The sequence below is a fragment of the Phyllostomus hastatus genome, unplaced genomic scaffold, assembly GCF_019186645.2.
Source record: "Phyllostomus hastatus isolate PE091 unplaced genomic scaffold, TTU_PhHast_1.1 phas_contig_198, whole genome shotgun sequence".
In the NCBI taxonomy this organism is placed as follows: domain Eukaryota; kingdom Metazoa; phylum Chordata; class Mammalia; order Chiroptera; family Phyllostomidae; genus Phyllostomus; species Phyllostomus hastatus.
The window spans coordinates 5,646,620-5,896,630 of record NW_025333715.1 but is presented as its reverse complement, the minus strand read 5'-3'; the positions used below and the strand labels follow the sequence as shown (position 1 = coordinate 5,896,630).

General features: G+C 45.0%; 2 protein-coding genes, 2 long non-coding RNA genes, 2 other non-coding genes and 1 pseudogene across 10 annotated transcripts; 3 read left to right on the top strand and 4 right to left on the bottom strand.

The window, feature by feature from the left end:
• The first annotated feature begins 5,527 nt into the window (after nt 1-5,527).
• Nucleotides 5,528-70,315, top strand: GRAP2 (GRB2 related adaptor protein 2). Of its 5 annotated transcripts, none has more exons than XM_045834810.1 (9): nt 5,528-5,555; nt 6,244-6,391; nt 48,195-48,286; nt 55,094-55,185; nt 58,903-59,022; nt 61,993-62,161; nt 63,975-64,169; nt 65,338-65,460; nt 66,148-70,315. In XM_045834810.1, the coding sequence occupies exons 3-9, from the start codon at nt 48,209-48,211 to the stop codon at nt 66,325-66,327; spliced, it is 957 nt and encodes a 318-aa protein (XP_045690766.1). In that variant the 5' UTR covers nt 5,528-5,555; nt 6,244-6,391; nt 48,195-48,208; the 3' UTR covers nt 66,328-70,315. The 5 variants fall into 5 exon arrangements, with proteins under 5 accessions (XP_045690766.1, XP_045690768.1, XP_045690765.1 ...); XM_045834812.1 differs by lacking the exon at nt 5,528-5,555 and adding an exon at nt 23,623-23,718 and having other exon boundaries at nt 6,200-6,391; XM_045834809.1 differs by lacking the exon at nt 5,528-5,555 and having other exon boundaries at nt 6,200-6,391.
• On the bottom strand, nt 22,466-26,291 carry LOC123816076. The gene is made up of 2 exons (XR_006785223.1): nt 26,120-26,291; nt 22,466-22,814 (listed from the first exon to the last, which is right to left on the bottom strand). It is a non-coding gene; the product is annotated as an uncharacterized LOC123816076 (long non-coding RNA).
• A 13,247-nt stretch (nt 70,316-83,562) lies between the features above and the next one.
• FAM83F (family with sequence similarity 83 member F) lies at nt 83,563-111,962 on the top strand. Its single transcript, XM_045834808.1, has 5 exons — nt 83,563-84,117; nt 101,732-101,899; nt 102,404-102,525; nt 103,781-104,460; nt 110,292-111,962. Exons 1-5 carry the CDS (start codon nt 83,623-83,625, stop codon nt 110,339-110,341), a joined length of 1,515 nt encoding a protein of 504 aa, XP_045690764.1. The 5' UTR covers nt 83,563-83,622; the 3' UTR covers nt 110,342-111,962.
• An 11,420-nt stretch (nt 111,963-123,382) lies between these two features.
• LOC123816085 lies at nt 123,383-209,095 on the top strand. The gene is made up of 4 exons (XR_006785224.1): nt 123,383-123,578; nt 180,882-180,955; nt 187,952-188,042; nt 209,028-209,095. It is a non-coding gene; the product is annotated as an uncharacterized LOC123816085 (long non-coding RNA).
• On the bottom strand, nt 136,112-136,689 carry LOC123816084 (annotated as a pseudogene).
• LOC123816294 lies at nt 154,130-154,232 on the bottom strand. Its single transcript, XR_006785259.1, has one exon. It is a non-coding gene; the product is annotated as a U6 spliceosomal RNA (small nuclear RNA).
• Nucleotides 209,096-246,039: 36,944 nt separating the features above from the next.
• Nucleotides 246,040-246,165, bottom strand: LOC123816288. The gene has a single exon (XR_006785254.1). It is a non-coding gene; the product is annotated as a U6atac minor spliceosomal RNA (small nuclear RNA).
• Nucleotides 246,166-250,011: the final 3,846 nt, after the last annotated feature.

Genomic DNA, 250,011 nt, shown 5'->3' with positions numbered 1-250,011 from the left:
AGGTCCTGTTCTCCCATTTCCTAATTAAGGGTTACAACTTCTCCGGGCCTGTGCCCCATCTGCAGGAAAAGGACTAATCACACAGGGAAGACGGTTGAGAGGAAGCAATGAGGTGCGCGGGAAAGAATTCTGAACATGAACGGTGGAGGCTGAGCGAGAATGGACTTCCAGCAACTGCCCTCTGGTAGCTCACAATTTACTTGCAGGGGGAGGCTCGGAGAAGGTTTAAAGAAAGCAAGAGCGACATGTCGGTGTCACACAGCAGGGACTTTCCCTTACGAAGATAGTGCGGGACTCAACACCCTGTTCCAGCACTCGGACAGCCAGCCAGCCGGCACCGGCGTGGGACAGGGGGCGGGGCAGCAGGCCCCTTCCCGCCGACCTCCATTACCAGACCCTCCTGCTAAAGAGCAGCTACCTGCGGAGAAACTCCGGCTCCCGCGGCAGGTCCTTTCCCCACTCCAATTCAAGTCCCCTGCTTCCCAGGCCTAGCCAACTCCTCCAGGCCCCAGTGCCCACGCGCCCCCCACTTCCGCTTCCTCACTTCCGGCCTGCCACTTCCGGCTTCTCCCTGGCCTGGCGCGTGCCTCTCACGGGGCCTCCCACACCAGGGGAGGGAGGGGGGAAAAGACCCCTGCCTGGGGGTAGTGAGTGGAATGAAGGTAAATGTCCTCATTTCACAGTTTGTTCGTCTGTGGTGCTGCCTTAATTCCCCTTTCAAAGAGTCAGTTTTATAACCCGTGTCGGTGTCATTTTAACGGACCGGAAATGCCGTCCGCCCGGATTTCCACCTCAAAGGACCAAGAAGGGAGAAGCCATTCCTAGAGGTGAAGAGAGCAGTGACGGCCTCAGGGGCTGCTGACCCGTAGTCGGTGAAAGATTCAGCGGGTGTTCAGGGCACACCCGCCACGTGCAGGCCTCCCCGCCGCCACGCGGCGAGGACCCAGACGCACGCACCGTGAGTCCGGTGCGCGGCGAGTTTCCAGGCCGGCGGCAGTGGAGGCGACAGGCGGCCGCACGGACGACCGCGACAGGATGGGCCTGGCGCAGTAATTGAGGAGCAGGCATCCCCTCCGGCCAAGGACGGCTTAAGGGCAGGCTTCCCAGAAGAGTGTACATCTGATTGGAATCTTAAAGAGTGCCGGGGCGTTCGTTGACTACGCGGAGCAGAGCAGGCCCTTGGAGGCAAAGGACTCCGCATGGGTGAAATCTTGAAAGCTGAGAGGGCTCATTATCGCGGGGAAACTGCCAGCCCCGTCCTTCCAGGGCTGTGGCCGCGGCGCTCAGCCTCTCAGCCTCTCAGCCTCTCAGCCTCTCCGCGGAGCGGCGGAGGGAGAAGCGGCGGCAGAGGAACGTCAGGTCACAGAGGGCCTGGATCGCGCTGCCGGGTGGTGTGACCCGCTGAACATGTCATCACACCTGTTGGGAAGCATGCTGGTGCCTGAGTGGACGATGGCAGCCTTCTGCTGGGAACAGAGGGAAGAGACTTGGGGAACGGGAACATGTTTCATAGAGGAAAGTAACGTTTGTCTTTAACGCTTACTGCTTCCAAGTACGATGATGATTGTAACAGCCCACATTATTGATCCGGGCATAAAGGTAGGTAAGTATAGTATAAAAGGATAGGAGGTATGAGAGAAGTCCGTCTGCTTGAAATACTGCCTAGCGGGCCACGCGGAGTAGCCGCCAGAGGGAAGTGGAGAAGCGGGCCTGGACAGAGATTGTTCAGGGCCTTGAATAGCGTGTTAAGGTGTTATTCTGTAACGTGTGTTGGGGGGAGGGGGGACAAACAACAGGTACTTTATATATTGAATTATAGCTTGAGAAGACCTTTTTTTTTTCCTAAGGATATCTTGTGTAAATTTCCAAGGAGCTCTGAAAAGTAGGCAGACCCTTTAATGACCCTGTTTTACATAGGAGGCAGTGAGCTTGGAGAATATGCATTCACTCTACATCGCTGAGCAACCTGCTGTGTGCCCCGCATTATGCTGAGCTATTGGGACTACAAGGAAATTATAGTCTAACAGTCTCGGAGGAGACAGAAATAAATCAGCAATTATAATAAGTTGCCATGACAAAGGCAAATATAGAGTGATGTGGGAGTGGAAAGGGGATTTGTCTAAATCTACAAAGTTAGGGAAGTCTTCCTGGAGTAGGTGAACTTGGGCTGAGTTTGCAGGAACAAATAAATGGGTTGCATGAATTGCTTGGAATTATTCAACCATAAAGTTATTTACCTAGAACTTGAACACAAATCTTCTGCATTCAATGCTGTGCCCTTTCCCCTACCCTAAGGGTGGTCCTTGACATTGAAATCCATCGACATTCTCATTCGGAGGTCTACTTGTTGTGTTTTGAGAAGGTCAGAAATCCTATCTTTTTCTTTTTAAACTCATTCATTTCCTCCTTTTAGACTGAATCTCTGGATGAGTTTAACAGGGAATCAGTTAGGTTCTCCAAAGGTGTCATGTTACCTACTTAGAGGAATTAACTGTTAAACTGACATTTTGTAAGAGGTCCTTTTTCTCTGCTTTCCTCCATTTGGGGGCACCATAATTTAGTTGCAATACTGTGGCCTTCACTAAACACAGACTTCATTTTACAATAACAACTTGGTGTATTCCTCCCCCATCTCCGGAATTCAGAGTTTTATAAAAATAAACGGTTTCTTCTCTTGGTTTCTAGGGCCTCACACTCCTCCTCATCCCTTTGGCTGGTTTCTTCTCATTTCTCTGACCTCTCAACCTTGGAGGGGTCTGTTCTCTGCATTTCTTCTTCAGGTGGTTTTATCCAGTCTCATAGCTCACAACACCCTGTTCTTTCTCAGCAGTTCTTAACACTTTATTGTCAGCCCTAATCTCTCCTGACTTTCCCACTGGCACTTCTCATAGACATCTCATATTTAATACATCCAGAACCAAACTCTTGATCTTCCAAACCTGCTCCGTCTCGGTAAGTGACACATCCTTGCTTCTAGTTTCCTAGGCCGTGACCTTGGAGTCATCAACTCATCTCTTTGTCTCTCACACCACAGCTCATTTCATGCAGCTGGCTGCCAAGTCTTGGGAATACGTGTCAGGAGGTAATAAATGGGTTATCAATGCCACCTTCTAATACACAATAACATCTATGTTTCCAGACTTTATGGTCACCCTGTACATTCAGACTTAACTACTGCCCCCAACCTTCACTTCCCGTCTGCCCCAAGTTGCCATCATCTCTTACCAGGACCATCGCAGGAGCCTCTTATCTGGTCTCCCTGCTTCTGCTCTTGCTCCCTTACCATCTAACCTCAACATAGCAGCCAAAATGGTCCTTTGAGAACTTAAAATCCAAGTCAGATCATGTGATAACTAGCAAGGTCCTAAGTGTTCTGGACCCTGCTCTCTCTAACCTCCACACTGATTCCTCTCTACCTCATGCACCAGGCTTGCTCCCACCTTAAGGCTTTGCACCTCCTGGTCCCTATACCTGCAAAAGCTGTTGGCCCAGAGCGCTCTTAGCCTGGCTCCCTTGCTTTGTCCTGGACTTTGCTCAAACACCCTTTGATCTCCCATTGAAATCACAACCCCCCACCTCAGTCATACTTTCTATGACTCTGTTGTAGTGCAGCCATCTGACACACATGTTGTTTTTCCCTGTGCCAGAAGGTAGGATCCAGGAGGGCATGGGTTATGTTTTGTTCACTGATACATTCCTGGCATGTAGAAGAGCTGTTCACACATTATTTACTGAAGGAATGAAAAGGGAGTGTCTGGATCCACACTGTCGAATGAGAAGTACAATCACCTTAAAACCAGTTTAAACACAATTATGCACAAGAAGTTCTGATATTAACGATGATCCCCTTAGAAGGAATTGCTGAAAATTTTTAACATGTGTGCTTTTAAAAGAAAATTTCTCCATTGTAGATAAGTTGAGATTTCACGTATTCCTAAATCCCCCCAGTTTTGCTGATAATTTTCTGAGTGTCCCTGATGGTGCGGACTGAAATGCTGGTGTTCTCACATGACAGCCTTTGTTCTTAGGTTTTGCCTTTGCACTTGTTCAGTTAATGAAATAAACCACTGAGATGGCTTTGCTTCCCTCCCAATATGCTCTAGAAACACATCTGCTGATCATTACTTACTACCGCAATAACTGGTCTCGGAGATTCTTCTGTTCTGCACTCAGCCCCACACTTGTAAGGGGAGGGGTTATGTTCTGCTCCCTGGGTGCAGCACCCTGTGGAAAAGTACCGCGTTCCTCAGACTATAAGGTGCACCTTCTCACCGCATTTTTTGCTTCAATTTTTTTTTCCTATTTTCCTCCTCTAAAACTAGGTGTGTCTTATGGTGCAGACCCCAGACGCGCCTAGGTTTTAAAGGAGGAAAATAGGGGGAAAAATTTTGAAGCAAAAAATGTGGTTTTAAAAAAGGGGGGGGGGTGCATCTTATAGTCCGATAAATGCAGTAGCTTCCTCATTAGGGCGCAAGCTGAAGACGCCATTATACTTCCTGGAGCACTATTCAACTTTTCCTCCTTCTTCCCGCTCTCCAGCTGTGGAACTGGAGGGGGCTCAGTGTTTGACCACTTTAAAACTGCTGACTCCGCCAGAATAAGGACTCTGCTGGAAGATTGTAGGGTTTGAAAACTGGCAGTGGAACCCTGGGGTGTAACGATGACCCAGGTCCTTGAACCATGAAGACTAAAGAATGCTGACGCCAACCTTAAGATGTCATTGTTTTAAAATTGGCAACACAGCCCCAAGCAATGTGTCATCCCTGTACACTAAAAGGTGGTGGGTTTGATCCCCAGATGGGGTGCAAATGAGAGGCAACCAAGGGATGTTTCTCTCTCTTTCCCACCTCCCCTCTCACTCCCCCCCCCACCTTTTCTCTCTCTAAATTCAATAAACATTTTTCAAAAATTTTAAGTCAGCGACATGTTTTATCTTGAACTTTCCATTTTTATATTGTGGAAATAATGATGACCCTGTTCAGATACAACTCAAGTTGAAGAAAATTCAAGCTGGCATTATTAAAAAGAAAGTCCTTCTTGAAAGAGTTAGGGGAAGCAAATTGCTTCTCTTAACTCATTTAACAAATATTTACTGAGCACTACCTGCTATGACCAAGGCGCTCTATTGATTCTATACCCGAGTCTTCTTTACTGTTTCAATTTAAAAAAGGAGCAATTATAACCAAAGAAAAGTTTTTTTTTATTAAAAAGGCAAATCTTGAGCAAGGTTTAGGTATAATGGGGCAAAGAGATAGAAAATGATACCATTTCACAATATAGAATAAGTTTAAGTTTTAGAACCCCAAATAGAGTCTAACATGACGCACTCCTTCTTAGCCTTCAAGGGATTAATGCTAGGAACATCCTGTGAGCCAACATTTTCCTCTTTATCTTGGATCTGGTCTCCAAACTCTGAATGGTGCCATTTAGCAAGCAGCAACATGTCTAATTCTATGTGAAAGATGCAACGTTGCAATCCATTTTTGGCAAGAGCAAAGAGAGAGGAAGAGGCCTTCACAAGTTGCACTTGTTATGGGAGGCAGGAACTTGGGAGGGTAAGTTATAAATCTGAAGGTAAGAACTAATAGAGTTGAAGGTGATGGAAACTTAAAAATCCCAGAAATCCTGTAGTCCAACCAGCTCAAGAGAGAGTGAATCCCAGGCCTAGTTCATATCTGACTGTGGCAAAACTGAGGCTGGAACACATCCTAGCTCAGAGCCTTTCCTTTTTTTTTTTTTTTTTTTGTTAGGGTAATATGGGTTAATTGCACTAAGAAAGCATTCTCCCTGGGATTTTAATATTGTGAGTGATCCAGAGTGGTATTAAATAAGTTCTCCTAAGAATTCTTAATGTTCCTCTGGTTGCATGGCTATACCAAGGGAAAATGAGAGATTTCCTTAAGACCAGCAGCAGCCTGCCAATGCACTATCTCTAGGATTAGAAATTTTCTTATGTGAACATAATGGTTCAGGGGGGAAATTGTTAAAACTGAAACCAAGCATAAAGCAGCAAAAGTGTTTCAGTGAACTCCTCTTGCATTTTAGTTCAACTTTGGCAGCAAGAAAACAAAACCACATAATCTAAGGCTCACGCCCAACTCTCTGAAGCCCCATGTCTGCTAGTTCCTGTGTGGTTTGCCTACAGACTGCAGTTCTGACTGGGGGGCGGTTTGGAGGAGGGAGTAAGAAGTTAGGGAGGAGGAGGCACTACTAATGGATCTGTGATGTGAACCCTCTTTTTAGTGTGGTGGCTGGAAGGCAGCACAAGGTGGATCCGTACCCTGAAATGGCAGTAATTTGGATGTGAATTCATCTTTCTTCTTGCAAGAAAGGATTCTAATAACTCAGTGTCAAAGCCAAGTCATAGACTCAATCTCTTCTCTTCTAAAAGGTATGTCATTATGCAACATCAGTCCGCATACTCTAGCGGTCTTGAATAGTTTTATAGTTTGCAGAATGCTCTCTGTGAGTCGGATCCTAATCCCATGGGCTTTCCAATTTTGCTTATAAGATGTTGTCCCATCTCTTAATCTTTTACTGTAGCAATGTGTGGTGAGAAGATTTGACTTCTAACAAGCAAATGAACTAGGAAAGGACTTGTTTCTTACCCGACCCATTACACACACAAAAAACTCCACTGATGGCTTCTGAGAGTTACAAACGTGAAATTCCACTTCACCATAGCATTAAATTCACACTGGGGGATTGGGGTGAGGGGCTGAGCAACAATGAATGAACACTAGTACTCTGAGGTCAGAATTTCTCTCGTTGCTCGCATGTCTACTTCTGTTAGCATTTATGTCACCTTTACAAGTAACTCCAATTTGGATCCCTTTACAAGAAGAAAACTTTGTGCTGAAATAGATTTTGAGAGGGTGTTGCCTATCTTTGTCTCTTTATTAACAGTTGATGCTATATCGCTAAGACTGTATTTAGTTTAGGTGTCTTCTTAAGACAACTCCTCTATGCTCTTTGCCTCACCTGTTCCTGAAAATGAGAATTGAATATATCTACCCAGGGTTTTACTAACTTTAAAATATTGTATTTACATATCCAAAATTGGGCCTTGTTCATAAAGCATATACTACGTGATTTGCACAGTACTGAAAATATGCATCCTCAGATAAATTAAGAGGGAAATGGTTAGGATCCAGAAATCCAAGGGCAAAGGTTGCATGTTGCTGGTGTCATGTCATCTGAGAACGGGAAACCTTGGGCTGAAGACTCTTTTGTTCCATGCGACTGCCTCTGCAATAGATCATTTAACTCTTTAGTGCCCTCCCCCACTTTCTTTCTTATTTTTGGTTTCGAAAGAACATTTAGTGTAAGTATATTCTGCTTTAACAACCCAGTATTGTTTATAAAACTTCATATTTATAAAATAATTTTAAAGTGATTCTCTTTACAAAAAGACCCATTACTAAACAAAGAACACTACATAAATAATCACGTAAGTGCATTTAAATTTCAAGTTTAAAAAAATCCTAATTTGTACTCTTTTTGACAACTTTGTTTTTGTAAAGAGAGACAGCTCTATATCATCAAATTAAAATACCTTTTTAGATTGAATTTGGAATGTCTCCCATGTAATAAACTGTAATATTATTCTCCCTAAATTGTTATAGATTTTTATCTTTTTAAAATGACTTTACTGAAGCAGAAGGGGAAGAGGTGATCCCTTTGTTCAATATGAAGAAATATCTTTATTGCTAATATAATATCCTTTTCAATATCTTCCATATCTGAGGTCATGATGAAAATCCCTTTCATTTTTTTTTAATTTCAATTGTTCTACATCTATGTTATAGGGATATTGTAAGAATAAATGAGTCAACCTAGATAAGAAGTGCCTTAGGAAAAAGGTGCTATGAAAATGCAAAGTGTTATCATTGTTAATTATTTCTTTGAATCTTGGTCGTTTTCTTACCACCTCTTATACAAAAGATATCTGGTTCCCTTACTGCCTGAAGCCATCTCTTATAAAACCACTGCCTCCTGGAAGAGCTGAAAATGACCCTAGTTCGTGCTTATTTACTGATTCTCAGAGAATAACAACCACTGGTGTTGGTGACTTGTAGGGTTCGTGCCTAAACTTGAGCAGAACTTGCCTCTTTTCATGGATCTAGAAAAGTCTACAATTGTTCAAAAAATGTGTTATTAAGTATGATTCCTTCCGGATGTCTTAAACAATAGTTGTTGCTTCTGGTTTAGTCCTAGACACACAGTCTTCATTTTCATGCCCTTGTAAAACAAACTCAAAACTTGGTCAAGAATCTTTCTGACCTATTGAATCAAGGGCACGGTCAGTTGGTCCCCACCTTGTCCATCTCAAGTATTTTGCCAGCATACCTTGATCTGTAAAGAAATAACCCAGCCTCATGCCTCTATCTATCTGTCTATCTATCTATCTATCTCTTTCCTTTTTTTTTTTTGCCACTTTACAATCCTCAGGAAAGTATAGTATATAAATAAATATTTACAAACATTTATTGGACATTCACTACATGTCAGGCCCTGTGTTAGGTGCTGAGTTCTCTTCAACAATGTCAATACCAGTTTAATAAGCTTGAGCCAGTAGGAATTTAGTAAAATTTTTTAGTTTTCTTTTTAAATATGAATTCAGAGGCAAACATTTTATAGAATTTTTAAAAAGCTAATACTAAGTACATGAAAATAAAAGTCTTTATTATCTCCAAAGATAAGGAATGTATCTAATGAAGAAAGTGAAAACAATGTTCAAAAATAAAGTTGAAATATTAGTACAATGAATACCTCTATACTCCGTAGATTCAACAGTTGTGAACTTTTTGCCATATTTGTTCCATCTGTATGTACTTCTCTCTGAACAACTTGTAAGTTACAGACAAAATGATGTTTCACCCTAAATAATTCAGTGCTCATCTAAAAATATGGACATCTCCTCCATAATCTCGATGCCATCATTATACCTAAGAAAATGAACAGCAATTCTTTAACATCATGTCATAACTAGGCCATCTCTGACTTCTGCCATTTGCTCCTCAAATGTTGTCTATACCTTTAAAAAAAAAAACTTGATCTGATTTTTAAAAAGGAAAACACATTTCTGCATTTGGGTTTTATGTCTTTTTATTTGACATTGAACCTTTTTTAAAGGTTAAGCCAGTTGTTTTGTGGAAGGTTCCACGTTCTGGATTTGTTGTTGCCTCATGGTATCATTTGTTTCTTCCGTGACCTCTTGTATTTCCTATAAACTTTAATTTAGAACTAAAGCATTGATTCGAGTTCGATTGAGTATGCGTTACAAGGTTCCATACTGTGTCTCGGCAGGAGGCACATAATGCCGGATTCGCCCTCTATTTGTGACGCTCAGTCTGATCGTGGCTCCAGGCTGTGATCTCACTCCAGGGATCTCTCTTTTGTAGAGGTACTTTTTTCTCCTTTGCAATTAACAAGTAATCGGAGCAAGTGACACTTTGGGACAGTGATAATATACTATTTCCCAGCAAACTATCACCAGTGACTTTAGGTGACAACCCTTGCCTAAATCAACTATTCCGTTAGGGGTCATACACATTTTAGTACACTTTGAAGGAGGATTAGACATGCAAATTCATCATTATCAGCAGCAACAGCAGATATTTATTGAGTGTGTAAGTGCAGGTGATAACAACCATCATAATAATAACATTTAATGAATGTTGTGTAGCCAGACAGTCTAGGTTTGAAACCAATGCTTCAGTTACTATCTGGGCCATCTGGTACAAGTTACTTACTCTTTCTGTGTGTTAGTTTCCTAAGCTATAAGATGAGAATAACAATGACACCTATATCATCATATTGTTTTGAAGATTAAATAGTTGATACTTATAAACTTCCTATAACAGTGTCTGTTATTTTTCAAGCACTTTACAAGTATTAAGTCATTTGCTGCTCATAATGGCACAATGAATTAAGTGCTAATACTCTCCTTCTTTCATAAGTGAGGAAACTGAGGTACAGAGAGATTAGGTAGCCTGCACAAGGTCACTTACCGAATTTTTCAGACTGTAAGACACACTGGACCATAAGACACACCTAGGTTTTAGAAGAGGAAAATAGGAAAAAAATTTTTGAAGCAAAAAATGTGGTAAAATATTTAATAACATAAATAACATAGGCCACTGCCCCCCCCCCAAAGCAAGCCAGGTAAGCTACATTCAGACTATAAGATGCACCCCCCTTTTCCTCCCAAATTTGGTGGGGGATGTGCATCTTATAGTCAGAAAAAATATGGTAACTAGCTGGATTTAGCCCAGGTGGTCTGATTCTGGAGTATTCTCTCTGAAAACTGCCACAGGTAATGAGAAGTGACACAAATGAAACTGAATGGAAATCAGTAACAGAACCCTCTGCCACACCCCAGTCACCACCACCACACAAGTTTTAAGTTATTGAAAATCTGAGAATGTTGCTACCAAAATGTATTTGTTTTGTCTCTCTGAAGTACAGCACTCTGTTAAGCAAAGATGAGTTTACTTATTGCATTTATATAACTTAAACTTTAAACATGAAAGATAATACTAGGAACTGAAAAATGTAGAACAATGAAGGAAGAGGAAGGAAAAAAACTGAAAGGAATAATATGAGAGAGGACTTAGGAGACCTCAGAGCCTGAGGGCACAAGATGATACATTGATGTAGTCAAGGGGGAAAAAATCCCTCTCATTTTTCACCTTCCTGTGCTGTATGAGATTTTACCTCTAAAACACAAGGGTATAGCCACTCTCAGATTTATGAAAGACCCCATGGGACGATGGGTGAATCTCGCTGGAAGGTAACTTTCCTAGTTGGTGATCTCACACATCAGAGATTCTGTACATCAGCCTCTGGCTTCCGAAATGTAACTGCAACACAGAAGAGGCCTCGTAGGCTGGCTACTGGTCGCCACCCCAGCAGGGGCCGGACAGAAGGGTTGCGGCGCTGTCTCACTCGAGCCTTTATAAGATTTTATTTATTTATTTTTTAGAGAGAGGAGGGAGGGAGAAAGAGAGAGAGGTTGCTGGGGGCCATGGCCTGCAACCCAGGCATGTGCCCTGACTGGGAATCGAACCTGCGATGCTTTGGTTCACAGCCCGCGCTCAACCCACTGAGCTACGCCAGCCAGGGCTCACTTGAGCCTTTGATGGCCACTACAGAAGACTCGAGTGTCATTTTCTAAAAAGAACTAAAAATGAATGAGAAAAAAATCCAACGTTAATAATCTTTTCATGCATTTCTAACACAGCCATTGCTAAATGGGTTCTGCCTTTTTGTGTTGTTTTTCTTTTAAATCAAAAGCAGCTTAATTGGCCAATTGGTCATAAATATAAAAGTTTGTTTTTCTTCACACCTCTCAGCCTTCTCGAATCACAGGTTTAACCTGGCAGCCTACCAATGGTTTACGATTTGTGCTCTTTGTCTGGTGCTTTCTGAGGAAATACTGGAAACAACTGGCTGAGAACTCAGTAGGACTTCAGTAAATAATAAGTAGATACTTTTATGAAATGTGATTTAAAAAATTTTTTTAAATAACTAAGAAGTATTACTAGGGAAGTACACAAGTAGAAAAAATCTGGTTGATTTGTAATTTGAAATCATATTCATCATTTTATAAGTCACAGGTTTTTAGCACTTGATGAAACAAAATGCGAGGGTAGATTTGCTCCCCTCCTGTAAATAGAGTTATATTCTAAAAATATGGATTGTTGACTCAGTAAGGCTGTCAGGAAGATCTCAACCATATGCTAAATCTAGGAAAACTGTCATATTTTAATACATTATTTGAACTCTCTAAGTCGATCATAAATACATTGCTGTCCAGGACAGCACAGAGGTTCTTACTGGCGGTGGTGAGGTGCGGGGTGGAGGGGAGTGTCAGAGACACATGTACGGAGCGGAAGAAAGCTATAGAAATTCTCCCCGGGGGAACCAGCGTGCCCAGCTCTCATCACACGCTCCTTTACACAGAACTTCTAGTGGGCCAGTGATCCCCGGAGTCCATCCCCATATCCTCGACAGGAAAAATTTCCTTTATTTGGAGTTTTGTCTTATTTTTACCTTATAAAGCCTTATAAAGCTTTTAAAAAGAAGAGTTTTGACATGTTATCTCATTCGATCTGGCTGTGATCTTTGAGGAAGACAGACCACATATTTTAACCTCTCATGTTGCAAAGTAGGGAAAGCAAAGCTCATGCGGTTAAACGACTTGCTCGAGGTAATTTTGCTAATGCGGCCAAGACAGGACCAGAGCTGGTGAGTTGTAGCCCGGGGCGCCTTCTGTTACACCGGTCTGGGCACAGCATTCCGGGGATGCATTAAGGAACCTTTAATGGGGTTTCTGGAAATCTGCATTCTGGCTCTACTGGAAACTACCTGTGTGACTTTTAACAAGATGTTATAACCTCTCTGGGCCTCAGTTTCCTTCCTGGTCAAGTGAGAGTTAGGGCCACATGCTCTCTAAAGCCCTCTTGGTTCTGTTGCAGACTCCCTGGGGTTGAGAACAGAAATGACTTGTTCTGTGATAGATGGCAAGACCTTTCGACCCTGCCCTGTAGGTCATAAGAGCCAGCGTCCAATTCATGATGGGTCCCTTCGCAATGTCCAAATCCTGTTAGAAACTGTAAACTTCAATAGTGCTTTGATGGGCTGTTCGTGTGTTGTTCTCCTGGTCGCCTCATTTCTCTGCAGGGCTGTCTCACCGCGATTTGGGTCTAAGTCTGCTCTGCACCAGGCAGACATAACACAATCTATTATTTTCTCTCTTGGGTAGTTCAGAGTATAATATGGAAATAAATAATGCTGATGGACCTATTTTGGGCTTAGACCTTATCCTTCTAAAAACGTTATTCCTCTTAAAGCACCCAAACCTTCCACCTGATTTTTCATTATTAAGAGTTATTTTTGTATTTCTTTAATATCCCTGAAATTGCTTGGAAATCTGAGATTTATGTGACAGCCTGCAGCACCGAACGCAGAAGCCTTGAGACAAGAAGGATGTGATAAGCTTTGGGAAGTATTTGGAGAATCTTTGAGTCAGAATAATTAGGACACATTTGTATGTTAGCATTTGTTTCAGATTTATAAAGTGTCCAGAGCATATGCTGCCAAGTACACAAATCCATGATACAGTCCCAGTTTAATTCTGAGTCTCTCTGGGAAGCTAAAACAAGCAGAAAATTCTCGTGCTCCATATGTCAGTAAACTAGGGTTTTATAACACCAATTATCAAACAGTGGAACTGCAAAAGCAAGGGTCTGCTACACATTGGAGCAACCCCCCACCCCCCATGCTCTAGGCCTTTGGACCGACCCGAGCCAAATACCGTTAGCACGAGCAGGCTGGCTTCCTCAGTAACCAGGAAGGCGGCAATCTCTGTTTGTGATTATCGGCTGGTGATAGGAAATTGGGCCCCTGTTTCTCAGTCATTTTGCTCTTTGAGTTTTCTAGAAGAATTTCAGGCCGGTGAATGGAGTTATATCAACTTCTTACAGAGAAGGATGCAGTTCGCTCTGCACTTTGTCAGGTCATCGGACCATGGGAGGCAACACTGTCCGGGGCTGACAGTGACGGAGCGTGAGCTCAGGAGGGCTTGTGGGTGACTCGGTGTGCCCCACACGCTCCTCTGTCCTCGAGTGAGACCATGCTGTTCTTTAACCTGCTGCTACCCAGGAGACTTCGGGAGAGGCAGGCATTGTTACCCTGAGAGCATTTTTATATCTTTGATGTAATAGAAACACCTAATACTTCATTTATAAAATGCATAACATGGTGATTTCTTATTTAAACAAATCCATTTCGTGGAATTTCTGTTTTCTAGACCAATAGTGTTAAGAGACCGCCAACTCGTATCATAAACCAGATACTGTGCAATGTTGCACCTCGACACTTAGTACCCAGTAAATATCCAGATAATGAAGGAGAAATTGCGAAGTTAAAGAATCCCCCAGCTGGAGAGCAGTTCCCAAGACCTGGAACAGGCAAGATGGAGCTCTTAGAATGTAAACTCTGTTTTTCTCTAGCGTGGATACATACCTTTTATCTTAAAAATGCAAGCTTTAGGGCAAAGGAAGTTTTACTACACAGCCAACTCTGTCAGCTCACATTATTTTATAAAGTGAAGGTTCAATTAGGTGTTATTATCATCAAGAGAGCAAACTGCAAGGCTTTGTCATGTAGGCACTATAAAAAATTACCTGTCTGGTTACTTTAATTCACCTTTTGGCTCCTGTCAACAGATATCCCCTTAGTCCCCAGTTCACTGTACCCAGATGTACTGAGAACATTTAAGGTAATAAAAACGAAAACAAAATAGGGTCCTTTTCCCTAAGGAGCTAACAAGCTATTAGGGAAACTGGGACAAACAAAAGAAAATGCTACTGCAGTGCGAAATTCACGATGAGGACACAGTAAGTGGCTCGAGGCGGTGCTTTGTGGAGAGGGCTCTCTGAAGGAGGCGCACCTGCAGGCAGAGGGAGACGGCTCGTCGAAGAGGCATAGATGCATCCACAGATTTGCACATTTCGGGAAAATCATAGGAGGAACAGGGTCTTCTTCACTGAAGATCTTTGCAAATGACAGAGTGGAAGAAGGCTCCCATGATTTTTTTCCTTGGGGATCTCAAAGTTCAATTTCTGCTGCTGGAAACCATACCTCAAGCTCTTTTCCCAGAAACACTGCTCTGCTCTCACTTCCAGCTATGCCCTCCTCTAAGTCTTCTCTTCCAAACACAAATATCCTTCATTCTTTTGACTACTCTCCTATGATGTGGCTTTACAGACTCTCACCATTTTAAGTGTTCACCTCTGCCAGACTTCAGTTTAAGGCCCCTCCTAAACCACGGTGCCCAGATGGGACAGAGCTCTCCAGGAGCAGTCTGATAGATGCAGGACACCATGGAGTAACAGCCTCCCCTGATGTATACCTTATACTCCTATTAACATGGCCCAAGATTGCATAAGTCTTTTTGGCTTTGATGTCACACTGCTGACTCATAGTGAAATTGCGGTCAAATAAAACCTGTGAGTTCCCATGCACCACTGTGAAGCCAGATCTCCCTTACCTAGGCACAGAGGTTTAATTGTAGGGAAAAATTTATTCCTTTTACACGTAGTCATATTGGTTACAACCTATCAAAATATTTGAGAACTAGCATATTAGTTCTCCCAGCAGATGAGCGGGTGTTTATTTACTGGGAGGATATAGCTAGTCTCCTGCTGGGTCCCCGGCAGAGGCCTCTAAAGGGTCAGGACTCAGTTATCTCCTTCTTGTCAATGAATTGTCTGCAGCCCTGGACAAGTCTATTGTATGTCTTTAGATTAACTACTGAGCCTTACCCTTTGTAACTGTAAAATAGAAGCAAACAAATATGAATTTGCATATCCCAAGGACATGCAACAATGAGTCAGAGGTCTACAAAACTCAAAGTAAAAGTTACTCAGAGGCAGTACATATAAAAGAAAGAAATTTTTCTTTTAAGCCCTTGGCAGCTTTCAGAAGAGTTGATTATCCTTATCACTCACTATATGATACAGTAAATAGCATTCATTTTTGCAAGTGTTTTGAAGTTATAGTTGAGTTGTCCAATTTGGGGTTGTAGTAACATCATGTGATGTCAATATAATTTCAGCGCACAATTACTTGTAATTTGTGTAAACACCATAAGGTACAGTATATATGTTTTATTGCAAGGCCCTGTTTAAAGTGGGTCTCCTCTCTCCATCCTCTGCCCCAGCCCCACCCTCAACCCCAGCCTCTTTCGTTAGTAAAATGAAATAAAACAAGGACTACAAAGACCTTGAAGTTTAGGTTTCCGTCACTTTTGGAAACCTCTGAAAGTCCTGCCAAAATGCAGTAGCTCAGCAGTCCATAGGCTTTCATTCCTGGCCAAAGCAGAGAACTGACAGGTAACTTGTATAATATTTATAATTTCAAGCTAATAGAAATGTCACATTTCAAAACACATGCTGTGAGCAGTCTCATTCATTATAGAAAGGTGCATTCAATGTCTACAGCGCAAATTTTGATGTTGCTCATGACCTTGAAATCATTAATATTCAAACTCCACCCCAACCCCTCCCCAGTGACCTTGCCCAGGGCCTTGCTCTGCAACAGGAGAAGGTCTAGGGATGCGCAGTGCCGACACCACCTGTGCGTCCGCCCCTTCGAGTTGAGAGCATCAGACCCTGCCTCTCACCTACTGAACCAGAACCTCAACTCTAACAAGACTCCCCTGGTAACTCCCGTGCACAGTCCAAGCTGAGAACTGACCTAGGGTGAAGGGATTTCGCCCACTTTACCCATTGTCTACTTGTGTCATAATACAAAATTTACAAAATTCCATTTGGTGCTTATTAACAGTTTAGAGTTGTTAAAATTTTATCAGATTTAAATATTCTATATAATCCATCTATTTCTCAAAGTATATATAACTGGCTTCAAAATACTCTTGCCTTTCTGGGTTCCTGTAGAGCAGGGGTTTTCAACAAGGGGTGATTTCGATACCCCCTCCCCACCAGGGACGTTAGCCAATGCCTGGGGATATTTTCGGCTGTCCCGGTGTGAGACGGGGGAGAGAGTGCTGCTGGCATCTAGCGTGTAGAAGCCGGCCAGCAGTGCTGCTAGTGACCCTACAATGCACTGGGCAGTCCTTCCGTACGGCAAAGACTTAACCAGCCCCAATGTCCGTAGTAATGAGGTTGAGAGGCCCCGTTATAGAGGTATACGGATTGCAGAAAAAGAGTCACATGTGCAGCCATGCACAACAGAATATCATAGGAACATGGAGCCATGTGGCATGACAGGATATGGCCAGGCAGAGAACAAATAGACTGGCAGCTGCCTGAGGGGCGATGGTGGGGGCTTGGGAGGAAGGAGAGGCGTCTAGGACCGATAGTAAGCGGTGCTTTGTGCACAAAGACAGTCAACGTTAGGGACCAGGGCTGGGGCCAGAGACTGCATGTGAGGGGGGTGTGGGCTAGAGAGACACGCGGCTCCGGTGCTAGGCGTGATCTCAAAATCCTGTGAGACCTGGGAGTCAAGAAAGGATTCCAGGTGTTAGCATCGGGGTGCACGGTGGGTTTCAGGTAAATCCAGGAAGACGTGGACTTAGGAGCAAAGCAAAATCCCACTTGCGGGAACTGGGACACCTCGGAGCCAGGAAGCTGCAGGGGATGAGCACGCACAGAGTTAGCTGAGCTTCCAGCCAGAGTGAGCTTCCTAAATCCCTCCCAGCTGAGCAGTGCTTCGAATTGAGTTTGTTTGCAGTACAGTTCACTGGCAGGAAGGGGTCAAGTGCTTCCAGCTATGGAGGCAGGAGGGGAAAAGCACCGGTTTTTTGCACCAGTTCCTGGCACCAGCTACTGAAAAGTGAAAAACCATGGGATAACAAGTGGAATAGTATTTTAGGGGCCCTCCAGTTCATTTCCCTACTGCAGGGCACCTAAATCATTTTAGAAGGAGTATCTACTCTTCAAATGTAAAATTTCCCGAGAAAGATTGCTTAAGGACCTGTGTTGATGCCTAATCCAATCTAAACCAAAACTTCTTCCACATTCCTAACCCTAAATCCCCTGCTGAGAGGTAAGTCGACTTTCTTTAATCTTACCTTGCACACAGGGCTCATGCTAATGCTCCGTAAAGGTAAATAGCCCAAACTACCTCCACACCTGCCAGGCCCCGCCTTCCCTTCTCCGGGCTTGAGAACCTCAGTTCCATCAGCACGTCACCTTGAGTCTCTGCTCAACCTCATATCCCTTCGCTATTCTCCACGCCCTCTCCAAGGTTTGTCTGCTGGTGATAGTCATGACCAAAATGTATTTATTAAGTATATGTTGCGTGTAGACTGTCCTTTGACCACAGAGAGCAAAGGAGGGAAAATGTAAAAGGATATATGTGATCTGGTTGGTTTTTATTAGTCTCTCTTCTCTCTCCAAGCTGTCGGTCTTTGCCAAGTCCGTAGTCCAGCTGGAGCAATAGTCCTTAGGCTAAGTTCCACTGTAACATTTTGGTTGAAATGTTACAGTGAAGAAAACATCCTGCAGATGCTTTTGCTGTGGCCCTCAGCTAAGAACAGTAGAGTACACTATCATATAAAAATAGCTCCGATTGAACGTAGCTGTAAATAAAACGGAAATAAATGCATTTGCTCAGTTCCAGAGAAGACATTGCAGTGTCATGTGGACTTTTTTTTTTTTTTTCAAACAAGCTGCAAAACCAAGTTCTTTTCCACAGACAGGGATTTGTTCAACAGTTCACTCACTTTGCTGCAACTGGATTAATTCCATTTCACATCATGTCTCTAAGTGGAAAAGAACCGTAAACTGATCTGCAGCAGGCTGAGTGGATATGATGATGTGCCCAACGTCAGTAAGATTTATGCTGACTAGATTGCAGCCATCACGGTGGGCTGGTTGTTTTAGCTCCTGTAAAGTAGTTGCAAAAGTGCGCCACTTCAGTATGTGCACTGGAAAGGGCTTAGCAAAGGCACAATAGATCGGAGATGTTGCAGAATGAGAGGGAGCGCAGATGGGCAGAGTGAGATGAGCATCCCTCCCCTTCCTCGTGCTGCAACCACTCTTTCCGCTCCTCGGTGTTATTAAAATTTTATATATACATTTTCATTTTACCCCATACTCGTGTTCTAAAAGCCACCATTTTAGATTTTTGAATTGCTCTACACGGCTCTGCTAAAGACATACACCCAACCCCACTTGCGGTTGAACGGGCTTGCTGTGTGCTCAGCACTGTGCTAAGAGCCGCCCAGTAGTGGACCGCCACCCCCACCCCCCTCACTCCACCCTCCGCCCTCTGCGGCACACCGTCTCCCCTGCATCACTCGCCATTTCCACAGACACCCCTCATCAGCGTCCCAGGATTCTCAGTCTCTGCCCTGGGACCCTTCCTTTCATTTCCCTCGAATTGCTGCTTTGTCCTGGCTTGCACTTACACAAGAAGGCTGCTGGTAGCAATTTGTCTGATTTCTATAGCTGGTAGTTTCTATAACTAGTAGTTACTTTCCAAGGAAGTAGCTTGTGGAGATGCGCCTGGGGTGTCACGGGGCTGTTAAATGAATCAAATGTGATCATGTGTATTAAAAAAGCCATTAGTGAAGTGTAACGTGCTCTCCAAATGTAAATTATCTCTACATCTTATGGTTTTAGGATTGAAAAGCAGCTGGGTGACATAGTTATTAAAATGTAGTAAGACTCGATAGCACAGTTGAAAAAGAAAATCAGAAAATCTGGGGCATTGACCGCCCCATCCGCAAGCTGGAGGCCTCCGACATTTCTCACAGCCGAGTGCATGCACTGCCCTGAGCGCGTGCACTCTGGGCCACGGACCACGTCTGCTCACCGTCCTGGAACAAGGCCTTCATTCTGGCCCGAGCTCCCCCATGCCCCGCACAGTCACCTTCCAAAATCCCAGCCTACCTTCGAGGGCAAACCCCAAACCTACCCCTTCTCCCGAGCTCTTCCCCCAGACAGAATTAATCTTTTTCTCTCCAGCATTCATGGCAGCCTTATGGCAGAATTATTTATGTGGGTATTGATCTCCCTGAATTGACTGTGACCTGCTGAAGGGCGTCTTCCTGGCCCTCCCACCCTCCGTGAATAACAGCAGCTCAGAGTAGAGTGGCCAGAGGATAAAGGAGAAAACTCCATGGGCCAAAAATGCCCACGGAAAGGTTTTCTTCCCAGAGGCTGGTCTCAGATATGGAAATGTCTTTGGGTGAGCAGCGTCTGGGAAGAAACACCCCGCTGAAATGGAACAGGGTCAATTAAATAGACCCATAAAAACCCTATGGGTACATGGAAGCTTCTATTTCTTCTCTGTGCTTTTCTGTACATTTCTATTTAAAAATGATCTTAAAAAGACTGCATCCTATTTAAATGTTAGTGAGTTGAATAACTTTCTAATTTGATTTTCAAGCCTAAAAGTCCCTCTGTAGTTTAAATTACAGAAGTCATTCTTTGCTCCCCAGCTTACCTGTACTTATCTATACTGAACACGGTCCCCTTGAAACTGGTAGTTCTTAGGCTGTGTTTCACACAACGACAGGTTGCACTGCACCTTTATTGAAAGGAATTCTTTGTGCAGGGCGTGGGGCTTTTGGAGGATGAGAAGTGCCACTTTTTCTCATATTTTTAAAAATCCATGAACTGATTTAGTATTTTAATACTTTAGCAGAGCAGAAAGTATTTTTTAGGAATCATGTCTGAACAAACCAACCATATAACTATTGCCAAGTACATAATAAATGCTCAGTAAATATTTTTAGAATAAATCAAAGTGCTCTGCACTTCTGAACAAAATACAACTTCAGTCATTTAAAACAGAACCCAATGGGTATAGTTTCCCATGACTGCTCTTTTATGTTCATTAGAAATCATAGAAAAAAATGGGAATTTGGGGAAACAATTAGTCACTGTTATGGAAACTGTACTGATGCGAGCAGATTGTATCTTTGTTTACAGTGATTTGATACCCAATTATTTGAGGGTTTCGTTGTCATCTGTGTTGTCACTATAATGGAAGATTGGCCCACAGCCCTCATCCGACGCCAGACTCTCGAGCGTCGCCCAGTTCTCCCGGCAGCAGCCCGGGCCTTCCCCTCTCTCGCTCGGAGCCCTGAGTCCTGGCGCAGACCCCTAGCCTCACACTTGGCCAGCTTCCCCGATGACACCGCCGCCCTCCCTCCCCTCCCCCTGGCAGAGGCTTCTTGTCCTCAGATATTACACCCTGAAATTGGGAGCTCTCAGTGAGTTAAAAAGGGAAATATAGAATTACCTGGCTCTATCAGTGTTTTAAGTGTTCTTGTAGACTGAAATGAGAGCTCTTGTATAAAACCACTGAACTCTTTCTTAAGATATGCTAATTTTTCTCTCTCTCCGATTGAACTGTTGACCTTCTGGATATATGACTAGTTATTACCTCAAATATGTTTGGAACTATTCTTGCTCTACCCATTCTAAAATGTAATTAGCGCGAAGACACTATTGTGGGAGCACATCACCTGGGGCTGGGATCTCATTAGACAGCACAGATCGAGCAGAATTGAGCATACTCTGCACTTAACAAAGAACCTCCTAAAAAAAAAATCCATGGCACTGGAGGAAAAGTTAACACTTTCGTGAGCCCTCTCTTGCCCCTGTATTGATTTGTGTAAGAATCCAAACCGAGAGAGTGTCGAGGCTCTTCTGTCTGAAAAATGAAAGCAACTTTGTTTTCTTAGCGGTCTGCCTCTGCGATGGGGCTGCTGTCACAGGGTCAACCAAAACCAGAATAATTCCTTTTAGAGCTCAAGCTTTTCCCCTCAAGACATGCAAAGAATTTTAAGACAAAATATTTATCCTTTCAACAGCAGATGTTACAGAGAATGAATATTCTCTAGGAGACAGTTAACAAATGTGGGAAAACTGGGGCCCAGGGAGGTGCACCCGCTCCCCAGTTATTTACGCTGCTCCTTGAACACCGCCCAGCTCTTCCACCGCGGAAGGAGCTCTTTATTTTCTGGACCAAAGACCATTTCACGCTGCCTGCTCAGCTATTTCCGTGTGCGTGCCTAAGCCTGGGACCAATCCCAACGGTTATTAAGCCTTAAATGAATACTAATGAAGCTCCTCATCCTGGGATCCCAGAGCTTGCCATTCTGGTTCATTCCAGGATGCCCTGGCTGGACCCTAAGTGATCGAAACTTTTGGGAGAACACTTGCCTAATTCTGTCATTCACCTCATTTATAAATCTAGAATGTGTTTCAGTGTTCAGAGATGCATCATATAAACAATAATTTCTCATTATTATAACATTGTTCACTAATTGCACAAATATTTCTGACCTAAATTTATTCTTGTCATGGCCGTGTGCGCAAGCAGAGTCTAGTTTGTCTCTACAATATATCAGTACTGTATTAATTAGCTTTCCAGTGCTGCCCAAACAAGGGAACAAAAGGCTCTATCTAAATCATGAAACACAAAACAAAGCTAACACTTCGTTAGTTACATTTTAAGGGCAGTCTCAGCATTAGGTAGCGCAGCAGAACGTAGGCCTATTTTTAAGAGAAGATAATAGAAAACTCTACTCAGTTAACAAAACATTGGTTTATCACCTACCGTGCACAAACTCTGAGAGGCAAAAGAGGTGAAGACAAATAAAATTGACTAATTTTGCTTGATAGCCATAATTAAAGGCAATAAAAGGCAAGTTAATATGTGTTTTGATTTAGTATCAAAATAGCTTGACATATAGCAGACAGAACCATATGAAATTGACAGTGTCTGACAGTTTTTTACCAAAGGAAGTTGCAATTCATGATTTGACCTAATGTGAAGATACTCTTGTCATGCTATCCCAGTTCCTAAAACATTATACTGTTTGTTTCCTTTCTGTTTTTTAAATTAAACAATTCATTTCCAGTTGAAGCTGTCATTAGACAATCTATAGAAGGTAAAGACAGGTCAGAGATTTGACTCCTGTTTTTCATATTTATTTTTGTAGACTCAAAAATAACATATATTTTGTAGTTTTAAAGTTTTTGATTACATGAGATGCTGTATTTGATTTAGAGTCACAAACCTGCTGCCTGTTCTTCGTGTGATACTCCCTAACTTCGGGTGATACTCCCCAACTTCGGGTGATACTCCCCAACTTCATGTGATACTCCCCAACTCATGCCATTTCCTTCACGATCTTCACACAAAGCTGGCTTCTCTCTTCCCTTCTTTTCTGCAGAGATGTTTGGTTGTAGAGCACTCCATTTATTTGCAAATACTTTTCTATAGGTGATACTTTTCTACATCCAGTCTTGCCAGTCTGGTTACTGAGAAATCAGAACAGGTTACTATATGTGTATTCCACTAAACACATTCTTCTAGTTCCATCAACAGTTAACAAATATTTACCAGGCACCTATTTTGTGCCAGCAGTGGAGTCGGTCCTCTGCCAAACATGAAGTTGTATCAACAAAAATGTATGCATTAATATAAGTCCAAACTTAGTGCTAACTATACAGGCCAGGCACTGCTCCAAGCACCTGATGTGTATGAATCTATTTAACCCTACCCAAGGGGGTAGATTTCATTGTTTTACTTATCTTGAAGATGAGGAAACCTGAGGCCAGAGGGGTTAACTGAGCTTCTAGAGCCCAAATACTTAACTAAGACACCAAGAATTTGTCTGGTTATTGTGGGGGACCCAATGTTAGAAAACAAGTGCTTTTCCCAGACCATGAACCAATTAGTGTGATCAGTTAGCAGTGCCTCCTAATGCCCTAAAATAGTAAGTACCAACCCAAGCCAACTTGTGTATAATGTCACAAGACACATGAGCCTATCACACTGGGTTTACTCCCAGCTCAGGACGCTAAGACGCTGAGACCCCTGTGAGGCCCCTGACAGACACTGGGATGCAAACCAGCACACTGAGCAGCGCCTTCGTGGAGAGTCACATCTTACCCCAAATCTTATCACAACCCTGCAGAAGGCCGGCACTATCAAGAAAATGTTCACTCATTTTCCCGTTATGCCCAATGTGTGAACACCGATAACACATCTAAATTCGAAGAAAATCAACAGAAGTCATCTCAGTCAACCTGAAAATCTAGTGACTCATTCACAGCCTTTTCACAGAGCTCCTGCTGGGCCGCCCTGGTTCTCCCGGACCAGCCTCCGGGCCTCCTGCAGCCGGAGTGCAGCTCAGCGCTGATCATCTGCACTGCGGATCGGGTGAGCGCTGACTTCCTTTTGCACAGGCATTCGAGTTGCTCAGCAAGCTGTCCCTGTTTCTTGCTGACAGTGATCCCACTGCTTATGTCCCCAAGGCAGGCTGAGCAAGGTCGCCTTGGAAAAAACAACAGGGAAGAATATGCTGGGTTTTTAGCCTCAAGAGTAAATTCCATCTCTCTGAAGGTAGTAAACACAACATCTAAATTTGACTCAATTTATGTCGTCTTATTAATATGTGAATATATGTGGATGCTTAAACCATGTATGCAGACTGCTTAAAACAGAACAAAACAACATACTGCCTCATTCATTAGAAAGATGAGAGCGGGCAGGCCAGCTCACCAGAACAAAGACAAGGGGGTGCTCCTCTACACACATGCGCACACATGCTCTTTGGTGTGGTGACGTCTACAAGACAGTTAGTTGCCCTGGCAATGAAGGGTAATAAATGTTTTCAAGGATTTTTGTGTTAAATTTAAACTAGTCACATGAACTTACTGAGCTCCTGTGAGCTTAGTTTCAGGCCTCCATCCTCAGATAGAGGTCTGGCACCGATTTCTGCCACCCTGGCAAGGCAGTAAACAGGTGCGGTAAAGGCAAAGGCTCAGGGGCCAGGCAGCTCAGGCTGGAATTTGAGTTCTACTGTTTTCCAGCTGTGCCACTCAGCTAAGTTACTTAACCACTCTGTGCCTCCTTTTCCTCACTTGTAAAATGGAAGTAATCTAACTAAAATGAACCCACTTGGGTTTGTTATGGAGCTTCCATGAAATAAATGGTAAAGCGTTTGGAACAGTGCCTGGTTCGGAGTAAGCCCTCCACATATGTGAGTTACTTGTTGTAGTAACAAAATGGGCTCACATGTTCCAGTTAGGACACCATCGAGCTCTTTTTTGTTTTTAACTTTAATCTTTTAGCACCTCAGTCTCATTTCTTCTCTTATGTGCATGCAGAAGGAAGATGGTTAGTCATCCTTGGAGTACAATCTTTTATTAAAAACCCTCATTAAGTCTCTTCAAGTTTCTTTTCTGCAGTAAAGGATACAGATTACTTAATTATTCTGTTTTACATGCTTTAATCATTTATTTGACCTTCTCAACCATCTGCAGGTTTATAGTATGTGCAGAAATATTATCTAGGAAATTTGGTTCTGAAATTTGTTATCATCTGCATCCATTAGCTCAAATGTTTAAAATCTATTGTTTATAAGAGCAAAGTTAAGTTCTTTATAGTATTGGTTGATTACAATACATTGCCATAGTCACCTAATTTTCAAATGCATATTCAGCACAAGCCAAACCAGAAGAGACCACAGGTCATTCATCCATTCATCAAATATTTATTGAGGGTCTACTATGTGGTACATATCAGATTACAAATAAGACACTCCCTACTTGGAGGAACTTTCAGCTTAGGAGGGAAGACACAGACATAAGCACACCATTGCAAAATGCTGCCATTAGGTGCTGTACTTAAAGCTAGAAGGTGTCAGGATAACCCTGGGGGAGAAGGGAGGGAGAGTTCAGCTCTGCTTGGTGGGAACAGGAACAGGAAGGCTACATGGAGAAGGTGACTTTGGAACCATATGAGAGAATGGCAAGAATTGAGAGGAAAGGAGAAAGAGAGTATTCAGGAAGAAGAAGCAATTTGCTTGTCGTATGGCCAGGGTACCTTCCATGGTGAAGGTATGAGTGGGGCCCAGGGTCTAGGAAGGGTGCAGAGATACAAAGCTGCTCAGGTCAGCTGGGGCCAGGCTGGTAGTGACCAGACCAAGAAGCCTGAGCTCCACCTACAGGCACAGGGAGCCAGGGGAGGGCATGTTTTACAGGTCACTCTGGAAGCAGTGAAGAGGGGACACTGGAGCATTTGAGCCTAGAGTCGGGGAGAAGCGGGTTGCAGCAGTCATGGAGAGAAATTATAAAGCCTGCGCTGAGGGAAAGGTGATGGAAAGAAGGGAGCTGATTTAAAGTATATTTAAAATATGGGGTTTAAAGACCCAGGAGAAAGGGCTGCTAGAATTGGGTAAAGAAGAAGAAAGAGAGGGAGAGGTCCAGAAGGAATTCCAGGTTCCTGTGCAGACCACAGTGGGGGCCATGGCCGTATAGGCACCATTTAGGGCCACAGTGGAGCAGGCACAAGTCGGCACAAATCCTTCTCCTGAAATGTCCCTCAGAGACATATGTCCCATTGCAAGTTGGTGGGGAACATCAACATCACATGCAAGGAGCCGTATGTGGGTTATTCTTTCTAGAATACCCTTTAATATAGGGAACACATGAGCTAAGATAATGTTTGTGTAGGGCTCTTAATTTTTAATTGTCTGGAAATTAATTTTCCAAATACAGTGTTCGCATTATCTCAGTTACCTATGCATGCCATAGTATAGATCTACTTGTTTGCTTACTTGTGATCTGTCTCCCCAGCTGAAAGCAAGCTCTGTGAGGTCGAGGGCTGTGCTGCTTTTCTTCACCTCTTCATCCCCAGCACCTCAAAAGGTGTTTGACTCATGACAGGTATTCAGTACACATTTGTTGGTAAAAACGAATGGATTTCCACATGGGTAAAAAGAAACAATTCTGTCCTTGACTAATGTGGAAAGAAAAGAAAAGAGGAAAAAACTTGGGCTTAAAACAGTTTTACATGAACAGATCTAATTTGCAAAAATGAAACTGGAGTTTAAAAGCTATCTTTCTTCCTGAAGCTCTACTTCTGGGAAAATCACAGCTGCCAGCTTACGTGGCGGTTTTAACTGCCCGGTTACAAATTCTGCGCAGTTGTACATGTTGGCAAAGCTCAGCTTCCTTCAATGCTGTTGGATCAGTGAGGAAGTGCTGATTTTCCTTATTGATTTAATGCCAGTTCCTCTTTTGTGCAAAATCCCATGTGCTGCTCAATGGAACACGGACAATAAAAACTGAACATCGGGACCAGAATTCAGTCACTCATGTTCCTCTCCAGTCAGGTGACGTTAAACCATTTCTAATTTCAGTCTGGAGTGTTCAGTCGTTTTCCCCTTTAAATTTAGCAGAGTGATTATTCCTCCTGATGGGTTGCACATATGCTCCTTTTGATTTGTGAAATAGCTCATTCCTGGATGAACTTTAAGCTCCAAAGTAACGCATATGAAATACTGTTTATGAATCATGAGAGAAATGTTTCACAATCTCATTACTCTAAAATGGTTGCACCAAACCACTCTCTCCAAGTTTTTTTTTTTCAAGAGAGAGAAAAAAAAACCTTCAGGCTACAGCACTATGATTATAATAATAATCATACTTCCCATGGATTTTACTCAATAGTCTCAAAGAGGCTACAAGGTGGAAAACGTATTAGCATCAAATGTTTCCCATGAGCAGGACACTGTGCTAGGTGCGTAGATTACCAAAAGTGGTGAGGTGTGGTTCCTATCCTCCGGGGCACCCACATTAGCTGGAGAGGTAAGACACAATCCACAAAGGGCAATTAATAGTCACAAATGAATGACAGGGTCAGTAGGTATCACACAGGGTTCAGAGAAGAACAAGGTGACCAAAGAGCTGAGATGGACTTGAACTTGAGTTGGACCTGAGGTGGGGGTCTGGAGTAAGAAAAGGCACAGCGGTGGAAGCATTCATGGGTATCATTGCTAGGGGTCTCATGTGGCTGACGCAGAGGTTGTGGCAGGTAAGGAGGGAATAGCTTGGGTGTGGCCTTGAATGCCACTCTAAGGACTTTGGACTTGATTCTGTAAGTCAACTGGAACCACTGAGAGTTTTTGAGCAGAAAGGATGTGAGCTAAGCATGCTTTACAGAAACTAAATCAAGCAGAGATCTGTGCTATGAATTTAATTGGGGTTGGCAGTTTCAGAATTGAGATAATGGGACGCTGACCCAGGCTGGGGCCATAGGATATCTCCGCCATACATTACATTTCCGTGAACCCTTCTTAGGGACTCCTATAGAACTGTGCTCCGTGTGCCTAGCTGTCTCCACACTCTAAGACAGTGAAACCGTGATGTTATTGTGTGCTGCACAGAGCCCCACGGTTTGTACATGGAACGGGCCCAGGTGTGGTCTACATGCAGACCTCAGAATCTAGGCAACTGGCAGTACGAAAGCTGGGAGGGACCTCAGAGCCTGCAAAGTCTGGCTCCTCCGCTCGCCGGTTCAGAAGCCGGCTGTGCTCAGTTCACACAGCTCACCAATCGCAGAGCCAGGGTGTGTCCGCATCTCCTTACCGCACTCCAGCAACGCGTCCAAAGCAGGTCCAAATTCTGCTTTGGGGTGTGTGTGTGTGTGTGTGTGTGTGTGTGTGTGCGCGCGTGCGCAAATTCTGGCAGACTCCAGAAGAGATTTTTGGCCCCCTAACTGAGGTAGTTGAAATTCTTTTCCTTAACTCTCCCCAGACCCCCCGCCCCAATCCAGTCCCTCCCTGAGCCTGCACTGCATTCCTGCCCACTCCCTGCCTCTGTGCTGTCCTGCAGTACCTTCTGGCTTCTCGCTCACTGCTCACACCCTGTGGTTTCTTGTGGCCTGCCACTGACTGTGCCGTCCTCTTTGTCTGGAACACTTTAAGGCCCCAGCTTAGGGCACGTTACCTTCAGGAAATGCCCCCTGGCCTCAGCCCCTCCCCCAGGCAGGCGAAGGTCTCCCTCCATGGAGCTTCCACACTACACACACAGAGTTCTATCGCTGTGTCCCCATGATGTCTTATAATTGTCTGTTGATGGGCCTGCTTCCCTCCTGCCCTTCAGCCGTGAGCTCCTGGAGGGCAGGAACTGTGGGGCTGCATCACTGAACATCCCGTATCTAGCCCAGTGCGTGGCACATACTTGCATTTAAATGTCTGCTGAATGAATGAATGACATTTGCCTTCTTGTTGTATTCATTCATTTAATAAATATTTATTGAGCAATTACTTATAATCAGCACCTCAATAGTCACACTTAAATGTCAAAATATACCAATGCACTCAAGCTCCAAATTATGCATGCATCAATTATGCATGTAGGGTGTTAACACGCACACGCAGCAGGAACTGCGTACATAACCACACATACCGGAGCTAGCAAATGCAGTAAACTGCGTGCCAGATGTCCCTGTAATTTACAAAGACCCAAGAACCAAAAATGACAGTTAGCTCCATAAGCCCTCTAAAAGAAAAAAGAAAAAATGCAAAAGAACAAAAGAACCTCAAGCAGAAGGAAGTGGCTATGTTTTTTTTCTGTGCACTCGAGCCGGGGGTGGGGGAGATTTATCAAGCTTTCTATGCTGGGCAGGTTCATGTAAGTCTGAGTTCCTCAAGGGTTGGCTTTAGGAGCTGTTAGGAAAATTCATTGCCATGCAGGAGTCAGGGGACTGGTTTTTATTCCACTGGAAATTGTTAATGGGGACGGCATTAGCGGCCCCTTATTGCTCTGCCTGATAGAGAGACAGCAGGTTTACCCAAGCAATTCTGGAGCCCTGATCACTGCCAATTAGGGGAGCATTGTCTGGCTGACATAATCAAGTGAGTATAAATATATTTATTGTGATTAGAATGGGGGAGGGAAACAGCAGGAAGACTGAGGCAGAGACCGCCCACCCCCCCATCCCCCCACCCCCCTCCCCGCCCTCCGCCTGGCTTCAGCTGGCTCAGCGCGTCTGTCACTGGGGACTCAGTTAAAGCAGCCGCGGGCTTTCTAAGGTGGAAAATTCAGTGGAGAATTCAGGACTAGAACTGGTTTTTCCCAGAAGGGGCCCTGTCTGTCTTTATTTTTCCTCCTTGCTTCTTCCCTTCTTTTCATGTTCGTTTCTGCGAAAGCTGAATAGAGAAGAGAAACCAGATGCCACGTTGATCACATTCTAATTCTGCCCTGTCGTCCACGCCGCCCCCACTTAGCTTACCTGCAGCTCAGAGAGATCGCTGGGACAGCACTGTGACGGGACCTGCCGCCCTCTCTGCCTGCCTGGCTGTGCAAGGCTGTCTGGCACGGGGTTGCATCTCACTGTGGACGTGTGGGGCTTCCGTGGGAATATCTGTGATGTGTCTCGGAGCTGGGGTTGAAAGAGCCCAATAAAAATAGTCCCCTGCAGTGGACTAGATGTGGAAGGAATTTCTCACATTTTAACAGCTAAAAAGGAGGGCGGGCGTTTAAGTCCCATCTGGTGGCATTTTTGTCTGACTGGAGCCTGGGGTCTGTTTAAGCATCTGCACACATTTCAAAATGCAGGCAGCACCTATTCATCCCCAAACAAATGGCCAAAGGCATTGTTACAGAGGAATCTGTGACTGAATTTCAACTCGTGGCTGGTCCATCAGACACGTGACTTTTCTCTCACCCTTGACTGTGTGATAACAGCAATTCCAGAGCTGAGCTGATTTCAGCTTCTTTGCTCAGCCCCTCTCGTGCGTGCTGCTCTGTTCTGCCCCTGAGGGCCGAAGGTGCTTCCCAGCGGCTACCGCAGAGTGAGGAACCCCCAACCTTGGGTGCCTTGCTTCCCTGGGTCCTGTTCCCTTTGGTTCGTCTTCACAGCTGCCAGTGGCTCTCAGCCTGTCTTCTTGAATATTTCAAAAACGGTTTTATTACTGGTAGCAGAGATATAATTTGTGACCATATAAGGGAAGGTGCAGATACACAAAATAATAAGGGGCCCGTGTAAGAGAAACGTCATTTGTACAGATCACTCAGCCTGAAGCCATCTGACCACTCTTAATCAGCCTGATCCTGCTAAATAGTTCCTTCATCAGCTGCTCCAAAGTTGTAAGGCCAAGCTCTCCACCCAGCTACCAGAAAGAAGCATTTCTTTTGCCTTTCAGATTATTGTGGACAAAACGCTTCTTTTTTTCTGTCTTCCACGTCTTGCCAGATATATTGTTTTTTTGAGAACTAGAGCTCATTTATCTCCAAGGCAGAAAGAAAGTCATATTTACCCATTAACAAATTACCACATACAGTGAAAATACTGAGGAACTCTCTTACGTTGTTAATAAATGGTTTATTAGCCTTGGCTGAACCTTGACCACTGTTCCCTTCAAGTTGGGTTAATTTTCTCTCGTTGGTTTTTGTTGACTTATAGCAAATAGAATTTGGTTTTCTGTTTGATTCTGCTTTTTGAGGAGTGGGCCTGCCTCCTCTGGGTCTGTTTGTTTTGTGAGTAGGTCGGATTAAACCCCTAACATTTATCAAGTAGCCTATTGTGTTGGGTGTTCTGGGTTCCTGTGAAACACTCCCCACTTGGAAGTTGGATGAAGTCACTAATCTAAATGTTAACTCCCTCCGAATCCATTATTCCTTTTGCTGTGTAGATGGGGGCATGCAATAGCCATACCAAGAGACAGTGGGGTGTCATAAACCGAGCTTGAGTTCTGTCGTCTGCAAGACCTGCATTGTACAGCAGCACAACCTTGGGCGCCTTGCTTCTCTCTTTTGGTCTTGCACTCTTTGTTATGAATGCTGGTGGGAAGAACAGAACAGTCTGTTCTTCTCTGCTGTTCTCCTTAATGAGACCAAGCCAAACAGACAATGAAGAGCCTGGTCTAACTGCCTAACGATAGTACAAATTGCATATGGCTGTAAGAAGGTCTCTTTGGCCTGGGTGTTTCGGTGACATTTAGTGTTGTATTTGATGCATGCCACTTAGCTAAGGGGATCAAACCTCTCGAACACACACAAAGCTCTTGATCTGGTTGGACATTTCGTCTTAGATCATTTTGATTCTTTTTACTTAAAGAAGTACTGATTCTTTTTACTTAAGAAGTACTGATGGTACTTCTTACCAGGAAGTAGTAAAAGAAAAGATAGCAGTCCAGTTAATGGTACTATATGCCAGCTTGCTGGTTTTGAAACTATACTATGGTGATGTAAGATGCCACCATTAGGGACAGCAAGATAAAAGGGTGCGGGGGAACTCTCTGTACTGTTTTTGCAATTCCCTGTGCATTTATTATTATTTCAAAATAAGAAATTAATGAGAGAATAAATAGGAATGGGATTGCAATCGGAGAAATGAGTGCTAATCTTGGTTTTAGTCCCTTGCTGGACCGTTAGTGACATTTCGTTCACCTCTTCCTTGCCTTTTCACATATCGAATTTGTGAGTAGTCGGATGAGAGCCAGGGCTCATTTTCCTGTAGAAGAGAAGAAAGAAGTAGGATGAGCCCAGAGAACCCCTGCCAACATCTGATTAGAGGTCCTCCTTCCTGCCTCTCCCCACCCCCTTTACCTCCACAAACTTACCTCCTGCATGCACACTCACCTGTCCTTCCTTCCGTCCCACTCGAGGGGAAATGCCCCACCTGCTGCTACAAGTGAACTCCTTCACACGCACACAAGGCATCCACCCGTTCCCGCTGTCTCCAAAGGCTCAGTCCTTCTACACAGTCTCCCCTTGCGAGTTCCTCCTTACCTGGGGTTTTAACAACCACCCATGTGAGACTAGCTCCCAAATGTACACGTCTACTCAGACCTTTTTGCTGAGATGCACACCTACATACTCTCTGCCCCTGACTGGGAACCTCTGCCGAGGTGTTTCACATTTCAGATTCCTTCCAGTTCATCTCTTCTTCCTGTATTCCCTCATCTCTGAAAATGTCATTGCCATCTACCGTATTGCTCGAGGCAGAAGTATAAGAGCCATTCCAAGGCTCACGCTGCCCCGTGCGCAGCCTCTGGCCACATGCGCAGTTAAGTACTTCCGATACAGCTGGTCCCAGCTGAAATGTGCAGTAAATGTAAATATACACACCAGAATTAGTTCAGAAAAGAGAATACAAACTATTTCAATAATGTTTTATACCGATTTCATGTTGAAATAATATTTTGGATCTATTGGGTCAAGTAAAACAAATTATTAAAAATAATTTCCTTTTGCTTTTTAATGTACTACTAGAATGTTTAAAATTACATATGTGGCTTTCATGGTACTTCTGTTGTATAGTGCAGCTCTAGACTCATCTGCCTTCCAGCCACACCCAGTTGGCCAGAAGATCACAGTGATTCTCTTGAGTCAAGCAAGACAAGGGACAACATTAGTTAGGTGCACAGGCTGAATCTGAATCCTGGCTCCACATTTTTTGATGCATGTGAACCTTGGCTTGTGTTTACCCTCTCTGAGCTTCAGTTTTTTCATCTGCCAGGTACATATGAAAATAGTTCTTACTCCTTAGATTCTCTTGCGAGCATAAAATGAGATGATATGTGAAAAACACTTGCTATGGAGATAAAAGCATGTGCAAAGGCTCAATGTCAGGAGAAAGAGCGTGATCTCTCACTGTCACGTTTCAGGCCCCCATCAGTTCTAACGAAGGTCACTTACAGTAGTTTCTCAATCTCCAGTTCACCCTGCCCTCCAGTCCCTCACACTGCCACCAGATTAAACATTTGCATTATCAAAATTTTTAGTTATTCCCTATCACCTTTGAGATAAAGTCCAAAGTCTTTGGCACACTATAAAGTCCCTCCATGGCCTGCCCTCAGCCAAATCACCAGTCCCACCCCTGCTAGTCTACGATGGCCGCAGTGAACCTGACGGGCTCCCCTCCTACTCCTGGCACATGCCGTTCTCCCTGTCTGTGATGTGCATGCCCTCCACTTGTCTGCAAGGCTGAGTTTGTCACCTCATTTGGGAAACTCCCCTGGCCCCTCCTGCACCTGTGCCCATCCAGGCTGAAGAGGAGCCATTCCCTCAGACTCCTCGACCACTTGAGGTTCGGCTCCGTCGTCACACCGATCTCCCTGGTCCGGCCAACTGGTCTCTCCTTCCTGCAACACTGCGAGCCAGCTGAGGCCGAGGGCAGGCCTTGAGCTCCCTCTACATCTCTCTGCTGAGCACGGTGCCTGGCACAAAGAAGGGCCTAGTAGATGTTGAGCAAATGCGTAAAGTGTGCAGGAGATACTCCTGAGAGAGATAAGGATCATGGGAGCCCAGTGGAATCACGCAGCAGAAAACCCAAAGACAGCCTGCCCAGGGAGAAATCACTGCTTCTTGGCCATGCAGACGGAGTTGGGAAAGAGAGAAAAAATCTGGGCAAGGAGTCAGTCATGGGAGATTTGAAGTGAACGACTCTAAAAAAGAAAAAATCATGCAAAAAAACGGAACTGCATTTCGTACTGCTGGTGGTTTAGTAACTTCCTCCACCGGGGTTCCAGGAAGAGACAGGCTCTAGGAAGGCACAGGCCATGTACAGAGAGGACAAGGTATCAGCAACCGATTTGAGGATTATTTGTCATCAGGACAAATGCATGGTGATACAAGTAAATGTCAACCTGTGTCCACGTGACCAGACTAATAATTTACTGGGGCTACTGCCCAGGAATTTTTTACTGTGGTGCAAATGCCACGCATGGAAAAATTTGACAAGTTATAGCTATGAGAAAGCAGATAGTGAGTTTGAGAAAGATGACATGAAATGCCAGAGTAATCACAAGAGGAATATCTGAATACGTAAGAGGGCTTAGAGTGTTCCTGCTTCACCACGAGTTTAGATGACAAGAAAATTCACTTATAAAAACAGAAATGTCAATATATAAAACCCACTATCAAAACACATAGTATTCCAGAGTACATGCTAGTAAGAAGACACCTTTTGACCCACACAATATTAAAAGTAACAAATAAAACAAGAAAGGCGGAGAAAGGAAGTCGGACGTTTTGAAGCTCACAGGGTACGTGAATGAGAAAATACATGCTTCTGCGTGCAAACCACAACCTTCACCAGAACACCCGAAAACTTCGCCCCAAGGCCTCAGGTCTCGTGCCACGGGCTAGCCCACTTCCCCGTCTCGTGTGAGAGCACATGTGGGACAGGCGTTGTGTGGGATGGGGGGCAGCAGGCAGAGATCAGGATGGGACGTTGGAAAGACAAAATGATTCCCTGCCATAATTCTTAACACTGAAATTTCCATCAAGAAGGTCAAAACTTGAGATCTACTAGAAAACTATCTGTTGTGTATTTGAATTCCACTGATTTTTATCCAGCAGGCCTCCTTAGCGGGGTGGCACTTTGCCATGCATGCTTCCCGAGAGCCCTGGCGCGTCTCAGTCGCTGGGTACCGGCGCACAGTGGAGGAGAAGTTAACACCTACTGCGTGCCCACTATGTGCCAGGTACCACGCTAAGACATTTAGATGGATATTTCACATAGTATTCACAAGAATACTAGGAGGCAGGCACTCATTGTTATTCCTGTGTTAAAGGTGAGGAAACGGGGGCTCAGGAGGTTAAATAACTTGCTCAGGGTCACCCAGATAGTGGCAGTGGTAGAGCTGGGATTTGAACTCTGGCAGCCTGACTCCAAAAGCTCATGTGCTTACCCGCCTCATCTGACGTGGCCCCAGCACCACCAGGGGGAGAAACATTGAGTGCCCCAGAAGAATAAAAGAGCAAGGGTGCAGGGTGTGATGGGCAGGTCCTGAGTTAGGCCTTAAAGGAGCAGTTTTGAAATTAGACTAGGTGCCTTTGTTTCCGTTAGAAAAGCGTGCCCCTAACTTAGCCAGATACAGTCCCACACCGGGACTCACAGTGGAACAGAAGGCAGCAGGCGGACTTCCACCCCGCTGCAGTCTCAGCCAGGGGCCCTTGCACAGTGAACAACCTGCACCACTGTGCATAGCAGCCTGCGTTCGATGGCGGAAGAGAAACCAGCGCAGAGGCAAAGATGCAGATGGGGCACTTAGGGAATAATTAGGAAGCATTTACTAAAGCTTACTGAATGGGAGTACGTGGTTTTCTGAACCACGATGGGGGCAGATGGCTGAAGGCCCCAAAAGACAACAGGGGAGTCCCGTGTGGATCTGGGAGGTGGTGGGTCGGCTGGGAAGATGGCCCCACAGACGTGTATGATGGAAAGCTTCAACACACAGGGGTCTTGGCTCCATCAAGTAGGGGGGACAGGGTGGGAATGCGGTGTGGTAGGTAAGGTGACAGCAGGCTACTTAAGAGACATCAAAAGGAAACTCAATAGCCTGGAAAAGGGGACGAGAAGTGGGGAACAGAAGGCATGAGAGGGGGAAAGTGAGCGAGAAGACAAATGCCTTCCACTTTGCATCTTCCCCAGGATGGCCGCGAAGGGAGAGCGGCCCCTGTTCTGGTGCGTTTCCTCCCTGAGAGGGTTACTGGCTCGGCAGATAAGGAAGGGGCCACAGGCGCACACAGTGAGTGCAGCGAGGCATCTGGCTATGTCTGTCCTGATATCCCAGAGAACAAAGCGCAGGAAGGCAGGCTGAATGATAACTACTTGATCTGGTGTGTTTGGGGGCAATACGTAAAGTAGGTTGATTCAGAGATTAACGACAACCCGGAGGGAGACTTCAAGTCACAAACTGAGTTCCCAGACAACCAATTTGCTTATGATCGTGCAGCAGGTGAAGGGAAGAATCAGGACTCAAACCCAGCTCTGCCTGACTCCAAAGCCCTTGTTCTACTTATTATGGAATAAACACCAAAAAAGGCAGTTAAGTCTGCCTGTGAAAAAACAGAGTTGGAAGAGATGTCCGGAGGGGAGGAATGCAAATCCGTGCCAGAAAGAATTGTGGCTGACGGAAGAAACTGCCAGCGGGGAAGGACAAAAACAAGATGAATGTCAAAAAGATTAAATGTGAGCCTCTTGTTTAGGTTTTCAAACCCCCTGCAGAAGCAGAGAGGCCTGGCCTGACGCCTCTTCACAGTGGGGACACTGGGGGTTTTGTCAGAGCTGTTGAACTCCCTAACGGTCTCGAGTGTAACACATCATTAGAAATCTACTGTCCAGATGAGCGATTAAATAGTCCAGTCATACTCGGTCCGGCTCAGACCCCTGGCTTCAATAGCAGGTGACACGTTCTGAGAAGAACATTGAGAAACCGCGATGCTACCTGAAGACAAGGCCCAGGAGAGCAAGGAGTCTGAATCTTGTCGTATGGAAGGCTGTAGAGGACCCTGGGGACATTTAAGTCTATAAATAAGAAATCGGGACTTGTGAGCATCTTCTTCATATATCCAAAGCTTTTATTCCTTAGGGCAGAATTCAGACTGAAAATTAGAGTGAGCCGTTCACCAAGTTATTCGTCCCCACCCAAATCCACCCCTCCCTGTGCCCATTCTCTGACACCTCAAAGAACTAGGGAAAGCCTGGACCAACTTTCGGGGTCACTTCCAACTTTGGGAACCTAAGATTTAGGGTCCTACTTGCTGTAGGGCCCCAAACTCAATAGCCTGGAAAAGAGGCTAAATCAAGACTGGCAATTACAAAGAAAGAGAACTACTTTAAACAAGGCAAATACAGGTGTTCCTCAGTTTAAACAAACTCAAATGAAGACCTAAATTTCCAGTTGGTGGAAGTAATTTGCACTATCATTCTTCTAATTGGCAGCTTTTTAGTGCCTTTATGGGTGAGTTAATATTTTAAAATGTAATTATCACCAACCTTTCAGGACAGACATATCAGGGGAAGCAAGGGAAGCTGTTACATGGGTTAGTGTCCACTTCCGTGAATTCTACGCCCAGCAAACTGAAAAATGACTGCATTCCAATAGCAAATGGGTACTTGGGTATATAAATAAAAAGTGACAGGAAGATTAAAGTGGTTGTGGTCATTCAGTCATCTACTGTACCCTTCTGAGCTCTGCCCAAATGAGAATTAAGGCAACACAGATGGTGAAGAAAAGGAGAGAGGACACCGAGCGTATGTGCAGAGTTTGCAGAGGACCTTCCAGCCCTGGTGAGACAGAGCAAGACCACGAAGGCTTTCGGATTTATGATCAGTGAGCCATGCTTCCCGAAATCAATAGAAACAAACATGAAAATCAATGAAAACAAACGCGGAATGAACAGCAGGGGAGAAAAGGGAAAGAGAATGTAAATGCACCATAAAATCCCAGTGGCACGTGTGAGGGGAAGTCACCATGTGAATAGAAACTAGGAAGTGAAAAAATAAATGAAGCCTGAGAATCTGCAAAATGTCTGTCTGTCTGTCTGTCTGTCTGTCTCCTTCTCGCCCTCCACTCGCATCCTCCGCCACCCCTCCCTCCCTTCTTAAGGGCTCATTGGGTAATTTCTGATTCTGGGCGGGTGTGACTAATGCCTCACTCATGTTGGGGTTTTGACAGCAGGATTCACAGTGTCTCCGTAGACAGTTGTCATTACTTTAGGAAACAGTGAGGGTAAAACAGGGGGATGGCAAGTGTCCTGTCAGCTCCTCAGCAGACTGGGGCTGGAGGGAGCAGCTCCAGCAGGGTGGTTGGGCTCTTCCCATTTCATGTTTATTGTATTGGATCGATGTTTGCTTACGGTGTCACTTAAACACGCAAAGTGGAGGAGATTTAAAAAACAAAAGCATTTTAAATGTACTTTTTTTTTCTAATTAGATACAGTGAGTAATGTTTTGAGGAGGAAGAAAAAGAACTTGAAAAAATATTGTGGGGACAGTTGATGGGAAAGGTTAGAAAAGAGAGAGAGAGAGAGAGAGAGAGAGCGCCAGCACTGAACAGAAAGGAAAGGAAAAGAACAGTAGCTTGTCAGTTTATTAACTGAGACTGTTTCCAATCCTGCAGTTGCCTTAAAGCAGGTGATTGCCTGGCCCGAGGTCAGCCAAGTTTATTGCAGCCTTTGCCTCCTTGACTGAGGAGTAATGGGCTTGGATTTTGTGGGTATGTGAGAACCGTCACCATGGACTGCTTGGCTGGAGAACAGCGCTCAGGAAGGTTCGGGGGCCTTGAGCTAGTTAGTAGTTACCTCGAGCCAGCGTGGGACTCGCGCCCCCGTGCTGGGACTGCCAGAGGCCCCGTGTGGAAGCAGAGCACGCAGCCTTGGGAGCCAGCAGACAGGTTCTCCCCTCTCTCCCCTCCGCTTTTCGGCTATACAATGCAACATTAATTTTAAGTGTGATAGTAATAATAATAATAGTGGTAGACCCTATCAACACACGGAGCTTAGTCTTAGCCGGTTGTGCCTGGGTGTAGCTGAGGCTTCCTCGCGTGCTGTCCCAGCGTGGCCGCCCAGGGGCTTCCTGTGTAAAGGTGGCTGGCTGCGCGGTGACTGAGCTCTGGGCCGGCAGCGAGGTTTAGAAGCCACCCCACTGTTCTGTTTCCCCGCCGTCCATTTCTGCGCTTCCCTCTGGTCGGCGGCACCTTCTCTCTCTTCTCCCGGGACTGTCTCGATCCCAGGGGCGCTGTGCCTTCGACGGCTTCGCGGCCAGCGCACAGTGGTGAGCCGAGAGACGCCGGCACCAGCGCGAGGCGGGTAAGGACAAACGGGCTTGGAAAGCTGAAAGGAGTATATGCCTGGTGGATACACACTTTCTAGAAAGTTTTGGCATTTTTTTCTCTATGAGAAAGGACGGTAGATAGCAGAGATGCAAAAATGCTTTAGAGAAAGATGCTGAACTATTGAACACCAAAGAAGAACCGAGCATTCTCCGTCCTCTTCCTGACAGTGTTGTGGGGTGAGGGTTACGACTGGATTCTTGATGAGGACCCTGAGGCACAGAGGAGCTGAGTTTCCCCAGCGACCGAGTCAGACTTGAGATCTGAAACCGGTCCCTCGGACACCCTGGTCCCAGGAGCCTCCACGGTTGCTGGCAGCCTCACCTGGCGCAGAGTGGCAAGTTAGGAAGAAAGGGGAAGAATTTGCTTGAGCTTGATAGGACGTACACATTACATTTAAAGAAAAAGATACTTTTCTTACAAAAACATTGAGGACAAGTAAGAGTTTCTGTGACATCCTTTGAACTTAGAAACAGTTGTTTTTATAAGCCAGACTGGGGTTGATTGAAGAAGAGTGAGGCAATAAAAACTAGAACAAGGAATATAGTACCATAGGTCAACTGTGCTTTAACAAAAAAAAAATAATAATTTTTAAAAACTAAACCAGGAAAAGGAACAGCAAATGACCCTGCATCTGGACATCACTCAGTTTACAAGGCTGGGGAGGGGCCTGCACAGGGACAAGCTCCTGATTTGTTTTCTTTGCTCTTCTGTTTTCTCTGCTCACTACACTGCTGCCCACTCCCCACCCCACCTCCGGAAAAACAGAAACAGGAACCTTAAGCAGGAAAAGAGGAGCTGATTTAAAAAGAGGGAAGCATCCTTGAGACCAGTGAAATCTCCCTGATCCCCAGTGACAGACAGGGCCTGCAGAACCGCACTTTGGTTAAAGAAGGATGTGCAGGATTTAGAGGGACTCTCCAGTCGTAGAAGGTTTGCAAGTCTTTGAAATATATTTGTTTGGCTTCCAAACCTAGAAACCAAGTGTCTTCTAGCTGGAGGGATGGTTCCCGTTGGGAAAATAGGAAGAGATCTCAAGGCGGGGCCGAAGGGCAGGACTGACACTCGGAGGAGACTGACAGAGAGGGTCTGGTGGAGAGAGCTGGACTAGGGGCGGGGGTAGGGGGCGTGAAGCCAGCCTCGCCGAGGGGCCTCTGGTCTCAGCCTGATGTCCAGGGAGAGGACACCACACCGCTCCTGCCCAAGCTCCCTGTTTCACCTGCAAACCCACTGCCCGTTAGTGACCCGTCACCAGGGACAGCTCTGATGCTGCTTTCCCCAGAAGTGGAGTAGCCAGAGAGTGACTGCAGGTGGGGGGCCCACCTGCACAGAAAGATGGGGGACGCCCTGAAGGCTTCTTTCATAAGCCCCCTCCTTGCAGTCCCCACAGCTAGCATCGGGTCAGCGCAAGGAGTTGCTGTTCCCAGACGAGCTTCGGAGCCCATCTGGCTCCGTGTGTTCACCCCTGCCTGCCGGGCTAGGGCATTTATGGTTTCCCGGGGCTTTGGAGGAGGAAATAATGAGTCCCCTGGGGACCAGAGGGAAATAGCAGTGCCCCTTGTGCATAAAAGCATACAAAATGGAGGCTCTTAGAGGGTACTAAAATCTCAGCCAGCCAACCAGGAGTGGTTTGGTGGGGTACAGTTCACTTGTCTTGACTTACTCTGCTTGCAATAAAATCAGAAATGTTTATACCCCGTGGAGAGAGCACCTGTGGAAATAGACCAGGTCCTCCTGAGAAGGCCATTTATTCCTCTGGAATCCTGAGCCTAAAAGGAAATAGTCTTGCATCCAACTTGGGAGGTCCAAGGTCCGGAGAAGCATAGGAATTCTTGGTTGGAAATCTTTTAACGCGGTGGCCCCTGAAGGCCACTCCCAAGTCCATGGCTACCTGTAAGCGGGGTTGTAGCTGCCATGATTCAATGCCCACCTCACCCTCTGCACCTGGCCACAGAGCTCGGTTTCCAGAGAGCCCAGAAGAAGGATCTTACTAGAATAGCATGTGGGGGTCTCTGTTTCAGAGGATGAGTTAGAAGTAATTCAAGACCAAGCACAGTGTTTTGCTTTGTTTTGTTTTGTTTTTTTAAATGTGTAAGCCTTGTAGACAGTTCAGAGAGCAGGTTAACATTTCTAAAATGGCCAGCTGATTAAGAGGTCTGCTGCAGCGGGGATTCTGCTGGTTTAGAGCAGAGCCCCGATGTTGCATATGAGAACCCCAAATGATGAAAAACCAGCCCTTGATGTCTTGGCCATGCTCTGTCTTTTGCTTTCGTTCTTTTGCTTTCCTTTCCAGATTGGGCTGGTTTGCGTTTCCAGAAGACTGTTTAAGCAGCGGCAGACAGGTGAATTATAGGCAGTTCTTCATCCTGTGCTTACAAATTTTTTAGATTAATGATTTGTGTTGAAGCCCCTACTGCATGTTTTTCTCTTATCTGAACCCTACAAGTGTAACTGGAGCCTTTCTGCCTCCGTTTGTCACCTTTTACGGGGCGTTGGACAGGACAGGTCACTGAAATAAACTAAGGCAGAAAGGCTCCAGCCACAGCCATAAGCTTCAGACACGACACACACACACACTCACTCTCTCTCTCTCTCTCTCTCACTGTAGGGGTTTCAACACAAACCATGGACCTAAAATCAAAAGCATGAGTGAGGGGCCAATCACTGTGAGATTAACAGGGACCCCCCATTTTTGGGAAACTCCGAGGGAATTTAAGCATCAGGAAATTTGTAGGAGCAGATGGTTTTCAATCTTTTCCATCTAAGCAATTCTGCATTTTATGGGTTTTAGACTCTTTGAAATGTCAAAGTTTATGTGCCTTCAAAGGCACCAGAGACAATGAGGACAATCGAGAAACCTGTCTAGATAAAGGTTGTGGGGCTTCCAGATACAAAGAAAAGTTGCGAGATGGAATCGACGGTTTGGGGTGCACCATTGCCCTCTATTGGATTAAATAAATCAGCCGTTTAGCACTGGTGTGCACTTCATTATCTCCGGCTGAGTTTGCTGAGAAGTCAGGACACCTTTGAGTGGGAAATTAATTGATCCTTGTAAATGGGTCCTATCTGCTGCCCCTTCCCTGAGGAAATCAATGACGGTAGTGACTCTGATGGCAGGTCATTTATCACGTTTTTATTCACTCAGCAAACATGTCCCGAGTGCCCACTAAACACTGGTTAGGTATTGTAGGGAATCTAAGAACAAACAACAGCAGCTACTATTAGCAGTTATTGCATACCTACTGTGTGCCAAGTTCTTCATGCACACTAACACACTGCACACCCATGCAGTCAGTGAGGCCACCCCTGTCTTATGGATGAAGAAACGGGGCACTTGGGAGGCAAATGGCACATCTGAGGTTCAAAGCCAGGTCCATCTACTCCGAAGCCCACACTCTGTCCTCTGAGCGATAACCCTTCTCCTTAAGAAGTTAACAAACTACTAGGAGAGAGGGGACACAGACATAAATGTGTATGCCAGGGGGTGGCAAGCTACGGCCAGGAGGCCAAGTTCAAGCCATCACATAGTTTTGAGCATGAGCTAAGATGGTTTTTCCATTTGTAAGTGGTTGTGGAAAACCCAGAAAACCAATAATACTGCGTGGCATGTAAAAATTATGTTCAAATTTCAGCTTTCATCAATATAGTTTTATTGGACTCTAGCTTCTCCCATTCCTTTACTTTTCTCTGCGGCTGCCTTCCGGCTACAGCAGCACAGTGGGGTGTTTGTGGCAGAGACCATATGGCCACACAGCCAAAAATATTCACTCTCTGGCCCTTACAGAAAAGAGTCAATGACTCCTAGTCTATACTCCAAGTGAAACATTATATATCCATAGGAGAGGTTTTTCAAAGGATTTTGAGAGTTAAGAAGAGGGAAAACTAATATTTACTAAACCCAGGGTGCGAGGTGCTGTGAGGTTGTACAGGTGTGCTCTGTTTTAAGACTCAGTGCAGGAAAACCCAGACTCTAAAAGAGATAAATTAAAAGGTAGGGATTTGCATAACAATTTTTCCTTTCATTTTGTAAAAGGATTCACCACAGGGTTCTTTTATGCAATGAGCTTCCATATGCATGCTAATATGATTCCATTTACAAATACTCTATTCATAATAACTTTTCAAGAACGTATCTATTGTATACAGTGAGGCTCAGCCATAATCATTAATCACCTTCCTGGCAGGGTAAGGTTTCCTACTTCTGAAACGTCTCTGAGCTGACCCTGCAGCTGCAGAGGGCAGTGGATGCTTCACCTCCTCATCGTCTCCAGGAGGGGCTCCGCCTGACCAACAGAAAGCCTGTGGGTCCGAGTGTCTGCCTTAGGTGAAGTTCAGTGGTTGGCGTACCTTCACATTTTTAGCCAGATTCCTCTTCATAGCTACAGCCAAAATCCCAAAATGTTAACTCCTCGCTATTCTATCACTTCATTTCATGCACAGGATAAATTCATAAAAATTACATTTGTTGCTAATGTCCTGATAAATAGGCTACCAGCAGCAATACAGCTGGTCCTGGCACAACACAGATTTGAACTGTGCCAGCTTACTTATGTGTGGGTCTGTTGTTTGTTTGTGTGTTTGTTTGTTCCAATAAATACCTGTGCTCTTTTCAGTCTGAGGCTGGGAGTGCCCAGAGGTGGAGGGCCTACCGTGTACATCACTTTCAGTTAGGAGACTTGAGCAACCTCGGATTGTCTTATCTGTGGGAGTTCTGGAACCAACCCCCCAGGATACCAAGGGACGGCCAAGCTTTCGGGGAGTCAAGTTATATACAAGTTTTTGACTGAGTGTGGGGTCAGCACCCCTAACCCCCACGTTGTTCCAGAGTCAACTGTACTTAGAAGGAGCAATGCTTCTCTCTCTCTCTCTTCTTTTGCCCCCGAGGCACTATCTTAGCCGACTTACAACATGAACTGGGACAGTCATATAATCTTCAGATCAGAACTCTCCCCAGAAAAATAGGAAGCGGTGCCACTGATTCAGTTCAGGCTCCCTCTTACGATGGGTCCTGAGCCTGAATCTCCAAACAGCTTTCTGATGTTATGCAATTGCTCTTTTTAAGAGACGCATAAAACAGAACCCTTGGCTATTCATAGCCCACTTGGGAGGAGCTGACATCTTTCAAGAAGTTTCTTGCCTGGCACCGTTCTGACGGTAACTATGTGTCTCTGAACACATTCACTTAATCTGGCTTTCCATTAAGGATGCTTTTTTTTCCATAAACATGTAGTTGTATTTTAAATCAGTTTGGTACATGATACAGATTGGTTTTACAGTTTTTAATGAACTGAAATCGAAATTTCTAAATACAGAAGTGTCTGCCTCTGCAACAAACACCATAAGGAAAGATGAGGTATTTTGATAGAACTACATCTGCATGAACGAGTCAGAGGAAAAATCTGAAACGGTTTCTATATACCTTCTGGATTTTAAAAAAAAATTAGCAATGGCTCCAGATACTGAGTTGCTGAAGGAAGGAGGGAAAAGGCTGCGAGTTCTGGTGTCAGAGCTCTCCTTACACAATCTAACCAATGTCGTATCATATGACTTTGTCGTTAGAGCGGCATTCGAAAATACAGGCGATGAGACACTTCATCAACTGCATTTACACAAAAATTTCTGTGTGTGTTGACATTATGTGTGACAGGTATTCAGATCTAGGTAAATGACACCAATTAAGGATATTTTAAAGGACTGTCTCATGGCTTCTGTTTGCATCCTCTGTGGTGACTGTGTTTTAGAAGTAGGTAAGTGTTCCTGGTATATAGTCTGAATATTTTTCAGGTCCTTTTACCGGTAAAGGAAGCTTAAATGGAAATGCAAGGGCAGAGAAAATCGTGCCTCGGGCAGTCCTGTGGGGGGTTGGCTGCCTTGTGGTGGAGCACATCTGTGTCGCAGGGCTGCTGATGGGTATTACGCGCAGTTCATGAGGGGGAGTGAGAGCGTGGCAGAGGGCTGGTGAGAAGCAGAGGGAGCGGTAGGGGCAGGGGCCCTGCGCGTGGTTCTGAGGTGGGATTTCTTGACAAATGGCTTTGTCACTGGGTCGGGGTGGGTGCCGGGAGGCTGCGGGGGGTGGTTTCGCTGCCCTTGGATCCGGTCACTTCTCACTCACATCCTGTGGCAGGTAGCATTGTAGCCATTTCTGAAGCTGATCACTGGCAGAAAAACCACATCTAGTCCATCTGGGAGGTTCTCTGAATAGGAGGCCCTGTCTTCATCTACCCGCGAGGTCAGAAACACCGTTACTGCAAACAGCATCGAGAAGGTGCCGCTGCGTTCTCGAATTGTAGAGACGACTGCTCGCTCTCGCTCGCTCTCACTCTCTCTCTCCTCTTTTCTGTCTTGACATTGTTGCTACCATGTTTCATCTCCATCGTATATATTTTGTTCCCCAGATGCAGTATGCAGTGTTGGAAGGTATAGATGGCAAAACAATAGACAAATACTGAATAAACTATAGTTCAGTTTTCTTTTTCCATGGTGGCAATTTTAAACTTTTCAAAATTAAAACTAACGGCCCTGGCCAGGTGGCTCATTTGGTTAGAGTGTCATCCGGAACACCTGAAGGTTGCAGTTCCGATCCCCAGTCAGGGCACATACCTGGGTTGCAGGTTTGACCTGCACATGGGATACGTGCGGGAGGCAACAGACAGATGTTTCTCTCTCTCACATTGATGTCTGTCTGTCTCTCCCCCCTCCCTCTCTCTATCCTTGCCTCTCTCTCTAAAATCAATAAACATATCCTCAGGTGAAGATTAAAAAAAAACTAATGGCTGTAGAGGAATGGGATATAAATTTTTATGCAATTCTGTGATCAAAGGGGAGACTGACCCCTAGGGGTGGCACGTTTACCTTCCTCTGCTGTTCGGGAAGCAGGGAATGGGGAATTCCAGGGAAGAACTTGCAGAGCCCTGCGATTTGACCAAAAACAGAGCGCACCCCGCTCCACCCTGAACATCTTCCTCCTACCAAACGGCCTCTGAACAGATTTCATTTCGCAAATGGAAACGGGATGCAAACAAATATTTTCAAAGTGATTTCATAAAGAGTAGGCCTGTTTAATTGGGTTTTTGGAGCCAGGATTAATATCATAAGCTGGGGAGCTCTGTGATGTGCTTGTGTGTTTGGCTTCGCCGCGCCACCTGCCTCCCGGGGGGAAGGCAGAGGAGAGCACCTGCGCTCAGACGCAGCTCGGCTTCGGCCTCGGCCCTTTCGCCGAAGTGACTCACAGCCAGCCTGACCCAAGGCCTGATCTGAATTACATGGAATATAGGAAATAGCTTCCCAAGCTCAAGGTCATTATCTAGAGCATGCCTTTAATATTCTTTTCATCTCTAATTTATGTGACTTTCTAATATGTTTAGCATGGCCCTCCCCTTGTCTCCCTTCTGTTTATTAAGCTAAATTTGCATAGAAATGGGATGTTGGTTTTCAGGACCATTCACCTGACACTTGATCTCCTGAGGCGACCAGTGTCTACTGTTGACACCATAAGGATGACCCACAGATACCACATCTTAATGTGGTGCCAACTAGAGGCAAGGCCTTAATTAGGGGACGCTTTGCATGTTAAAGTAATGGGGTGAATCAAATCAGCCAAGACATTTAGCATTCACTAAGGAGGGCAGAGTCTGCCTTCCTGTTGAGTGGGTCATCCTGGGTCACAGAAATTTTCATTTGCCTTAGATGGACAGGTCTTGAAGAAAGTGTACAAAAAGTATACTTTTGGGGGGAGGGTAGGTTTGGCTGGTGAGTAAGCTCAGACAGTTAGTGATGACATTTTGCTTTGGCTGCTGAAATATTTTTTGCTTAATATCTTTGGGATGGGTAATATTCATCTCTACAAATTGCCTTTGGACGACCAAGCAAATGTGGAAAATCAAGGAAACGCGTCCGTTGCTATCACCGCTGTTGCAGTCGGCTTTAATCCCCGGATTTCTGCCGCTGCGCCCGGCCACCGGTGGCCACCGTCCTTATTTACCCAGATCCTGTCACTTGGGCAGAAATCTCCACTGAGGGGGGACAACTGTAGTTCCAGTTTACTGGTCACTGAAAGTCAATTAGGTTTGGGGGTTACTACTCTAAAGGACTTGGGACTTAGGCAAATTTTGCAAAACAGGAACACTGAACAACAGCCTTCCGGGCTGTGTCCCGACAGTAAGCCGCCTTAGCGGAGGGCCGAGGGGTTGGGGGTCGTGGAGAACAGGCACCAAATGTCACTGAGAAAAGTTTCTAGGAGACGAGAGAAATTAGAAGGAAACTTGGGCTGCTGTTAGCCAGGCTGTACCTCTGCTGAGGATAAATTAGCCCCATCAAATTATTTTAAAACAAAAATGCTACTTAGCTTGATCCTCTATGACGTTTTGCCTCTATTATTTCATTGAATTTCACTTCCTCATTAGTCGACTATTACAACCTCCGTTTTACAGATGAGGAAACTGGGACTCCAAGAGGTCTAATTACTTGCACAAAATTGTATAGCTCGCTATTCACCAACAAGATCAGGTCTCGGCTCTCTCTTACAGCCCCAGTATTTCCTAAAACCAAAACCTCTATCTCATTTGTAGGCTGACCTGTTTATCTTACACAAGTCTCATCCAGTAATAGGAGGGGTCAGTATTGTAACTCAATTTGGAAGTAATAAAATGAAAAGTTTTCAACTGTACTTGGCTTCTACCACATTAATAAGATAAATAAGGGAGCTGACCTGCTGAGCCTGCCAACTCGAAAACCAGAGTGCTTTCTACTCCCAAACCACGCAGAAGGCCCTGGAGTTCCCCACTGGCCAACGCTGTTCAATTCCCTGAAGTGATTCAGATGCAAAGGAGACAATAGCGTCTGTGTCACTAACACTGCGCGGTTAGACAGAGCTGCCGAGGGGCAGCCTTGGGACCGTGGTACAAAACAGCCTTTCCAGCCCCACCCCCCTGCCCCAGGCCTCAAGTTAGAGATGAAAGCAAGTCTTTTCCCCGTGACCCAGACACGGAGATGCCCCAGCAATGGTGACAGGCAAAGGGAGACGAAAGGAGAGTCAGCCTGCCTTTCATTGTCCGCTCCTGGCATCTGGGGATTCAGAGGAAGGTGCCAGAAAGCAGGTGCTCACGGCTCCAGCAGCCCTTCTCAAAAACAAAAGTTCTCGCTGTGCGCCTGGGCCTCTCTCTCTGGCCTGGAGACATTCGACCCCTCGCCTATCAACCGCTACGACTGCTACACAGCACCACCCACTCTGCCACCCTTCTCCTGGCAGAAAGGCACAATGACCACATTATTTTTCTTCCAGCTTCGCGTTACAACATGGAAGCCATCGCCAAGTTTGATTTCACCGCCTCGGGCGAAGATGAACTGAGTTTTCACACCGGAGATATCCTGAAGGTAGGTGACCTGGGCCGCAGGGCCTCCACGGGGAGTTTAGGTTGCTCTGCTCACCGAGTTAATCTAACAAGCCTTCCTTTGTTTCTTGAGAACTATACACAGTTCCTTTCAAAAAAGGAGTTTACCTCCATCAGAAGGGCTCCTTCCAGCACCGGTGTGCCAGCTGTCAGGCCAGGTGATGGAAGCCCAGTTGGCACGAGCTGCCATCCTTGCCCTGAGATGCTCACGGTCTCTTGAGGGAAACAAATGCGCCCGAAGGGCTGTTACAGGTGTTCTCGTCTGAGAGCTTGGGAAGCACAGGGGAGGAGGCGAGCGATCCCACCTTGAAAGATGGGTCTGTAGGCACGTGTGGCAACACCGGTTGTTCGGGGTGTAATGAAGGTGAGCTGGACTTTTAGCAAAAGCTTGGACATGAGCAAGCCCGTGCAGAATTTTGTGAGCCCTGTCAGATCCAGCATGGCCAGGACTTACAAGAGGAGGGTGTGGTGGAGCCAGCCCAGGAAAGGCAGCTGGAGGAAACTCAACAAAGGCCACGCACACCCAGCCTGCACCTGAGCCGTGGTGGCCTGGCCACTTGCTAAACTGACGAGGCCTTGGACCTCTCCCAGATTTCATGCCCCGCACTCACAGACTCTGCATCTTAGCCCTGGTTTTGTGCAAAAGAGCACGAGCCCTTCAAGAGGGCACGAGGAGTCTGTGATGCCAACACTCCCCACACCGTCCTCAGAGGCCCCTCGGACCTCCTTATCCCTGGCCCTCAGCAGCCCACATGGCCAGCCCAGCAGCACCGAGGCCACCACTGCCTCACCACTGAAAATTACGCTTGTTGTAGGAAGAACCTTGTCAGTATGTGAGAGGGTGACTCAGAGTCTGTGGAGCGTAAACCGGGTGATGACTTGGTTTGGAGCTTGAACACCCCTAGTATTTATCCTCCTAACTGTTCTCGCCTTGCAAGATCTAATAATGCGGCTGCAAAAAGTGTGCCTTCAATGTTGGAGCCTCTCAAAATCGAAATGTCCTTGGGCTCCTGACCCAGGAGAAGATCCCAATTTCTTTGGGACCTTACCAAGATCACAGAGGGAGCTGCCATTTGGTGACCAGTCTTTCCCTAATTTACGGGGTATTGTGAACATGTGACTCTACGGTGGGGGAGGAGCCAACTCCCACCCCTCATCTCCCATTGCAGACAGAATCTATCATCTTACTTAAGTTTTCCCTGTTCCCTAGAAAAGTTTTAAACAACAACAACAACTTTCCTCAACTCTGCTTCTCAATCCAGCTTCCAATTCCTTTCCTCTCTCTGCTGCCAGTACTGGGACGGATCCTCTCTGCTGGGCACCTCCACTGCCCCCCTTCCGGTTCATCCCACAGGAACCCTCTGGGATCTGACTTTTACCCCCAGTTCTCCCTTCAAATCCACTGATGATGTCCTTAGTGTGGAATGTAAGGACCGTACCAAAATGCCTGTAGAATGTGACACTGCCCACCTGCATTTGAGTGGCGCTCTGTCTAACATGCAGACACTGTCCTTTGCTCTGAAGATGTGTCTTCCCTGACATCTCTCGAGCAACCCCCTCTTTGCTGGAGAGGGGCCTGATGCAGTAAAAAGAAGCAGGGAACTTTGGAGCCAGGTAAATCTGAGTTTGAATCCCAGCTTACTAGCTGTGTGGCCTGAGGCCAGTCACTTGCCCCCTCTGAGCTTCAGCACCTTCTTCTATAAGTGGAGGATCTGCCTTTCTTGCAGGGTCGTAGAACGGATTAGAAGTAATGTCCCCATCCCAAAGCGAATGCTCAGTAAGTGGCTACCACATGTTATCAGTATTACTCACTCCTGCTCTCTGACTGTTCAGACTATTGCCACAGCCCCTTGACCGACCTCCTCGCCCCCTGTGTCTTCCTCCTTCAGCCGTGCTAAGTGCTACTCCCAGAGGGAGCTTTCTAGACGACAAATCAGGTCATGCCACTTCCTTCTTCAGAAGCCTTCAGTGGTTCCCCATAACCAGCTGGTTAAAATCTAAGCCATCTGACCCCAGCTTCATCACGCCCATGTGCATGAATGCACACACATGCACGCGCACACAATTTGTGTACTAATGCCCCCGGGTCACGCTGCACTGAGTCTACCATCCTTTCTCGGGCTCCCCCCTCCTCCATGGGCCCTTCTCCCACACACGCATATTTGACCACCTCTGCCTCAGAACCCTCACCAAGCCCGCCGCCCTACTGCCCTGGGGAAATGAATCCTTCCATCTTCAGCACTTCCACAGCGTTCCACACACACCTCATTGAACACACTCGCGAGCCCGCCTCACGTGACAAGTTATTTAGGGGCAGGCCGAGCCTCCATGCTCTTGAGCACCCTGTACACCCACCTCACATCGCTGCCCCTGCCCCATGGGATCCTGATTGTCATTTACATGTTGGCCACTGGACAGAGCTCTGTGAGGGCAGGGACCAGGCCTGCCTCGGTGGCTACAGCAGCAGAAAGGTGACCCTTGCTAATATGTAGCGAATGGATGAATGGTTGACTCCTCCACTGGTCTGTGAGCTCCCTGAGGGCAAAGCCGTGCCAGGGTCGACTTTGCATCTTCCCAGCATTGAACACAAAGCAGGGCCCCCAAACACGTGCCCTGGACACACTTCTTGAACTGTTAAATTGCATCTCTGCATGCTCATTTGGAATTCCATCAGAAGGCAAAACTCCTTCTTTTCAAAGTCTGTGCATCGCGATTGTTACAATAAAGGGAAAGCAGAGAGGGGCCTCTGGCCGGGCCTCACAGAATGTCTGCCTTGTGGTTGTTAGTGGCCCTGCCTGTGGGCCTCTCTCCATAGGGTGCAGCGTCAGTCCCCCCCCACCCCAGAATGGGGTAACGTGCCCCAAGAGCCTCACAAATGTCTTCAAAGCCATCTCTTGACTGACCCAGCAACTCCCTCCCAGGATGCTCTTTTGTGTTTAGCCCCCAGCACTGGAAGACTAAGCCGGCTTTTTCATTAGAGGGTACAGAAATGGCTCCCAGCTCACCACCCACCCACCCGCTCCAGACCGGAGTTCCCCAGGGCAGGGCCCCAGCTTAGGGGCCTCACCTCTGCACTCCCTGCCCCCGAGTACAAACAGCAGGTGCTCACTAGGTGCCGAGCACAGAATGGCGAGCGAGGCGGTGGACAGGGAACCCCTGCCCAGTGACTCGATCCTGCTGCTTCTGAGGGAGAGAAACAGTTGCCAGGTCAGAAGTGTGGTGTCTTGTGTCTGTGTCACACAGCTGCGGGCCTGCAGCTACACGCAGCGTCAGCTGGATACGTCAGTCATCTCAAAACACGTCTCTTGACCCAGTTGATTTCTGTCTGCTTCTGTAATGCATCTCACTCAACCCCATTTCTTCCTACTAAAACGGGGGCCTAAAAGCACTAAGAGTGAATCCTACATCATTAAGTTCTGTCCTTCACTTTTCTGCTGTGCCTCTAAGAGCCGTAATTCCATCCAATTTTAAAATTCTCTCAACCGCACATTTTGTCTTCTTCCCACACCTTACTCGGTCTCAGGCCATGGGACCCGAGAGTGTGTTCTGGGAGGCAGCGCTGTGAGAATTAAGATACATACGGTAAAGTGTCAAACCTCATGTGTTCAGGCTGAACTCCTTGCTCAGGTTGACGTGATGAGGACGAGAGATAGGGGAACCGAACAGATGGAGAGATGAGAACAGGAAGTCAGGGGCCCTGTGCCAACAACGGCGGGAGGAAACCGCCTCCCCCCAAATACTCTTCTTTGCCGAAAATGGATTTTTTAAAACCGTGTCTTCTAGACATCCAAAATAGCCTGTAAATTCACCTCCCTGGGAACACAGTCTCGGGCAGACCGAGTGCCAGGTGGCGGGGAGAAATGGCCAGCCTCGCGCGATAGATAATCTTTCCGTTGCTGAGGAGGTAGCTGGGTGTGAGCCACGATTACTAAAATTACAGCTGGTTTCAGGTCAGAGAACTGAGCACAAAGTGTGGTTCTCACTGTGAAGAGCCAGTTTCCAAGTGGCCTCTTTCACCCCATCCCCGTCCGCTCTCCCACTTGACACCTGCCACCCAGGCCAGACTCCGAATTCCCATGTGGTGGCAGGAAAGAGGGCCGCAGCCATAAACCCAGGAGACGGCATGGCCTGAAACACCCTCGGGCGCTGTGTGTGCGTACCAGGTGCTGGCGCCGAGTTTCCTAGTCCCTCTGACCTAGATTCTCTGCTCCCCCCCCACCCCCAGCACTCACAGACCCACAGGGCCTCAGCGCCAGCGACTGTCACACGTGATGTTGGAAACTACAGAGTTTTCTTTTCTCAGCAAGTCCAGAACCCAAATGTGGGATGCATTTTTATTTCTTCAGAACAAGTGGTTAAATTCAAACATGCATACTGAACACGTTAAAGAACGGATAAACCCTTCTGTGCCCTTCAGAGCTGGAGTCCTCCCTTGTTAGGAGACCACATTGCACAGAATTACGTTTTTGAAAAACAGCGCACACTTTCTAAAGGAATCCCGGGCACAGGGCTCACGTGATCCTCACATCAGCTCCGGGAGGCGTTCGCCCATCTTTCTGTCCCCATTTTGCAGATGGTCAATTGACTTGCCAAAGGTCACACGGCTAGTGACAGGGCCAAACTAGAACCCAGGTCTTCTCATTCCAAACTCACGGTGACGTCCCCTTCCTTTCCCCTCAGGAGGAGAAATAGGCCGTCACTGCTTCTCAATTACTTAGCTCTCTTTAATTCTCCTTTCGAGTCTGGGAGGGAGAACCCCAGGGGGCCCATGGCTTCAACTTCACCCACTTTCCGGTGATTCTAAAATCCCACCCTCACTCCCAAGTCCAGACACACATCCCCCACTGCTCACTGGGCTCCCCTTCTCAGACGGCCCCAGGGGCAACGTGGACTCACCCTCGCACGATCTGGGGGCCGCAAGATTTTCCCAAGACCCGCTCCTCCTCCTCCTCTGTTTTCTATTTTAGTAAAGGCTTTACCTCCCACTCAGTCTCCCAAGCCAGAACTCCAGAGCCATCCCAGAATCCCCATCCTCCCTTAGTTCCACGAATAGTCGTGAAATCCTGCCCGTTTTGCTTCCTGATTCGTCTAAAATATGTCCGCACCTCCTCTGAGCCCAGATCCCCTGCGTCTCTCGCCTGGATGCCTACGGTCAGTCGTCTTCCTGCAGTTTCTCCTCCTGCGGCACCCCCCACCCCGCCACTGACTTGACCCTTCCTTTCCATTTCCACTCTGATGCAGCACTCTTTCTCAACTCTGATTCCTACTGTCTCGTTTCTCTGCTGGAATGGCTCATCCTTCAATGGCTCCCCGTCAGTTTCAAGATAAAAATCCAAACCTTCAACGTGGCCCACAAGGCCGGCATTCCCAATTCCCCCTCTCTCGACCTCTCAACCATGATCCAAACTCCCCCCAGACTGAGGCTTTTCACTCCCAGAAGGCAGTGCACTCCCCCATAACCCAGAAGTAGTTTTTTTGACATCAGGCTTCTCCCGGGTAACTCCTGTCATTGCCTAGACGACCCAGGTGTCCTCTCTCCCAGGTGTCTTTCCTGTCCATCCTCTGCTTTCCCCTTCATCATGGCACTTCTGTCAGTTAGACATCTTCAGCTACAAGAAATGGACACTAAACGTGGCTTAAACGGTAGCGACGGTTTATTATTTTTCATCCAAAGTTTAGAAGTGGGGGGCATCTTGGGCGGCTGATTGCGTGGCTCAATGGCATCATCAGGGTTCTCCCCGTCTTTCTGCTCTGCCGTCCTCATTCTGAGTGATTGTTCAAGTCCATGCCACATATTTTACAAACACTCTCAGAGTGGGGTATGGGCGAGTATTTGTTTTCCAATGGTGAAATATTTGCTGAAATAACCAGAAGTCACATAAAGCCAAGCCTGGCCAGTCAGACAAGTAATCAAGGTAGGTGATAACATTTGGAATCAAGGTCAAGGTAGGACCATACAGTAATGAGACAGAACTGCTGCTTTTGTCTGTGACCTGGATTGCAAAGCAAGTCTGGAAAAGGCATTCCAGGTATCTTCAGTTACGTCTGAATTGTTTGTGATGCGTAAGGAGTGTGAACACAAAGAGTTACTGTTTTCGAAGCTGGCCCCACTTGGACATTTAAGTTTTAATCCGTTTGTTTTTATTTTATTTTTTAAAGATTTTATGTATTCATTTTTAGAGAGGAAGGGAGGGAGAAAGAGAGAGAGAGAGAAACATCAATGTGCAGTTGCTGGGGGCCGTGGCCTGCAACCCAGGCATGTGCCCTGACTGGGGATCGAACCTGCGATGCTTTGGTTCGAAGCCTGTGTTCAATCCACTGAGCTATGCCAGCCAGGGCTAATCTGCTTGTTTAAAAAAAAAAAAATAGAACTAATTAAATGTTTAAGAGGTTCCTGGTCACGTGGCAGAGAAGAAAAAATATGGAGTAGCCGCTCTTGCCTTCTCACCATCAGCCCAGAGGGTGAGCTTAGATGCTGAGGTCCAAGGCATATAAACTTCCAAAATAAAAAGAGAAAGGGGTTTAGGGAAGCCCCTGAGTGCTGAGTCTTGGAAGCTACACCATGGTGGTGCCACATGTGTAGGTGGCACTTGTGCACAGAAATAGCTTGGGGTCAAGAAAAGCTAAACTCCAAAGATGACCCTGCTGCTCCCCCACTAGAGCAAGCCGTGTGGTTTCTTTGGTTTATTTTCTCTAAACCCAAAAGGTCACTCTTTGCTCTGCAGACTCTTTCCTTTAGTTCTCTGTGTACTCCCTATGGTGTCTTTGTCCTTTATTCTCTTCTATGTAGATCTTAAGTAACCAGGAGGAGTGGTTCAAGGCAGAGCTTGGAAGCCAAGAAGGATACGTGCCTAAGAATTTTATTGACATCCAGTTTCCTGAGTAAGTATTTCCAGCCTGCTGAGAGGGGCCTACCCACACACACTCCCCTCACCCCTTCAGTAGTCACTAAAATGATCCAGGCACACCCAAGGCACTGTCAAAAATGTTGCCTCCGGAGAGAGAAACATGCAGCTGAAGGCCAGGGGTGGGAGAGATTTTCATTTCACTGCAGTCTCTCTTGAATTTTATGCCATGTGTTCATATGCCTATTTCAAGTTTATACACTGAAATCATCTGTAAGTGTAATCACAGGGTTTCCAAGAACTCCAGTGGGAGAGCTGTTGGCCTCCCCACTTCAAGAGCTGCTGCTTCAAAGCACTTGTCTCCCAACCTGGCTTCCGTGCTAACCGGGGACCCCAAACAGCTCCGGGCCCTGATCGGACGTGTGGACACTCTCTGCCGTCCTTAAACCGTGCTTACACCAAAGACAGAAGTCCGTGGGAGAAAAAGGGAAACTCCCTTCCTAAAGAGGAAATGAAAATTTGAGATTGAATCTCGTTGTCTCAAGAATTGACCACAAGGGTTAGATTGAAATCTAATCTTGTCTAAGAGTCAGGGACCAGCCCAAAGAGCAAAAGTTTGCTAGAAAACCGAAGCGGCGCTGGCGAGTGCGGGGGAAGCGCAGCAGGGCCTCTCGCTGTGAACCCGCGCTGACCGCTGAAACGCTGACCCCCACCGGGCCTTTGATGCTGCCCTGTGACCTTCTAGATGAGGAAATCGCACCTCCCCTGTGCCTCCAACCTGCATCCCCTCCCCCACCACACTCTCAGCCCGCGGCCTGGATTCCAGGTTCCCTGGGACAGTGGGAGTGACCGGAAAAGCCCCTCTGCCCCTCCCCCACCCTGACTCACCGCATCCACCCACCTCCTGCAGCGGGCCATGCCTCCAGCAAAAACTCTCCCCTCTCTTCCCCGCATCGGCTTGCTTCCCCTCTCTGCTCCGTCATTCCTGCCGGCAAACAGATGCTGCAATTTCTCCCATCCTACCAAAAACCAAAACCAAAAGCAAACAAAAAACTCTGGATCCCAAATCCTCCTCCAGCCACCACTGCCTTTCGCCAAAGGAATTGTTGACTGTTATCTCCGCTCTCCTCCCGCTCCCTCTGGAGTCCTCAGACTCCCGAGGACCTTTCTGTCAAGGTCACAGTGCACCACTGGGTCCCTGGTGCATTCTCAGCCATCATTTCAGCACAGTTTGATGTGGGGACCTTTCCTTTCCATCGAAACGCTTGGCTCGGGGACGCCCTTCCTCCTGGCTGCTCTTCCTCCATCCCGTGCGCCGCTTTCTCCTCGTCTTCCTAGTCTCCTTCAGAATGTCTTGCTCCCAGGGAGGTCCTCCCTGTCAAGTTATTTTAAGCCCCTCCCCCACTCCCCCTCCCCATCCCCCCTCCTGGTTTTCATTGTCCTCACTGCTCTTACCATCAGCTGACACACAATATGCTGTAACTCCCCTGTGGCCTACTGTGTGTCCCCGCGTGACAGTGTAAGCTCCAGGAGGGCAGGACTCTTTTCCTTGCCCGTTCCGCTCACCACTTACCCTAGTGCCCGGAAGAGGGCTCGGCACTTCTTACTTAACAAAAGCTGTTAAATGAATGAGTAAATATCTTTGGAATGATATGTAATATTGAAACCCTGGCCACTCATTTCATATGCAGTGTGTAAACAGCTTGGCAGGTCCTGGAAAAAAAGTCACTTATCAAATTGCAGTTGGGAGACAAATGCGTGTTTTCTAAACAATCCCGCCACCGCTTGCTGCCTCTCCTAACACCATTCCTTTTAAGGTGTGGCTGCTATGGGGTGTGTCCCATTCTCTGTCCCACCCCCATTAGATTTCCTAGCAAACCCCCACAGGGTTGTACGGCACAGACTCTGGCAGGCTCTCCAGGCAAGTGGTCACCAGGACCCTCGGCTTCCAGCCCCTCAGAGCCCAACCAGCCTTCCCCTGCAGTCCTTGGTCCGGAATAAGGGCACCCCTCCCGCCACCCTGTCTGCTCAGATTCCCAAATGCCAGAGAACACAGGAATTGCTCACAAAGGAATCCAAGCAGTTCCTGTTGGACATTCACCTTAAAGGGGCACCCACGCTCGCCTTCCAGTGGCCGCAGTTAGGGCGGCCACCTTGGAGCAAGGGGACCCAGTCCCACCTTTAGCCCTGAGAGACTGCAAACACTTGTTTTGCTTTCCTGTGGCTGAGAGAAGTTCCTGGCATCCTGCCCTGAGGCTGTAGCCCCTGTTTTCCATCCCAGGTACTTTGTAGTGGAGCCTTTGCAGTAGGTACCTTTGCTGCAAGCGTTTTGCTGCAGGCGTTTTCCCAGTGTGACTGGTTGGCTGAACCCAATTTTGTTGTTGTTTTTTTAATAGATAAATAACTGGTTGACAATTGACAGTTGGTTTTCCCCTCTGGTGTAATTTCATTTCTTTATTGATGAATCTACTGCCATAAAAAAGAAAATAACTGGTTGACAGTTTGATTTTGATTTTTTTGTTTGGTTGGTTGGTTTTATATTTCTCCATTGATGAATCGATCAATTGCCTTCCACAGACTTAATCCATTTAAGCTAGTCGTCAGTTTGGTTTCATTTTTTTCTATTGACAAGGCCTTGCAGTTCCATTATCGATAATCTATGTTATCTGTAAATCTTAGCCAGCCCTCCTGCAGGTCTGTCCAGCGAGAGTAAACATGGTGGGGGCATTAAAACAGCGCTTCTCCCAGACGGTAAAGACTGCTCCCACTGGGAAGCACAGTGACTCGGGGGGAGAGGCGGGGCCTCCCTAAGAGTGCAGAGCGGATCCCCCACGTCCCACAGGACGCAGGCCAGGGCTTGGGTACAACCCGCACGCTGAAATCAGTCTTCTGAGCATGATTGCCACGAAGCTACGCTCACTTTAAACATATTCAGATAAGGCCTTTTAAATTTTCCGTTCTTCTATTTCTAGTGATTTTAACTTTTTTTAACGGCAATTTGCCTTATGGCCAGTTAGCTGTGGGGTGAAAATTTTGATGGCAACACGCTTGCAGTGAAAATAGCCTGGTCTTTCTCAGATGCCACACGCCACAGGCCACCTGCAGCAGCGCTTCCGGAGGTTGCCACCCTCACCGCAGCTCTGAGAGAGCAGTTTCCCCTCAGTTTGTCCTCTTCCACAGAAAGATTCTTAACAGCCTGGATTTTTTGAGGAGGCCCAGCAGCCCGCTGTGTGGGCGTGGTTCCCAGGCTGACGCCGGCTTTGCTCATTTCCAAGTGTGTTTGCAGGCTCCCCGGGTGCCTTGCAGCCCCCGCTGTGCCCTGAGCAAGACGAGCGCAGGGCCCTGAGCCAGCGTCCAAGGCCCTTCCCAGCTCTGCCAGGTGGCCGCCCGCCCCCAGGGACTGAAGGGACCCTGCCCTCGGGTCCCATCGGATGTCCCTGCAGTTCTTTCCCAGCAACAGGCCCCATGCAGCTGCCGGCAGGAGGCTGCTTCCCGCAGCGCGTCGCTCCCACCCTGCCCCATTTGGTGCGGGTTGGCAGTTTCCCTGACGGGGCTTTCCAAGCTGCGGAGGCTTCTCCTGGGGCACAGAGGGAGCCTCGCACTGGCAGCGCCCGAACACTGCCTGGAGCACTTTCCTCTGCTCCCCGCTGGACAGAGACCCCAGCCCTCTCCCTTCAGGTCGTCTCACCCCGCCTCCCACCTCCTGTCGCTCTGGCATCTCACCAAGACCCTCTGGTTTTTTCTCACCCGATAGGTGGTTTCACGAAGGCCTCTCGCGGCACCAGGCAGAGAACTTGCTCATGGGCAAGGAGGTTGGCTTCTTCATCATTCGGGCCAGCCAGAGCTCCCCCGGGGACTTCTCCATTTCTGTCAGGTACTGGCCATTCCCGACACCGCCCCCCCAACCCAGACTGCTAAAGCCCTGAGGTGACGTCTCGAATGTGACCTACTGCTCAGGACACGGTTCATGTCCTTCCCATAACGCATGCATGTAACTCCTTAGCACATTGGTTTGTGGCCAAAATTGTGTGTATACTTATCTGTCCCTCCCCGCCCCGCAGCCCAGGTGCTTCTGGAAAGACAGGATTTTTATCTGCTTTACCTCTGCACCTTTAACAGTGCCTAGTACCCAGTAGGCGCTCGCTCGATGAGAGTTTGTGGAAAGCAGTCGGAGAGAATTGTCCGCATCCATCTACACTGTAGCCTTTCACTACTGATGGATGCCTGAAGCGGGGTCAGGGAAAAACAAAAGCCCCAGGTCACTGCTGGAGGGTACCCACGGAGCTGCTGCGACCGCGCAAGGAGAAGGGCAGACACCCACATCTGAGGGTGGCAGAGCCGAGCAGGGGCGGGGGGTAGGGTGCAGGGGGTAGGGTGCAGGGGGTGAGGGGGTGGAGCCCAAGAGCAAAACCTCCCTGATGTGCAGGAAGTGACTCAGTCCAGGGTCACACATGACACAGCCCCTCGCTCCGAAGCCCCAAGTCTGAACACACTGGGTGTGGTCAGCGTGTCGGGGGCTGCCAGTGACGTTTCAGGCCTGGTGACCACATGTGAAAATGCGAGAATGAAAGCCGAGAGCGGTGAAGGAGGGTGGCGGCCTGTGCAGTGAACCCTGCTGTCGAGGCAGTGGCCAGGAAATGCTGGTCTGGATTATTCAACACATTTTGGAAGGCATGTCGCCTGAGTGCTTGAAGTGCATAAATCCGACCTCGGGTGATAAACTGAAGTCACTTGATTATTTAGAAAGAATGGATATGTTAAGGAGTAGATAGGAGGGACTTACGAGTGATGGGCCAGCCATTTGTATGTGCAGCTGCCCCTAAAGTGCCCACAGGTAGCGTGGACTGGTCCACGGTGCCCTTGCAGTCTCACCGAGACTCTTAACTGTCCTTCCTTTTCCACAGCTCAGGCCAATATTGATGCATCACAAACTCTAAGCTTGTTAGGCCTTAATTAATGAAATTTTGTACTTAATAAATCTTATAAGTCAAACCTCTTTCTTGAGGGCCCTGATTATAGAATGGACCCAGTAAATTGTTGGACAGAAGGGCATCTCTCGGGGCCTTTGGTTTGCATGAAGCTGACTCTGGCTTCCTCAGCTACGAACCACAGTTTATATTTCCTTGATTAAAGTGGATTCTACAAAACGGTCAGCTCTGACTTCCGCCAGAGTCTTCCCCTGCTACTGAGGCAATGCAGCTTCTTGTACAGTGATTATTACCCTAGTCATTACCACATACTCCACAGAAATGTAGTATAATGTATTCCAGAGTGACATCATTTTAATTCATTTATACATCTGCTTTCTGTCACGAGCACAGACAATTAAGAGCTAACTGTGGTTTCATCCCTTAGCGTTTGATAAGGGTCTGAAACATTGGACTCCAGTGTCCAGAGCACTGGGTTGTAGCCTTTTCTCTGCCCCTCTCAGAGCACTCTCTGTCGGTGCCGGTGACCAAGTGCAACCCCGCATCCACCCTCTCAGCTCATGAGAGTGAAAGGGTTAATGCTTCTCACTCTGTGTTCTTCAGCCAGTGAGGGTGGGTGAATAATTACACCACAAGGATATTTCCTCCTCCTCACCCGAACGTGAGGGGTGATGACTGTGAGTCAAGCCATGTGGTGTTCGAGTGAAGAGAACATCTGTTAACGGCCAAAACCAAGGCGAAGGCCGCACGGCGATTGCAGCGTGCTGGGTGCTGCCCCCGAGCGGTGTGGCAGAGGTCACCGCGTGGGTCACCTGGCCTCGAGCGGAGCCCAGCTCATAAATGAGGCTGCCGATCAGAATTCCTGTCCCCTCTGCACACAGACCACTCCATCCACCCCTCAGAAACCTCCGCTAACCTTCAGGTACCTTTACTCTCCAACACTCTTTAAGTCCTTGGCTTTTTGGGTCAGGCAATTGGTACAATGAACGTCAGTTAATTTTTAGATATAAATGTATGTCCATTTCACAAGTAAACTTGATGCCCTAAAGAGAATGACTTGGAGGTATTAATAAAGGCCCAGGGCCCCCCTTCCCGATGAATAAAATCCCATCTCTGCAGCCCTGCTACCGATGTGCCCAGTCCCTTGTGAGTCCCGCTGGTGTCCAAAGACGCCCATCTAAAAGCAGTCAGCGCGTGCGCATGGTGTGGCAGGCTGGAGCCAGAGACCCAGGGCTCTTGCCTCAGCTCTGCCTTTCACCTGTGGTGACCTTGACCAAGGCCCTCCATCTGTTTCCTCAGCTGTAACAGGGAGACATCAAGATAAACAATCTCTGAAGTCCTTTCCAATTAAAACCCTACACTTCTATACAATACTTCTTTCCTCAAAAGTTCCAAATGCTCTGCCACCTTATTTATGCAAAACATAAATCAAGACCAAGAGATCTAGATAGAGAACAAAGTGTGACAAGTTTCTCAAGGCAGTGTCTTACTGTCCAGAACAAGTCTCTGGGCTTGAAGGAGCTGGTTCCAAGTGTTTCTGATAACAGAGAGATAACAAGGGCTTGGGAACCCCTCCCCCTGAGTCTTGGCAGAGCCCTTAGCCAGCACAGGACTCAAGGGTTGCCGCGTTTCAGATAAACATTGTTAAAAGGTCCTTGACCTCATAGTCTTTAAAGCTCTCAGAACATTTCTTATAAAAGATCGGCTCCAGTGTCAGAAGACAAATTACTTCTGCTCTAGCGCAGCCCGTGTCCTGAGCGGACCTGTCCCAGATCTGCCCCTGGAGCCCAGTAATTAGGGAGCCACCCACTCCTCCTGCCCTGCCCCGGGAACTGCCCTCGCTGGATGCCGGCAGCCCTGAGGGCGGGGACGCTGCCACCGAGTAACACACCGTTTGGATTTGCCTTGATCTCTAGGCACGAGGATGATGTTCAGCACTTCAAGGTCATGCGAGACAACAAGGGTAATTACTTCCTATGGACAGAGAAGTTTCCATCCCTGAATAAGCTGGTGGACTACTACAGGACGACTTCCATCTCCAAACAGAAGCAGATCTTCCTGCGGGACAGAACGCGAGAGGACCCGGTACGCTTCCGCCCCCAAGCCGCCCCGTCTAGAGACTAGAGACTAGAGACTAGAGACTGGACGAGGCAGCCGCGGCCTCCCACCAACCACCAGGCGGCGCATTGGATAGGCAGGTGCCCGAGGCTTCGGAAAGGTAGACTAGCTCCGCAGCCGCAGCCGGGGCTCAGCCTCAGTCGAAGCTGAGCACTGCCTGGCTGTGCGACTTGGGGAAGTCCTCCGATCCCCCGTGTCCCGTTCCATGACACTGGGGGGACAGGGACCTCTGCCTCGTGGGACGGCTGTGAGGGGGAAGGGATGTGTCCCCTTCTCGCACATCATCCTGGTCGCACTGCAAGCGCTCAGTGCACAGGAGCCCTGATTGTGGGTGCCATTCTTTTGTCACCGTCGTGACCACGTCACAGTCTGCGGCCTCGCTAGAGCTTTATGACAGGATTCGGGGTGGGGTGGAGGCGTTGCAGGAGAAGAAAACTTGCCCCGGAATTCTTGCTCTTGGAAGCATTGGGAAGGCAGAGTATCATTTTCCTAGAAAAGGCATGGGACAGACCTGGCTTTAAGTCCTGATTTTATCGCCAGCTCTCCTCATCACCTAGCCAAGGGAAGAGAACCTTTCCGAGGACCAGTTTTCCCATCTGTAGAATGGGGGGGATGTAGTATTTCCATCCCTGGGCTGCTGTGACAGTCGAATGGGAAAATACAGTTACAGCACTTGCCATGGAGTCTGGCCCACAGCGGGCTCAGAGGAGATACTAACTTGCCTTCCATAAGTCAGTCCACACACACACACACATACACACACACACACACACACACACACGCATCCACACAGGATGTGTAAAATGCCGTTCAAAGGAAATGACGCGGCCTAGGAGACAGGTCTCGGAAGGGCATTGACTGGAGCAGTTGCAGTCCCAGGGCCCGGCTATTTGAAAAGGCATTGAGACTTTCAAAGCAACACGTGCTTTGGGGAAATGAAGCAAGCCATCACCTTTCAAGGTATCAGCTGATTTTAAGCCTGAGAAGTCACAGTCAAAGGAGAAAAGGGCGTTCCCGTCAAGTACACACAGAAGTTCAGAAAGAAATACAAAGGTTAACCGAGTGTTGTAACCAGGAAGTGGACAGAGGTATTCATTACTAGGGTGTACATGCGGAGATAAGAAAAGGCAACTTAAAACTGCCTTAAACTGGATTAAATGAGTTCATCTCTCTAAAGTGCTTAGAGTAGTGCCTGGCATGTAGTAACTCAGCCCCGGGCTCTCCAAACTGATAAATAAAAATAACTCCCTCCGTCTCCTGAAGCGGCTGTAGCATGAAGACGGCCTTGCTCCTCCCAGCAGGCCCAGTGCAGGCCTGGTTTCCATGGTGCTGCAAGACTGTTGCGTTGTGGTCTCTCTCACCAGGCTCTAAACGACAGTTCAAAATCATGCAAAGGCCATAGCAGGGCGTATCTGGAGGGCAGGATGTCCGGCAGTGTGGCGACAGGCGATAAGGAGGGGTGGCATTGTGTCAGTAAAATAGGACATCTAAGCTTGATTACACAGAGAACAAGCAGCCCCCTGGGAATGGACCAAACGGACACCATGTGGAAAGTGTCAGTCTGTGACCCAGAGACCTGACGTCTCCAATTTGGGAGAATCGGAGAACGCGGAGGGTCTGAACTGTGGGTTCTCGTGGAGCTGCCCCCACCCATCAGCCGTTTCTCAGAGCTGTCATGAGCAGAGTCTGGGAACAGCTGCCTGAGCGGGGAGGGGGGTGGCGGGGGCTGGCCAGGAGATGTGGGAGGAGGACAGATCCAATCATCTTTGTTCTCTCCCAGGGTCGCAGGAGCAACAGCCTGGACCAGAGGGCCCAGGGAAGCCCACACCTCAGTGGGGCTGTGGGGGAAGAGATGCGGCCTTTGATGAACCGGAAGCTGTCGGATCACCCGCCGCCCCCTCCCTCGCAGTACCCCCTAGTCCCGCCGCTGCAGCAGCAGCAGCAGCGGTACGCGCTGCATCACCATTTTCATCAGGTACCTGGGAAGGATGGGGCAGGGCACCCTTCCCCTGGAGGCTGGGGACACTTTGTTCCCACCACCTCTTCCTGCGGGGAAGCACCCCACCATGCTGGGGTGCTGCTGTGGTCCCGGGGCTGCTGGCCCGGCCCCGCCTCCTCCGGTCCCACTGCGCTCGGAAAGAAGATCCCAGGCTCCCCAAATGGCAGAAGTAGGCTAGGGAGCGTGCCCGGGCAAAGCAGCCTCCGCGAGCCGGACGGCTGCCTGCCTGAACGCGCGTGCGCGCTCCATCTCCCTCCGAGGGCTCGGCCGACAATGGCCGGTTTTCCTATCAGCACAATTTCAAATCTACTCCTGCTGCTCAACCCACCTGGCTGCCAGAGATCGACAAGAAAAGCGGATTAACACCTGCCACCAGAGCCTTGCTTATTTATTTATTTAGTTCGTTAGTTATCCACACCCGCTCCCTGCCTTGTTCCAGATGGGACTTTAGGCGGCTTACCGAGATGGCCAATATGCCAGATAGCATCGCTCCTGAACTCCTTAGCAGGGCACCCCGAGTCCTTTGTGAGCTGCTCGCGTCTGGTGCCCCAGCCTCATGTCCCGCTGCCCCCCTCTGCGCCCACACAAACCCTGCTGCCCGCAATGCCACACTACCTCTAGTTGGCAGGAGGGTCCACTGCTGCTGCTTTCATGCCCTCGAGGCCTTTATGTGCTCTCCCCTCTGCCTGGAAGTCTCTCCTGGCCGGTCCTTTAAGCTGGAGTTCAACGATCACTTCCTCTGTGAAGTCTTCCCTGATTGCCCAGGCAGACTCAGCCACTCCTCTCTCTGCTGCTCACTTATCACTTCAATGTGCATGACGTCCCCTCTGACTGACGCTCCACGGAGACAAGGGACCTTCTCTTTCCGCTGCATATCCCCGCTGCTTAGACGACACTAGACACACGTTAGGTGCCTGCTGAGCAGTTCGTGAGTGAGTGAGACCTGCCATCGACTTTGCCTTCAGACTCTAGGGTCCCTTCGTCACACTTCCTCCTCTTGCCACCCCCTGGGGTTTACTGTCAGCATCAGCAAGTATTCTGGAACACTGGCCGTGTTTATGGCATCCGAGCCAGGCACTGGGGGAGACTGGGAGGGATGCTTCTGGCCACGTGGTGACGGGGCCTCTCTTGCGTCTGTCTCCAGGACCGCCGCGGAGGCAGCCTTGACATAAACGACGGGCACTGCGGCATAGGCCTGGGTGGCGAGATGAGCGTGGCCCTCATGCACCGCAGGCACACAGACCCGGTGCAGCTCCAGGTGGCTGGGGTACGTGAACTCCCCCCCTCTGGGTCACTGGAGGCTGCCGGCTGGGTAACTAGAGAAACGGTTGTTCCTCCAGGAGCGACGTCAAGGTCCGAGGGGCTCTACTAGCAGTGGCGGGAACCCAGAGAGTGAAGGGCAGCGGGGGTGGGGTGGGGGAGTGCCCTGGGGTGGGGTGGTCCCAGCCCGACACCACCAGCCATGTTCTCGTTGGGCCGACGGCCTTGCCCTGTCCTCCTCACGTTTCCCGGCTCTGCTTCTCGTGGAGAGGTCGCCGAGTGCCATCCTGCCCCGGCTGTGCCAGTACCAGGGGCTGTGAGTTTGGGCACCCTGCCATTCTGGTCGTCACTTGAAGACAGTAAAAGGGCCACCTGTCGATGAGGGGAGAGTAGTTCTCAAGGATTCTCCTGGGGCTGGGAGAGTTTCATCTCTGTCAGCCCAAGTCCTGAGTCTCAGGAGGGACCCTGAAGGGCTCCGCTAACTTCACGCCTGGCTGTGCAGCCGGTGTCTGCTCTCAGCGGCAGCGGGGTTCGAGGTGTCTCTGGAGGGCCACACAGCGGCCTCCAGGGCAGGCTGCTGGCGGAGGACTTTGTCTCCATGCCAGAGCTAGCAGAGTCTCTTCCATGTGCTGGTCCCAGAGCCGGCCCGGCCAGCCCCGGCTTAGCGGGACCCCTCTGTGTTTTGCCCCAACAGCGAGTGCGGTGGGCCCGGGCGCTGTACGACTTCGAGGCCCTCGAGGAGGACGAACTGGGGTTCCGCTCCGGAGAGGTGATCGAGGTCCTGGATAGCTCCAACCTGTACTGGTGGACCGGCCGCCTGCACAACCAACTGGGCCTCTTCCCCGCCAACTACGTGGCACCCATGATCCGATGAATCCCTTCTGGAGGGGCCGGAGGCTTTGTCCGAAGCTGCCTGCACAGGCGCGAGCAAGGAAGACAACTACGTCCACACACACGTGTGCCCATGTATACACACATTTTATGACAGTAATTTATTGACAGTTTAGTTGGTTAATTAGCTGATGTGAAAGTAACGCAGGTGGAGGCTTATATTCATACTTGTTTTTCTACTCCCCTCCGCGGGGTGCAGACGGTGGGGGGGACTGGGAGTGGGGGCAGGGAACCGAGATTCCTCCTGTTCTAGAGACGGCACCACTCCCCCACCCCCCCACGCCGGTCCTGGGAGTCGTCACTGGGCAGCTCATCAGAGGCCCCACCCCGGCGCTGGCTGCAGAGCAGCGGGGTGCGGCTGGACTTGGCAGGGCATGTCTAGCTCACCTGGGAGCCCTGCTCCTCTGGAGGGTGTGCAGGGCCGCTCTGCCCCCGTTCTGCAAGGGCGAGCACTGCCGGGTGGAGAACGAGGGTGCAGCCCCACAAGTCTGAGCCTGAGCGGCCAGGGTGTGAGGGCAGGGCCGGAGCACAGGCACCCCGAGGCCGGGCAAGGCCAGGACCTGCGTCTCTTTCGAAAGACTCGCTCTTTGGCCGGTCCCCTTCCTGTGGCCGACACCCAGAAGTGGGGACACTGCGAGAAGCCGAGCACTGGGAAATGGAGGGGTTTTTTTCACAAGTCTCCCGGTGGCCCACTTGGGTGTAACCTCCAGGTCCCCAGCTTCTGAGAAAGTGGCGTCCTAGATCCTGGAAAGTGCCCGGAGGAGCCTCGGCCGAGAGAGCCAGGCGTCAGAGTCAGTGTTGTGTGGTTGCAGAGGTGCCTCCTTGGGGCTCTACATGCTCTCCGTCCGGGTTCCCCGCGTCCGTCCGGAGCTGCTTTGCCCAGTGGCGCACAGAGAAGCCCGCTCCCCAGCAGCGCTCACTGGTGATTGGCTGATGGGTTGGTGGACCGTGACCCTGGGTGGGACCCGGCTTTCAGATGAGCTTCTTGTTTCCCTGACCACTGGACCTCTTCTGGCACCTTCCCCGCCCAAGAGCTGCACCTGGGGAGAACAGCCCCATGGCGATCTGTCTGCCCTCAGCACCTCAAAACGGAACTGTGTTTCCCAGTGCTCATCCTAGCCTGGCCAGGGACAAGGGGCACTGGAGAAGGAAGCTCAGCGTCATGGGGGAGCTCGGGCGCACGCATCTGCACCGAGGACACCTAGAAGGTGGGGGGAGGGGGAGAAAGAGAGAGAGAGAGTTCTGAGACGTGAAAGGAGAGGTTGGGGCCAGAGTGTCAGTGAGGGGGCCTGTGGGGTGAAGGGGGGTCTGTTCCTTCCGCCCCAGCCCTTCCTGCTCTAGGGAGGGACGGGGGCAGCCACCATCAAAGGTGAGGATGTAAGAAAAAGAGTTTGCAACTCAGAAGTAACTGTCAGTGTAACGTAGGCTGCGTCTCTCTGGCTCCGAGTTCTAAGATTCTCTGATCCCCGTGTCACCTTCGGAGAAAAACAGGAAGAGAAGGGACTCCGTGGTGAGACCGAGGAAGGGAGAGACAAGAGCCGGAGAGAGGAGGGGAAGCCGAGTGTGAGCGAGGGTCGTCTAGCAGCCAGAGGACATTTCAAAAGAGGAAGGAGCGGCGAGAGAGGCGCAGAGGGAGGAAGGGAGCCAGAGGCTAAGTGGGCAGGCGAGGGGGCGCCGGAGTCTCAGGCAGAGGCACCGGGAGGGGCGCAGAGGCAGGTGGGGAGGAGGACCTGGAGCAGAGAGACGGACACCAGCGGGTCGGGGGCAGCGTCGCCACGGGAATGAGGACCAGAGAACAAAGGCAAAGGAGGCTGAATCGGGCGTTTGGCGCTGGGTGTTGCGAACGTGGTACGGTAAATGAAAGCCAGCGTGAATGCTTGATTTACATGGTATTTAAACCATGTGCTGTAAACAGCCCACCAGCTCGATCCATTTGTCCGAGTGCGTGGGAGGATCGGCCCCAGTGAGGGCAGAGTGAAATGACTTGGTTCTGGCCTGGATTCCATGCCTTGAATCACTTCTCAAGGAAGCAGTAACAAAACAAGGGCCCTTGTTGTGGGGCTGTGCCTGGCGCCTGGTGGCACGCCCCCCAGGAGGGGCAGGGTCCGGGGTCTGCAGAGGCTGGCCACACAGTGTGGGCGGGGCTTTCGGGACCCCCGACTGGGCCCTCTGTCCCACCTGAGGCCACCGCGGGAACAGTTTTCACTGAGGGGGGAAAAGAGCCTGCTCATCGCGTGGCTCAGTGCAGAAGGAGGCAGATGTCACCCTGATCGCCCAGAGAACAAGGGCCCTTAGGGACCAAGCTAAGAGGACAGGGACCAAACCGTCCATGCTGGGGGAGGGGCAGCTGGCTCTGCGTGGCCTCTGGTGCTGTCCGCGGGGGCACCTGCACGGCGCTGCCCACCTGACAGCATCCCCGCACCAGGGGCTCACCCACCCAGCGTCGCTCGCCAGGCACACGGCCAGGAAACAGCACACTGCCTCTGAATTCGGCAGAAATGCCCCGTGTGACTTGGGAGCAGGGAACTTCCAGAGAAAACCCAGTTCCTGTTGGACCAGTTCGGTTTCCCTCCCTGCTTGCCGAGGCTCGCTGCTCGCTGCATTTCTAAGATCTGGCACTGCCCTGCCCGCCCGCTTCTCGGCGGCCCCGGGGCCGTCTGAGGCCAGGGCGCTTCTCAAAATAAGTGTGCCCGTGAGTGGTCTGCGGAGCGTGTTAGCACGCGCGTCCTGATTCGGGTCTGCGCTTCCACCCGTCTCCAAAGTTAGGTTCCTGCGTCCAGGACCATACTTTGGGCAGCAAGGGCAAAGAACTTGACAGCAAGCAAGCCGCAAAAATTAAATTGGATCCCTTTTCTGGGGCACCTCTCTTTGTTGCTAACGAATGGGTGGCTGTGGCTGTGGGGGAGACGGACGTGATTCAGAACCGTCATTATGATGTCACATCTGCCCAGGTGCCTTATTCTTTTAGCATCACCCTCTCCATCAGGAGTCAGGAAACTGTAGGGTGAGAGGCATTCAGGTGAAGTAGAAACCGGGATTTCCTACTAGTAATTATTTTAAACGTGAGCAGAGGTTGCGAAAGCTTTCTCAGGAAATCTGTAAACACAGAGTCGATTCCCGTCAGGCGTGGGCTTGCCAGGAGACGGGGTGGCTCGTGTGACGTCATCAGGCCTGCGCTGGCCCAGAGCAGGACAGACGGCGGGGGGTGGGGGAGGTGGAGACGGGTCGGCCGGGTGAGGACATCTGCTGTTCGTCTCGTCTAAAGCCAGCACCTCAGCCTCTCCACAGCCGGGCAAGGGCACGGGGGAAGCACAGTGTCAATTCTTCCGAGTCCTGATCCAGCTCCTCCACTTCTGGCCGTCACCGCGGCCATGCCAGTGCCAGCGCCGGCTGTCTCCCCGGCACCTGCATTAGCCTCCACTTTCCTCCCTGCGTGCCCGCCTGTCCCCACTCCTTTCTGCACACCGATGCCGGAGCGATCTTCGGCACACAGAAATCTGATCGCATCACTCCCCTGCCCGGCGCACTTGAGTTGAAATGCCAAGTCCCAGCGTGGCCCTGTGAGGTCTGGCCTGTGCCTCCCTCTCCAGCCCCCTCCTGTGCCCCTGCCCCACTGGCTGTCTCTCCGCCTCCGGATGGCCCAGGGCTTGTCCCCAAGTCCTTCGCACCTGCTGTCCCTTCCTCCTGGAATGCACACCCCCTGTCCTTCACCTGGCTAACTTCCATGCGTCTCCAGGGCTTGGTTTAAATGTCACTCTCTCAAATTGTTCTTTTCTGACCCCTGACCTGAAGTGACCCTTCCCATTAGACCGTCTCGTGGGGGTGGCGGTGCCGGGCTGATGTGGAGGACCACCAGACTGTACGCCCGCTGGGGGCAGGGCCCATCTGTTCCGTCCCCTGCCGTGTGCCCCGCGTCCAGCACTGTGCATGGCAGGCAGAGGCTCAATAAAGGAACGAACGAGTGAAACCCGCCTCATGTCACCTGTGCCATTCATTCCGTAACCCACATGCTCCCTTCATTATAGACCCGTAGGTGCAAACAAGCTGATACTGACACCGGTGCCCAAGCTATGGTAGGTTTTAGCCACCTGCCCTCAGAATCTCTAGTTTCTTCTGAGACTCCAAGAGTGAGTGGGAGGCTGGTGCTTCTCACGTATTGAAGTATCGGCCTGCTTATGTCTGTCTCCTACTCCGGCCACGTGCGGTTGCCTCGAACATTCCCAGCTGATGCCTTTCCTGTACTGTGGACCTGCTGTGCATCGCGTCTCTGTCTGCTGGGAAGCTGGCCGGCTCCTCCAGGAAACCGAAGCTGCCCCGCATCCGTGCGGCAAGGGGTTAGGGAAGGGGTGGGGTGGAGAGTGGCCTGCACCCAACTCTGGTAGCTCTTGTCCCTGGGTCCCAAAGAGGTCCCTCACAGTCTTTCACAATCATAGCTTGTTCCCTTGTCACCAGGGACATCAACAGGACAGATGTCACCTTCCCCTACATCTCCTTTGTCTGTCTCTCTCATTATTTCCCCTTTCCCCTTTGGCTGAAAAGGAATTTCCCTCTACCTGTTCATTTGTGCGATAGACATACCAGCTAGGGCCGAGGGGAAGTGCACCCATTTGTCCAATCTGGGCTCGGCTAGAACCAATTCATTAAGTCAACAGATGTTTACAAAGCACCTCCCAGGGGCCAGGCACAGTCAGCCCTGGGGCCTTCCCATCTCCTGACTCTGCCCTCTCTCTGCATCCGGCGGTCAGTGCCTCATTTCTAATGCCTCTCACAGCTCTCCCAGGGACAGTCTCAGAACTGGGCTCCCCGCCTCCTGGGTGGCCCCCCCTCGTCAGCCTGACTGCCGGAGAACCTTATTAACATGCAAAGCAGATGACATCAGGCTTCTGCTTGAAAGCCTTCAGGGACTCCGCAGAGCTTTCACACTAGAGTTTGAACTCCTAGGTTTCCGCACCGAGGACATTTTGTGATCTGACTGCTGTGTGTTTGTTCAGCCGCAGCTCCTACCCCTCCCCAGAGTGAGTCACGTTCTCAGACCTCTGTGTCTTCCCATTCTGTTCCTTCCGCCTTTCTCTCACTTTCTTGTCCAATAGGACTGTCTCAGACGTGTTTGCTCGGTCTGCTGGGGTAGCCTGTAGCCACGTGTGCCTATCAGGTGCTTGCAGTGCGGCTAGTGGGAGTTCACAGCATCATGTGGCAAGTGGCAGGCTACCTCAGTGGGCAGTGTTGATCCAGACAGCTGCTGCTCACTTTGAAATGCTTAGCTCAAGGCTCAAGCTCCACACTGGGAAGCCATCCCAATTTCATGGCTGATACAGCTGCCCCTCCTTCACATTCCTGTAGCATCCTTGTTCCGTGTCTGTCCTGAGACGCAGGACTCTGCACCAGAGTCGGGAATTCATTGACCTGCCTCCTTCACCGGACTGAATATTTTTTGAGGGCAAGGAAGAGAGTCCACCCAATAAATGGTACGTGCCTGAATACACGGGCGCGTGTGCTGGTAAAGGTTTAGCAAGGGGCTCTCTGGTGGACAGCCCTCATTTGTTGTGTGGCGATGCCAAGTGTGTGATGTGAATATTTCTACCACATGTCAAGAGAATGAGAACCCAAGCCACAGAATGGGAGACGATATTTGTGAAAGACGTATCTGACAAGAGACTGTTTTCCAAAACATGCAAAGAACTGTTCAGACTCAACAACAAGAAGGTGAGCAACCTGATGTTAAAATGGGCAAAAGGCTTGCACAGACAGCCTCTGAAGATGTGAGACTGCAAGGAGGCATATGGAAAGACGTTCGCCGTCACATGTCCCTGGGAAAGGCAGATTGTGACAACGGGTACCACTGCACATCTCGTGGGAAATCCAAGGTCCAGAACACCGACAGCGCCGAACGCTGCCGAGGACGCGGAGCAACAGGAATGCCCGTTCGCTGTGAGTGAAATGCAAAACGGTGCAGCCACTTGGGAAGACAGTTTGGCAGTTTCTCACAAAACCAAACATAGTCCTAACGTATGATCCAGCAATTGTGCTCCTTGGCATTTACTCAAAGGAGCTGAAAACTCATGTGCACACAAAACGTGCACGTGAGTGTGCAGAGCGGCTGTGCTGAGGATTGCCAACGCTCGGAAGCAACCAAGAAGTCCTGCAGTCAGTGAGTGGACACATAAACTCCGAGGTATCCAGACAATGGAAGATCCTTCAGCACTAAAAACAAAGGACCTATCAAGCCATGAAAAGACATGGAAGAACTTTAAATGCCAGTCACTGGGTGAGAGAAGCCAATCTAAAAAGGCTACATACACACTGTGTGATTCCAACTATATGACCTTCTGAGAAAACAACAACAACAACTAAAGAGACAGTAAAAAGATCAAAGGTTGCCAAGGGTGGGAGGGGACAACAGGTGACACACAGAGGATGTTCAGGGCGGTGAGACTGCTCTCTGTGATGACACAGTGGTGGCTGCGGGTCAGTATGCATTTGTCAAAACCCACAGCACGCACACCACCGAGAATGAACGCTGGCGTCAACAGCGGACTTGGGGTGAAAATAGTGTGTTGATGTGGGTTCATCAGTTTTCAACTAATGAACCACTCTGGTGGGAAGTGTTGAGAATGTGGGAGATTATGCATGTCAGAGGACAGGGAGTATAAGGAAAGCCTCTATCAGCTGCTCAGTTTTGCTGTGAACCTAAAACTGCTCTAAAACAAATTAAGTGTATAAAAAAAAAAACCCCACCTCCCACCATGGCTGATTGCAAGCTACTAACGTGACATTGCTGAACTCGGAGTGTGGAAGAGACGTACGTGCACAGTTGGCTCTTAGGAGCCGCTAAGAACCAGCTCCAGCATACAGAAGGAAGGGAGGGAGGAAGGAAGGGAGGGAGGGAAGGAAGGGGGGAGGGAGGGAAGGAAGGAGGGGAGGGAGGGAGGGAGGAGGGAAGGAAGGGGGGAGGGAAGGGAAGGAGGGAGGGAGGGAGGGAGGAGGGAAGGAAGGGGGGGAGGGAGGGAAGGAAGGGAGGGGAGGGAGGGAGGGAGGGAGGGAGGGAGGGAGGGAAGGAAGGGGGGGAGGGAGGGAAGGAAGGAGGGGAGGGAGGGAGGGAGGGAGGGAGGAGGGAAGGGAGGGAGGGAGGGAAGGAAGGGGGGAGGGAGGGAAGGAAGGAGGGAAGGGAGGGAGGGAGGGGAGGAGGGAAGGGAGGGAGGGGGGAGGAAAGGAAGGGGGAGGGAAGGAAGGAAGGGAGGGAAGGAAGGAGGGATAGAAGGAAGAAGGGAGGAAGGAAGGAAAACACCAGGAATATAAGAGAAACCTTCGGGCTCATTGAGAAGGAATCTATCCTCACCTGCAAGAAGCTGGCCACACAGCTGCAGATCCCATTTCAGTTCCAACCCAGGATATGAAGGACCAAGGAGTCGTATCTTTGGTTCATTCAGGAAGAGGGTTTCCTTTGTGTCCTTGACCTTTAATACCACGCCTCGACCAGGCACCTGCCGAGGGCCCCGCTCGGACGAGTGTAAAGTGAGTGAACTCGAGGCCACGAGGACAAGAGTATATCAGTCAGGAGGCTTCTGCCTGCGAGAAAACGGAACCCTGAGCGGGAGAACCCTACACGAGGGTTGATGCTCGTCCACACAGGAAGTTCGGAAAGAGGGCAGTTCCCGGCTTGCTGAGTTCCGTGGCTCAGCAACACCTTCCTCTGTGTCAGTGACGTCTCGGGGGCTGTGGCAGTTCCAGACGTCACGTGCAGACTGACAACGCCCAGTGAAGAAGAGAGGCATTCCTTCCCAGTCTCCAATACTGCGGAAAGACCTTCCCCGGGAGTCCGTCCACAGCCGCCCCCGCAGATCCCATTGGCGATGACTGGGCCACAGGCCGCCCCTAAGCCAACCATTTCCTAGAGAATAAGACCGCTCCGGTTGCCTTAGACCAATGGGCGGGCCCCTGCAGGAGACAGAACCTGGGAACCCAGGCGGGGTTCTGCCCACAAGAAAGAAGCGGTGAGGGTAGGGTGTTGGTGGGCAGTGGCTGCCAAGAGCCAGCCTACAGGGAATATTAGAAGGTTCACGTATTAAAGGACCAATCACTCCATAAACCTTTCTTGAGACAGTCAAGGAATGCGATGGCAGGTGAGGGTGCACAGCTCCGCGGCGTTGCCCCTCTGAGCTGAAACGCCCACTTGGACACGCAGAAACACACACACACACACACACACACACACACCCGTGAGCCCTCGTCTTTGGATCCCCATCATGCAGATGAAGCCAGCGCGTCAGTGGGGACCGAGCCCGTGCCGTGCACAGATGCCGGAACTGCACATAATGAGGCCCTGCGTCTGCCGTGGGGACAGAGGCCCCAGCCGGCCAGATACGTGTCTAGTCCCAGCAACTCACTGACCCCGGCCTGAGCCCCCCCAGTGCAGGTTCTTCCAGGTATGGCTCTACCCAGGGTCGTTTGTGGACACACTTTCTGATGTGGGCAATCCCATTTGGACAGGTCGGAACTCCCCAGGGTGGGCAGCGCCTGGTGCCTCCCTCCCCCGTTCTTGCCCGGTTATTGGGGGTTGCTAGGTAACTGCTGGGCAGCCTTTGCTTCCCACTGCTGAAGGAGGGTTGGTTACCATGGCAAGTCCAGATGAGATGGGGCGAGGGCGGGGGGGCGGGGGGCGTATGCAGGGGAAAGGGAGTGCTGGCCGGGGGTTCTGCAGCCTGCAGCCTGCAGCCGGGGGTTCTGCTGCCTTACTCTCTCTGGGCCACTGGACCTTAGGGGAGTCTCTGCCCCCCTCTGGGCCTCAGTTCCTTGCCAGTAAAGTGAAGGAGAGGCTGGGTCTCTTCCTACTCTGCACTGCTGATGTATGCAGCCAGCACAAACTAAATAAACAATGACGCTCAGGCTCCTCTTAGGTAAGAATGACTCAGGATAGGTGCAGAAAAGGGATGGGTTCTTCGTCTTTGAAATCCAACAGAGAAACTAGCAAGCCTATGTCTCCATTGGGACAGAGAAGTTGCGGAGATTCTCCCTTCGGTTGGCAGGAATTTAGATTCTGGAATCAATATTCATGAGTCCCTGGGGCTCCCTAGGTCCTTTTCCAGATCTAGACTCCCTAAGGAAGTCCCCTTAATGGTATGTCACCTTAGGGTCCCCGGCTTGCTAACGTGTGATGTCCTATCAGACAGGGTCTGCTGGTTCCCAGGTCACTGCGGCCAATCCGGCTCCTCTAGTGCGGGGCTCTGCAGGAGCCTCTGGGGTCCGCGGCTTTGTGTCATCTTTGCTCTGAGGCCTGGCCCCACCCCCTGCCGTGGCTCCTGCAGGGAGATCCCGGTCCAAGCCCAGACGCTGGGGGTGGGGCCTGTGCAGGACCCAGCTCCTCCCCTTGCCCTGCGTGTGCAGGCCGAGCACCTTCCCAGAACCCAGACTCCTCCTGCTGAAGTTTCCTAACCCTGGCTGCCGTCCTGCCCAGAGTCTGCGTGCCCGAATCTGCAGACTCCGTAGGCCGCCGCCCCCTCCCCGCCTGGGTGGCACCCCCCAGCACGCCAAGGACCTCAGCCGGAGCCCCTGGCGCTGCTGGCGGCACGGCACCACCACCCGATGCCCAATGTCACACGTGGCCCCTGTGACCCCTGAAGAGAGGCTGGACCTCCCCCATCCCCCAGTAGCTGCCCTGTCTTTCCCCTTCCTCCTCGGACTCTGCCTCCAAGGGCCGGTTCTAAGTCTCCGCCACTCCCGGTCCTTCCCGGCCGCCACACACGTGTGGCGGAGCGGTGTGCCCGAGCGGGACTCGGGATGCTGGAGTCATGTCAGGAAACACTCCCCGCCCCCACTCAACAACGGCCAGGTGCCCCCTGGTTGGGAGCAAGCAGAAGGGGGAATCGTGCCTTGTGCGTAAGGAGTGAGAACCACTGGGGCGTCTGCGTCACCTTTCAGCGGCTGGTCGTGCTGTGAGGCACTCCACGGCCTCCCAGCCTCGTCCCGGAGTCGTGCACCCTCGGGGTCCCTGTCCAGACTCTGCCGCGGACCGCGCGAGCCGGGACAGGTCACTCCACCTCTCTGAGCTGCTCGAGAGAAGCAGAGCCGTGGCCCTGAGTTGTCATGAGAGGCAAACAAAATGATAGGAGCCTCGTGGTCAGGGCCCGGCCATGGTGGGCAGTCCCCACGCCTCCCCGACGGCAGGCACAGCCTTGTCTACCCGAGCCCGCCCCCCGGCGCCCCCAGGGGCCCGTCCTGGCAAAGGCCTCCTCTCCTTTGGAACTCTCATCTCCAGCTGCACTCAGGGGAAGTCTGCCTGCACCCCACAAGCCGGTAACTTGCTGATGCAGTAAATCAGCCTTGGGAGGGGCCCCTCCCCGGGCCTCGCTCACCCTCTTCCAGGTGAGGGCGGTCTGTCGTGGTGGCCAGCAAGGAGCAGTGTTCAGGGTGTTGGCCAAATAAAGCAATGATTCTTCTTTTTTATTTTTTTTTCTCAGTTACAATTGACATAAAATAGTATACTAATTTCAGGTGTAGAACATAGTGATTAGACATGTACATACCTTACAAAGTGCCCCCCCCAATAAATCCAGCACCCACCTGGCACCATACGTAGTTATTACAGTATTATGGGCTGTATTCCTTATACTATGTTTTACATGCCCGTGGCTATTTTTATAACTGGCAATTGGTAGTTCTTAATCCCTTCACCTTTTCCACCCGTTCCCCTGACCCCACTCCTGTCTGGCAACCATCAGTTGCGGCATTATCTGCAATAGCCGAGATGTGGAAGCAACCTAGGCGTTCACTGGCAAATAAATGGATAAAGAAGACGGGGTACATATGTACAATGGAATGTTATTCAGCCATAAACAAGAATAAAATCTTGCTATTTGCCACATGAATGAACCTAGAGGGTATTATGCTAAGTGAAATAAGATAAAGACAAATGCCTTATCATTTCACTTACATGTGGAATCTAAAAATGAATGAACAAACATGTCCTGTCCAGTGTGGCTCAGTGGATGGAGTGCCAGCCTGCAGACCAAAAGGTCACGGGTTCACTTCCCAGGGTTGGGGTTGCAGGCCAGGTCTCCAGTAGGGGGTGTGCAAGAAACACATGGATGTTTCGCTCCCTTTCTTTCTCCCTCCCTCCCCCTCTCTAAAAATAAATTTAAAAAATAAAATCAAAGCAAACAAAACAGAAACAAACCCGTAGCTACAGCCCAGCTACAGAGAACAAAGCGGGGGCTCCTGCGGGGAGAAGTGGGGGCCAGGCAGAGGTGTGAGCCGCAGCTGGAGCCCCCCACTCCGCTCCGCTCCTCCCTCTTCCGGCCAGTCGGCCGCCTGCAGGCTGTCTGCACTCAGGCGTCAGCGCGCCGCCGGGTCAGGCGCTCGCTGCACTAGAAGCCTTTCCCCTGCCATCCTGGGCTTGGGTTCCAGCTGCCTCCCGGGTGGGAGTGGGGGGTGCAGACGGGACCTCTGGGCTCCTCTGTGCCCTGAGCCTTACCCTGCACTGTCCCTCATGGGTGACTGTGCTCGCACAGCACCCTCCATCCTGGGATGCCCCTTCCTTCCTCTTGACCTCTGTCCGCTCCCAGCCAGCCTGCCAGAGCAGGAAAATGTCAGCTCCTTCACGAAGTCTTCCTTGGCTCCACCCGTGGCCTAGAGCAATTGTCCCTCTGCTGAAGTCTCCTGACACGTGCTCCCCCGGCCTTGCCCTAGAGCGGGGGGGGGGGGGGTGCTCCGGGCCTGGGCCCCGTGACTATTAGGTTCTGGTCCCCAAAGACAGAAATGGGCAGGCACCGAGTCGATAAATAGGTCCAGCTCAGGTCCCTTGTTTGGAGTCAGAGCTGTTTTAAAAATGTGTCTAAAAGTGTTTCAGACACACCCCAGTTCCTGGCCCTGCCTGCAGGTGAGGGGCGGAGGAGGTGCTCGTCAGCTGCCCTCTGCCCCGAGGGGGTAAAGGTCGCTCAAGTCACCTGCAGGCACACCCGCTGCAGGAACCCCCGTTTCTGTGCTGCTGCCCTGAGGATCAGAGCACCGACATTTAAAGGGGTGCACAAAGGGGACTAGGAATGAGTGATGGGAGGGGCACAGAAAAACCAGGGAACCACGGTGTCCGGGAAGCAGGGGCGGGTGCAAAGAGGTGGGGGGGGGGGGAGGAGCCTCTGTGCTTTCAAAGCTGCAGATACAACAAAGCAGGGACCTTGCTGTCCCCGAGCCAGGAAGGTCTGGGAACACAGGCACTTGCCCAGCACATAACATAACAGGTGCTCAGCAAGTCCCTGCTGAAGGAAGACGTAAAAGCCTTGGGTACGTTGGTCCAGGAGAAGCTGGGTGTGTTCCTTTCTGCAGGCCAGAGGAGCAGGTCAGCAGCCACCATGCTGGATGTAACCGCCTCCTCTCCTTCTCGAATCCCTTTTGGGGGTAGGGGCAGCAAGCACAAATTTTACCCAGGTGCCAGAGAGCCCCTCCAAGTTTTATAACAGGCCCTCAGGACGCCAATTGCCACAGAGAGAAAAAGTCAGCCCCGGGGAACTTCTCTGAGCCTCTCGGATGAGGTGGGCTATTTTGGGACGCGCATTACACGGGAGGGCCTGGGACAGCAGGCGTGTGGGGGAACGAACACAGCCACAATTACTGTTAATGACCAGGTGTCGTGTCTTTGCTGCACACACAGCCAGCCGTGTGCAGCGGGCCAGAGGAAGGGGAATGAGAGCCAAGGACCCGAGCAGGAGGGAGAGGCGGCTGCCAAGGAAGGAGGAGGGAGCGGGAGGAGGCACAGCTTCTCAGCTTCTCAGGAAGGCGAGGTCACCTTGGCCAAGATGGCCTCCAAAATTGGAACAAGTTGGGGATGCAGCCGTGAGGAGCCCCACCTAACTCAGGGGAACTCCGGACCCAGGGCAGGAGGAGCCAGGAGAGGGCCAGAGGCTCTCCCCAGATGGCAGGGACTCATGGGCTGTCCCCAGCACCACAGGACCTGAGCCTATTAGGATCCCTTTCCTGGCTGATAAAGCTTTTTAATGCATCTCAGTAACTGCTCCGACCTGTGTGGTTCAGTCGGCAGGAGCTTGAGGGTCAGACTTCTGTGATGGGGCCACCTACCTAGGTGTCGAGTTTAATCCCGGGTCCAGGTTTGCATGATCCTGGGTCCAGTCAAGGATGACAGGCAACCAATCGATGTGTCTCTCTCACATCGATGTTTCTCCCTCTTTCTTCCTTCCTCGGATGAGGACTTTTTAAGGAAGAATCCCAGCAGAGATGCTCAGAGTGCTCAGCCGTGTGGCACAGCTGTGCGGCCGGGCGGAAGGCCCGGGGCTCAGGCTGCGGGGATGCGTCCCATTGCTCTCCCTGGTTGGCAGACAGCCCTGAGCAGACCACCCCGATCGCCCTCCCCGAAGCCTCAGTGTGCTTGTCTTCCACACCGGACAGGGCTCCCTTTCCCAGTCCACTCCACCAGGCTGGGCAGGCAGATGAGACGGCGGTGCACGGAACACCTCCGTCCGCGGCCCGGAGCCCCTCTCTCTCTGTGAGGGCCGTGGCGTCACTCCTCCACCGGCTGCACGGAGGGAGCCCCCAGGGCAGCTGGCTGTGGGCCCTGGGCCCTCTTTTTTTATTCTCGGTGGCAGGCGTGTTACCTAGTCCACATTCACGGCTCGGCGATGTTGACTGAATAAATAAGTCCTTGGCGTGTAAAGGGGAATATTACAAAAAGATCAGAGTTCGTTTTGATCAGTTAAAGCTAAGAAAGATCTTGTCCAGTGTGAACTGTTAATCAAGTATTCTACTTGAACGCTCCCCTTCTGTGCGACTCCAATTTGTGTCACTTAACATTTGTGCTCCTGGAGAGCAAACGCCACGTCTTCACCGTTTCACGTCAGTGTAAGCGCCACGTGGGCAAGGACTTGGCTGTCTGGGCGCTGCATCCCCCGGGCCTCGGACATGCCCTTGCGCTTAGAAAGGCTCAATAAGAATGTGGTAAGTGAATGAATGCTTCGTAACCCATAGCTCAGTGCTAAGCATCCAGCAAATATTTGTTGAAGGAACAAATAATTAAACAAGGGGAACACTGTCTTTTACCAATGTTCCTTCCCAGCATTCTCCACTCAGGCTGCAAAACAAGGTGGGCAGGTAGACAGGCTCCGGAGTCAGATGGTCTGAGTTCTAATCCTGGCTCTTCTAATTCGCTGGCTGGGCGACCTAGAGCGAGCTGCCACTGAACCTCTCTGCGCTCCAGTTTTCTTCTTCTTCTTCTTCTTCTTCCTGTACTCCTCAATCCCTCCACCCCCGCTCCCCACCCCGTGCTTCTTTTCTTTCCTGTAAAATGAGGGTGATAGTTTTTCTAATAAGATTACATGAATTCACTGGAAGGATACCTCAAGTATTTAGCACAGTCCCTGGCACAGAGTAGTTGCTGCTATTTTAAAAAATGACCTGCTGGTCTACTAATAACCTTCAGTGGCTCCCCTCTACCTACAGAATAAGATCCAAAGCCCAGGTCCCCACAGTGTGGCCCCAATGTCCCTTTTTTCCAGTCCCATCTTTTCACTCCTTAATACTAACTGCCCTTTACCAGCTGCTGGACACTCTAATAAGTGATGGGCATCCATCGGCCTGTTTCCATTCTCACACTGCTCTGTAAGGTAGGGCTGACCGTTGCCCATATTTTGCCGATGATGTGACTAAGGTTCAGAAAGGGAAAGTAACTTTCCCAGGGACACACAGCTTATCCCAGAAAAGCGGGACTGTATCCCAGCACTCTCTGATGTGGAAGTTCACAGTCCTGTTCACCAGCCTCTGGAACCCTCGCTATGCAAAGTGCCGTCTATCTGCCAGCACCACCTGGGGGTTTGCTAGGGATGCAGAATCTCGGGCCACGGGAGGTCGGAGTTGTTATTCCTCTTTACAGAGGTGAACGCCGAGGGTCAAGTGCAGCCGCCTGCCGCTGGACACTGGGGGTGCATCCTGAGAAACGCGGCCTCAGGAGACTGTCGTTGTGCAAACGTCACAGAACGCACTCCCATGCACCCGAAAGGCCAGCCCAGCACAAGCCGAGGCCTGGGCTACAAGCCTGTACAGCCCAGGACTGTACAAAACAGCAAGACATTAAATCGAACTCAAGAGAACATGATACGATCCAGAGACAGTAAGCCCGAGAGGTATGAGGCTACTGCCGGCAGGACACCCCATTCTGGTTTACAGCAAACTTGGTTCTTTTTTATACGTAGGAAAGGCACACTCTAAAATAGCAACAAAAAGTATAGTAAATGCATGAAGTAGTAGCATCGTCGTCCATTCTTCTTCTCCGGCACCTCGCACCGCGCACCACACACCACACACAACTGCCAGGGCGTTTATGAGACGGGCAGCGCGGCGGGTGGGTTTGCACCAGCACCAGCTCCAACACATGAGTGACGAGTTGCACTGCTCTTTTTAACATTTATTTTCCAATTGCAGTTGACATAGAATATTATATCAGGTTCAGGTGTGCAACCTCGTGATGAGACATGCAGGCACCTTACAAAGTGTTCACCCTGAAAAGTCTAGGACCCCCTGACGTCATCCCTAGTGATTACAACATCATATTCCCTGTGCTGCACTTTACATCCCAGAGTCACTCTCTTTCAAAGAAACCTGTACCGAGCACCTACTGTGTGCCAGGCACTTAGTAGGCCTTGAGGAAATGTTGGCTCCCCAGGGCACAGACTCTGGCATCTGGTAGGGCCTCAGGTCATTAGGAAACAAACTCAATGCTCTCCAGTCTAAAGGTGAAATTTGTCTGTACTTTTGAGTAGAGTGTTCCCAGCAGTGAGACCTTCCAAGTCCGGAGAGTGGGAAAAGGGACAGGTGAGGGACAGGCCCCTCGGTGCTCACCACCCCGATCTTGGGGCTGACACAGGATGGCAGAACCTACTGTTGTCAGGAAAGTTGCTTGTATTTGAAAATCTAACCCTCACTTTTTCAGGCCATGAAGGGAGCCTTGGCCCAGAAACAGCAGGAGATCCCTTCAAATTCCCTGGAGTTAAAACCAGGTCCCAGATTCTGTCATTTCACAAGAGAAACAGAAAGGACAAAGGTGGCTGTGATGGGGGCAGAGATCTCTGAGACACAGAACCTGAAGGGCAGTTTCTCTGCACGGGGAGCCCCGTGCAAACCACGGGTTTCTGGGCCTCAGCTTCCTCGTCTGTGCAACGAGGGGTGTGGACTCGCTTCTAAATCGCCTTCCAGCTCTCAGACGCCGAGATGTAAAATGCGAGAAACGTGAACTCTTCGTCGCTGTGATCTGAAGATATTTTGGATGTAGAGAATCAAACTCATAGCGGTGCTCGAACGAAATAATACGCTGAGGATTAAGAAGATTCTGTTTAATTCAATGGGAAACAGCAGAGCTGCGGCTTCTGCTGCTGCTGGTGGTGGTTCTGTGCCTGTCTGTGTGCGTCCGTGTGTGTGGCTTTCTTCCTTGAGCTCAGACGTCTATTTTGAATCACTAATACAGTAATCAGGCCTCTGGCAGCCTGTCTTGCCACACACATACACCCCCCCACCAGCTTCAAATTAAAATGGGGGGAAATTCCATTCGCGGCTGCTTACGCTTTTGCTGTATTTTGGTGGGGTTTTGTTTTGTTCAAGAAATTTTTATCGTGGTGAAGGTGTTGGATTGATAGCCTCTGGAGGGAGGCTTCTGATCTCAGAACTGGGACGCGTGGGCTGGGAGCTGGTGGTTTTATTAGCATTTTGCTTTTGCACACTAACTGCCCCTCCTCAGCCGTTAAAATCCGGTTTAGCAGCAGGGCCCCCAGGCTCTCCAACTGGGAGAGGTCAAGCCCGCAGCCCCAAAGACGCCCTGGCCAGAGCACATGCTCCGGGCATATCTGTGGGGGCGGGGCGGGGCGAGTAACCTGCACCTGCGAGGTGTCTGGCTCTGCCCGCCGCGGCCCCAGCAGGGTTAGCTACCCCACCTTTCCCGTAAGAAGGGTCCGGGCCGGAAGGTGGAAGCAGGCCAGAGGCTGCACGTGGGTCTGCCTACGGCCGCGCTCCACGTTCCTGCCCACACTGGAGCTCCCGGCTCGGGCTGGACCCCGCAAGCCTAGGCCCTGTTGTCCCCGGGGAACCCCCCGAGGTCATCCGTGCCGCTCGCGCCTGCAGAGGCGGAGGGCGAAGCGGCCCCTCCCCGCCCGCCCGACGGCCGCGCCCGCGCCCCGGCCCCCGCCGATTGGCCCACCTCGCGGCCAGGTGAGGCGCCCCGCCCCTCGGCGGCTCCAGGTTGCGGCGGCGGGACCGGGGCCGCTGCCGGGGCGGTGGCGGGCGGCCGGGCACCATGGCCGAGTCCCAGCTGATCTGCCTGGACGAGACCCACGTGAACGAGCGGGTGACCGAGGCGCAGGCCGCCTTCTACTACTGCGAGCGGCGGCGGGCCGCGCTGGAGGCGCTGCTGGGCGGCGGCGAGCAGGCCTACCGCGAGCGGGTCAAGAAGGAACGGCTGCGGGACTTCTTGTCCAGCCAGGAGCGCCAGGCCCTCCGCGCCTCCTGGAGCCCCTACGAGGACCCCGCCCCTGCCGCCGGCTCCACCAACCGGGGCAAAAGCAAGGCCAAGGCCAAGGCCCCGCCGCAGGCCCCAGCAGAGCCCGGCGAGTCCCTGGCCTACTGGCCCGACCTCTCCGACACCGAGGTGCCCCCGCTGGACCTGGGCTGGACCGACACGGGTGTTTACCGCGGTGTGAGTCGTGTCACCCTCTTCACCCACCCCCCTAAGGAGGAGAAGGCGCCCCACCTCAAGCAGGTGGTCAGGCAGATGATCCAACAGGCCCAGAAGGTAGGCCCTGTACCCCGCCGCCTCACGGGTGGGACCCCACGACCAGTCAGTCCCTTGGGATCAGGCCCCACCTCGGGGGAAGACCGCCCTGACCGCGCGCCGGAAAATGGTCCAGGAAACCTCGCTCAGGTCGTGGGGCTGTGGTGAGGCCTCTAGAGGAAGTGTGTGACCGGCTTTGGCAAATGACAAAGTTATGGACTGCCGTCAGTCGTCACTGCGGGGTCCAGAGGCACTGGCTTCCATCCGCCATGTCCCTGGAGAGTTTCTCTCCTTTAGGATGAGTGTGGGCTCACGGGGCCCTGTGGGAAATCGGGCCACTCAGAGGTCCTGATAATGCCTCCGTGCTGCCCAGGGGTTCACAAAACACAACCCTGGCCATTCGCTCCTACGGTCTGCGGAGCAGCCCCGGGAAGCCAGTGGCTGGCCCGTCCCAGCCCCACCCTAGCCATTCTGTTCTTGGCCTTGCTGCTGGGTCAAGGCTGCCCCGGCTGGCCCATTTACACTCCCCACTGGGCCCAGCACTGGAGCTCAAGCAGCCTGGAATCAATGAGGAATATGTTGTGAGCACCTCCTATGTGCCTGGCTCTGTGCTGGGCACTTGGACAAGACGGGTCGCTGGACTTCAGCTGAGGAAAAGCTCCCCCTTTACCTAGTCTGCTGTGCGTAGGGGCTGAAAGGAAGGAATGCTTGCAGGTTGGCTGATTAGAATATAGGTGGGGCAGAGATTTTAATCTTTGCTCTGTGGCCTTGGGTAGGGTTTCCAGGGAAAATATAAGACACCTCCTTAAATTTGAATTGTTAATATGCCCCCAAATACTTCATGGGGCATACTGATACTGTAAAGTTAATCATTACATATCTGAAATTCAAAGTTAATGGGCATCCTGCTTTTTATTTGATAAATCTGGCTCCCCTCACAAAGATTTGCTAAGAAGCACCAGTAGTAGCCTTTGGTGTCTGGTTCAGAATACACAGCAGGAGCGGCTGGGGTGCACTGTTCTAAGTCAGCTCAATGAAAGCGTCTGGAGTTCGGTTACCCCGAGACCGAATGGCCTGGCGAGGGGAGACTAACCTGAAAGACCGGTGGTGGAGCACCTCTTCCGGGAAGGGGCGCTGCTGCAGGTCCCTGGTAGACTGGCCACCGGGAGGAAGGGTTAACTTGCACTGTCCGTGTTTCCTCCCTCTCTTTCTAAGTAATTCCTCTTTGTCTGCCTGAGCTGCCTTTGTCTATTGCATTCTGCAAAAGACAAAGGCCAGTTGGAACAGAGGGAAATGGACGTGGGTGACTATTTTGCAGCAGGCTGCAGCTGAGGTCTGGGGTTGAGTCTTATAATACTGACGGGCCTCAGTTTATTAGCACTTCCGGGCCTGCATGTTCTCCTTTGCTTTTTGCGACAACTGGGGGAAATGGGAATTTTCCTTGCTTTTGAATTCAGAACAGTTACTTGCCACAGATCAGCATAGCTAGTAAGTGGTTGAGCCAGGATCCAAATGCCAAAGTCCTTGGTCTTGACCCACAGTGACACTGTTCGTGGCGAGATAATGGGTCCTCGGTTCCTGTCTCCTTGAAAGATTTCAGTCAAGAGACAAAGTGCAGTAAAGCAAGAGTTTATTGGCCTCGGCCAACGCACACTCAGGACAGTGAAACGAGGAAGGGCTTGGCGTGCAAGAAGCAACGGGAGAGCCCAGGCAGGGCTGCTGCGGCTCAGTGGGAAGTCAGAGAGAAGGGGGCCTTGGAGACAGGCTCGGGGGGTTAGCCCGGGGGAAACTGCCGCTGTCCGTTGCCTCCCTGGTTTGCAAGTTTCATGGGGACCCTTAGAATTGAGGAGGTGTGTGCCTGTGGGGGAATAAGAGGGGAAAGGGAAAGGCATGGGCATGCTCCCCAGAGGGAGAGCGAGTGCTGGGCCCTTTGTCCCGAGGGTTTGTCTCTCTGTGTTGCAGGCGGGAATCTTAGGGGAGGCCTAAAGGAGGATCTCAACAGAACATTAGTCCGTTTTCCGGGTGTGCTCTTGTTAGGGTCGTGGCTCCACCGATGGGTCAGCGCCAGGGCAGGGGGTCATTAGTCAGTGCAGCTGGTCCTGAGGCAGCCCTGGCATTGCCTGTCTGGTTCTGCTGCCTTTCTGGGCCTGGATCTGAAGTACAGCTGGGGCCTAGATGTTATCTTTAGGGAGCAAAAGTGAGGGTGTCTAAACTGCACGACCAGCGATATGAAGGGTCAAGGGGGTCCGAACCACATGGCCAGCGATATGCTGGGAGAGGAAAGGTTACCCTGGGGGGCAAGGTCCTTGTTTTCCCAGTTTTGCCCAGTGAGGCACCCAGGGCTTTCCACTCCGGTGACCTGTACCTGGCTCATCGTCCTCGCTGTGCTCATCTGTCTGACTGCCTACCCACCATGCCCTGGCCCGCTGTCTGAGGGCGGTGCGGCAGGGCTACACCAAGGAGCTTGAATGGAATTAGCCCGGGCACAAGCTGTTACAAGAAGGGAGAAGAGACAGCGCTTCTGCCCACTGGGGCTCATAGCCCCACGTGGGATGTCAACTGTCTCTTGTGTAATGGAGTGTTGTAAACTCTCAAAATATTTAACAACAGAAATGTTAACATTTGTGACCTGATCCAGTATTCCAATCCATGCATCTTTAACCCGTAGTTATTTCCGGAAGGCCTAATGTCTGGCAGGCGCTAGCCCTAGGAGGATATCATCTGTGGCTTTTGCCTTCCAAGAGTTAAATGCTGGGGCATGTGCTCCAAGGAAGAGCTTTTGAGGCCGGATGTGCTTAATCTGGGAGGGCTTCCTGAGGGAGGTGAATTGCTGTGGTAAACACAGAAGGGAACTGGAAGGGACAATTTTGTCATAAGACACACAGGAGCAGGAGCAGGAGAAGGAGGGAGAGATTTTTGCTTGAAAACAGCAAGCAGCTCTGATTGGCAGGAGGAGAGAGCTGCCCTGGTGGGAGCTGAGTATTGTGTGGGGCCTGGTGTGGGGGTCCTAAAACTGGTCTCAAAGCAGCTGAGCACAGCCCCTGTTGGTGCCCACTCAAGTCCCAGGCCCCCTGGGCCCCCGCTCTTCGTCACTGTGGCTCACACCTGTACAGCACCTTCTTCTCAAAGACCCTGTGAAGGAGGTAGGGCAGGTGAGGAAACTGAGGCACAGAGAAGGAAGGGGGCTCGCCCGAAGGTCACGTGGCTGGTTATAGAAAGACACTGATCCCTAGCTTCCACTCTAAAGGCTACGCCTCTGACCACTGCCCAACCCCACTCATACCCCAACTTGTCCAACTGGCAAGCAGCCCTCCATGGCCATTATTAGAGTCCTCCTCCTTCCTTTCACCCCAAAGCGTGGAGTTTTTTTGTTTCCAGTGAGCCTGGCCGCTGCAAGGCCAGATGGGGCAGACCGTGAGATAGTTCAAGTGCAGAGACAGGGTGACCTGGGGAGGAGAGGCAGAGGACAGACGTGTCCAGTTGTGTGCCAGAGTTTTGTATTTTATCTCATTTAACCCTCGGGATACTCCTGTAGGTTATTCCGGAGTGAGAACAAGGAACTAAGGCTCTGCGGCTGTGACTTACCTGCCACAGCTGCAGACGAGTGAGGCTTCCCGGCCTGGGCCCCCGGATTCAGAGAAAGGAGCCTAACTAGGGGACGCTTTGAAAATATGATTGGGGGTTGGAGAGGAGAGGCGGGGAGGGCAGTGACCAGTGAGGAAGCAGCCCAGCAGGTGTGGAGGTGGGGCCTACCAGGAATGGGAGGAGGTCTTTGAGGCTGTCATCTTATCTGCTCTCTGGACCTCTCTGCACACGTCAGAAGGCCCTCTGGGTCACACCGGGGAGCCATGTTTACTTGTGGGGTGGGTTTGTTTCTTTTTATGATTTGCCCCCCTAGGGTTATCCACTTATTTTAGTGTCACCGAATGTTGTATTTCGTCAGCATAAACTACAGGCAGAAAGGATGCTTTCAGGATGTCAGAAATGAGCTCCCGGTCTGTCCCATGTTGGCAGAAATGACCAGGGGAGGTTGCAGCTTCCTGGCCTGCTGACATCAGTGTAACTGCCAGGGGGCGGGCTTAACGCAGGACCACGTGTAGGCTGGAAAGCTCTTGGTTCATACTTAACACAGGCAGAGTGAGAGGCTCAAACAAGTCTAATCTGGATGGGCTTTTGACTCGGAAGGATAGCGCACTCATGGTCACCAGGCAAATATTTTGAGGTCTGCTGTGTGCTAAGTACTTCAGTAGAGAACAGACATATTAAACTCACCTCTGCTCTTAAGTAGCCTAAGAGTCTACTAAGCCATCATTATGATACGGTATGATGAGTGCTTAACTAGAGGGTGTGGCAGGAGGGCCACTCACCCAGCCCGGGAGCGGGGTTAGGGCAGGACCTTTGATGCTGTGGATCCGTCTGCAGGCCTGTCCAAACGCAGCAGGAAGAATGAGATTGCACCAAGCCCTCCACCCGTCCTCCGCGCTCCCCGGTGACCCGGTAACCAGCAGCATCCATTTGAGAGGCTGCTGGGCGGGTTGAGAGGGTTTATTGCCTGTGCTTCAGGGACACAGCCTCCCCAACCCCCAAGATTGACCTTGACCTCTGCATTCCTGGGCCCCCTGACCTCTGCATTCCTGGACCCCATTTCCTTTGAGCCTCAATCACCTCCAGGTAAGGAAGAGTGCTAGCTTCATTTCACAGACATCCTCTGAGGTCACAAAGGTGAGATGACTTACCTTCAGACCAACCGCAGGGAAACGACACTGCTTCCTCAGGCCCCTGGTCGGGATTACCAATGGCCCCACGAAGATTCCAAGCACAACCCAGGAGAGGGTGGCCTCTGGACTGCTGGACGAGGCAACTTGTATTCACCAGGAGCTGTTCCTCGTTTTGCTGCTGCAGCGGGAGGAGTAGGCCCGCATGTGGCTGGTGCGGACAGAGGGGCATGGGCGCCCAGGCCAGGCCAGGCCAGGCCCTACCCATCTCTGCCTGTTGACGGGTTTGCTCCCTTTTCTTCAGTGCCCACCTCAGAAGTCCCCTCTTCCTTGGCACTCGATCACATTTTCAATCCAAAAGTGATTTTTGTTTTTAAATTCTTCGACGTGGCTCCTTGTTTGTGCCAGCGGCGTGTCTGTCCGGCACCCAGCTGGCTGCAGGAGAGCCCACGTTGTCCTCGGGGACCGGGGACTTTGGAAGAGCCAAGACTCCCCCTTATTCCTCTCTGTCTCCTTTGCAGGGCCCACAGGAGGTCAGTGGTTTGTTTCAATGATTGGAAACTGTCTCTTATTGGCCACTGTCCCTCTCTGTCCCCCTGGAGAAGCAAGTGTCCCATGAAGTCCCCCGTTGAACTGCACACCCCCTGGGGTCCCCTTTAATCGCCACCTAACAGGCTGTCTGGGCAGCAGAGAGCAGCTCTAAGGTGGAAGGGGGTGCTGAGAGGGTCAGAGGGGTCTGGGGAGAGGCTCCCAGCAGGAGGCATGCTCGGCCAGGGGAGCCACCTTTTTGGAGGTCTGGGCGGCGGACCCGAGTGAGCTGAGCGGCCGGGCATCCATGCCCGGGGGGTGTGGTGAAGCCTTGAAGTCAGCGGTGGCTCCCAGCACCAGCAGACTCACCTCTGAGTACAAGGCAGAGCCTGTTCTGGGGCAAGCTTCCCAGGGGGGTGAGGGGAGCAAAGCAGAGAACAAACAGGCCCGGGGCGGATCCCGGCACTGTGCTGAGCGGGAGGTCCCCCACCCGCAGGCTGAGTCACTGCAGGGATCCCTGTCTGCCCCCACCCCTGCCCCTCCAATACCTCACCACCCCCCGCCAGGCGCCCTTAGCAGTCAGCTCTGCTGCCTTCCTGTTTTCCTTCCCCTTCTCTGAAATCCCTAGACTCTGCGGACTTGCTACTGATCCCAGAGTCTTAGCTCTGGAAAAAGAGGGTTTTTAACGATGAGTCTCTCTGGCTCAAATTTCCAATAATCTGTAAACTTATCCTGGCGTAGCTCGTTGGGTGGTCATCCTTCCGTTGGGCCCCTCCCAGGACTGGCTGGGCACGTGGAAGGCTCCACATAAATGTCCTTTTTAGCACTGAGTCAATAGGGGGTGGGGCTGGGGGTGGGGGGACCAGGGCTCCTTACCTTTAGGAGAGACTGTGAGTGTCCCTGACTGCCCCGCCCCGGAGGGTTCCCGGGCTGCCAGGGAATTTCCCACATTAGTAGCTCACTCAGCGCGTTTTTCTGAGGACCCACGGTGCGCCAGGTCTCAGAAACAAACAGATGAATAAAATGGTGGGCCCTGCTCTTCACGCTGATGGGGGAGATAGAAAGGAAATAAACGGCAGAACTGTTAGGTGGGTTAATCGCTATTGTTTTCACTGAGCGCTTAAATGCCAGGCCTGTGTCAGCCCTGAAGGATGTATTATTTATTTCATTAAATTTTCACAATAGTCCATTTTACGGATGAGGAAATCGAGGGTCAGAGAGGATAGGGACACTCTGCCAGTGAGTGGTGGGACCGGACGGGGACTGCGTTGCCTGCGATTCCCACCGAGCCCCAGGGAAGCTCAGGCCTCAGGAACTGGCAGCCGGAGCAGCCAGGGTAGACTGGGAGGGTCGGCGGAGGGCAGGGGTGTGCCCGGACGGAGGCCTGGGAACACTCGGATTCGCGCTGTTGCCCTCACTCCAGTGCCTTCCTGACCACCTTCCCAAACTGCACCTCCGCCTGTACCACCCCCCTCCCTGGTAGCATCACCTGCCGCTAGCCACAGAGTTATCCTTGCTCCTGCTCAGAAACGCCCAGGCGAACCGCCATCTCTAGTCGTCTTGCTCCAATGAATCAATCCATCAGGAAATACCTCAGCAGGTACTTTCTGAGCCCTGCCCTGCTCTGCCCGTGTACTGGACGGTGCCCGGAGCCCCAGGCCAGCAACCCAAACAGCAGCGGGTCCTAAGAATCGTTTGTGTATCTCCATTGGAAAATTTTTTTTTAGCAGCTGATTTATCTTCCTAATTATGTTTAGCTTTAAGCTAATGTTAAAATGAGCTTGCATTAGATAATTTTCACTAATTAACACCAGCTTAGTGCAGGGAAAGTCGTCCCAGAAGCACGCCACGGGGCAGGGAGAAGCTGGCCCGGGATCTCAAAAGGAATTGCCACGCTCACTCCCTGGTGAATCACAGACGGCTCTTCACGGCTAAACGAGTTGACCTTGCTCACATCGTCGGGACAGCCTTCTCTTTCTCTGCAGAGCCAGCCCGGGTCTCTGTGGGTCTCCGTCATCACCCTAGTTTGGGGTGTGAGTGGAAAGAGTGACGGCCTCACAGGGTCAGACCCACAGGGGATGAGCCCCGGGGAGCTCACGACAGGCAGGCACGGCCCACGGGGCTGGGAGCAGAGCCCTGCTCTGAGGCCAGGGGCCTGGGAGCGGCAGCCGCCTGGCTGGGCAGCACTGGGCTCCGGCGGCTGCCAGTGCAGCAAGGGAGCCTGGTGTTTAATGATGTCTAATTAGTGAGCCTGCAACAATGTGACATGGCTACAGACAGCTGGGAAGCCTCGGCTCACAACGTGCAGATGCTCTCCCTGCTGGTGGGGTGGGGGCAGCCTGGCCTTCACACAGAGGATAGGGCCCCGTTGGTCTCGGCTCTGGCCTCTTGCCCGGCCAGGGATCTGGTCCAAGCTGCCTCCACAGCTCCCCCAGGGGAGGCCCCCAGCGCAGAGGGATTCTGTTTCGAGCAGCTCCTGCCAGCCAGGCCCCGTGCGGGGAGGAAGGAATGACAGACAGGTCTCTGCCCTCCACACCCTCCCCCGCCCCCCTAAGTGCTAGGACGCAGCAGGTCTGAGCCCACAAGCACCCCAGGAAGGGCACCCGCTGCCCTGGGGCCTGGGGACAGAGCAGGGCCCTGGGACAGCCTCAGGGACAGGGTGCACCCTTCCTCACAGGAAGGGCGTGACCGTTCAGTCGGGAGGGCAGAGCCTTGTGGGTGAGTTTGGAGAATTTACAGTGTTTGTCCGGGGAGGGAGTGGGCTGGACGTACAAGGAGGGCCTTCGGCCAGGCCGAGGGCTTGATTCTGCAGGCAGGTGGGGGCCAGCGTGTTTGAGGTAGGATCCACCTGCCTTCCCGGAGGGAGCGTGATGAGGACTGTGAAACCGGCGCCCCATCAAGCCGCCCCTGCGCACCCACCATGTGCCGGCACCGTCGGCGGAGAGGGGCAGAGCCCAGCCACGGGGCACGCACCGCAGCGGAGGTCGCACGTCCAGCCACCACAGCGTTTGTTTGCATCCTCGCCAGAACCACCAGGCAGCCTCGCTTCTCGGGCGGAATCAGAGGGGTTTCACCCACGGTCTCGCCGCCGCCCGTGCGGGACCCCAGACTCCAGTGTCGGCCCTCCCCACTGCGGTAGGCTCTCAGACTGCGGGGGTTCGCTCCCTGCGGGTGCAGAAATCGGCGATGCCTCAGATGGGGCCCCTTGCAGTCTTGACCGAGGAAAGTCTCCACTGTGTACCTAGAGCCCCACCCCCACCCCCCAGAGGTGAATTGTCCCCATCACCCCCGCAACAGCTTCTGCCCAGGTTCCCGGAGCCCACCTCCCTGCGGACTCTGCTCTGTCTGGCAGCGGGCTTTCTTAGCGGCATCTGCCCGCTGCCTGGGATGCGGGCACAGACGCCCAGCATTTCTCCCCCAACAGCGCACCACTCGGATTCCTCTTCCCTTCGTCGGGCCACCCTTCCCTTCTGGGCGTGTGGTGTTCCCCAGGCTTGAGTCAGCAGCCGGGCTGGGCCTGCTGGGCACAGTGCTGAGCAAAAGGAAAACCCCGAGGCCTTGATGCCTGCCAGCTGGCTGCCGGCGCTCCCGGGTCCCCACACTGGCTCCTCCCTCCCCTTGCGCCCCCTCCTCTACAGCGATGGCCCTTTGCTCTGGGATCCCTGTCTGAGGAGAGGGGAGACCTTGGCATTTACCCAGGGCTCCCCACAGGCTGAGCACCGTGCCTCCCACACCATCTCGCTTAGAACTCAACAACCCTGTGAAGGTGTCACCCCCCCACTTGCATTTTAACATGAGGAAACCGAGACTTAGACTAAATGGATTTAGTCCAGAGCAGGGAGACTTGCTGCTTCCACAGGGTAGATCCTCCTCCCAGCACCAGTGGTTGCTCAGAGTCTGATCCCTCCACCACCCGCACTCAGAGCACCCGAGGGGCAGGCGCCGTGCCAATGCATTTTCACGGCCCGCAGCATCCGCATCTCTGAGGACGAGGCCCCGCGCCGCACCGCAGGCGAGGCTTCCTGCACTGGCCTGTCAGTGTTCCCGTGGCCCCTGGGCCCTCAGAGAACATTCCACCCTTGGAGGTGACTGATCCAGAGGCCGGTGGCCAGCCCGGCACCAGCCTCCATGGGACCGGGAAGGCCTGCTCTCTGGGCCCAGACGAGGTGACGCCCCTGGGCTGCCCGACAGGTGCCTGTTCTGGGAGGCAGCAGCCTGACCACATTGCCCAGCTGCTTTCCTCCCTGCCCCGGGGGACCTTGGGGTTTGCGGTGTGGGGAGTTAGCGCCCTTCCCCTGTAGCAAGTCAGCTTACTGGCCCCTCGTAACTGCACAGCTTCCCCCGGGGATGTCCTGGGCGTGATCTTGTCTGAACCGCCCAGCAGGCGTGGGGAGTAGGCAGGGGAGGCATGGGGGGGTCAAAGTCAGGCCCCAGGCTCACATGGGCCATCAGTGGGCAGGCAGGGATGTGCCTCGGTTGGCTCACTTCCTCCCCAGGAAGAAGTGACCGTGACCAGCACACCCCTGCAATGAGTAGGTTTGGCCTGTGACCTCTTGCTTCTCCCCACCATGCAGCTGAGTAAAAAGGGGGTGGGTCTTTGCCGGAACAGCAGCCACGCCCGCCCCAGTACCTAGAGCTCCCCGTCAGCCGGGCTGGGGAACCAGTGAGGGAGAGGGTGGTACAGTGCGGTTCCACTGATGCGTCTTGGCTTTGTGTGAGCAGAGGTGGCCTGGGGTCCCGGCTAGAGCACACCTGACCCCAGAGCCTGCTGTGACCCCATCCTCTGGGGGTGATAGCTCGGAGTGGGTTCAGAAGCCCGGCTTTAGTCTCACCTCTGTCAAGACCCAGATGGGGACCTTAACCTCCAGGCTAGGCTCTGGCTAAGTCCGCTCCTGGCTCTGAGATTCTGCACATCTGGAATGTCCTCCAGTGCAGGGGCCGAGTGCAGGGGTGCAGCCTGGGCCCTTCAGGAGGGCCCGGCCAAGGGGCTCTGTGGAGCCGCCATGCAGCCCACGCTCCACTCACTGGCTTGCGTTCCATCTCAGAGAGCACAGTGTCCTTCTGCAATCTGCACAGAGGCGCTCGCTCTGCGTGCCAGCGGCAGCCCTGCCTCCCGGCCTGCTGTCCTCAGTGTGGCCCGCTACCCCTGGGTGAAGGGCTGTCCTCACTCACGGGCTGGCTGCTCCTCCAGCATCTTATGTGGGTGCAGCAGAGGCAGAGAGGCCCGACCCCAGAGCTGCGGGCTCAGGCAGCAGTCCTGAAAGGCACCAACTCCATTTCCCTTCTCCACGCCCTTGAGAAAGGACTTCAACTCTGCCTTCCGGCAGCACAGTCTAACCCGGAATCTTGCTCACCACGCTTCTCTCTCTCCTCCCCAGTGCCTTGGCATTCGTGAAATAAAAGAGATAACTGCAAACCTATATCCATACCCGGCCAATAAAACAATAGGCATGAAACCACCTCCATTTAGACATTCATTCCACAAACATGGAGAACCGGCTTGGGGTTGAGGGGACCCCGCAGGGCAGAGATTCTGAGAGAAATTGGATGATCCCTGCCACCCAGGAGCCCACGCCCGGGAAGGGAGAGAGCCATCCCGCAGGTGTTACTCTGCAGGACGGAGCTCTGTTATTTGTGGGGAAGACGGTGTGGGCAGGATGCAGGAACCTTATTGGGGGGTAGAAGTTCAGGAAGTTCTTGGCTGAGGTGCACAGATGTTTGCCAGGGGTGTGGAAGGGGCAGGAACAGAAGCACTGGAAACTGCCTGGTGTGTGTAGAGGCTCCCGAAAGATGTCAGTGGGGGTGGGGGTGGGGGAGATGCTGCGATGTTTGTCCCCAGGAAACATTTAGGAATGTCTACACACATTTTTGGGGGATCGTCACCATTTGGGATGTTGCTGCCGGCATGCTGCTAACGCCGTGCAATGCACAGCCCCTCACCACAAAGATCACTGGCCCCGAAGGGTCGACATTGCCCAGAAATCCCGTGTTAGGGCCACCGCAGGCCATCTGCATGGCTGCAGACAAAGGCCGAGGAGGCCCTTCAAGTGCCAAGTTAAGGGTTTGGACCTCTCCTGAGGACCGTGGGACCCAGGGGTTCATCGGTCTCTTGTTTTGGTGGGGTCGTTGCTGTGGAAAATGGATTGGGGTGCAAAGGTGGAGCAGGAAGAGGTAGCTATTCCAGAAGTTCAGTAAGGAATGGGGGGCGGGGGGCTGAGGTTCCACAGCAGTCCGGCGGGAACAGAAAGGAGTCGACCGGAGGAGGTGCATGGGGTAGAGGGCCTGCTCGACTCGGTGGCCAATTGGATTTAGCTCGTGGGTGTGGGTGACCGAGAGGGCGCTGATTTTGCAGGTGCCTGTGGGCCTGGATCGTCTTTGGCCTGGACACACCAGGGGCTCCAGGCACTGGCTGTCGTGAGCCATGGTTTGCGTGGGGGAAGGTGGAGTCCTTTTCCTTATTGTTATTATCTGATGATAATTAAGGAGTGGAGAAAGAGAACCCGAAAAGCTGGCAGTTTAATTACAGGCGAATGACAGGTAGAGGGGGCTTCTGAGGGTCGCTAGCCCACCCTGCTCTCCCACTCCGCCACTGCGGCGGGATATCAAAGCAAACACCCCATGAGCAGTGACAGCATCAGAGCCTCTCTGCCGGCGCCTGCGACAGCTTCTAAAAACTCCTGCCACCTGGAGTTAACCTCTCTCCCCCGTGCCGCACATCAGTGGGTGACCCAGTAAAGGACGCTGCGAGCCTGCCTGGGGAAGCGGGGTGACCGTTTTCTCCGGATGAAATCCCTCTTCCCTGGTCCTGAGCCTGTGACGTCCTTCTTTTAAAACCCGATTTTCCACTGACACCGGGAGTGTTGAGGGTAGGTTGGGCTCGGAGGGTCACGTGGCACATTAAACACCAGGGCAGAGGGGGTGGGCAGCTGGTTTTCCCCGGCCTGATGCTGCGGGGCTGGATGTCAGGAGGGGCCCTGGGAGACCAAGGCAGAGGGTAATTATCACCTCCTCTCCACCAGGAGATTACAGGAGTCAGCGAGCAATTGATTTTTTTCCCCCGACTACAGATAGTTCACTGTTTAATTGGTAGTGACACAGATGGCTGGCTCGCACCAGGGTGCCGCAGACCAAGGCTCCTTAAAGCCGGGGGGTCCTGGGATTCTCTCCAGTTTGTGATCCTCTCACATCCCAGGCTGCTCAGGTGGGGGGCAGGGCAGCCGTCTCCCTGTCGGCTGTTTCAGTCACAGAATAAAATGCAGAAGCACAATGAGCCAGTCAGGCAATCCTTAGTCATATACTGAGAGTCAACTTGAAGCTGGACACCGTGGAGAGTTTGGAAATGAGCAAACGGTGGACTCTGGCCTTGGGAGATAACACATCAGGAACCCTCCAAGACGGTGGGGAAGCCGTGTTCTGATGGAAGGAAGCCTGAAGTGTCTTGTGAAAACACCTCTGTAATTAAGCCCAACCTGGCCGGCCATAGCTACCCCGAACGGTTCCAGACCAACTGCTTGTTTTCGCTTCCGTGTGTGTGTGTGTGTGTGTGTGTGTGTGTGTTTGTCTGGGACCTCCCACGCCGAGCTGATGGCGAACCTCAGTTCATGCTGCACTGCCATCCTCAACCCATGGAAGGGCCCTGCTGGTTTGACTTGCTCCTTCCCTCCCATCCCTTCCTCCGCCCGTAGGCAGCCATCCTTGGTGTGTTGAGCGCGTGTCCTTGGACATGTCTGTATCCTGGAAAAACATGCAGTGTTATTTTACTTACATGAATGGCATTAGGCTGGAGATCTCGATCCTCTAGCATTTTAAATCAAACCATCCATTTTTAAGGAAACTATTCAAGTTCTGGACGCAGAACTAGTTCCTGGCTCCCGTCTGCCACTTTGCCGTGTATGTCCCTCGCTGTGACCGTGTGCATTCTTCTGGAGATTCACATCTGAGCCATCGCCAGCTGCTCGTGTCCCAAAGAAAGCTGCAGCGAATGTCTTTGTTCCTGCCCCTTCATAGACCTGTGCAAAGATCCAAGAGGTCCCCTGCGTGCGGGGCCGAGAGTGGCATTGCTGACTGGAGTTACGCATATCCTTAAATTCACTGAGACCTCTCCCTTGCTCTAGGGAATAATAGCTGCACCGGTTTTCCCTCCCTCCAGCAGTACATGAGGGTCCCCTTTCATTTCTTTGCTTTCATGTGAATTTTTCTGATTGCTAATGAGGTCAGCTTCTCTTTATATACTTATTAGCCATTCAGGTATCTCCTCTGGGAATGGCTGATTCATATTCTTTGCCCATTTTTCTAATTAACGTCCTGTCTTTTTCTTGCCAATTTGCAGGGATCCCAGCCCTGGCTGAGTAGCTCAGTTGGTTAGAGTGTCATCCCAATACCTCAAAGTCATGGGTTCAATCCCCAGTGACGGCACATGCAAGAATCAACTAATGAATGCATAAATAAGTAGAACAACAAATCAATGTTTCCCTTTCTCCCTCTTCCCTTCCTCTCTCTAAAATTAATCTTTTAAAAAAATTTTTCAGGGATCCCTTGTATATTGTTAATTCCTTTCGGTTGTGGACATTGTAGATACCGTCTCCCTGTCATCCTTCAGTTACCTTTGTCTGTAATATTCTTTGAACAGAAAATGCCTAAGTTGTGGAATGCATCTTTTTAAATTTTATTTGTCTTAAGATTTGTGCTTTTGGAATCTTAAGAAATCCTTCTTACCTATGCCATGAAGATATTTGCCTACAGTTCACCAATTCCCTTATTAATTTTCTTTCACGTTTAGGTAGTTAGCCTACCTGAAATTCACTTTTATATATGGCATGAGGTAGCCTTTTTTGTAGGGATCCACTTTATTTTTCTCCATATAGTAAGCCAGTTTTCCCAATAGCATCTACTGAACAGGACCCTCTCTCCACTGAGTTGTGGTTCTCCCTCTATGTGACAAAGGTTTATGCATGCGCGTAGGTACCTGCATGTTTCTGGTCCCTCCATTCTGGTCCGTCAGTCTGTCTGCCAGCTCCTTCCCCCCTCGACACCACAGTTCTCACCACTGTGACAGTGTCTCACTGTCTGGTAGGACAAGTGTCCCTTTTTAGCTTGTCTTTTTCAAACTCAACTTATCCTTTCTTTTTCAAAATTAACTTTCCTTTTTTCCAAGTCTTTATCCTTCCTCACCTCTTAGAAGTGTTTGGGTTCCTCAGAAATATTTACTGAACTTTGATTGAAATTGCATTGGATTTGATAAATATGGGAGAACTGGACTTTTAAAATGTCGACTCGTATTCACCAGGCACATCATTTGTCTTGTCTTTTATTCACTTATTTGAAAAGGTGTTTTAATAGAGTTTAATACATTTCTCCATAAAGGTTCTAATTCCTAAATACTATGTGCTTAAGTAGCAGTTTTGAATGGATCTATTTTCTTTCTTTCTTTTTCAGTTGATTTTCTCTAGTAGTAGAATGCTGTTGGTTTTTGTAAGTTTTTCTTGTATCTGGCTATCTTACTGAAGTCTCCTATTAATTTTAATAGTTTTTTCCAGCATTATACTGGGTTTTCTATAAAAGTATCATCTCTAAATACTGGTAGTTTTGTCTCTTCTAATCCTTCTAGTTCTTATTTCTTTTCTTATCATATTGCATTGGTTAGGACTTCCAATATTTTGTTAAATAGTAGTGATGATAGTGCTTTTGACTTGCTTGATACTTAAAGGGATTGCATCTCAAGTTTCTCTGTTAAGGTCCCTTCTAGTCCTAGTTTTTTGAGAATTTTAATCATAAATAGAGATGTAGTGTTATCAAATACTTTTTAAAACTTATGAAGACAATGTATAATTTTTCTCTCCTTGACACCATAAATGTTATAAATTAAAATGATACATCTTCTGATATTAAACCATTCTTACATTCCTAGAATAAACTGTACTTGATTATGCTGTATTATGTTTAATTCACTTATAATGACTATCCATGTCATTTTTATTTTCAAATTCATCAATGTATAAATACTTTTTACCATTTTTACTATTTCTGAAAAGTAAGAATTTCTTAAAAAGTAAATATGTCTATAGCTATTTCTCTTTTTTCACTCAATATTTTATTTGCACATCCTCTGTTTTTGTCAGTCTTGCTAGAAGTTTGTCTCTCTTGTTTAGTGGTTTTAAAAAGTCAGTTTTTTTAAGGGCTTTTTGGTTTGTTTTTTGTTTTTGTTTTGTTTTGTTTTATGCTACAGCTGTCCCATCTCTGTGAGCCAGGACGATACAGTGAAATGAAGATTGTGGAGTCGGTCAGACCTGAGCTCCAGTCCCTGTTCTGCTATATGTTGTGTGACCTTGGCCACATTACTTTGCCCCTTCGTATTTACATCCTCATCTGTAAAATGGGAATGACAATCCTCGTTGTGAGGATCAAATTAGGAAGTTTTCCTACGGCCCCTGGAACAATGGGAGGCACATTAAAAGTGTTCAGTGCGTGGTAATGCCTGTCCTCGGGGCCTCCTTGCCGTTTTCTTTGCCTGAAATGCCCACCTCCGCAGTGCCCGCCGGCCCACGCGGCACCTGCGTGCGGGTTAGAAAGGGCGTCCCTTCCTCAGGCAGGCGCAGTTTCCACTCACCCCCTCGGCCCAGTGCCGCGTGCAGCGCGCAGCCTGCGCACCCTGGCGTGGCAGCCCTGCCCGCTGGCCTGCCCCCTCTCCGCTCACTCCTCATGGAGCCCCAGGCTGCCCGTTCCCCGGGGGTCAGCTCCCTCACTGCAGCCTCTCTTGTACTCCCCTTGCTGAGAGCAGTTGATCTATCGATCTCTCTCCCTCCGTCCGTCCTTCTCCTCGCCCCACCCCCCACCCCGAATTCACAGCACATGCCATTTGTGCATCTCTTAAAGGCATTTATTTCATTTTAACTTATGTCTTATTTATTTTGTGCAAGTGCCTATTGTTCCAACTGGACTAATCCCTTAACATTAGGGATTGTAGCTCGTCTTTAGATCCTCCTTCGGACGGGGCAGCTCAGTGAACGTTATTTGTATAAATGATTGAGTGTTAAATGTCGGAGCTAAGAAGAACCTTAAATAGCAGTGTGTAAATGGTGTTGGGGGTGGTTCTTTGGAGGCAGGAGTCGTGGTAAGGCGCATGTGTGAGGTTGGTGATGAAAATGATGGTGATGGCATGGCAGGTACCGCATACTGAGTCTACCACGTGCCGGGCACTGTGGTAAGTGCTTTCACAGTTTATCTGTCTAAGCCCTCATGACAGCCCTTTGAGAGAGGTGCTGCTACCAGCTCCATCTTGCTGCCAAGGAAGCAAGGGCTCTGACAAGTCAGCAGTGAGCTGGTCCCAGGCCTGGTCTGTCTGGCTTCAGAGTTCAGGCTTTCAGTTCCAAGGGCTAGCAGATGCCTCAGGCGCACAGCAGCCACCAGTTATGGAGGACTCACACCAGTCCGGGGCCCGCTGTGTTGGATGCTTCACAGACTTTATCTGTGATCTTAATGGTGAAAGTGCTGGACATTCCGCTTTGCAGATAAGGCGGCTCATCAAGATTAAGTGACTTGCCTAAGGTCACAAAAGTGGAAAGGTCACATCACCAGATCTCTCTGACTCCAAGGCCTGCCCTTTCTTCTGTGTCTCGTGCACAGTGCATAGTGCTCGGGGCCAACGAGAAAACCCTTGCACTGGAGCCGGGCCCTGCGGGTGGGGGGTTGTGTGGGAAAATGGAGGAAGCTAAGGTCAGAAAGGCTGATCTCACTTTCCAGCGTGGATAATTAAGGCTGACCTTTGGAAATCAAGGTTCCTAGGCAGTGACTTTGATTTGAGGATGGAGTGGGATGGTCTGGACACCTGGAGGCCAGGGGAGTTCAAGCTCACTGGAACGCTGCCCAGATGGGCCCTTGGGGAAGCAAAGGGCTTCTCCCTCAGCTCTGCCCTCAGGGAGGCTGCAAAGCGCGTGTGCAGAGGGCGAGCAAAGCGCGTGTGCAGAGAAGGTGGCGCGGGAGCAGATCTGCAGCCTGTGGGGACCAGTCTATTCATTCCGTGCCTCCCGGTGATCGCAGCTTCCTGGGCCTGCTTTTCTCCGTGGGGCGCCCGAGCAGCTGTCCGCAGCCTCTAGCTCTCTCCCGATACGGCTCCTGAACAGCTGCCGGAGAATCCTTCGGGTGGAGTGGTGGGGTTTGTCAGGGATGGCCCGCACCCTCGGGCGTTTCCCAGAGCAGAAGGCCCATCCCCTGGGCTCAGATGTGCTCCCCCCACCTGGGTGAGGATGTGCAGAAGAACCCAGGAGAGGTGCAGATGGGGCTTTCGGCTCTTGGCCACCAGCTACCCCGGGCCCAGCTGGTCCCCTCTGGGCCAAGGTGTGTGCCTGTCGAGTATGTAGTCACCACGTGCCTCACCAGTGCCCTTCCCCACCCAGGTCATCGCTGTGGTCATGGACCTCTTCACAGATGGCGATATCTTCCAAGACATTGTGGATGCTGCCTTTAAGCGCCGGGTCCCCGTGTACATCATCCTCGACGAGGCGGGCGTGAAGTGTTTCCTGGAGATGTGTCAGGGCCTGGAGCTTGCCGACTTCCGCATTCGGGTGAGTTGTACCTCTGTGGGGGTTTGCGGGGGGCGGGAGTTGAGACAGAGGCCGCCCCTGCCCCTTTCTCTGCCTCTTCTCCAGCTCAGGGCCTCAGGTGAACATCAAGGTCTCAACCGCTTCTGTCGGAACCCTTGTCTCCTGCACTGATAACCCTAAATTGCATACAGTGCTACTGAGGCTAAGGAGGCGGATCTGGCCCAGTCCTAGGGTGGTCAGCCTGCAGTGCAAGGTCAAAGCTAGGGCTGTGTTTCTCTTCTGGGGAGCTTTGGGAACAGGCAGGAGCCACCCTGAGCTTATCCACTCCCAAAGCAAGATTTGCTGACTTCCTCCTGTGCCCTTAATGGGGCCCCACCTGCAAGGAAAGCAGAGCTTAGTGCAGACAGGAGCCAGCAGGCAGGGTCCCGGGGACAAGAGGGCTCCTTCCCGGCCCCGGCAAAGACCTGGCTCAGAGCCTCGCAGGCCCCAACCTGGGTGACAGTACCTTTCTTCTCTTCTCAACAGAACATCCGTGTCCGTTCCGTGACAGGCGTTGGCTTCTGCATGCCCATGGGGAAGATCAAGGGGACCTTGTCATCCAAGTTCTTAATGGTGGACGGTGAGAAAGTAGCCACGGGGTCTTACAGGTGAGCAGGGCCAGGTCAGAGAAGGGCCTGCGAGGCTTTTACTCATTGTGGGAAATGTCCACATTCAGGGAAACGCTGGGATCTCTGTGGTCATGGGTTTAAGAGGGGTTGTCTGGCCCAATGGCAAAGAGGAGCCTCCTGCCCAGTCCCTTCCCTCAAACTTTGTGGCCACTGGATTATTCCAGAGAGAGGGTCAATTCTTGCTGAACATTAAGCACCTGCTTTTCATGGTCCACAGCAAATAGTTGGGTTTATTTTATTTTATTTTATTTTATGTTTGACTTGAGAAGGGAAGGGAGGGAGAAAGAGAGAGAGAAACATTGATTTGAGAAAGAAACATCGACAGGCTGCCTTCTGTACACGCTCTGACCAGAAACCTGCAACCTGAGCTCACGCCCTGACTGGGAATTGAACCGGCACCTTTTGGTTTGCAGGACGAAGCTCAGCCGACGGAGCCACACGGGTCAGGGCACAGGGTTGCACTTTGAGGCTAGCCGTTAGGCGGGACGAGCGGGAAGCAGAATGGACCCGATCTGAGAAAGAACTATGAGGGTGTAGCGTGGAAGGAATGCCTCCCAGATTCCGACTCAGAAGTAAATTTCCAGGAACACGAGAGGCTGTATCTGAGCGGGTGTCCTCCCTCCCCGTCAGTGAAAATCTAGGTGCAGAAAACAGACCTGGGCACCTGACACAGCTGTAAACGACTTATTAAGTCCTCTTACCTGCCTAAAACATGGGGTTTTGCAGACACTCTGTGCTCTAAAAATTCAGCCCAGAAGCAGTAAGGAATGGGATGCTATGAGTAATAGCAGCAGCTGCAGTGGCTACTTGTGAAGTGTGTGCATTGTGCCAGCTCCTGAGCCGAGTATCTTATTACACGTGTTAACCTCCCTCGAGCCTCGCCGCAGCTCTGTGCCTGTGCGCCTGGGAGCCCCCTGCACGAGGCACGCAGGGTGGAAACCGGGCTTGAACCCAGGCCTGGCCTCCCATGACCCTGCCCGGCACCCACCGCCTGCTCTCTGCAGTTGAGGCCAAGACCTGGAGAAGAGCGGGGGTTGGGTCAGTGGAGGGACAGCACCCCGACGAAAAGGCCCAGCGGTGCCTTCCGCCAGGTAGTGAGGCATCCCGCCTCAGTGGTAGGCCAGGCTGGCATGGGGACAGCGGGGCGTTGAGATGGGCTTGCCCGGGGGCTGCTGGCGCGGCGAGGTCGCTGGCCTGGCACCCGAGCCTTACTTTTCTGCCCCCGCATTCGCAGGTTCACCTGGAGTTCCTCCTACACGGACAGGAACCTTCTCCTCCTCCTGACGGGGCAGAACGTGGAGCCCTTCGACCAGGAGTTCCGGGAACTGTACGCCATCTCCGAGGAGGTGAACTTGTACCGGCTGCTGGGCCTGGCCGGAGGGGCAGGCAGGGCCGGCCTCACCTCCACTGTGGCCCGCAAACTGATCAACCCCAAGTACGCCCTGGTGTCCGGCAGCCGCCACCCGCCGGGGGAGATGATGCGCTGGGCCACCCAGCGGCAGCGGGAGGCCGGCGCCAACCCCGAGGGGCAGGAGGAGGGCAGCAGGGGCGAGTCGGCCCGGCGGCTGGAGACCTTCCTGAACGACTTGGTCACGCTGGAGCAGGTGCTGCCCCCCGTGGAGCCCGTCCCCGCGGGAGAGCTGCGTCCGAAGGATGGCAGGGCGGTCTCTCACCCGCACATGGACCTCAGACCCCGGGGGGAGCTCGCCCAAAACGGCAAGGGAGAAGCTGCCAACGGGGAGGCCACCCCAGCCAAGGCGGGCAAGGGCTTGAGCCGCAGGCTCTTCAGTCGCCGGGCCAAGAGGCCTGCGGCCCCCAACGGCATGTCCAGCTCCCTGTCCACCGAGACCTTCCCCGAAGCGGAGCTTGTGATGGGAAAGAGGCCCAGTGACAGCTGCAGTACCAGCGCCTCAGGTGAGCCCCCCCCCAGCTCGGGCCAGGGCGCCCCGCTCTGCCCTTCCCGAGGAGCTTTGCCTCGCAGCTGCAGACAGGCCGAGTGCTGGCGTGGAGAGATCCGAGGTCAGGGGTCAGACGGTCCTCGCTGCCCACGCTGCTCCTGCTTTCATCTACCTCGCGGCTTTGGGCCAGCCCCTGCAGGTCCGAGTTTCTGTCCCCTCTTCCCTGGAAGAGGAGAGTGACGCTCGCCTTGCCCAGCTGTTCTGAGGATACGAGGTGCCAGGGCCGTGCTGGGCATGAACGGGTCTGGCCTAGAAGCTTGGAAAGTCTCTCCTTTGTAAATGAAGCCACAGAGGCCCCGCCCAGCTGAGCAGCAGGGCTAAGGACTCACCCTGCCTCCGAGCCTAGGGCTCCATCTAGCAAAGCTTGTTCCTTGTCCTCAGGATCCGACCTGGTCAAACACACCCCACCCTCACCTGGGCCCCACCGACGCTCTGACCCGCTTTCCTTGTTCCTCTTGTAAATGGTGTGCCGTGGCTCCTCCCTGTGTTTATTTGATAAGTGTGTTTGCCTTGCTGCTTACCTCCGGGAGAGATTGTTCCTGATAGTGATATTTTTCTGGCTGTTTCTCAGGGATCCCCTAGAGGTCCTGGCCTTTCTCTCTCTCTCTCTCTCTCTCCAGAGCAGTTTCCAGGGTAGCTTTTCCAGAGGCTGGCGGCGACAGCCAGGACTACCGCTGGCACCTTTTCTCATGTCAGCATCATCTCCGAGTCTGGAAGGTTTCCATGTGGCGGGGGGGGGGGATCTCTCCCTCTGTGGCTGTGGGGCCTCGCTGCGGTGGGCCCGGGCTCCATGGCCAGCCGGGTAGTGACGGCAGGCCCTGAGGTCGTTCCCCGAGCAACCTGAGCCCTTCCAGGACTCCCACGTCACCCACAGCCCCAGCTTTGACCCGATAGGGAGCGGCCTGAGTGCAAGAATCTTAATTTCCTTCCCCTCCGCTCACTCCACAGCCCCGCTACAGAGCCTGACGTACTCTGTGCTTCTTACAGTTAGGGCAGGCTTGGGGGTCTCGGTGGATGTGGGCACAGCACCGCACCAGTGCTATGCCACTGTTGGGCCAAGAAGCGTTTATTGAGCTCCTTCACTAGGAGCTTTCTCTTTCACTTGGCCCTCACAACAGCCTCAGTGGTGGCAGATGGAGGCTTGGACAGGTGAATTTAGGGGTCCCCAGGCACAGTACGTCAGTACGTCAGTACATAGTACTGGGGTGAGGACTCACACCAGGCGAGGGCCTGTGTCCTATCAGGACAAGGGGTGACCAGCCCAGTCCCATCTCCCCTGGGTTCCCTGGCTCCCCCAGCACCAGATGCTGCGGCTGCTTTGCACCTCTTTTTGGAGGCAGGGTTGCCATGGTGAACACCTGGCAGGGAAGGGAGGGGGAGGGGCAAGCCCAACCACAAAAGGGGCCATTTCTCAAGTCCTGATGGAGGTGAAGTGGAAGCTTTTTCCTCCTTCAGCCCCTCACCCTGAGATGCTGTTTCCATAGAAACGAAAGGTCCATTGTCTTGTCCCTTCTCGCTGCCTTTCACGCGTCTCTCAGCGTCCGGCTCCCTGCTCGGATGACTTGGACGGTCCCTGCTCAGCCGCACCACTCGCGTGGTGCTCGGCAGCCAGCCAAGCAGACCTGGACTGTGCCCTGGACTCCCGAGGGCCTGCCACCGGGGAGAGTGCGACACTCAGAGAGAGAGCGAGAAAAGAGGGGGAGAGGACAGCAAACTCCAGAGTCACATAACGGCGTGCCCAACGAGATCCCACTGTCCCTCTTCATTCCTTAGAAGAAACACAGAGCGGCCTTGTCCGGCACAGCATCTGCCCACCCGAGCGAGCACCCACTGCCCGAGGGCCTGACGTTCCAGTCCCTAACGAGACCTTTCCTCTCCCTCCCTGCTGCTTTCTTCCCTCAAAGGCAGAGCAAGAAGCAGGAACTCCTCTCCTCCGGCTGGGCTGTCTTAGTGTCTCCTCTCAGTCCCCGGGGAGCTACATCACTAGGACTCTGTGTGCCAGAGGGCCAGGCCCCTGACAGCACGGGGACCGCCCCCACCAACACACACACACACACACACACACGCACACACACGCATGCACGCACGCACGCGCAAGGGCTGGCACTAGTAATCCTGGCGCACTTGCAGTTGTCAGCTGGGAGGAAATCACTTTGCTGCCACCTGAGGGCCCCCATGTAGAGACGGGCTCTTGCTCCCCACCTGCGGGACACACCCTTTCACCCCCCAACCCAGGGCCATTTCCTGGTCCAGAAGAGAGGGGGTGAGCCAGGGAGGGATCCCAAGGTCCCTTTGAACTCTGATTCTGACCCTGCCCTCCCCGTCTCTGCTGCCCTCTTGGCAAGGGGGAGAGCATGGGCTGGTGACAGGCCAGGTGAGAGAGAAACAGAAAAGCTGAGCGCGGACAGCCTGTAAAATTGCGTGGTAAGAAGTGCATAGCTGTGAAACCTGCAAACGCCGTAAACCCAAGTGTGGTCTTTGGGAGGACCTTCAGCAATCCCTTCCTTAGGTTTGGGATTGCGAGGGTGGGGGGCGGGCGGGGTGGAGTGGGTGGTGCTCCCTGATGGTATGAAGGCCCACAGCCCCCTCTACTGGTGGAAGCCGAGCACCTTTTCCTTCCGGTTTTTCCCTCCGCCGCCGAGAACTTGCTCCGGGCCCCGGGTGCACTCTGCACCTTTGCACCTTGGCGGAGAGTCCATCAGGGAGCGCCAGACCTGCCCTCCGGAGTAGAGCTCCCTTCCTCAGGGAACGGTGGTCCCCGAAGAGCCTTGTTAAAACGCAGGGAGGGCTCTGTAGCGCTGGGCCGGGCCCAGGGATCTGAGTTTTAAACAAGCACCCTGAGTGTTTCCCGTGTGGAGGGTCCCCAGAGCAGCAGATTACTGTGACTCGGGGCTGCCAGGCTGGGGAAGGAGGTTCCGGGTGACATCCTGAAGCCCCTCCCAGCTCCCCCAGGGCAATCACTGAGCAATGGCCAACACGCTTGGGCACGGTTGCGAGAGGCAGGAAAGGCGCAGACTGGCGCTGAGCACCTGTGCTGGGCGGACGCGGTGCGAAGTGCTTCTGCACCCACCGAACTCACACGCACCCTGCCTGGTGACGCCACTTCGCAGACAGGAGGCGAGCCCTGCGTCCACCACGGTCCCAGAGTGAGAAAAGGTCGGCCTGGCCTCCTGCCCCGCCCCGCCCCGCCCCCAGGGCCCTGCGTGAAGCATGGAGCCTGTGCCGGAGGGTTGGGGCTGGCAGCATTTCCCTGCGTCTTCAGAGACTGGAAGGGCCAGAAGCCTGACTAGTTAGTGATCCCCTCTCCCCTGGCATCCCCCCAGCAGAGGAAGAGGAGAGTGGTCCGCTCCGCTGACCCCTGGGCCACTACCTTCCCAGGTCCTCCAGGCCCACGTTTTTCTTCCCTGTGTTCTTCGAGGTAGCTCCAGTGGCAGCTCCCTTTCCCGAACTCTCTTGGGTTCCCCTTGGATTCAGGCGTGGACGGGACAACCTGGCTGGCAGTGTGGCCTGGCTTCTGGCGATGTGGCTGCTAGGCTCCTGGATTTGGGGACTCCGGGCTCACCTCTGTCATCCCTGGGGGCTGGAGGTCTCATATCTCTCTCCCATCTGGGACGGAAGGTTGGGGGTGTGCTTCTGAGGTTCAGAGTTCCACAAGGGACCTGTGGGCCCCCAGTTCCTGGCTAAGTTGACTCAAGCTTTCTTGTCAAAGCAGAATTTCAAAATTCACGGTCAGTCCTGAGGAGTGTGGGTCCTGACTCCAGCTGTAGTCCCGGGTTCTAAGTCTGAGCCAGGGTCCAGGGCGCACAGCACAGGTTGGGGAGCCGAGGGAGCCTCCTTCGAGGAACTCACCCCACCAGCTCTCGGAGAGAGGCAGGTGTCCTTATTGTCATTGGCAGGTGTCACAACCCCCCTGCCATTCTGGTTGCTCTTAGGCCTAGCCGGGGCTTGCGTCGCCATCTAGGTGAGTGAGGGCACATATGTCACCCTCTGTTGACACCGAGATTGCACTTGCTATTGTTCGTGTCGGTATAAACCTCCAGTAGCTTGCCACTGCCTGATCATTCATTTAACTCAACAAATGTATATCTACGCAAAGTCTGCTCTGCACCAGGCACTGTTCTAAGCTCCTGACGCAGCAGTGAACACAAGCAAGTCCCTGCCCTTATGGAGAGTGAACCCCACACTGCAGAGAGAGGGTGGGGAGGGCAATGACCCTTTGACAAAGGGTGATCAGAAAGGCCTCTGACAAAGGGGCATTTGAGCAGAGACTTGAATGGAGGGAGGGAGGGAGAGAGCCAGTTGGACTTCCAGGGGAAGAATATTCCAGAAAAGGCAAAGGTGCAGCCCTGAAACCTGAAGAAAGGTAGAGCTACTTGTCCTGGTCCAGTACCCATATCAGTGTCCCCACCTCCCTCCCTCCTTCCCTCCCCCAGGCCATGTGCCCCCTCCAGCCCTTCCTTCTCGCTGACTCCTACTTCCCACCGCAATTTCAGGCTCACTCCACCGTGACCTCCCTTTGAAGTGTGCCTTTCTCTCATAAGCCTCCTCCGGGCATCCATGCTACAGATAGTTTGCAAAAACTGTTGGCTGTTCCTGGATTCTTCCCTGGTCACTGGGGCAGGTCTGATTCTCCCCAGAGCCTGGCCGAACACGTGCGTGTGATGGGCTCCCCCTCCCCGTGCACCAAAGGAACGATGGAGCACAAAGACTTTTCCCTGAAATGGCTTGTCTGTCTGTGGTGTGAAGACGAGTTCCGGGTGTAAAGGGTCTCCCCAGGCTTTCATCCAGCCTCATCAAACAAGCACGAGGGTGGGCATTCCTGCCCTCCAGGCCGTGCAGGCTTGGGAGGTCGGCTGCTCCGCACCCCTGCCTGTCCCACTCCCGATCTAGAGCTAGTTTCGTTTACCTGCCTCCAAACGGCTGCTGCCTCCATGGAGGAGCTTGGTGTCTGCTCAGCAGGCCAAGCAAATAAAAGGAGCCCCTGAGGAGAGGAAGTGGGGACGACATGTCCATTGCAGCAGCGAGGGGACCCGGGCAGCCTCTGCACCGCCAGGGAAGATGGCTGAGCTTCTGGACCCTGGGAGCCCTTGGGGAGGGAGGGGGCACAGCCATCGGCTCCCCTCCCACCCCCTCTAGGCTCTAAACGCTGTCAGCACAGTCTCCAAGGAGCTCAGCTGGACTTGGAGAAAGTCCCGAGGAGTGGCTAAATGGAGCAGGGCAGCGGGGAGGGATCCTGCTCGGGCCTGTTCGGTGTCTCTCTTGCTCGTGGCCCAGGAGGAGAGGCAGCGCCACCTTAATGAAATTCACAGTTGAAGTGATGTGGGAACGTGGAGTGAGCGCCAGGGAGCCGGCCCGGCCCTTGCGGTGCAGAGAGGAGCTGGCAGGACGTAGCTCAGAGCTTCCACCTGGGGGAGACACAGCCAGCGTGCGCGCCAGGAGAATGTGGACAGCAGGCAGGCCCGGAGGTGTCAGCGTCGGCCTCAAGAGCAGGAATCAAGCCAAAGAAGTCTCCAACCTTTGCTGGGGATTATAAAAAAGTGGGACTGTATGGAAGGGGCCTGGGAAGAGGAGACCTGGGCTGCTCTGGCCTGCAGGAACGTAGCCCTCTCTCCCCTTCCTTTCCATGAGATGTGTTCCCTCCACCCTGCACGTGAAAACCGCCTCCCCGAGCCTGTGGTCCCCGCCATCGAGGTGTGGGCAGTGCGCATGCGCAGGACAGGGGCTGGAGGCAAGTCCACTGAGCACGTCGCTTACATCCTTCCCCGCCTGTGTCCCTTGTCTCTGCAGGTAAAACAAGTCCCAGTCCTGCCAAGAACAGCAACTGCGTGATTTCCTGAGCCTCGGGCCAGTGGTGGCAGGACCTGTGGATGCCCCGCTGTCCTGTCCTGTGGAGAACACAGGTGAAACTCTGCACCAGTTTGCACATCGGACCCCCACTGTCCTCCTGCCCAGCAGCCTCCATCCTGGCCTCAAGGACCCTGAATCCCAGATGTGAGGGGTTGCCGCGTCTCAAGGCAGCCATACGCCTCCGCAAGACTGTCGGCGGCTGGGCAGGGGCCGCTCCTCCTTGTTTACATGAAGTGGAAGCTTGACTAGTGTCCACTCTCTTTTATGCCTGACCCCCTTCTCTCACTGGTCCAGCCTCGCCCTGCAGGGCCCCAGATGGGGTGAGCCCGTATCCGAATGCCTTAGTGTGACAGGGTCTCCAGGGCAGCCCCGGCCCCCTGACTTCTCCTTCCCTGGGCTTCCTGGTGTTTCTGCCCACCCCCATCCCCCCCGCCCCCAGGTTTGGTGGAATAAAAGGGAAGAAGACAGGGCTTTGAGCCAGGGACCGAGTCTTGCTCTAGCCTCTGAACTGAATGTAGAAGATGCTAGGTCAGCCAGGTCACTGGCTCCTGGGGCCTTCGGTTGGTGCCAACAGACTCCTGCGCTAGACTCGGAATGGATTGGATCGAGGGGAAGCTCTCTCACTGGGAGACGGTGGGAGAACTTGACACTGTTGACTAGCCCTTGTCCTGAGGTCTCCTTCCTTCCCCTCCCTCTGCCCTATCTGGGCACTCTCTGCCCCGGGGGTCCAGGCCTCCTTGGCTGTTGCCCTGCTGCAAGCCATTACCGGTTTCTCTTTGTGCCTTTCCCTGGGGTCGTTCCCTCCGCTTAACGTGCCTGGATTTGCAGCCCAAGGCCGGGAGAGAGCTTGGCCAAGGAGTGGGTTTCCGTGGTGTGGGAGGCTGGGCCCGCTGGACAGCAGCACTTGCCCTCCCCACCCCCATCCCCCACCTGAGGTGGTCCATGATCCCCTTCACCAGACAGGACTCAGGTCCCTTCTCTAGTTACATTTTAGCCAAAGACCAGCCTTAGCCCCCTGCCAAAAGTCAGGCTGTGTTTAGGGCCCTCAGCCTCTCCAACGGGCCTAAGGCCACAGCGCCAGGCCAGAGATCTGCCTAAATCATACACTGCTCCCTCCCCACTGGGGTGACTGGGGTGTCCGAGGAGAGAGTTTGTGAATGCACACCAGAGAAGCCGCTGACTTGCAGGCTCTGCGAGCAGGGCCCCTGGGGGAGTGCTGGGGGTCGGAGCCACTGCCGTGAACCCGTGAAAGCACCAGGCTGCTTGGCCGCTCAGCCTCACTTTTGAACCAAACACTTGTCCTGTGTCCTTCCTTCTGCAAAATCCTGGGGCACCAGCAGCACCGGGGGGAGGGGCCTAGGTGTTGGCAGGAGGCTGGTGTGGGGGGGGTGTGGCTGCACTGAGGTGAACCAGAGGTCCTTTGAGGAGCAGGAAATGGACAGCACAGTGCGGTCGTTGGAGAAGAACCTGGTGGAGGTGGGGGTGGGGGGGAGGCGGATGATCCTGGTTCCCAGGGCTCCTCTGTTCATCCTGAGGTTAGACCCTGACCCACCTCCCTGAGCTTTTGTGAGGATTAAACACTTTCTGGGAAGTGCTTCCTTATGCACCAAGGCCTGGCAATGTGGCACATGCTTATTCTGGAAGGGAAGGGAGGGAGAGATGGAAAACTGGGGGATGTGGTGGCGCTGCACCTCAGCACAAGCAGTCACCTAGACAGTGCGGAACACAAGGCGGGTGAATTGCAATGGGGGAAGGAGATCACCATCAATGAGGAGAGGGGACCTCTCTGGGGACGTGGGAGGAGGCCAGGGAGGAGCCAGCTCCCGAGCGATTCTGGTGCGAGGGCTTCTGGTGCGTCTTCTGCGAGACAAGCAGCCTCTGTCCCTCTCCCCTCCGCCTGCCCCAGAGCAGGCCCAGGTCCCTCCCTGTCCTGACATGGAGGAGGGTCCAGATTGGAAGTTCCACGTCACTGCAGCCTTGAGCCAAGCCTCCTCCCTGGCCCAGTTTCTCCGTGTGCCAAGGTGGGGTCATCTCACTTCCTTCTTAGGAACAGAGGGTGGAGGTGAGCACAGTGGAAGGAGAAAGAGGGCTGGCCTGGGAGGCCCCTCCCGCCGCGGTCCTAGTCTCCTCCTCCCTTTACTGGGGTTTGGACAAGACGGCCTCGGGCTCCCTCCATCCCTGAGGTGCCTGTGAAGAGACGGTAGTCCAGAGATTGCCAGGGATCCTGAAGTCCTAACATGCAGCTCCTAGGGTTCCTTTGTCTGCCCAAGCACACGCCCACTCTGTTCCGCTTCTCGCCTCCTCAGTCCTTAGCGCGTCTGCCCTCTGTTCCAGCACTTGCACTCCCTTCTCGAAATATTCCCTCATCAAATCTCAAGGGTACATCTGGCCTTCCCAGTTGGATTGCAAGTTCAAGGGTGGATCATGCCCTTGGTTCCTCGGCAGCAGCTTGCACAGGGCTGGGAGTGGCAGAAGGGCTGGGGAGGAACAGGGATGAGAGCGCTCGGTGCGGGGCTGGCTTCGCTGCCCCCGTCCCACCACCGTGAGCAAGCTGCCCGCTTTCTGGGTCTGGCGTCTGCAGGCTGAGTGTGCACAGCTGGTGTGGCTGCTTGGGAAGGCTGACTTCCTCGGAGCAGAGGCGCCCGAGGGCTGAGTCCCTGGGGCTGCCGCCACCCTGGATCCTGCCCCACGGGGACAGGAAGCATGGGACTCCTGCATGGCGCTGGAGGCTTCCCCTTGAGATTTGGCAGAACTTCCCAGTCTCTTGCCAGGTGTCTGTCCTCAGGTGTGGTTGGTCCTAGCCCTGATCCTTCAAAGGTGCTTTCAGAACAGCCTCTGCTAACACCGTGGGCCTCTGTCTGTGCAGAACCTAGTAGAAAGTCTAGACAAAAAGGCAGCCTTGAGATGTGGAAAAAACAGGCCAGAGGGGGAATGGGCTTTTTTTCTCCCCCCTTTTACTATGCTGCTTTTTCCTTTTTAATTTTGAGCACCAACTATTGCCAGTTACTGTACTTAATGCTTTGGAAAAATGTCTGCAGACGTCAGATGTCCTCCGGGGTGAAGGGGAGAGGTCAGTCACTCCAGCGGAGAAGGAGGACTCTGCTTTGCAGCGTGCTTTCCCAGAGTGCTTTCACGTACATCCCCCTAAAACAGTGCTTTGGCCCCGAGGGCCGGCCGGCCGGCCTGTCCGAGGCTGTGCTTTCTGTGACTGACACAACAGCACCTTCCATCTCTGTCCCAGTTACCTTGTCAGCTCTGCACCGCCTGGTCCTCACCCCCACCCCCCAGAACAGGTGTGTTTACGAACACGCATCTTGCCTTACTCCACTCAGCGCTCTATCGCATTTCCTCCCAATCTGTCCCCTTCCTTCAGTCTCAGTTCAGTCCTGCGTGGAAAACATCCTTGGACATACCTGTGTGTGCCCAGCAGCGTTCCCCACCTCAGAAGGCAGCCAGAGCCGACGGCAGAGAGTCTTCCATGCTCCTCAGGTCGGGCCAGGTGGGAGCTGCTACCTGGAGCAGCAGGACCACACTCTGAGCGAACACCCACAAAGGCCCCTCAGCAGCTAATTAGCCCCACCGTGCACTGTGCTTACAGTTTGTCATCTGGCTGTGCACCAGTCAGCCTCCCTGCCTGGAGGACCCAGCGGCTGTCACCGTGATCATCTGCACTGCTGTCTCAGTGGCGGGAGCTTTGGTGCGGAGCAAGCGCCCGGGGCTCAGCGAGCTGAACCAGAACAAGGTTTGCAAGGACGCGCACCTTAAGGTTGAGAGGTGGCAGGTGCAGGCGGAGAGTGTTCTGAGGCTGAGAAGTCGCTGTATCAGCCAGAAGGCCTAGAAAAGTTAGGATGCCCTGAACTTCTCACCTCCCCTGCGAACCTTTGCCTTTTCAGCTATGAATCGAGGAAGGCCCTGCTTCCTGGTACCCACTCTGGCAGCATGTGCTGCCAATGGCACAGTACGTACCCGTTCTGTCCTTGGGGCTCCTGAGCCTGCAGGCCTGTATCTGCCTAACACCTAGTTGTTAAATGATTAAAAACTTGACAGTCACTTGATAGAGAGAATAGACCAGGCTGATCAATGTAGGGGGTGTCCGGGCCTCCAGAATCGATCAGGACCCTTTCCGTCTTGTTCTTGACTTCTGAGACTACCTGGAAGCCGAACAGGATTCTGCTCTCTGCTCTTTAATTTTGTAAGCACTGGGTTTATCAAAAGTCCTTCCTGACCCAACCCATTCCTCTGGGAAAGCTCCTTCTTTCATTGTGTGTCCTTGGGGGACCGTCTTCATCTCCCATCGCTCCAGGATGGGTGGGCCCAGGGCTCCAGGCTGCTCAGGGAAGACCCCATCTGCACACTTCCGTTCAAAACACTAACACAAAAGCATGGGAGGAAGGGATAGGCCTTGAAGTGAAGAAATTTGTCCAAGGTCACCAACAAGTTATGGGAAGGACTAGAATCTGATTGTCCAGACCCTCCTAGAGCACTGTCATGTGGCCTCTCCAAGTGACAGCCAGCTGGAGGCAAGTTTTCAATAGAAAGGTGGCTAGGAGTTAGGCATTGTCTGCAGCCTCCAAAAAGCTTCTCCAGGGACAGGTGTCACGTCATCAGAGACTGGCTAGGACCTGCCACAGAAGCCAGCAAGTGAGTGAAAAGCCTGGAGGGGGAAAAGGCAAGAACAGGCAGTGTGGCCACAGAGGCCATGGTCCTCTGGGTACCAGCAAGGGAGAGAGCCCATCCCGTGCTAAGAACCAAGAACTGTGTCTTGTGATTCTCACTTCCTGAATGCAGTGTGGACTCCCGGGTTCATCTCTTCCTGGAAGTGCAGGGATTAGACCAGGAAAGGCACTTCACCACAGTAGTTAGTGTCCATGTGTTCATTCAATGGAGGTTTACTGTGCAGGAGGCCTGGGGGTGCATGGTGAGCGAGGAAGGTCCTGGGGGAACTGGTGGATTTAGGGTGGGGTGGGGGCACGCTGCTTGCTGTGATCTTAGCTGAGGCAAGAGATGAGAGGACCGTCTTCAGAATGGGCAAGTCCTGGGAGTAAAGCACTTAGCACCATGGCTGACATGTGGGAGGAGCTGTGTCACCTGAGGTGCTTCAGGTGGTGTGTCATATTGGCGGCTGTTATCATTTCCCTCTTGGGACAGTCTCTCCTGGTTTCTCCTCCTTGCTCCCTCCCTGTATACTTCCCACCTTCACGTTGAGTAGTTGGCACCCAGGGCTCCATGGCTGTCCACCTGGAGAAAGTTTCCAGGACCAAGTTTTGAGAGGAGATAGAGAAAACCGGCCAGAGGTGCCACGTATGAGCCGCACTGCCTCTTGCGCACCGGTCCCCACCTTGGCTCCGTGGGTTTGTTGGTTCCAGGTGTGGAAGAGGGCCACAGTCCTACCTGGCTGTGCAAAAGTCCCACAGCTGTTCTTGATTTACAGTTTTGGGTAAAATTAACTATTTTAGTTTGTTTGGAGAATCTCTCATATATAAAATACAAATTAAACCAAAAACAAAGAAAGAGCATACATATCTAGAAAAGCCTGCCAACCTGCACCAAGCCACTGGGCTTCTCAAACCAGTTCCGCACGCTCCTTGCGGGACCCAGCGGGACTGGGAGGAGCTCCGGTGCCCGCTTCCAGCTGTGGTTTCCCAGAGGAGCTCACAGGGTTGAATCCACTGCTGTGAAATGCTGACACCTTGTGGCCAGCGGGCGGCACATTCCTTTCTCCCTCCAGGTAAGATGGCAGAGGCCGGGGGTTGATGAACGTTTCTTGTACAGGGCCAGATAGTAAATATTTCAGGCTTTGCAGACGGGCAGTGTCTGTCACAACGACTGCTGCTGTAACGGTACACAACCGCACTGTGTATATGAGTGGGCGTGGCCACATTCCAGTGACACTGTGGACACAAACATGAATTTCAATGTAATTCACATGTGCCAGAAAATATTCTTTTCCTATTTTTCAACCATTGAAAACATAAAAAATTATTCTTAGCTCACAGACCACGCAAATATATGGCTGGATTTGGCCCATGAACCCTGGGTTGCCGACCCCTGGCCCAGGCCACTGTTCCCCCATACTCCCAGTGCTAACTCCCCCAGCACACCTGGGATCCTTGCTTTCCCATCGTGCTGTCAAGGGGAATGCCCGACCATCCGCCCCCTACCTGATTGCTGCCTCTTCTTAGCAGAAATTATGGAGTTGTCCTTGGTTTTCGACCGTTTCATAAGTTTACATAAGTACCAACTGGGTGCCCAGCCCGGTGCTGAGGGCCACAAAGAGCCTGGAGTTTTAACCAATATTTGACATTTACTTTTATTCAGTCATTCATTTGTTCACTCAAACAAACACTGAGAATGTGCTGTGTCCCAGACACCATAATAAGACAGAACTGGTCCGTACCCTCAAGACATTCATAACCTGGTTGGGGTGATGAACCCAGGGAGGCAGTATTATGATGGGGGGCAACGGGAGTGTGAAAGCCCAGAAGAGGCACTAAACTCAACCTGGAGGTGGAGGTTGGGGAAGGCTTCCTGGTGGAGGAGGTGATGTCTGAGCTGACACCTGAGGAATGAATAGGGGAAGCGAGGATGAGGCAAGACTTTCCAGAAAAAAGGTCCAGAGCCTGAAAAGAATTCTTTCAAGAGAATGATAAGCATTAAAGACATAATGAAGATTCAGATCTAGTATCTGCTCTCAAGGCATCTCAGTCTGGTGGGTGAGATAGCCTATCACAAGCTATTGTAATGTTGTGGAGAAAGATTTAAAGAAAATTTTCTCAGTAGCCTTATAGGATTGGTTGTTAGCGAGCCTTGAGAAGGTAAGCTCTGGAGGCTCAACATAATCCCCACGGCCAGGCTGGGGGCGGGCCTGACTCCACACAGGGCCCTGAGAGGATCTGGGGGTGGGGGGGGATGTCAGCCTGGCTTCTCTGCTCCAGCGGCCCCCCAGAGGAGAGGGGCTTGAACTTCGGAAGCACAGGGAAGGAAGAAGGGGCATCCCGGGCGCAGAAACCGCAAGTGCAAACTCGCTGAGGGCAGCACAGACGTCGCCCAGCCGAGGGGCCACCAGGGCATCCTCCTGAGGGTCCTCCCGGAGGGAACCATCATTCTCTGTGTGGATGTCACAACAACGTCCACCAGACAGGTGGTATTTTTCTCAACTACAGCAATTAAAAACTGTGACCTTTGGCAGTTACTTAACCTCCCCCTGCCTTCGTTTCCTCGTCTACACCTACCTCATCAGGTTGTTGTGAAGACTGAATAAATGAATCCATATATGATTTTTAGAGCAGTGCCTGGCAGCAGGGCTGGCCGCATGGGCATGCAGCCTGCGTAGTGCCACGAGGCTCAGAAGGCAAGAAGGCCCACATTTGGTTTAATGCTCTGCTGTTGCTGTCCTGAAATTCTTAATCATTTTAGAAGAAGAAGCCCCATGGTTTCCTTTTGCATGGCCACGGATTATGTAGCTAGTCCCGCCTGGCATAGTATGTGCTTAAAAACTTTAAGTTTTATCATTATCTTAGAGTCTACAATAACGCATGTGTGTGTATATATATATACACACATATTAGAAATATATAAATATAAAAATAGATACATTTACACACATGTGTATGTATTTATACATAAATGTATATATACACTACACATTTACATATATATATAAATATATATAATATATATACGTTTTAGAAATGAGGAACCCGAAGCACAGACAGTTCATGTGACTTGCACAAGGTCGCACAGTAGGCGGGCTGCAGAAGGAAGGCTGGAGATGAAGAGATGAAAATCACAACCTTCGAGGGGAAGGCAGGACGATGACACAGCTCCCCAAGCCACCCCCACACCCCCAGAAGGGTGACATAGGGAAAGAAGAATGGACAGATTTCTTTGAAGAAGCTGAGGGAAAGAGGTGGTACGAGAAAGGGCATGCACAGTTGTAGAGCTGGGAGGGAATCGGGCTATTTTGGGAAGCCAAGAGAAGATTCTCAGGGTAAAACATAGTGTGAAGCCATGGAAACAAGGACTGAGAAAGTCTCGTGGATCTTGGCCACCAAGAGGTCATAGATGCACTTAGAGAAATGAATTTCAGCAGAGTTAGGGCTAGAAGCTGGTTTAAAGAATGAGGGAGGACCCATGGTGGAGACAGCCCCAGGTTTTATAGCTAAGAAAAGGAAATAGAAGGAAAATGGGAAGACGGAAGGGAGGGAGGGAGGGAGGAAGGAAGGAACGAAGGAATGAATGAATGAATTTTGACTGGGGGGGAGCAGGAGAGTCAGATCTCAATTAGGAAATGGAGGAAAGACCATAAGGGGAAGTAACTCAGTCAGGAAGCGCGCTCTTCTCTCCCTGAGTCCGCAGGGAAAGGAGCATGGGTTCGGCTCATAAAGGCTAGTTTATTGGGAGTCCGGTTGTCTCCCCAGAAATACTGCGGCTTTCTTAAGACAGCCATCTCAGGAGCAACACAGCAGCACAGAAAAGGGTTTACTCTAGAGTCAGACCAGACTACCTGTATTACCTGTGGTGGCCTGGAGCAAGTTAGCCAGCCCTGCAGTACCTCGGCTTCCCTACCTGGAAATAGGGAAAACCACATTTGTTGCGGCGATTACCTGCCAGGATGCATGTAAAGCCCCCACACAGTGTCTTGACACCCAGCAAGCGTTCACGAAAGCGGAGCTATTGTTAACAACCGCTTCCCCTGTCCTCTCGGGAAACTCCTGGGGGTTTAGCCTCGGCCAGCACACCGGGGCAGTTCAGCATCTGCTGCTTCACTCCGAGCTTTTCAGGAAGTGTGGTCATAAGAAATGAGAGGTGATTTAGAAGTGGCATGGAGTTTGTCACAAGGGTTTTGTTGCACAATAAATGCTACCAGACATGTAATAAACACTTATAAGCATGTCCTCTGTAATCAGCACCCTCTAGAAAGTTCCCCTCCCCCACGGCTCTTGGCCTTGGCTGTGGCCACACCCATTGCCCGAGTGAGCAGTATCAGCTGTCGCCTGTCCTCTCGCCTTTTTGGATAAGGTTCCTCTGCAGGGATCTTCCCATGTTTATAACGTTTGGAAGAATTGAAGAATGCTATGCAAACACTTCCAAATGTCTCATAGCAATGGGCCAGTGCAAAGGGTAGAGGGAGTTCTGTGCCACAGAAATCAGAACTGGAGCGGCTCCAGCTGGTTATGTCACCCCAAGCTTGTGGGTCATTCCAGAATCGTTTGCAGAACATTAGTGTTGCATTGGATTTTATCTAGTGTGTTCAGGGATCACAGAACACTCACTGAAGGCAAAAAAGGAAGGCCTGTTGCTTGGAATGGCTTAGAACACTTTTGGTAGCTGTCCAAGGCAGCTATCACTCATTAAATCTGTCTTTCCCTCCAGCAAAAAGCCAGCTGCATAGAGCAACACATATAGAGCCCTAAGAATAGTATAGTGTTCCAAGAACACACTGTACTTGGCCTGTATACAGGTGTGCGGGGCTTGACAAGTTTTTTTACTCTCTAGGCCAGGTGGGTTGGAACAAACAAAAAATATTTTCTCCAAGTAGCATGCAGAGAAGAAATAATAAAGAGCATAGGACAGTACCCTAGCATGTCATTCTTTGACCTGGGCTTTCTAGGCATGGGTTGACTCTACAGCCACCACGGCGTGCCGGTGAGCCCTGGGGCAGCAGGCATAGCAGCCCCCGCCATCCACTGACTCTGCAGTAGGCTGAGCAAGCCCCAAAGTCCTGTAACAGGTGGTAATTTGTCATTTGCTGCAACGGGAATTTGAAACCATCATCCTCTACAATAAATATTTGGTTGATTTATTGGCTTCCCTTCTATAAGTATAGAAAGTGAGGACAGGTTCCTTCCAAAGTTTCAGCTCTGAGTAATGAGAGCTTTCAGAGTGCAGACAAGACCCTAAACCACACCCCACTGTTGGAAGAAATCCCAGTGTGAGTCTATTCATAAAAGAGTCTGGGAAGATACTCTCCTTAACAGTGGTTGGCTCTAGTAGTGGGATTTTGGGGAGATTTTATTTTCTACTGTAAAACTTTCTGTATTGTCTGAAATCTTTACTCAATGTTACTTTTATGTTCAGGAAAAAAAAAAACCAACAATCTTATCTGAAAATTATTTTCCTGTTCTGAATAGGTGACCATGACAGGGTTTCCAACCTCCTGCTTTCCCCTGGAGAGGGAAGTACAACAAGGTGGAGTGGACAGACAGCTGAAGGCCCTCAAAGACAAAGGTCATAGGAAGAAACTTTGGTCACTCCTGGATATTCCTATCCTGCTTCCTGCCCTCCGGCAGCAAACGTGCCGAGTCACCACACACTGCCAGTCTCTGACCTAGCTGACCACAATTCACCCTTCAGTTCACCTTGTAGATGTCACTTCTTCTGGGAAGTCATCCCTGTCCATCCAAGATTGAGTTGTGTCCTTCCCATGTGCTTCAGGCCACCTGCACTGTGATTATTTGTTTACCTGTTGGTCCCCCCCACTAGACTGAGGCCCCTGAAGGCAGAAGTGTTTTATTAATCTGTGTAGCCTTTGTACCTTAGGAAAGTGCCAACAGGCTGAATAAACATTTCTGTGTGTTTACATGCCTTACGTGCCATTGAGTCGGCTCCAATTTCTGGAGACCCTATTAACTAGTGATGGATGTCCACCATGTCCTATGCTCAACAGTCCTGCTCAGCTTCTTTGGATTCATCCCTACGGCTTCTTTGATGGAGTCAGTCCACTTCATGTTTGGTTTTCCTCTGTTCCTTCTGCCTTCTGTTTTTCCCAGCACTATTGTCTTTTCGAAGAACCCTGCCTTCTCTGGCATGCCTGAAGTAGGACGGTTTCAGTTCTGTCATATTCCTCCAGCTAGGTTTCATTTACTGAGCAATCATTATTTGGAGAACTTTAACAATCAGAGCAATTCAAGAGAGACACAAATGAAAAAGAAACCATTTGTTTTCAAGAAATTTACAGCTGAGTTGGGGGAGACAGATGTGTCCAACAATTAGCTATAAAATCAAGTACTAGTTTAAGGGTTAAAATAGAGGTACAAACAACCGACTGTAAAGATAAGGAAGGTTTTGGAGCCTGAACACTTCTTGTTCACTGTTTTCTAGCTCAAAATCCCGTATTGGAATGTTAATATGAGGTGTGTGTGTGTGGTTATAAGGATTCAGGATTTTAGGACCTTTATTAGAATTTGACTCATGATTTTCTGCCATCAGTTGTCCTAGGAATACCTGCCGTTTAATCTTATTTGATGTTCGTGAAATGCGTTGTCTTTCTCTGCTGAACGGCTTGAAGTGTTGAGCATTATTACTGTGTTACAGTGGTTGTTTTATTATTAAAGCAGTGCCAATGAGGTTACACAACAGCTTGGATCAGGAAGTGAAACAAGGGCGTTGATCCCACTGAAGCTGCAAGGGATGAGGATTTGGGATGGTAAAATGTTAATTACTTGAGTCGGAGGAATGCAGGCTAGAGTCCAGCACGGTACTCCTGGAGATCATTTCAGCCCCGGAGGCTGAGGCTGGCTCTCTGGCATTGGGTCCTAAGCATCCTGCCCTCCTCTGGCTGGAATGTTGGATTCACTTCACTGTAAGCTGCCACAGAGAAAGAATCCAATGGCCAAGAGCCAGGAGCATACGTCTTGCACTGCATCAGGGTGACTCTGGAAGCTTTCCAAGAGCTGAAGAGCTATTCCCTTTGCATGCAATTAGTTATTTATTTGTAAAGCAATTTATTCTTTCTCTCTTTTCAGACTGTTCCTCCTTGCTTCCAGCTCTTGAGGACTCTCTCTAAAGATGGGGTGGGGATGAGGAGGTGGGCTTAGCACACAAGGATGGAAGAAATGTCCATGTATAAAGCTAAGAGAATGAACATACAGATAGATGGGATTCTTCTGGTCAGGAAGCACCAAGATTCTTTAGGGTGAGGAGGAATGGGCCCTGGAGAAGAGGATGTGGCAGAAGGGTGAAACCTCTTCATAGCTTTAGTTCCCAACAGTGTCACTTCTAGAAACTGATTGAGGAAATTGGGCTTTGAATGAAAATTCTTAAAGGTGTTGGATTGGCTGACAGGTACGATTCTGGCTTAAGAGAGAGGCACTGAAGTACAATGAAAAGAGAGAAGGCTCTGGAATCAGATCTAGGACCAAATGCCGGGCTCAACTGCTTTCTATCTGGGTGACCTTGGGCAAGTTTCCCAACCTCTCTGCACCTTTGTTTCCTATCTGTAAAATTTGGAGAACGTAAAACTCACAGGTTTAACCAGATAATCCCTGTAAAGGCCTCTGAACAGTATTTGGCACATAGTGGGCACGCAATAGCCGTCAACTGCAGGAGTCACCCACACTGTCTAGCTAACAATTAACTGTAGCACGGGAATCCACAGCTGACTAACGAGCCTATTTGCCCAATAAGGTGCCTGGAAAAAAACTCAGTGGAGTCAAACCAATGGCATTGGCTCTTGTTGTTGGACGGGCTTTCTTGCCGTTCCACCAATAGTTCGAGGATTTAACTAGGGAGTGACATCCAGACCGCCCAATGACGCATAACCAGCCCACACTCGGCACTTCGGAGGCGATAAATCAAGGAGCCGGCACGTATACATTCCGTTATTAGGAAGTACTGGATGGAGAAAGGAACTTAGGGGATATTGCGTGAAGGCTTGTTACTAATGAGCTAAAAAAAACAAAAAAGATCATGGTTGCGCAAACTGAGTTCGGCCGCCATCATGCTCTAGTTTCCCCTTCGTCTCTCCCGGTCCGCGACCAAGGAAGCGGCCTCTGGGATGCTAAGGGGGTGTGTCCCCGAATGATTGGCGCAGGCATCTCAGCCAATCCTAGCTCGTCAAACGGGAAGCGCTTGACCAATGAGGTGTGACGGCCGCGGCGAGGAATTGGAGGGGCGGAGCGTAACGTTGACGAGCACAAAAACTAGCCAGTGACAGCCTGAGGTATCCTCCCTACAGCCAATAGAGTGAGGCTGTGGGCAGGCCTCCGAGTGTTTGTGTTGTGGTTTTGGGGGAGGGAGGCGGAGGGGAAAGTTTGTTTATTTTGTTTTTAGTTTCTGGGGTCCCCGTGTTTCTGGGAGGTGAAGCGGGCGGGACTGACCCCCAGCTCTCCTCAGTGCCCCTTACTACGTCGCCTCCACAACCAGCGGAGAAGCGGGGACCGCGCACATCGCAGCGCATCGCCTCACAGCGGAACGCCGCGCACTCGGAACCGGCACGGCTCGGCGGTGAGTGAGGACCGACGGCCACTGCTGCTCTTCCCCTCCCCCGCACACCGCGAGTCAGAACTGGGTGGCCGGGTGGGCGAGAACGCTCGCGGGAGCGCGCGGCGCGGGCCGGCCTGTCAAGCTGAGGCGCAGACTGTGCTAGTCCTCGCGAGTGAGCGAGCGCGGCGGGGAGAGGGCCGGGAGGGGCGTGAGCGCGCGCGGGGCCCGGCGGGGGCAGGGGCGTTGAGCGCGTGCTCCGTGGGGGCGGGAGTCTGGTGGGTTTGACCTCGGGGCTGGGAGGAACGCGGGCGACGAGCGGTCCACGGAGAAGGGGAGCCCCGAATGGCAGGGCCGGGACGGACGGGCGGGCGCGCGCGGCTGTGGGCGTCACGCGCCGGCAGGTGTGAGCTGGGGAGGGCTTCCGGGTGGGCTGGTCGGGTCGGGTTCGCTTCCCTTCGCGGTGGCGGGGTGGGGGTGGGGGGCTCTGGGCAGGGAGGGTCCCCGTCGCTTCGGGGAGTCGAGGCCCTCGGAGGTTCGTGTCCGAGGGACGTGTCAGGCCTCGGAGCCTCCCGGTTCCTGTCTGTGTGCAGGACCTGCGTGACGGAGTGAATGTGTTCTGCTTAACCCGGGCCAGGAGTCCCACCCCTTCACCCCTCCACGCCTCATCCCCTCATCCCAGAACCCTGCGTATGTGGCCATTTTCGACGGGAAATTCAGACTTTCCACGAGAAAACAAGGGGAGTAACATTGGACCATTGGACGAAACAACCCGAGGAGTGTTGTTTGCCTTCCTTTGGTTGAGCCCCCTTTAGTTTCAAACCGGCGGGGTCATTAGGCAGCCCAGAGTGGGCTAAGGATACACTCTGGTGTCTGTAGACACCCAGTATCGGGAGCCGCTGCGAGGCGCGTTAAGAACCAGCCCATCCTCAGTTCTTTGGGCACAGGGTACCAGTCTGGGTCTTTTAAGAATCCTTGCTTTCTCATGTATGTTTTAGCTATTTTATTGCATTTCAGCATCTGTGTTAGAGATTGAGCGAGGGATTAGGCAGATTTCACGTGTGTGTTTGTATTACAATACAAGCAAAATTATACAACAAAATTTGCCAGAGATGTTTCTCCATAGTCAGTGAATAAAACGTCATTAGTTGGCGCTCCGCCCCTCCCCCCACAGCAGTTGATCTTATAGAAATAAGGTGTGTCTTAGCATTAACGGTAGAGACTATTTCATTGATGTAGGGAATTTCAGTAGGATGATAGCTTCCTATTGATTTGGAGAAGCATCCGTGATCTTAGCTTTGAAACTATACTTATTCTTTTGGTAGAGTTATACAAATGCCTCTTAAAAAGCAGAACTTTTAGCACATTGTCTTGCACTGACACAGTGTGTACTATTTCTGTAGGTAGGTAGTGGGAGGGCTGTGAATGTCATAGGTTCTTTCACCAGGGCAAGTATTGAGAACACAGATCAGGCTGGCTTGTCCCACTTGGGACACCTTTACATTTCCTTAGTTCTCCGTCGATTTTAAGGGCTTGTCCCACACATTATTTGAGCAGAATAGTTTGCGGTAGGACTGAAGGAGAAGAAATTCTCGAGAGCTACTTTTCTAAGGTAGCAGATAAATGTCATGCATGCCCTTGAAACAAAATAATATTTTTCCTCCTTCAAAAGGAAGCACTTAAAATTTTTTTAAAATCAGAAAATATCATTTTGTTCAAATAGCAGTGGCACATTTATCGCATGCTTCCCGTATTTTATTTTAACCCTCACCTCAACCCAAGCCTGTGGGGTAGGTATCATTACTGTTTTATGGACGAGAAAGAGAGCCTCCAAGAGCCACACAGCTAGGAAGTTCAGGGTCATAGATTTAGCCTCAAGTCTGTATGGTTTCAAAGCCGGCACTTGTTCCATTTTGCCCCCTAAATTATCCAGGGGAAAATATACGGGAAGGGCACTGAAAAGTAGAGAGAAATAGTAAAGGGAAATGCCGCTGATAATTAGGTTGCCCATACCTAATTTAAGAACTTAATGTTAAACTCATTCTTAGCCTTTAAAAAAATTAAGAAAATTTGTACCAAAGCACATCTGTGCATTGTTTTTATTTCCTCCCTGTTTAATTTTTATAAAGGTAAATAGAATGCATTTAATTTAGAGGTCAAGGCTTTCAGAGCCCTTTGTGCAGATCTCTGCTGCACTACCGTGTTGTTGTGATTAATCCCGTGTGTTCTCCAGAGACCAAGAACTTTTGCATCTAGCACAGTGCTTTGCACATAGCAGGGACACAGTAAATGTAAGTTGACTAGGGAGCAAAGTTAAAAATGTAATAACTTCAGGTTCATTTTAGCAGTTTTAGTTTTAATGGGACAAGAAAAATGTGAATAGTTCATGTAGAAGACGCATATTCTAGAAGAACACTTAAATGGAACAACTCATGGTCTTGGAAGTTTGGCTCTGCCAGTTTGCTCAATCTCCCAGTGCTGCTCATCTGTTTGAGCTGCTGTACCATCCTGTTCTTCCTTTCACCTCAAGTTCTGAAAGGGAGGCTACGATGACTGCTTCCTTTTACTACTCAGTCATTCTTGAACCTCTGCAGCCTGGCTCCTAGCCTTGCTACTCACCGAGGCTTTTCCCAAGGTTAAAAATTAGCTAATAGCTAAATTTCCTACAGCATCTTTTTCTGTTTCCCCTTAGCAGCCAGTCCTTTTGACTTTAAATTTTTAATTTTTAAATTTTAAAATAGTATATAGCAGCATTGACTTTTAGCGTAAATGTAGTTCTGTGAATGTTAACACACATACAGACTCATGTAAGCACTGCCACAATCAGGCCACCGGACAGTTACCTCACCCTGCCATCCCCTGCAAAATCCTTTCATGCTATATCCCTTCTGATACACTTTTCTCCTGACCTGTGTCCCAGAGATAACACCGAGGATCAGGCTAGGGCTCCTTTTGTTGTCCTTGTTTTATTTTTCTCTTTTTCTATTCCTTGAAAATATTATTTACTTTTGGTACTTAGAATATCTATCACCTCTCTATCTACTAACCTGCATGACCGTGCCTGTCCTTTCTTCCATAATCCAAATAACATCCATGCTTACCTGCTGAAACTCTTCACTAGTTCATGACTCACTGTGCTTCAAGTTATGCCTAACTTGGCCTCCCATACCAGCTTTTCCATCTGATTTTTCCATAATTTTCAGGGATGCCATCCTTGTCCCAAACTTGCAACCCTGGAATACTTGGAGGGCCTTATAATGAACTCTGTTATCCCAGACCTGATATCCTGCTGCTCAGCTACAAATACTGGCTTCTGTCCCTTTGCTGCCAAGCTGGCTCAGGTTCATTAGGCTGAGTGGAGCATAGGTAGTTGGAACACTTAGAACACTAATTAACATTAGAACCCCGTCAGGATCTGACCACTTTCCTGGTCAACACCCCTTACAGCTTCCCGATGCACTCAGGTCATTTGGGATTTTGTATTTCATCTTATGAGGCTCTATAAGATCTAGCCTCCAGCTGTCTCTCCAGCCTTCTCATTTCTTTTACCACCCACTCCCGTTTCTGACCTTCTGACTCCAATCAGTCTTTTAGTTCCTTGAGGTACCCAAGCCTTTTCCAGCCTCAAGGTTATTGTACCTACCACTCTCCTGGCTTGGGCTATTCTTCCTCCGCTTCCTACCCGACTTCAGGGTTCAGATTAAATTGTCACTTCCTCAGAGAGGCTTTCCTTTATGACTTTGTCCCACCACCTCCATCCTCGTTTAGATATCTCAGAGCTCCTGTTCTTTTTTCATCGCTCTCATCACAGTGTGATTCAGGACTACGCCTGTTTTGTTTCTCATGTCTCCAGAACCTAGCCAAGACTCATGCATACAGCAAACTCCCAGTAAATATTCGTTGACTGTTGTGAGTCTGGGATTTTGATTTTATATTTTATTGCTATCTTGTAGTTTCTGGTAGCCTGCCGAAGAGCATCCTGATCCTGTTCTCCCTCTGAATTGTGCCTCTGCCCGGGAGACCTTACCAGTGAGGCAGACGAGATCTAACCTAGTGTGTTGGCTGAAGTTGCCAAGTCTGCTGAGCAGTGCACCTTGGTTGTCCAGACTGGGGTCAGCTTTTGCAGCTGTTCGTCTTCCCTCGCCTCACCCTGCTCTTGATTTCTCCCTCCTCTCTCTACCCAACGTGACCTTCTAAAGACAGGGTACACTTGCCAGCCGAGCCTGCTTACCAACTTTGACATTCACTACGTTTTGACATTGACAACTACCTCTAGTGTCTTTGACCCTACAGATTGCCCCACGTTAACCTTCCTGAAACAATGCTTTATGTTTCCTGCCCCCTCTCCAAATCTACCCCAGGTATTTAAGTCTGAAAACCTTCAGTGGTGTTTCCTCTCCTAGAGTTTCAACTCTTGAGCTTGTTATTTAAAGCTCTCCAGACCAGAACTGTCCAGTAGAAACAGAATGCAAACCACAAATATGAGCGACATAAGTTAAAAGTCATTTTAACTTTTCTAGTACCACCATTAAAAAAAGTAGAAAGGATAAAATTGATTTGTATAACATTTTATTTATTTCAATATGTCTAAAATGTTATGTAAGTGTAATCAGTTTTAAAAATTGAGGTGCTTTACTTTTTTTTTTTTTCATGTTAAGTCTTTGAGATCTGGAGTGTATTTTTCACTTAACACGTCTCAATTCAAACTTAACTGCATGTCAGGTTCTAAGTAGCTGCATGTTGCTAATGGCTACCATGTTGGACAGCACACTTCTAAACCATATCCTCAACATAATTGAAGGGCTATACCTGGGTATTCCTAGCCACTTGCCTTTTGGTAAGTGTATTCTCCTTGCCTAGAACCAGCTCTTTTACCAAATATGCTAACCTTCCTGGATGAGAAACCCAGGGGATTCCGAGACCACCCTTAGATGTTAGTTCTCAGCATCTCCTCTGAATCCTTTTAACATTAATTTTGTGTTATTTTTTCATATAGCAATTACTTATAATATTTATTAGTTTGTTTTATCATCAGGGGTAATATTAAAATATTTAACAACTGATAAGGCATGGGCACTGACCAGTAGGAATAGGTGGCTGATGAACTAGAACCTGTGGCATCTGTACGCAGCCTCCATGTTCTCTGTGTGTGCCTGCTGAGTTACAGCGCTGATTGTCTCAAGGGGTGTGTTGTCAGCTTCCTTGCAAGAGATGGTGAGTTCCTTGAAGGCAGACTTCTGTTTTACTCATGTGTGCATCCCTAAGATAGCTCCTGTCCTGGCCTGCAGCATACAATTTATAAATATTTTAAATAAATAAACAAGTGCTACCTTGAATTTTGTTTTATGGGCTATGTTTTATCTTTCCAATTAGAAACTAAAATACAAGTCCTTTCAGAACAGAGATCATGTATTATGAAGGAGTATGTGGCATATTTTCTTGATTGTTTTCATAAGAACATTTCTTCTGAATGGAGATTTGCTCTTAAAAACTAGGTTTGGATATTGTTAGGGATTTTAAGGCTGGGTCACAAACGAGGTTTGGCTTTAATTTAATGAGACTGTGTGTGTGTTGTGTGTGTGTGGTTTGTAAACTGGCTCTGAAAGCAGCTTGAAAAGAAGAGCGCCTTGGAGTTAATGCATACTCTTCCAGAGTTAGGGGCACAGTTGCTTACTCGAAAGACACTAAACTAGGAATTAAAAGTCCTGGGCTGGTTTGTATTACAGATATTTGCTTAAGTCCCCGCTATGTTCCAAGCGCAGGAATGACTGAAAATTCATCTACTCTAATAGCATGGAAAAAAATGTGCGATTAACACAGGTGAAATTAATTCTTCCTAGGGAGATTTAATTCCTTCTGCACACTAATACTTTACTCATTAGTGCTGTGGACTACACGATAGCTTGTTTCAGATCTGTCTCTTTTACTAGATTGTGAGTTTCTTAAGAGCAAGACTGTTGCATTCATCTCTGCCCTGCATCCCCAAGCACATGCTGTGCTATGCCTGCCATATTGTAGGCACTCAAATGTTTGAATAAATAATCTCAAATAAATCACTTAGCTTTGCAGAGCCTGTTTTTTCTTTTGTAAGGAGAGAATTCTCTGCCTCAGAATTGTTGAAACTGTGGCAAGAGTAATCTTTCAAAACTACATATCTGTTCTGTATGTTATACCTCATATATAACATTTACTTAAAAAGCAAGTATAAATCTGATCATATTTTTCCCTACTTTAAACAGTTAATGAGTCCTCAAAACCCTGCATCCCCTCTCTGGAATATAAACTTCATGACAATAAGTACCTGGTCTGTCTTGTTCTCTTGAGTGCCCAGTGAAGACTCTGCCTCCCTTCCTGCGGCTCTCCTCTTTGCTACCTGTGCTGTTGCCACACTGACCCTCTTCTGGCTCTTGAGATGCGTGTCCCTCCCCACTCAGGGTCTCTTCCTCGCTCTTCCTGTTCCCTTGGCCTACTCATGGCCCTCACTCTGACCTTCGTTGATGTCTCTTCAGTCCTTAGAGCTCAGTTTACGTGTCACTTCTTCAGTGATTTCCTAATCACCACAAGCCCAGACCAGGAGGAGATGTGCTCCTTTTAAACACTCAGGTCAGTTAATACAATTGTAGTTAAATATTTGCCTATTGTTTCCCTGCTAGAACATAGCTGCATGAATAGAACTGCCTTGCCTATTTTGTTCATGTTTGTATCACCAGTATTTAGCACTATAAGTTACCCATAGTAGGTCCTCAATAAATATTTTTCAGTTGAAGTTAGGAAAGAAAACTAAAAATAGAATTATAAAAAATCCTTAGTCATTCTAATGGTTTAAATAAATTAATTTCATGTCTCCAGGTTATATTTTTCTTTAATTTCTATTAAACCACTAATAGGCAAACATTATTAGGTAAACATTTTAAGATCACAGAAAGAATATTGTAATGAAAATTTTTAGTTTGTCTGAAAACTTTATTTAGTCATTGAAGACTTATTAATGAGTATCCTTTTATTCTTCATCAGCAGAAATGATCAGGATGGTTATTTCTTTTCAAATCGTTTCATGTACTAGGACTCACGTGACTGCAGTTTCACTGAATGTCTGAGGAGTACCATGTGCTGAAGGTTGTGGTAGGAGCTAGGACTACAAGGATGGGATGCGAAGAGATCTTTGCTCCCGAGGAGTTCACAGCCAAGTGGGTGAGGCAGACACGGGCCCAGATGAGTGTCATTTTTAAGTTTTACAATAGGCAGTACAAGGGATGGGGCCGGGGTGAAAAAGAAAGTCATCAACAAAGCTGAGGTCAAGAAAGCCTTTCCAGGGTAGGTGACACTCCCCTTAAAGTCCGGAAGGAAAAGGACATTGCAGGCAGAGGGAACAGTCTGTACACGAAGGAGCATATTTAAGGCAGTATGTGGAGAATGATCACTAGCACAGTGGTATACTTTATAAAGTTGGAGTACAGGGCCAACAGCTATCTTAGGCTAACCATGCAATGTCACACTCAGACTCTTGGTTTATACTGCATTTTAGAACTGGAAATGACCTTAGAAATAATAGTGTGATTCCATATATTTGAATTCATAAATGCATTGTAAAGTACTATTCAAAGAAGATAATCACAAACCAGAATGATGCTTGTCATTTCTAGTTAATACGCTTGCGTAAAGATAGTCCTTACAACCATGCAAATGATTTCAGGTGGAGTTTTAGAAAGTGATGACTCATTTAAGCTTATCTGGAGGAGGTGAGAATAAAGGAAGTGACCTCTTGATCACCTGAGGCAAGTGCTGATCTATCACATGAAGGCCAGGTAGTGAACCAGTGAAAGGAATGAAATCAGAAAGGATTGCTCAGGAGGGTCTCTGGGTACAGGTACTGGGAAAGACGATTTCTGCTGTTTAAGATTTCTACTGCTTTAAAAGTCTTTACATATTTAATAACTCTCCAAGTGGTTCACTGAACTAGCATTAATTTAATTTGATTCTTAACCAGAGGCTCATGGAATGGGAATCTAGCCCATTTTCCTTCATTTTACTTATCTTTAGTTCAATAACTTTTTTTGCTTTCGTGACCCCTTTCATCTCTCTTTCTTGGCTATTACTCCTTAGTGTCTCCTTTCCTCCAGTCCACCCCATCTCTTGCCATTTTTCATTCTGTTATCACTAAGTTGTTTGTAAGTACAATTGTGGAGTGTCTGTACTTGATGGCTAACCAGTGATTCTCAGCTTTGCACATTAGGGGCTTGTTACTTTTCACAGTAAGAGGTGATTGAGCTCTGGTAGTGCTGATCATACTCAGAAGATGCTAATTGACCCATTGTTTTGTCGATTGCTACAAATTCTGTATGTTTGTTTATTGACCTAGATTGTTAGGAGCTAAGGAGATAGTGGATGGTAGGGAGAGAGATAGTAGTGTGTAGTTTATTTCTGGATGTTTGGAAAGAAAGGAAGGAGAAAATAGAAGCAGGGTAAGGTTGAGAAGGCAATATCTTAAGGTATAATAGAAAACCTGTTTAAAGGTGTGTAAGAAGGACCCAGGAGAGAAAGAAAATTAAAGCTTCTTGAGTGGAGAAGGTAGCAAGTAAGGAGGGGCAAGGCCACCAAATTCCTCCCCAGGACATAGGTGGAGTGATAATTGTTAGAAATTCCTTCTAGTTGCTCAACTGGAGAAGAGAGCTGTCAGGGGATCTCTCTTGGATACCTTGAGCTCAAAACAAGTTTATGCTATGTTTTTTTCTGTGGCACCCAGCAGAATGGTTTGCACATATAGGACTAAAAGAAGGTATTGATTATAACTTTAACATTGTTTCAGTTACCAGATCATACCATCTGTGGTTTAAGAAAAATGAACATGTTTATGAATCCTGTGTTTTGTGAATAGTAGCACAGTTATGTGGTATTCTTTTCCCAAAATTGTTTTAATTGATTAAATGTATGCATTTAAAACACAGCACAATTTTTATAATGCTGTTTTGGCATGTCTTTCTTTTAAGCACATACTAAGTACTTCAAAAAGTGGAAGTGACCCAGACTTCCTAACCTAGGCCCAGGTCAGTATATCAAGACGAATGTCTTGAGCATCTGCCTGGTCCTGGAGTGGGGGAAGGAAACACAAAGTAACGCGTGGAGCCGGGGCCCTCCAAGGAGCCGTATGTTTTTCTTTCTGTGAAAATATTGCTGGTGGTATATCATGCTCAGTAATTTCCTTTTTATGAGGAGCTGTTTTATCTAGATGTGTATTTCTATGGGACTTCTAAGTATAGACTCTCTCCACTTAGATGTACCATGAACAACAGATTTTAAAACAAATCTTTCACCAAGTACTCAACCTTCTTTTCATTGTAACAATGTTACATTTTTAAATATACCAAAGTGTTTAAAATTTATGATGTTTTCATTTGCAGTTTGGCTCTTTATTCCTTTAAACAAAAGAGCAGACTAATTACTAATTTCTGCTTAAACCGTGCAGGTGGGTCTGTGGGTTGGTATAATGAGAGGAGATCTATTTATGCTCCCACAGTTCCAATATATGGCCGAAACATGGGCCCAGAGGGTCAAAAATGTTATTTTTAAAACACCAAGAGAATTAGTGAAAAGACTCTTTGAAGTAACAACAACAACAAAACCAAACAAAATAAGAGAATGAAAATGCAAAAGACATCCATTTCAAGCCAGAAAGGGCTAGTTTGAAAACTTTAAAAAGAGCAACCTGTGCCCCCCACACAGCTTGTGAGTTGGCTTTAGCTCATTGTGACACCACCCTGTGCTTCCTGACCCTGACAGAACCAGGGCTCAACACTGATGCCCTGTGTTTGCTTTTGAAGTGAATGCTCTCTAGACTTTTATTTACCGTACTTTAAAATGTATAGTTTTAGCCCTGGCTGGCGTAGCTCAGTGGATTGAGCGCGGGCTGCGAACCAAAGTGTCGCAGGTTCAATTCCCAGTCAGGGCACATGCCTGGGTTGCAGGCCACGGCCCCCAGCAACCGCACATTGATGTTTCTCTCTCTCTCTTTCTCTCTCCCTTCCCTCTCTAAAAATAAATAAATAAAATCTTTAAAATATATATATTAAAAAAAATAAAATGTATATTTTTACTGTCCTTTTTTCTTGTTTTCCTTTAACCTCCTGTGTTTTAGATCTTGGCTTTACCATTCAAGGTGCTTTTCAGAAAGGTAACTGGAAGCTGGAGAGGGACCCCTGCTTTGCCTCCCTTGAAGGGTTAATTGTTGAGTCTTTTGGGTCCCATTGTTGGTAACCCATCCTCCCAACACCTGAATCTTGAAATCCTGAAACAGAGACCCTTGAAATATTGCCAAATCATTTAACTCTTTTCTCTGTGGCTTTGGACTTTGAACCTCTCATTTTTGTTTCTATCCTGATTCTAAGTCATCTTCAGACTATGTCTGGATTACTAAAATAGCTTTCTGTCGGTTGTTCTGTTGCCAGTTTCTTCCCAGAAAACGTTTCCTACATCCTGTTTTATTTTCCCTTCTTTATTAGTCTGTGCTTTCTTATTCTATGAAATCCAAGCACCTGTGTCTGAGCCACACTCCAAGACTGTTTCCATCCATCAACTATCATTCTCTAGTTTTGAATCTTTGCCCTCCATATGATCTTCTCTATTTTCCATATGATTTCCTCCTTTCTCCCCCTGCACCCCCTCCATACATTATAAAGGCTATGCTTTATATAAAGTATTCTGTTTCTGGCTTCCAAACCATTTTCTTTCTTACTCTCAAAAAGCTTTCTCTAAACTTTTTCTTCCTGGAAGCCTTTCTTTATTGGAGACCTCTTCACCTGAGTACAGTTTGTTTTTATTGATACGATTGTGACTCTGATAAACTAAATAAAAATAAATTTTCTAATTTCTTCCATTCTAGGGTTTTGTAGGGTTTTTTTTCCATATATAATTATATCATTACAAAGAAAGACAATTTTACTTTCTTGCCTTGACATTCTGATTGTTGTCTTACTGTACTGGCTGGGACCTCAAGGAGTATGTTGAATGAAAGTGGTATAATTGGGCATCCTTGCTTTTCCCCTAGACGTAGAGGGGGAGCATTGTACCATTGTGATGTTAGCTGTATTTTTTTCACTACCCAGCTAGTACTCAGCTGAATACTGAAAGGATCCCCTGCAGGTCTCTTTCTCTGTGCAGTTCTTTTTCCTCCAGTACTGCACACTGTCTTGGCTCTAGCTATCTTGGCCTTCCCAGATTCTCAGCTCCGTCTTCTCAACTAAGGTTGGCCTCTTGAGTTCCACCTGGGTTCCCCCTTCCCGTACTGTGGTCTGGAAACTACCTAGGCAGCAAACTTGGGCAGTTGTGTGGCTCACCTTGCTTGTTTACCCTTTCTCAGGGATCACTGTCCTTTCCTGCCTGATGTCCATGTTTTGAAAATATATTTTGTCCATATTTTTAGTTGTTTCAGGTGTAGGGTACACCTGGTCCCTGTTACTCCATCTTTTCTGGAAGTGGAAGTTCTGCCTTTTCTTAAAATATCTATGGAATTATTTAGGAGTTGCTTCCAGAGTATGAGATATTATTGAATATTTGGAATTTCTGTAAAGGAAAATCTTCATTCTTTCAGGATGGATTTGATTTTGGCAACCAAAAGTCAGTTTTCAGGTCTGGTTAAATGATTTGTCTGGGTAATACTGTTTGGTGTCCAAAATGAGTCTTCAAAGTTACGAGGCACATTTCCCTGTGTGATTTGATTATAAACTAGTTTGGAAGCAAAATAGGAGTTGCAAAATATTTTCAGTGGTGGCAACGTAGTTAAGAAAAATATAAAACTTTTTAGGGGTATTGATTTGAAAAATAACTTACTTGAATGTTTCTGTGTATTTATTGGTATGCATTTAGTATCATTTTATATTTACAATTTATACTTAACTTCTACTTAGTAAGCTTTCTTAAACTTTTTATGTGATACTCTCTCTCCAGTTATATTTGAGTACTTTTGTAGATTTCTTCACTACACTGCACTCCTAACTGTGGAAGCTCCTTAACTCATGATAAACAACTAATTTCTATGTAAAGAAACTAAGATCACTCTGTCAAATATGCTGCATGATATAAAAGATGTAAAATTGGTTTTTGATACCTGTACAGCATTACTAACGCTTTCATGATTTAAAGTTACTCATATGAAATGTTGAATTCCAGTAGCATGAGTACATACTTTACCCACAGTCTTTGTTTTTTTTAGCACTTGAATGTCCCATTAGTCCCACTCTCACCCCCCATAGGAAACAAGGACTTTTAAAAAAAATATTTTTAATAGATTCAATTCTTAATTTTTAGCTTTCAACTTTGATTTTCTTTAATTTTATCTTTTTAGTTAATTGAATTTATAGTTTTATAGTTATTTTATAATAAATCTTATAGTAAAGAGTTCGGATACTCTTTTTACTTATGTGATATCTTCTTGGCTTGCTCTTTATCTTTGTTGTTCTTTGTACCTTAGTACCTTTCTGTTGTTTTCTTCTTCCTTCTTTCTTTGTCTTTGGGTCAAGATGAGGGAAGGAGGACTTACTTGCCTTTCCAGGTGTTGATTTTCCTCAGAACTCCAGTTCCTTGACCTCTAGCACATAGCCATCTGCTGTGTCGCCACATCATCCTGGTCTTGAAGTGATACACGCAAGAAGCCTGCCCTGCTGGAACTGCTCCTTGAGAAGACTGCAGACTGTGGCACTCTTTTTCCTTTCATCATATTTCTTCTGAAATTTTTTGAATTTTTTTTTTTTGTTTGTTTAAAATCTTTTCCTCCTTGGGAGTCAGCTTGGCCCCCATCTTGCAGCCCAGGGGCAGTGCATAATGGAACTTGTACCACTGTCAGTATGGTGGGATGTCAGTGAGCATGATGCAGTTCTTTACTAGGGTCTTGGTGCAGATCAGTTTGTTGTTGGGTGCACTGTCAACATCAGTAATCCTCGTTTTGCGTGTACAACACTGAGAGCCCCAGGAGAAGTTGCTCATGTCCTCCCTGCACACAGACTATATGCGGGGGGCAAAGGGGGAAGACCATCTTCTTGTTGGCAGCAGGGCGTCCCAGCTCATCTTTTCGAATCTTGTGATGGGGCTTTCTCTTGCCCCGGGTCTTGCAGTGCTTGTGTCAGTTGTCCTGAGAGATGCCCATGGTTCAGCACTGGCTGGAAAGAAAAACTCAGAGTCATGGTTCCTTTTGTGTGTTTTTTTTTAATCTTTTCTCCCAGTTCTGTCTTAAGTACATGGAAGAGTATAGTGGGGCATTTTTCTTTTCTTTTCTTTTTATTAATTAAATACTTTTGAGTTTTATTGTTGTTCAAGTACAGTTTTCTGCCTTTTCAACCACCCCTCCCCACCACCCCTGCCATCCCCACCTCCCTCCCCTGTTTTCATCCCTTCTTGTTCTTGTCCATGTGTCCTTTATAGTTGTTCCTGTAAATCCTTCACCCTTTCCCCCCCATTATCCCCTACCCTCTCCCCTCTGGTTACTGTCAGCTTGTTCTTAATTTCCATGTCTTTGGTTATATTTTGCTTGCTTGTTTGTTTTGTTGATTAGGTTCCACTTATAGGTGAGATCATATGGTACTTATTTTTCACCACCTGGCTTATTTCACTTAGCATAATATTCTCCAGTTCCATCACTGTTGCAAAGGGTAGGAGCTCCTTCTTTCTTTCTGCTGCATAGAATTCCATTGTGTAAATGTACCATAGTTTTTTTTTTAAAGATTTTATTTATTATACCATAGTTTTTTGATCCATTCATTTATTAATGGGCACTTACATTGCGTCCAGCACTTAGCTATTGTAAATTGTGCTGCTATGACATTGGAGTGCATAGGTTCTTTTGGATTGGTGTTTCAGGGCTCTTAGAATATAATCCTAGCAGTGGAAAGTTTTTCTTTTAAATCCAAATTTACTCAGAAGTTTTAAATTTTTGTTTTTAATTAATTTAGGATTCCATATTATCAGTGATGTTTTTATATGTACTATTTTTATCACAGCATATTCTTCTCAGATATTAAAACCATAATTTAATAAATAATACTCGTAAAATAGCATTATCCTTTGTTTCCAGGATATAGCAGCAACCAGTTTTGCTACTAATTTGACTTTAAGGAGTGTTTGGGTTATTTTTCAGTTTTTAGTTTCTTTGAGCTTTCTTTAGACAGAAATAATTTAGGGTTCTTCTCTACCCCACACATTGATTAAAAGAGAGTCTCACTGCTTTCAGTTGTGAAACGAGGTTCCTGTTTGTTTACTTTATTTCTAGTATTCGTTAGTTGTGTGTGTGTGGGGGGGGTAGGATTGGTGTATAGTAAAAAATAATAAAAAATTAACCCAATTTTATTTTATGTAAATACAAGGACTTAAAATATAATTATTTGTTTCTTAAAACCTTTTTTTCTGTCCCTATTTTTTATGAAATACCTTCTAAATTACTCTTCATTGTAATTAATTACAGGTTCTTAGTAGTCTCACATCTTAGTTCTTGCTTTAATCTGGCTTTACAATTTTCTTTCTATAATAAAGGCTTTTGAGCTTTACAAGCTTTGTTATCATTTGTCATTTAGTCGTATATTATAACAGAATTGATACATCACTGGGCTAAAATATATAATTTTCCTTACTTGTACATGTTCTATTTCTTGACTTCTATTTTGTGTTCTATTCCTTGATAACTACTTAGATTCTATGGCTTCTTTTTTATTTTGATTATTTTAATGATTTAAATTGGTGCGTGTTAAGTTTTTAAATCTATGTTCCTCTTTAATACATTGAGAAAATCTCATGCCATTTTTTAAACGTAAAAAAGAAAAACCAAAGCCTATTGACAGAGGTGTTCTTTTTTAACTTTACTATCTTTATCTCATTCAGCTACCACCCTCTTGCCTAAGGTCAATTGTAACGTTGCTTCCAGAGAGAGGTTGACTTAAAATAATGTTGAAATGGTATAAAATATTCTTAGCAATACAGTTATAGATTTATAGATAATTCAAAGTAGAATATTTTAATAATGATAAATTTTTAAAAGAAATTAATTAGTTCAAATTAATTTATTGACACATTTTTTTTAGGAAAAAAGTTAAATATTTCAATGGAGGATGACATTTTAATAAAAACCCATTTTTAGGTTCTTAACCTCTTACTGGAAACTAGTAGGATGCATTGAACACATATTATATAATGTCCCTGCAAAATCAGGGGCAGCACTTCATAGTCAGATACATCATGTTTCATCAGCCAAAGCAAGGACTATTCTTACTTTAGTAGGTAGACTATAAATAGTCTCATGTCAGTTCAGGTCCGATTTTGCTGCCAATTAAGTTCAGATCAAGTTTTGCCACAAAATGAATTAGAGAAAACTTTCGGTTTTCAGAAGTTTTTGGATTTTGGAACTGTGGCTAAGGGATTATGGACCTGTATTTGCTTTCTTAGCTCTAATGTTTGGTTACTTTTGTTGCCTTCAGACAATGAAACCTGCTTTCCTTTTTTTCTTCCACAGGATATGAGATTAAATCTGTTCTCTACGGGCCAGTTAATAGAAATTAGGACACCTCTTCACAAAGCTTGATACCTTAGGCAGCTGTCACTGTCATGTGACACTTCTCAATTCACTGGCTTTAAGTTATCTTGTAGTTCCCTTCTCCATTCTTCTTTCAGAAGTGCTTTGTGGTAATAAGTAGTAAGGAAAAGAGATTTCAAATGAGCAGTACTTCACATGGTATATATCCTGTCTCACGTAATAAGGTTTCACAAGGAGTGCCATGCTTCCTCTGAACTGACCCTTCCTATTACTAGCTTATGTTTTAGCTTAAAAAGTGAATCTTTCTAAAAACAACATTCTTATGGTGAAACAAAAATCCAAATGGTATAGAAACATAAAAAGTAGAAACTTTCTCCTGTTCTGTTGCTCTTCTTACCCAACCAGCTTTTGACCACTCCTTTGCTAGCTCTTCCATTTACCTCCTTTTGACTAATTCCTTTTTTTTTTTTTAAGTTCAGACATTACAGGAGATAGTTTAGGAAATTCTCTTTAAGCATTATAACTCACCTTGGACTGATTTTGTGTTCATTGTATATGGAACATTGGAATGACCTTTTCTAGCTGGCACCTATTTTATTTCTAAAGCTGTTCAAAATGCATAGTTTTGAGGTGTCAAACATTTTCAAATATTAATTGTTCCAAATTGTGTATCCTGAGTATTATCCACAACAGAAGTGGTAATACAGTGACTTCCTGGTTTATTTAGCAAAATAATTTAAAAAATCACACATAATATTTAACAGTGTGGGCTTATTTTTAAGGAGCACTTACTTTTAAAGAAAGTGGCATGTTGGCTCATTTGCCGTCGGTGGTTCTCGATGTAAGCATATAGGCAACGGCATGCAGGTGCGGTCCCAGTGACGTCCCATGAACATTATGGAAATTGTTTATGTTCTTTGACCTGTGATAATATGAGAGCACAATGCATCTAAGCATGAATGTCTTTCTGGGGAAAATGTAAATTTTTGTTTGTATGGAATCCAGGTTGTTTTAATATTTACTTCAAGAAATACTAATAGAGTACTATGTCAACAACTGGCTTCATAGTGGAGAGCTAGAGGTTTCTGAGACATAACAGAGAAGTATCCTGAGATTGCTCGAAAAAAAGATGACAGCCACTTTTCCTAAGTTATAATGAGGCTGTTAGATGCGCCCTTTGAAATGAGGGCATACCTAATTAGTATTGGGTAAAATGTATTCAATTTAAGCTCAATCTCAAATTATTTGGTTCAAATCCCTAAGTGGCATTTCCCACCCACCCCCACCCCAACTCTGTACATAGTGTCTGTTTTTTTCCCCCAGTCACTGTACCTAGTGCTGTATATGTGGGATGGCAGAAATAAATAGTCATCAGTGTTCCAGGTTGCCTGTTTTCCAGCTTAGAGACTCAGACTCCTTGTTTTGGCAGAGTGTGTACAGACTGCTTTTTGTAAGTGAAGGTCAGGGACTCTCTGTCTTTCTTTGTCCTCTTGTCCTGGAGCCTTGGTTGGGATTCAGTACTCTGCATTGGACAGGAGCTTCTCTGACATGGCTGGAATTGTGGGGGCTAGACTAGAGATTTCTAAGCTTGTGGCAAAGCTTTGGCTGGTGGACTCTGGGAATCTAACGGCCTCTTTCCTTTCCATGGGATTTTGGAGGGGCTGGGAATGAGGGTCTATTGTATAACAAAGAGCCTCTAGTCATTAACGAGAGGAAAAAATGATGAAGGGAAACTTGACTATAAAATAAATGTAGTAGAAATAAGTGGGAATAACATAAGAATAATAAATAAAAGTGTGTTATAAAGTCAGGTAAAAAAAGTGTCAAGTATTAAAAAGCCAATTAGCAGATTAAAGAATAAAAATATCAAATTTTAAAATAGAGCTGATTATTTTAGGCAGTTAGGTAGCACTTAAAGAGTAATATAATTGGCCCTGGCTGCAGTGGCTCAGTTGGCTGGGTATCATTCTGCAAACTGAAAGGTTGTGGGTTTGATTCCTGGTGAGGGCACACGCCTAGGTTGCAAGTTTGGTCCCCAGTTAGGGCCTTTATGAGAGGCAGCCAAGCATCTCTCACATTGATGTTTCTCTCCCTCTCTTTCTCCCTCCTACTCCCTCTCTCAAAATATAAAATAAAATTAAAATAAACAAATAAATAAAATGTTTATGAAGAGTAATATATTTGTTCTCTATGATAGAAATAGTACATAATTCAAGCTACCCGTCATTGGCTAACCGACTAAGTATTGGGGGCCAGTTATGGATGAAGTAAAATGAGCAGAAGTGGACCCCCTGCCCGCAAGATAAGCTTTTGTCTCCTTGGTGGCTTATGGTCCAAGCCTTATGGTCCCTCAGCCTTAGCCTTGGCGGGGGTTACAGCTTCTGAAACCAGGCAGGGCGGTTCCCAATATCTGATATTGGTAATTTGCATTTTTTCTCTTATTTATTCTAGCTACGAGTTTTGTCCATTTTGTTGGTGTTTTCAAAGCACCAGCTTTAAATTTCATAGATTTTTCTCTGTTTTATTCGTTTATCTTTATTACTTCATATTACTTGATTCAGATTTAATTGGCTTTTCTTTTTTTTAGCTTCTTAGGCATGGAAACTTGGGTCATTGATTTCAAATCTTCCTTGTTTCCTAATGGAAACATTTTATGCTATAAATTTCCCTCTAAGCACTGCTTAGCTATATCTTACACATTTTTATATATTATTTTCTAAGTGGCTTTGTGACATTTTCTTTTACCCATGTGTCACATACCAATTTGTTTTTCTTAGTTTCTGAGTATTTCTGGATTTTCCAGATGTCTTTTTGTTACTAATTTCGGATTTAAAATTCTATTGTGGTCACAAAACACGTAAGATTTTAATTCTTTGAAATCTATTGAGAATTTTTATGGTCGTCTTCAGTGAATGTTCTAAGTGTACGTAAAAAGAATGTGTGTTCTGCTGTTCTTGGGTGTAGTGTGCTATCTGTGTTAATTAAGTCAAGTTGGATGCATTGCTGTTTCAAGTCTTGTATGTGCTTACTGGTTTTCTCTCCACTTATTATATCAATTTCTGAGGGGAGTGTTGAAATTTTCAACCATAATTGTGAATTTGTCGATTTCCTATTTCAGTTATGTTTATTTTTACTTCATGTTATTTTTGAACCTCTGTAATTAGATTATACACATTTAGGGTTATGTCTTCTTGATAAATCAAGCCTTTATAATTATAAAATGTCATTTTATCTCTGGTAATATTCCTTGTCCTGAAGTCTATATTGTGTGTTATTAATATGTTTGTTCCAGCTATCTTTTTATTTTTATTTTTATTTTATTGTTGTTCTATTACAGTTGCCCACATCTCCAGCTTCCATATGATTAGTGTTTGCATGGTATATTTTTTCATTTCTTTAACTTTTAACCTAGTCTGTGTCTTTTTTTTTTTTTTTAGATTTTATTTATTTTTAGAGAGGGAAGGGAGGGAGAAAGAGAGAGAGAAACATCAATGTGCGGTTGCTGGGGGCCATGGCCTGCAACCCAGGCATGTGCCCTGACTGGGAATCGAACCTGCGATGCTTTGGTTCGCAGTCCGAGCTCAACCCACTGAGCTACGCCAGCCAGGGCTTTTTTTTGTTTGTTTGTTTTTAATGAGTTTATTTCAGATAGCAGATAGTTGAGTCTTCTGTTTTGTTTTTAAATCTAATCTTACCATCTTTGCTTTTTAATTGAAGTGTTAAGACCATTTACATTTATGTGATTTTCAATATCGTTGCCTTTAATTCTACCATTTTGCTCTTTGTTTTCTATTTATTCCATCTGTTTTCTGTTTATTCTTTCCTCTTTTCCTGGTTCTTTTTGATTACTTTCTTACTATTCCATTTCTTCTGTTGGCCTATTGGCCAACAGAAGAAATCTTTGTTTTATTTTTGTAGTAGTTGTTCTAGGCTTTAAAATATGCATCTTCAATACTGCCTGCTTTAAAATAATGTGCCACTTTTTAGTGTAAAAGCTTTATAATGTACACTTTCATTTCCCCCTTACATTTTCAGGCTGTTATTATACCTTTTATTTCTACCTTTATTATAAATTCCACAACTCATCGTTACTATTTTTGTTTTTAGTGAAATTTAAAAATCTGAAAAAGACTTTTACATTTACCCATGTATTTACCGCTTCCAGTCCCCTTCATTCCTTTTTTGAGATCTGAGTTTCCATCTGTATCATGTTTCTTTAGCTTGAAAAGCTCCAATATTTCTTGTAGAAAAGATGTGCTGGCAATGAATTCTCTCACCTTTTGTTTGTGGAAAAATGCCTTTATTTTGCCTCCATTTTTGAAGGCTATTTTTGCTGGGTATCAGATTTTAGATGGCAGTTTCTATCTTTCAGCCCTTTGAGATGGCTTTCTGTTTTCATCTATCTTGTACTATTTTTAATGGGAAGTCAGATATCATTCTTATTTTTGTAAGATTTTATTTATTTATTTTTAGACAGAGGAAGAGAAACATCAATGTGTGGTTACCTCTTACATGCCCACACACCAGGAACCTGCAACCCAGGCACCATGCCCTAACTGGGAATCGAACCTGCGACACTTTGGTTCACAGGCCAGTGCTCAATCCACTGAACCACACCAGCCAGGGCCAGATATCATTCTTTATTCACTTCTCTATAATGTGCTCTTTTTCTCCGGCTGCTTTGTAAGATTTTCTCTTGCTTGTTTTCAGCACTTTGATGATGACACTATGCCTTTGGGGGGTTTCAGGGTTCTTAGAGCTGTGGGTTTAGAAATTTCAACAGATTGGGGAACATTTTAGTCTTTATCTTTTTACAGTATTTTTTCTCTGTTCCCCCTTTAGGCCTCAAAATACACATTTAGATTAGTTGATATTGTTCTACTGGTCACTGAGGCTTTGCTTATTTTTTGGGTCAATAGACCTTTTTTTTTCTATTGTATCTGTTGTGCTCATATGTCTATTATGCTATTAGGTTTAGCCAGTGAAATTTTTATTTCAGTTAATTGTATTTTTTATCTCTAGAAGTTGTATTTGATTATTTTTATATCTTCTATTTCTTTTCTCATTTTGTTGATGCTTTACTTTAAATTCCCAAACATAATTCATAGCTGTTTTAAAACTCTTATCTGCTAATTCCATCATTTTTTGTTATTTCTTTGTTTTTAAAAAATGTTATTCATTTATTTTCAGAGAGATGGGAAGGGAGGGAGAGAGAGAAGGAGAGAAACATCAGCGTGTGGTTGCCTCTCACATGCTGCCTACCGGAGACTGGGCCTGCAACCCAGGCATGTGCCCTGACTGGGAATGGAACCAGCAACCCTTTGTTTCCCAGGCCAGTGCTCAATCCGCTGAGCCACAAACACCAGGGCTACAGTCAGTGGTTTTGAGGCGCCCCCCTCACTGGAACCCTGGGTTGTGTGGTCTGTCTGCTCCCCAGTTTTCACTCTCAGTTTATTCGCATGCAGATGTGGGACCACCTAGTCCACCAGCCACCACCTCACCTGCACACCCACTTTGTCACATGTCCTCTCTGCCCCGGCTGTCTGTCTCTGCCCCTCCTACCAGTCTGAATGAATGTTTCCTTCAAGGAATGAATGTCCTTGGTTGTCGGCCTTCCATATAGTTCGATTTTCTGGCAGTTCTGGTTATTTTTTGTTTTTAAATTTGTTGTCCTTCTTTTGGTTGTACAAGGAGGCAAAGTATATCTACCCATGCCTCCATCTTGGCTGAAAAGTCCCACCATATCACATTTTAGGTGAAATGTTCAAATTGCTGTCTATCTTGTGTGAGACATTCACATATCCTTCCAACCATAATGGCATTGCTTCTGCCAGACCCTGTATATTACCATACACTATTTTCATATTTGTGGATATTATTCATCGCACTATTATTTGTAGTAGTATAACATGGGAAATAATTTACCTGTTCAACAACAGGGAAATGATTAAATTCTGGTTAATTACAATACTGGAATCTAGGCTATCATTAAAAAAACATTTAAAAGAATTTTTAAAGACATGAGAAAATGTTTCTGAAATAATAATGAGAAAAGAAGATGTAAAAGACCATAGATTTAGATGCCTGGTTTTGAAAAAAGCAAAATTATTTGTATAAACACATGGAAAATGACCAGTAGATTATAGATGTTAGTTAGGAGTGCTTATCTCTTTGGGGGGGGGCATGGTATCAGAGATTTTATCTTTCTTCTTCTATTTGACTTTCCAGAAAACATGTATTACTATAAACAGGAAAAAAAGTTACTAAAAATATAATTGAGAGGAGACCGAGACATGACAACCAAATGTAATGAGGGATCCTGGAACAGAGAAAAGGACATTTATACAAAAACTGGGGAAATCATATTAAAGTTTATAGTTAATGTTTTGTAATACTGATAGTTCCCTAGTTTCGCTGATTGTACCAAGGTTACTTAAGGTATTAACATTAGGGAAAGCTGAGTGAAGATGCTGTGAGCACTCTCTATAATATCTTTGTAATTGTTCTGTACTAAAAATATCTCAAAATAAAATGGAAAAACAGTACAGTTGAGTGTTAACACAATTATACACTCCTTGAAGATAGAGATTGGGCTTTATCATGGCATACCTTGGACTTTATCAGATGTACAGCAGATGCTTATTATATATTTACTAAATGAATGCATTAAAGTAAAATTATGTATTTTCTCAGTTACTGCCATCCTAGTTATTTTGATTTGGGCTTCACCCTCTTAAGATGATACTAAATTCCCAGTGTGTCATCATCCATTCATACACTAAATTTTTATTGAGCATTTATCAGGTAGTATATAATATGCTAAGCCCCACAAGCTGTCAAAGACAGTCTCCTGGTGCCTGTGAGGTAATGAGAGAACATATGTACAGATACTTATAACAAAAGGTGATGGTGATAAGTACTACTGTACAAGAAAAGTACAAAAAAATTTATGAAGGTGGAGAGAAGACAGAGAGCATATTCTTTGGGAAATGAGAGAATGCTTATTGAATGAAGGCTTATTTGAATAGGAAGTGAAATTTTGAAATTATGGTAGTAAAATTCTATCATATTTCAGGAGGAAAGGTAAATGCCTTTATATTTAAAATGTAACCTTTGATCAAGATACTTGGAAAAAAGAGAGCCTTTCATTGGCTTGAGTCATGTAGAGAGTCCTTCCCTTTCTATTTGTTTTTGATGGCAGAGGAAAGAGGTAGAAAGGAGAGGGGGAAGAAACCAAACAGTGCAGTGCCTTTTCCCCAGGACTTGGTCACATCCTTGATGTGTGTTTTAGAAGAATGAAGAGTTGTGAACTATAGATTTTTAGATATAAATCTATACTCTCTAGTTTTAGTGGTTATTATAACTATGAGTGGTGGGATATTTTGCAGTGTTCATTATATTTATAAATGAATGAAACACTTACTGTGTGTGGTATATTAAGTTACTCATTCCACAAATATTTATTGAGTGGTTTACAAAAGAAGATGATCTCACTCAATTCCCCCTGCAGGAGAGGAGTCTAGAATTATCATTGTTCTCAGTCTGCAAATGATCAGGTTGCATTTCAGAGAAGTTAAGTAACAAAGTAAATAGTTTAGCACCACCCAGCTGCTGTATACTATGTGGTAATTTCTAGAACCCATGTCTTCCTCCTCCAAATTAAGTGCTCTTCCCAGTCTGCTTATTAATCACTTAGACATATTGTTGAACACGATTTTGAGAGCTAAGTGAAATACTAAACAGTTTCCATTCCTGACGTTACTGAACCCAGTCAGGAGGTGAGACCAAGGGAATAATTCCTTTCCAACAGAAGCTAGGGCATTCCTTACATACCCTGAAACTTTCTACTTCCAGTTTACTAAGAAAGCAGCAGTCTGCTGACGGTTATCCTTTTCTTAGAATAACCATTAGAAATTTTCATTTTTGATTCGTAAATACCATGATTCATTATTTGGCATTTGCCAGGCTGCAAGAGGTCTTCATTGCTTTTACTTTGTGTGATGGGAATGGAACACAGGTAACTAGGAAAAAAATAGTTTTTATTGCACAAGTAATAAATAGTTATTGTAGACAATTACATATATATTTTTTAAGACTTTATTTTCAGAGAGAAAGGAAGGGAGGGAGGAAGAAAGGGAGAGAGAGAAAGATTGAGGTGAGAGAGAAATATCTATCTGTTGTCTCTCGTGTGCACTCAGACCTGGGACTGAACATGCAACCTGGGCATGTGCCCTGGCCGGAAATCAAACGGACAACCTTTCAGTTTACTGGATGACGCCCAACCAACTGAGCCACGTGCGTCAGAGCTCTTGTATACAATTTTAAAACATACACATTGCCCTTGCTCTGTTATCCCATTACACTGAGATAATCATTGTTAACATTTTGGTAATGATCACTCTTGTATCTTGTATATATAAGGTCTGTCCAGAAGGTATCCAGCCATGTAATATGAAAAATAGACATTCATTGAAGAAGATAACAACATATAAGAAACATTGTACATAGGACAGTGACACCTCAGTCCCCTTCAAAGTAGGCACCTTGGGACCTCACACAGTTCTCCCAGTCGCCATTAGCTACCCTGTCGTATTTTCCTGAATCTCATAGATGTTCTGAAATCTCTTCCCTTTTAAAGGTGATTTTAGTTTTAGGAAAAGCCAGAAATTGCAGGGTGCCAAATCTGGGCTCTGTCACCTGGGTGATTTGATATTTTACCAGAAAATTCTACATGAGACGTGATGTATGAATGGGCATGTTGTCGTGATGAAGCTGCCAGTCACCAGTCGCCCATAGCTGCAGCCTTCTGAATCATCAGAATAGTTTCCGTGAGAAATGTTCAAGCTTAATGCAAAATTCGATGCAGATTCGTTGCTCTACTCACTCAGCCATTTTTTAATGCAATGGCCACACAGTACACGTGCTCACTCCACAGTCTCTACTGTCCCCACTGACAAGTACAGTGAAGCTGTCATTGTTCACACATGCACATTCCAGTCCACTCTCCTTGGCTGCCAGGTTACACAGATGTTGCGCAAGCCATTCTCGTTATATTAGCAATGGCTGGATGTTTTCCGGGCAGACTTCATATATTATGATACATGTATAATATATAAATTGTACATGTATAAATTTTTTCCACAAAAGTGAGCAATACAAGATATATTGCATCAAGATGTGCTTTATCTACTCAATATATATTATGAGCATTTTTCCATGTTAATAAATAGACTTCATTTTTAATGGCTATAGTGTATTTCATTATATGGATATATAATAATTTCCTGTACTGATTCTAGCTATTTCCAACTTATTGTTATTATTGACAACATTGTAATAAATATGTTTATATATCTATCTTTGCACACAATCCATAGTTAACTAGCTAACTCTCCCTAAGAATCGCTGGGTCATGGGGTATATGTGTGTGTTTTTTAATGCTCTAAAAATACACTTCGTCAAGCTAAAGGTAAAGTTTTGATATAGTAAATGGAGACTTCTCTCATGAAGTGTCCATACTGTTTTCCTACTTGAAGACTTTTGATTAGAGTGCTTTTTCAGTTTCTTAATAAAATTACTGATTAATCACTGATGAATAATACTGAAAAATCAGTGTACATTTTTTAATGAAGACTTTTATTAAAGATCTCTCTTTTTTTTTTTTTTAGTCTTTTTAAAAAAGATTTTATTTATTTTCAGAGAGATACATCAATGTGTGAGAGAGCCATCAGTCAGCTGCCTCTCCTGCACTCCCAGTTGGGCACCTGGCCCGTGACCCAGGCATGTGCCCTGACTGCGAATCAAACCGTGGACCTTGTGATTCACAGGCTAGTGTTCAGTTCACCCAGAGCCACACCAGCCAGGATGAAAGGTCTTTTAAGCCTCTCCTTCATCCTGGAATCTCTTGTATGCTTCCAGGGGACAGTTTACAGAGCTCCCCGGGTAGTTCTGACTAGCAGAAAGATGCGGGAAGCACTGCTTTGGACCAGTGCTTCCTGTCTTTTCTTTTCCCACAGGGTGAACATGATAACCTTCATATTGGTAAGCAAGCCCCATTAATCTGCTACCAGAACAAAACTTCTTTGAAGTCTCCTGTTTTAACAGGGAAATTCCTATAGAATTTCTATTCTATTCAGTAAAATATTATTTTATTTAAAAAATTATGGATTTATTATTTATATTTAATCCCAAATCTAAGTGAAGTTTATTTTCTTATATAATATGAAGGAGGGGTCTAATGATTTTTTCAAATGGATAACTAGTTGTCCCCATGGCATTTATTAAATGTTTTATCCTTTCTCCACTGACCTGAACATCACCTTTATTGTATACCAAGTTCAAATGTACATATATATATAGGTCTGTTTCTCGGTTTTGCCTGGTTATTTATTCCTTTGTGAGACCATGCTATTTTAATAGCTGCGGCTTTGGAGCATTTTTGTTAGACAGTTATCTAACAAACAACAACATTGAAGTTCACATCTGCATCCTCGCTGCCAGCTTCATCTCTTGCCACTCACCTAAAATCTGGTCATATCCATGCCTTTGTGCAAGGCATTCCCTTTGCCTGTCTTCTTCTAATATGGTTAATTTGTCCTTCAAGATCAGCAAAGGTTATCTTTCTGTGAAGCTTTCCCACATCCCCACTAGGCTGGTAAAAAAAAAAAAAAAGGCCACCTTCCTTTGTTCCTTCAGTGCCTTCATAGGACTTCATGCATAACATTCTCCCAGTGTTTCATCTTTTGTCTCATATGCACAGTTCCTAGCAAATGTTATTCATTGCACTCAGTTTTTAAAAATTAAAAAAAAAAACAAAAATGGAGGAATTCTTCAAAGTATCCTGGATATACAGTGCGCCTTTGAGTGCCTGCATAGTTGTTTGCACATACTGTTTCCTCAGACTGTACCACCTAGCAATTTCCTGCTTAAGATTTCAGACTCTGCTCAGGGATCACTTCTGGCGAAGCCCTTTGCCTTTCTTGTCGTCAGAATTCCTGCTTACTTCCATCATACCATGTGCATGCTTTTGCTGTAACGTAACGTTTTCCACAGTGCTCTGTAGGATAGTACACATCTATAAGTATAGTGCTATTTAGTGGCTTAGCTTTAGAATTAAGTAGCCTCAGTTTTATACCTGATTTTACTACTTTCTGGCTTTGGAACCTGCTATCAATTATTTAACCTTTATAAACCTCCATTTCCTTAGTTGCAAGGTAGGGATTATAATAGTTCCTTGTAGGGTTGCAGTAGGACTAAGTGAGACAGTGTCTCTGAAATGCTTAGCCCTATATCCAGAACATAGGTGGCCCTAAATAAATACTACTTCTTATTATGTCTGTCTCCACTAGACTTTGTATAAGACTTTCTCTTATTTATCTCTGAAACCCAATACTTAGCACAGACCTTGGCAGGGAATAGACTGATGAATAAATTACCAACTGTCCTCAAAACTCTTCCCTCCTTGTTTCTCTTTTCTTAGTTGTGCTGTCGACTTTACTTTCCTTCTCATTGAAAACAAAAAATGTGTTGAGTATTTATCTTGAGCCAGGTATTCTGCAAGGCCCTGGTTGAAAGAGAGAAAAGATACGGTCTCTCTCCATTGGAGCATCCAGTCTAGCAGGGGAACTAGTAAAAACAAAAGAAAAATACTAAAATCTGTGGCCTCATAATACTGTTTGCCCTACTTTTGTTTATGTTTGTAAATTTTCAAAAGTTTTAAAGTAAATATATAAGTAATTATAAAATATTATTTGCTACGAAGAAAATGAATAAAGACTATGTTAGAAACTTCCAGGAAGGACCATCATAGATCAGATGGTCTGGGGCGTGTACATTTAAGGTGAGACTCAATTGATAAGGAGCCAGTCAGAGGTGAGAGTGTTCCTCAGGGCGGGAGTAGCATGTGCCAAGCCACAGGAGAACGAGTCTTACTACCATAGTCAAGAAACCGCAAGGTCGGTGTGACTGTATTACAGTGAGGAAGAATGGAGGGACATGATGTTAGAAAGCAGATAAGCAGAGTCCATATTATCTCTTGAGTTTAGATTTTATTCCTGCTACATTGTGATGCTGTTGAAGACTTATAAGCAGGGAACAAGATGATCTAGTTTACTTTTTAAAAAAGATATGTATCAAAGGGAGACAAGGATGGGAGCAGAGATGCCAGTTGAGAAGCTATTGCAGTAGTTTAGGCAAGAGATGATAATAGCAAAAGAGATGGAGAAAGATGAATACATTTGAGATATATTTTGGGGACAGACTCAGTGGGACTTCCTAATAGATAGGAAGTGGAAGAGGAGAGAGAGGAACCAAGATAAATGACTTGAGAGCCAAATATTATGTTATTTACTGAAACTTAGAAATGTTTTGGGAAGAAAGTCAAGGGTTAAAATTTGATTATATTAAGTTTGAGATGTCCAAGTGGAAGTATCAAGTAAGTTATCGAATATAACAGAACTAGTTTTAAGGAAAGTTCCAGACTACATATGTAAATTTGAAAGTTTCACTGTAAGGGTAGTAATTAAAACCATGAGAAATAATGATGTCATTGAAGGAGATAGTAAAGAAGAGGGGGCTTGGTATTATGTTCTGAATTACTTAACATTTAAAGGGTGGGTCAGCAGGGTGAAGATGAGAAAGAAGAAGGAGTCGGCGTCACAGAAGGAAAATCAGGAGAGTGACATGCCACAGAGGCCCTGTATCCCAGCCAATGCCCAGAACAGTGCCCGAGTCAATAATCATTATTTGAATGAAATCAAGAGATTATTTCAAGAAGGAGGGAATGATCAACACAATTTAGTGCTGCTGAGGGGCCCAGTAAGATGAGGGCATAGACTAGTTTTAGATTGGCAGGATGGATGTTGTTGGTAATAGACACACAAGTCATATTGGAATGGATTGAACAGAGCATGCATGGGTGGTGAGAAAGTACAAATAGTTGTGTTTCGTTCGTTTGTTTGTTTGTTTGTTTGTTTGTTTTACCACTTTAACAAAGTTTGGCTGTGAAGGGAGTAGAGAAATGGAGTAGTACCTAGAAGAGGCTATGGAGTCCAAGAAGAATTTTTGTTCTCAAGAAGGGGCATACTAGACCTTAAATATATGCAGATGAGAATGATCCAGGAAAGAGTAGATGATGGTTGATGGAGGAAAAATAAGGGATAATTATGAGGTTGGAGTTTATGAGTAGGGAAGAAGGACTGGGATCAGGTGTGTGAGTGGCAGGGTGGTTCTTGAAAAGGAGGAGGGGAGTCACTTCTGTTGAAAGAAGGAAAAATGGGTGAAGATTCAGGAAGGTGTATATAATTGGTCATGGGAGGATGACAGATTTTTAGGTTTAGGCTTTTTGGTTCTCCATAAGAGTCAAGGACATTAGCTAAAAGGGACAGGAGGGTTATAGAGGAGGGGAAAATGGGTAAGAGAGAACCTTCTTGGAGAGGGGAGGAATTAGAAAGCTAGTTTATTGGTGAAGTGCAGTATGATTGCCAGTTAAGATTGAATGTCCATTTAGTGACCTTGAATTTATGCTGAACATAATCTGCCTAGTTGAATGCCTTTTCATCAGTATTTTTTATATGGATAAGGCAGTTTCTTGAGTTCTGGGATTATAGAGTTTGAAAGAGAGCTTGGAAGAGAGTTGATGGTTCTTGTAAGAGAGTGTTTGTAATTCTTAACTATGAAATCTAAACTGGATAAAGAGAAAAAAGAAAGGAGAGGGAAGATGGGCTTAGGGGATTGAAGGTCTCATGGCAGTTTAAAAGTTGTTTTCATGCAGCTCTTGAGCAAGTGAACTGGAAGGATCCAATAGTGAATTGAGTTTGGAGGAGATGCAAGATGGATTGAGTTTGGTGTGACAGTGGGAAGGTACAGTTGAGGCAGAGTGAAGGAAAAGGTCCTTGGAGTTGAGCAGTTTACAGAAGTGAGAGGCCAGGGTATTTGGCTAGGTCACTCATTTGGTTGTTGAAGTTTTATTGAGTGTGATGATTAATTGTGCTAGACAATTTAACACTGAGCCAGATGTGCTAAAATATCAGTAATAGGTGTTCTGCAGAGAATTAAATTGAGTTCTGGGCTAGAAAGGGAGTAGATAACTTCTTCAGATGCAGTGGCCAGGGATGGCCTCCTTGAGGAGGTGACATTTATGGTAAATGAATGTGGTCTGAATGATAAGATGATGAGTGGAGGAAATAACCCAGGTAGAGAGAAAAGCTCTAAATTGAATATAAACCCCTTATCTTTGAAGAACAGAAGGAGGCCAATAAAATTGGAGCTTATTGGACCCAGAAAGGGTGAAATTAAATGAGAGGGGTGCTCAGTGGGAGCCAGATGTTACAGGGTCATGGTCAGGAACTTAAGTTCCATGATGTGCTAGCCAGCCTTGAAGATGGTCCTAATGATCCTCACCTCCTGGTGTCTATGCCTTTGTGTAATCCTCTCTCATGTTAAATAGGACTGACCCGTGTGACCAAGAGAGTATTAAAGCAATGATGGAGTGTGGTTTCTGGTGCTAGGTCACAAAAGGCATTGCAGCTTCTGCCGTGCTCTCTTCACTTCACTCCGAGGAAAGGCAGCCTGCTGTATTGTGAGGCGGACACTTGAGTAGCCCGTGGGAAGGTTCACACGGACAGGAACTGAGTTCACTGGCTAACAGTCACCTGTGTGGGAGCCATTGCGGAAGGAGGTCCTCTAGCCCTAGACAGACCTTCCCATGACTGCAGCCTCTCACACATAACTTTATTTGTAAATATTCTGGTGTATATCTTTAAAAGGTAAGGACTTTTGAAAAAAAATTAAGCATAATCTCATTATCACATCTAAAAATTAATAATTCCTTAATAACACATGAAAGAAATCAGTATTCAGATTTTCTCTGAATTTGTATAGTTGGTTCATTTGCATCAGGATCCAAACAAAGATTAGTATACCATTTGGTTGATTTGTCTTTTTATGTGTGTATATTTGTCTTTAATTCTCACCTGAGGACACCCTCATGGATTTTAGAGAGAGGGAAAGGGACATAGAGAGAGAGGGAAAGAAACATCGATTGTTGCCTCCTGCACATGCCCCCCCCCAAAATTTGGAACGCTTCACGAATTTGTGTGTCATCCTTGTGCAGGGGCCATGCTAATCTCTGCATTGTTCCAGCTTTAGTATATGTACTGTGGAAGGAGCACTAAATTGAGCTGCTCCCACAAGGGTGGTTGATATGTTTTTTTAAATCTCTTTTTATCTCTAGGGTCCCCTCTTTTATTTTTTAAATGATATTTTATTGATTATGCTCTTACAAGTTGTCACAATTTTCCCCTTGACCCCCTCCGTCCAGCACCCCCACTCCTTCAGGCAATACCCCCACCATTGTTTCATGTCCGTTGTATAAGTTCTTTGGCTGCTCCATTTCCTCTACTGCACTTTATATCCCCTGGCTATTCTGTAACTACCTATTTGTACTTCTTAATCCCCTCACCTCTTCACCCTTTCCCCCATTCTGCCATTCCCCCCTTCTATCTGGTAACCATCAAAATACTCTCTGTATCCATGATTCTGTCTCTGGTATTGTTTGCTTAGTTTGTTTTTTAGATTCAATTATTTATGGGTATGTATTTATTGCCATTTTATTTTTCATAGTTTTGATCTTATTCTTTTTTTTAAGATTATTTTCTATTTATTCACTTTGAGAGAGAGAGAGAGAGAGAGAGAGAGAGAGACAGAGAAACATCAATGTGTGGTTGCTGGGGGCCATGGCCTGCAACCCAAGCATGTACCCTGACTGGGAATCGAACCTGCGACACTTTGGTTTGCAGCCTGCGCTCAATCCACTGAGCTACACCAGCCAGGGCCTTGATCTTATTCTTAAATAAGTCCCTTTAACATTTCATATAATGATAATGAACTATTTTAGCTTTTTTCTTGTCTGGGAAGCTCTTTATCTGCCCTTCAGTTCTAAATGATAGCTTTGTGGAATAGAGCAGTCTTGACTGTAGGTCTCTGCTTTACAATAACTTTGAATATTTCTTGCCAGTCCTTTCTAGCCTGCAAAGTTTCTTTGGAGAAGTCAGCTGACAGTTTTATGGAAACTCCCCTATAGGTAGCGACTGCTTTTCTCTTGCTGCTTTTAAGATTCTCTTTATCTTTAACCTTTGGCATTTTAATTATCATATATTCCTGGAGTGGGCCTTTTTTCATCCATCTTGTTTGGGACTGTGCTTCCTGGACTTGCATGTCTATTTTCTTCACCAAATTAGGGAAGTTTTCTTTCATTATTATTTCAAATAGATTTCCATTTTCTTGCTCTTTCTTTTCTCCTTCTGGCACCCCTATGATGTAAATGTTGGAATGCTTGAAGTTGTCCCAGAGGCTGCTTATAAACTATCCTACTTTTGGGGGATTCTTTCTTCTTGTTTTAATTGGTTGTTTTTTGCTTCTTTCTGTTCCAAATCATTGCTTTCATTCTTGGCTTCATACATTTTACTGTTATTTCCCTGTAAATTGTTTTTTTTTTAAATTTCAATTAGTGTATCCTTCGTCTCTGACTGGATCCTTCCTTTTTCTGCTGTTGAGGTCCTCACTAAGTTCCTTGAGCATTCTTATAACCAGTGTTTTGAACTCTGCATCTGACAGATTTGCGTGTCTTCATTTTTTTAGTTATTTTTCTGGACTTTTGATCTCTTCTTTCATTTGGGCCATGTTTCTTTGTCTCCTCATTTTGGCATCTTCCCTGTGTTTGTTTCTGTGTCTTAGGTAGAGCTGCTATGACACCTTGTCTTAGTAGCATAGGAGGGGGGATCTAGAGATAAAAAGAAACTTAAGAAATGTATCAACCAAAATGCTGTAATAATAATAATCTTTAAATACTACCTAATTTTTATCTAGCCAGAAATATGAAAGGCCATTAACATTTCTCTTCACTAGACATAATGAATAAAGTATGGTAGACAGAGGACACAAAATTTAAAAGGGAAGTTAAAACTTTATTAATTTTTTCTATTTAAAGCCTTCATTTTCCTATTTCTCTGCAAACAAATGAACAAAAACACTCCATATTGCTTACATTAAGAAAAAGAGTAGCCCTGGCCAGGTTGCTCATTTAGTTGCCGTGTTGTTCCATACACCAAAAGGTCCAGGTTTTCTCCCCAGTCAGGGTACATATCTCGGTTGCAGGTTTGATCCCTGCTTGGGATGTGTATGGGAGGCGACTGACCAATGTTTTTCTCTCACATTCTCTCTCTCACATTCTCTCTCTCTCTCTCTCTCCCCCACTCCCCATCTCCCCTTCTCGCTCTCTCTCCCCCTCCCTCCCTCCCTCCCTCTCCCTCTCTGTTTCTCTCATTCCCCCCTCACCCTCTCTCTCTCCCTCTCCCCCACAAAAAAAATCTTTGGGTGAGAATACTTTTTAAAAGTTATTTTAAAAATAAAAAGAATAGTATTTTCTATTTATATGAACTCAAAGTAAAAGGTGGCCTTTTCTGAACTCTACATAGATTCTGATAAGCATCTATTTACCAGATTTCTCTATAACACAACCAAGCACCCAACATTCACATGCAACCAAACACCCAAAATTCAAAAGGAGCCTTTCCTATCAAAAGGAACCAAAGCTCCTCAAAGAAATGGCTGATTCAGGACTGGGACAGAAAATGTACAAGATGAGCCTAGACATCTTGTTACATCAAAAAGCAAGGATGCTATAAAAAGCCTGCAAGTCAAGAGGCCTGATGAAGAGGCTCCTCCCACTAGTTAAGACTGGGACAATATGAAGCCACAATAAAAATAATCACTGCAATGGGTTCATATCTATAAAATATGTTAAAAGTCCATGAGTTTGTAATGACATAGAAAAAAAACCCTAATTGGTCTCCTTTGGGTGATGCTAAGAAACCAACTTACACTTGAAAACTGGTAAGGGAAAGAATCAAGCATTTAACCTACCTTTCTGAATGAAGTGTGCCTAAGATAAACCACAGAGTTGAAATGGAGAAGTTTCTCTAGCTAGTTAATGAAGACAAATGACAATTAGAATATCACCATTTTGTAACATTAAAAAAGCCCTGGCTGGTGTGGCTCAGTGGATTGGGCTCGGGCTGCAAACCAAAGGGTCATAAGTTTGGTTCCCAGCTGGGGCACGTGCCTGGGTTGTGGGCCACATCCCCAGTAGGGGGTGCATGGGAGGCAGCCATACATTGATGTTTCTCTCCCTCTCTTTGAAATAAAAAAAAAAAGAAAGGAAAAAAACTTAAAAAAAAAAGCTTATTGGTTAACATTTACTAGTGCTACATTAATCATATATCTTTCTTTTCCTATACAAATTGATCTGGCTTCTAAATCAAAGTACTAATTTATAAAATTACAGAGGACAGAGAAACATATTAGATACCACCATAGCAGCAGGGTCCAGTAAGAAAAGGCCAGACTATGAAAACTCCTACAGGACAAACAACCTGGTTTCTTAACAAATAAGTTGTAAAGGCAAAACACATCAAACCAAACAACTTCATATGACATTTATTAATTAGACAATTGGAAATTCGAATACTCACGGGTTACTTGGGATTATTATGAATATTTTTTATGAATTGACTTGAGAGAGAAACATCTATTGTTCCTCTCTCATCCCCTCTCTCTCTCCCTCACCCTCTCTTCCCTCCCTCTCTCTAAAATCATTAAATTAAGAAAAGAAAAGAATTAACCAGGTTGAAAGTTCTATATGTCAAGGTTGAGTTTTTCAGTACCATGTGTCACTGGGAAGCCATTTGATTAGCAATTAATGCACTCACTATTTGTTTCTTTTTTGTAATGCTCACCTGGGGATATGTTTATTGACTTTAGAGAGAGAAAAAGAGAGAGACAGACAAACATCAGTGTGAGAGGAACATCAGTCAGTTGCCTCCCATATGCACCCACAACCTGGGTATGTGCCCTGACTGGGGATCAAACTCACGACCTTTCAGTGGTGCTCCAACCGAGTCACACCAGCCAGGGCAATTATTTATATTTTTAAGTGTAATAGTGATATTGTGAATGTTTAAAAGTTATAATATATTAGAGATAAATACTGATGTGTTTATCAATGAAATGGAATCACTTGAAAACTAATACAAAGGGAGGAAGACAAATGTGAATTGGATACAGATGGAACAGTGTGGGCCAGGAGTTAACAGTTATTTAAGCTGATGATGAAAACACATGAAGGTTAATTATATTATTCTGTCTACTTTTGTGTTTAAATTTCTCCATAATAAAAAATTTTTAAATCTCACCTAAGAATTCATGACCATAAACTTTCCCACGTATGGGTATGAAACTTGAATGCATACTATCTGTAGCATGAAAAACTCAGGCTAATTTACTTTAAATTGTTCTTGAATTAGTAGTGCCTTCAGGAACCTGCCAGAGCAACACAAATATTCTCAGCAGAGAAAACAACAACAACAACAACTACTATTTAGTTCTCAAAAAAGTCCCACAAATAAAATTCCACAGCACAGAAACCCATGATGAAAAAAATCACAAAACACTTAGGAAACAAGTAACAATGAGGAACCAAGTCAGCAGAAACAGCAGAAATCATCCAATTTGAAAAGACTACAACATTGTAATGACTGGAAACTGAACATAAAATACAAACAACGTATATTTAAAGAAATAAAAGCAGAGATTAGAAGTATAACTAGATAACTGAGACCATCAGAATTAACCAGGTTGAGCCCTGGCCAGGTAGCTCAGTTGGTTAGAGTGTCATCCCAATATGCCAAGGTTGGGAGTTTGATCCCTGGTCAGAGCACATACAAGAACCAACCAATGAGTGTGTAAATAAGTGGAACAACAAGTAGCTCTCTCATCCCCTCTCTCTCTCCCTCACCCTCTCTTCCCTCCCTCTTTCTAAAATCATTAAATTAAGAAAAGAAAAGAATTAACCAGGTTGAAAGTTCTATATGTCAAGGTTGAGTTTTTCAGTACCATGTGTCACTGGGAAGCCATTTGATTAGCAGTTAAAAAAATAATAATAACTGGGTATATTTGAAAAAAGAACCACTTCAGAAATAAAGAGCATGATTATTGAACTTAGAAGTTATTTAACAAATTAAACAGCAGATTAGACGCATAGAATTAGTGAACTAGAAGATAGAGATAAAGAAATTGCCTACATGAGACCCAGGGAGACAAAGAGAAAATATAAAGAAAGATAAAGGTGCATGGAAGATACAATAAGGTCTAAAATAACATCTAATCAGAGTTCTAGAAGGAGATAATAGAAAAATTGGGGGCAAGGCAGTATTTGAAGGGATAATGACTGAGATTTTCCAAAATTGATTACAAACCTGAATCCTCTGAATTAGGAAGTTCAAGCAGTATAAAGAGAAATGTCCCCTAGATATATTGGCAAATATAAGATCTTAATTGTGGCAAGAAAGAGAAAGCAGACTGTTCTCCAAATAATAGCTGACTTCTCATTAGCAACAATGGAAACCACAAGACAGAATGCTGTTGTCAAAGTGGCAAGAGAAAAATAACCATCTTTAAGAATGATGACAAAATCAAAACATTTTGAAATAAAGGCCTTTTTTATGTTGAATGGAGGAAAATACTAGAGTGTTTTTGAGCTTTGATTATGCAGTAGTTAAGAGCAAGGTTTGGAGTCAGTTTGAGTTTTTTTTAATTATTTAATTTTTTTCTTTTTAAAAAATGTATTAATTATGCTATTATAGTTGTTCCATTTTTTCCCCCCTTTATTCCCCTCTGTCCTGCACACCCTTTCCACCAGCATTCTCTGGCCTTAGTTCATGTCCATGGGTTGTACATATTAAGTTCTTTGGCTTCTACATTTCCTATACTATTCTTAACCTCCTCCTGTCTCCTTTGTACCTACCATTTATGCTTCTTATTTCCTGTACCTTTTTCCTTGTTCTCCCTGTTTCACCTTGACAGTGATAACTGTCCAAGTGATTTCCATTTCTGTGATTCTGTTCCTGTTCTAGTTGTTTGCTTAGTTCGTTTTTGTTTTTGTTGTTTCACTTTTGGTTGTTGATAGTTGTGAGTTTTGTTGTCATTTTACTGTTCATAGTTTTTGGTTTTCTATTCTTAGGTATGTCCCTTTAACATTTCATATAATAAGGGCTTGGTGATGATGAACCCCTTTGACCTGACCTTATCTGGGAAGCATTTTATCTGCCCTTCCATTCTAAATTATAGCTTTGCTAGTTAGAGTGATCTTGGATATAAGTCCTTGTCTTTCATGACTTTGAATTCTTCTTTCCAGCTCCTTCTTGCCTGTAAGGTTTCTTTTGAGAAATCAGCTGATAGTCTGATGGGAACTCCATTGTAGGTAATATCTCTTTTTCTCTTGCTGCTTTTAAGATTCTCATCTTTCATCTTGAGTAATGTAATTATGTTGTGCCTTGGTGTGTTCCTCCTTGGGTCCAACTTCTTTGGGACTCTCTGAGCTTCCTGGACTTCCTGGAAGTCTATTTCCTTTGCCAGATTGGGGAAGTTCTCCTTCATTATGTTTTCAACTAAGTTTTCAATTTCTTGCTCTTCCTCTTCTTCTGGCACCCCTATGATTTGGATGTTGGAATGTTTCAACTTGTCCCAGAGGTTCCTAAGCCCCTCCTCATTATTTTGAGTTCTTGTTTCTTCATTCTGTTCTAGTTGAATGTTTCTTTCTTCCTTCTGGTCCAAACCATTGATTTGAGTCCTGGTTTCCTTCCTATCACTGTTGATTCCCTGTGCATTTTCCTTTACTTCACTTTTCATAGCCTTCACTTTTTCCTCTATTTTGTGACCATAATCAACCAGTTCTGTGAGCATTCTGATTACCAGTGTTTTGAACTGTGCATCTGATAGGTTGGCTATCTCTTCCTCGCTTAGTTGTATTTTTTCTGGAGCTTTGATCTGTTCTTTTATTTGGGCCTTTTTTGTGCATGTGTGTCTTGGTGCGCCTGTTACATAGTAAGCAGTGGAGTCTTCGGTGTTCACCGGGGCAGGGCAACCCATGTTGCTGTGTTGTGACACTGTATGTGGGGAAGGGGTCCTAGAGGGAACAGTGCCGCTTGCTCAGCTCTGGGCCGGCTTTCAGTCACTTTCTCTGCTACCCACAATCAAATGGGGCCCTTCTGGTGCTGATTCCCAGGTGGGTGGTTTTGTGTACGTTCTAGGACCCTGTGGGTCTCTCCAATGAACTCTCCTGTGAGGTTGGGAGTTTCTTCTGCTGCTGCCTCAACACCCACAGGTTTTTTTCAGTCAGAGGTTTTGAGGCTTTATATTCCCAGTGGTGGAACCCTGGGTTGCTTGGTCTGTCTCGCTCCCCAGTTGTTCCGAAGTATCCACACGCGAGTGTGAGACCACACACTCCGCCAGCCACCACCTTGGCACAAGTCTCCTCTGCCCTGGCAGCCCATCTCCGCCCCTCCTACTGCTCTGGATGAGTATTTCCTCTTTAACTCCTTGGTTGTCGGCCTTCCATACAGTTCTGTTTTCTGGCAGCTCTGGTTGTTTTCTGTTTTTAAATTGTTGTTGTCCTTCTTTTGGTTGTGCGAGGAAGCACAGTTTATCTACCTACCCCTCCATCTTTGAGTCAGTTTGAGTTCTATTTCCAGTGACCATGTTATTCAACTTCTCTGCTCTGATTAACTTCTATATGAAATGGGATTACAGTAATACTTACTTTGTGGGGGTGTCTTAATAAATAGATGTGCTGTTACATGTAAAGCATTGTGATGGGCATGTAGTAGGCATTCAGTGAATGTTGGGGGTTACTATTTTCATATTTTTAAATTTAAGATGCCATCAATTTTAAGACACAGTAAAAGAATGCTGCCAATTAGCTGTAAGATGTAAGATGGCATTAATCATAAAATCTGTCTGTATTTCAGAGATGCTGACACGTAAAGAAAAAGATGTGCATTTCAGAATTGATGAAATATTTTGATAGCAAATACTTATCAAGTGCGGGAGAAAATATGTGAAAATAATAACAAAAACAAACAGCTTGAATGAGAACTTGGTGAAATGATTAAATAGGCATTACCTGTAGCTGCAGAGTTTGTGTATAATATATTGAAGGTTAAGACAGCTGTTTTACTTCTATTTCTCCAGAAGTGATTGTGAACTGCAACTGAACTGCCCTTGAGAGGGATTAAAATTTCCCAGTGGTGGTTACTTAAACAAAAAGTGTTCTTTAACATCAAATTGGTAGGCATTAGCTTTGTAAAGGACAGATGTTGAATGTACAACATATTTCATAAAGCAGGAGTTTAATATGCAGCTAGAATAGTAGCACTCCTCTGCAGGTGTTTTTTGAAATGTTTTCAGTTTTCTTTCCACTCTGGATTTTGATTACCACTTCCATGTAGTTGAGAGGAGATTATAGCTAATTTCATGTGAACTTGAAGTTGATCTGTTTTAGTTGGTCTCATTGCTGATGATACTGTAATATGTTGTGTCCATGCATATAAGCATCAGCACTCTTTCCAAACATTTTGATTTGGTTAGATCATCTCAAATCATTATGAAGCTACTAGCCAGAGTGCTGCATTTAATTTTGTCACGCAGTCTAGAAATCCTTACAATTATGTTTCCATAAAGAAAAAGAAGACTGTACTAACTCAGTTATTAGGATCAAATTTTGTTCTTCGGATTATTACAGTAGCTTCACCATTCTTCCTCTTACCAATGTATACTTTTATCAATTGGAAATACATTAGACTACATATAATGGAAAATTTAACTTTAACCAAATAGAGGTTAATTTTCTCTTACACAACATAAAATTGAGAAGTAATCCAAAGTTCTGCAATCACTCCAATGTGGTATTAATGTCTCAGATTCCTTCTAGCCATCCTTAGATGTATCTCTTGATAGTGGCAAGGTCACTTCTCTGCATCCCCCAACATCCTTACCCCCAGAAAGGAGGGGGGAAGGTGAGGCACAAAAGGTATGCCTCGCCTAATGATGTGCATGTCATTGACCAGAGCCGTGATACTTGGCTACATCTACTGGTGTTCATAAGAAAGGTTGGAAAATCTAGCCGAGTACAGGGTTACCCCAACCAAACCTGGATTGCAATACAAGTGTAGGCAGCTACCAGGTTTTGCTTTGTGCCCCTTTATTGTGTGACGTATATTTTCTGAAAGCATATGACTCATTAATTTAGCAAACATTTACTGAGGATCTGCTTTGTGCCAAGCACTGTGAATACAAATGTGAGTAAGGTGCCCCGTTCCTGCCATAGTTGACAGGGAAGATGGGCATCAAAACAAAAACAACTGCAAGTATTGTCACCTGGAACCTTCACACTTGAGGGAGATGTGATTGAAAAGTACAGTAGTGCATCCATGTCATCACCAGATAACTAAGGTAATGACTGTAATCCCTCAGCCTTTCATGCACTCTAACATCTCTGCACCCCTCTGATCCCCAAACCCAAGTGTTTGTATTTTATCGAATTGGTTTTCTTAGAAACATGTAACTACCATGCTGACTTCAGAAAGCACTATCTTCCATATTGAATACATTGCTGTCCATAATAAATAGGGCACTTAGTGCCCTGATCATGGCCAAAGTTTTATGAGACTTTGGATTCTAGATCTTTAGACACAGGATATTACTGATGTGGTCAATTCTTTCTCAGGAGGACTGTTAGGACAATTATCAGCCATAAGGAGCGGGTTAGAATAAAGCTCAGATATTACCGAGTGAAGTTCAAGAAACTCTTGCTGTTATGGATGATTGGAGAAGAGTTTCTGTTAATCAAGGAAAACACTGTAATTTTTGGAAGCATTCAGATTTCCTGCAGAGACATGATGTTTTCATTAATTGAATGAACTCTGGGTCAGACTTGCACTGGCATTTAGGTGGTGTGATATTGCTGTACCTTGGCAACTTGAGTGAGTTTGGGCTTGCAGGGTGAGTAGTGCAACTTGATCAGGATGTGGTTTGAATACTTGATGGCCCCCCATTATACCCCAGCCAAAACTGGCTCTACCTGTTATGTCTTCTCAGAAGTGTTCTAATTTCCCCCTGCTCATGAACAATTGTAATTTTTTTTATTCATGGCTTCCATAGGACGCTGGCTATATGCCAACAAATGGCTGTAAAAAAACAAACAAACACAAGAAAAAGAAATCATTTAAAAATATTTACTAGCCAAAAAAAAAAAAGTCAGATTTTGAGCTTCAGTGATGGAATTGTATTAGTAAGCCCGTACATTGGCATGTGAACTTATTTTCCCACAAAACAGTTGAACGAGTCTATTAATTTATTTGAGCAGCTCTGTTAACATTATTCTGAAAAGAACAAGTTAGAATGCCATTCCAGTGTGCTCCATCACGATAAAAGCTTTGATAATGTCAGGAAAGATTATCAGGAGTGACTGGTAGGGACTGGGCTTTGGGAAGGATATAATTGAGGAGGGTGAAAGACATCCTTTCCGAACCTGCCCCATCAGGGAAGTTCCCCCTGGTGATGAATGGGGTGTCCAGTGGCATCGCTGGACCGTCCTTGTATCTGATTGAGGAGTTTGGATTATGTTCTATATAGGCTAGAAAGCTTTAGAACTTTTTAGAACTTTTTGCTAACGAGATTTATTTTTTATTATAAGAGTAATTCGTGTTCTTTGTAAAGAACTTGAAGTTTATGAAATAGAAAATGGAAAATTCCCCCATCCCACTCCTAAGAGGTACCTATTCTTAAAGTTTGCTGTGTATCTTGCGAGACTTTCCCCCCAAACTTTTATGTACTATATTATACATTTTATATATTCTACAGGGTTGGGCAAGAGTAGGTTTATAGTTGTGAGTATGTGAAACACAGTTTATTCTTATATTACTATTAATTATTGTATTGTTTTCCATACAACTGTAAACCTACTTTTGCCCTACTCTGTATGTACACATGGTATATATATTTATATGTATATAAACCAACAAGGGATTAAACCATACATGTTTTGTGACAGCTCTTTTAATCTGTCATAAACATATTCCATGTTACTTTTGCCTTCTTTTTACTGTCTGCATAATATTATGTCTATATTACCAGCCCCTAAGTGGTTAACATTAAGGTTGTTCAGGATCACAGATAGTACAGCAGCAATAACAATGAACATCTTTATACAAATACATTGTGAGTATTTTTGTAGAATTCTTCCTTAGAAGAGTAATTGTTGTCTGAAAGAAATGCATATTTTAAAGTTTGGCAGGTGTTGTCACATTATGCTGTAGCAAGGCAGTTTATATCCCACCATCAGTATTTGATAGTGCCGCTTACTCCACACTCCAGCATTATCTGTCTTAATCTTTGACAATTTGCTAGGTAAAAACCAGTTTTAAAGTATTCAATTTATGTTTTTATATGTTTTTTATTTTTTCCTTTACTGAATTGTGAATTTTTTGTCCAATTATCTATTAAGAGGTTTGTTCATCTTTTTCTTAACAGTATGAGAGAACCCTTTACTTGTTATTCATTACAAATATTTTTCTAGTATATCTTTATGTTACGATCTTTTTTTGGCCATAGAAGATTCTTATGTAGTAAAATTCATTAGTAATTTTTTATGCCTTGTGGGTGAAATTATCATGCTTTTAGGAAGACCTTTCCCATTGAAGATTATAAAAATATTTTTATGATGATTTTGTCTAGTACTTTTATGTTTCCTTATTAAAGTGTTCAATTTACCTGAAATCTTATTTTGTTGTGTTGAGTGAGATGTATAAAGTAATGAGTATAGCTTCCACTATCCACTCCACAATGACTAGCCAGTTACTCCAAAATCATTTACTGAATAAATTCATCTTTTCTCCACCAATTTGAAGGGCTCTTTTAAGCACAATTTCTCATATATGGTGCATTTTTTTTCTCTCCTTTACTGCTTAGAGCCCCAGTAGTGGAATCAACAAGATTAAATTTTTTAAGGTTTCTATTTATTTATTTTTAGAGAGAGGAGAAGTGGGGGAGAAAGAGAGGGAGAGAAACATCAATGTGTGGGTGCCCCTCGTGGGCCCCCCACACTGGAAGCCTGGCCTGCAACCCAGGCAAGTGCCCTTACTGGGAATTGAACTGGCAACCCTTTGGTTTGCAGGCTGATGCTCAATCTGCTGAGCCACACCAGCCAGGACAAGAATCAACAAGGTTACAATATTGATGAGAACTGGTGGGACTCGAGATTGAACGTTAGCAATGCAAAGGGTCATGGTATGAGAAATGAATAACATTTGAAAGAGCAGGTTTGGGGAAGAGTTCTTGTTTGATAGGTGGGGTTGGAGATTGGAGGGACATTGTGGTAGAAATTTCTAGTAGGTCCCCAAGTTCTCTGCTCTTCTTGGTCCATTTCTTCCTTTTCTGCTTCTCTCTAAACCGCTAATCCTCAAAATTTAGCTACATCAGAATCACCTGGAGAACTTAAAAACACAGAATGCTGGTCCTGACCTTGGATTTTCTGGTTCAGTAGGTCTGGATAAAGGCTGATCATTCATATTTATATTAAGTTCCAAGGTGATGCTGATGTTGCTGGTGTGGGGACCACACTTTGGGAACCACCCAACCAAGTCCTCTTCACTTACATCTTAAATTATTCTAATGGTCTATAGTTAGGGTTCTTTTTCCAGTTTCCTGGCCCTTTAGGGCCTCTTGACACAAATAAGGATCATATTGGTGAGAGTAGAAGTTGAGAGAAAGAAATAAACCTGAAAGACATTTCAAAAGAAAGATTAGTGGTCTTTGGAGACTGAGTAGATGTGAGGGACTAAGGAGCAGGAAGCAAAAAAGGCATTTTCTAATTTTCTAAACATTACCACCAGATTTACTCTTTCGAAAAACACTTCTTTCATCTTACTTCCTCTTCAGAAGTCTGCAGTGAGATAAATCTAAAATGAAATTTATTTGAATAAAATACAACTGACAGTTGACACCCAACCAGTGTGGTTTCTCCTGTTTTGTCTAAGTCAAATCTCATTATGACAAATGGCTTTGCAAGTAGATCTCTGCATTACCAAATACTTTCAAGCCTGAGCCAGTGACCTACTTTAAACAGTGTCCAATTTAACAATTCCAGTTCAGCAGACTAATTTGGATAGCATTTTAGGACCTGTAGAATTTAATCTGAAGTACATTTGTATAAAGAACTGTCAATTTCTAAGGGTTAGTTTAAACCCTATTTAGAAATCCTGTTTATTGTATATATATCATTATTCTTTTATCTCATTATACAGTGTGTTTTCTGTATTTACCTTTTTATTATGCTTGTTGTTTGGCCATAAAAAGGGAAGGTATTATGCCAAATATTCATGTTTGCAATTATAAATGCAGAGAAGCCAGAGTGTGTGTTTGTACAGGTGGGATGAAATAAACAAATGACAGAGAAAGCCAGTTTATCAAGATCATAGTTTGTTGTTCCTGGATTGGAAAATGAGTATAGAGATGGTGCTTTGGGTTTTTAAGATAGTCAGTACATGCCATTTTTTTAAAGCTTTTTTCTATTGTTGTGCTTTATTGTGTTATTTGATCCCATATATGGGTCGAGTTTTTAAAGATGTGGGAATTACAGAGTGCCAAGCACTTGTTTTTTAAAAATGACTTTATTGAGTTAAATTTACATACCACAGAATCCACCCATTTTAGGTATACAATCACAGTATTTTAGGTTTACACAGTTGCATAATCATCACAACCCAATTTTAGAACATTTCCACAAGCCCGAAGACACCTTTTGTGCCCATTTGCTGTTAAACCTTGGTCCTACTCCCATCCCCAGGCAACCACTAATTTACCTTCTGTCCCCATAGATTTGCCTTTTCTAAGATTTCATCTAAATGGAGTCATACAATATGTGGTCTTTTGTGATGGCTTCTTTCACTGAATATAATGTTTTTGAGGTTCACCCACGTTGTATGTATTAGTAGTTCGTTCCTTTTTATTGTTCTGTGGTTTTCCAGTAGGTGGATATACCTTAATTTATTTATCAGTTTACCAGTTGATGGACATTTGGGTTGTTTCCACTTTTGGGCTATTATGAACAGTGCTGTTGTGAGTATTCATATGCACAAATGTTTGTTTTGACATTCCATAAATCATTAATAACCAAATGAGAAAATTGGGATATTTTATTGCAAAATATTTTAACTTGAAAATAAAAATCTTATCTTAGACCTTATCAGATTGCCTTTTTAATTACATTAATTCCTTATTATCCCTTACAGCCTTTTTCAGACTTGCAATTCAACAATAATCCTTTTGTTTTAAGGCAATAAAATGTCACATAGTAGAGATTTGCACTTTAAAAAAATATTTTCATGCTCATTATCATTTGAGCCACAAAACAGCCTTAAAACAAGTATTATTACTTGTTCTTCATGTGTTGCTACCAGAAGGCGTCTGTGCTCATATTCTAAGGTAGTTGCTGTAGGAATCTCATCAAGATTAAATATGCCCTGACCGGTGTGGCTCGGTTGGTTGAACTTCATCCCACAAAGGAAAAGGTCACTGGTTCAATTCCCAGTAAGCACACATGCATTGGTTGCAGGCCTGTCGCTGGTTGGGGCGTGTGCAGGAGGCAACCGATCCATGTTTTTCTCACATGAATGTTTCTCAACTTCTCTTTCTCCCTCCCGCCCCCCCATCTCTAAAAATAAATAAATAAATAAATAAAATCTTTTTTTAGACTTTAAAATGTGCGGTTGCTGGGGGCCGTGGTCTGCAACCCAGGCATGTGCCCTAACTAGGAATCGAACCTGCGACACTTTGGTTCACAGCCTGCGCTCAATCCACTGAGCTACACCAGCCAGGGCAAATCTTTTTTTAAAAAGACTACATGCTTCCAGTTTGTGGTGTGCACACAGGATGGGGCAGTACCAAAGGACTACTCTTGTATGTGACATAGATCCAAGTTTGGAGTCTTCGTAGCTTATCCATTCCGCAGATACCCATTGAATGTCTAATATTGTGCATGCCAGGCACTGTGTTAGATGGGGATTGAGACGTGAAAGATTTAACTCTCAAGAAATTAAGTATGGGGTATCTTTAGAGGAAAAGATATCTAATGGGGAGGGGTTTGGGTAGGTAGGGAGAAAGTTATCAGTGTATTATTGATGATGATAATAATAGCTCATACCTAGTTAATAATAACACTAAATAATAATATTAGCTAATGCCTAGTACTTATTCTCTCCTAGGCATGTTCCAGGCACTTTGCATATATTTTCTCATTTCATCTTCATAACAACTCAATGAGGCAGATAATACTTTTTTCCTATTTTGCAGATGAGAAAGCCACAAAACTAAGGTTGCTAAGTTGACCAAGGTCACACTACCAGTAAATGGCAGCTCTGGAATTTAAACTCGGCAGTGTGCCTCTAGAATCTGTGTCTCCTGAAAAGGTCTCTCAGAGGAGTTGACACCCACGCTGTGTCTTGAATGACAGTTTGTACTTGGGAAGAAGGGTGATTGGGGTAGGTCCTCATGGTTTTCTAAACAGAAATACCACAAGTAAAGGTAAAGAAGAGGACACAAGGTTGAGACTGAGTGTGGCAGACTACTTTTGAAGAAAGGTAGATGGCAAGAGATGAGATTAGAAAGACAGGGCTGGACAGTGAAGGGCTGGAATGCCACCTAAGGAATTTGGGTTCTGTGGTCCAGTTTTTAAGGTTACACCAAAATACTTTCCTCTTTGTATTAACTTTCTTTTCCTTTTTGGCTTTCATTCTTTTGTTTCTTTCTTTTTTAAAAATAAAACATGTCACACAACCAAAAAAGTGCCTGATATACAAATGTAAAACTTAATGAATTATTTTAAAATAGCTACCTTCTGTGGTTAAGAAATAAGGTGTTGCTGGTACTCAGAAGCCCGTTCTTAGTGACCTTTGCTAGGCATAGTCCCTCCCTTCCCTTTCTACTTTCACCACCCATATACCTCTAAACATTATATTTTGGCTGATTTTTAACGCAGAGCCACATGCCCGCAGGTACAGTTTTATATCTGGTCCTTATGTTTGCAATATCCATTGCAAGAATTTTTTATTATTTTGAATATGAGCCCTTGATGGGTTTTATGTTGCCTGCTTTTTCATTTTCTTGAGGCTGTCTTTTAATGAACATAAGTCCTGAATTTTTGTGTAGTCATATTTATCTGTTTTTTGATAGTAGTTGCTTTTTGTATCCTGTGTAGGAGAACTTTCCTTACCCCTAGGTTATGGAAACATTGTCCCATATTATCTTGTAAAAGCTTTATTATTTATCTTTTATGTTTAGGTGTATAGTTCACCTAAAATTGATTTTTGCATAATTCTCAATTAACTTCTTAGCGATCCTCTGCCTTCGAGACTTTTTTTAATATTTTGTCCAGATTTTCTGGCTGTACTCAGCATTGGTTGGTCTAAATTACATACAGGGCCTGGCACAAATAACAACCCTTTTTTATGATAAAATCTTTTATTACAAATCATAAGCATGTAATTCTGTAATATAACAATATCACACCATGTGACATTTTAGGTGAAATGTTCAAATTAAAATGATAAGTTATTACACCCATATTATTGCCCTACCAACCACACTCAAACAGGCATTACTTCTGCTGGACCCTGTAGTTTACCACTCTCGGCAAAGATCTCTTCCAAAGTTTTAGTTTCGCTTTGACTTCAAAACGATCTGTTCTGTAAAAGGACCTTGATAAATATGTTTACTACAAAAATAAAATTTAAAAGACTGAAAAAATAGATTCTTAGTTTTTCCTATTTTTCTTTTTTTTTAATTTTAGAGATAATAAATAGAAGCTTGTTTCATCTGTGTTTCATCTATGAAATATTATTAGACAACTTAAAACTGGTTGCGTAAAATGAACTGCAGGATACGTATACTGACTGCAGGATAACTTTATTACATTAATAATGGTAAAATTTTAAATTAAAAAGTGTCCATTTTTGAACTTTGACTTTGATGAGAAAAACAGTTTAACCATTGTTAGCTACCTCTCTTTCTCTGTCTATCCATATTTTTAAACCTCTTTTTTGGCCAGAAATGGACTGTGTGCACACCCCATCTAGAATGCTTTTAGTTTGTGCCAGAAAATAGGAAGAAAATGTTTTTAGTTTATGGCAACTAGATCCATGACATATGATGCTCCAGGAACTGTTTTTACAGTGCACAAGATGCACGCGAACGGAGTAGCAAACTCACATGATTATTGGCAAGGAAAAACTGGCTACGTGGCTGATGTTAAATTTTCTTTTTAAACAGCCAGATCAAGAACTGTCTGAAGAATTTGAGACTGTAGCTGTGAGATGATTTTTCAGTTAGTAAACACAGACTCTGGAAGCCATGGCAAAACAGTTTCTTGTGAGCCATTTACAGCTTCAAGGAGGAGAGCACAGTGTAGGCGCCAGAGAGGAAAACCTGACGTGGCCTCCAGGGAATGTTGCCAGGGGAAGTACGCACCACGTGGTGAGGGAGAGGTTCTTGTCCTGCTGTCACCAGAACTCCACCTTGCCCTGCCATTTCTGTTGCTGAGGTTCACAAAGGAGGTCAGCTTGGTGGTAGCCAAAATATTAGGAGTAAAGGTATACATATGTAGAAGTTATGGCTTTCAAGCCACACACTTCCTTCCTGCCCAGCCCTTGCTTACACCATTTGCTTTCTCTTTTAAAAATAAATAGCCAAAGTGTGTTCTAAGGACCCCGCCCCCCCCCCGCCCCCCAATCCAGACCCTTTTAGGGGAGTCTGTGAGGTCACAAACTATTTTATTAACACAAGATCATATATGCCTTTTAAACTCATTCTCTCATGATCATGGAGTTTTCCAGATGCTACTTGATATGTGAGACTGCAAAAGATTAAGCGCAAATCAGAAATGAGGATACAGCTCTTGTCTCTTAAGCCATATATTAAAGATATTTGCAAAAAGGGAAAACAGTGGCATGTTCCTCAAATTTTTATCCTTTAGAATATTTTTAATTTAAAAATGTTTATTAGTATTTTTGAATGCTTATAAATAAATATTTTAAATTTTTACTTCTATATATTGCTTAAATTATGTACCATTATGACTTGTACTTTTTAATATGGTAAATATTAAAAATTATAATCAAATATACAAAAGCTCTTTGAGGTCCTTAATAACTTTTAAGAATCTAAAGAGATCCTGAGACCAGGATCAGAAGTTTCAGAATCAGTGCTTTAAATTCTGCCAACTCCAGTTGAAGTCCTAGTTCCCTCTGGAGTCTGCATAGATTGTGTAGCCCACTGTTTTCACTGCATTACCCAGACTTCTGCCCCACACAGCTTAGTGCTTAGTTTTTGTGGAATTGTTTGGTGTGCTAGTTTTCTTCTCCTTATTAATAGTGTAAGACCTCTGAGAACAGGGTTATCTTAAATTTAAGAGATTTTTTTGAGATATCCATGATATATATTGCTGAGTGCAGCAAAGAAAAAGTTGGTAATAGTTATTCATATTATTATTATCTTCAATATCAATGTTCAAGTTTCCCAAACTCACCAGTTACTGAAGACTCAATATGCATTTAAATTTTTTTTAGAGATTTTATTTCTTTTTAGAGAGAAGGAAAGGGAAGAAAGAAAGGGAGGGAAACATCAATGTTTGGTTGCCTCTCATGTGCCCATGGGGGCCTGGCCCACAACCCAAGCATGTGCCCTGACCGGGAATCCAACCAGCAACCCCTTGGCTTGCAGGCCCACACTCAATCCACTGAGCCACACCAGCCAGGGCCATTTAAAACTTTTTGAACACTGTCCTGGCTAGTGTGGTTCAGTTGGTTGGGCATTGCCCTGCACACTGGAAGCCTGTCTATTCAGTTCCTAGTCAGGACGCATATGAGAGGCAACCAGTTGATGTTTCTCTCCCTCTCTTTCTCCCCCTTTCTAACAGTAAATAAATAAAATATTTAAAATAGAAATGGCTATTTGATTAAAAAGCTACATAAAATTAATATACAGTATGGGAAAATAAGTTTTTATCATAGATCATCAATAAATTGGCTGCAAAAGCTGAGTATGTTAATCTTTTTAATTTTTATGTGACCAACACTTGCAGTAACACCTGGCCATAGCCCCCTGCTCTGAAAACAGAATACAGTGCTGGGTGCTTAGTAAGCATTCAGTAAAGCTGGTTGAGTTGAATCTGCTGTTTCAGGAGCTGCCTCTGCTGTTCTTCTAGCAGGCAACTGTTAATTCCCTGCCACCCCCACCTCCACGTCCAAGTGACTTGCAGTTGTGTCTAGGTCTTCAGAGGTAGCCTTACCTTCCGAAGCCCTTCCTATTGAAGAACTGACAAATTTTGTCTCAGACTAAGCTAGGGCATTAGTTAGCTGACCAAAGTGGATTGGTGTCCAAGGTGAGGCACATGCCTTTTTCTTCATCCCTGCTTCAGAATGAGTTTGTTTTCTTTGGCAACACTCTCTGACTTACATGATGTAAGAATACATTTAACATCTTTATGCCAAACTCTTGCTGTTAACCCCAAAATTTCCTTTGCAGCTTCTCCCTGGAAGTCTGAGGGTCCCATGCAAGTAGCACACTGCACTGAGACCCTAGCATTACTTTACCATAATATTCCTAGAACAGAGCGTGATACTCGGCAGGCAGCTCACTCACTAAATGAACGTATGAATGAATGAATGAATGAATGGTTATAAGCTATAAGCAGCATCCTTATTTGAGTAAACTAAGAACATTATATTGAGTTGACTTTATTTTTCCTCCCCAAATGACTATTCCATAAGAATTTATTGGGGTATCCTTTGTACTAGTACTTTTATAAATGATGGTGATACAGTGATAAATCAGACTTACATCCTGTCTTCAGGAAGCTTATAACCCAGTAGTATAAACAACATACACAAGTGTAGTGGAAATATATACCTAGTACAGTTGCTATCTCAGAGGAAGAACCCGTCCACATCACCTGTAGCAAGAGAGAGAAATCAAGAAAGACTGCATAGAAAAGCTTTCCTAAGCCTTCATCTTGAAGGTTAAGAAGTTTTCCCTGTGAGTGGGAAGGCAGTCCAAGTGGAAACAGCATATACAAAGTTACAGGCACATGAAACTGTGTGGTGCTTAAAGCAGTGTAGTTATGTGAGATGAAGTTGAGAGATGAACAGGTACCAGGCCTTGCATATCACTCATTGAGAACTGGGTTTTGTCTTGACACTGGATGAGAGACATTGCAAAGGCAATGTGGGTTTGCACTTTATGAGAGTAATTCTAATGGTGGTGGGTGTGGGATGGGGCCTGAGGGTAAGAAAACCAATTTGAAAAAACAGTTGGAATAAATCTGGTGAGAAACTGTGGCAGAACTCAGGTAGTGGCAATAAGAATGGAAAAGAATATAAATAGTGAAATATTTGGTGAAAGAAAGATGCTGATGGTGGTCCCAGATTTTTTCTCTGAGTGGGCTGAGAGTATTGCAGAGTGAGGCAGAAGGACCCAGTTTGGAGGATGATTATTTTAGTTTTAGCTATGTTGTGTTTTAGTGACCCCTGGAACATGAGGTGGAGAAATCCGTTGACATTAGGTAGTTGTATAGATGGCTTTCACAATTGTAAGAAAGGTCAGCACTGGGGAGAGGTTTGGGAGTCATCAAGATACAGGTAGTAGTTAAATCTATGGGAGAGGATAAGGCAACGTATATATAATAAAAAGAGAGACTTCTGGCCAAGACGGAGGCATAGGTAGACAACACTGTGCCTCCTCGCACAACCAAAATAAGGACAACAACAATTTAGAAATAAAATAACAACCAGAACTGATAGAAAATTGAACTGTATGGAAGTCCGACGATCAAGGAGTTAAAACAGACACATTCACCCAGACCGGTGGGCGGGGCAGAGTCAGATGGCCAGGTGGAGAGGGGTACAGCACAAAAAGCGGTGGCACCGGGCATGCAACACAGCAGTGAGTGGACCCTGGGTGCACAGGCTGTGGCTGGCAGACCCAGCGAGGCGACAATTGTAAAGCAAGGCACTGTGCGAAAGGCAGCTGGCTGACTGGGTGGTCCCACATTTGAGCTCAGATAAATCAGGCGAAACTGGGGAGCGAGACAGACCCAGGGTCCCAGCACCAGGAAATAAGGCCTCGAAACACTGATTGAAAACACCTGTGGGGGTTGAGGTACAGGGAGAGACTCCCAGCCTCACAGGAGAGTTCATTGGAGAGACCCAAAGGGTCCTGGAATGTACGCAGGCCCACCCACATGGGAATCAGCGCCAGAAGGGCCCAGTTTGCTTGGGGGAAGCGGCGGAGGGGACTGGGATCTGAAAAAGAGCAGAGCAAGCACAATTGTTCCCTCTCGGATGCTGCCCCTACATACAGCATCACAACCCAACTGGGTTACCTCGCCCTGGTGGACACCTAAGGCTCCGCCCCTCATACATAACAGGCATGACAAGACAACAAAAAAAAATGGCCCAAGCGGAAGAACAGATCAAAGCTCCACAGCAAATACAACTAAGCGACAAAAAGATAGCCAACCTATCAGATGCAGTTCAAAGCACTGGTGATAATGATGCCCACAGAGTTGGTTGAATTTGGTCGCAAATTAGTTGAAAAAATGAAGGCTATGCTAAGTGAAATGAAGGAAAATGTACAGGGAACCAGTAGTGATAGGAAGAAAGCTGGGACTCAGATCAATGGAGTGGATCAGAAAGAAGAAAGAAACAACCAAACAGAAAAGAAGAAACAAGAATTCAAAAAAATGAGGAGAGGCTTAGGAACTTCCAGGACATCTTTAAACATTCCAACATCTGAATTATAGGGGTACCAGAAGGGAAAGAGGAAGAGCAACAAGTGGAAAAGTTATTTGAACAAATAATAAAGGAGAACTTCCCCAATCTGGCAAAGGAAATAGACTTCTAGGAAGTCCAAGAAGCTCAGAGAGTCCCAAAGATGTTGGACCCAAGGAGGAACACACCAAGGCACATCATAATTACATTAGCCAAGGTAAAAATGAAGGAGAGAATCCTAGAAGCAGCAAGAGATAAGGAGACAGTAACCTACAAAGGAGTTCCCATCAGAACCCCTGTCAGGTGATTTCTCAAGAGACCTCGCAGGCAAGAAGGGGCTGGAAAGAAATATTCCAAGTCATGAAAGACCAGGACCTATATCCAAGATTGCTCTATCCAGCAAAGCTTTCATTTAGCATAGAAGGGCAGATAAAGTGCTTTTCAGATAAGATCAAGTTAAAGGAGTTCATCATCACCAAGCCCTTATTTTATGAAATTTTAAAGGGACTTATCTAAGAAAAAGAAGATAAAAAAAACATGTATAGTAAAAGGACAGCAAACTCACAATTATTAACAATCACACCTAAAACAAAAACAAAAAGAAACTAAGCAAACAACTAGAACAGGAACAGAACTACAGAAATGGAGATCACATGGAGGGTTAGCAACAGGGGAGTGGGAGGAGGAGGGGGGGGAAAGGTATGGAGAATAAGTAGCATAGATGGCAGGTAGAAAATAGACGGGGGGAGGGCAAGAATAGTATGGGAACTATAGAAGCTAAAGAACTTATGACACATGGACATCAACTAAAGGGGTGAATGTGTGTGGGAGAGGGTGTGCAGGGTGGAGTGGAATGAAGGGGGGCGGGAAATGAGACAACTGTAATAGCATAATCAATAAAATATATTTGAAAAAAAATAAGAGAAAGGGAAGGATGAACTCCCAAGGAATATACCAGTAATGAAAGGACAAACAGAGAAAGACTACCACGCAAAAGAGACTGGTAAGAACTTGTCTAAGAGGTAGGAAAAGTAATGAATTTGGCCCCTTCTGTGGGATCAAGGGACTAACCATGTTCCATGTCATTTTGGGCATCAGAACTAGACTCAGTCCTTGAAGCCAGGAGTTGAGTCTGGTTCTCTCGCCACAACCCTTCTCCCCACAACCCCTTTGTTACAGAAGCAGCAGCTCTTTACCCAACACCACCCTGCCCATGATGGGAATCTGAAAGTCAACAGTATTGACAAAGGCCTTGGGCTGGTTGAACACCCAGGCAGACAGGAGGACCCAGCCACAGCCAAGAGATCAGGAACTAATAGAAGGTACCCCTGGCCAATGGCTGGATCTGCATTATCCTTAATATCCAGATAGGAAAGGAGATTCCAAATGATAGTTTCAGGCCATCCTGATTTTTAAATGCCCAAGTTAAAACAAAAACAACTGAATAATATCCATTGTATTTGGCAACTGGGAATGATAGGGAAAGAAATAAAATTTTAATAGTAAGTGAATGAGAATGAGCTCATTGAGACCACAAATAAAAACTTTTTTTTTTTAAAAAAGCTTGACTAGGAGAGGAAAGAGGGAGGGAGGACACAAGCTCAAGGAGGTTACAGTATTAAGGGGCTGTTCTAGGAATGGGAAGGCTTGAACATTTTTACAGAATTTCCAAGGTGTCAAACTGAAGTAGAAGTGACCTGAAACTGCAAAGATCTTGGAACAATAGTAACTCTTGTGTGTTGGTGTATAAACCCATTTGCCCATAGCTGTCCTCCTTAGGTGTTCATTATTATTTGTGTTAATAGGCTCCCTCTTGCCCGCTTGGGCTGGGTGTACTGCATATAGAGCTGGGCTCGTGGTACCCTCCTGGTCCATGCTTATCCCTCGGGAAGACCTTCCTAGCCTCCTTGCTGGTGTTTGCTCCTCCTTCACACCTGCTGCTTCACTTAAGACATCTTTTCCTGACATCGTGCTTAAAGTTAGGCCACTTGCCAATGACATAGGCAGTCAGGGTTTTCAGTGTTGTTTGTGACTCAATTAAAAGTTTTTAGTATATTCTCAATAGTCTGTACCCCAAGAATTATGCTGGATACTAATCAGATAAACAGTGGTAAATTCTGGGAAGACTTGTGTTGGGGGAGAGAGGACAGCCTTATCCATATTGCTTGAATATTTTGAAATGAGAAAATTAAGTTTAAAAGAATCATGCTAAATAATCAAGTTTGAAAATTAAACCCTACCATGTCAGAGGCAATATTAGTAAATATAATTTATTGAACATGTATTTCTTTTAACTTGCCATGTTTCCTAGGGAAGATTCAGTTCTAATTACCTACTGTGAGCAGGTGCTTGGCTGTGGAGGAACTCCTGAGATCTACTTGTGGTTTAGCAGGTTCCAGGGGTTAATTAATCCAAGATTCACTGAACCTTCTCTACCCCTGTGTGAATTCCAAGGCAGACCTGGTTACTCTGCAAGAAAAGAGAGAAAACTGGAGTTGTCCACAAAGTTTACTTCTGTGGCTGTACAGGATCAGATAGTCAGATTACAGTATATAGTTCCGAACATTCCAAAATGATGTTTTGAAGTGGAATTTGCCACTATGCATACCTTAGAAGGAAAATAGTGCTGTAGATAACTTCATCATTTCAAATGTTGATTTTAGAATTAAATTTTATGTTTGTCTTGAGTATGAGTACATCTGATACAGAGGTACACAGCCCTGCAGAGAAAGTAATGAGGCGGGTTTCCAGACTACTTGGAATATTGCCCATTTTCCCTTGCCTCCCTCTCCTCTGCTTTAACTCCTTTTCTCTCACTGAACATCAGTGTCTGGGACCAGCTGCCAAGCAGGCAAAGGACTGAGCTGGCCACTGTGTCCTAAGCTTGTCTGTTAACAAGATTCGTAATAATGAGCTACTTTATGAAGCTGCTACAGAGTTTAGACTACTGATAAGACCAGAGAAGCAGTCCTGTTTAGCTGGGGCAGAAACTAATCAGAATAGGGAACTGAAATTTAGTCAGGGTTGTTATCTTGATGGTCTGTGGTTGACAGAAAAATGAAAGAATCCAGTCTGTCGCTGAGGTGCTGAGGGTCACATGTAACCATGTAGCTCACATCCTCTGTGAGGGCCAGACCCATCCTGGAAGTCGCAGCTAGCTTCTTCCACCTTCCCCAGTGCCATTTAATGGGGAAACATCCATGTTGAAGCATTGGATTGTAGAGACAGGAGTCAGTTCGGCTATGTTTATTAAACTCCTACTCAATGCCAAATTCAAAAATGTGTAAGACTTAGATCGTTCTTCCTGTCAAGGAGCTCCTGTTGAGAGAAGGAAACAGACCCATGGATATTACCGATATTATATGGCCTGCCTCAGCGGAGGAACACTTAGTGCAGCCAAGGAGAGTACAGGAAAGTTCAGGAGACCGCACCTGAGGCAGATCTCAAAAGAGGAAAGGAAGGGAATTAGGCAAAGGGCCCTGAGAAACATTAGTGTATGTATTGGGGACAAGGGAGCTATGTGCAATCAGTGTGAATAGAGTGTGAAGTGAAGGTGCACCTCAGAGAGATCTTGAATTTTCCCCAGAGGTAATGGGTAGCTCTTGAATGAATTTTGGCAGTGACACACTCAGAGGTCAAATGCACTTTTCAGAAGATTGCTGGGACAGTGGTGTGCATAGTAGGAAGATAGGGATAATACAGTATTACTGACACTACAGCACAATTCCATCTGAGATTTGTTTCTTCAAACGCTGTTAAAAATAAGCGAATGTAGAGGTGATGGACAGATAGAGGGTAGCAAGGTGTTTTCAAGTTCCACTAAAGTACCACCTCACACATCGTAACATAATGTGGGACTAAAGCTCTCATTTACAATCTGTAGCTGCAGGGAATGGAATGCACTTTCTTGGACAGAAGCATCGATTGTGAAACTAAGGAACCAACTTCCAGATAGTGAGACAGGCTTCCTGATACTGCATGGATGCTAATCACAAAGACGTTTCTGCCAGGCTGGCCTGGCATTGTTTTTCCCACCTGCGTGCGCGCGCGCACACACACACACACACACACACACACACACACACACACACACGGCCAACCTTGAAAAGAATATCTTTCTGACATTTGTTTTTGCCATTGTAAAATGAGGGGACTGGCTTGGGATCTCTAGATGTCTATTAATAAATGGCTGTCATTTCATATACATATTGATATATTTGTATACTTACAGGTATATAAATATGTATTTCATATATATTGAGACATCCCATATTGAAATAAACATTTCACTACGTTTTTTGGCAACTTGCTGTGATCTGATTTGATTTGAAGAGGCTTTTCCAGCCATTATTTGAGAATGGATTAGGGAGGAGCAAGAATAGGCTGCGGGAGGCCACCTACGAGGACTCCACAGTTGAGAAATGATGAAGGCAGTGAAAATGAAGACTTGTGGGTGGATGTGAGATACGTCTTGTGAAAGCAGAAATGACAGGACTCGCTGATGTGCTATGAGAGGACTGAGGTAAACTGCAAAATCTAGGATGGGTCTGAGGTTCTGACCAGCAGCTGGGCGGAGGATGGCGCCCTTGGTTGAGATCCTGGAGACAGAGAACAAGGTCTGGGTGGGGGATGAAGAGGGCAGTTTGGGACGTGTTGAATGTAAAGTGACTAGGAGACATCATCATAGCATATGGAGAAGCTGAAAAGGCAATATGGTATTTTTTTCTGGCAGAACAAATAAGGTAAAATAAATAATATAGGTATAATGCAGATTTTATTGTTTCTTCAGGAAGTATTACAGTTCACATTCTTAATAACTGCTTGCCTTACTTGAACACGTGGTTGATGCTGCCCTGTGCTAAGTGTTTCATGTATATTTTATTTAAGCTTCCAAAGAACCCTCTGAGGAAGATGATATTATTGTTCCCAGTGTTGAATGAGGAAGCTGAGGCTTGACAGGTTAGGCCATTAGCCAGAGTCAGTAGCTGGTGGATGGAGGAGCCTGGATTGGTACTAGGCTGCCTGAATTCTGAACTTGTGCTCCGCCACTTGCCATGGTGTGTTGCTACAAGCATATGGCTCATTGTATTTTTTCTCTCTTTTCAGGGTTTTGGTTTTTGCACTGAATGTAGTCTAGATTCATCTTCACGGGCGTGTGTTGCCCCAGGGTACTGTCAAAGGTAAGTTTTTAATATTTATATCCATTCGGTACTGACAATGAAATGGGACAGTGTTCAACTTACAAGAAAAGTACGTTTTGACATCATTGCCTCTTTCAGAGTTCATACAGAAGGGTATTTAGAGTGTTCACCACATCAGCCCTTTGCATTTCTGCTCTGGTAGGTCCCTTTAAAAAGCACTTGTATTTAGATTGATACTGACATTTGGTGCTTCATCCTTTAATAAAGCTGAAATTTGTTATTAGGATTTAGCAATTCCACAGTTTATGTAAGTGTATTCTAGCTTCTCTGCCCCTAGTCTGTCCCTGTTGCAGTCTGTAGTCCACATTACTGCCAGAGTCAGCTTTCTAAATGATAGATTGACTCATGTTTCTCCTTTGCTTAAAGAGCTTTCATGGCTCCCAGTTGCTACGGATGTCATGCTATAAACCCCTTCAAAACCTAATTGCAATCAGCATTTCTTTTTTACTGAACCCCTGTCTGCAAGCCTGTTTCTATATCCCAGATATTTAATTCTTTTTCACATCTTTGTGCCTTGGTTGATACTTTGTACTTTGCTTAGAGTTTGGAAGAATGGTGAAGAATGTGGCTATCCACTCTTCCTTCTTGTATCTGTCCTATTGTCCCCTTCTCCTAGACTCTCGCAGAATTTCTCTTTCATCTATTCTAGGAGCACATGTTATTATTACAGTAACAAAGCATTCGTTATTTTACATTGGAGTTATTTATTTCTATTACGTCTCCTTTACCAGTGTATAAAACCCTTTGAGACTTCTTGGAAAAGAATTGTTTTTTTAGTGCCTGTTGGCTGCTCCTAAATTTAATTTAATCCTTATAACACCTCCTCCTGACCAGTTTTATGGATGAAAATAATGAAGATTAGAAAGTTAAGTAACTTGCACAAGATTACACAGCTAGTAAATGTCGAAGAGTAATGATTTTGCTCCTTCAAAACCAATGCTTATTATACTATACCACATTAGCCCAGCACCATCTGGAATGTGATGGAGACCCAGTAAATATTTGTTGAATCGATATCTATTGGCAGTTTAAGTGAAAAGAACTTTAGTTGATTAATTCAGTCATTCTTACATAGAAATTTATTGAGTACCTATTAAATACAGGTACACAGTTTTACGTAAACAGTGAATGTAGAGTTCAGTGAGACATAGTGACTGGTATCAAATGATTGACAATCTAATAGAAAAGGCACCTGTGCAAGCAAATACATCCAGTAACGTTACAGATCCTATAATAGGATGCAAGCAAGATCCGCTGGGGACACTGAGAAAGGAATCATCCGTTCTATCTAGAGTTGGATCAGGAAATACTTTCTAAAAGCTGCATCTTAATGAGGGGTATCAGGAGAGGGAAAGGCAGAGAGAGTAATAGGAACAAAAACAATAGAAGCCTGAAACAATTCGGCATATTTTTGAAGCTATAAGTAGTTCAGTATGGTTGGAACAGAAGGAACAAAGAGGCCTGGCCGGTGACACCGAGAGACAGATGACTGGATCCTGGAGGGCTTTGAAAATAGCAATGTATTTGCCAACTTTTAGAGGAGACCTAGCACAGATGCTGTATGACATTACTCATATCTGGTTGTTAACATTTGTTGAGTCCTGTCCTGTGTGTGCTGAAGCACTGTGCCAGGTCACAACTATCTGTCACTTACTGTGTATGGCAAACTGATGACAGCTGTGAGGTGAAATGATGTGCTGAAGCAGAAATGAAATGCTTTTGTTGTCACATCATCCTTGACAGCTTTACCGCCACTTGTTCGCTCCGCCAGTTAATTTTCACATGAGTGGACTTTGCCTTGACTGTTTCATCACTCCATCAGCACCGATACTCTGGACCCTGTGTCACTCCCCCAGTGGAACCCCTAGCTTAGCCGTATACTTTTGCGTTGTCTGATTCTCTTTCCCTTCTGTCAAAGAACAGTAAAGCTGACCTAGAACCTTGGACACAGCTGTAAGCTATGCCTTCAAACAAGAATGTCATCAAGACTTTTTCAAGAAACACATTAAAAACATTAAGGGTGCCCTGGCTGGCGTAGCTCAGTGGGTTGAGTGCGGGCTGTGAACCAAAGCATCGCAGGTTCGATTCCCAGTCAGGGCACATGCCTGGGTTGCAGGCCATGACCCCCAGCAACCGCACATTGATGTTTCTCTTTTCTCTCTATTTCTCCCTCCCTTCCCTCTCTAAAAATAAATAAATAAAATCTTTAAAAATATATAAAACTTAAAAAAAATTAAGGGTAATTCCAAAACAAAAGAATGAAAGTAAATTAAATAAAGGACAAGTTAAAAAATAGGTGTTGATATGACATATAGTAAGTAGGCAGATTATATGGTATTAATCAGGAAAGATTTTTAGAAATATATATTGACTAGATATTAGAGGATAGAAATGTGGATTGGTGAAGGGGTCGGATTTCAAATGGGGTGTGGACTGCTCAGGCAGAAATTAGCCAGTTGTGGGAGGAAGAGGATGGAGAGAAGGTTTGCCTGACTGGAGTAGAGTGTGTGCATTGGGCATAACTAGAAATGGAACTGAAAAGCATAGGAAGTGAAAGTGTATCAATATCATGGTAATGGAATAATTGGGAAGACAAGACTGACAGAAAAATGAACTTTGTTGTGAAGTGGGTAAGTTTCAGATCTCAGTTAGAATTGCAGGGGACCCAATAAATAATATCCTATTCCCTGCCCAAGTTCTGAACCAATAGAAACAGAAGGCGAAGGAGTAAGGCAGATGGAGATCAAAACTTCACCTTTGTTATAAGTTGACATAGGAGAACTGGCTCATCTTTAAGGGCCAGTTAGCTTTCTAATACTGAACTCCAGAGTGTAACAGGTTTTCTCATGCAGCAGCACTAGTCTGGGATAGACCCACCTCCTAGAGGGAAGGAAGTTGCTGAGCAGAATAGGTACCCCAAGGAGAAGGGGAATGTAGGGGCTGGGCTCTGACAGCACAGTGTCCTTCTCTAGGCTCACTGATCAGACCAGTTACCCCACCCCTGACAGCAGGAGTCAGGGATATGATGAGGCCAGGAATAGTAAACACACTGATACTGCCCCACACAGAGGGGAGCATCGAGAGTGGGGAAGAAGTTGTCCTCCTCCATGCTCGCCAGCTTTTGTCCCTTAAGCAGTGAATGTCGGTCAGCTGCAGTGTACCTGTCCCCCTAGGACAGAGGTGGTGTCTGGACCCTCCTACTCCCACTTTCATGAGGATAGCCCTCCACTACCAATTACTATTCTCTCGGGTTTCCTCTTGGGACCATTAATAGATTTGTCCCCAGGAGATTCTAAAATGGATCGGAACAATATACAAATTATATGAACTCAAAGGCTAAACAAAATCATTTTGGCAGTGTCCCCACAACTACGAAATTCAGAAAGTAAGCCTAGCCCTGGCTGGTGTAGCTCAGTGGGTTGGGCTTCATCCCATTGACCAAAAGATCACCCGTTCAATTCCTGGTCTCAGAGCACATGCCTGGTTAGTGGGTCAGGTCCCCAGTCGGGGGCATGCAAGAGGCAACCAAGTCATGTTTTACTCATGATGTTTTTCTCCCTCTTTTTCTCCCTCTCTCTGAAAATCAGTAAATAAAATATATATATATATAAAAAAAAAGAAAGCCTACCTCTAGCCCAAGACCACTATTTCTGACATAGTTATGTTCTCCGAACTCAATGTACTCAGTCTAGCCAGAGATTGTAGCAGAGACATATTGGTATCTGAGGGAGGGAAGATGGGTGGGGTCCTTTCAGGTTGAACCTCACCAAGATACCCACCTAGTCTATGCCAGTGTCCAGAATCCATGACTTGGTCACTGCCATGCAATTTGGAACAATCTGTCAGCAAGAGGTTAAATTTGGAACTGTGCCTTTACCATATCTGCAAAAAACTCAACCAGTGTACCCGTCCTCTCTTTTGAAGATTAATATTTGAAATACTACCTCTTCTTTTCAAAATTTAGAGGTTTATAGTGGTAACCCCAGTTTCCTCCTTTCCTCTGTAAGTTCCCTCCTTGCCTGCCTCCATTTTTCCTCCCTCCCTCCCTCCCTTCCTTCCTTCTGTGAAGTATAGTGATAAACCTCTTAATTTCCCTTTGTTTTTGTTTTTTAGATTTTATTTATTAGAGAGAGGGGAAGGGAGGGAGAAAGAGAGGGAGAGAAACATCAATGTGTGGTTGTCTCTCATGTGTCCCCTACTGGGGACCTGACCTGCAACCCAGGCATGTGCCCTAGACTGGGAAGGGAACCGTGACCCTTTGGTTCACAGGACAGTGCTCGATCCAGTGATCCACACCAGCGGGGGCTCCATTTTCCCTTTGAATTGCCTGTGTAAGCCTGGCACAGACAATTGAAACATAGGTCACTGGTTTTGTAGCCCACATGCCATGCAGCTTACATACATCAAATAATTGTTTTCCTCACTAATATCTAAAAGGCCTGGATGAGGAGTCTTTTTCTGAAGCCTAATCTTTTCCTCAGCCGTGCCTGCTTGGGAAAAGCTGTCTGCATAATTCGAGGTCAAGCGGCAGTCTTGTGTACGCTGAAGCCGCCCAAGCCTGCTAATGCTCTGCCCCCTTTGCTGAGGGCAGCACAGCTGGCATTTGCTTGCTAGGCCGGACTGGTCAGTATATGTTGAGACCTCTTGCGCAGCTGACATTTAGATGGGCTTTCAGTACCACCACGACGGCCAGCCAACTGTGGCTTGCCTCTTGGCAAAGCCCTCCAAGCCTTTGCTAAGGCTTGTGTGTCTGTGCATACAGCCTTTCCCTATGGGAATAGGCACTACCTGAAGACAAAGTCGCCATAACTTTTGTCACCACTAAGTTCAAAGTACAGTGTGGCCTATGGTTTATAAACTTCTGATTCAGCTTCAATAGTGAAAAGCTAGTATAAAGCTATAAAAAGTAATGTGGCCTAGTGTAAACCTCTTCAAGACTAAAACACTTTGTATCCCCCCCCCCCCCTCCCAATAAAAACCAAGGCTCTAAGTCCTGGTCCCAACAGAAGCCTCAGAAATCCCACATGGATTTTACTCCCTAGATTTTGCTTCATGTCTGCTTATCAAGACTCTAGTCTCATACAGTAGGTTAGGGTCTGTGAGAGACCCAGATAAACAGCACTTTTTTCCCCTTGGTTGAGTTCTATACCAACTGAGAAATAAGATGAAAGAGAAAGGCATTTGGGAGACCAAAATATCATCTCTACTATGAATAAAGCTAAATTGGAGAACGCAGCTTACATCTGCAGGCAAGTGAACTTAACACTGAACCTCAGAATTCAAACTTACCTTGTCACAGGTGATTGTGAGGGGCTTGCACTGATAGGGACAGGAGCAGAGGAGAATGCCTGCTCCCTAGGGACAGCTGGCTTCCAAAAGGAAGAGAGAACTCCCTATCTTGTTTCTCCTTCTGAACTCACCTTTCAGATAAGATCCTGTACCTCCTGTGGGGTGGGTAGAGTGTGTGAAGTGGAGAGGAGCCAGGATGCAGCTTGGGAGAGCGAAGAAGCATTCCTTTTTCCCCAGCACATTCAAATGCAAATCGCACAGAGATGATTGGGGTGCCTTTCTTGGTCAGCTATGTCTGTAATGCATCATCTACAGAATACAATCTCTATTTCAGTAAAGTAGATTGAGGACTTAAAGAATTTGCAAAGCAATTTGCATACCAAATCTTTCGAGATATGTGTTAATTGAGTTTTTCCAGTGCCATCAATTTAATTTTCATAGAGCAATTATGGTTTTGCACAATTGTCATGAACAGGTAAGGGTCAAAATCAATTAGCAAAAGCCTGTTGCACTTGCTGTGAGTGTCGGTCATCTGTTTTACAAAGGGAATGGGCAGTGTCGGTTCATCTGGAATAGGTGACCAGGGATCGACTGAGGGAGCTTCCACTGTACCGGTTTTAAATTTCATATCAGATAAATACGCAGTAGTTCCCAAAACACCTCCTTAAGTTAGCACAGTAGGTATTTTGACACCCCTTTTCAACCCAGCTGATGAGGAAACAGATTCCCAAGTGCCTTCTTGGACTCGGGTCTTATGGCTGGTTTGTGAGAAGCCTGCGTCAGAACCAGATTGCCAGGCCCCCAAGCTGCTACCTTCATAAAGAGATTTCTCTGCACACAGTAAAGATACACTGTCAGCATCCTTTTAGCTTTTATATTTTGTAGCTTTGAACCTTTTAAAGAATTTGAAATGTTTTAAAATATTCGTATGTGCATTATAATGGAGATTTGCTTGGTGTCAGTTTGAGTAATGAGTCCTTATTAATTACATATTTAATGAATTAATTTGAATGTTGCATAAACTCAGTTTTCTTTTGGTACATTTTAATGAATAACACTTTAATAAACTTTTACTTGGCTCATTTTATTCTTAGAGGAAAAATTACTATTTTATATTGTCTTTCCCTTTGAATAGCCTGTTCTCATATAAAAATAAATTAACTGACATTAAGTTTATTAAACAAATTTTCTTAAAACAAGTAGGATCAATCATTAAAGTACACCTTAATTTCAGTTAATAAAATACCATGAATGTTGCACATAAATTATAAACACAAGAAACTCACTCAGTTTAAATAGCCTACCTTAATATCCAGGCCATAGGACTGGCTACTACCACATAACAACAGTTGGTCCACATAGGTCAGTATTTGTGCTGTGTGAATTACTGAAGATTTTCACTATCACCTCTACCAGAAGCCAAATAAAAAGAGGAAAATTGTCTATAGTAATGTTCATTACTCCAATATCTTAACCCTTTTCTATCCATCCTCCCCCAAGGTGGGGAAAACCCCCTGTCTACCTCAGATGCATGTGTATATGCAGACAGACAGACACGTCCGTGTTACTTAGGGTTGTTGCCTCCCAGCCTCTGTGGTCTTGGTAACAGAATTTCATTCTAATCTTTGAAAACCCAAATATTGGAGCTGAATTACTTATGTATTTTTTTCTTCTCATCTCTTTTAGGCAGTATTTGTGTGTTTCTGCAGAGTTTTGCACAGAGTCTGTTCCCATGCAAACCAATGAGGGAGAAGTATCAGAAGAAAGTGGTTCCAAGGTCAGTGAATTACTAAAGGTGCAAACAATTTGAGTAGAATTTAAACAACAGAGGCAGTGGATGAGTAGAGTGGGTATTTTGTTTCAGGTGAATTTATAAACTAGATTAAGTTAAACCTTAACTTTAGATTGAAATTTTTTTCTTCTCAGTATCCATTTTTGTTAAGCTAAATGAGAAATTTAAAACAGATTTGACTGAACTCATAAGAGCATAATGATTGATTTGTAGAATACTGGCACTTTATTTTTTAATGTATTGTTTATATAAGTAATACATGAAGTCTTTCCAGAAAGTATCCAACCATGTGTTTTGAAAAATAGAGACATTTATTGAAGAAGATACAAGGTACAAGAAATATTGCGCATAGGACAGTGATGTCTCAATCCCCTTCAAAGTAGGCACCTTGGGACCTCACATAGTTCTCCCAATTGCCATGAGCTCTGCCCCATCGTATTTGACTGAATCTCATCGATGGTCTGAAACCCTTTTTTTTTTCAAAGGTGATTGTAGTTTTCGGAAAAAACAGAAGTTACAGGACACCAACTCTGTGCTCTGTCAGGTGCTGAGTCACCCGGGTGATTTGATGTTTTGCCAGAAAACTGCATGAGACGTGATGCATGAGTGGTCATGTTTTCGTGATAAAGCTGTCAGTCACCATTTGCCCATATGTATGGCCTTCTGAATCATCCGAATAGTTTCTGCAGAGGAATGTTCAAATTTAATGCAAAATTTGATGCCGATTTGTTGCTTTACTCTCTCAGTCATTTTGAATGTGATGGCCACACAGTACACGTGCTCACTCAGTGGTGTCTACCACCCACATTGACTAGTACAGTGAAGTCGTTATTGTTCACACATGCGCATTTCAGTTCACTCTCCTTGGCTGCCAGGTTACATCGGTGTCGTGCAAACCCTTCTCATTATATTATATCAATGGTTGGACTTTTTCTGGACAGACCTTGTATATTTATTTGAAAAATTAAAACAAATCAGAAGTGTATAGAGTAAAAAGTAAAAGCCTATCCCTTATTCCTGTTGTACAGAGCCATCACTGATAATTTTTTAGACATTTTTTATTATAAATTTTAAGTGGTAATTGGTTTGGTTACTCAAGCTTTAGCTAAAGCTAAATAACCAACTTTTATTTATCACTGTCAAAACCTGTGTACAAATAGTTACCTGTATATTTACATATACCTCTCTGTATCTGCCTCTGTGTCCCAAGTCTGCTTGGCTCTTTCTCTGCCTGGTTATATGGGACCCTCAGTATCACCTTCAATTCACTTCTCTTTTTCTCCTTTCAATGTTGTTCCTAATCCTTCTGGGAGCTTTGAGGGTGTCTCACACTGTGTTCAGGGCAGTGCCCAGCACCTGCAGCATTCATTATCTGCTGCCCCTGCTACTGGTGGTCTCTGTGATAAGGCTTATTCCTTCACCAGAGCAAAAGTGGGGAGGTGTCAAAATGTCACTGGGAACTATCAAAACATCATGCTGTATGGAAGAAGCCAGGCACAAAAGGTCACATATTGTATGATTCTGTTTAAAGGAAATATGCAGAATAGATAAGTCTAGAGAGATAGAAGGCAGACTGGTGTTTGCCAGGGATTGTTTAGGGAGAAGGGAAAATGAGGAATCATTACTTAGTGGGTACAGGGTTTCTAGTTGGGGTGATGAAACTTGACAGGTGGTGGTTCTACAACATTGTGTATATACCAGATGCCACTTAATTGTTCACCTTATAATGGTTAATTTTATGTTATGTGAATTTCACATCAATAAAATATTAAAAAAACAATAAAAAGGTGGGAAAAAATATCTGAATTCCCACCAGAGCAGTCCTCACCTCCCATTGGCCTCTTGCAGTGCTTCACTGAGTTTTAGAGAGGCCACCCCCTTCTCTGCTCTGTAATGCTTTGTGAGCTGGACTTCAGAGCACTGCTTATCCCCTGAATCTCAGGGTCCCTCTTGGAAACAGCTCTCTCAGCTTCTTTTTGAATTCCACCCCTCTCTACAGTCCATGGGTTGCGGAGAGGAATCAATACCGTCCTGTCCTCTTACTTGTTTTTTCCCCCATCTTACAAGATCTCTTCCTTCTTTCTGCAGCCAAAGCAGAAGCCTATAGACTTTCATCAGAGTCATCCAGATCCTGAATCTCATTTAGGGTTAATCAGAATCTGAGATAACACACATTCTATGAATCTCCCCCAAGGGCCCACAAAGGTCTCAGGACTTATGCAGACCCACCCCCTCTGGGATTCAGGAAGCTTCCCCAAAGCAGAGAGACATTCACACCCAGGATACCCAAGGTACACACACCCCAAGGTTTCTGAAGTACACATGGACCTTTCCTCAAGATCCTAAGTAATTTATTTATAATGAACTATAATGTTAAGGAAGACTGGACTCTTGCATCCTATGGCTGATATAATACATTCTGTCCCTGGAAAGCTACATTGTAATTGGAACTTGGTGAGCATATAATTAGACCAATATAGAATATTTTATTGTGTCATAAACTTAGTTTACACCTTCTTTCTGAGAAAAAAAAACTGACTTCTTGACTATTACATTATTGAATAATTTATGAGTTTAGAATCAATTAGACTAACAAATACAAGAACATTCTTTTTATACTTGCATTAAGTAGAGGCTTCTGTTATCAGATGTTAGATTATGATTTCAACAGTCTTAGTTTAATTTATGTTTTTATGGTTTTCTTTCTTATGCTTTTCTTTGTTTAAAGACCTTATTATATTTGAATTTTGGATGTTAATGCAGGAATTCATTATAGTACTATGATAACGTAATTTGTGGTTGTCTGTTAACAGAAAGAAGTCAGAAAAGGTAGCTGGTTTTGTAAAAAATTAGGGAATTTTCTACAAGACAGTGATTTGAGACAAATCCATTTTTTAAAAATAAATAATTCTTGAGTATGTTTATTAGGCTATACAACAATGAACCAAAAAGACATGTTCTTACTCTCAAGGAGGTTATATTTTACTGGGAGAAACAAATATAAAAAGGTAATAATTATGGATTGTGGTCAGTACTATGCAGAAAATAAAATAAAGTAATATAATATACTTTATTATAGGGTGAGTAGGAGGGCAAGCTAAGAGTAGTCAAGGAAGCCTCTCTGAGAAGGTGGCATTTCAGCTAAGAGCTAAAGGATGAGGGAGGCAGCTCCATAAAGAGCTGGAACAGTGTTGCTTCAGAAGAAACAGCTTCAAAAGCCCTCAGCCTCTCCTCAGAACTATCAGAAGTCCTGTGTAGCCAACTGGTAATAGGGGGTTAGAGAGGATGGCAGACAGCTTTGAAGGATTCAACAGTCATGGTGCAGAATGTGGATTTATTCTCTGTACACTGAGAAGCAATTGAAGGCTAAGTTGGAAAGTGACATGATATGATTTGTGTTTTTAAAATATCCCTCTGGTTTCAGTATAGAGAATGGATTGGAGAAAGGTAAGAGTGGAGGCAGAGGATAGTAAGAAGTTAGTTGTAGTCATTTGGAAAAGAGAGAAGATATTGGCCTGGATTGTTGTAGTGGTGTTAAAAGTGGAAGAAAGACAGACATGAGGTGTATTTTGAAGGTAAAACTAATGTGAGTTGAGGATGAATTGGAATACTTTTGCATCATAGAAATCAAGAGGATAATTACAACAAAAAGGTGTAGTCATTACTGTCAGATGCTGCCAAGAAGCCAAGGAGGCTGGGAATTGAAAAAAGACATCTGGATTTCTTTCTTTTCTTCTCTCTTTTTTAAACAACTCATTAGAGAGAAGGAGCACAAGAAAGCTTTCTGGAGAAACAGAGATGTTGTGTGTGTGATAGGGGTCTGGGTTATACGGGTGTTTTCGTTAGAATTATACTACTATAATTTACAATTACAATAAAAGTTACAACTTTCAGGTCCACTTTACCTGAGAAAATTGTAAAATAATAATCTAATAGGGATCGAGAATGGATGGAAGTATAGATAAAACAAGTATGATATAATGTTGACAACTGTTGAAGCTTGGTAATGAGTGTGTAGGGGTTCGTTTGTATTTTGTTTGTATGCACTTGAAATTTTCCATAGCAAGAAAAGTTTTAAAAAGAATGTATTAATGGTCTTCAAGAATAAGAGGGTGAGAAACCGAGTTTTATGGGTTAAAAAGGAAAAATGACTTTAAAAAAGTAAGGGTTGTGGCTATGGTCTACAACCCAATTATCTGCCTCTAATTATGAGAAAAGCATCAGGCAAATTCCATTAGAGAGGCGCCCTACAAAATACCTGACCAGTGCTCCTCAGACCTGTCCAGGAAAATGAGAAATGTCTAAGAAACTTTTACAGCCAAAAGGAGCCTAAAGAGACATAATGACCAAATGTAATGTGATATCCTGGATGGAATCCTGGAATAGAATCAAGGACATTAGGTAAAAACCAAGGAAATCTGAATGAAGTATGGGTTTTAGCTAATAATAATGTGTCGACATTGGTTCATTAATTTCTACAAATGTACTAAGGTAAGATGCTAATAGAGGAAAATGAGTTGAGAGTATACAAGAACACTTCATAATTCTTCTGTTAATCTGAACCTGTTAAAAAAATAAAGGTGTTTTATATTTTAAACACGACACAACTTTTTATTATTTTACACAATTCTGTGGTTGACTGGGCTCAGTCAAGGAGTTCTTCTGCTCCAAAGTGGTGTTTGCAAGGGCTGTAGTCACTTGGAGGTCCAACTGGCCAGAAATGTCCAAAATGACTCATTCGCATGGCTGTCAGCTGGCAGTGCGGCCCGAGGCTTTTGACTGAGCATCAAGGATCTCCTCCACCTGACCTCTCTACACGGCATGGGTTTCGTACAGCATGGCAACTGGGATCCGAGAGGGAGCTCTCAAGCGTGCAGAAGCTGCAGATAGCACAAGGCCCAGCCTCAGCAGTCACACAACTTGACTTCCTCGGCATTCCATTGGCATTAAAGCAAGTCACAGGACCACTGCAAAGTCAGATTCTTCCTCTTCCTGGGAAGACTGGCAGAAAATTTAGGGTCATTTTTAATCCCCCACACAGTGATTAGAGTGTTGGGTGCCCAGGCTGAAGAGAAGGTGATGGTTGAAACCAGACTATTGTAGGCTAAGGAGTTTCAGGAATAGGCAACAGATTTTTAAAGTGTGGGAATGAGAAGTCCACTTGACTTTATGATTTACTCTCTTATAATAACTGGTGTTGATGTAGAGGATAGGCAAAAGATATGTATCTTGACACTCAGATTCTCTAAGTAAAGAGAGTCTGATTGGCCCAATCTAGCCTGTGTACTGATTTCCATTGGGCCTTGAGTTCTCAGAGTGGGATAGCAGAGGCCACAGATGAGGAAGTAGATCATACAGAAGAACATAGGGATCAGGAGGCAAAAGCGAGCTTTCCTAGGACAGTCTGCAGTCAACACTGGTGTAGTCTTCCACTGTATTTCTTAATGAAGATGGATTACAACTCTTAATTTCAACTTCACAGCTATTTCTTACTTTAAATTTAGTATGATTTACGTTGATAGTCTGAATGAGTTGGTGTTGGCTTAGAGGTAGAGACTCTGCGGCATTAGGCTTGAAATGATTATTTTTTCATTGAAATCTAAGCAAGTATAGTAAAAGTGGTAACACCAAGTAAGTTGTTTGCAGTCTTACTCTCTGTACTTTGTATATATAAATATTTTCTAATCAAAATAAACTCTAGGGTTTAAGAATTACAGCTAAAGATTTAAGTGCCCACGTGTCTCTGTTAATTACTATAAATAAATATTTACTGAATCAGGAAGTCACCATTTCAGCTATAATATTGTCTTGTTATCAAAGATAACAACTAAACTTAATTTCTCTACAAAGAAGAAACTGAACTGTTGATTGACTTTACCTTAAAGAGAGTTAAAGGAGGTAATTTAGGGTCTCTCTACCTTAAACTGAATCTGACTTAGCAAATTATAACAAGATTCCATGGATTTCGGTATTTTAATAGCAGATTGGGGAAAAACCCACGCAGGATAGGTATTTTTTTCCTATTTGTTTGCATAGCTGACAAACAATGTAATTTGAATTGGATTCCAGGTCTGTCTGACTCCAAAGGTCATGCGGAGTTTGCTACTCCATCCTGACAAAGTTATATGGCTGTGTAATCAACTCCATTTACATATGTAGAAGAACTTGTTAGAAAGGTCATCTGGGTATAAAAGAATGCATGTGAGAGGACAGAGTGCTTTGTGCATATCCAGAATCACACACTTCTCTTGGGAAGACGTTGGAGCATTGAGATGGGTGTGTGAGACTGGGAGAGGAGGTTAGAGGCAGAATCCTGTGCAGATAGTAGGGAGCTACTGAAGAGGAGAAACCTGGTCTGATACTGTGTTTTAGAATGATCACGGTGGCAGCAGTGTGAACAAATGATGACAAGCAGGGTTTAAAATGCACACAGGGAGGCCAGTTAGGAGTCTCCTCAGGAGAACTGAAGAAAGGCTTGAAATCGGGCAACAGCGTGGGTCTGAAGAGGAGAGGTCTGTCAGGGGAATGTTCGGGGAGAAGGGGACATGGGGTGCTTGGAGACACATCTGGAGTTTTTAGTTTGAAATAGTGGGCTGAATGATATACCATGTAACATAGGTTGGGTGTAGCTGTTGTTGCTTTTAACTGGGGATGTATGGAGGGTTTGGATTTTGAAATATTGAGGTACCTTTAAACACCCAGGAGAAGATGATTAGTAGGGATTTTGAAACTCAGAAGTCAGAGATGGGGCGGGGAGGTAAGAAGGGGCCGGGGACAGGGGAGAGAGAGAAGGAACACATCAGGTATATTTGGGAATTCTCAGCATATAGGAATAGATAGGGCCTGGGAAATGAGGAAAAAAGCCCAAGTATGGAATTGTAGGAACTATTACAGGTGGTGTGTCAAACCTTAGCATGCATAAGAATTACATTAGGTATTTTTCTTTTCTTTTTTTAAACAGCTTTGTTAAGTTTCATATACCATAAGATTTACCCATTTGAAGTATATAGTTTAGTAGTTTTTAGTGTATTTACAAGAGTTGTACAACCACCACCATAATCTCGTTTTAAGGATTTTCATCCATAAAGAAGCCCTGTATGCATGAGCAGTCACTTCCTATTCCTGTTCCTCAGGCAAACACTAATGTACTGTCTGTCTCTTAGAATTGCTTATTCTTAGAATTGCCTATTCTGGACGTTTTTTATAACTCGAATTATACAGTATGTGTTCTTTATGTGTGAGATTTTTTTTCATTTAGCAGCTGTTTACAAGTCACTGGACATTAGATAATGAAGGGCAGTGATTGCTGAGAAATGGAAAACAAATAAGTTGTGAGCCCTCTGGCTACCCCAGCATATGGGCTTGAGAACACTTCCAGCCTGTGGTACAGGGAAGAGGAGCCCAGGCAAACTCGAATGGACCCTCTCTGTTGAGGCAACCTTGCTGAGAGTCTGGGGAGAGTAAGGCATGTAGAATTTGGACAGGGTACTGGAGAGGAGACTGACATGGAGAACTCTCGAGATCTGTGGAGGGGGATCTCATCTAAGAGGATTAGGAGGAATAGTGCCTAGCACTCAAACAGTGCAGGTGGTAGTGTCCATTTATACAGACTTCAACACCTCATAATTTATAGGTCATCAGGTTGAGACTCAGTAGTGGTACTAACAGAGTTCATGCCTCTGTAGTGGGGAATAATGAGCCCTCAACTAAACACTACATTGGTCCAGTTTAGCAAATCCTGAAAGCAAGACCCGAAAAGAACAGACTGTTTCAAAGTAATTTAACTGTGTCCCAGGACAAATCTCAAAAATACTTACAGAAAAATATTTAGCACCCCACAAAGTAAAATTCACAGTGTCTGTTATCCAAGCAAATATTATCAGGCACAAAAAAAACAAACCAGGTAAATACAAACCAAAGTGAGGGGAGAAATCAACTGATTGAAACCAACTCATAACTGACATAGATTAGAATTATTAAACAATGTTTTAAAAACATAACTATATTTCAAATATTCAAAAAATCAAGCAGAAACACAGAAGTATTAAAGACACAAATCAAATGTCTAGAGTTTATAATATCTGAGATGAAAAATACACCAGATGGGATTAGTGGCAGATTAGACATTGCAGAATAAAAGATTGGTGACTTTAACTATATACAAATAGAAACTATACAATATAAAAAAGAGAGTAAAAAGAACAAAAAACAGTGAAAAGAGTATCAGTGTGCTGTGGACAACTTCAGGCAGCCTAATACACATGTGGTTCAGTCTCTGAAGAAGAGAGCAGGGGGCAGAAAAATACCTAAGAAATAATGGCCCCCAATTTTCCAAATTTGATAAAAACTGTAAACCCACAGATCCAAAAAGTTCAATGTGCCTGAAGCACAATAAACACAAAGAAAACCATGCTAAAGCACATCATAATTAAATTACTCAAAACAAGTGATAGAGGGGGAAAAAATCTTAAAAACAATAAAAAAGGTATACTCCAAAAAGGCAAAAAACACTCCTATACTCAGGAAATTCCAAAGGTTTTAGGATTTCTTTGCCAGGAACCAGGAACAAAGACCAAATACATTTCTTAAAGACGATCAGAAATTGAAAATTTAAAAAATACCATTTACAGCTTATGGTCAAGATGGCAGAGTAGGTAAGTGCAGTACTGGCATCTTGCCATGACCACATCAGAATTACAGCTTAACTGCAGAACAGCCATCGTTGAGAACTGCCTGAAGTCTAGCTGAACAGAGAAGTCCTGTAACTAAGGATATACAGATGAGGCCATGTTGAGACTAGTAGGAAGAGCAGAGACTCAGAAGAGGCTGGTCTCCCACCCATGTGTGACTGTTAAAAATCAGAAGTGCCGTCTCAGCTTTGGAGCTACCCTCTGAAGAGCAAGGAGTCCTAGCCCCATACCGGGCCTCCCAGCCCAGAGCTCCAATGCCAGGAAGTGAAGTCCCAATAACTTCTGGCTGTGAAACCAGTGGAGCTGTGGCTGAGTGAGAAGATGGCTGCTGGAGTCCCCAGAGTTCCTCTTAAAGGGCTCACACATGGACTTAGACTCACTCACTCTGAGCTGCAGTGCTACAGCTGTAGCTTGAAAGATGCCAGGGACATACAGGAGAAATTTAGTTGTCTAGCTTCAGGGCGTGGGCTGGTAGGCCAGCTCTCTCCTAGACAGAAGTGCTGGCAGAAGCCATTGTTCCTCTGCCGAGCCCTCCCCCTACAGTGCCGGCAGGTGGGCACCACATCTTGAGTCTCCACCAACCTGGCCCACTGTTCACCGCCCTGGTGATTTCCTGAGACCCTACCCCACCCAACTTGCAGGCCCACCCAAACTGCTTCCAGTGGCTTTTCCATATAAACAACCTCTCTAGGTTCATGCTGCCAATTTTCCTAAAATATCTCAAAAAGGTTCACAAACCCCAAACAAGAAGCATCTACCTTGGCATGCCCATACCTCTTGCTAAGTGGTCCCAGGCACAGCACTAGCAGCAGCTGGACTCAGTTTGCAGCTTGGTCTCTCCCAGGCACCTCCAAGCCCAGCACAAGTAGCCATCTTCAGATCACATTTTAACTCATGCTGGGTCACCCCAAGAGTGGAAAAGCAGCAGCTGACCTTGGCCTATACCTTCTGGGAGGCCCCAGAACCATTGCACCCAATGGCCAGCTTCAACCACCCAGCCACCTCCATGACTGACACTCAAGGGGCAGACTCATGGGCAACAGAGCCCCATTGAAGCAAGTCCTGCTCCATGGGGTCAGCCCTCTGCACAGCAGCTCCTCTGCTGTAGTTGTGGTCAGTCCTTGCTGCTGATCTGCCTGGGGGTCAATTCCTTCTGTTGGCACACCAACAGCAGTCAAGGCTCAACTACAAAAGAAAGGTGCATATAGCCTATATGGGGGCTCAGGTACTGGAGATGCTATGCCACTGAATCCTACAGGACACCTAGTCCATAATGCCAGTCTACTAAGACCTGGAAGACATAGCAGATTTACCCAATACACAGAAACAAACAGGCAGCCAAGATGGGGAGATGAAGAAACATGTCCCGAATGACAAAACAGGAGAAATCTCCAGAAAAACAACCAAATGGAATGGAGGCAAGCATACTACCAGATACAGAGTTCAAAACAATAGTCATAAGGAGGCTAGGGCTGCTGTAACAAAGTATACAAACTGAGTGGTTTAAACAACAGAAATGTATTGTCTCGTGGTTTTCTAGGTTTACAAATAAAGAGACGGAAGTGTTGACAAGACCATGTTCCCAGTGAAGGGATTAGGGGAAGATTTTTTTCCAGGTCTCTTTCCCAGCTTCTGATTTCCAGTTTCTCCTCTAGCTTCTTGGTTTGTGGCAACATAACTTTAGTCTTTACAAAGCATTCTCCCTGTGTATATGTCTGTCTTTGTGTTTAGATTTTTCCCCTTTTAACAAGTACACCAGCCATATTGGACTAGGGCTCACACTGATAACCTCATTGTAACATGATTGCCTCTGTAAAGGCTCCTCTTTTAAATGAGGTTCACATTCTGAGGCATTAAAGATTAGGGCTCCAGTGTATCATTTTTTTGAGAGCATGGTAGGGGTATACTATTTCACCTGTAACAACAGTGAAAACAACTTATGAGAACAAAATTGGAGTATTAATATTGCTTGATTTTAAAACTTAAATATGAACTTACAGTAATCAAGACCCTGTGGCATAAGGGGCCTAAATGGTAATGGAAAAAATATATAATAAAGATTAAAAAACAAAACAAAATCTTGTGATATTGGAGAAAAGACTGACAAATAGACCAGTAGAACAGAAGAGAGAGTACAGACAAAACTACACATAGATGGACAAATGATTTTTGACAAATGCAGTTTTATGGAAGCAATTCAGTGGAGAAAAGATAATTTTTTCAACAAATGGTATTAGCACAATTGGATATCCATTTGCAAAAAAATAAATAAACATAGATCTGTACTTCATACCATACACAGAAGTGAACTCAAAATAGGTATGTATGTAAAACTTAAAACTGTAATATCTTTAGAAGAAAACACAGGAGAGCCCTAGCTGGTATGGCTCAGCAGGTTGAGCGCCTTTACCAGTTCGACTCCCAGTCAGGGTGCATGCCTGGGTTGTGGCCAGCTCCCTGTTTGGGGGAGTGTGAGAGGCAGCCAGTCGATGTTTCTCTCCCTCTCTTTCTCCTTTCCTTCCCCTCTCTCTAAAAATAAATGAATAAAATTTTTTTTAAATTGTTTAAAAAGAAGGCACCATAAGAGCATATCTTTGTGACCTAGGGTTAGTCAAAGTTTTTTTAGATTCCACAGTGAAAGCGCAGTCCATTAAATTTTAAGAATTTATACATCAAAATTAAGAATGTCTGCTTTTTGAAAGATGCTATTAGGAGAATGAAAAAGCAAGCCACAGACTGAAAGAAAATATATGCCAAGCATGTATTTAATTAAGGACTTGTATCTAGAATATATTAAATCTCTCGAAGCTCAATAATAAAATAACCCAATTTTTAACATGAGCAAGCACCAAGTAGAAAGTGAGCAAAGAATTAGAGTAGACGCTTCTCCAAAGAAAATATTCAAATGGCCAATGAACACATCAAAAGATGCTCAACATCATTACTCGTGAGGGAAATAGAAATCAAAGCCACAGTAGCATGCTACTTCACACCCACTATTATGAAGGGACAGACAACAAGTTCTGGTGAGGCTGTAGAGAAATTGGAACCCTCAGACATTGCTGATTGGAATGTAAAATGGTACAGCTGCTTTGGAAAGTAGTTTGGCAGTTCTTCAAAAAGTTCAGCATACAGTTATCCCATGACCCAGCAATTCCACTCTTGAGTTATTCAACTAAGAAATGAAAGCATGTGTCCACACAAACACTTGTCCATTGACATTCATAGCAGCATTATTCATAATACGTAACGCCTCCCTACAAAATGGAGACAGTCTAAATGTCCACGAACTGATGATGTCAACAAAGAAAATGTGGTCTGTCCTTGTAATGGGATTGGATTCAGGTGTGAAATGGAAAGAAGGACTGGTATATACTAAAGCATGGATGGAACTCAAAAACATTATAGTAAGAGAAAGATACAAAATACCCAAATATTATATGACTCCATTTATATATGAAATGTTCAGAATAGGCAAATCTGTAGAGACAAGAAATAAATTCATGTTTTTCTTGTGCTGAGGAGGAAGATGAAAAGTGGTCATAATAGGGAGTTACTACCAATAAGTACAAAATTTACTTTTTCAGATGATGTTGTAAAATTGGATTATAGTGGTAGTTGTACAACTCTCTAAATATATTAAAAGCCACTGAATTACACATTTTAAACAGGTGAACTTTATAGTGTTCAAATTATATCTCAATAAAATTGTCTAAAAATGGTCATAAGATTTAAGAAACATTTTACCAGGTGGCAAAGAAGCTCATGAAAAGTTATTCAACATCAGTGAAATTAAAACCACAGCTAGAATGGCTGAAATTAAAAAGATTTACCATACCAAGTGTTGGTAAGATACTGAACAGCTGGAACTCGCATACACTGCTTATAGGAAAGTAAGATACTCCAGCCACTTTGGAACAGTCAGATGGTTTCTTAAAAAGTTAAACATATAGCTACCATATGATCCAACTATTTCACTCTGTTATAGGTTGAAATGTGCCCCTCCCACTCATGTTGAAGTCCCAACCCTTGGTACTTCAGATTGTGTGGGGCCATTGTATTGCGACCCTTCAAGGCCAGGCAGGTCCATGGTATTCATGCAGGCAGAATAATCTTCATGGAGCCATTGGGATGTCTGGCACATGTTTATTCATGGGTGGACAAGCCATGCACACTGCAGGCTGTGTGTTTGTCTGCATATCTCATGTGGTGGCCCTTGCTCCCCAGTGTGGCACCCATTGTGGCACCTGCCCCCTTGTATGTGTCTCTCCTCATCTCCCCCAGCAGGGAGTCCCTGCCTGTTTGAGTACTATAGGGGAACAAAGCTGGAAAACTGCCAGAACATTACATAACATAATTCTGCACATGCAAGCCCACCCCATGTTATGGGAACAGTTTATTGGACCCAGTCTCAAAGCCATGAGAACACTCCTTGTCAGACCCCTCCAAGACTGTTGGAACACTGCTTCCCTAAGTTACCCAGACACCTTGGTGAGGAAGCCAGACTGACTCCACTTACCCTACAGCCATAATCCAGTATGACTAGGTCTTTATAAAAATGGGAATTTAAGTGTAGAGAAACAAATACAGGGAGAATGCTATGTGAACATGAAGACAGTCATCTGCAAGCCAAGGGTAGAGGACTAGAACAGATTTTCTGCTCATAGCACTCAGAGGGAACCAATACTGCCAACATCTTGGTTTCTAACTTCTACTTCCAGATCTATGCGAGACAATAAATTTCTGTTATATAAGCCATCCAGTTTGTGGTACTTTATTATGGAAGCCCTGGCAAACAAATATACACGGATAACTGTTTACCCACTAAAAAAGAAAGCATACATCATACAGAGACTTGTAAATAAATGTTCATAGCAGCTTTATTTGCAGTAACCAAGATGGAGGCGTAGGTAGATACATTTTGGTTTCTCACACAACCAAAAGAAGGACAACAACAAATTTGAAAACAAAAAACAACCAGAACTGCCAGAAAAGTGAACTGTATGGAAGTCCAACAACCAAGGAGTTAAAGAGGAAACATTCGGCCCTGGCTGGCTTAGCTCAGTGGATTGAGCACAGGCTGGAAACCAAAGTGTCCCAGGTTCGATTCCCAGCCAGGGTACATTCCTGGGTTGCTCCGTCCCCCAGCAACCCCCAGCAACCACACATTGATGTTTCTCTCTCTCTCTCTTTCTCTCTCTCTCTCTCTACTTATCTATCTATCTATCTATCTACCTCCCTTCCCTCCCTAAAAATAAATAAATAAATAAATAAATAAATAGAGGAAACATTCATTCAGACTGGTAGGTGTGAAGACAGACAGCTGGGGAGGAGAGGACTTATGGCAAGGTGACAGCTGGAGGACTGAGGCAAGGTGAATGATGGCAGACTAGGTGGTCCCACATTTGCATGCAGATAAACCTGGAGGAACAACTGGGGAGCGAGACAAACCAAGGAACCCAGGGCTCCAGCACGGGAATATAAAGCCTCAGAACCTCTGACTATAAAAATCTGTGGGGGTTGCAGTGGTGGGAGAAACTCCCAGCCTCACAGGAGAGTTGTTGGAGAGACCCACAGGGTCCTAAAATGTACACAAACCCACCTACCCGGGAATCAGCACCAGAAGGGCCCAATTTGCTTGTGGGTAGCAGGGAAGTGACTGAAAGTAGGGAGAGAGCCAAGCAAGCCTCATTGTTCCCTCTCTGATCCCTCCCTCACATATAGCACCACAACACAGCAATGTGGGTTGCCCCACCCTGATGAATACCTAAGTTTCTGCCCCTTAAAATGGAACAGCTGTTCTGAGGCAAAGAAAATGGCCCAAATGAAAAGCAGATCAAAACTCCAAAAATAGAACTGAGAAAGAGATAGCCAGCCTATCAAATGCAGAGTTCACAGTACTGGTAGTCAAGATGCTCAGAGAAACGGCTGAATATGGTCACAAAATAGAGGGAAAAGTGAAGGCTGTGAACAAAGTAAAATAAAGGAAAATGCACAGGGAACCAACAGTGAAGGGAAGGGAACCAGGACTCAAATCAATGGTTTGGACCAGAAGGGAGAAAGAAACATTCAACTAGAACAGAATGAAGAAACAAGAACTCAAAAAACCGAGGAGGGGCTTAGGAACCTCCCGGACAACTTGAAACATTCCAACATCTGAATCAAAGGGGTGCCAGAAGGAGAAGACGAAGAGCAAGAAATTGAAAACTTAGTTGAAAATATAATGAAGGAGAACTTCCCCAGTCTGGCTAAGGAAATAGATTTCCAGGAAGTCCAAGAAGCTTAGAGTCTCCCAAAGAAGTTGGGCTCAAGGAAGCATACATGAAGGTATATCATAATTACATTACCCAAGATGAAAGATAAGGAGAAAATCTTAAAAAGCTGCAAGAGAAAAAGAGACAGAAAAGTTACCTACAAAGGAGTTCCCATAAGACTATCAGTTGATTTCTCAAAAGAAACCTTACAGGAAAGAAGGAGCTGGAAAGAAGTATTTGAAGTCATGAAAGGCAAGGACTTAACATCCAAGATTACTTTATCTAGCAAAGCTATCATTTAAAATGGAAGGGCACATAAAATGCTTCCCAGATAAGGTCAGGTTAAAGGAGTTCATCATCACCAAGCCTTTATTATATGAAATGTTAAAGGGACTTACCTAAGAAATAGAAGATCAAAAACTATGAACAGTAAAATGACAACAAAACTCACAACTATCAACAACTGAACCTAAAACAACAACAACAACAACTAAGCAAACAACTAGAACAGGAACAGAATCACAGAAATGGAGATCACATAGAGGGTTATCAGTGGGAAGGGGGGAAAAGGTCCAGGGAATAAATGGTCAGTACAGAATAGACAGGGGGTGGGAAGGTTAAGAATAGTATAGGAAATGGAGGAGCCAAAAGAACTTATATGTATGACCCATGGACTTGACTAAGGGGGGGAGGAGAATGCTGGTGGGAGTGCCAGGCAGAGGGGAATAAAGTGGAGAGAAAAATGGGAAAACTATAATAGCATAATCAATAAAATATATTTAAAAAAATTTTTTTAATGTAAAAAACTGTGGAAACAACTCAGGCATCCCTCAACAGGTGAATGGAAAACAAACTTGTATATTCTATACAGTGGACTACTACTCAGCTGTAAAGAGGAAATGAACTATTAATACATGAAATCATGTGGCTGAATGTGAAAAATAATTATGCTGAGCAAAATAAGCCATACCAGAAAAGAGTATTTACTGTGTGACTTCAGGTATATAAGCTCTAGAAAATACGAACTAACTTATAATGACAGAAAACACATTAGTGGTTGCCTGGGCATGTGGAGCTGGAGGGAAGGATTGTGAGATATGAAGGATTAAGTATTAAGAAGGGGCATGAGACTTATTTTTTCATTTTATTTTTTAAAGGTTCATTTTATTCTCATTCAAGAGAGAGGGGAAGGAAGAGAAAAGTCATCGATTGGGTGCTTCCTGCACATGCTCCGACTGGGATTCAAACCCATAACCTAGGCCTGACCAGGAATTGAACCAGTGACCTTTCTGTTGTGGGATGAAACTTCTGCCAGCTGAGCCCCACCATCTAGGGCCATGATGAAATTTAGTTTTTAAAGATGTTATTTGAACTTAGCTTTTAAAGATGTTATTTTCAGAGAGAGGGGAAGGGAGGGAAAAAGAAAGGGAGAGAAACATTAATATGAGAGAGAAACATCAATCAGTTGCCTGTCTTACTACCCTTGACTGGGGACCAAACCTGAAACCCGGGCATGTGCCCTGACTGGGGGTCAAACCAACAGCCTTTTGCTTTGAAGAATAGTGCAGTCCAAGAGAGCTATACCGGTCAGAGCCATGATGAAATTTTTAGAATTGGTGAATATGTTCATTTTATTGATTGTGGTGATGGTTTCACAGTACATACATATGTCAAAACTTATCACATTATATATTCTAAAGATACACTATTTAAGATAGGTCAGTTATACCTTGACCTGTGTGGCTTAGTCGATTGGGTGTCATACCTCAAAACTGGTTCAATTTCCAGTCAGGGCACATGCCTGGATTGCAGGTTCTTTCCCCATGGGCCCTGGCGCATACGAGAGACAACCAATTGATGTTTCTCTCCCTTTCTTTCTCTCTCTCTTCCCCTCTCTCTAAAAATAAAAGTCTTTTTAAAAAAAGATGTCAGTTATGCCCTGGCCAGCATGGCTCAGTTGGTTGGAGCGTTGTCCTGTAACAGAAAAGTTGCAGGTTCAGTTCTTGGTTAGGGAACATGCCTAGATTACGGGTTTGATCCCCAGTTCTGGGTGTGTACAGGAGACAGTCAATGCTTTTTCTGGAATCAATGTTTCTCTCTTTCCCCTCTCTCTCTAAAAGTAATGAAAAAAATATCCTCAAGTGAGAATAAAAATATTTTTAAAGGATATGTCAGTTATACTTCATCATACTGTTAAAATTTCAAATAACTTTAAAATTTAAATATTTTTTATACTTTAATCTTTTTTAAAGAAGAGAACTGGGCCTTGGCTGGCATAGCTCAGTGGATTGAGCTCGGGCTGCGAACCAAAGTGTTGTAGGTTCGATTCCCAGTCAGGGTACATGCTTGGGTTGCAGGCCATGACCCACAGCAATTGCACACTGATCTTTCTCTCTTTCTCTCTTTCTCCCTCCCTTCCCTCTCTAAAAATAAATAAATAAAATCTTTTAAAAAGAGAGAGAACTAACAAAATTTTATTAGGGGCATTAAATAGAGCAGCTTTGATAGAGTGCAAAGAGTAGAGGGAAAAAGGGTGTAAGAATAGACCTAGCCATGGTAGATTAAACCCAGTTATTAATCTCTGCTCCCTTCTAAACCTCCTCTAAAATTATTTTTATCAAATGATTTCAGCAAGCATGAATCCACCAGAAAAAAGTGAGTGAAAGAGAAGATGAAGCATATAAGAGATGCCAGCAAAGTTTTGGAAGGTAGAAAGCTTTGGAGTGACACCGAAAACAGCAGGATTAGTTGAAGAATTTACAAGGAGCAAAGCCCTAGCTACCCTGCCCCTGATATCCGCAGACAGATAGCTGTTCCTCTCCCACCCTGGCAAAGCTGAGGCTGGAGGCAGCGCACCTGACTGAAAACAGAAGGATTAAATCAGAGTCTACATGCTAATACAAGACTGTGCCAACTGTCTTCTCCAATTCAGTTCCAGATCCCTGGAAGCCAGGCTTACACCCATCTGGCCTAGGATTTAAGGGTACCTCTCGGGGCAACTGAGTAGCCCAAGGGGGTAAAGAATATACAGATATGGGCATCTGAGAGTTTTTCCACTGAAATGGCCAGATTCCCTCCTGGTACCTAGGAGAACAACCACAGGATAAGCAGCCTCCTCTTCTCCACATACAAAAAGCACTTTCAAGTTCTTTGGGGCTTAATTCTGAAGTATAAATGGATAGCCAAAGATGACAAGACATTAGATTAAAATCTGTGAATGAAAGATACCAAATCAAAGATAAAAGAAGTTGGAGGAAACAGATAATAGAGGGGGCAGAAGAAGATTAAAACAAAAACACTATATAATTTTTAAAAACCACTACAATATTCTCAAATTTAAGAGAAGGTATTATCGTGGGACAAGAACAGGACTATAAAAAAGGACTCTTCAAAGAACAAGGAAGAGTTCTTAACATACAATAGCAGATTTTTTTTTTTTAATTAGAAGGATTAGATGGTAAAGTTAAGAGAATCTCTGGAAAGTGAAATAAAAGGTAAAAGTAATAAAAATGGTGAGAGAAGGAAGGAAATTAATGGATGAGCTCCATGGATACAACACCGATAATAGGAATTCCTGAAGGTGAGAAAAGAAATTGGAGGGGATAAAATTATCAGTAAGTAAGCAAAGAAAATATCCCAAACCTGAAGAACCCATATTTCTAGATCACAAGCACCTACCCAGTACCATGTTCATAAATAAAAAAGAAATATATTTTTAGAAAACTGAGGAGAAATAAGGATTCCAAATTTTCCTAGAAAAGAAACAATTCATACCTAAAACATTAGGGTCTAGAATACATCGATTATCTATATGGCAACTCTGGGAGCTAGAAGACAATGGAGCATGGCCTTCAAATTTTTGGAGGAAAAATGTTTGCTATCTTAAACCTCTATAGTCAATTAAGTATGTGGGTAAAAAAAAAATACTGTATGTCAATATGTATGGATAAAATAAGGACATTCCAGTCATTCAAGATCTCAAAAATTCAGTTCCTATATACCTTTTATTAGGAAGTAACTAGATTACATGCTTCACCCAAGTCAGGGAGTAACTAAAAGACAAAGGATCTGGGAAACAGGTGCTCCAGCATAGCAGACAGCAGACAATTCCAGAGATTTAGGGGAAGAGACGTCCCTGGCAAGGTGTCAGACATTTAGCAGCCTAAAGAGCAAACAATCTAGACTAGAACAAGGGAAAACCCCTGGGGATAGTCTCCAAGACTGGAATGAAATTGATAGATTACCTGAAGTGTTTGAACTGATTTAGAGGAGATGCACAGCTCTGTTGGAGAGTTTGAGAATGAATTAGTGAAAAATACATAATAAATGCCAAGCCAAAAAAAAAATGAAAAGAAAGTAAAAGAAGAGAAAGTAATAATTGTTAGTTCCAGGGAAAACAAAAAATTGTACAGGAGAGGAAATTTGATTGTACTGTGCCTGTTGCGTGAGGCTCTGAATGGAGTCTGAGGAGAAAGAACTGCAGACTAGAAGTTACTGTAGGACTCCTTAAAGGCCCAAATGGAGGGAGGGAGTAGAACAGGTGTCTGTGGTCTGAGATTTCAGAATCCATGTACCTGGGTGTGCAGCAGAACAGATTGATGGTGAGGCTCAGCCCCAGGTCCTTCCCACTTCCTAGCTATATCTGGGTGCCGTTTTCCAGAAAATGTAATAAGGATGGAGGTTCACCAAACAACCTCTATGTGTTGGCCAAGAAATACGATATAACCATACCCCAGAACCCACCCTGTACCCCTTCCTGATCGAATTCCCTCTCTCCCTCAGACATTGACTAGCCTAAATTATGTAGTCATTACTCCCTTTTCTTTATAGTTTTATAAACTATATATAGACATTGATGCCTATATAAATACGTATGTATGATTTTTAAAGGTATATATCTGAACGGTGTATTCATGGAGTGTACTGTAAACATATTCTTTTGTGACTTGCTTCTTTCACCCCGTATTGTGCTTTTGTAACTCACCTAGGTTGAAGTGTGTTGCTCCAGTTCATTTTCTTGCAGGATAATATTCTGTTGCTTGCGAACACCATGACCTATTTACCTGTTTTACTGTTTATGGGTGTTTGTTCCTGTATTTTTTTTTTTCAATTAAAAATAATGCTAAAAGTATTTTTTAAAATCTTCACCTGAGGATATGTTTTTATTGATTTTGGGGGGGGGTGGAGAAAGAGAAACATCAGTGTGTTAGAGAAAAATGGACTGATTGTATCCCATATACACCCTGACCAGGGATCTGGGAATCGAACCTGCAACCTAGGTACCAGTATGTGCCCTGACCGGGGATCACACCTGCGACTTTTTGGTACATGGGCTGTTGCTCCAACTGACTAAGCCACCCACCTGTTCAGGGCTAAAAATACTTTGGTATATGTGCAAAAGTTTCTCTGCAGCATATTCCTAGAAGTGCAACTACTAGTTTGCATAGTGATGACACATTCATGTGTACTACATAATGGCACGCTTTGTGAAAGTGGTGGCACCTCCCACCAGGAGCAAATGAGAGTTGCTATTGCCTTGCACCCTTGTCAGTATTCTTCCCAACTTTTTAATCTTAATCTACCTGGTAGTTGTGAACTAAATTAAATTAAATCTCTTTGTGGTTTTCATTTACATTTTTCTGATTGACATGAGATTGAACATCTTTTCACATGTTTAGGGCCATTTCTGCATCCTCTCCAGTGAAATCCCTAATCAGTTATTTTGTAAATTCTTCTGGGAGGTTGTCTTTTTCTTATGAATTCACAGCAATTCTTTATTACATTCTAATACTTTTTCACAGTAATATGAGTTCCAGATCAACATGCTTCCTTTTTTATTCTGCATATCTAGAAACCCAAGGAGAGATGCTTTGAGCAAATGTAGAGAGTGGAACCATTGGCCAGGCTTCTGTACTAGGCACTCTAGTGAAATAGCCATGTCGTCTGCAAGGGCAGGCCCTGGCACTTGGAAGTGTGTTACATCATAGTTACTGGCTGCTGCTGACCTGTGGTGCTTGCCTTTGCAGGTGGAACAGGAGGATTTTGTAATGGAAGGACATGGCAAGACTCCACCTCCTGGTGAAGAAAGCAAACAGTGAGTCACACTTTATTTAAAAAGGATCTTATTACAGATCTTTAGAAGCACTTCTGGTTAAACACGCTGAGAGCATGTTTGCAGGATGTATATGTTGAGCACATTGTGGAACTCACCAGTTGCTTTGGTGGCTGTTAATGCACTGTATCTATTTATAGACTAACTGGAGGGACAAGAAAGTTGACTTTGTAGTTTTTCATACTTGACTAATCAAAATTTATGTTACACTTTAGCAAAGGCTTTAAGGCTCAGGATGTTCCAAATGGAACTAATTCAGTCTGGTTGATTTCCAAAGAAAGCATAAAATTGTATATCCTTTTCTTAGCAATGTCTTTATGAAGTGATGAAATTAATAGGCTGTTTTCCTGCATTCCAAGTGTGAATTTATTTGAATAGTACTTCCTGACATTCTATTCCATTGAGTTATTTATCCTTTGGATCTGTGTTTAAATCACAAATTGTTTCCCTAAAGGAATAGAAATTATAAATAATGTAACTTAGCCAGAATTCTAAATACTTCAGGATCTCTCCCTTCTTGACTTAAAAAGTGATTAAGTTTTAAATCTGAAATTGAGAGTTCTCTGGGTAGCTTTTTGGTGGCAGTGAGTAGAATTTTTTTGCTCTTGTCACAGAACTTGAAAAATTGTGTTGCAGAGCATACTGATTTTTCATATGTTCTTTTAAAGAAAAAATAGTTAAGACTGGATTAAAGGACAGACATAACTACTCATTTTTATTCAGACAGTAGTCTTCTAAGTTGAATGGTTCAGTGATTCATGGAAGTTTCTGAAAATCTGTGGAGAGAACTTCCTTTCTCTCGCCTGTTTTATTTTCTAGAAAATAATTTAGGTTTGATTTGTCTTATGACAATTATGCCTTCAAAATCCTTAGGAATGAATGATTCTGAATAGCTATGCTGTCACATGGCCAGGTTCATTATAGGAGAATGTTCATCTCAAATTTGTTGTGAATGGAAACCAGGATATTTTTACAGCTGGTTTAATTTGCTAACGAGGCAGTTTTAAAAATAGCTTACAATATAAATCCTAACTTTGCTGTATTTTGTCAAATGCATGAGCTGATGAAATGAATTCATCATTTGCAAATTAGAATGCCAAACATCTAGTCCCGGTGGAATTATAGGAATGCTTCAGGTGCTTATTTCTGCCCCTCTGCCTACTCCCCACCCCTACACTCCAGTCAGAAGTCTTCATACTATAAAAATCACAACTTCCATTGGACAAGTGTTTTGTGTGCACCAAGTACTTTGCTTGTTACAGTGTCTCCATTTAATTGGGGGATTAGGGTAGATAACTTGTCCATGGTAATGCAGCTTGAAAAGGAAGTTAGTATTTGAACCCAGATCTTTCTGACTTTAAAGTGTTTTTATAATATCTTCTTAAGCCCAAATTCTTTGCCAACCTTGGGAACTATGTTCCTGAAAAGTACTGTCATTAGCAAAATGCAGTTATCAAGATCAAAGTCTCATGGATAAGAGGGAGGTGGGGGAAACAATGAAACTGGCATTAAGCCTATTTTTAAAACACAGATGAAAGTTCTGTTCTCTGGAGGGTATCCATTTCTCAAACAAACCAGACTCTATCTTTAAAAAGCTGTTCCAGTAACCCCTCTCCTGAATTAGCTCCTTTAGGTATTCAGGAAACATTGCTGGGGCAGATTCTCCCACAAGTTTTGTGTTCTACAAACTGCACTTCTCAGAGAGCTTCATACAGCCCCAGCAGACCTGAAACGTCACGTGTTGTGATCTTTACCATTCTCCCTTGTTTTGTATTCACAAGTCTAATGCTGCCTTTTCACAGGTGAATCCTGTTTTGTTTTTATTTTTGTTTTTCTGGGCTCGGTCCACTGTCACACTCAAAATAATAAAGCAGAACTGGATCTTTATTAGGTGTTTTTCCTTTAGACCTCCCCACCTCTTCTGTGGGAGCGGGGAGCACAGGTGTGGCATTCTTGTTTGAGGCAACAGAAATAACTTTATTTTTTTTGTATCTCAGAACTCTAGTCAGCAAAGATGATTGAATCCTGAACTGTAGATCCTGAATCAGAGAAATTGTAGATCCTGAAAGTAACACATTGTTGACTGACTTAATGAAATTCCCATTCATTCTTTTATTTTTTAATTATAAAAATAATACATGATTGTCATAAAACATTTAAACAGTAAATGTGGATTTAGAAATAAAAGTGAGATTCTTCTTTTACCCTAATTCCCCTCCTTATCTTCCTAAATATTTCCTGTATAACAACTGTGCTGTGACTGGTGTGGCTCATTGGTCGGGCATCCTCTTGCAAAGCAAAAGGACACCACCAGTTCAGTTCCCAGTCATGGTACATGCCTGGGTTACAGATTTGGTCCCCAATCTGGGCGTGTGTGAAAGGCAACTGGTCAGTGTTTCCTTTCACACTGATGTTTCTCTTCCTCTCTTTCTCTCTCCCTTGCCCTCCCACCAAAAATAAATAAAATCTTGAAAAAAAAAACTAGATATTTTTCTGACATAATTTTTCTGAACATGCTGTTTAAATTTGACATTTTCTGCAGTCTATTTCATTATTTTAAACATCTGCAAAAATTCTATTGAATCATTATTATCTAATAGATATTTTGATCATTGTTACTTGTTTGATTACCACAAATAGTACTTTATTGAACATCCTTATTCTTATATACTCAGATATATTTCTGTAGAATAGACTTTTTTAGAGATGGAGCTGTTTGGGTTATGGGCTTGTATTTTTTACATGGAGTTAGCTGTTACCAAATCACCTTCCAGAAAAGCTGTATCAGTGTTCATGTCTATCAGCAGTGTAGGGGAGTGCCCATTTCTCCATAATTTTAATGACAATAAAATTATTTATCTTCAGATTTTTGCCACTCTAATATTGTTTTAATTTGTACTTTTCTGCTTATTAATAAGTTGGCATATCTCTTGTTAATTTTTATTGGCCATTGATTTTTATCTTATGTACTACCTACTTACGCATTATTCTTATTTTTCTGTTGGATTGTTTATTTTTATAGTTATGTAGGAACCCTTTATAAAGTATAGATATTAACCTTCGTCTGTTGTGATGTTTCAGATATTTTCTCCCAGTCCTTTTAACATTGGGGTATCTTTCATACCAATACACTTTTAAATTTTTATGTAGTAAAATCAGTCAGCCTTTATGGTTTCTATGTTTTGTGCTTGTTAAAGAAGTTTTCCCTACCCTAACATGATAAAATATCCTTAGTTTTTCTGCTCTATTTTTATATTCCCACCTTTAATTGAACTGGTACTCTTTTTTGTGTATGATGTGAAGCAGAGATCTAACTTACACTTTTTCTAAATTGATTTGCAAGATGGGTCTCATTTATTGCTATTAGTTTGTATGAATAGCTTGTTTCATTTGTGGAAGCAGTTGGAGCACAAGGTTAATGTAACTTCTCAAAGTTACCGAGCAAATTCTTGTAAGGATTAAGTCTAAAGTTATTTTTGTTAGCTGACCTGTGCCACTTTCTCTGTTTTTTCATTTAACATTTTTACTATAGGTTCTGTAAGTGTTGAAAAAATATTTTATTTCCATGGTGTTTATTTCAATGAAACTAAGTTCTATTAATAGGTGGATTAAGATAACCATGCATGTAGAAGGCTTTCTTGGAAAAGAATTCACTCTTGATATTGAAAAATATCAGTGTTAATTGGTTACTACTCAGTTCAGTTGTGCTGAATTATGGTGTATGTGTGAATAAAATTTGGTAGTATATAACTTTAAACACTATCTGTATATATTGGTTGTTGCTTTTTAATGAGGTTAATTTACTAATAGTGTATCTAAAGCAATCATTTTTCTGAGGATATTCAGTTACCAGCTACTGTAGCCAATCAGACAAGTTAAATTTATTGCCATATAATTATATTAAAACAGTATTAATCACATGGTGTGTTTAACACAGTGGTAAATGTAAAACTAGTACAGCTTTTCAAAAAGGAGCATGAGCAGTTACTTGCCCAGAGATTGATTGTGTTTGACCATGCTTATTGGAAGCTCATTTCACATAAAATGTTTCTACCCAGGCAGGCTTTTAAATTGGTCTTATTTATAATACAAGTGATGGTCTGGAAGTTTATGGACAGATCACTTGTTATAAATTATTTTGAAGTTAAATATCAGTTTTGGTGTATTAATGAGTTTGGTCTCTTTTTTCATCTTTTCCTTTTTTTAAAATAGAAACAAGTAAGTTTTAAATCTCTATGCTGAAGTTTATTCATAGTGTCAAAAGATGTTTGTCTTTAACCAACTAAAATGATTAATTTTTCTAGTAAATTTTTGTTGACTGAATTTTCTTAATTCTTTGGTTAATTTTACAAAAAGGTCATTATTAAAAGCAAATCTTTCAAAGTAGGACTTCAGAGAGTTATTTGCACACCCATATTTATTGCAGCATTATTCACAGTAGCCAAGAGGTGGAAGCAACTCAGAGGTCCACTGACAAATGATAAAGAAAATGTAGTGCTTAAATACAATAGAATGTTATGAAACCTTAAAAAAAAAAGGAGATCCTGTCGTGTGCTACAACACATGAACCTGAAGGACATCACATTAAGCAAAATAAGCGAATTAGAAAGGACACATACTGTATGAGTCCACCCATATGAAGTATCTCAAATAGTCAAAACCATAGAAACAGAAAGTAGAGGGGTGGCTGCCAAGAGCAAGAGGGAGGGAAGACAGAGAATTTGTATTTAATGGGTATATAATTTCAGATTTTCAAGATGAAAATGTTCTAGAGATCTGCTGCAATACAATTCAGATATACTTAACTATTGAACTTAATACTTAAAAATGGTTAAGATGTTGAATTCACTGTTACCTGTTTTTTACTACAATAAAAATAATAGTAACAAAATTGAATTGTACTTTAAATGCAAAATACAGCCTGGTACAAAATGTACCAGATACCTTTAGAACAACAACAAAAGAATGTAAAATTAATAACTTTTATATTGATTTTATATTGAAATGATAATCTTTTGTATTATTTGTACTAAATAAAGCATATTAAAATTCGAAAAACTCAAAAATCTCATTTAATAATGTGTGTTACAGACAGTATCCCCTTTGTAGGGCTTGTTGACAAGAATTAATTTTATCAGTTGCTATATTTCTACTCCCTTGGGACACCTTCTTTTTTCCCTCTTTCCAATGGAAAGTCAGTTCAAAGTTTGCATGGGCATCCGGTTAGGAGATCAAGTGTTGAAACAGTTTTATATTGATTCAGAGAGAAGAATGTATTTTATAGGGTAAACATCAGTCCTTATACCCCAGTGTGGTGTAATATAGCTTTGTGCTTGAGGTGCTGTTTTTAAAATGTCTTAACTCCAGTGTCTTGATTAAATTCTCTTCTCACTAATTATATTCTTCCCAACTTAAATGTCAAGTTAATAAAAATGCCCTTTTAACTTTTTAAAATTATTAATTATACAGGCCTTTCGTGAGTTCTAATAGTTTGTCCTTATTTTTATTTCTGTTCCCACTTTCACTCCTTAACCTACAGCTCTGTTTTTCTTGGATCAATCGTATACTGAAGTTTATTTCCCCAAATCTCTATAGTAAGGATTCCTTTTATTAACATATTCTTTGTTTCATATTTGACCACCCAGTTTAACCATTCTTTTGGGTACTTGTTTAAAAACTTTGGGCAGAAAGTGCTATAAGCACTTTCTAAATACAGAAAAAAATGAAAATATTTTCAAATCACTTACAGCTAATTATCAAAACACAAATTTTTATATTTGGCCATAGGAAACTTTTTTTAAAAATCTTATTTCTCATAGTCTACCATCAGTTTTTCACCATTTGTTTTCCTTTGAACCATTAAAATTTATACATGTTGAAATAAATTTATTAAAAAGTATCAAATTGAATGATAGAGTAAACTCAACCATTATTACAAAATAGTAAGCTGGACATCAGAAGAATAGTTGGATTTCTATATAATCTTTTCAGATTGTTTTTGGAAGAAAGGAAATTTTTCAAGTTAATTGGTATTTTGAAAATGCCATAAATAGGTTCAATAAGTAATAGTTATGTTCATGGAGTTTTTGCTGCCAGGAATTTTAGTATAACCATAAACATTTTGTACTAGGTCTTTGAGAAACTTTCAGTTGCTAATAAATTTTCTAATTTGCATTTGAAGTTACATAAAAAAATTAATTCTTTGAAAATGTCTTTTTCCCAGAAGTCTCAGAATTATGTAAGTTCCGAGTCTATTTCATGAGGGTTTTCCCTGAATCTGGGATTAATTGCAGTAAGAATAACTTCAGGAGATACATGTGTCATAATTGAAAATGACTGCAAACCATGTGGGTCACTACTACTTACAGGTTAAGGTGGTGATTTTACACAACAATGGGTAGAGTAGATTGTGCAGCTCTCAGCAAACTGCAGTTAATTTAATAAAAGTCTTATTTATTTAGCTTATATTTTATTTATGGACAAATGATATATGCCTTTATGAAAAAAGCATTACTTGAAAGGCAAGATGTGTTTGTCCAATGCCTTGAAATTGGTGTTTTAAGCCTTCTTTTTTGGAGATATTGTTATGTAGTTGTAAAATGTTATGAAATACATAGCATTATGCAATACAGGTAAAAAAAAAAATACATGTTTGCCTGCAGGTATCTCCAGTGGTGTCATGAAGAGAAGTTAGTGTTCATTTCTCCCAGAATGAATGGTCACTAGAGGCCACGCACACAGGTTCTGCCCTGAACACTCTGGCTGAGTTTGGGTTTCCCTTGCTGGGAGGATCTCTGTGAGCCACAGTGTGGGCTGAAGTAGAGGGGAGAGTGTAGTAATGAGGAGGTACAGCACAATGGTGGGCAGTCAAAGGTCAGGTTAAAGCTTTATGCTAGATCTTCAGTTCTTCACGGACAGACTTGTGGCTTGGTCACTGCAGAAAGCATAAATAAATATACTGTGTGTTAGATGAATGAAGATGTCAGCAAATTCCCACTGACTGTTAAGAATCCCTGTTTTACATACATACTTTGAAAACCTGAAGAGGGGTTATTAAAAATCCTAACCTCTGAATATTTTATTTATTATTGGCAGAAGAAAAGTTCACATGTCATATTTGACCTTATGCGTAGTGTTTTCTAGAATATATTCCAACAGACCCAATATTTATCACTGTTCTCTTTAAATATCCCTACCAGTAAGCTGTTGATTATTGTTTATTTTGCAGAAAGTACATTTTTATCCATTTGAACTTCTTCTTGCTTCTAAGGGCCTCCATAGATGCCTTTTGCCTACCTATGCACATTTTCTCTGCTCTTTAAAGGATCTTCCCTCTCCTTCCCAGTGGGTCTCCCTAAGATCTTCCATGCACATCTGATTTCCTCCCCCCTGCGTGCCTTTATTCAGGCCACGAGTCCTTTCTTTCTGACCAGGAGCAAATCTAGGCTTTTAAGTAAAAAAAAAAAAATTAATTTAAAATACAAATTAGATACAAAATGAGTATTTATTTACAGTGAGGAAAGAAATCACAAAATTGGCAACTTTTAAAAAGTTGACAGCTACAAAATTCAGGAAAAAAACGTAGTATTTGTATTAATTCACTGTCTAAACAGATTTCTGTGAAACTTTTTTTCCACACATTGTTTTGGCTATAGGGAAAAATATTACTCCTTCCTATTATACAAATTCTGTGATCTTTCTAAAAATAGAATAGATATAATTCAGTGTTATCTATAGCATGATTGACCAAAATACAGTTTTTATTATTGACAAATTAAAAAAGTTCCGTTCAGCCTCACAACTTCTTATTAGTAACATCATACAAATTTGTAAGATTGTTATCACCTTTGGGGAAACTTCTCCCAAGTATCTTAATGTATGAGCCACAAGATTTTTATATGAGGTATAATTACAAGGCTTCATTTTTTTATACATTGACTGTATTCTTTGAATTGACATATTTACATCATGATATGATCTGGCCCTGCCCACTTCTGTCATTATGCAGTGAGTTGGTCCATCAACATCTTTTTCTTTTTTAATCCTCAGTTGAGGCTATATTCACTGATTTTTAGAGAGAGGAAGGGAGAATGAGAAACATCAGTGTGAGCGAGAAACATCAGTTGGTGGCCTCCCATATGTGCCTCAACTGGGGGCTGACCCCATAACCTGGGTATGTGCCCTGACCAGGAATCAAACCCACGACCCTTCAGTTCACAGGACAATGCTCCAACTAGCTGAGCCACACTGGCCAGGGCCAGTAACATCTATTTCACACAAGGTTAATTAACAATAACTTGACCAGACATGGAAGTGACTGAAAACTACATAAGTATATTCCAGTAAACCTAAAATAATATCACCAATTCAACTTTCCCTTTAGGGATCCCCAAAGTACTTGTGGCCACTCTAACTCCACTGATGGGGAGTCGATGGGGGGGGCGTGGTTAACGTAAGATGGAAAGAGGTGGTATGGTTTTAACCATTTGGATTAAGATTGTGGTGACAATATCTCGCTTTTGTACATTTTATAAAAATAATTGGTAATTTGGAACAAAATTAGGGAACTCACACTTTCTAATTCAAAATATATTACAAAGCTACAGTAATCAAAACGGTGTTGTTATAAGCATAAAGATAGGCATATAGACCAATGACATAGAATAGAAAGTCAGAAATAAACCCTCACGTATTAGCTCACATGACTTTCAGCAAAGGTTCCAAGACCACTCACTGGAGAATGGAGAGTCTTTTCAACAGATGGTGGTGGGAACACTGGATACCCACTTGCAAGAAAATGAAGTTAGACCCTTATCTTACACCATATGAAAAAATTAACACAAACTGGATTAAAGACCTAAGCTTAAGACCTAAAACTATAAAACTCCCAGAAGAAAATATAGGATAAAAGCTTCATAATATTGGACTTGGTTATACTTTTTGGGGTATGACACCAGAAAGCATAGGCAAAAGGCAAAAATAGAAAATGGGACTACATCAAATTTAAAAAGTTTTGCGCATCAAAGAAGAGATCCATAGAGTGAAAAGGCAGCCTACAGAGTGGGAGAAAATATTTGCATATCATTTACATGTATCAAAACATTGGATTGACCAAAAGTCCATTTCATTTTTTCCATAAAACACACATTATTCATTTTCACCAATAACTTTATTGGTTTGCATATTTTGAATATGTCAGCTATCTCTCTTGTGGTAGTACATTGATTGTTCTCAACTAATGTCTCTGTTTGATTGCTGTCAATTTCAACTGGTCTACCTGACCATGGAACATCATCTAGTCAGAAATCTCCAGCATGAAACTTCACAAATCAGTTTTGACACATTCAACTGGTTATAGCACCTTCTCAGTACACTGCACAAATCTTTTTTGTGTGTTTCAGTTGCATTTTTACCTTTGTTGAAATAATAAAGCATAATATGCTGAAAATGTTGCATATTTTCTTCCATCTTCAATATTAAAATGGCTACACAAAAATTCACTAATTGATAAGTTTGTTCTTAAATGTATGCTGATAGGACAGCTGTCACAATACAATCTAACAAAACTGTTTTGAATGAAGTTAAAGACAACTAGGTGCTGTAAGAACCATCTTACTGAAAAAAACTAAACAAATTTTTTGGCCAACCCAACATATAAAGAACTACAGCTCAACAACAAAATATCAAGTAATTGGCTTAAAAATGGACAAAAAACTTGAATAGACATTTCTCTGAAGATGATATATTAATGACCAACAGGCATATGAAAAGACACTGAACATCACTGTTCATCAAAGAAGTGCAAGTCAAAACCACAATAAGATCATTGCACACTGATTAGGATGGCAGCTATTAAAAAAACACACAGAAAATAACATGTGCTTACATGGGTGTGGGGAAACTAGAACGTTTGTGCTCTGTTGGTAGGATTATAAAATGGCATTACTGCCATGGAAAACAGTATGGGTTCCTCAAAAAATTAAAAATAAGAGCTACCATGTGATCTAGCAAGCTCTCCTCTGGGTATGTATCCAAAAGAATTAAAAGCAGGTTCTGGAGTAAATATTTGCACATCTATATTCATGAAAGCACTATTCACAATAGCCAAGAGATAGAAGTAACCCAAGTGGTCACTGGCAGATGAATGGATAAACAAAATGTGGTATACATATACAATGGAATATTATTCAACCATATAAAAGAGATCCTGTCACATGCTACATCAAGGATGAACCTTGAGAATATTGTGCTAAGTGAAGTAAGCCAGTTGGAAAAAGACAAATACTGGGTATTTTCATTTATGTGAGTTATCTAGTCAAATTTATATAAGTAGGAAGTAGAATGGTAGTTACCAGTGGCTGGAGGGAAGGGGAAAAAGGAAGTTATTTAATAGTGAATTTCAAATTTGCAAAATGAGAAAGTTCTGGAGATGTTTTACAACAGTGTGAATATATGTAACAGTACTGAGCTGTGCACTTAAAAATGGTTAAGATGGTAAATTTTGTGTGTATATTTTACCACAATAAAAATGGAAGAACTATATTTTGACAAAACATAAGGAGAGATCATTTGGGCACAATGTTAAAAGTGAGGGCTCCTGCAGCTTAAATTTCAGTTGTTCCCATTTTCTAACTCCTGTCTCTCGGAGGGTTGAACAGTTAACAATTTGTCTTATACTTTCTTGTGGCTGTCCTGTGTATGTGTATATGTTTCATCTCCCAATTATAGGATTTTAAGTGTTGACTTTTTTGCACCCTATAAATACCTAGGTTCACAGTAGTCATCTATTTATTCCTTTGTTTATTAATTTGGTCATTCATTCAGCAAACATTAATTGAATTCTCCTTTGTGCTAGCTCCAGAAAAAAAAAACACATATCCTGCCCTTATGAAGCTCATAGTTTAGAGGGGGAAGCACCAAGTAAATGGGTAACAATAGTAATAGGGTATGGATGTGCTACCACAGAGGTGCCTACCGGGTGACAGGAAGCACAGAAGAGGACACTGCATTCAAACTGGAGTGTCAGGGAAGGCTTACTCCACATGCAGATTTGATTTTTGAGGTTTGGTTCTAAAGAATTTAAGGGTTTTTTAAAATGTTCCCTGAAAGGTCTGCTAGCATTCTAACTTATAAATGTAACAAGGGTGTAAATGCTAACATTCTGTTTTCCAACTACAGTCCAAAAATTTTGGATTCTAGTTGCACTGGAGATTCCCAAATAGTTTTGGCTACTGTTTCCACCTTCTGACTTTGTTGGTTGTAAGAATCCTGGAAAAACTTAGCTCTCACATTTATATTTTTTCTTATCATCCTTCCTCCTCACTATTCGTAGTACTGAAGTTGATAAGACTTGGAAAAGCCTCTGGCTTTCTCATGTTCATGTGGCAAACTCCTACTCATTCTTTACGCCCCAGTCCAAAATCTCTCATCTCCCCTGTGAGATCTTTCCTGACTCTCCCAGCAGTTAGTCCTTTGTATCATTATAGCACAACTATCCCATATCTCTGTATTTTAATTATGGCACTCCCCAGGCTGTATTTTAATTACAGATTTACATGCCTCTGTCCTTCAAGGTGTTAACAGTCATCTCTTTATCCCCTGGGCTTGGTTCTAGCATAGTGTCTAATACATAGTCAGTGCTCAAAAATAGTTTTTAAATGCATGAACGAGTGGTGAGTCATGTTTGGAGTCTTATTTTTGAAGGAGTTGATTTGCCTTACTGTATTTCATGGTCACAGATTGCTTCTGTAACAACAACCAAGTTATCTGATGATAGAATCACTTTTATCTTCAAAATATCTTAGGTACTTCTCTCCACCTCTCCCAGCGTGTCTGTCTGCTGCTGCTTTTGGTCCTCCGTGATGTAGTCTCCATGTAGGAGGCAGGAGGAGCTTTTGAAAACATAAATCTGATCATCTCTCCTAAGGTGGTTGTAAGACCTCCATGGGTCCTCGGAATTCTTACTTCAGGAGATTTTAGAGATTTTGTCCCACTTTATAGAAAACATATTAAAAGGTGCCCACATCCCATATTAAATATGTGGTTTTATTTCTTTGTTTTTGTTATCACATGTTAAAAGAATTGTGCTATTTTGCTTCTGAAATTCTTTGGCTACAAATAACTGACTCAAATTATGATTACCTAAGATTTCTTAACAGTTAACACTTCTAGGACTTTTTGCAAAGTGAGAATTGTTTTCAAATGTAATGAAATTTTATAACTGCTAAATTTAATAGTGAATAAAATCTATGGGTTATATTTTGAGGACATTTAAACATTTATTAATTTTTATGGTTATAAATTTCTTATTGTATTTTAGACTTACAAATGTATCTTTTCCAGTCTCGGACATTTTCCACGGTCCCTGAAAAGCTTGTCGACCCTAAGTATTAGGTGGAGAGGAAATAATAGATCAGATGGTGGTGTTCACTTTCCTACTTTAAAATTTTTCTGTGACTTTCCACTGTTCTGAAAATAAAATCCTTACTGTGGCCTATAGGTCGTAGTATGATTTAGCACCTCCTGCCTCCCCAACTTCATGTTCTCCCTCTTTCCTCTGTTCACGTGCCCTGGCCTCTTCATCACCCATCCCTCTTGTTCTTTGAACACTCAAGCAGTTGCTTTTTAACTCGGCTTAACTGTTGTTCCTCCTGAGATAAGCCTTCCCTACCCACCTTATATAAAGTGAGCCTCCCTCAGTCATTCTGTATCCCATCAAATTCTTTTTCTTCTTCCCAGTGATGTCCTTTTCCCACGAGGGTGTTGACTCCATGTGGACCAGAACCTGACCTGATTTATTGCTGTTTCCCAACACTTAGCAGAGTCAGACATACAGAAAGCACCTAGCGCATGTGTACTTGTTGAATAAATGAAGATTTATGTTAATAGATTTTGTAATTTAACCATCCTTACATTTTTGTTACAACCCCTACATGGTCCTAATATTCTCTTAAAACTGCTAAATTCTATTTGCAGATATTTAACCTAAGATTTTTGTGTCTGCACAAGTGAAGATTGGTCTGTAGTTTTTGGGTTTTGTTTGGTACCATCCTAGTCCAGATGGGTATCAGGAATATGTTAGCCTCATAGAAGAAATTAGGAAGCTTTCCCTTTTGTTTCCGTAAGTCTGGAAACAGTAGGGATAACATGGAAATTATCTGTTTGATAGAAGTTTGGTGGAATTCATCCAGAAAACCATTTGTGTCTCACGTAATTTTAGTTTGAATATCTTACAAATTTCTGAAATGGGTTTTTGTTGTTATTTTCATAATTTTTTCGTCAATTTTAGTACTTTCTATTTTCCTTGACTATTATCCATTTTGTTTAATCTTCAAGTTTATTTTAAAAGACTTATTTATTTATTTTTAGAGAGAGGGGAAGGGAGGGAGAAAGAGAGGGAAAGAAACATCAATGTGTGGTTGCCTCTTACGTGGCCCCACTGGGGACCGGACTGCAAGCCAAGCATGTGCCCTGCCTAGGAATCAAACTAGAAACCCTTTGGTTCACGGCCCGTGCTCAATCCACTGAGCTACAACAGCCAGGGCTCAAGTTTATTGATATAAAGTTATGGGTAACTCTCTCACAATTTAAAAAATCCTCTCCAAATCTGTAATTATAATACCCCCTTTCTCACTCCTAATGTTCATTTATGACTTCTCTTTTTTAACGATTTATTTATTTTTAGAGGGGAGTAGGGAGGGAGAAAAAAAGGGAGAAAGCATCTATTGGTTGCCTCTTGTACATGCCCCCATTAGGGATCAAACCTGCAACCCAGGAATGTGCCCTGACTGGGAATTGAACTGGTGACCTTTTGCTTTGTGGTATGACACCAGCCCACTGAGCTACAGTGATCAGGGCTATGACTTCTTTTTATTTAATTGATCATATTTTTCAAAGGGTTGTTTACCTACTTTTTTTAAAAAAAATTATTGATTTGTTGTTCCACTTATTTATACATTCGTTGGTTGATTCTTGTATGTGCCCTGACCGGGGATCAAACCTGCAACCTTGGCATATTGGGGACAGCACTCTAACCAAATGAGCTACCTATCCAGGATTTATTTATTTAAAAAAAAAAAAGGTTTTGGTTTTATTGAACCAGTCTACTCTTTAAAAAACTATTGTTTACGCTTTTACCTTTATTAATTTCTTTTTTGGTACTTGCTACTTGTTTTCTAGATTTTTGAGTTAAATGTTTAATTTATATTTTTCAATCTGTCTCCAAATAAAAATATTTTAATAATGGTGTATAGTCACCAAAGATGGCAACTCTGGAAGAGAATACCTATATGAGTGTATAAGTTCTGGTTTATTTGTTTTAAAAGGTAAACTTATGCCCTGGCTGGTGTAACTCAGTGGATTGAGCACGGGCTGCGAACCAAAGTGTCGCAGGTTCGATTCCCAGCCAGGGTACATGCCTGGGTTGCAGGCCATAACCCCCAGCAACCGCACATTGACGTCTCTCTCTCTCTCTCTCTCCATCTCCCTCCCTTCCCTCTCTAGAAAGTAAATTTTAAAAAAAGTAAACTTATTTGTTGTTACTTTGTATTCTCACTTTGTAATAATATAATTTAAAAACTGTCTAATTATTGTGAAAAAATTATAATATGTATATCATAGAACCCCAAATGTCTGAAAATACAGGCGAAATAGTGTATTTACTGCATTTGTTTCTTTTAGATGAACAGTTGGACTAATTGCTTTAAGTTTAGAGGTATGTCACCAAAATAATAATAAATAAAGATGTCTGGATGTTGAAGAAAAAGTCGATTATATTATTTGAAAAGAGAACTAGTATTTTGTTTTAAAATGTGTTTATGTTTCCCAACTTTGTGCAGCTTGTTACTTAATACTTACGAAGTAACACATATAGACATTCAGAGTAATATTCTGCACTGGGAAACAGAGACTTAGCAAAATTCAGTTTTATAAAGAGATCGTGTCCGCAAATTGAAACAAGGCGGTTGTACAATCTTCATGCATTTTAACATGTTGAGCATGCTCCACGTCAGTAATCTTTCCGTAACTCATCTGGAAGGTATTGGAGGGATAAAAATAGAATAAGTACTCAAAATTTCCATCCTAGGAGTTTCCTGCTTTTGCCTACATCTCAATTGTCAGTCCAGCTCTTGGCTCCTACTCCACTCAGAGCTGTGCAAAGACAGTGGAAGTATTTTACACCATACATACTCAAGCTGCAGATCATCTAGGCACTGGCCTCCGCCTTCCCTGAAACAGCTCCTTCCTGTTCTTCTGTCAGAGTAAAGAGAATGAAAGGAGGGAGACTGTATAGAGACCCAGAAGCCAGGATGACAAATGTGCAATTTAGAAAAGGTTCATAGGTTCCTTTCAAGGAATGCCAGGCTTACAGAATCCATCAGCTCTCTGCTGGCTGGCATAGCAGATTACACTCAGTGAGCCTAGTTCATTTGGGAGAATGACACTGGAATCCCATTTGTTCTGCTTTATAGAGATAGATGGAGTCTGATAGACACAGGGCACTTTTGTCCACTTGCTGTCATTTTAGTTACTTTATTTCCTCAAGCAATCAAACAAATAGATGGATGCAAGTTTCTGGAAACTATATGATTTTCATTCCTTATATTTGGGTGGCAGATTTCCTGTTGTTCAGCCCAGCACTTCCAACTGGAGGTCCAATTAATTCATTTATTTACCTGTTTGGGGCTTGGTGTAGGGCTTCACACAGCCATGAAGGAAGATGGGTGTTTGTCCTTATATATACTGGGGAAGGCAAGCAGTGAGCACATTATTTCACAAATAATAAATTGCTGTTACAACCAGTGCTATGAAGTAGTAAAAGATGTTATGGGAATGTTGAACAGGAAGGCTGGTCTAGCCTGGGAAGGACAAGGAAAGTTTGCCCAAGGTAATGACTGACTTTTGAGATGGCAAGAATAAGATGAACAGAACTGTAGGGGGTGGGAACAAGGCAAGTGCAGTTTTAGAGCTAAAAGGAACCAAAGATACAGTCTAGTGATGTCTTATCCTTGCATTCTACAGATGAGAAGGTGGAGGCCCAGGGATACCAAGGACTTGCCTAGCCTAAGTTACACAGCCTGTTAGCCCCAGGGCTGGAGACACAAACCCAGTGTGGGTTTCTTAGGTGATTAGAAATCTAGAAGCCTGTAGCTAGAAGACACCTAAGGATGGGGGAAGCTAGGCAGGTTTTTAATGTAGTACTTATTCCTTGTTAGCTGCAGAGCTACTGCTTCAGGTAGAAGAGGAGATTAATAATGATTCAGATCTGCCTTATCTGACCTAGAGGAACTCAGTTTGCTATGCTGTAGCATAGTTTTTATTTAGATTAGGGGGAGGAAATACAACACACACACACACACACAGTGAATGTGTAGTTCTGTTGGGAATCCAGTCCCTGTCCTGCAGCTGTCTAGCTGTAAGATTTGGGGTAGTCACTTAACCTCTCTGAATTGCCATTCACAATTTTATACTTTGGTATGTTTCCTTTCAATCTTTTCCTAAGCATTTTAGGAGCTGGTTAGAGATCATTTCACCTCTATTTCACCTTGGTCTTTAAAAACTAGCCTCTTGCCCAGGCTGGGGTGGCACAGTTGGTTAGAGCATTGTCCTGTGACAGAAAGGTTGTGGGTTCAGTTTCCAGTCAGGGCACATGCCTAGGTTGCGGGTTTGATCCCTGGTCTGGGTGCTTAAGATTCATGGTCCAGGTGTGTAGGAAAGGTAAGCAACCTGTGCTTCTGGCCGGGTCCCCAGTTGGAGGCCTGTGAGAGGCAAAGGATAGATGTATCTCTCACATCACACATTGATGTTTCTCTCCCTTTCTTTCTCCCTCCCTTCCCCTCTCTCTAAAAATAAATAAATGAAATCTTTTAAACATTTTTAAGTAAAAAATAAAGTCTCTTGTTTTGGTAAAGCATTGTTTAAGCCCCCTTTTAAAGAGCAGTTTGCTTGCCTAAACATCTGGAGAAGAGCAAGCAAGCCAAGCTCTAGGAACTGCAAGAGTCATTAGCAACTGAGCATATTTCTGTAAACCAATAAAAGTTTTATATTTTGTTCATCTGTTAAACCCCTTATGCTGTTGCCACTTTCACATTCAGTGTGTGTAGGCGGAGAGGATGAGATAACAGCCTCACAAATGAAAGTGAGTGGAAAAGGGCCGCTTTCCCTTTAAGGCAGTTTCATTCCCCAGCTCCCTCCCCTTTCCTGATTGACAAACCTACCCAAAGTCACATGATCCGCCTCTATTTGAAGGTCACAAAAAGCTGCTTCCTTTAGAGACGGAGGGGGAGAGAGGGAGGGAGGGAGAGAGAGGGCGCGCGCGCGCAGGCGAGCGAGAGCAGGAGCGAGCGAGCGAGCGGGCGAGGGCGAGAGAGCGTGAGCGAGGGAGAGCCAGAGAGAGCCAGCCAGAGGGAGAGTGAGAGCGAGAGCGAGTTAGTTCAAGCCAAAATGGCCGACAGAGTCTCCGCTGGTTTCTGAATATTTAAAATACAAATACAGACAGACAAAAAGAAATCATTTTTTGGACCTTTTTTCATTTCCATTTCTACCTTGTATGCCTCAATTTGCTGGATTTAAGCACTGCTGCACTTTATGAGGTTGGTAAATATTTTCAATTTTTTAAAACCAATTGATTTATATCGATCTTGTCTAACCGTTTTCACTAGTGGTGTTGCAAATCGACATTTGTCTAGCATGGAGACTGGCTTCAGACATTTCGTGAATCTGTGTAAATCAGACCCGTGATGTACTTTTGGTTCGGCGTTTTAGAAATGGAAAAGCCTTGGTAAAATATTTAGATTTTAAAGTGATTTAATTGCACTTTTAATGTCTGGACTTTCATCATCGTTTCTGTCTTGCCAATAAATAAAGCTGTAATTGGAAATTTGATATTTAGAAAGAGGCTTTTAAAAAACACAGACCTCTCCCTGCCCCCTTAAATCTGCTGCAAAAATTTGCATAAATATAAATGGGTTTACATTCTTTCAGCTGCTAAGGCCCACAAAGGATCTGGGAGGGCAAACACCACCACAGGAAAGCCTCTTTTTTTTTTTTCTTTTCTTTTTAAAGCTAAGCTATCCTTCCTAGAGAGATGTAAAGCCTAAAATAAGACTTGATACATTTTAAACTTCAGGCTGGGGGCGAGTGAACACCAGGAGGTTTGGGATTTATAGATTTCCCCTGCTCGAAAACCTCCAGAGCTATGTATGGATCACCCCTCTCCTCTCTGCGCGCGCTCATTTGCACTGGGTCTCTCTCTGTGTTCTCAAATGTGCAGCCAGATGCGCTGTTATTTTGATCATAGTTTGAACCAAATGGTAGGACTAGCTTGTAAACATGGTGTTTTAAAGATATGAACAGCTATTCACCCCGATAGGAATTATTTCTTTATGAGTTTCTCCCTGGAGATTGGCCTTCTCCATTTCTCCCGGATTACATTTTTTGTTTAATTTTATGCAGATGAACTGAGCTTTTTAGCACAAATTCAGCATATGTGTGTGCAGTAGCCTGTTTGGCCGTGTTTCCATTGTGAATTGGTCATTGAGGGTCCCATAAATAAGTAGCTGTCTGTGTGTATACATATGTTAGTTACCATGAAACTGTGCAGTGCCCTCAAGTTAAATTCCATTACTCCCCAAATGCAGGATTCTAGAAAGCCTGGGAGCTGGAAGGAAAGAAAGCTGAAAACTTGCTTTCTCAGAGCCACCTCCCCCAATCATTGTGAGAGTGTGATGTAATGCTTCTTGGTCTGGTGGGCTGAAAGGATTGTAGTTTGTGATGTGGCGGGTAAATTGCCCCCACCCCTGGGTCAATTACCCCCCCTCCCTGCCTTAGCACATCCCTGGCTCTGAGAGGCCTTGTTTTGTTTTCTTTTTTCCTCTAATTTGTATCCTCCTGATTTACGCCTGGGAATATTGGCATGAGAAAGAGACTGTTCTTCTAAAGCTGTTACAAAGTATAGTTTAGAAAGGCATTTAAAATATGCAAATGGTTGAATTGTCATATCCCCATCATTAAATATGTAGAATTGGATTAAAGCTAATTAGGCATAAATGGAATAATTTTGATCAGAAGGGAGCATTGGTTGTGGGTATTTTGGGGGGAGGTTCCTTTTAAATTAATCTAATTACAAGATTCTTGCTGGGCCTGAAAGTGTTAAAAAAATGGAAAAAAGTGCTGGACCATTTTGAAAATTTGACAGTCTAGAAGAGGGTGTGTAGTGCTTTCAAAAGCTTTATTCACTGTTAAAATGGATTGGCCTCTTGTGCTGAAAATGGCCTGTTTCTTTGGGCCAATTGTGTGTAGATGAAGGGACTTTCATGCTAATTTAACAAAAAGACTTTCCATTTGAATACATAAAGATAATTAAAGTGCTCTGTCTCTAAAGAGCAAGTATTTTATTATCTTTCTAAAATTAATGTTATTATACTAGTAATGGAAATAAGAAGAGAAGTGATGGTTTTAAATTCAGTGTACATTTTTTGATGATACAAGTTCAGGTTTTGTGTAAGAAGGATTAGAAACATTACATTAGAGAGGTCGTCTGGAACAAATTTGTCTCTTTAAACATTTTTTTTACAGCTTCAGTTTAAAGGAAAAGACATAGAAACTGCCCTAGTGATAGGGAATGTTGCTTTGTGGTGGACCTAAGGAAAATTAGAGCTTTGATTTTGGTGGTGTTTTTTCTGAAAATGAAAGTGCTTATTTAGGGCTTTACTTGTTAGATGATTCATTTTACATCCATTTCCTAAGTTGGTCTTAACAGAAGAGTGAGAAAAACCTAGGCTTTCCATGTTTTGCCATTACTTTGTTTTTTTGTGGACTGTGTCAACATGTGAATAGCAGGTTAATTCACTTTGCAGAACGAAGAAACCAGAGACAGGATGCCTGCTCTCTTAAACAAGAAAGAGAATAATATAATAATGAACATTAACAAATACCATCTGATTCTTTGAAATATTTTTATAAATATTCTTTTCTCCTAGACAGGTTGAAAAGTGAGATAAATAAGACATGGTTTCACGTATGTTAAGCGTTATGGCTCTGGTGAGTTTCAGAAGCTCAGCTGCCATTTTGAATCTAAGTTCCTGCAGAGCCAATCCTTATGGCACACCAAAAATATGGTTCTTCAGAATCAAATAAAAAGGAGTAATAAATCAAGTGTGCAGATGGATAGTATCGAATTTGTGCCTTTTGTTGAATTTTCCTTTCTGTCAGTAGTGTGAAAGAAAGCATTGAAAACTTCAGAGATGTTGCTGATGTTATGAAAAGCAAAACCCACGGATATTAGAACTGGCATGTTGTGGTTTTAAAAAATGAGATGGCATATGCAGAGGAAGTTTGTTACTGGAGAAGATGAACAGGATCCTTAGTAAAGTTCTTTCCCTTGCCCATCCGTATTTCCTTATGCCGGGTCTACTTGTGATGTTAATAGTAATGCCATTATTCACAGTGCTCCTCTGTCTCAGAAAAAATGTGTCACATATTCCTTATTAAGATTTTACCGAAACATCACAAAAATTGGTAGCACTTATTCTATCAGAAGTGTTACCTTACTTTTAACCTCTGTTTTCTAGTCCTTCCGTCTGGGTGCCAGAGAGGAAGCATTGCAACTTTGATATATGGTGCAAACTCAACTCTGTTGTTCAGCTTTGAATGGCCATTTGTTATTTCTATCACCACTAAGAGTGCTTTAAAAATAAACAACTTAAAATTGAAGCAGAGACTTCTAAGGTATTTCAGCTCTTCAATTCTACGAGAGACACTAAAAGAGTGACGTGGCATGGTGAGACCTTCAGGTTCTGCAGAGCGGGCCTAGCAGGTAACAGTGGTAGGGTGGGTCTTACCCTCTCCAGCTGCTCCATGACCTCATCATTTGGATATTAGGCTTTCTTTAAGTGAAGCTCGTGACTGAAAGATGGGGTTTCTGACCACTGGGGAGAGGGGCAGCATATGCTAATTGTTTCCTAGTACAGTCTTATTCCTGGATTTATACTAATCTGACTTCCCTCACCTGCTTCTTGTGATTGAGGCTGGTGGTAGAGTGAGGTGGGGTGAATTGAAGCCACTTGGCCTGAAAAAGGATTTAACCTATCCATGGTGGTGACATTTTAACATGTTCTCCTCTCTTTCTCTTTTCATATGTTCATTCAGCAATCACTTATGCCCTGGTGTGTGTCAGGTGTTGTTGTAGGTGCTGGGGAATCCAAGGATTAATTTGGTTGGCCCATGGCCCTAAACAGCCATTTGGTTCATGTGGAAATGTTTGCCATTGGTGACTATCTAACCTACTGCTTTGGGTTAGGACTAGGATAAGGCTATAATTCCTTTCACTTGGTAGTCACTTTATTAATGGGAGAATGAATAGTAATTTTTGCTTATAGTAGTTCTGGAGACTTCCATTTAATCTTTGACCAGATAATCACTTGATCCATTTTTTTAATCCTACATAAGTAGCTCAGAATTATCTTTTTAGTTAACTCTGAGAACCTCAAAACCTAAGTTGCCTCCCTAGTTACTCTATAACATTTCTCAGTTCTACTTTGTTCCACCCCTTAATTGTATCATCATCTGATTTACATTATTTATCTAAGGTGCATCACTCCCTACTGAATCGTAAACTTTCATGGGAGCAGACTTTGTGTTTTCATTGCTCTACCCCCAGCATATAGAAGAGGGCTTATCAGGAGTAAGTGCTCGGTAGAAATGTATCAGTTAGACCTGAGTTACAAGGTCACTAGGACCAGGTATATGACCATAAGCCCCTGTTTCTTCATCAGTAAAATGGGGATGGTACATTGTGAAGCATAAAGGAAATGCTGTATGGAAGGGCCAGCACTTAGTTTTGTTGCTAGTTTTGTTGCTTAGTAAGTGTTTCCTTCCCTTTTGTTAAATAAACCAGAAAGGCTTTTATGGCCCCACTGATACCTCCATTCTTTTTCACAGCTCCCAGGATCATGAGGTGTGTGCTGCACTGATTGCACTGAGCTTTAGCCTGGACAAGTGCTGAGCCTTTTCTTTTTATTGAAGTCCCTGCATTCCTATGGTCTAATGTGTTCTCTTCAGGCTCTGCCTCTGTGATGTATCCACATTTGCTTGGCTGCTTCTCATACATTCTGTGTTTTACATCAGAAGATTCTCAGCAGTTTCAAATGAATTGGTCTTAGAGTTTACAAGGCAAAGGAGAACATAAAATAGTGTTTTCTCCTTCGTTTTGATTATTCTAAGCCTACTCACTTAAATTCTGTTTATTTAACCAAAGTACAAATGGTTTTGACTCAAAAGACAGAAAAATAAAAATTTAGGTCAGTTGCCCACTTTATACAATGCTTTTGAATTATAGATGATACAGAAATGACTTTCATTCATTGACCTTGGAATTTGTTATTTAAAAAAACAGAAAATTATTTTGTATTTGTTCATTCAGCAAGTCATTATTGAGAACCTACTACATGCCATACTTTGAGATAAGTGCTAGCACAGGAGTAGCATGCAGCTTTCCTCCAGTCACCATTGCTGAAGTTAGAAAGAATATGAACACAAGGAGCCAGCCAGTGCTCAGGACAATGGGTGATTATAAAGGAGGGACACCTAACCCTACCAGCTTGTGCCAGGTCCCCGAGGCAAGATAGGACATTGGAGTATTTGGAGAACTACATACGGAGTACTTGGACGTGGTCGAAGTGCGGTGTGTGTAAGGGAAGCGTGATCTGGTGAGACCGGAAAGGTAAACACTGGCAGATGCGGAGGAGTCTATAAGCCATGTTTGGAAGCCTTTATCTTGAGAATAATGGAAAGCTTTTCAGCATGAATTTACCTGTTGAAAATATATTTTTAAAAGATGATTCTAAGTTAAGTTGCATTACAGAAAATGGGTGGAGGGTTGAGTATAAGACTGGATAGTATTGTAGTAATCCCAGTTAATAGTGGCCTGGACTGACAGCAAAGTTGGGAAGAAGTGGATAAATCCAGAGACATTTAGGTAGAAGAGTTCACATAACCTGATCATTGAGAAAGTGGAGGCTGGGGAAACTAAAAATGATACTTCTGATACCTCTGTCTCTGGCCTGGGTTAGAGATGGTGGTACCATTCACTGAGTTACGGTCCATTTAGAGAAAAGACACATGTGGGGTTGAGGTAACGAGTTCAGTTTTGGAGTTATTGAATATTGGGACATCTAAATGAAGGCCTGGAGTAATTAGATAACTGGCTGGAGATAAAGACTTGAAAGTCATCAGTATTCCCAAGTTTTCTAAGATTTCCCTTTTTAAGTTGATGGCTTTGATAAAATGTGCAAAGATGGCAATGTGCAATGCAAGGTGCTATTGGATGTTGTGAAGGGGTTGCAACTTTCTTTATAGAGAAGATAAGGCACATACTCATTACCACAGTGGTTCTCATGAGAAGTACCAAAGAAGTTTGAGGATAGAGAAAGACTGATGTTAGCAGAGTTGATCAGAGAAGGCTTTATGAGAACCTGGTATTGGAGCTGAGCCTTAAAGCGTGGGCAGAATTGTGGAGTGGACCTAGAGGGCAAGACATTCTAGCTAGAGGATTAGTTGTGTTCAGGGAAGATTGATGGGAAGTCAAATGGGTACCAAAGTGCTAGGGTGCCTGCTGAGTAGTTGGGATTGCCATGGCAGACAGTGGGGACCTGATAAAAGTTGAACAGCAACATGATCAAAGTGGTATTTTGAGAATACTAAAATGGCAGTGGGCAAGAGGAGGACTGGGGTGGGGGTCGACAGGACAGCAGGGAGAATTTAAAGTTAGACTAGTTAGGAGGCTGTGGCAAAAAGGACAGTTATGAAAGGGCCTGCTATAAGATTGTGGCAGTAGGCTAGAAAAGAGACCAGAAAGTCTAGGTTTTCAAGGCAAATGATGGGAATCTTCAACAGAAATGAAGATGAGGAATTCCAGGTCATGCGGGAAGTCTGAGTTCAAGAAGTTGGTAGACTTCTAGATGGATCTGTTTAGTAAGTAGCTGGTGGTGTGGAGATGAAGCTTGAGAAAAAGGTCAGAAGTGGAGATAAAGAATTGGAAGTCATCCACATAGAAGTGAGAGTTAAAGCTGAGAGAGTGGATGAGATCACCATGGAAGTGTAAAGAATGAAAACGAGAACTGAGAACTGGGTTTTGGGGACAAGAAGAGAAAGTGGACCTGGAAAAGGATTAAAAGAAAGGTGGTTGTGTAGGTAGTCAGTAATAGTTACTGAAAATGAGGGGGGAGGACTTCTCAATCTCAGATGTGGTCAGCATGTTTTGATTCTGCCCAGGAGGAACAGCATTTGGTTATGGCAATGTTCCTGAACCTGGTGCTGGGACCTGTTCCAGTGGGAAAGGTTTGGGAACCATTAGGTTATGCCAACACCATCCAGCAGAAATAGGATGCAAGCCACATGTGTTATTTTACTTTTACCAGGAGTCATATTAAAAAGGTAAAAAGAAGGAGTTGAATTTCATTTTAATATATTTTAATCTAGTATGCACAGTATTGTCATTTCAGTATGGTTGATTTAAAAATATTAATGAGGTATTTGGTGTTATTTTCATACTAAATCTTTGAAATCTGGTGTATATTTTATTATTCTAAATTTTTATTTATTAATTTTTGAAAAAGAGGCATCAATTTGTTGTTCTACTTATTTATGCATTCATTGGTTGATTTTTGTATGGCCCCCACCAGGGATCAAACCCATAACCTTGACATATCAGGACGATGCCCTAACCAGTTGAGCTACCCACCTAGAGCTCTGGTGTGTATTTTAAACTTACAGCACATTTCAGTTTGAACGTGAAATTTTTATTGGAAATGTTCTTTATATAGAGCTCATAAAATTTATTGTTGAAAAAAAGTACATTCACATATCAAAGTTTTTCCAAACATAACAGAATTTTCCAGTACTGGAAGTAGGTATCAATTTTAAAATTTAAGTTAATTAAACTAAAATAGAATTGAAAATTCAGTTTCTTGGTCATTCTAGCCTCATTACAAGTGCACACTACCCATGTGTGGCTACTATATCAGACAACCCAGGATTATACAAATTAAAGTAAATTACCTTACAGCCGATACACACTTTGAAAATAGTCAAGGCATCACAAAGTATTCTTACCATCACAAAGCATTTCAAGGATCGGTATATCTTGGAACACCTGTTGGCTTATGCTAATGGTATTTTTAGAATTGGAAGGGTCAAATCTTAATTTCGCATATGAGGAGATGAACTTGTATATGAAAGTGAACAGATTCCAAAATTTAAAACAGGAATTAAAAAATTTTTTGGCTAAGGTCAGTGGAGTAGTACGTTGGTATAAGTTCTTAAAACATACTGGTTTGTGTCATTGTTAAGAAATATGCCAGATGCAGAGACTTGCATTTTAATACAGATTTGGTTAGAGAGGTGGGAAAATTCCCCACCCCTTTTTGAACTCATGGAGTCAGTGAGATGGTGCTCTGGGTGGGGAAATAGGAAATTAGGGTTCAGATGTTCTCGAAAGCTGTCCGTCAGTGGTCCTAGCCTTCCTCCTCATGCATCCTCACCCACACTGCAAGGCCAGCGGGCTAGTTCTTCTGTGCTCGTGCCTCACTTCTTTTTGGTGATATGCAGGCTGCTTGGCCTAAGACTACTATACTCATTCTGTATTTCTTGCCATTCTGGGCCAGTATAATATTCACTAAATATGGGTGGTTTATAAAAAGCAGGTTCAGAGATTTTTATTTAATCATCTCATTAGTTTAGACTGCTTTATAGTTACTAGACCTTCCAAATGCAGGTATATTTTATTTTATTGTGCTTAACTTTATTGTGCTTCATAGGCATTGCATTTTTTACAAATTGAAGACAAGATCCTCCACAAGCAAAAAGATTACAACTTGCTTTATTGTGATACTTTATTATAATGGTCTGGAATTGAACCTTCAGTATCTCCAAGGGATGCCTATAATAACCAGTAAAGCAAGAAATGATCTTGACTTATGCTTGAAACTAAACTTTATCCACACCGGAGAGTAAGTGTTGGTTTTGGTTGCTGCAGAATTTCATTTTATCTGACAAAGGAGCCTATTTTTCTGTGAATTGCCCTCTTAAGAGTTTGGGGTATAAGCTGTTCTGTGAAGTTCTGGTTAGTTTGTGTGGGGTTTGTGTTTTTTTTTTTAATCAGCATGGAAATTTCTTACTATTTTGTTTTCTTTTAGAAGTACATTTTGGTTACCTATTTATGCCTTTGTGAAAACCAGACTGTATAGTGGTAGGCTTAATACCTTTAATGCCTTAATAAAGAGACCCAGCAGAAAATTCCCTACTGCTTCTCCCAGGAGCCCAGAGTGGCCATGGCCAGATTTTTACCTCTCGATGCCATTGTTTCTTTTACCCCTTTGCTTGTAGAAAATAATCGCTGTGCTTTTCATGCCATGACATTCCTGTCTATATGCTGAAGTTAGACAATTGGGTAGTACAGGGCTTTCAGACTTTTTGATTGGATCTACAATGAGATATAGTTTTCATTGAGACCTTCTACATACACTGACACAAAAGTATTTACTTTCTGATACTATGTGTAATATATTTTGTTATATTCTATTCAAGTCTATTTTGTAAAACAAACAAAAACCAAAAGAGCTGATTATCCCCACCCACTAAATTGAGCTAAGGACTCACTAAGGGTTGTCTCACTGAGATGTGTAGAAGATTTAAAACTGGTAAGTTGCCATATTCCAGGATATGATTCCCAGTTTTGCTGGTCTTGAAAATCAAATTTATTAGTCTACTCAGTTACCACACCAACCAAATATATAAGTGCTTTATAAAAAAAAATGTTAATTTGTTACTTCAACATGTGGGCGATAGATATTTTTGATGATCAGAATGTTGTCCTTTCTGTCCAAAGCATTCCATGTGGATCAAAAGGAGCTGGCCATCCATATTGAGGAATGGAGGTTATATATATGCTTTTCCTGGATTTTAAAGAAACTTAAGTAGAAAACACCCTTTTACCAGATTATATGTTTTTCTTGGGAAAACCCAACAGAAAATGCTGCCATAATGTTTTTTGAGGGGGAATGTTTCCCGCCCCTCTTCCAGGTTTCGTGAAGATGAGCCTCCACTATTAACACATTTTGGACATACATCAATACATTTGATGAGTTCCATGTTTGCCACTGTTTGACAGGATACTAATAGGTTTGCCTGGAAAAATAAAAGGTTCTTTTCCCGATTAAGCTGAATTAAACTGGTTTTTACTTATATAGGACTTAACCATCTTTAAGATGCTAATGGGCATTGGAAATCGTAAGTGATGTGTATATATAAAATCTTAATGTTCAAGGTTTTTGCTTTTTAGGCACAGTTTGTGGAAATGCATGGTTAGCTTTCCATTTCAATTATGCCTTTCTAAAATTACCTCCTGGTCAAGCAAGCTGGAGTTAGCTGTTTCCTAAATCTCTTCAGACACTTTAATATGGTGTTTCCCAGACTTAGGTTTCAGGGAACTGTAACAGTGCAAAAGCAATATTGGAATCCAACATGAGTTACCAGTTTTAAATTTGCCAAGTAAAGGCATTTTTTAAAACCCACCATTTATTATTATCATTTGAAAGAAAAACATCGTAATAAGAGACATCTCAGTAAACTGAATATAGCTTTATGAAAGTCATTACATGGGGAATGCAGATCAGTACAGGTACTAAAGGTCAGCATTTGGGAAGCACATCTTAATTATAGAGCATCTCTTATTAGCATGTTTTACCATTAACTGTGTGCTTGCTGGTTTTTATTAGTCTTACTCATAGGAATAAACCTTACTTCAAGTTTTGGAACTACCTCCTCCATTCTTATTTATTGACTACAGTGATAATGAGTCACACTTTGTAAAATATTACTTTATTCCCTCTAAATATACTGTAAACAGATAACCATTCTACTTTAATGTAAGAAAAAAAGAAGAAAAAACAAGCTAGCTTTGTTATATGCTAAGAAGTTGTAGAATCTACCAAAGTTTATCTTATTTATGAGGTATATAGTCATGGTGATTATGTAAAAGTGGCAAGACTAAATAATGTTATTTATGTTTTGCCAGCCTGTTCACTCTTTATGAGTTACGAATAATGGCCGATGTTCTGTCATATTACGTACATTTTTATTTTTATGTGTACAACCCCCCCTCACATTTTAAGTGACAAAGTTTTTGAATCAGGCCACCCCACATCAAATGTCACCTCTGTCTTTTTTCGAGAGAAAGTGCTTCTTAGATACACTTGATTCTTTAATTAAGGGGAGCACTGGCCTGCCCCCAGCTGTGATAATGCTGTGAGCTGGTTGTGGCAGTGGCAGCAAGGGCTTTGACACTTTGTCCTCTAGGGCCCTAGGGCAGAGAGGAAGAGGTGAGAGTTTGGGATTAGCAGTGTAGAGTGTTTGGAGACGGTGAACCTGCCAGGTAGACTTGAGTTTGAGTAGGATATACTCTAGGTCCTACATAGGAAGAATTTGTTTATTAATAAGTATTTATGTATATTCTCAGCACTACGCTGTGTAGTACACTGATTACAAAGATTAAGAAAGGCCTGACTTTTATCTTTAAACTAATGTAAACGGCCAGTGAGGCTGTCTGTAGTAAAGGTGGAAGTATGATGTGAAGGGATCTGAGAGGATGGAGAGAGCGAGCTAGGGCACTGGGGAAGACTCTACCCAAGAAGAAGCATTTGTGCTGCGTCTTAACGGATAATTAGGAGTTGCTTGGTGAAGGGGATGGTGAGTAAATCTGTGGGAGGGGGTGTAGTGCCAGTGGTCAAGAACCAAGGTTCTGAACCCAGAGCAGCTGTGTGGTTAGGTCAGCCCCGTGTTGGGCAAGTAATATCTGTGCACCTCAGCTTCCTCACTGGGAGACTGGGGAGTAACAACAGTAGTACCGACCTCGAAGACTAGTTGTGATGACTAGGTGAGCATTTATTTAAAGTAGCATATTGTTGGGAGTCCATGTAAGCCACTGTTCCCATTATTTTTACTGTTAGCATTTCACAGAGGAAATAACAAAAACAAAGTTAGGGAGTAGGAGGGTCTGGGAAATGGTGTGATATTAGTGGGATACAAGTGTAGGCTTTCCAGAGGAGAGTGGATAGGTTGCTTGGATTTCATATTTTAAGAAATTTGGAATTTATCTTGTAGAAAGCAGCTTGTAAAAAATCAGCCTGCTTCCATTGATCTCCACGTTGAGGGTCTGATGGAGGAGAAGATACAAGAGGCAGACAGTCAAAGCAGGAAAATGTAAATTAAGTCAATGACAGTAAAGATGGAAAAACCAGATTTAGAGACTTCTGATGTGGAATCTGTTGGATATGATGAGAAAGAGGGAGGAGTTGTGGAGAAGCCCCAGGCTGGGTGAATGAGTGGTGCTGTGAGTTAGGGTAGGTGTTCAGTGGGTTTGAACTATGTGGTAGGGTGAGGATGGGGGCTGAGAGGCTGTGGTTTTGCTTGAGATATGTTTTGGATGTTTGCTGGACATGTACTACAACTTGGCAGGTGGAAATACAGGTCTGGAGCTCAAAAGAGAAGTTTCAGAGACATTGATTTTTACTGTAGAGATGGTTGTCTAGGCCGGAGGTTGACAGTGCGTCCTCAGGGGATGCAATGAAACAGGAAGAGGGGTGGTGCAAGAGAAACCCAGACAGGAAGGAGTTTAGGGAAGTATGAAGAACAGTTATCAGGGCCCTTGCCTCAGGGGGGGGTCTGCTGAGATAAACCGTGAAAGTGGGTGGTTAGGTTTTACCTTGAAGAGCTCAGTGCACCCTCTGTCCTTGGGTCTCCATTGGGGCCCCGCAGCTCCATCACATTGTTTATCTTGCTTGTCAGTGGTCTGCCGCATCGAGAAGTCTCCAGTGGGCTCAGAGTGGGCTCTTGGGTCTCTTTTTGTCACTGTAGTGAGTAGCTCTAGGACAGAAACTAGTTGTGCTCACCCCTGTAATCCCAGCACCTGCCACACACCCCAGCACCTGCCACACACAATGAGTGCTCTGAGCATTTGTTGAATGGATAAATGAATCAAGGGTGGCTTGAATTAACTAATCAAAAATTTTTGAGTGCCTTATGTATTCCAGGAGCTGTGCTAGTCTCTAGGAATAAAGCAGTGAACATAACAGATAAAAATCTCTCCCCTTGTGGGACTTGCATTTTAAAGCATGAATCGGAAGGCTAAGGGGAAAGAGCAAGTAGAGAGGTAACCATTGGAAGTACAAGAATAAGCTCTATATCCTCAACATCCATGAGGTGACCTGGTCCCCTGAGTAGGCATTTGATACAGTTAGTTGACTTGAACATGGGAGAGTGTGTCTGGGAAGACAACTCAGGTGTGGGGAGAGATTTGCTGCATGGATGACAGGTTAGCCTTGGAGAGGAGAGAGTAAGTTTGGAAGTGGAGAGAAGGATATTTGAGGGAGTTTCCCCAGGGAGACATTGGCCTCAAAGTAGAAGGCATTCCTCTTTGTAAAATATGAGATGAAGTCTGAGGGAAAAGAAAGAGAAAACATTTAGAAAATTAAGACCTCCACCCCGCACCTTCAAAGGAAAACAACATAAAGAATCATCTACCAGCTCTAAGGGCTTAGCTGAGAAGGGAGATCCTTTATTTGTAATTTCAGTGATTTGTGGCTGTGCAGCCTTTCCCAGCAAGTCACGGTGAAGAATGCAGTTACTTGAGGCTGAGTGAGGATTGTCCTAAATAGATAGTGTGGGATAACCAGGGGGTGAAGCCTTTGGGGAATGCTGGTGAATGTTCAAAAAAGTCCAGGCTGGGTTGGGAATAAGATAAAACCGGGGTCAGGCAAATGACTTGAAAGAATAGGGAAAGAAAGAGCGGGGGTTGGAGGAAGTGAGAACTTACACATGTATATGAGAAGGGGAAGGTAATATTAGTTCCTGTGTGCTTCCTACAGTGAACACCAGGCATTCTGCTGTAAGTGCCTTACGTACGATAACTCAGCCTTCATAATGAAGACTGTAAGCTAACTGCAGGGGGGTTAAGTATCTGGTCACACAGGTAGGAAGTCACCGGACAGACTTGACTGCTCAGTTTGTGTGCCTGATCACTATACTCCACTGCCTTAGGAAGAAACTAGACACAGAAATCTCCCAGGCCAATGAGGTTTGCAATAGCTTCCTGAAGTTGCTGGGCCTCCTTTCCTTCTAGGAGAAATATTTAGGGTGGCATGGAAGGGAGCTTTGGATTGTCTGGTTCTCCCCACCCCCACCCCCACTTAAAATAAGTATATTTTAGACAACAGTGTGCTTTGTATAAACAGTTTTCCCCACCTCCCATGCTCATACCTGAATGTCCTTTAATAGGAAACAAGGAAAATTGCACAATTAGAGACAACTTTAAATGCAAATCATTCTGAATTCTCTGAGCTATAGTACCTTCTCTGTACACCTGTCCTCCTTCCCCCTTTGAACAAAGAAGAGCCAGAGCAGCCGCCTGGTGTACCAGGTTGAGGGTGGAGAGACTGAAGAAAAGCATGGCTGATGTGTGGTACCTAAAAGCAGGGAATCTTTCCACTTTGCCTGTTGCAGAAATACTGGTAATATCTGCAGTTGTGGTGGTGGTTACAGTTCCTAGTTTGACAAACAGGAATGTGTTCTCTTCCTGGGGAGAGTCCCCTTCTGTCTTAGGTTACACAGGCTCTTCTGGATAACTAGTTGGACTTCTGTTGGGTGAGGAATTTAGTCCCTGGCTCTATGCCCTCCACCTGTGTCTGAGGCTTCTGACATATCACTCAGGGTCTAGCCCTTCGAAAACCCATGGGAGACACTTTGACCTTTGCTTGCAGGCCATTTGGAAGCACAGAGGCTTTGCAAATGAAACAGGTTAGCAACTTTATCCTCTATAGAGAAAGGATTATTTGCAGAGACAGCATGTATATTCATGGTACATCAGCATTTTGTTTGCAGTCTTTTAATATTTGGCTTTGCTCTTGAGGCAGTTTGGAAGGAATGCCACTATATCTTCCATCTCTTTGATGTAAATAAATTTTCATGATATTAAAAGAAACAGTACACTAAAACCACCTAATTTTACATGCCAGAAAAGTTTAGCTATTTCATATGTTGAAAATACAGAGCAAATAGTTCATCTGGCATTATTTGCTGGTAATTTTTAAATTCACTTCCGTGTTACTTGTTAAGGCCGTGCCTTTGAAATGTCTTACCTGCTGGAGCATTTGCGGTTCTGCTTGGTTCACTATTAGGGGTTGGCATTTTTAAAACACTGCTAGGATGGCCCATGGTGCATCACATTATTAACAACTTTGATTTTTAAAATTGCTTACCTCTAATGGATTTTTAATAACATAATCTTCTTTTGTCAGATATGAAATGCCAATATTTAGTCACTGGTATTTGACAGAGGTTTGTAAGCAAAAAAAAAAAACCCAAAAACCCAGGTAACCCACCATTGAGATAATGCCTTCAGTAGTCCCAGTACTCCCAGGCCAGGATTAATTGGGGTCTCTACAACTAGTTGGCACCTTTATTTGGAAGCCAAAGTAAATATTACAGTGTGCTTATTCCTCATTCGCACCCCGCTCCCTTAATCCCTCAAATACTGATACTATTCTCCTGGGTAGGGCAAAGTTAGTTACTCAGTTTTAGGTTATGGAACTCTTGCTGGTGGTTGTTTGTGTTTGTTTTGTTTTGCTTAATATTCTCCTTGTTTTGGTTAGGGACAGTGATAGGGCAGACACAGTTTAGGCTGGCATATTCTTCTGAGGGTTTCCTCTGAGGCTGTGTATGACCAGATTTTAAAATACTGCTCTGAATCATACTGAGTTTTCCTATGAGGCAGAGAGAAGAGGAGTTTAGACATGAACTTGTATTCATTAAATGCTTGTTATATAGAAGGTACTTCCCACTACTTCATTTAGTCCTCACACAACCTGAGGTGAAGAATGGTTTGATCTTTAAAAGATGGAGTTTTAAAGCTTAGTAACTGATCTGAGGCCACACAAACAAGGAAGTGGAGGAACTAGGGGCTATGACTCTAGAATATATTCTCTTCCCAAGCAAACCTTTTTAAATTAAACTTGTTAATTGATTGGGCGAATCCTTGTTTTGTGAAGTGTAATGTCTTAAATAAAATATGGGCTCAAGTGGTGGGAACTGATGGCTCTATGGGGCTTCTCAGCACTGCATTCATAATAAATAACGGAGGACAAAGAGGCAGGAGTGCTGGTGTGCGGAGCAGGGGGGCTTGGGGAACGGGCCTGCAAGGCCGTGGAAAGGCATTTCCCGTTTTGGGCAGCATCATAGATTAACTAAAAAGGAGAAACCACTGAATGGCTAAGCACTTTATCTCAGATGATTATTTAAAAAGCCAAATTGATTAATAAAGAGACATTTTTAAAAGGATCTAAACTACATTAAGTTTAAGTATAGTAATACTTACAGTGTAATCAAATAGAGGGTTATCAAAGCTATAATGAAGAAAATAGAAATTATTGTAATTAGACAGTAATTAAAGGCAAGTACATGCCCAGCGATTTTTAAAGTGCTTGAAAACAATTAGTTTTCTTAAGTAGGTTAAACAACTGGGTTGCAAGCTTGTATATACTATTAATTTACTTAACAAACCTGTTCTTCATAGATGATACAAAAGTGAACTTTAACTTGGCTGTCTAAATTATTACCAGTTCTAATTTAATGGATACCCTTTTTAAATATATATATATAATTTTACATTTAATTTTTTTAATTTCACTTTTTTTTTAAAGATTTTATTTATTTATTTTTAGAGAGGGAATGGAGGGAGACAGAGAGACATCAATGTGCGGTTGCTGGGGGCCGTGGCCTGCAACCCAGGCATGTGCCCTGACTGGGAATCGAACCTGCGACACTTTGGTTCACAGCCCGCGCTCAATCCACTGAGCTACGCCAGCCAGGGCTTACATTTAATTTTTAAAAGTAGTATTCTTCTCTTCCATGTCTTCTTTCTGAACAGTTTTGTCCTAAAGCCCAGTCAGTAGACAGAGAAGATAGGGGGCTTGGCCAGGGGTGTCAGACTGAGGAGGCCTTCACAGAAAGTGTGGATTTGGTGTGGCTTATCAGCTGAAGAGAGGCATGAAGGGCGTCTATGTGGGTCTCGGATGTCAGCAGCGTTGAGAGATTGACTAAATACAGGATTGATCAAATAAATGTGTTAAGGATAATGGGAGCTAGCAGCCATCACTGTTGGAGAAGGGAGTTATAAATATTGAAAGAGAAAACTGGAATGAATCCTGTGATGGTAGGTTGGAATCAGAAGTATTGTGTGCTTGACAAATAGAAAAATAATACAGGTGTAAAATGCACACATGTGTGTTTATATACACATATACATGCATTTCTTAGCACTGTCCATAAAGAGGGTGAGTGTCCGAGTACCCCAGTCGCAATGAGTACATCATATACCTAGATCTTAACTGCAGAATACCAGTATTTAACTAAAAGGGAACCCCAGCTTCTTGGAGAAATGGCTGGTTACAGGATTAGAGCAGAAAAGTTTAAGATGAACCTGTAATGGCATGTGCTTGAAAGCAAAGAAGTCTTCAAAGAATCGTGAATGCATGTCAAAAGGACACAAGCCAGTTTGAACGGGCTCCCACTGGCCAAATCTGGGATAATTTTTCATCAAAATTTAAGAAGTGGTAGTCATGGATTAAAACCTGCTAAGTAAAAAAGAAAACTGAACCCTGGCTGGTGTGGCTCAGTGGATTGAGCGCTGGTCTGCGAACAAAAGGATTCCCAGTTGGCACGTGCCTGGGTTACTGGCCAGGTTCCTGGTTGGGGGCATGCAAGAGGCAGCCACACATTGATGTTTCTCTCCCTCTCTTTTTCCCTCCCTTTCTCTAATAAATAAATAAATCTTTTTAAAAGTAAAAAAACAAAGGGAGAAAACTGAGAGACCGCACACAACCTGACCTACTTTGCAATAAAACATGTGTGGACTCATGAGTAAATTCAGAGTTTGAAGAATGGGTTATTTAAATATAGAAGTACCTCTCTGAAAAATACCTATTGACTACAAAGAGAGGAAAAGAGTAATTTTACAGTGGGAAAGCCTGGCAAACACCACCTTAACCAAGTAGTCTAAGTAATCACCAGCAGAGGGACAAATTGAAATTATGTCACTTGATAGGATGCAGTTAGAACACAACATCGTTTGGGTGGTATTCAGGCCCAGGTGCATGACCTGAATCTAATCTTGAGGAAACAACAGACAAGCCCAATTTAAGGGACAGTCTACAAATTAAATGGCCTGCGATCAATTTTAGAAGTTTCAAGGTCATGCAAGTCAAAGCAAGACTATGGGACTTTTTTAAACTGAAGGAGACTGAAGAGGCAGGTCAACTAAATACCACAGGTGATTCTGACCTGGGGGCTTTTGCTGTCAAGACCATTGCTGGGACAAGTGGTGAAACTTCAGTGGAGCCTGAGGATTAAGTGGTATTGTAATGTATCGTGTTAATGTTTTGATTTTGGTTGTTGTTGTATAGTTGCCTGAGAGATTTTCTTTTCTTTTTCTTTCTTTTTTTTTTTTTTTAAGGAATATATACATTCTAGTATTTGGGGTGATGAAGCATTAGGTTGACAACTTTCAATGATTGAGAGAAAAAAATTTTTGTACCATACCTGCAGTTTTTCTGTAAGTTTGAGATTGTTTCAAAATTTAAAAGGAATTTAAAAAGTAATATTCTTGCCTAACATTTAAATCATGAGAAGTACATAAAATTTAAAACGTCCCCCATTTCTCATTTTAACTCACCCACTTGCAATTCTGCTTCCTGGAGATGTGAGTGGTAACAGCTAAGACATTCTTTCAGGCATTTTACTTATGTATATATGAATATATATGTATGTGTACATTTATATATATATATATATATATAAGATTATACTGAGTATGTGTTATGTGCTGGGCACACTGCATTCCTAGGAATTACAGTGTTCAGCAATCAAAGGCACAGTGCTTGCCTCCCTGTAGTTGCTGCATGGTGTTGAGGTTTCTGGAGGTGCCTTTGTTTCTTAACCCTTGAGTGGTCACGAGAATGACAGTAGTCATCCATACAAAATAATCGTCAGTTTTAGTCTGGAAGTGTAACCACTGCAGGGTTAAGTTCCCTCTCAGTGAGAGACAGTGGAATGTGGTGGTGGGAGCTTGAGCTATAAATTCATATTCCGGCTCTACCAGCAATATGAAATTTTATTCACCCTCATTGTGTCTCAGTTTCCTTATCTGTGGATTGGAGATGTTGCTAGGCCCTGTCTAATGGAAATGTTTTGAGACTTGTAAAGGGTTTATTACACTTGCATGTGACATGTCGCAAGTGCTCAGTAAATATTAGCTTTTGCCAGTGGACATTTAAGTTACTGTTTTTTGCTTTTATAAATCTTAAAATTGTCTTGCACACATTTTACATACTTATGCTTTAGAAATTTTAAAAAACAATTTTTTAAAATCATTGTTCAAGTACAGTTTTCTCCCTTTTACTCCCAGTCCAGCCCACAACCCAACCCTCCCCACTTCCCTCCCATTACCACCCTCCCCCTAGTTTTTGTCCATGTGTCCTTTAAATTTGTTCCTGTAAACCCTTCCCATTCTCCCCTGAAATTTCCTCTTCTCTCTCCTCTGGTCACTGTCAGCCTGTCCTCTATTTCAGTGTCTTTGGTTATATTTTGCTTGTTTCTTTGTTTTGTTGTTTAGGCTCCTGTTAAAGGTGAGATCATATGGTATTTGTCTTTCACTGCCTGGCTTGTTTCGCTTAGCATAATGCTTTCCAGCTCCATCCAAGCTGTTGCAAAGGGTAGGAGCTCTTTCTTTCTTTCTGCTGCATAGAATTCCATTGTGTAAATGTACCATACTTTTTTGATCCATTCATTTACTGATGGGCATCTAGGTTGCTTCCAGCACCTAAAAACAGTGGATAGATGCCACGAAGTAGGTGGCAGTGCCTTAACCGTATGCGTGTTGTTAGGCCCAAGGGTCTCTTCCATCCTTGTCAAGGGGAGTGCTAACCTTCTCTCCTTTTATACAACACTAGAAACTTGAAAAAACAATTCATTACCTTACTATCATGAAGTTTTTCTTTTTAGTGGATTTGTCAGCCTGTTCGAGTGATGTGGAAAAATAGAGAATGGGGAACATTTGTCTGAAATTCTTTGCTAAATACAGCTGGAACTTGAGCAATATGGAATATGAAACAATGGATAATTCCAGATTTATTATCTCTACTCAAGTGTTTGTCTAATAACATTTTTTTTAATCTGGAAATTTGCCATGTTCAAATAATACAATTTTAGAATAGTTAGATGAGTTTTGCCCAAGTTTGAAAGGATCATATATGCAATGCTAATCACTAGGAATTGTCCAGTTACTTTGTCTCAAGTAGTATAAGCCAAGAAAATATTGTATGGGGAGTTTTGAAAACTTTGCCTGATGGATTTTGAAAGAGAATTCTTATTTATTCTATCTTAAAGTCATTTAATTCAATGCATATATTCTTTGCATTCCGGCTTTAAACACTGCTTTAAAAACTATAAAAATTAACATAGGCTTTTAAACCTCTGAATGGCTTTTATTTTGTTTACTTTTGGCATATCTATTTCACAAATGACCACCTTCCTACTATAAGTTTTAACACTAGAATGTTTCCACTTTTTACCTTTCACATTTGAAAGAATCACATGACTTATTTTTAGAGTATTGTAGTTGGAAATAGGTGGTGATTTTCTTCTACTCTGAAGGAATGTAAATAAACCATTACTAGCTAGCTATGAGTATATGTATATATAAACTCATGTAGGATACAGGGAAATGCTTGAAAACTGGAGCAAAAGGGAGGCTCCTTCAAGAGGAAGATGATCCATTGGTTAACCTGATTTATGTATTGTCTCAGGATAGCGATTAACTTGTTTCCCACTTTGGAGATACATAGCCCACAGTGTTGGGTAGTCATCATAGCTTTGTGAAGACCAAAATGTTTCCTTCCTGTCACTGGCCCAGTGGATCTCAATCAAGTTTTTGCAGATCTGTTGGAGGGGCCTATGTGTAGATCGCCTGCTGCGACAGGAACAGGAAGGTACTGAGTAGAGGGGGTCATTGCAGATCAGAGACAACTCTAGTTTTCCAATTATTGATGATTGGTCTGAAAGTTTGTACTGTTGTGTGTCTCAGAAGTTACAGCCTGCCACCATTGTGTCCATCCGTCTTTCCTACCCACTCGTACTGTCTCTTCTTGCTAGCCCCTTTCTTCTTGCCCAGGTTTTCACTAACATTTTGATTTAACACACTTTTGAATTCAGTGAGGAAAACATCAGGTCTGTTGCCTTAGACTGTGATGAGGCCAAGGCCTGTGTTGAATGAGCTTCAATTCAGCATTGCAGGTTGGCATTAACTTACTAAGTTTCAAAAAATGTTGCCTACTGATTACTGGCCTGTCTTGTTGAGTGCAGTAGAGAGAACTAATAATTGGTGTTCACAATGTTGTTTAATATACTTAACCAATAGCTCAAAGCAAATCATTTTTTGGTCCTAAGGTATTGGTGTCAGGCCAGCCAGGTGTCAGGATACTGGTGCATCACAAAGACCTCACATGTCACAACATGCAAGGTTTCCCCCACTGCCCAGGATCTAGCTTGCCCCCTTAATGGATTCCCATCAGGCTTGTTTCCTCTTTCCATCAGTCCATGTCCCACCATTTGCCCTTCCATAACAGAAGTCAGCTTCATGAGAGTATTCTTTGCTTTCCATTTTAATCTCTTCCAGGTATGTCATAAAAACATACAAGTGTGCAATGAAGTAAACAGAATTAGAAAGATAGCCCAATAAACTCCTTAACGATAACTTTGATAAAGGCCACTTACGGAAAATCTTTGCAGTTACAAGTTCTGTATTTAAGATGAAAATTTGAGACCCAATTTCTTTATCTTTCTCTTCTCTCTCATTTCATTTCATTTCACCTTGGATTCAGTCATGAGAACATGAGAATATGGTGAGGCCTTCTGAGACTTTATGTTTTGTTTTCATGTTCTGCCACAAGGCAGGCGCACCTGAGAGAAGTGCCCTCAGGATCCACTGAAAATTCTGGTCCGGTCTTTCTGCAGGGTGCAGTGATGTAGAATTCAGAAGGGCTGTTTGTTGGCAGGGTGAGAGGCTGGTGCCTGTCCTCGACTTGGACCTCTGTCTGGTCTCTTACTGCCTTTTATTGTGTACCTCTCTCAGTTTTCTTCCCTTCCTCAGTTTTCCTTGCCCTCTTTCCTCCCAAATAGCACATTGCCTTCTTCAGCCCCTACTTCTCACGCATACTAGCCCGTCAATAATGAAAGGAATCAAAAAGAAAGTAAAGAAGTAGAAAGATGGTAAAAGAAGAAACATTTTATACTGCCAAGTTTTGAGCAAAATACTTAACACTGTGTTTTTTTTTTTTATGTTACCACATCTCTTTTACATTTTCAGAGGATGTGAATATTAACTTCCTGATTTTAGAGGGGGGAAGAGAGGAAGGGGGAGAGACAGACAGACAGACATTGACTTGTTCCGCTCTTTCATGCATCCTATTGATGGATTCTTAATATGTGCCCCGACCAGGGATCAAACCCCCAACCTTGGTGCATCGGAATGATGCTGTAACCAACTGAACTATCTGGCCAGGGCTGTCTTATGTATTTTATAAGCTGTCTGTACTGGGTTTAGACTCTTTGGGTTCTTTATTTAAGTATTAGAGGACATATGGGGGCAGGACCTTTTTATGTACCTGCAATTTCTGTCAGTTCTTTAAGATGTAAGAGTAGTATTTATTCACAGACCATTAGGATGAAATGGACAGGCAGGTTCAATTCTTTTCCTCATTGTCAGGATGCTGTGGTCAGTGTTCAGGGCCAGTCCCTCCAGATTCTCATACTGCTACTTGCTTCCCAGAGACTAGCCGAGCCCAGGCTGTTGACCTATCCTTATCCTTTCTTGGCCCCACTTGTATTCAGAAAATGCTACCAAGTGACTCACTTGAGTAAATTTTATGGGTTGCAGAGCCATTGGTGGAACTTAGGTTTTAGTGCTTGCACCACTCTTTCTAAGCATGATGTGGCTCGGCATGGTAACATGTAATGTAACTGAACCAGAGCTGCCTGTGGCCGTCAAGAAGCTGCACTATACTTGTGTCACCTGCTGTTGTTCTCTTGGCCACCACTGCTCCTGCTTTTTCTATTTTTAATAAGTGGCCAGTTACTGAGTTTTTGTAGGACACCAACAGTTCGCTGAAATGGGCAAAGGAAACATGTAGTTGCTTTCTGATTTTTATTTTCACTTACCTAGTGAAATGATTGGTACTAAAAAAACTCGTGGCAGTTGTTATTTTGAACGTACTGATGAATTTTTATCTTATTAAACAGTACTATTTAATTTTATTATTAAGAAAAAAAACAACAACAGTGTACAAGCATATGGCAAAGGGTGCTTTGCCCAGCATACAGTAATCTTGATGGTGATGTTAATTTCAGGTATATTCCACAGATGAAGGCAATGTGGTAGGATGCAGGGATAGGGATGGGCCAGTGGATCACAGTGGAAGTCCTAGACTCAGATGACCGTGCGTATGTGGTCTCTATGATAGAACTGGCCTTACCAATCAGTCAGTGGAGAGAGATGACAAATGACACTGCAGATTAGTAGGGAAAAGGATAGGCTTTTCAACAAATGGTACTGGGATGCTCCATCTGATTGTATTGGTCTCTTGGGACTGCCATAATAAAATACCACAGACTGGGTTACTTAAAACATCAGAAATTTATATTCTTACAGTTCTGGAAGTTAGAAGTCCAAAACAAGGTGTTGGCAGGGCCAGGCTCCCTCGAGAAGACAATAGGGAGGAGTCTTCCCTTGTCTCTTC

Coding starts and splice junctions, on each gene's coding strand:
- GRAP2 (XM_045834810.1), top strand. CDS start 48,209: ATGGAAGCCATCGCCAAGTTTGATTTCACCGCCTCGGGCGAAGATGAA. Junction 48,287..55,093: donor ACACCGGAGATATCCTGAAG/GTAGGTGACCTG, acceptor TCTTCTATGTAG/ATCTTAAGTAACCAGGAGGA. Junction 59,023..61,992: donor GACTTCTCCATTTCTGTCAG/GTACTGGCCATT, acceptor CTTGATCTCTAG/GCACGAGGATGATGTTCAGC.
- FAM83F (XM_045834808.1), top strand. CDS start 83,623: ATGGCCGAGTCCCAGCTGATCTGCCTGGACGAGACCCACGTGAACGAG. Junction 84,118..101,731: donor TGATCCAACAGGCCCAGAAG/GTAGGCCCTGTA, acceptor TTCCCCACCCAG/GTCATCGCTGTGGTCATGGA. Junction 102,526..103,780: donor GTAGCCACGGGGTCTTACAG/GTGAGCAGGGCC, acceptor CCGCATTCGCAG/GTTCACCTGGAGTTCCTCCT.